General features: G+C 40.0%; 6 protein-coding genes and 1 long non-coding RNA gene across 25 annotated transcripts; 4 read left to right on the top strand and 3 right to left on the bottom strand.

Annotated features, from left to right (window-relative positions):
• Window positions 1-1,016: 1,016 nt before the first annotated feature.
• On the top strand, window positions 1,017-10,544 carry DEXI (Dexi homolog). Its single transcript, XM_054842770.1, has 2 exons — window positions 1,017-1,971; window positions 9,555-10,544. The coding sequence occupies exon 1, from the start codon at window positions 1,480-1,482 to the stop codon at window positions 1,759-1,761; it is 282 nt and encodes a 93-aa protein (XP_054698745.1). The 5' UTR covers window positions 1,017-1,479; the 3' UTR covers window positions 1,762-1,971; window positions 9,555-10,544.
• CIITA (class II major histocompatibility complex transactivator) lies at window positions 3,496-48,756 on the bottom strand. Of its 15 annotated transcripts, none has more exons than XR_008579369.1 (24): window positions 48,439-48,756; window positions 39,161-39,304; window positions 37,337-37,465; window positions 36,847-36,906; window positions 35,482-35,565; window positions 34,915-34,965; window positions 30,764-30,913; window positions 29,401-29,541; window positions 24,547-24,612; window positions 22,394-24,101; window positions 22,107-22,280; window positions 21,169-21,240; window positions 19,731-19,811; window positions 18,161-18,253; window positions 17,734-17,817; window positions 16,854-16,937; window positions 16,283-16,366; window positions 15,545-15,637; window positions 10,583-10,715; window positions 9,680-9,783; window positions 8,974-9,006; window positions 5,808-5,867; window positions 5,143-5,250; window positions 3,496-3,935 (listed from the first exon to the last, which is right to left on the bottom strand). XR_008579369.1 is itself a non-coding variant. In XM_054842768.1 (19 exons), the coding sequence occupies exons 1-18, from the start codon at window positions 48,737-48,739 to the stop codon at window positions 15,565-15,567; spliced, it is 3,579 nt and encodes a 1,192-aa protein (XP_054698743.1). In that variant the 5' UTR covers window positions 48,740-48,756; the 3' UTR covers window positions 12,062-13,805; window positions 15,545-15,564. The 15 variants fall into 15 exon arrangements, 1 of the variants encoding a protein (XP_054698743.1); XR_008579371.1 differs by lacking the exon at window positions 3,496-3,935 and adding an exon at window positions 10,199-10,305 and having other exon boundaries at window positions 4,977-5,250; XR_008579372.1 differs by lacking the exon at window positions 5,143-5,250.
• A 12,007-nt stretch (window positions 48,757-60,763) lies between these two features.
• Window positions 60,764-72,973, top strand: TVP23A (trans-golgi network vesicle protein 23 homolog A). Of its 4 annotated transcripts, none has more exons than XM_054842560.1 (8): window positions 60,765-61,025; window positions 61,106-61,185; window positions 61,351-61,456; window positions 65,787-65,823; window positions 66,859-66,948; window positions 70,054-70,179; window positions 71,647-71,776; window positions 72,203-72,973. In XM_054842560.1, exons 2-8 carry the CDS (start codon window positions 61,128-61,130, stop codon window positions 72,280-72,282), a joined length of 627 nt encoding a protein of 208 aa, XP_054698535.1. In that variant the 5' UTR covers window positions 60,765-61,025; window positions 61,106-61,127; the 3' UTR covers window positions 72,283-72,973. The 4 variants fall into 4 exon arrangements, with proteins under 4 accessions (XP_054698534.1, XP_054698535.1, XP_054698532.1 ...); XM_054842557.1 differs by having other exon boundaries at window positions 65,787-65,931; XM_054842559.1 differs by lacking the exon at window positions 61,351-61,456 and having other exon boundaries at window positions 60,764-61,025; window positions 65,787-65,931.
• A 130-nt stretch (window positions 72,974-73,103) lies between these two features.
• NUBP1 (NUBP iron-sulfur cluster assembly factor 1, cytosolic) lies at window positions 73,104-80,202 on the bottom strand. 2 transcript variants are annotated; one of them, XM_054842555.1, is made up of 11 exons: window positions 78,812-80,202; window positions 78,636-78,737; window positions 78,411-78,547; window positions 78,030-78,098; window positions 77,442-77,474; window positions 76,566-76,656; window positions 76,096-76,250; window positions 74,898-75,008; window positions 74,673-74,775; window positions 73,857-73,940; window positions 73,104-73,271 (listed from the first exon to the last, which is right to left on the bottom strand). In XM_054842555.1, exons 1-11 carry the CDS (start codon window positions 78,912-78,914, stop codon window positions 73,219-73,221), a joined length of 1,041 nt encoding a protein of 346 aa, XP_054698530.1. In that variant the 5' UTR covers window positions 78,915-80,202; the 3' UTR covers window positions 73,104-73,218. The 2 variants fall into 2 exon arrangements, with proteins under 2 accessions (XP_054698530.1, XP_054698531.1); XM_054842556.1 differs by lacking the exons at window positions 77,442-77,474; window positions 78,030-78,098.
• A 1,875-nt stretch (window positions 80,203-82,077) lies between these two features.
• TEKT5 (tektin 5) lies at window positions 82,078-109,905 on the top strand. The gene is made up of 7 exons (XM_054842563.1): window positions 82,078-83,495; window positions 84,742-84,825; window positions 86,470-86,540; window positions 88,228-88,371; window positions 91,463-91,685; window positions 106,190-106,344; window positions 109,692-109,905. The coding sequence occupies exons 1-7, from the start codon at window positions 82,935-82,937 to the stop codon at window positions 109,903-109,905; spliced, it is 1,452 nt and encodes a 483-aa protein (XP_054698538.1). The 5' UTR covers window positions 82,078-82,934.
• Window positions 83,520-170,892, bottom strand: LOC129213109 (uncharacterized). The gene is made up of 8 exons (XR_008579359.1): window positions 169,893-170,892; window positions 169,579-169,690; window positions 167,353-167,446; window positions 129,112-129,161; window positions 107,906-108,117; window positions 100,572-100,669; window positions 89,474-98,570; window positions 83,520-86,385 (listed from the first exon to the last, which is right to left on the bottom strand). It is a non-coding gene; the product is annotated as an uncharacterized LOC129213109 (long non-coding RNA).
• An 18-nt stretch (window positions 170,893-170,910) lies between these two features.
• On the top strand, window positions 170,911-193,834 carry EMP2 (epithelial membrane protein 2). The gene is made up of 5 exons (XM_054842561.1): window positions 170,911-171,141; window positions 186,444-186,555; window positions 188,865-188,958; window positions 190,362-190,508; window positions 191,093-193,834. The coding sequence occupies exons 2-5, from the start codon at window positions 186,478-186,480 to the stop codon at window positions 191,275-191,277; spliced, it is 504 nt and encodes a 167-aa protein (XP_054698536.1). The 5' UTR covers window positions 170,911-171,141; window positions 186,444-186,477; the 3' UTR covers window positions 191,278-193,834.
• Window positions 193,835-215,241: the final 21,407 nt, after the last annotated feature.

Below are 215,241 nucleotides of genomic sequence, written 5' to 3'. Positions count from 1 at the left end.
GGGATGCCCACGCCTAGAGCTGGAGCTCAATTTTTTATTTAATTGATTCCGTCCTTCTCTTTAGCAGTTGTAAGTTAGATCTTGTCAGGTCATGAGAGGACTGTTAAGTTAGAAGAATATAAAATACTATCGTTAGTCTAAACAAAAAGCAGCCTTTTAATGTGTACCTCCCAACTACATTCTAATTTGAAGTAAGTTGGGGCCCTGATGTTCCTCGTTCACCTCTCATAACTCAAACCGAAGCTGCGCTGGTGGGGTGTCATGACCAGAGGAGAACAGGATGCTGCAAGACACAGCCATGGACAGTCATCTTGCTACAGTTTTTCCAGTAAAGATTGTACATTTAGTTTTGAATCGGCTTAAAACCTAACCTAATTAAAGCAGACCAAAGAGAGCAGGGCCATTAATGACTGCCCTGATCTGGATTTAGATTTTTTGCTTTAACCAGATAAAGAAACTAAATGAAAGCAAAAGCTGAAGAGCTTGTCAGCCAGTGTCACCCCCCACCCCCCAAGTTTAAAGTCATGCCTTTGACTATACTTTGATGTAGGTAAAACCGTGGCCAGTAAAGAAATGCCTCCACCGAAGTCAGAAGGGGCCCGGGCCCGCACGGCTGCTCCAAGACGGCCTTGTCCAAAAACGGCAACAGAAAACAACCTCCCGGGCAAAGAAACACGCAAACCCTGCCCACCGGGCTGCTGCGGGGTGCTGAAGTGCTCGGGGGAGGCAAGGATTGGGGAGGCGAGGAGCGGGCACCACAAGACGCCTCCTGTGCTCTCCAGCCCGATGCGGCCGGCCCCCGGGCAGGCGGAGCGGAACCCGGCTGCCGGTAAACTCGGCGGAGGCGCCGGCTTCCGTCACTGCAGCTCCAGGCCAACCAGCAGCGCCAGGGGCGGGCGGGCGGTGCTGCGAGGGGACGCGGCGCGGGTAAACAGCCGCGGCATGCGGCGGGGCGGGGAGGCGAGGGGGCGGGCAGGAGGGGTGCTGCCGCGCAGGCCGGGGCTGGCGGGCTAGCTGACGGCGGCAGGTGCTCCTCGCCGACCGCGACAACGCGCCTGCGGGCTCCTTCCGCAAAGTTTGCGGGCGGGAGGAGGAGGGGAGCCGCGGCGGGACTGCAGCAGCCGGGCTGGAAATGCTCCTGAGGAGCCTCCTGCCAACGGCGGGGCTGCGGTAGCGGCGCTGAAGCCCGCGGTGGCCGCCCGCCTGCCGGGGCGCTTCTTGCTCCGGGAAGGAAGGGACCGAGCCGGCCGCTCTGCGGCTGTGCCGCCTCCGCGCCCCTGCGGCGCTCGCTTCTTCCCAGGGTCCGGCGCCGGCTTTGGGATTTTGCCCTTTCCTGCCAGCGGGGCTGCGGAGTGCGGTCCTGCGGGCCCCGCTCCCGCCCGCTCCCCCCCCCCCCCCCGCGCCGTCCGGGGAGGTCGGTGCCCGCTGCGGCACCCGCAGCCCTCGCCGCCGGAGCCCGCCGCAGCCCCGCACGGCTGCATGCCCGCCGCGGTCTCGGCACGTCTGGATTCGCTGGAGTCCTGGGCCTTCCATGCGCTGCTGGTGCTGCCCTATATGTTTTACGTGGGCTTGTTCTTTGTCAACGTGCTGATCCTGTACTATGCCTTCCTGATGGAGTACATCGTTCTCAATGTAGGCATCGTCTTCCTGCCCGAGGATATGGACCAGGCTCTGGTGGATCTGGGGGTGCTCTCCGACCCTGGCTCCGTGCTCTACGAGACGGACAGCGAGCTGGACGTCTTTGATGGGTACTTGGAGTGACGCCCGGGGCCGCTCCGAAGGGACTGCGGGGTGACGCCGCCCGGCCCGAGTGTCCCGGCATGGCCGTCGCTCTGGGACCGTCTCGGCTCCTGCTGCGCAGCGTCTTTGCCACATGCCCCCCCCCGCCCCCGGGTGCAGGGACGAAGGGGGGTGCCCGGGACCCGCTGCCGCTGGGCAGGGCCGCGGACACGCAGAGGGCTCACAAGGGAAGTAAGTCATTTCCTCGGGCTCGTCCTTGGCGGCGGCCCGCGGGGCGCTCCCGGCGCCGCTCCGCCTGCCGTCCCCGTGCGGGCCCCGGTGCTCCGGCGCGGCCAGCCGCCCGGCACGCCATCCCGCGGGGGCGGTGGCAGGGCTGCGAACGGCCCTCCCCGGGACAGCGGGGCGGGGGGCAGAGGCCGGGAGCGGGCACTGTGCCGGCGGACACGCACCGCCGCAGCTTCCAGCGGGGGCGAGCTCTGCGGGCAGAGGGCCGGGGTCGGGCTGCCTGCGGGGCGGTGAGCGCTTCCCCGGCGCTTCTTCCCGCCCGGCACCGCCACGCAGAGCCCAGGGGCCGGTGGGGGCCCTGCTCGATGTCCTTTGCTGCGAGGCGAGGAGAATGTCTTTCCCTAAGGACTAATTTTGACAGTTCTGAGCCGCTGCAGCTGTTATGCTGGATGTTATGTTTACAGTTGGTCAACAATGCTAATCCGGTCTTGAAAGCAGCTCTGAATCGAAGTGAACATCCAGGCTAATATTTATTAAAATTCAGAACCACAAATACATTTTAATCAGATGACCTTTAAAGACTCTATCTTGGATAATAAGAAACATACCCATCTCACCATTCTTCTCATGGTAATCGTACCACGAGGGTTTGCTTGATCAATTTGTCATAGTTTTGAGTGATACTAAAACTCTGGTAATGTTGTAAGGATTTAGCATTTTAAAACACTGAAATGCAATTGGGAAGAAAATCACTATTTCTAGCTAGGACTTTCTGTGCCAAATGTATGTTAATGAAAACATTCACACATTAAAATGTGTTAGCAAATCTGCCAGTAGACTTTTTAGCAAAATATTGTCTGTAAATTTGAAAACCAGTTCAGGATACCTTTTTATTTTCTATTTGAAATTATGGAAATAGGAAATTCTGATGTAAGATTACAAACATAACCTTGGTGAACATACTATACAAATACCATTTAACATCAAGCTATTTTCATCAGTCTTCTAATTTAAAAATGAGTAAATCAATCTTTCCTGTAGTGCAATCCTTCATACAGGTTAAAACTGTCTCCTAAATATTTCTGTTCAGGTTCCATATAAAGCCATAGTAGCTGATTTTGGTCAATAGTTTAGAAGGAAAAAATGGAAATTTTTAGTGTTGGAGTAACATTGCACAAACACAGAGGAACAATGCTTGGTCAAAGGCACATAGGAGCATAACGGGGCGGGGGGGGGGGCTGGGGACAGATCTTTGTTGCTACTGAAGAAATCCCACTGCATGTAGTTACTGCAAATGAAAGTGCCTATGCCAACATTTGGTGGTCCATCCCAAGCAGCTGGATTAGAATCACTTCTGCTAGAATAGAAGGTCTGCAGTGGAACTAAACTCCCCACAAAACACTATTGGCTACTTTTGTGGCTGTCTCTTCTCCTCCTTTTGAGCTGGGCAAATAACACACATGCTCTGTATACCAGGAAAGAAATCCATAAAAACTAATGGAAATTTATGCAAAATCTTTGGTGCAAAAAGCCCTAGCCATTTTATCCCCCAAAACACCTTTCCCCAAACCTTATTACTCCAACACCATCTAATACAGGGATTAAAACTTTTTTGCTGACTAGGATTTGTCACAATGAGTTGCATCTAGGTTTCCAGAAGACCAAAGGAGAACAACAGACATAATTTTCCTCAGTGGATTTTTCCTACTACATGAACACATAGTTTGATAGAGCATAGGGTCTGAGCACAATTCTGTTCAGTGTAGATAAATGGGCTTCTTAAAATTTTCCTTCATATTAATAGGATAAGCAGCTCTGCAAACTACTTGATATTCTAATGAGGAAACCACGTCACCTCCATATGTAGAAATCAAAATACAGAGGCCTTCACAAAGCTCAGAAGTAAGTCTCAGTCTGTATCCACTGTGAGCTGATGGAGCTCTGCACAGGAACCAGCTCCTGCCTTGATCCTGTAATTTGGAATGTTTCATGTTAGGTGGTGGTTTCCACTGAGAATCATATCACAAATCTTGAAAGTTAGATTGATTATTAGAGAGCAAAAAATATACTATTACTGTGCTTCATCTATTTATATATTTAATTATATTTAGATACACAGCAACCAGGCCACAAATTGCATAATTATTTAGCTACTAGGCAAAGACTCAGCATGTCACCATGAAAAGGAATTTGTGTTAATACCTTGGTTACAAGTTTCTTCACCGTTCTCTGCCATTGCTCCTCACCAGTTCCCTAGCAAGGCAGGCAGAAGAGGGCCCTAATTTGGAGCTATGGTTTCTGCTTTGGGAGCAGAAGTAAGGGACCGAAGGGGAAGATTTAAATCCCTTTGGTGCCTAACCTGCAGTGACCTGAGTTCCATGAGTGTTAACCCATACTCTCCATAGGCCTAGGAAGGCTGCCCACCTGCCCTGTTCGCTTAGACCCAGAAGTGCTGAGGAGACACTGCAGGAAGAATGGGTCTCAGTTTTACCAGCAGAGATGAAAAATACATAGGCATTACTCTTTGCATTAAATATAAGAGGAGTGTTCATGTGACTCACCAGTGATTACTGAGAACAACTAAAAAGCTATGATTAGCCTCAAGTGAAACCTTGCAGTGTGCTCCTTGCATTTAGAAAGCGATGCCTTGCACCCAGGAGGTGTGTGGCATGCATGACAGGGAAACAAAGGGGGGAAATCCCGAGAGGCCATTCTGCAAAATGTGGAAAGGCTAATTTAGATGTAAAAATAAAAGAGCATGTGGATCAGAAAAGCTCTGTTCCCTCTTGCAGCAAAACCCTCACTTGAATAAACTCAGTAGGAGCAAAATTGTGTCCAGGTTTCTGAGCATAATTGGTGGCTGAGGTTGAAGGTAGACAACTGAGCAGCTCAGAGAAGCTTCCTATCCTATTCAAATGGAGAAATCCATCTGTGTAAACTGAGCAGAACTGAGCTTGCTCATGTCATCTGCTGTTTTAGCATGAGTGTGCCAGGTTCTTTATTATATCCAAAGTGCCCTGGAATAAGGTAATAGGACTGTTCTCCTTGTACTTTCTTAAAATCAGATGTGACTCATCACAAAGATCTCTAATCAGAAAGAAAATGAGCAAAGGTAATCAATAATGAAAACTGAATAGGAAATACTGAACTTATTTAATCTTACAGTGCAAACATTACCTCTGTTTTTTCATCAAGGTGAATTGTAATGAAAGTCTTCAGTGAGCAGAATCCAGCACTCAAAAAACTTGTGGCTCAGCACTTCTGCTGTATGCCAGCATCTAAATCCTGAATCAAAGAAATAGCTTTACTCACTAGCTCATCAATATAGTGCCAATTAGAAATGCAGGCTCAGTGACTATGAGAGACAGCATGGCCCAGTGGAGAGGGAAATAAGCATGCTGGACTCCTCCCTGTGTCTGCCACTGATGCCTTCTATGAGCTTAACTCGCTTGTGCCTCCGTTCCATCTCTCTGAAACAGAGATGCCATGTAAAGGAACAGATCGGAAGAATGTTTTCACTAGCGGCGTTAAGATACACATAAATGCCTCAGAATCCACCTCCTGACTTCTTCCTTTTCAGACTTTGAATCTTAAAAATAATGAGCACAGTGATACGTTACTTCTTTCACCTTGCTATTTTTCATTATGCTCTTCCCTTATTTGTAGAAGTCTCCATGTAAAAAAAAAAAGGTGGCTTGTTGACTCCATGATACAGATCAGTCAGCTGTTTTGTATGAGTTATAGTAACAACAAGATTAAGAGCAGTAGCTGTGATTTTTAGGACTGTGTTTTGAACTATTAGATGTTATTAAAATTAATATAAGTTGAGTGCTCGAACTCACATAATAGCTCTGCTTTAAGGAGACTTTGGTATTCTCACTCTTCTTAACAGGAATTCTATCCTAAATGGAAGACAAAATTGTGGTTAACTGATGAACTGTCCATTCAGACTCATTAACTACAGCCATAGACAGTCCTAAGTGATTTTCTACCAAATGCATGCATTTATGTAATGCAAAGAGAGGAGGCAGATTTAAAAAAAAAGTTTTCCAAAAGCTGCTGTTAATAACATGAATTAAAATGAGGCATATAAAATTAAGAGGCATTCAATTTATGATAGAAATAGTTCAGGCCTAAGTATTTCATGTGTTAAAAGTCCCAGCCACAAGTGATTTTAAAGAATAATTTTTTTAAAAATAATTAATTTCTCTGGTTCTTCCCTACCAAAAAACCCTTAATCAACTTGCTTCAATAGGTGGCAATAGCCAATTATCAGTTTTAAGCTGTCAAAGAAATTAAGAAATTAATCCAATTTAATTCTTCATGTTTGTTTCCTCTGGAGAAGTGGCAGAGTGACACTATAGTTCAGCTAGCAACTAGCAATCCTAGAAAAGAAGAATATTTTGTTTAGAGACATTTAGTTTGTATATTTGGCCAGTCCAACTCTGTATTTGTCCTCTCATAATGATTCTAGTTTATATGGAGTACAACTGTCCCAAAAAATAAATAGTACACAAAAATGACTAAATCTTTCAGTTGCTTCAGGGAAACTTTCAAACTTTCTTTTCCCAGTTGAGTTTTAGTACTTTGGCCACAAACTTGGGAAAAAAAAAAGCTGAATAGTTTGAATTATGCTCTCTGAGGACACAGACATGTTTCTAATATATGTGATAAAAAGGGTAAAGACTAATGGCAGCCATATATGGAAAATAATGGTATAATGGGAAATGATGACATGCACTGAATGATCTATTGCTGGGTAAAGCTGTAGTCCAGTTAATAAACTTAAGGCTATAGACTCTTGGAAGGGCCAGAAGAAAGACCCGAGGCTTGCTGAGACAGTAGAGCCCAAATAGGCCACGAGATCCGAAACATACTCTTGGAGAAAGTCAGGAAACAGAATGCAGACAATGTCAGGATGCGAAACAGAGTCACTGTGTTTCCTTTGGTCCAGCCTGAACTGTGAAGAACAATACTTCACAGAATTAACAAAAATATCATGATTGAGTTTCTTCTTCTAATGCTACAGTTATGCTATAATAGCCGTGCTGTTAAATGCTTACGGGTATCTTTTAGGTTCTTGGAAGACTACAGTTCTGAGATACTTGCTACCTTTTAATTTTTCATTATGTTTTGAAATTTTTGAAATTTTCTGTTAAAAATTAGGTTCACATGAAATTTGAAGGACAGACTTTTGATCAGCTGAATGGAAAGGCAAGATTGAATATCCTGATCAATTGTATCATTCATGCCCCATTTAATATCTGCCACTACAAATTACAGTCTTGGACTAGAGGCCTACAGCAATATTTGAAACTTCCATTAGATAGCTTTATGCTTTGCTTTGGAGGCCCAATACATTTTGCTGTGCTATTTTTAAGCCAGCCTAGAATTTGATCTACAGTGCCGAATACTAACAATCTCTCTGAACTGTCTGATCAGAGTTTTTGGTTCAGCTTGGAAAGTGATCAGATAAACATCAAACAAGTAACCTGTTAGAGCTGCTGTTTCCCCTTTTCTTGCTCTTAGTTTAAGAAACAGGACTTTGAGCATACAGTTACTGTTAGCAGGGTACCGTAGTCGATAGATGTTTGACAGAAATACCTCACTGGACACAAAAGTGCTTCTTGTTTCTGACGTAGACTCTACAGTAAGTAGCCCACAAGAACACAGGAATGTTGTGATGAGTCAGACCACGCTCACCCAGCCCTGTGTTCTGAAAGGGGCAGGGCATGCTCTCTGGGAGGGCACATGACCCTGATCAAAATCTGCAGTCTGGTCTCTTCATACGTTCCAGAATCCACAATGGTAGAATGAGGGACGTTAGAGGGCGCATTGCTGCCCAGCCCTTGAGCAAATGTTTTCCGAACCCACCACCTTTTGCCCATTCAGCGTTGTGAAATCCTTCTGGAGTTCCTTGCTATCAGTACAGCATCTGAATACCTGAAAGAGCTCATTTTCTGCAGTCTTGAAGATTTCTCTGTTCACTCTCTTCTCTGGGCCACTAATGGTGACGAATAAAAACTGGTCCCTGGTATAACCTGCTACTGACTTCTTTCCTACCAAGCCTTATTCTTTGCTTCCAATCTTTTAATCTGCTTTCAGTCCATAGAAAAACCTTTCCCCAATACTGTGTCAACCTGCTTTCTTTCAGCTTCCTGTAACACCATTGTTCTCAATACTGTATTCCTCAGTCTGTCCACGCTCGTGCAGAACGTGTGATCATCACATTTCATTCTTCATTCAGACTCCTCATACGTTCTGTTACATCTTCTGCACCTGAAATGCTGGCAGCCCTCCTGCCTCAGGTGCCAGACAGCCTGACACACGGTCTGCTGAGCCTCCGCTCCAAGCACAGAAAACAAAGAACAGGAGAGAGGCTGTGGTTTGCCCTGTAGCCCAGTGAGAGCCTTTCACAGAGCTCCACGCTTAAAGCAGATCTCTTAGCAGTCTGGTATGGCTTTGTATCACAAACTCCCTCCCCGTTATACAACAAGATTAGCACCTTTACTGTGTGGGGTCTCCTGCCTTTCCACGGTGCGCAGGAGGCCTGTAACACCTACAAAGGGGAAGGAGGGAAGAGCTGTGTGTCCAGGCTTCCTCCACACAGCGCAGATGATCTCCTGAGCTGCAGGCAGCCAGGGGACCTGCTCTTGGTCTGCCTACCTCAACTCTTCTTCAAGAGTTCATCCCCAGCAATCATCCTCTCTCAGAGCTGCACCATTCTACACTATATTAATGTCATCTGTAAGATCACAAGACCAAATGGATACAGTCATTAGTGCCCAGCACCTTCACAATCCACAGCTCTGGTTCTAAAGGCGGCTTCTCAGACCTTGTGTTTACCTCTAATGATAGTAAAAAATCACCTCTTAAGAGCTGTCGGATACTTTGACCCAGTCAAGGCAAATTAGATAAACTGGGATAAAGCAATATAACAGTAATTTATTCTTGTCAGTAAGACCAAGAAGTTACCCCAACATGATATTTAACTCTGTAACTACTTACCAGTGGATCCACAATACTTTGAAGGAAGTGACTCTAAAGAAGAAAAAAAGAAAGTGACCAAAATCAGAGGCTACATCAAACGCAGACAATACATAATTAACACAATTATACAAAAAATAACAACACTAACAAACAGTATCTGGTTAAGAAAATGTAGCCAGTTAAAAAAAATCAGTTTTAATAGGTAGGTCTAATGATATCAAACCTAACATAAACTGGGCAATCCCACTACTCTGTATCTGTATGCTACAGCTGGCCGTACTCTCTTAACAGCAGCCCTTACTAATTGACGTGATTGACAGCTTATTCTCATATACCCCTCACACTAATATCTTCACGCCTCTCAAAATTACACTAAGGATTAGTGTGCTCTGACATTAACAGAAACTGTTACATTGATTTCTCTGAAAGGTTGTTTAGGCCTTTACTTCTCACAGAATTATAAGCCATAGTCACAGATTTTTTTTTTAATTTTTTTTTTAAGTCAATGGCATGGTGCTATATCTAATATACATAGTGACTTCTCTGTTCATTTTAGGTATAGAGGGTTACTCTGTATTTATATGTTTTCTTTTAAACAGATTGATTAAATGCCTGAAATGGATTATGACCAGGTTAATGGATCAAGTCATGGAAAGAAACTATACTCTGAAATGTAGAGATGAAAAGAAGGACAAGGGGACAACAAGAAGAGTTGTCATCAGACCTTGTCAGTTGTGACTTTTCTCCATGGTCATTGCCTCTTGAGTGTCCACTAACTGCAGTGATTCATGCACCATACTGGGCTTCCATAGGTAATTCTGGGATGGACTGTATGAACAAATAATATAAGCTATGGTCTATTATAACAGAAAATCAAGATGTTACTCAGATTTGATAAACCTTTGAATAAATACCATGTCACCCGAATGGACACACTACATACTGCTTAAGCAAGTTTTACAATCACACACTGAAAACTCTACCAGCCAGTAGTTCAAAGACAGTGCTCTCTCAGGGGAAAATACGCAGGAGTGACTGCAAGAAGGTTCTGTTCAGGGCAGTAAGTATTATGGCAAGAATTGTGCTAGAAAGATATTTTATTTAAATCGTGAGTTTTGAAATAGATCAGAGAGTGAATTTTATATAAGTCAGGTGGATTCATTATCTAATGCAGAATACTTTGCAGATTGTTTAAGCTCATGTTCCTATGTACAGATGTGAAAGCGATACAATAAAAACTGACCTTTTCCATGAAAAAGTTAAGCAGTCCTGTGTTGGAGTTCTTTTTCAATTTGAACAGAAAATAATTCAAATATGCTTTCCAGGAAATTCCAGTTTTTCTACCAGTACCTGCAAGTAGTTCCAGATTGTTGAGATGGCCAGCATGTAGGAAATCCTTCTCATGAGCAACTACTTAAAAAATCAGATCTGAATTGAAACACCAGGAACTGTGCACTGTGGCAGGGGGAAAACCTACATGTTATTGAGGGCAGGTATTGTACCAGTTTTGTCTTACTATATTTTTTAGAAAAGTCTAATTTTCATAACTGTGCAGTTATGAAACCAAGTTGATGCATCAAGAACATTTCAGATAAAGCAGAATTGAAAACATTTCTCCTGAACTCACTCTGTGCATTATGTCTGTCCTCTGCAGTCTCCACCATCTGCTCCCAGCTTGGGCTTTTGGATCCAGACAGATGGTGTCATGAGTCTCTTGACAGCCAGTATGAGGGAACAAGAGGGTGATGGTTTAGATCCCCCTTGAAATAATGACAAAGAAACTTGTGTATCAAACTCTTTTTTCCTGATACTCTCAGTGTGTTGCACTCAAACGGCATTTTTTAACTTCTAGTGCAGTAGAAATTAGCTCCCAGTCCTCAAAATTCTGTGTCCCAAATGCAATTTTCAGCTGCTGCTGCAAGAGGTGAAGCACTGTCATTGAACTAAATACCTTTTCTCCTAGATAGGTTCTATGAGATACAGTTTGGGGCCTTAAAACACTGATAAGTGCTTTGTTCCATACAATCCTTGACCTGCAGTTCAGGGATGAAGTCACTTAGGGCACAATATTCTAACACGTAAAGATACATTTAGGGAACTAAATCCCCATTTAGGCACCTGTATAAAGAATAGGCAAGTTTAAAAACTTGCTAAGCTTGTGTTCACATGCCATTTGGTACTAACACAAGAAAGGCTGAATTTTTGCATTCCTGCTGCCTATATAATTAGAAATTCATACTGTTCACAGAGACAGCTTAACACTAAATTTTGAGGGTCACATAGATGTAATTTTAAGAACATGGTTCGGTTTGTCATTATAGGTACTTACTGCAGTATCTGCTAGTTTGTAAGCAGTTCCCTGCAGTGGGTTTATGCCACACGATGCACAGATCAAGCAATACAAATTCCACAAAGTAATTCACTGTGGAGATTCTGAATCTCAGATCAAGATTTCTGATTTCTCAGAACAGCTCACCTTCATACATGTAAAGGATGGGGAGAGTACTCAGATTACAGGACCTGTCTACCATCATACTACAAGCTTTAGCATTTTTAACAAGGCCTCTTTGACAAGAAAAAAGAGCATGGGCACAAAGAGAGCAGCATTTTTCTCATCCTAAAGCATTTTTTGAACACAGATTTGATCAGAACAGCTTTTTTAGGGTAGCCAGTGAATTCAGTCCTCTCTACATAAAGCACTCATTTGACTAAAGCATTTTGGATGAGCTTTGTGCCACAAGAATATCCAGACTTTGAACCTTGATTAACTGTGGAACTTTTAACTGCAGAAAGTCTGAAAGGATGAGAACAACTTTTTTGTTGTTATTAGGCAGTTTTAGTCAGCACTTTTATATCTTCTAATGGTAGACTTGCAGTCTGTCAGTTGGCATTGCAAGATCCCATTGCCTGTTAAGAAAGAATTATTTCTCCATTTCCAGACCACTGAACTGGTAAGTGCCAGCAGGACCAACCTGTCTCCCTTGCACACAGAGCTTTCCGTTAAGCTACAATACGAAGCCCTGAGCATGTCATTATGTTCAGAAGCAGCAGTGGTTTCACAGTGTTTCCAAGAGAAAAAACAATTTTCAACAGGTACTACAAGCTACTGTAAAAAGGATTACCCACTTTTATTAATACTTATAAAAAGATGTATAAAGACAACCAAAAAACTATCACAATTTACAATCTGTACATTATAAACATACATTTCCCACTAACTCATAGAAAGAGAACAGCAGTATACGCAACGTGATTTTATCAGTCCAGACAGGGTCGTGTAACATTCAGCTGCCTGTGTAATATTTAGCACATTTTCAGATTCTGTCACGGTGAAGTGTAGCTGCAGAATATATCCCTAAAAGGGCATTTGTCATCCAAAGCTTAGTTAAGGGAAGCCAAGACACGGGCTTCGCACAGATCTGCATGGCTGTAGTACTGCAGGCTGATGGGAACATCGCACAGGATCTGGCTCAAACTACCTCCCATTCAAGCAGCTGAAAGAAGGGAGTGTAAATGAGATTTTTTCCGTAACTCTGGCTAGAGAGCAGAAGCAGAAACCTCCCTTCCTGACTTGTGGCATATTGAATATTCCTAGCTTTTTCTGTCCCTTTCTGTTGTTCTGTCTCCAGAGAGTATCTGGACAGGGAGCCAGAATGCTAGTCCCGACAATTGTCTCTGTACAATTCTAAGTTCTCTCCACTTTCACAGAGCTGAATAAAAATAAAAGAAAAAAGGAGACAATTGGTTTGCTATCACAGTCAGCAGGACCAGTATTTGGCCCACATATCACTGAGACCAGCAGCACAGACGCATGATAATGCTTTGAAATACGTTATTGTCTGTCATTGCCTAGTTATTCACAAGTCTGTAAAAGAAGGCCACATAAACCACACACAGTAGTGATTTCTCTGTCAAATATAGAATCGATGCTTATACATTTATGCTGCCACCTGCAAGTGAGAAACTAAATCCCAATTCAGGTATATGAATTTAAAGTTCTCATTTGAGACAGAGTAAAAACCTTTGAAGATTTGCACTTTGAGGACTTTTGTGCAATAAACGGAAGCTATTTGTATGCATTTGGATTTCTGCAATAATGTCTGAAAAGTCCTTAATAGTGTTCCAGTTTAATTCCTTTCTTCTCTTTACTTCTTTCTTCCCCGCCCCCCAATCTTTTTGAAGGATTCTGTAACGAGAGCGATAGAAAATATTTTTCTATCCTTTAAGACAGCATTGGTGATTAGCATCAAGAAAAGGGCCACTATTAGATTCTTGTGGACAATCTTACAATATCAGACTGTTTTCTAAGACTCATCATTCTTACTTATGCTCCTGACCTTAATGCTTCACATCAGTCCAGACAGACAGGTGAAATCTGTAACATTGACTTTTGGAAGTCCAAAATCATCAAACTGAGTTTGATCGCAGTTACTACTGGCACCATGAAACAATTAGATTTGATCTGTCACTACTTCAGATGTTGTAGGTCCAGCAGCTTGCCGTCTACTCTGTGATGAATCAATGATGGAATTTGATACTGCCAATATCCTGGTGATTCTTGACCACCTTTAATGGGGATCACAATATCCAGATGCTCTTTTCATCTTTGAAACTTGATGTTGCTTAACTCTTCATCACTTCAGTAGACACACAACCAGGTGTTTGCATAGCATTTTAAATGACCTTTAAAAAATTTGAACTCCATCATTCACCCACTTCAAGCATCACTCAGAAGCTTAAATGTGTGGTTCTTTCATTTTGCCACTGTCATGGAAATCAGCCACTGATTCATAAAGCAGCAAGAAGACAAAAAAAACACAGAGGACACCTTCCCCTCTTCTTTATGCTACCTGTGAAACGATGAGAACAGAATCTTAGATGTATGCCCATCAGCTTAATCACCATCACCAAAACCATAGACTTGATGTGCTCTAACAACAGACAACAATGACTGGCAGATGCTGGATGTTTCAAGTTTGGGAGACAGGATCCAGACTTCCTGCTGCTACTTACCCTCAGTGCTAATGAAGAAGAATGTTTCCTCATATGCTGAGATACTATACTAATGTGGTAACCAGTGCCAAAGGCATGTGCTGCAAACGTGAGAGAACAGCAGTAGAGGGAGATGCAAGGTGTTGTTTATGCAGAGCTGCATTAAACACATCTTTTGCTTGGTGTGAAAGCTGACCAGTGTCCAAGAATCACCGACTTTCACAAGCAGAGCTCTCTACCACTGACTGCCATTGCTCTGTGTCGAGGGGAAAACCGAGGTCATTTGGGAGCTGACCTACATGTTCATAGACTCTTATCTCATGCTCCCCTTGAATGACAGATACCGGAGGGTAGAGAAAGCTTTGCTTTTGTGAAGTTTCCTGGCAGTGTTCATATCCCTAGTGTCTTCTTTCCCAAGTAGGTATGGTTATTCCACAAGACAAAGAGTTGCACTGTAGGCTATCAAGGATCACTACAATTTTTCACTGCTGCTGTATAAAACTAGTCTGTGAAGCTGGTATGGCACCCGAGCCTTCCACAACCTGTAGCCTGATCAGTGCTATATATATAGCCATGTCTACATCCACTGATTAGTGCGCTGAGAGCAAGAGTCATGCAAAAGCTTGGCTTGCTGCATGGTTTAGGGAGCCATTGACAAGTGCAGCCATTGCCAGGACCATTCAAACCACAGCTCAAGCAGCTGGACATCACTCTGCAATGGGGTTTTTGCCATCTGAAAGAAAGCTGGAAGGCATCTGGTGTCTGGCTTGACTGGCTTCTCGTTCTTCACTGGGATCATTTCAGTGATGCATCCTGCATAATTTCTTTTAAGAGCAAGAGGAAGCACATGGCAGAAAACTGGGAGCAGAAATCCTACACAAAACCTGAACGTCCCATGCCTGCTGCAGCTCCTTCAGTGCAGGAGCGCCAAGGCAGTCCGATCCTGGTGATCATCAGCAAACTGTGAGCAAATTGCTAACGATGCCATTACTTCAAGGATCCTTGAAACTGTGCGGGCAGAATCAATGAATTAAAAGTGGCTGCTAGTGGCCAAACCACAGAAAAGAGACTGAGAACAAGGAATGCAGGAACCAATGGTATATACAGTGCAGTACTAGGCACCACTTCATAGTGAGACAAGCAGCACTTAAGCATTTGTATTAAACCAAGGAAAAGTGAAAGGGCTTACTAAAAATCAACACAAAACAATCTCTAAGGAGTACAGAACTCATCTATTAAACATGAGGAGCACACAAAGCTATTTAGTTTTCCGTGACAGAAAAGGGAAGGTGAGCAGGCCAGCTACCAGTCACTGAACTGGGCTGAACTGGACTCCTGGCAGAAGTCCGTTCTTACTGATGCAGCTCTTGCAGTCTGCTCGTGCTGGTGCCAGGGAGCTGGGGGATGCAAGGTGAACGAGGGGAACGGGGGCCTGATGCGATACTGATCTGTGCCACTCTAGGGCAGCATCTCTTTACTTAGCCACGTATGCTAAGTAACATTGATGCTGTTACTGTGCCTGCTGCCAGCGAGACCAGAATCAACAGTGGCCACAAAACCAAATCTTCTTGTCTCAGGGAGCCAGGGTTTATGTTACCTTTATGGGATTATCTGAATCTACACACTGATCCTAGAGTCCAGCTGCTGAAGGTGCTCGAGAACTCCATAGGGAATGGTGGGATTCCACATCCTGTAAGGGCAAATTTTAAGATTTCAAGAAGTGTAATTTACTTCACAGTTATTTTGGTGTGTTTGGTATGTTTGTGTTGTGTTTTGTTTTTTTAAAGTTGCCTTTCCCTTTTGAATATCATTCTATAAAAGTATTTAAGCTATGGAACAAGTGAAAATGCATTTTCATTTAGAAGAAAGCAGTTCACTCACCCATAACCTGACTGGCTCTGGTTATAGGACACACTACAGTCCTGTCTCCATAACTATTCATAACTTTCTATCAAACTCCCTCCCCCTGAATGCATACTGGGAGCTTCAGTCTATTTAGCCTTTAATGATGGCTGCTCATTGTTTATCCTTCAAATACAAGTCCTGCAGCATAGAGTAGGTCAGGTACTCTGGGAGGGTAGAAGATTAACAAAGGGAGGCTCAATGTAAACTGTGGTTAAAGGAGGACAAGCTTGCTTGCTTGGGACGATTGGGAATTAATGTAGCTGAAACCAGAGACAACATTTTTAACATTTCTGTGACTGCCTTTGTATTTTGGTGATGTCTTTTTGTTGTGCCTCTTATAAATCTGACAAATACAAAACACAGCCTTAGCATAGATTCTAACCCAATTTACAGAACAAAGGTAAAGGAAACACCATATCAAGAGACTTACACCAAGTTCTTTATATGGGGACATTTTCGTAGACTGTTAGTCAGCTGCTGGGCTCCAACACCAGTTATTTTGTTATACTGAACACTGAGGAAAAAACACCTTTGTTAATCCAGATCACATCATGTAGCGGTGTAATCAAACGTTTCATTCAGAATCAAAAATACTATACAGGCTTATCTGCAGATGGGGGAAGAAAGGAAAAGAAAAAAACCCCAAATAGATCCTTGATTGAAAAAAACCTGTAATAAAATATTCAAAAGGTCAAAGTGGAACTTCATTAAGTTACTTCATCTGAGGGATTCCTTATTCTGTGTACCCATGGTCTTTCTCCAAATCCCCATGACCCTATTCTCCCATCTTAAAACTGATTTTTTTTTTTTTTTTTTTTAATGCTGAGCTGCTCCTTAGTCCTTTCTAACCACTGATTATCTGGACTCTGCATAAGCATATTTTGCCTGTGAAACTTCCTTCTTCAAATTCTGTCTCCTCTACCCCAAGCAGGGAAGACTTGAATTTTCAGTATCCAGGCAAGTAAGCTTTTCTGGGTCATCTCAAAAGATTTTGTACTCACTCTAGCACTCTTAAAGATGCCATCGCAGGAAGAACTTTCGCAAGATTTTCTGCTCCAAAATCACAAATGTTATTATTGTATAAGCTGCAGAAAACCAAACCAGTATAAGTCACAATTGAATAATGGATAATGCAAACAGATTATATATTAGATCAAGGAATTTCAGATATGGTTGGCATATCAAACTTTCAATTTATCCTTATCTATTTGTAGTTAATGTTTAAAACACAGATTCACATTTTCTGTATCAATTAAGGCAGGTGGCTGCATCCCTTCTTCAGCTAGCACAACTACAGGAAAAATAGATCTAGATTCTTAATGAATAATGTGAACATTTCTATCTACATTAGATCAAATTAAAAATCTGCAAGAAAATGAAGTTCAAACATTTGGGACACAGCATTCAAAAGATTTCCACGTGAGCAAATTTCCAGAATTACACACCACAGTTCCCTGCATTCCCTACTGAGACACTTCAGTCAGGCCTATGCCAGACATTTTAATGAAGTGGGATGGACCATTGGTCCCACATCAGCAAACACACACCACCTCATTGCTGGCTTACGGCTTATCACTGCGCTTAGCAAGCTCTGCATAAGCTCGCGGTAGATCATAGCCCTGGGTGCACATTTGTACAGGGTATTATGGATTGGATTTAAAAATCAGTACAGTCCTTGTTATATTCCTGAGCATATATATCCTTCTGTATATCTACACTGGGTCATACATTTCTCTCCTTCTCTTTTGTCTAAAGATTTTATGCAAGAATGAAGTCAAAAGCTTGGCTGCTGCACAGTGTACATATTTGTTCCATGTTCAGTAATTTCTGAGATAGCAAGGTATGTTGTATAAAACAACTGAACAGGATACAACTACTTACCTTAGTGTCTTTAATGAAGACAAGGAAGGAAGAGCTGTAGCTAGTTTCTCTGCACCCACATCTGTTATCTTATTCTGTGATAAGCTACAGTGAGATCGCTTTGTTAGTTGAGCACATGTATTCTAATTTATTACAGTATTACAAGTGAAAATTCATTTTCCATGTCTTTTTTATATAATTTGGACAGTCTGTTTAGACCAAATGCAGGGAAAAAGACAAATTATGGCCCTTGAAGGGAAATGAGGAATTGCCATAGGATTAACCTATTTCTCTAATGAATGTACAGATTAAGTATGCCCACAGATTCATTGGTCCTCCATGCCCATGGGTTAGTTGTACCCGTAACTGTTACCACACCGTCCCTTAAGGCTCTAGGTTTAATCTATTTCTTTTCAAAATTTTCCAGAACAGTTGACCTTGCACTTACTTCAATGTTTCCAGTGATGTCAGGGTTGGAAAGACTTCAGATAGACTCTTTGCTCCTTCATCTCCTATGCCATTTTGACTCAGAGCATCAAGGCTGGGTGACGACAAAGAAAGAATTAGCTTCCCTTTTAATCTAGATTTTTGCGGTTTATTCACCTCAGAGACCACTCTACATATCTTGAGAAGCCCCTTCTCTGCAGTAGCCTCAATCGGCAGGAAGCATCACATAAATCACAGCTTCTCTAATAAGCAGCTCTCTGCTTCCCAAATTTACAGCATAAGAAATTTTTTTTTACTAGTTGAATGGCTTGACCCATTTCCTTTGATATGCAAATGGTAGCACTTAATGCTTTGCTTCCATCATACACTGAAGATTATTAAAATTGTTATGAAATAGCTGTGTTCCAGCTATGCTGAAATGAGATTTCCTGTGCACACAGAAATACAGAACTGACAAAATCCAGCAGATGCTGTAAATCCCTAAACAGCTCCTTCTCCAGATAGGGAGTATTAGAAATGAAGTTTTTCCTCATTCAGGTATCCAGATGGAAAGAGTTTTAAATAGTCACAATTTTAGACACTGGATCCCCTTCTAATCTGACAGACAACGCTGGGATACATCGGACTCATTCCAGTTTTAGAGCTTTATTGTTTTCCCATAATATCCTAAAAAGGCCAGATACAATACAGACAAATGGCCAATGGGATGAGCCAGCAAGGACAAAGGCCCTCTCAAAACCCAGTAATTTTCCCACAGAGATGATGGCAGAATATTGACTATTGTTGCTACAACTGTTTCTAATGTAAAGAAGCTTAAAATTCAGAGACAGCTGGTTTGTCATGGATACAACAGAATAAACAGTAACTAGAGTTCTTAAAACTCCATTTCTAACACTGCTCCTGGTAAAGGAAGTGACAAAGACTGTGAAAATACATGGGCAGAACAAAGCCAGCTGCTAGCTGAGTATGGCTTTTTTATATCTTTTATATGAATCAAATCCACAAAGCTCAATCTCTTACAGGTTCTACCAGAAGTTCAGGATGTTTGTTGACTCTGGAAGGTGTGCAGCACTGGCACAAATACTGAAGTTAACCTCCAAATTTAACACTGCTTCTGGTTCAGGAGGGATTCTGCTCTCTCCTGGGGCAGACACGACCGCGAGTCCCTCAGAAACCTCACCATGAGGGAGCCTGGGGCTCGGGCACGTTATGGAGCTTGAATGAAGAAATGAGTGATCTGCAGACAGTGTTGATCAGTGCTGTGGCAGGAAGGGGGAGCACCCAGTGGGGCTCTGTGCTGAACCTCTCCCACAAGCTTTTAGCCACTGAGGAGCACAGGGAAGTGACGGAAGGGATATTGAATGAAACCCTACCACATGTCTTAAGGGAGGATGAAAAGTGCTAGCTTTTAGTCTGCTGTTATATTCTCCGAATGTTTTCGTTGTTCAGTTTGTTCATCAAAGCAAGTAGTCTTGTTTGCAAATAAAATGTTTCTTGGGTAGATGAGCTCCCTCATCATCAAGGGCTGCTGAGGGGCAACACGAGCAAAGTTAATCTTTAGCATTACTCACTCTAAATGCTGAAGTGATGGAAATGCTGCAAGAATTTCCACAAGTTTCAGGAATCCCTGAAGGCCACATACTGGACCTAGCCTGGAAGAAAATAAATATAGACATGCAGCAGTTTTTACACATGCTCAGAAACAGCAAAAGTTATGAATTTTTAAATTCTTCCCCTGCAGCCCCAAATGCAAGCTAGTTTACACTCCTCAGAAGCAGCCATTCCCTACAATCTGCAGCAAGGATTTCTGCGTTGAAGTTTCCAGATGAGGACCCTACAAGGCTAAGGTCAGACAGAGCAGAGCAGCTTGCACAGAAGCAGCAGTACATGCATTTGCCACTTTTCTGTTACTCTTTGCGAGACTCATCTCACTTGTTTTAGATTCCTGTATTTCTGTTCTTTTTCTATTTTTTTTCATTTTAAGTATTATAATATTAACACAATCTTAATAATGGAGATAAAAAAAAAAATCTCTTTTTTCCCCCTCAACTATTGGCAATTTGGACTAACTTAAGATCAACATTTTACTGCAGCTTAAAGCATAAATTGAACTTTAATATTCCAGCTCCAAGCATTTGTCCCTCAGACGCTAACCTCTTATTTGGAGTTTCCTCGGTATCAGAATAAGTTCAACCTAGTTAAAAGCATTGGAATTTTAACCAAAAAATTAAAATAAAGGGAAAGTAGGAGAGGAAACGAGTAGAGAAAGCATCAAAGAATCAGAAGTGAGGCCAAGCATAGCAGTTTTAGACTGGGTCAGATGTGAAGAGCAGGAAAGAGATGAAGACCTGATAAGAGTTCTCCATTGCACTGGTGCGATTTCTGCACAAATTAATTCACATGCTATGGCAGGATATTTTAAGCAAGAGAATAGCCTTGGACACTGCTTCCAGTTTGGAGGGAAAAAAAGAAATGTTATTACACCTCATTTTTTAAATTCAGTGTTTCCAAGTCAATTTTCCTTCTTCCAAGAAAATGGTGCTAAATATTTTATTTGGGAGGCATTCTCTGACCTTATTCTCTCATGGCCTAAGCTCTGAGATAGGGCATAAAATTACATCAGAAGACTCAAACAGAAAAGTTGAGCATTTCTGGGGAAACATATTTCCCAGGTAGCTGGATCACCGTTAAGATATTTTATACCCTGTGGCATAAGATCTACATCTGGTGATAAGGAGCTAACTTGTAGTAAAATCAAACAAAATTGATAGAACCATGTTGGTCAGTAGGATCAACAGGATCTGCAGGAGCCAGAAATGACATTTTTTTAGTTTTGGCCATAACTCAATAAATCTAGTTGAGAAAAGCAGAATAGAAACAAATGGGCTTTACTTAATGCTTTGCCATAAACCAGCTATACATCAGTTCAATGACTGCAGCCAATATCCATTACTGTTCTCAGTCTTACATGTAATCATATATCAATCAACAGAGAGGAATATCACTTACGCAAATTCTAGTTTTCTGAGGTTTTTGATGGCAGGAATTTCATAGTTGCTGCAACCAGATGCATCTTGCACACTAAATAAAACACAGTAGAACCAGAATATGAGAAATATTTTAGCAATGAAAACAGTGCTTTAAAAATAATTTCTTAGTAAACTTTTACAGGAAATAGACCACTGCTGCATTAACTGAGGAACCAGGAAACTTCAAAATAACTTCTGCTCCAACCCTTTGATTAATTTCAATCTGATAATTGCCTTTCATGGTGCAGTCATTTGCTATGTTTCCAATAAAACTTAAAAATACATTCTTCTAAATCAAGTATTTTCTGTCAAATGTGAAACTTATTTTGTGTATATTTTAATCAAAATACTCTGCCCATGTTAAAATAGAAGTCACCATTTTTATTAAAAAATATCCCCACAACCAAAATGCTTTATTTATGCATGCTTTTAATTGCAACCAATCCCCAAGCCACATCACGAGCAGGGATAAAATACAGAGTTTATAGATCACATAACACAAGATTTTACTTCCTGATCTAAATGACTGACTATGGTCATTTGTGACTGGTGCAAAACAAGCCTTCATTTATGGCTCAGGTGCTATGGGGGGAAAAAATCAGTTAGCTCAAGTTATGAAACTGAAAGCAATTGGAAGATAGTATACTCCAAGATAAAAAAGAAATCTGAAGAAAAAAAATGAGAGCTGGCTTTTTTATTGGCAGTTTTGATAAATATTCTGCATGGTGCTGTCATTGCTCCTCCCTGCCATGACAACGACCACACATCGGGGTAGGAGAACCCTCTGAGATGATACAAGAGCTTGCACTGCCTTAGTTACTTCTTCTTTGGACAAGCAGAGGTCTCCATTCTCCAGCACTGTCAATGAACCCCAATCACTAGTATATTAAGAGAACTTTTGATGAGAAATGATCCTACCAATGGATCATCCTCTCCTGCAGCTCTACAAGGTCTGAAAGGTCACTGATGTCCTTCATTGTCTTTGCCTTAAAGGGATCAAGAACAAATTTCTCTGTTGATGCTCTCAGCAGTCTGTAGTCTTTTGTCTGTTCTAAAGACTTCCAAAGCCTGACTGTGTCGCTGGGGGAAGCCCTGTAAAGTGACAAAACAGGTAAAGTCAACACATATGACTGCTGTTGTCACATGAAAGTGTCATGTACATACAGTCCTGTGAATGACACTACTACCTACAAAGAATGACCAACCTGAATGATGCCACATTCTTTAGGCCAACCAAGTCTTTTAGCCCTTGCATGTCAATGCTGCTGTTTCGCAAATCCAAGGAAAACTCTTTTCTTGACCTTTTTAAAACAGAGTGCAGTACATGGACATCAGGTGGTGTAAGAACTACGCCCAGAAAAGACAGGTCTGGCTTGAGCCTTAAGGCCACATGCTGCAAAAGATAATTGCTTTGTGTTTCATAAATACAGTGTAAAAGCTCGAGTAACCTCTCCGGACAGAGCTCATTTATCTGCAGCCTTCTAATATATTTCAAGAGTATTTTCTGCTTCTTGGTTGATTGTTTTACATCCTTATTTGAAAGGGAGCAGAAGAAGGGGTCATCCTGGAGGAACAGTAATCCAGCCAAAAATCGAGGCACTAAATCTAACCAGGTATAAGGTTTTTTCTTCTTGGATGGAAAAGACAGGTACTTTGTTAGACTTTTATCCTTGATCTCTTCTGCTAACATAAGGTGAAGTGCACCCAAGAAATTCTGAATGACAAAATCAGAGAATGTGCTCCCAAATTCCTCTTCTCCACTATCTGAATGTCTGGGGAATGCAAATGGCAGGAAAAATCCGTATTTCAGAGCAAACTCTTTAACTTCCTTAGAAGGAAGAAGATCACTTTTCATGGCATTTTGGTGCTTTTCTCCAAGATCCCAGGCTATACGGCTTAGTGTAGCAAGACTCTCTTGATTTTGCATGGCTGCAACATCTGTTTGCATAGGTATTATCTTTTGCTGAACAAATTTCAGGAAGACTGTAGTAAGAGTTGAAGGAAGGCTTTTGTCTCCCATTTCAAGTACTGTCTCACAGAGAAAACAAACAAATCTACACATACCAGGGCTGTAACAATGACTGAACAAGTACTCACACTCTTTGATTAATTTCAGTGCATTATCACTGTAGGGTAATCCTTCAAAGTATTTGGTTATGTACAATTCCCTCTGCTGAGGGGAAAATCCTACTGTTTCAATAGTCTTATCCACTTTGGACACATACTGGTACACCTTGTCTTTTGGTCTTGCTGTAAGTAATAAAGTACAACCATTGAGTATCTTTTTGTGGATGAGTCGTGAAAGCAGCTCCTTTATAGTGCACAAGTCTTTTTCAGGCTGGCTGGCTGAGCAACGAGGAAAATTCTCATTATCATGCAACCCTTCGAAACCATCAAAAACCAGAAGGACTTTAGCAGGATTTTGCAATATATACTCAAAGATCTCTTTGCTTCCCTCTTGAGGTTCTACAAAAAATTCAAGCAGCAGATCCTTCAGGCTGTATCGCTTCTCAGGCAAGCTTATTTGTTTGCAGTCAAACCAAAATACAAATTCAAATTGAGAAAACTCTCCACTTGACCAGTCCTGGCAGATCTTCTGAACAAGAATGCTTTTGCCCATTCCTGCTTTTCCAAGCACGACAATGACTTTAGTCTCTAAGTCTTTACCTCCTGGGATTTGAAATATTTGGTTTCTTTTAAGGGCTGCCTTTTCCTTCCCTTGCAGACTGCAAGTTACCAGCTCCTTTTCCATTGCTTTCATGCTATTCTTCCCAGTCTTGGTTTCAGATTGGCTTTGAACAAGTGTTCCATCAATAAACAGGTGATCAAGAGTTACTTCACGCTCCATGGCCACAGATTTGCATACGTCTCGGAAATAATCCATAAGTGATGTACAGAAAGTTTCCACTGGCTCTAGAGAAATAAAAAGCACACACAAACTGAAGAAACCAGTCTACAGATTACAACATTGCTTGATGTTGGTTTAAGTACGCAACTGTAATATGGTCAAAATATATCAGTTCCCATAAAGCATGTAGGTCTGGATTTATCCCATGCAACTGCAGGTACTTAGGAGTGCAGGCACAATATACACTTTTAGACCTAAGAACTGAAGGTAGCTATGCATATGATAAAACCAGCCAAGTACACTGACCTTCTAAGTAGGTACTACAGCTAGATATCTAAAGGTAGACAAGTCTAACATCTTAAAAACAGGAATTGTGTTCAGCCACTCGCAACAGCTTCACAAATTGTTGAAAGACAATTCCTATGACAAGTAGCTTTTATGTATGGAAAGGAACACAGAAAAATTAGCCAAAAATACTGGAAGTTTTAAGTTCAAGAGATCTAAACTCACTTGGTCTTTTGAAAGGTTCTTCAGAAGGAATTATGGGAATTCGGACTTCTTTGAACATTTCTAAACCTGGAGAAAAAAACCAATATACTTGAGGAAGACACCTAGATAGTTGTTCAGCTTTACTAATTTTAACATGACTAATGCAAATTTTCAAGTTCGTTGCAACATATATTATGTATCAACCAAAGAAAGAGATATTTTGTTTGTTTTACAAGGGAAAGGAAAAAAATCCTCATACAAGTACAATTCAGCTGACATGAACTCTTGCAGGCAGTGTGACACCAAACAAGATGACAGCTGTTCCAACAGTTGTATGAAGCAGAAGACCTATCATAACACGGTGACATCTGCTGTTCTTTTCAGATGTTGGTGTTTTGCATAATTCATGTTCACATATAAGACTTCTTTATGTCATCAAAAGCAATAACTTCCTTTTGTTATTTATTCTACACCTTGTAACCAAGCATTAAGGATGAAAGTCACAGAGATTCACAGATTGGTAGGGGTTGGAAGGGACCTCTAGAGATAATCTAGTCCAGCCCTCCTGCTACAGCAGGATCACCTAGAGCATGTTGCACAGGATTGCATCCAGGCAGGTTTTGAATATCTCTGGAGAAGGAGACTCTACAACCTCTCTGGGCAACCTGTTCCAGTGTTCAGTCACCCTCAAATCATAAAATCATAGAATCACTGAATGGTTTGGGTTGGAAGGGACCTTAAAGATCATCTAGTTCCAACCCCCCTGCTGCGGGCAAGGACACCCTCCACTAGACCATGTTCCCCAAAGCCTCATCCAACCTGGTCTTAAACACTTCCAGGGATGGGGCAGCCACAACCTCTCTGGGCAACCTGTTCCAGTGCCTCACCACTCTAACAGGAAAGAATTTCTTTCTAACATCTAATCTAAATTGACCCTCCTTCAGCTTGAACCCCTTCCCCCTTGTCCTGTCACTACACTCCCTGATAAACAGCCCCTCACCATCTTTCCTGAAGGCCCCTTCAGGTACTGGAAGGCCGCAATTAGATATCCCCTGAGCCTTCTTTTCTCCAGGCTGAACAATCCCAACTCTCTCAGCCTGTCCTCATAGGAGAGGTGCTCCATCCCTCTGATCAGCTTTGTGGCCCTCCTCTGGACTCGCTCCAACAGCTCCATGTCTCTCCTGTACTGGGGCCCCCAGAGCTGGACGCAGTACTCCAGGTGGGGTCTCACAAGAGTGGAGTAGAGGGGCAGGATCACCTCCCTCGACCTGCTGGTCACGCCTCTTTTGATGCAGCCCAGGACACGGTTGGCTTTCTGGGCTGCAAGCGCACACTGCCGGCTCATGTTGAGCTTCTCATCAATCAATACCCCCAAGTCCTTCTCCTCAGGGCTGCTTTCAATCCATTCCTCGCCCAGCCTATAGCTGTGCTTGGGATTGCGCCGACCCATGTGCAGGACCTTGCACTTGGCCTTGTTGAACTTCATGCGGTTCACACGGGCCCACCTCTCCAGCCTGTCAAGGTCCCTCTGGATGGCAAAGTGAAGAAGTTTTTCCTTATATTCAGATGGAACTTCCTGCGTTCCAATCTGTGCCCATTGCTTCTCATCCTGTCACTGGGCACCACTGAGAAGAGTCTGGCCCCTTCCTCTAGACATCCCCCCTTTAGATATTTGTAAGTCTTGATCAGATCCCCTCAGTCTTCTCTTCTCCAGGCTAAACAGACTCAGGTCTCTCAGCCTTTCCTCATAAGAGAGATGCTCCAGTCCCCTAATCATCTTTGTAGCCCTCCTGGACTCTCTCTAGTAGTTCCCTGTCTTTCTTGAACTGGGGAGCCCAGAACTGGACACAATATTCCAGATGTGGCCTCACCAGGGCAGAGTAGAGGGGGAGGAGAACCTCCCTCGACCTGCTGGCCACAGTCTTCTTAATACATCCCAGGATACCATTGGCCTTCTTGGCCACAAGGGCACATTACTGGCTCATGGAGAGCTTGTTGTCCACCAGGACTCCGAGGTCCTTCTCTGCAGTACTGCTTCCCCAGCAGGTCAACTCCTAACTTGTACTGGTGTCTGGGGTTGTTCTTCCCTAGGCGCAGAACCCTACACTTGCCCTTGTTGAATTTCATACGGTTCCTCTTTGCCCAGTTCTCTAGTCTATCCAGATCTCACTGAATGGCAGCACAGCTTTCTGGTGTGTCAGCCACTCCTCCCAACTTAGTATCATCAGTGGATGTGCTGAGGGTACACTCTATCCCCTTGTCCAAGTGATTGATGAATACGTTGAATGAGACTGGACCAAGTACTGACCCTTGGGGCACACCACTAGCTACAGGCCTCCAACTAGACTCTGCACCACTTACCACAACCCTCTGGGCTTTGCCATTCAGCCAGTTCTCTACCCATCTCACTGACCACTCATCCAACCCACACTTCCTAAGCTTGCTAACAAGGATGTTATGAGAGACAGTGTCAAAAGCCTTGCTGAAGTCAAGGTATACAACAACCACTGCTCTCCCTTCATCCACCCAGCTGGTCATACCATCATAGAAGCCTATCAGATTGGTCAGGCATGATTTCCCCTTGGTGAATCCATGTTGACCACTCCCAATAACCTTCTTCTCCTCCACATGCTTATTGATAACCCCCAGAATAAGTTGTTCCATCATCTTTCCAGGGATGGTGGTGAGGCTGACTGGCCTGTAGTTTCCTGGATCCTCCTTCTTGCCCTTTTTGAAGACCGGAGTGACATTGGCTTTCCTCCAGTCCTCAAGCACTTCTCCTGTTCTCCATGACCTTTCAAAGATGATTGAGAGCAGCCTAGCAATAACATCTGCCAGCTCCCTGAGCACTGATGGGTGCATCCCATCAGAGCCCATAGATTTGTGGATGTCGAGTTTGCCTAGATGTTCTCTAACCCGATCCTCCTCGACCAAGGGAAGGTCTTCCTTTTGCAAGAAGAATTTACAGAATTTACAAATAGAATTTACCCATTATTCTTCCTGACAAAGTACTGTCACTGTCCAATTTTCTTTCTTTTTGCCTGTTTGTTTTCAAACTACTGCAGAGTTTTGCACTTGGTCAGATGAGCAGTGTCTGCCACACACAAAGGAATTGGGAATTTTTCAGAGAAAGCATATTTTCTACACACTGGTAATGACAGAGTATCAGTTTTGATAAAACTTTTGGTAGGAAAATCTTTGCATATGCAGGACAGAATTTAAATTGACAGAGGCTGTAACAAACTCAACCTCATCAATAGTCTTGTGGTAACCACACTCAGCAGAGATGTAGGAAAAAAACCCAAACCAAAACAAGTTAATCTCCCTAGATTTGTACAAACATATTTACTACCATAATATTTGGTTCATCTTGATGTAGAATGGGGTTTAAGAAAAATACAAATCTTAAAGTTTCAGAGATCTGGAAATCAATTCCTACCCTGCATGCCAGCAATAGATGGAATGGTTAGAGTTCAGAGTTGCTTCTAGCAGGAAAGCACCCACAGACTTATAATAAGCAAATCCTTTTTCCAGTGAAAGAATATATTTGATATAGTTATTCTCCTTGTAGAAGAAAATCGACTTAAGATATTAAATATAGAGGGGCCATGCCTGTTTTCAGGCAAGTGTCTGGTTTTGGTGTAATATTTATTTTATTACATAAAAACAACAGAATGGAAACCCAAGAAAAGCTGTAATGAGACATTTAGATGGAAAGCAGCATTGGTCAAATCAATCAGGTGTCAATAATTTTTAAAAAAGGAAGAGAGACTGACTTGGTAGCTTGTGTGCTAGTTTTTCTGCTGCATTTGGAATTCTGAGGTTTGCAACATACTCACATATGCTGCACTGCTGTAAATGAGCTGGAATTATTAGTATTATGTATTCACATCAACAGTATATATCATTTACATATACTTCCTCAAACCTAGGGGTATTTGCCTATTAATCCCCACTTCAAAATTTTGCTGTTTTGGGTGGTGTTAGGCACCAGAGGGCAACAAAACACTTGTTCTAAGCTGCAAGCAGCTATAGTCACCAGGGTACACAGAGATCAGAAACTTAAATAACCACTGAAATCAAACTCCCTGTTCTAACAGCTTTCTGAGGGCTGGAAGAAAAGTTTCTGAGGAAAGTTTGCTACCACAGGTGAGACTGTTATACCCTGACCAAGGCTCTGATTTCTTTATAAGCCTTTCTGTATCTTAGGCTTTTGTACTGTTTAGTTAAACAAATCATCATCACTTTGGTTTTGTGGCTTCCACATGAGCTGACTGCAGTCTGGCTTCCAGCACTGAGCATTTAAGATGCTTGGGCCATGCCAGTACCAGCACAACTTCCACTTCTGATGGTGCCCAAGGAAGTGGGCTTTTGTATTGTTTTAACTAGACAAGAAGACTTCTCCCAGAAAGTGGACTTCATAGCAAACACAGTGGATTAGCTGCTAATATATAGCTGAACCTGTAGCTCTACAGCCCTCTATCTGCTCTGTATTTTGGACTAGACTAAGCAGCCAGTGATCAATACAAAGAAGAAAATGCCATTAATTTTTATTTTCCTCAATAAGGTCAATATGAGTAAAGCCTGGAGGGGAGAACTGGGTTTGAGTAGAAACAATACGCTCCCTCTCCCAATCCAAAGTAGTACTGTATATATAAAAATTCATTTTCTACCTACCACATAAACTAACTGCAAAATTTAGGGATATCAATGTTTCCATGGAAGAAGTCAGCACTGGTAAGAAACAAGTGATAGTTTTCAGCCTATCATCATAGCTATCAGTAACTGAAATGAGGGAACTTAGTACTTAGCTGACACCATTGATTTTCCAGTACTTTCTGTCTATTTATATGGATAAAAGGTTATTGCTCTTACCTGGATATATTATAACATCAGATATGCCATTTCCAAGAACAAAATTAAGTATCTGCTGAGGAGGATCTGCAAAGCCTGTATTGTCTTGGCTCCCTTTCATGTCGACAGGTAGGCACTCTGGAATCAAAGGTGCTGAAGATCCTGAAATGAGTGCAGAATAATTACTCTTCTGTTTTAAAAAGTTCTTGGTTTCTAAAGGTATCTAAGAAAGAAAAAGCTTTCTAAAAGCTACCTATCCTTTCTGGCAGCTTCTGAGCAAATATTCCCAGTGGAGAGCTTATGAAACAGAATTCTTAGGATCACATGAGGTCCATAGAATCCATTAAACAAAAACTCTTAAAAGGTACAATGAACATGAAATACAAGGAATTACCCAGCTTTTAGTGACCACTAGTTTTCAATAGTCTAAAGAGAAATTCTTCATTCTTCTTCATAAGGAAAAGTGCTTAAGGCAAAGTCTGTAAATGTATGGACCAGAGATCAGAAGAGAGAAAATGTATAAATATTATGTATCTGAATTAATTTTACCGTCCTTTGCACTACATCTTTCCTGCATAATTGCACATCATGCAGCTCATACAAGCAGCTAGCAAGCATCCTCCCTCTGAACCCGCACTGGGAAAGGTTTTGATGATGCCGTGCTTGCAATTTAATCAGCCATGGCTCTGAGTTTCTGTAGGTGTGACAGAATTTCTTCTGCTACTTTGTGCTGTTTCAGCTAGCATCCGATACTTCAAGACTTCTAACTTATCCACTGCTTTTTGGTTCCTTTCCAGCATAGACTTAACAGTGAAAGGTGTTGAATCATGTCTTTGTCATTAGCACTTGCCAGTGTACCATGAGCACCTTCTGCTATACAACATGATCAAGGCAAGGTGGCTATACAGCCCATTGCTTGGATTAGTACTCAGGTTTTGTGAACAAAATTCCAACCTAGATTTTGCTGTACTATTGCAAATATAATTATCCTACAGTCCTTTACAAACCTCTGGATGAAAAAGAAATTGGAACTAAACCAAAGTTTATTAATGAAAATTTTGTGATTTCCTATTCTTAAGACAAGTAAGTAATTATTTAGATTAGCATATAGTAAATAACTCTGTTCTCTTATTTATTAACCATCACTTCACCAATTAAATGAAAGACTCATTATATTTCGTTAGGGGCAATGCACTTCTAATTTCCCTTGAGTATTTTTTATTCTTTTAGTGAGTGCCACACTTTTAAGTGCTTGATTGAAAGAGCTGCCATAATTGTCTTCCCTGCCATTATTCATGGTCAATGACCAGATTTATAAGAGAGGTCTCCCCTTGCATAAATCAGCCTGTGTACAGGTGCACATCCATAGCTGTAACGTACATACCAGGAATTACAAAACTTCTTTCCAACGCGTTGGTAGCAGGAACAGAAAAGGACATGTGCTGGTTAGTTAGTGAGGTGGAGCTAGCTGGATGGCTGTTGAGAGGCATAGCTAAGAAACTGCCATTCCCTGCAGACACTGCAGGAACTTCCACTTGAAAAAAAAGCAAAACAAAAGGAAAAAGTTATTTCTTTGCTATAAGTTAAGGGCGCCAAAGAAGATGTCTCAATAGATAGCATAAACCACTTGATTCTGATCAGTTGTGTTTTGATTTTCCAAAAGCAAGAACCATTCACAATAGCTTTCTGAAATTTACTCAGGTCTCAAAACCTAAAATGTACTTATGAAATTCTGAAGTAGATCACTTTTTTTCCAGTAGTTCAGTCTTTTTGTTTTCTTTTTCTTCATCTTTCCTGGTCTGTCTTCTTTCTTGAAACCTTCACATCAGATGTGTTTAGATGTAAATGATCTTACACATGGGTGACTGACAGATAGGACATAACAAGGTCTTACATTGCCTGTACTAAGTTTCCCAAGTGTGGTTTGTTACCTTCATATTGCACAAGATCAGAGCCCCATGTACAATAAACTGAGGACCCTGACTCTCTACTTAGACACTGCAGTGCTTGTAAGGACAACTAGTCTGCGTTAAGACGGTTTCCCAAAAACCAGCCACAAACACCTGAGTTTTAAAAGATGTAACTTGCCTGCAGCACTTGGTTTTTTCCCAGAGGAGAACAAGTGGGGAGGGAGACTCATGTGCACTGCATGATTTCATCTGCTTATCAAAAGTGTCTTACAAATTAAGTAAGGTACGCTTGCTTATTTTGAAGTAGTCTGCTAGTTTCCTTGGGTTTGCCACACCCTTATTCTCAGAGTTGGTTTTGCTTTTCTTTCCCCCTCCTGTCTAGCAGCAACAATTAAGCCTTTATTGCATTGTTTTCTGCAGTCTAATGGTTTATCAGGAGCTACAAACCTGTGTGGGTTTTGTGCCACTATAGTGTACGCTGTCTTCTGGAATGCAAGCTCTTTAGGGTGGGATGTGTTTACGTTGTTATCAGGAACTGATGTATTATTTTGTTACAGGAACCTTTCATTTTTGCTGTGGTATAAAAATAGACTTTAAAAAGTGGTTTTCAGCTTGTGTATAAATCAGCATGGGAAATTCCCATGTGATTTCCTATCCAAAGACTGTTGTGTTGCTAAGGTTAGATAAGATCAGGTACTGTGATAGCTAGCCACAAACAGTTGGGCAAATCTAAAGTTTAATTTAATTCAATTCCTTTGAAAGAATCTCATCTTTGGCTTACAACTCTGAACTTTAGTACACATCATCCTCTTTACTGTAGGTAGTCTTACACTTCTGAAGAGATGATGCATTTGCCTTTGCAGGATCAGACTGTAACACTCATTTTACGACAAGTTAAACAAATTCCCGATTTTGTCATGTAGCTCATCTTTCTATCCATTACATTTTTTTGTACCCAATACTTATACTACCTTATGTGTATATTCCTTCCCTCAGCACCTTCATTGGGTCAAGTAAGGTAGAGAGAGTGATAATATTGTGAGCGCTTTCGGAAAAGGATGAGTGCAGCTTTACAAAGCACCTGTTAGCTCTGTGATGATACTGCAGACTGGAATGCAAGTTTTGTAGAGTGAAGCATTTCTACTGTTTTGTTTTTGTTTTTTTAAAATCAGGAACTGATGTGCCATTTCCTTATCAAAAACTCTTCATTGTTAGTGTGGCATAAACATAGGCTTTAAAAAGCACCAAATCTATTGTGTTGGGTTTGCATGGCAAGGTTTTGGTAGCAGGGGGGCTACAGGGGTGGCTTCTGTGAGAAGCTTCCCCTGTGTCTGATAGAGCCAATGCCAGCTGGCTCTAAGACGGGCCGGCTGCTGGCCAAGGCCAAGCCAATCAGTGCCTCTGTGATAACATATTTAAGGAGACGAAAAACAGTTAGAGAGCGCTTTTGCAGCCGGACAGAGGAGTGAGAAGATGTAAGAAACTCTGCAGACACCAAGGTCAGTACAGAAGGAGGGGGAGGAGGAGCTCCAGGCGCCGGAGCAGAGATCCCCCTGCAGCCCGTGGTGAAGGCCATGGTGAAGCAGGCTGTCCCCCTGCAGCCCATGGAGGAAGGATGAGGGGGTGTAGCGATTCCACCTGCAGCCCGTGGAGGACCCCACGCCGGAGCAGGTGGAGGCACCTGAAGGAGGCTGCGGCCCGTGGGAAGCCCACGCTGGAGCAAGTTTCTGGCCAGATCAGTGGACCCGTGAAGAGGGGAGCCCACGCCAGGGCAGGTTTGCTGGCAGGACTTGTGACCCCGTGGGGGACCCCACGCTGGAGCAGTTTGCTCCTGAAGGTCTGCACCCCGTGGGAGGGACTCCATGCTGGAGCAGGGGAACGATGAGAGGAGTCCTCCCCCTGAGGATGAAGAAGCGGCAGAAACACCGTGAGATGAACTGACCGTAACCCCCATTCCCCGTCCCCCTGTGCTGCTGAGGGGGGGAAGGTTGAAGCTGGGAGTGAAGTTGAGCCCGGGAAGATGGGAGGGGTGGGGGGAAGTGTTTTAAGAGTTGATTTTATTTCTCATTCCTCTACTCTGTTTTGCCTAGTAATAAATTAGATGAATTCCCTCTCTAAGTTCGGTCTGTTTTGCTCATGACAACAATTAGTGAGTGATCTCTCCCTGTCCTTATCTCGACCCACAAGCATTTCGTTATACCTTTTCTCCCCTGTTTAGTGAATGAGGGGAGTGAGAGAGCGGCTCTGGTGGGCACCCGGCCTCCAGCCAGGGTCAACCCACCACATCTATAAAGGAATTTAAGCAGATAGAAGGTAATCCACCTTTAATATGTACTAACTGCCAGGAACTTTACCTGAGTCTGAATAACTACAACCAGCAGGTAACAGCAGGAACTCTGATTACCTTTCCAGATCCAGCAAATGTATTTTTTTCACAGCTAACTCTGCTCAATCCCCCCCAGAAGTCCACATGAACAACGGAAAACCAGCTTGGGTCACAGTCCCAGTGCATGTGTGCTCTCATCCAGTCTATGCCAGTTCCTTAGCAATTGCTGGGCAATTGCCGGTCTGAATTTTGTTGAGGTGCAGTCCCATGATCCAAGCACTCTCTGGATGGCTCTCTAGGTTACACACTGGTTTTGGCTGCCCACCCTGACATGTACACTGACCATGGGGTTTGGTACAGTCAGAGCTCCCCTTAGGAGGCTTGGGAAGTGTGCTAGCATACAGTAATGCATATGTCACTTCAAAACACCATATAATATATTCATCCAAAAGTGATAGCTGTCACATGGATTTTGGAAGGGTATTTTGCTGGTTTAGCTATGCTCGAGACATCCATTTAGGCTACAGCTGCGTAAGAACTTTAGCACCAGTTTACACCTAGGGAACAAGTTACAGCCTGTCTGCTGGCCGCATGTACTGCCTTGTAGGTGATCTAACAGGTAACACCTAGAAATTTCCCTTCCTCCCATTCTTACGTTGGTTTAAAGGACTGCATAGCATGGGTTGGGCCAAGAAACTATCTCTTCACAGTTATTATTTTCACTAGGATGTTTCACTGGACTTTTGGAAGGTGTCACACTTAACACAAAGGATCAAACCCTCTTTGGAAATGCCAAACTATGGCCTGAGTCATACTGCCCATCATAAATAAAAGGTGTATGTGATAAAAATTACAAAATTTGGCTCTGACCCAATTCTCCACTGTTTTTCTTTCTGCTCTCAGATAGATGTACAAAAGTTCAACTGTGCCTCTGCTGATGCTAAGGAAGTAATTTTTCTATCACCTGGCAGTAACGTGTGCTCTTGAAGCATAAAGATCCAACTGTTCCCAGGCTACCATGTAGTTGGTCCTAAGATGCACAATTTAATAGCTACTGATAAGATGGCACAGATTTGTTGCATCATGAATTAGTCAGAGGTGCATAAGAATGGGATTCTACAGTGATTTCTACTCTGCTGGAAGTAGAAACATGAAAATGCATGACGATGCTGTACTATCAAATCTATGACAGCAAACTTCCCCTTGAAGGTAGAGTTACAATACCTAACAAAGGATGAGACTTTGGAACATGAGACAATATATGTTCAATAATCTTTTCCTGTTCAGCCAATAACTTACCAATTTTCTTGTATTTGGGTTCTGAATCATCAGAGCAACTCTCTGCAGAGCCTAAGGCGGCGAAAAGAGAAGTAGATAGTAAGTGACAAAAATTGAACCAGTTTGCTAATTTTAAGTTTCCACCTTGGAGATTTACTTTAATTTTTTAAAGTAGAAGGGAGTGTTATCAATTTCAATTCATCTATTTCAGAACTGTATAGGTCCAATGTATAAAACATGAATGTGAAAAGCCTTATATTATTTTACTCTGACTGTGAAATTTTAATTAGGCTGCAGATTTTTGTGCCAGTAATCAAAGATTTTTGCTGTTGTTCTTGCTATTAAAGAGAGAATTGTTCAGATGTCATGTTACAGGACAATGAATTCTGCGAATTGTAAAGAATGTTCTTGGGGGAGCTGTTTTCACTTCCAGCCCACACAGGATAAGGGAAGTCAGAGGAAGCACATCTGGTTGTATCAGTGAAGAACTACATGAGAGATGCATCGAGGCTGTGTTAAAACCAAAGCACTGTAATGCAAATTTAGAATTAAAACACTACAGCCTTTCAAACTCTGTTTTTCACTTACTTCGTTTGTGACATTTCTGTATCTTTATGTCAGTAAATCTCTCAGTGTTTTCAGCAGCCATTTCATCCGAAATAAGGTTCCCTGCTAAAAACATGAAATATTGCCAAATGTCAACTTTTGTTCTTCTAGAAAAATTATAGAAAGAAGTAAAAGCAAGAGAACCACACCAACAGGCAGCGAAGATTAAATATCCTCCAAATAAAAGATAAAAAGCAAATCACACAACAAAACACACATCCAGATTGATATGATTTAGAAAGCCCACAGAGGTCTGAATGCAGATTCTGTCACCCTGTGTTATTGTCTGAACTGCAAAATATTAATCTACTGCCATAAATTCAGCGGCTAATAAAACATCACAGCTGTATCACAGTGTACTCTCAGTACTAGTAAAGTTACTTACTCATTTTATGTAGGATTAAAGGATTAGATCCTTTGAGAGACAGAGTAAAGGGTTCTAAACAGATTTTATATTCTGTGTTGTAAGAACTGTGAAGTTATCCATACTATTCTTCTACTATACTGTATCTTGTTTCCTCTAATATAAATTTTGCCATTAGGTGCAAATACCCGCAAATTCTAAACACACCAGGGAGCAGTAAAAAGCATTTAAAAAGTGATGTGATCTTCCTGTAGCCGGAATTGTCCTAGGGAAGGACTGACCTTTGGTAAATTATTCCAAATTACTTTCCTCAAACATAAAACAGGATACTCTGTGATTTTTTTCTGATTCTACAGATTTCCCACATATTTATATATATATATCCTGAAATAGTAAACAGCTGCATTTGTGCCACTATCAAAACAATGATTTTGTACCAAAAGCCAAGCAATTATCTCTGGTCAAGCACTGAATGAAGGAATCATTTACTACCCATATATTATACCATTGCTGCATTGATCTGGGAGAGAAGTAAAATTTGACATGCTTCCTCAGGCAGCTCTGGGCGTCCTGGACAGAAATAAGTGTGCATGAACTGCATTTATACACATGCTAAGTCCTCTGGGTGGGTCAGGTTTAATGAATTTATGCATATCATCTGTGTTGTGTTCAGAATAAGTGTGATGCTAACTAAGGGCATATACTGCACTAGACAGTTAAGCTGTGCATACACTATGACCATGGTGACATGATCAGCAACTTGGCCAGAGATAAAACTGCCATCTTTGAGAAAGGCCTGCAGAATGCAGAAAATCCTCGAAGTTTGCCAAGAAAATCCTGGGACGCAGCTCCCAGGGGAACAGAAGAGGATACCAGATGTACAGAAATCTTATTAGTGTTCAAATTGTGGGGATGAAGTACAGTGCAAATGTTAGCCAGAACACTGTCATGGAGAAAATTAATCTTTGCCACATAAAACTTACCAAAAGTATCTTCCACCTGCTTCTCCTGTTGATCTTTGAGTACATATTCTGCTAATTCAGCTAGCAAGAAGGAAAGAAAGAAAGAAAAAAAGGAACACAGTAATGACAGTAAATTTCACAGTAAAACTCTTATAAGCTTATCCTCATTAACAGAATTCTGCAGTATGAGTGAAATTGAAGAGTTAAATTAGTTTTTCTTGTAAATTGTTGCTCAGGAAATAAAGAACACGAGAAAGGAGAAGTTGAGACAGGAAGTATTAAACAGAAGGAGCCATTAATAGAGAGATTTTCCCCCAACCAACCACAAGATACTGTTCATCTGTTTCCCCACAATGCACAGGTTTAGGTACCCTGGCTAGATCTACCATGCATGAGGGACAGGCCACTTGAGTATGTGCCACTACTTTAGACTGAAAACAGGATTTGTAAGAAATAGCTATAGCAAGTGATTGGAAAATAATGATTTAAAAAACAAAAATTGTTTTCCTACCTATTCTAGCATAAGCTTCTATGGTGTTGGAACAGAGATACAATTCATCCCCATTTTCACCATTTTCCATTGTACACAGGAAATCCATATTATTGAACTGATCATAGTTGCTGGCATCAACTTCAGGATCTAGAATTAAAAAGGAGTACGCATAGGGTCAATGGATACCATAACCAAGGAGTCAAAAAAACAGATAGCAGGTCATGCAGAAAAGGCAGATTTGTTACTTTAGCATAAGGCTTTGGCTCTTCATAGTATGTTGGCTAAGTAGGAACAGAATTGAACTCTCAGTAATTTATAGTCACCCAGAAATTAACATTTTTTCTTTCACTAAATTCTGAGACTTCATCTCTCCCAGTAAATAAAGCAGTTGCAGAATCTGTTCTATGACACTAAGGCCTACACACATGGCCTGGACACATCCATACTATTAAACCTTCTTACTCTTCAGGATATGGTGGTACCATCCAAATTCCCTGTTCAGAATGATGCTTGGTCCACACTAACCCCTGAAGTGCAGCTACCAATTGCCTGTGAAGCTGCTGGTTGGCCAAGGCAAAAACATGACAGGGACCATGCTAACACCTTCACAGCAGAGACGTCCAGCTTCCAATAACTGGTGTCATGTCCTGACAATGTTCAATTTATTTACATCATCTCAGACACTGCTAAGGCTCAAAAGCATTCGAATTAGTGAAACATCTCTGAAATAACAAGACTCAGTCCTTGATCCCTAGTTATCCTACTTTGAGTCACTGCGGAAGTGAGGTCATGGGAGTGAAGAAACACTGCTGCAGGTATTATTAACAGTCAGAAGTTGAGAGAGCAAAGCTCAACCTGGGAAATAATCACAAAGATGATTCCAGATTCTGGTGCTCAGTCCTCCACTGATTTGCCCATGTACCTGCTCACACTGGTCACTCATGAAAGCAACAAGGATGCAAGGTGGTATCCTCCAATTTGGTAACTTTTTATACCTTTTGGGCACAGAGCTATAGGATTTCATTTCTGGCATACATCTGTTCTACTCCTTTCATTGCCACTCTCAACCCACAGTCCAGATCATTTGTTTAAAATAAGCTCAGCTATTGCTCCACAACACAGTTAGTAGCACAGATACACTTTCATACTTTCATGCGAGCAAACTCAGGGAGAGCAGAACATTCCACAACCTCCACACAAATTCAAGAGCAGAAAGTTTGAGAGCCAGGGCAACCTCCTAATCTGATTACCTGTAAAAACTTATGTGCAAGAAACTATCATCTTAGCGCCTTGGCCCTTCTGCTTTCTCTTCTATCACAGAATCATAAAATCATTGGTTTGTGCCTGCAAAAGCTGTAAAATGACATCTGGTAATGAAAGTTCATTGTGTTGATGCCTTAGGATCTCAGAAGCAAATGAAATACTCTTCTGCTTGCAGACTGGCTTCATCACAAACTCATCTAAAAGTCTTTGTTTTGCAAAGCTTTTGGCTTGATACTACAAAAGTGTTGACAATTACCCTTGACCAGCTTACAATAGGAACAAATAAACTATTTACAGAAATTATATCAAAGACAATAGCCTCACACCTTGATGAGTGACATGTATAGTATGCTTTGTTAGACTTACTGAGCAGGAAGCTGTAAATATGTACAGTTTTAAAAACATGATAGTTTCTGGAAGCAGTCACTATTTTATATACAGATATAGACAAAGTTATCATATCATAAGAGCAAGTGTCTGTTGAATTTAGTCCAGCCACCATGATAAGCTGCCATTAGATGACTCTGGCAGATGGTAATAACTTTACACTAATCAAGCATTTTTTAGTGTTTTACTAACCTGCAGAGAAGTCACCTTCTTCACTTCCAGATGACTTATGATCAAAGAGAGTATACAGATGCAATGGATCAATATCACTGTGCAGCAAATCAAGATAGCCATTTTCAGACACAAATGCTGAATCCATGATTTGTCTCTTGCTGTCTGAAATCAAATTGCAAAACAGTTAGCTATGACAAAACCACAGCTTTTGTCAATCAAAACTACAAGTCCTGCACTGTCGGCTTTCTGTTGACAAAATGAGATCTTAAGGTTGTGGAACTGGCATTGCTTACCAAGTCTTGCGTTGAGTTATAACCCTGAGTTACTTAAACTTATAGATCCAGATACAGCTTGCAATGAGACTTATCTATTTTTCCCTCCAATCAAAGGAGTGGGATACTGCAGTCTGACCACCCGGACTAAAAGTGCCAAGTATTGAATAAGTCACAACTCCTTTATCTTTTTCAGGATATAAATGATGCAAGCACAGATCCAGCAGGTATTGGGGAAATGAGAAGATTGCAGTGAAGAGGATGGGAGAAGAATCCCATTCTTTACTGTCAGGACAATTTCTTCTCAAGGGAAGCAGCTTCTTTCTGGGATGCTACACCCAGGTCCTAAGCCCTGGAGGTGGCATTAGGAGACATCCCCTCAGCACAAGAAGGAACAGTGAAATGTAGAACACTTATTTTATATAATCTTTCCCAAACTGTATGGTTGATTGTGTACAGAATGGCATGGTCACCTAGGAAATTAGTTTCTGGTAACAGGGCACTCACTGACATTTGGAATCTATCGCAATTATTTTTCAATCAATTTTCTTTCCCCCTCAGAACTCATGCATGTACCTACTCATGAGTTGGGAATTGCTACAGCCTTTCAAGCAGTGCACCATACAGAATCCAGACTAATCTGACTGATCTAAGGTGCTCCCTGCTCCAGTCACCTATGCTTATATGAGAACTGCTTAGACTGATGCAGCTACATTTCTTGATAAAGTTTATCTCTTCCTCCACCTTATTTTAAATCCCTTCTATTTCCTTGCAGTTACTGCAGCAGCACTTGAATAAGCTCAAACATTCCTCCTAGCTATTGCACAGGTAGTGGAATAACACTACTTGTTGTTTATTCATAATGTTTATCAAACTATTTCAAAAGCAAATATTTGCTCCTCAGTGTTTATAGATCACTGATATGAATGCCACCTGGGGTGGTGATCCAAGTAATTTACTCCACCGTAATACTGAGATGCCACATGAAATGAACCACCATCAAAATTTCCAGACCACATCCTGTTAAAATAGGTGTCCACACACCACAACCATGAAAAGTTTCAGCTTGGCATCAAGCACCATATTTTGCAATGAAGGACAGCTATAATATGGCTGTCAAATATTCTGCCTTTAGCAGAATCCATTGATGTCCCTGGTTGCACGTCTGCTTTCCTGAGGTGTGCAAATGGGGAGCAACCTGCTGTACCATGAAGTCTACATGGAACATGAAAAAGAGAAATATAGCTAACACTGCAGCTCTGATGAAAGAAGGCAGAGCAGACCTAGTCACACACTACCACACGCTGCTTTGTTATAAACTAATCTTCATTCCTCTTACCCTTCTATGAGGCTGTCCCTCTGAACAGCTTGGGATTGGGCCTCTCTGCATTTTGCTGCAGAACACACCAGAATCTAGAGCGAGAACTCAGAAGAGTGGGTGGACACAGTGAGGTCCCATGAGTAGGAACAACCTACACTCAAGGTAGTTCTCCTTTTTCATGTTTTGTGGCCTCATTACATTACCAAGATTACAAAAAATTGGTATTATTGCCTGCCAGGCTGTAAATAGAAAGCAGAAGTTCACAAACCTGCATGAGAACCAAGACTGATGTTATAAACATACCAGATCAAATTTTCAGTTTGTTGCAACATTTTGCTTTACCCCTTCCTTTGCTGAATTGATGTAAAATCTAAACAGATTTGGGTCTTTCAGAATGCCACATTGCCAGACTTTGTGAATAACGCTGTTGAAGCACTACCTCTGAGTCAATATAATTTCGGGGATAGAGACAGAGAAGTAATTGGGCAGAAGCTGTAAAGGGAATCCAAGACAAACAAATGCATCACTTTACGTTCAGTGATTTGTAAACTGTTTGATTATAGCAAAGAAAAGGGCAAATCCTATTGAAAGAGACTAAGTAGGCCTACTTAATCTTCATGGAAATACTAAGTTTTAATTAAGTCACAGTCCTAAAAGCTTTTATTATTTTAAGCCTTTCTTTCAATAGCATTTCCATGTGGATAAATACATAAGTAATACAAAATGTTTTCAGCTATAATGGTCAAGAACTCAGAAAGGAACCAAGAAGAAGTCTTGCTGGTGCCAAGGCTGGCTAGAGGAAAAAAAAAAAGAACATAAAAGGTGCTATAACCCAGGAGCACAGGAGTGAGAGAAACATAGTCTTCTACCCTGGGAAGAATGAAGATTGCCACTCTTTCAAGAATGAAAAACTTGATTACTTGTCTTTGTTGTTTCACTGGTCTGAATGGCCCTCAGCTTACCCTCTTTTTTCTTCATTACTTTGGTTTTGTCACAAATCTATACATAGCTGTCTCTCTGTTGACTACACTGGATTTGGGATGCTGTGATTTCTTTCTGCAGCTGAACCAACAAATTCTTAATAGCAGCTGTGCTTTGCTGCATTAAAATCATGGTGCCACCATTGAAAGCAATCTGTCCAAGGGTGTAGGAAAAAAGTGAGTTTTTGATAGATGAAAAATTTTACACCGAGGGAGCCAGAGGCAAGGAGAATTACACCTCAGGGACAGCGAGTGTTTTGCTGCATGTTGTAACTGAAGCACACAAATCGAAACTAGATGTTACCAAGCTTGTTTACAACAGCAATTCCTTTCCCAGGGCTTCCTCTTTTTTCTCACATCATCCCAGCAGTCCCCTGTCTGAGACCAAAGATGAATTAGCTCTATACTACTCAATACTTTCTCTGTTGTTTCACACATTGTTTTAACTTAGTTTACCGATAATACATTCCCCTTTGGGGTCCCACACAGTGCTGCTAAAATGGGCGTTTGGCACATTTTCACACCAGAGGACTAAAAGATTTTGTAATAACTTCCGTGTTAGGACTGTATAGGCTAGAGCCAGCTCTCAGTGGGAGAGCTGGGAGGTCCCGCACGGACCTGCAAGAGAAAGGACTGAAATCCCGAGACACGCCTGCACTCTCCTTTGCGGCAGGCCTCCACGCACAAAGTGCACATGCTGGGTGGGGAAAGACAGGACGCACTTCCGAATGCATTTCCATGCCATTCAGAAACTTCAATCCTTTGTTGTTTGGACATTGGTTAAGACAGATTTTTTTCTTTAAATCTTTAAATAATGCCTCCTTTCTCCAGCAGCCTCTACACTCCAGCTGCATATATTTGCTAGACCTGTGTTCCCTTTGTATTACCTCTGCAATGTTTCAGTGCATACCTGCTACAGCAAGGATTCTGCTTGGGATGCATTTGTATTCTGCATAAACAGCACAACAATATGATTCACTTCTAAGACTCTCAATGTTTTTTTCAGTGATCTTTTAGAGTCCAAGTGATACTATATGAATTAAAAATGCTGGGAAAGTGGTAAAAGAAATAGTGAACATCACTGTACGAGGAAAAAGAATCCAGTTAAAAAAGGAGTAGGTGTTCACTTCAATCACGTACAAGTCTTAAGAGTTAGATGGGGCATTTTAGATTTCTAAAGATAAGGGAGGTGGTTGTGATTTATCATTTTGCCCCAATAATTTGATTTAATCATGTCTTATATTTTAAAGGATCAACATGTTAAAGAGTCCAGCCAATGGGGTCTGCTACTAACTAAAATCAAGAGAATGGAGAAGAATTATACAGACAATAATGTAACACGTACTCCAAAAATAAGATGCATGCTTCTGAGGAGATTTGTTAGGGGGTTTCCATCCCAAAACTCTATTGACATCTGAACTGACGGGTAATAATCTCCCACATGAGTACAGAGGTTAAGAAAATGAAATTATGTGAAGTCATTTCAGGAACAGGGGAAAGACACACAAATATACATGCAATTTAATTTTTGTACCAATTTAGGAAGCTGAGGATAATTCCTAGAAAATAGTAGTAGTGTCATGCAAATCACACATTTCTTAACCAGAGGATGACATAACATTACAGCTCCAAGTCTTAGACTACAGGGCTGCTGTGAAGACAGGAGGTTGAAAAATTAAACACAAAGATTGCTGAAGAACTGTTATTTTCTTGCCACACCCCAGGCCCATTAACTGCTACACATGAATTTGAGTGAAGCATGCTGACAAAACCCAGGCTATATCAAACTAAATAAGGAGTCCAGTGAAACACTGGTACTTTGAGCTAAAAGTTCAGTATCATTGGCCACAATTTTAAAGCCTTTTTTTTTTAAACAACTTTAGAAAGTTCTCTCTCTTCTTCTGCACCCCCCAAAGGTTATGCCATTGTGCACAATAAATATGCCGGAAGACAGGGATGTGTTTCCTGGCTTTTGCTGCAGGCAGTGTTTTGGGGGCAATGCTCTCTGGGAGGTGGGCAAGCCAGCAGCGAGGAGGGATGAAGTCCCCTCTTTGCTACAGTCACTTGTGTCCCTTTCCTCTCCCCAAATCCATCACTAACAATTCTTCTGCTCCACGGGTACCAAACAGATTTTCCTTTCAGAGATGGCCTGATTATTCGTAAACTGCAAGTAATGGTGCTCAATTTATCTTTAGCTTTGAAGGTTTTAGTTTCTATTTCAGATCTATGAAAGGCATATACATCTAAAAGCCGGTTTAACTTTTCCTTTTGTATTACCTGATTTAACAAAAGATACTACTTTTACCAACGGTCTTCATCTTGCCAATGGAGTAGTGTGTTACTTTCCATGGGCTTTATAGTCTAAAAAGGAAGAACACAGAAGATGCTGGAAAAAAAAGCTGCTGTATATCCTGCCACAGTCTCCTCTGTCTCCCTTAGAGGTGAGTTTAAAGAAATTAGAAAAAGTATAAATATCAGGTAAAAGGAGCTTCTGCCTTTCAATGAACTTAGCTGTATAGTGACCAACACAACAGATAAAAGCACTGTTACTAGCCTTGCACAGGAGACAGCAGAGTTCAGACAGACTAATAATGTACTGTCCTGCGGGTGTCAGAGTTGTGATTTGAGAGCAGAATTTGCCTTTTCATATCCCGTATCACCTCGTGTGTTACAGCTGTGCCCAGCTCTCCCATCCCAGCAGCAAAATGAAATAAAGCAGCACAGCAGACACCTTGCCTATAAGCTTTTTTGGCAGAAAAAAGTACATTTGAACTCTGAGATTTTCTTCAAGACAGAATCTTAGCCCTCTTAAATGGGAAAGTAAAGCTCTAGGTTGTCTTGCCAGATCTCTGAAAAAGATGGAAATAAGCCAGTTTCTTGCTGTGACTCTGTTTCGCTTTCCATAGGAACAACATTTATACAAAAAACAAGTACGTTCTTAAAGTCTGAAACAAACTCCAGCACTTTTGAGCAAGTAACAGGGCTAGCCACAAAACAGAATCACTAAAAATTCTCCCAAATTTCGCCCGCATTCAGACTTCATCCTACTAATATTTCAAGCAATACATGTCCAGATACTGACACACTGTAGTTACCAATATCTACAAAAGGTAAGGTAAGATGAATTTACCGTGACAAAAGCACTGCATTCATGAGTTGAGAAAAAACTGACCTTAGTAAACTGGACAGTTCCTGTTCTTTCACTCTGGATTCAGCACCAAAAAACAACGAGAGCTGCTATCGCTGCTCAGGGCTTATAGAAAGTGACACCAGAAAGGAGGAAATTAGCCACACCAGTCACTGCTGAAGAGTTAAAGGCTCAGGGGGAATTCCAAAGAGGAAAATTAAGAGGAACCTCCCTTCTAGCAACCCTGTATAATAAGCACTCTTACCTTTAACAGTCACTCCTCACTGCTAAGAAGAGCTTGCACTTGCCACTAGGTAGGAACAGATTGATTTATTTGATTGGAAACCGAAATTGGATGAGAGCTGGCAGTAACAATTTCTGGTGCTTCCCAGAATTCTTCCTCTCCTTTTTCATTCCAATTAAAATCTGCCCAAAAGTCATGCTGTTAAACACTCCATCACTAAGAATAAAGCAAGCAGCATTGCAACACTCTTACCTTGCAGCTCCATTTTGGGTAACAGAAGTGAAAGTATTTCTTTCACATGTTCACAGACTCTACGAATACAAAATTAGTTTGGTATCTTGTGCAAATGTCTTGCCATTGGCCAAAAATGACTAGTATGATGTTCTGCGAAACAGGAGCTTGTAAATCTTGTCTGGCTTACACATGGTGTTCAGAGTTTGTTTGTAGCAGCATCTGACAGAATGTTTATTCATCTAATCATGGCTTACCCTGCCAGCGCCTACCTGGCATAAGACAAACAACCTTTTGAAAACCACCTTCATTCATGAACATTCCTATCATGATGCCTATAGCTGCTTCTGTGTGGCTCTGCAAGCTTATTTGCCTATTTTTCTATTTTTTATCATGCATAGATTTACACAAATTAGAAATTAATTATGAAAGAGAATATATTCTCAAGTGAGCAAATACTTTTTGTAGTATTATTCCGTTGGCTATAGCTTATAACAAAAGTTCCACCAGAGTCTGAAGGGGAAAGGAAGGAAATGGTATTTGATGAAGTCAATGACATCCAGGTCTTTCTGCTTCAGTAAGGCAAGTTTTTAATCAGCTGCTTGGTAACAAATGGTTTCTGCACAAGGCAGCAGGTCCTACAAGCAAAGCAGCTGCTGACCTGCGTAAGCCTTTTACCTTGGCAGAGGAGATCCACTTCACGCTCCCTGAAAAAAGCTAAAGCTGTTTCCTTGCTGGGAGTAGCTGACCTGTTCCCAGTGTTTACAGAGATACAGGACCCAGCCTGTGACGAAGAGCACTAGCCTCTTTAGGCTCTCTAACCAGCCAGGCAGCTGTGTTCTTGGAATTCCTCTAAGCACATGAGAAGAAAAGCAGCATCTCAGTGTAACAGCATTCAGAGCAGAAAATAATGAAAGGCTGCACAAATACTGATTCTGTATTTTGGTGCTCTGGTTTGATAGGAGACACTGCATGAGAAATCCCCACAAAATTTAAGAGGGTTATTTGTTAGCCCTGTTCTAATGTGCAGCACCAACCCGATGAGTTATAATCTCCTTTACCAGCCCTGCAGGCAGATTTCTTTACTAGCTTCTAAGGCTGTAATCCCATGAGACGATCTATATACTTCAAGAATGAAAGTCTGGGGAACAAAAGAGTTCAGCTGTTTACTGTGATTCCAGTTCGTAACCACAGCAAAGACTGTTGTCCACTTTTTGTACAACACCCATAGCTGCTTAGAAACAGCAGAAAGGAATTGCTGGAGCAAATCAGAGTACTGGTTCATCTAGTGGACTAGTCTATAAAGATTGTCTTAGAGACAGAGGGAAAAGCAGTCTGGAAAACGAGAAGCTGCGAGACAGCTGAGAACTACCTAAGCTTCTCAGGTGACCATCAGCTTCTTTGCGTCAATGTTTGCTGATATGCTGCCCTACAGCAAAAGGAGGGAACAGCACATATTGATTAGTATTGGAAGCACTGCAAAATGGATGTTGCTAATGCACTTTGCCAGAGGGGGAATGCATTTTTGTCCAGAAATTGTAAAGATCTGTTTTGTGGTAGAAGAAATAGCTGCAAAACTATTAAGCAGTCAGTGAGAAACCTGCCAATATCAATCTGTTCCTAACCTGAGTTTTCTTTGCAAGGCTTCTTCAGAGTAAAACAATGATTGAACATAAGGCTGAAAAATTAACAAATTTCAAAAAGAAAGTCAGAAAAGAATTTGATTGAAAGGAAGCTGAAGTCTGTAATACCATTTGAGTAATTTCCTGGTGAATTAATGTCTTTGAAAACACTTTTTTTAAGCCCATCTCTACTACAAAATCTAGAGGACCGTGACAATGGTTGCACATGTGATGGATGAAGACTAATGCTTCTTCTGATACAATTCAGCTACCCTCTGTCACGTCTCAAATAAAGGTAGGCTTTGTGACAGAGATACAGAACCAGGCATGACAAGATCAAGATCTCTGAATGGAGATTTTAGGTGCTACCATTACAAAAAAGAGAAGGAGCAGGTATCTTTTCAAGCACTTCAGGGATTTATTTAAAAGTAGAAAACAGACTGTATATACCCCCAGCATAAGTGACACTAAGCCACTTGCTATGATATTCTACATTTAAAATATAAATTCTTGGCATTAATCTGAATGTGTATAATAATAGCACTAAAATCTTCAAGGTCAGTATTTTTCCCTCTCATGAACTATCTTATTTTTTTCCCCAGCGTTTCCTCTGATACTTTCATCCATGCCTTGAGAAGTGATGTCCAATACTGTATTTTAGAAGAGGAAAAAATTTATATCCCTCACTACATTACAGCCCAAGGTCCTTCCATCAGTTTTACAGGACTACCCCAATATTCTATTAAGTTTACTTTTACCTTCCTTTTACAGTTGCTTGGTTTTGTAAAAGTAACTCTGAATGCTATAATTTAAGCTGAGGTTCTGTCATTTCACATAGTATGGACGATGTTAGGATTGTCCCAGAGCTATCCCCGTTCTCCAATATTAATCCTCTGGTGGGTCAGACTAAAAAGTGAGTTTACCGCCTCAGAATTACATGGTGTCTACATTTTTATCTTTTCTGCTGCCCACTAAAACCCTCAAAATTCTTGATCCAGCCTCATAAGTCATTAAGTACTTCCCCTCCTTAAATCTGCAGCAGTCTCTTGTAGACAGTGCAATTTTGTTGCTTATAGACATCTGGAATTTAAAGTGAAGAGCATTCCTCCCATATACGATTGAAAAAGATAAAGAGATTTCCCTACATGAGTTGCCAGCATGTGTCATGAACAAATGCTACTCAGACTATCAATGGTTCGTATCTCAGTGGAGAAAAACTGACCTTATCATGGTCTCTTTAATCTACTTTGCATTTCTGGTTCTGCAAAAGGTGGCAAAAAACAAATTTTATTATGGCCTGCCTATGAAAATGGGTATCCGGTAGCTATCCTGAATGGGTGGATCTCTTTAGAGCTGCTCTTGCATTACATTCTGCTCTCTTTTCTTACCCACCTGCTCTCCACTGATGCACTTTTGCACTATGCCACAATGCAATCTCAAAATGCAATAAACAAAAGTACATCTTTAACAAAGCAAAAAAGAAAAAAAAGCTGATTTACCAGAAATGTACTTGCTTCCTGTTGGCTCATTATCTGTCATGTTTTGAGGCTTACTGCCATAGAGGTTTAAACAACAGAGGGGAACCACAGTGTTCGAGTACAGGTCCCATTTTTCCACAAATGTCAAAGATATCTTCCTTGCAAGGTCCTCTCTGTCTTTTTCGTGGAGTAAGGCTTGATGGTACTCCTTGGATATCACATCTTCTTTCAGCATGAGGTTAAGCAATGCATGGTCATCAGAAGCTGTAGCAGTTGAAAGAATCTTCCTTACTATAGGCAGGATCTCCTTAAAGAGATTCATACCTGCAGCTGAAGACGTTTGAAGGAGGTCTGAGAAAAATCTGAACTGTTTCAATAAAATAAAAAAAATCCACTCAGTCAGCATCAAAAAGATGAAGTGAAAAAAAATGTTAAGAGACTTTGGCCTGCAATAGCAGAGGTATTTCCTCATTTGATTAAGACTTTAAATAAGCTCTCCAACAACAAATAACTTGATGAAATAACACAACAGCACAATTCTTCCAAGCATTCATAAAACACAATTTTCCAATCAGCAACATTGTCACCTGAAAAAATAATTTAAAAAAATATTTATCCTATTAAGGAAGGATTGCTATAGGTGGATCTTTGTCTCCTGGCCAAGGTGGAGCATGGGTCCATTAGTGGGCCCAGCAAGGTCATTGCTGAATCAGAACAGTACCAAAAGCTTCAGCACAAAACATGCCCTCTGCAAGAGGGATAGGTTTAAAACTTGGGAGACTCCACTGTAAGATTAGAGATTAGGTTGTGAATAAATTCTGCTTTCATGAAAGTCAAATGGGTTAGAACCAGGGTAAAAACTCTGCAGTAAAAAAATTATCCCAAATCTGGCTCTGATTTCTGCTGTATCTGAAGTTATTAGGAGGAAAAATAACTAGGAAACAAGTTGGGTGTGACTTTCATATATTCTTATTCAAAGTTAACATACTTATATTCAAGGGGCACATGCTTTAAGTTAAATTTCTTAAACAGATGAGTTTTCAAGTCCCCAGTTTAAAAAAGTAGCATATCTTCCATACCACCAAACACAATGTTAAAATATAGCTCCAAACCTACTACAACCTGAGCCCTTGATTCAGCTCAAATCTATTAAGTAGTCTTTCTTAATATTGCCTTCTTCAGTCATTTCTTGCTCTTCTGCTGTAGAGCTCAAGACTAGGCAATGTCAAAGACTTCTAAACGCAATCAATAGCGTCTTACCTTCGTCATAAGAACATTTTCTAACAGAAGTATAATAAAGAATGGGTGCCTTCAGACTGGAAAACTTTAAAAAGAAAACCCCCCAAGTTTTCAGTAAGAGCAGAGCTAAAGGAACACAGCAAACGATCTTGATCAGACTAGTAAAACGTGTATCTACGAGTAGAGTATTTTTTTTTCTTGTTAAGAGTGCAAACATTATTAACAAGCCTTGTATATTGTGACTCCCTGCACAATGCAGAATAAGTTCAAAGCCAACATGAAAAGGGAGAATATCATTAGTTACTAGAACATTGATGTGTTTAACATAAGCACCTTTGAGCCAAATATGAACATCACCCAAGCTGTAAGCAAAAATAAGGTATATAATTTATGAACTCGGTTAACTAGATTCTGTTAACATGGTTCTTATTCATAGTAGCTACATTTGCTAACAACAATTTGTTACAGACGCAAAGTAAACTACCAATTTTGCTGGGATATAAAAAATACTGTAAATTAAACTAATTTTCTCACCTATACAACTTTTTAAAGGCAATATGTTTTACATTTCCATATCTTTGATCATGAAAATGTGTTTTATGAGGCTCAAATACATAAAAATGAATATCTAAACTTAAACAGATTCTATCCAGTGCTTCCTAATGCTGATTTATTTTCCTTTTGCCTATTTTAAACTTTCTGCTTCATGATCTGTACAATGTGTTGCAGTGGCTTGTGTTTAGGCATTGTTAATGTTTGGCGAAGAGTACTTCATTGTTTTAGAATAGAAGCAACAGCATTATAAAGAGGACAGTGGCTAAATAAACAGTTAGCAACTACTAACAATTCAGTTTATGCTATATTTTTTTCTACTTTGTTTTTAGATACCTGATTGTTATAGCAGAACCTACAGCTTTGAAATAAATACTGGGGCAAAATTTCTAGGGCTGTCTGGGGGGGCTTACAGATGGTATCTTTAAAATCCAGTCTGCTACATGGCTGCCTAAACAAGCCTGTAGGCTGAGTGTGGGATAAGTATTCAAATATAATCTAAATATTTTTCTATTTATTTGCTACTAGGTTTTCCTACCTTGAATATTGCCATCACTGCTTTTCACCATCAGACACATTTGAAAGTGGAACAGTAATTCCGCCTAGTGAGAAACAACGCACTGAGAGGAACTTGCTAAATCTTTAGAAAACGTTTAAAGTACACTACTGCAAATTCTGGTTAAGATCCAAAATATCTTTGCAGAATAACAAGAATTTGCTGCTTTTTCGAAACATTGATATTTATGTTCAATATAAGCAACTGCATGTGAAACATTAGAAAAATAAGCTATCTCATTATCCAATAGTATGATTTTCACTTGCAGTACAGATGGGTAACAAGTTTTACTGTAGTTATATAAATGGCAACTGAGAAAAGCAAATTTTCCTTATGGAAAAGTAAATCCCGTGGATCTTTCATGCATATTCTTATCTCACTCAGAATTTGTCTTTTAAATGTATTTTCCTTTAAAGTTGCTGCCCACACTCATTCAAAACGGAAGACACAACGTTAGTTTTGTTGAAGTATGAGTAGGAATAAGCTCCAACTCATTCAGAGTAGCATTGCTCCTGGGGGATTACGTGAAAAGAACTGTTTCCCTTAGTTTTATCAACATAAAACTGCACTGAATAAGATGCCTCTACTTGTACTTTACTGTCCTGTGGAGCAGAACACATGCTGAAGGCAGCTAGGGGCTTGCCTTGCAGAAAGTTGGGAACTGCTCACTGTCATGGCAAATCTGCATGAGTTTACCACAGCTTGGGAAGAGAGAGAGTCTTGATCTCAGCTTCTCCTGCAGCATGCTCTTGAATGAGTGCAGTAGATTAAAAGAAAAAAAAAAGTATTGTCTTGATTATTTGGCCAGGGATGTTTTCAAAACCCTTCTCAGCATCATCAGTCACATCCAAGGCCCCTCTAGGCAGCAGTTCTCCTGACTAAGAAGTCTCCTTGACGGGAGGTGGAGAATTCAAGCCACATGAGAAGCTATGAATTAAAAGAAGAAACTCAATTTAAACTGTAATTCTCAGCCAGTCTCTGCAACTCGTTGACCTGCTGCACCTTAGCTCTGCAAAAGCCAGATACAGAAAGCCTTGCTTGGTGCTCCAAAGTGTGTGTTTGACTGTGAGGGGATATAATTATGTGGGAATGGTAGATTTCTTTTTGTGGGCAAAGAACTCCCCTCCATAGGATAGTTCCCCCCAGAAGCAGACAAGCAAGTGAGCAAATACATTGTGGTATGTCATCATGATTGCCACTTAAGCATGAGAAAAGCAGATTTTCTGCAAGATTGTCTGTTTCACACCGTAAGCAATTCCCACCTGCAAATGTACCCAGGAGTTCACTGTGAATAGGAAATTATAGGCTTTTCAACCCAAATACAATATTGTTTCTTCTGTTATGTCTAGATTTGAGACAGATCAAAAGTGGAATTGCCTTTGCATAGGTGTTAAGATATAAAGATTTCAAGTTGAATCCTGTTTTACTCTTCCCACGTGTTTTAAGGATTCCTGAGGAATTTTCCAAAAAGATCTGCAAGATCAGCATCTGGGAGGAAGCATAGTTTCTACACAGCTGTCCCTGGCTTTTGCTGGGTTATAGGCAAACATACCAAGCAATAATGTGCTAGAAGTACTCTGCCTTTGGCCTCAAAACTGATTATCTTGTAGCTAAGGCCAAAATAAGGTCAAGGGGACTACAGTGGCTTAAGTTTTGAAAACTTGATTCACGTTCTAGTGCTGCTACAGTCCTAATTTGCAATTTTGAGAAAATTATTAAATGTGTTCTGTATTTCTGCTTTTGGTTTTGCATTTGTATAAATTAAAAAAATTCTTTGACACTAGATAAAATCTACCATGGCTCATGACATGCCCAGATGCCAGGTAGTGAAGGACGTAACCTGCCCTACATTGGTATACTTTCAGCTGCTTCACTGTCCCTAGGAAAAGCAGTGAAATGAATTGCTAAGATTTTACTAAGATTATTTCGATTTCAAAATTAGCTTTGGGCAGCATCATATTTACTTAGAAGTGATACTTCCCCTCAATGTAGAGAAATCAAAAGCACGAGTTCTCCTTTCTAACTAACTTTCCTCTTTAAAATATATCATAGCATAAACAATGTGTGTGAAAAAGAGAACTAAGTCAGGCTGCACATTTTTACTCTTTGTTGCTTCTTGTGTTCCTATTGTTTAGCATTTTCTACAGCTAAGGCATGTCTTTTCCTTTGGACTTTGAGAGGAAGACTATCATGATGATCCTTAAAAAGAGATACAGCTGGTATGAAACATCACTCTTACCTACAAAAGAGTGTCGTTTAAAGAGAATCCTTGGAAGTGGTAGGAAGTTTTGCAGTTGAAGTGAAGCAAAGTAGTGAAATGCTGATGCCTATATATTATACAGGCTTGAGTCATTACACTTGGAAAGTAGGGAAATTTGTTAAATAGACTTTCTAGTCTATGAAAAATTGCTCAACTAGCAGTATGTCAAAGCTATTCAGCCTGGATAGAAGGAATCCCAAACAAAGATTCTGGTATTGAATCCAGTTTATGGCCAGAGAGGCCAAAGGCACTAGCTGACTGGAAAACCAGAGCTTGAAGGTAGAGCCAACAGCTCAGACAACATGAAAGGCATTTTCAAGGAAGTACAGTTCATTCGTAATACAGTATCTGCTGAACCCAATAGGGAATTTGCAGCAATGTCCATGAGCATTAAAGAATGCTGTCCTCAGTGAATATCTAATTACCAGCCTATCCCCTAACTTTGTTATATTTTGCAAAGCTGGACTGCAGGAGCTTACTTTGGTAACCAAAATATCCATTCTAAGATTTACCCAATGTTGTATCTTTTGTTGTGCATACACACAGAGGATTTCCTACATAGTTCTGCCAAGGTTTGCAGCTCTTAATGTAAAATCTTTTATGCCTATTATGGAAATGACTTTGTGTAGGAAAGTAAAGGTGTGATATTATGGAAGGTGTTTTGAACATAAAAGATCTGTCTTTTAGATTGCAGAGGAGTTTTTTCCCCCATAGCTTGTTTTTAAAACTGATCAAATCTTTTCCCTGCTTCCTCACCTCAGAAACTAGCTGTGCTTCCACTGATGCGTAAAAGTCCTTCAGCATTCTTCCATGCCTACACCTGTAGTATCACCTACCATGTTGCTTCCCAAACACTATGACGAGCCTCAGTAGTGCAGCATGAACACTACAGGTGAGACAAGGCATAGAGCCCAAGGTAATGCACTGCAATGGTGCTGGTCATACTGGCAGCTTTCCCAGAACATAACCTCAAGTGAGGTTAGGAACTCAAAGGTTGGGAATTTCCAATCTAGTAGGTGCAAAGAAAGATTAGGGCCTCAAATCTTTGTGGTCATTCAGAATCTCAGAGAACTTTGGACAAGCATTCTCAGAAGACTGATGGAGCAAGGCAGGCTGAATGAAAGACCTGTTTAGATGACTGCTTTGCAAAATTCTGACAGACTACCTTCAAAAGGCATTCCTGCAGAAATGACCTTGGTTTCTACTTTTATTAGGCTGGGATATCCAAGGTTGCTGCCAGTCTGCCATAAACATTCAATGGAATTCTTCTGTTTCTCTATTACACTTTAAAAACTCATAGCCCTCACATTTTTAGCTTGGTAACATAAATAATAGTGACAACATAACAACATCAATTTGCCAGCCTAGCTTGTGCAGTCCAGATTCATTTGTCATGCCAAGAGGACACAGCTATCACAAAGCTCTCTGGGGAGAATTAGGCAGATATATGAAGACAAAGACATGAAGCTGTTTTCAGTAGCAAGATATCAAATATTTTCTAAACTATTTTTTTGTTGATAGGCCCACATTTAAACTATGAATTCCACCACTTTATTCCTCACCTGAACACCAGTGATTCATTACTTTCACTAGCATTAGAATGATTGTGCTATGGCACATGCCGGAACTCCCCAGTGGAAAAAAACCTGAAACAACTGAAAATTAACAAAATATTGCTGATTTAGCAATATTTTGCTAAAGCACTGCTGATTTATAAGCATGCTGTTCTCTTATTACAGTATTTTTATTAGCACAAGGTATTTCATCAGGAAGCCAAGGATAGAGTGTGAAGCGTTTTCACTAGCAGTTGGCTGCAGCTGCAATGCTCTGCAGGCACGCCACGAGCACCAGGACCTGCAGCAACATAGAGTTGCTGCCTAGCCTACAGATGGAGGAAAAGACACTGGGAAATGCTCTTATTCCTTCCCTTGGTTTTCAAGAAGTCTGTGAGCATCACAAATGCACAGATCTTTTAGCAGGAGCTTTGGGACAGACAGTGCACAACAGTATTCATCTTGTTAACAGAAGGACTTGTCGTTTATCTATAGCTGAGAACAATTTAAAAAAAAAAAAAAAGGAAGAAATTCATATCCTTTCTGTTACCGCCACTAGACTTCATATAATGAGTCCAGTACACTGGTACGTTGGAACATGTGACAAAAAACCCCTGCGTATACTGGTGTGTTGGAGCATGTGACAAAAATTCATGTAATTCCCCTTACACTGAAATAAAATAGGGCAAGACTGGGAAACGGAATACAAATGCAAGCCCAAACCAACAAGGAAAAGGATGTGTGAAAACCACAGCCTGCGTTAAGTTTCAGAATGATGGAGGCAAGAAAACTGGGCAAAAATACTACACTGACAGTTGAAAAAACCATGTATTTTAGGGGATTCCCTAGAGCATTTCTGATTTTTTCAACTAAAACACACACCAGACACAAAAGATAGTAAAATCCACATCAGACATAGTAACTCTACTGTTAGTCACTTGAATAAACCAGCACTTACCCCAATTTTCATTCCAGTAGCTGTGCTGTTATTCTTGTAACTGCAGACAGCAAACACGGTATCATAGGCACAGTCACACTGCGTTCTTTTCCAGGAGCTTCAGGTCCATGTTTCCACAGTCCTGAAGCCTGGTCTCTGGGCTGCTCTGCCACAGGGAAGGGGAACTCTCAAACCCTTCTCCTGAAGCTGCGCTACCCTGCATGAAGGATGAAAACCATACACCCAGCGTATTCTCTGAGAAACAAACAGGTTTGGGTCCTTGCCCTTCTTCCAATGTTTGTTTCAGTGTTTTTAACTGGTGATTATTTATAGGTTTTAAAGATGTGTGGATCATGAATTCAGGCCCATTCACAGGAGAAACAAATGCTTCACCCTCCAGTTTGGGAGTCCGGCAGAACAGCTTTCATGGGAACAGCTGTGAAGGCCTCCAGTACAGCCCCGAGCTTCCTCCTCTTCTAAACCAGGAGGTTGAGGCTTGCAACCTTTCGGGCAGCAGAGGGAATTGTGGTCTCTTCCTGAGCACAGACTCCACTGTAAAAGGGGCTCATAGGCCACAGACACGAGCCTTGCTTTTGGTTTTGCCAAGGTTCAGAGTTGGGCACTGCAGACAGAGTTATCTCCAGTATCTCCTGGCATATCCTGTCAAGAACATGCAGTCAATGGGCTGGACCCCATTCCAAGGCATTTAATGTTCCTGTGGCTTACAGCTACCTAAAGACCAATCCTGAGCACCTCTACCTCTTTGTATGATTCAGGCCTACACAAACAGTATGGATTTTGTGAATTTTAATTCCTCAGACACCCCCTCAAGTTCTCTGTAACTGAGTACAAGGAATTTTAGGGAGCTGAAGCTATTCAGTGAACTAGAAAAAATGTATTAACAAATTAAGAAAAGATACTATTAAACAATTCTTCACCGAAAGAGTGGTCAGGCATGGGAACAAGCTGCCCAGAGAGGTGGTGGAGTCACCATCCCTGGAGGTGTTCAAAAAACACGTAGACGTGGCGCTTCGGGCTATGGTTTAGTAGACATGGTGGTGTTGGGTTGACGGTTGGAATTGATGATCTTAGAGGTCTTTTTCCAACCTTAAGATGCTATGACTTTATGATTCTAATTATGCTGTAGAAGAAGGGACCACAGTCTGCTTCACAAAAATCTGCAGGTCAAAAGAATTAAGAACTATAGGTACAGGTTTCTCACTTCATTGCATCACCAGATTAGGAACCCTTTCTTACTTCTCTTTTTTGTGTTTTGTCTATAATCTACTTTTTTCTGAGAAAGTTATTGCCTTTACCACCCCACTGACACCAATTTAGAATAAATAAGAACAACAAATGCAAGCAAATATAGCAAAAGCTGCTTAACCACAGCCTCCACAATAAAAGATGAAGTAGACATTGCCAGTGAAAGCAGTGGTTGAAGAATTGTCCAGCAAGCACCTAAGAGATCTGAACAAGACTGTGTAGATATTACTAGCAGCACAGAAAAAAAGAAAAAAGCTAATGAATAAGCAGCTTGCAGCTTTTTATAAGCAACTTCAACTTTTATTTTTGCAGAGGAAACAGTAGAAGCAACAGTGCTCAATTTTTCCTATTAACCTCCTGTTGTACTAAGTTTCTCAAATGCTTGATAACCCTTAGTGTCTGTTATTTAATAGGTTTAGATTACTTTTATGTTTTTTTTTTTTTTTCTCAGCAAGCCTATAGAGGACTGGCTTGAGTCAAGAAAGGTATTGCATACTTGTGTGAGTGTACCTTTTAAATTCATATAAACAACAGACGGCAGGGACCCCAAGCACCTCTTCTGGCAAAATCAGAAGCCTGCCACTCCGGGAAACAAATCCTATCCTTGCTTACCACAGTGGATCTATGAAGTCATTTAAACCAAACTTTTGACAGGTGTCCAAACAGCCCAAGTTCCTTATTTTTGGAGTTCCCAAATTCAGAAATAAGAGATGATTTGCAGAAGTAGCAAGTACCAAGAACTGCAGCTGAGAATGACTGAAGCTTTGAACATATCAAGAGATACATAAAGCTAAACACACTAAGAAGGCTGCATCCAAATGTTGGGAAGCAACGCACCCCAAGCTGGAATGAGAGCTGACCACTTTGCTTTGGTCTGCCTTTGTTTTGGCTGTTCCTAAGTGACCACTGCATGGTCTCAACAGAAAAAGATACTGAAGTAAACTCATTAATAAATATTAATAAATGCAAAGCATTTTGTCTCCCAGGTAACCACACTAGAGTTTCTTACAGCATGACTTAAAGATTTAAAGCCACGCAGTGAATACAGAGGATAAAATAAGCTATTTAATAAAAATATGTAATGTTTTCTTTTTTCCTGAAAGGAATACAGATACTACTGCATTTCTTAGAATCAAAACCAGTTACTGTGCAATAATGGGTATTTATACCCTTCTCAAGATACTAAAAAATTATTTTTTCATCTCTGTAGACATAACTGAACGAAGGATCAATACAGGTTGTTTTTTTTTTTTTCTTTTAATTTACATATATACATTCACGGCCCAAACCTCCTCAGCTTTGACATATCTTTTGTTTACGCATTTCTTACTGATGGCAAAACTTGATCTCTACTGAGAGAGCATTGCTATGTATCACCCAACTAAAAGACACTATCCTGATCTGTCAAGTAAATGCTGTGGCTTCTCCTCTGTTAATAGAGAGCTGCCAATTACAACAATTCAGTTACGTACAGACAAAATTCCACAGAAACTGGTTCTGGGCCAAAGCAAGAAATAATCTTTTACAAATTAATTAGAAGGTGATGCTATTAGAAAGTTATCTCCTCAAAATTTAAACATTTTATCAAGCCTCCAACAAACCCTGTATCTAATGCAAGTGACGTAAGAGTTATTCTTGCATTAACAATATTTTCCAATATTCAGAGGAACAGAAAACTGTAAACGCCACTGAGTTACTTAAACCAGAGCAACAACTGTCAAGTTATTGAAAATATCCTTGTGCAGTTTACAGGGCAAGTCTCTGATACCATACCAGTGTGAGAGTCTAGGCAACGCTCCAAAGAAAAGGAGAAATCAGCTGACTTCATGTTAGTTGTGTGAATAAAACACCATATTTATCTCAGAGGTTCTATTTATTATTGAATCAGAAAGCAAGAGAGATTTCTCAGTTGCTGATACCAATAAACAAGGGAAAATGCTTTTCTAACAGTCCCAAAATGAAGAAATTCTTGGTTTGACTGATGATTCCTCTAGTGACAAAGGATTCTTTCTAGCTCTTAATTTGCTCTAAGAAAAAATAACCCATAAAATACTTTGAATAATCACACGATATACTTTGACATAGCTTTTTAAAGAATGTTACTAAAACTATATGCATGGTATAGTGATAGTCTTCTGTGGGATTATCTAATAGAGTTTGCTAGGAAAACCCTACAATTTGTTAGGACAATCCCTACAGTGAATCAGTGGAGACAAGCACTGGAAGGAGGGAAAATTAAAGAAATATTTGTCTGTTTAAAAATTAAAAAACAAAACACAGGTTCTGTTTCTTTTTTAGTTATATCATTTCATCTCTAATGAAATGAGTTAGCAGCACCAGAGTAGTAAATCAGATATATAATGTGACAGACTAATTGTCACCTCTCCCATAGAAGCATGTACTGTTTTATCTGATAAAAAACATAGCACTCAGTTATTTTCTGGTGCCTCAGAACAAAAATGCAACAGCTCAGACAGTACAGCAACATTACAGAATTACTGACTGCAAACCATCAGACTAACTGGCAGAACTGTGCTGGGAGGTGAAAGAAGAGCCAACACAGTAGCTGAGTAATCTGGCAGTCAAGAAGATGCGAGACCTCCTTCCACTGCTTAATGCTTCTGTTACTGCAGTTCCGGGAACTGCTTCTGAGTCAGAAGCCGGTTCTGTCCGAGTTATTCTTAACGCGTTGCTCAGAAGCAGAAATGCATGTTCATACAGTAAGTGGAGGTCAGCTTCAGGTATGCATATAATTATTTAATAATTGTATCTCATGATAGCTCTCAAAGAGTTTATATCTTCTTTGGGAGTGAAAGCCTACTTAGATATTTTAATATTGTAGGCTACCGTGAGACTTCCTATCAAATTACAGACTGCCTATTCAGTTTTTTAGTGAAAGTCTGCTGTACTTACTGACACACTATAAAGTGTTGTTTTAGCACTACCACAGCCAAATTATGACTAAGACAATATTAACATTATTAGTCATAAAATACCTTTTCCCCTCTACAGTTACAAATCCTACTAAGAACAGCTCTACCAGTTTTTCTGAAGCATTAGGTATTGTCTTGCTCTAATACAGGTCTTGCACAAAGCTACTTTCCAATTAACGTTTGTGAAGTGTTCACCTTAGTAACTTCTGTACTTACTCAACAGATACTTTCTGTATTAGTTAGATGTTTTAGAAAAGATTAGCAAGTTATTATTTTGCAGGCTTATTTAATGCTAGAAGCTAGTCAGATCTACAAATTACTGTGATTTATCAGATCGTCTTTGATCCTCCACTTCATACTTAGCTGACTGGACTGTCTCCCATGATTGTGAAACCCTTACCCCTATCCTGAAGCTCAGTTGTCTCATTTCCCTTTCCTACTTCCTTAACTCTGCTGCATAATCCATCTGCCATTTAAATAAAAGGAGAAATCTCTAACTAAAGGGCTGAGTTACTTACATTACACTAGTAGTACATCCACAGTATTGCAGTCATACTGGACTGCCCCCCAAAAGCTGTATCGCCACAGGGGTGCAGGGCCCACTGTGAGGCAGGGGACAGCACAGGAGGTTTGGCCCAGCACTGACAGGACAACAGGCTGTTGGTATCAGCTGAAGCGCATATCACATTTGTACATGTACCTTCACCTTCCTCTCCACTACTTTTTTTGTTTTGGGGTTTATCTCACCACAAAACCTAAGAAGCCGTGTCCAGGTTAGTGCGTTTGGTGAGCAAGCAGCTGTCACCAGCTGAACAAAGGGCTCTGGCTCTGCCGAGGCCTCCGGCTCCTCACACCTGCAGCAAGGCCCACTGACGAGGCCCGTCTGGCCGCCCCGGCCTCGGCAAAGGCAACCGCTGAGAGCCTAACCGCGACGGGGAGGAGAGTGGCAGCTAAAGGCACCTCAGGGACACGGACGCAAGGGAGGAGGCAGGTCTCCCCGCCGGGGCCAGCACAAGCGCCAGTTTAACTGAAGTTGTGCAGCTCCGAGGCGCTGCCAAGCCCCGAGCGCGGCCCAGGTGAAGCGCAGCCGGCCGCGGCCTCTGGGCGAGAGGGAGCTTCGCGCTTCGGCCCGCTCTCCCCTCCCCGCCGGGGAGACCCCCGGGAGGGCAGGGCCGGCCCCGCCACGGGCTCCCCCGGGCAGGCGGCAGCCCGGACTCTTTTCCATGAAACACCTCCCGGGCCCTGGCAACCGCCGCGCCTGGCAACTGGGCTGCAGGGCCGGGCTGGTCGGCTGAGGCAGAGGATGAAGCAGGTAGGGGCGCCGGCGGGCGGTGCGGAGGGCGGTGGCGCGGCTCCCCCGGTCCCTCCCTGCTGACGGGCTCCCCGCCGCAGGCGCTGGTGGACGACACGGAGGATGTGTCCCTCGACTTCGGGAGCGAGGAGGACCTGGCGCTGCGGAAAGCAAAGATCAGGTAACGGCGCGGGGAGCGGAGCGGGCCCGGCCCCGGCGCGGAGGCCTCAAGGTCGCCGCACCTGCCTGAGGTAACCGGGTCTGGGCAGCCCTTGCTGCTCCAGCTGGACTGACGCACTGAAATACAAGAAACTCCATTTAAACACTTAATTCCCATTTTTTACAGAGGGGGTGGTCAAGTGCTGGAACAGGCCGCATGGGAGGCTAGGGAGCCTTGGCCCGGGAGATGCTCAGCGCTGGGCAGCCAGCCCCAGCTGCCCGGGCTGGAGCAGGTGAGGCCTGTGGCCCTGCCAGCCACACCACAGCTGCGAGCATGACTGCAGGCTCAGCGTTGGCCTGGCACTGGGAACAGAAATTTTTCATACCCAAAGCCAATATCTCACACAAAAAAATCCCACCCAAACAATATTTTTGTTAGAGCTGGGGAAGTGGAGAGAGCTCCCACCTTCAGCAAAACAAACTGTGCAGCAGAGTGCTCTCGCGTTGCATTGCACACCCAGCCGAAGGGAAACGGCAACTTATTTGCAATAAAACTGTCATGTTTTCCTACCATGGGATGTGATGTTATGTGGAATATCGTGTATGTTATCCCTGTAGCTGTTGCCTAAGAAAACCCAACCCATTGATCCATCTCATCTGTCAGGTTAAACAGTGTACCGTTACTTTACCAGAGGTGTCACTCTGCAGCTCTGTCCACACAGAGGTCCCAGGCGACAGAACTGTTGTTCCATCAGTGGCTCTTGAAGAATCTCCAGTCAAGGACTGTTAAGAGAAAAGCTTTATGTCAAACGGAATTATACATATGCATGCGCTTGCCAATAATCAACTGATTAATATGGGTCTCTTCCCTTCCACCGTGCCCCAGTTTACCCTGGTCCATTACAACGTTAATATTTCTCGTAGGCATAAACAAAGAAAAATAAGAGGGGTTAAGCCTAACGCAAATGTTATCTGAGATGCACAAACAAGTAATTGCATCTCTTTACAATATAATTACTCTGTTTTACTCGAGTCTGGTGAAGCATTTCTGCCCTTCCAGTGCATTGGAGTTTACAACTACATGAGTCAGCCATAACACTAGATTAACATTCCCAGAGTTGCTTGTTTCTGTGCTTTAGCAGCAGCACACATTTTAAATGAAGGTTTATATTTTGGTGCAGTCTTGGAGAATATAGCCTAAAGGATTAAACTAAACTGGGAAATACAGCTTAGGAAGGTCTTGAGCAAGCAAGCCACAGATTCAGTTTATTGGACTAGAGTTAGTGTGAAGTGAAACCACCCTGAAGTGTTTGTGGGAGGTCCACAGTACCAGTTAGTTTACTCTAGAGAACTGTTCCCACTGGTTCACGCTACCCGGTAGTATAGACAGGCAAAGTATCAGTAAACCACACTGTTAATTGATCCACTTTGTGTAGATACTTTTTTCATTTGAGATTGCTTTTCTTTCTTGCCCTCATTGTGACAATACTAAAGATAATCTAATACTGAAAAATCTTCTGCTATAGAATACAGAAATGAAATTCCTTACATTGTTCACACATAAGTTTGTTTTTATATTTCTGAAGAATCTTGTGCAAACAAGCCTGGAACACACCTGTGTGCTGCAAAATTTTGTTGTCTTATTAGAGGGCATAACAACATGTTCCAATCATTTGTCTTTAACTTTATCCCAATTTCATATATCTTGAGCTTGGTTAGAATTTGCATAAACTATGACAAGTTGCACTTTTCTGATTCTCCAAGGTATACGCAAGTGCCCCTTAAAAGCAAAAGGTATGTGGATAGCGATTTAGTTAGTGACTACTTTCATAAGAAGGTTAGGAAAAAGATAACTTACACCATCTTAGCAGTTCATTGCAGTATAGGAACATTTGATCTGGAACAGTTAGGAGCATATGATCGCTTCTTTTTCAAGTCAGCCAGGTAACACAAGATGATTATGCCAAAGACCCTGTTTGTTCAAAATTTGCCTGGATATATCTGAAGTACCAGACAGAGGTATAAAAAGCAGAATGTAGAGTGCTGCTGTGGCACTTCTGAGCAGGTACCAGGAATGATTCTCCTGCGGTTCAGTGGAATACCTTAGGGTTGACCCAATTTGATTCCTTACTGTGGGATGCAACTAAGTTCATAACAGCTCGTTCCTATCCTAATAGGCATCATGCTTGCAGACTGAACAGAGGTTATTATAACAAGAAAAATGGTAATCATCTAGCCTCAAGGCTCCACTTATACACTATATGGATGTTTAGATGCAATGAGATAACTAAAAGTCCAAGCAAGTGTCTTGCTATGCTTTCAGGCGCAAATGTATGCCAAGCAGAGCCAGTGGTTTTTAGTTACCTTTATCCTTTACTGGATTTAAATGCAAAAAAAAAAAAAAAAAAGTTATTGTGTTTTAAAGCCTATACTGTCTTCCATTAGTAAAAAACAAAACAAAACAAAACATGTTAGTTTATATCATGATTTTTTAATGCCATCATATTTCTGGAAATTAGTTTTTTAAAAAAATGTATAAAGTCCAATTGAATTCAATAGAAATGCATTCACTTAAGAAAAGCTGTAAAGGTTTTTTGTTTCAAAAAGGATGCAGATGGTTTAGGTTCAGGTTTTAAGAGACAATTTTATCTATCTTGGATTATTACCTTATTAAAAATTCTGTTTGTGTATGATAGGAGCTATAAGTTCCATCTGATGTGAGGAAGTGAACAGTTTATTTACTGGATTCTGTTAGTTTCAAATTTTAATTTGTTTTTAAAAAGCATAAATGAGTGGACATTTTTTGAGATTGAGAGGGTTGTCCAAAGAATGAGGTGCAAGTTTTGATATATCTCTGTATTCCTCCCCTAGGGCAAGAACCTACAAGTCTGTGTCTTTGGCTTGGCTAGCCATATGCTTGTGAAAGGACTGTTCCTCTGTAGTCTCAATAAAGTGTTTAGTGCTGTAATAAATGTGAGCCTCTTGCTCATGTATTGGTTTTTTAGTAAACACCCTTCAAAGTTTGATATTGGAACAGATTCAGCATCCAAACAGTAATTCATCATCTGACTTCCAAAGTGAAGCACTACTCCAAAGTTACTTTCACATCTGAAGCACTGTTATAGTTATAAAAGCTCTATCCACTCTGATGCATTTTAGGGTTGCAAGCTATCAATAGCTTGTATTGACATAAGATACCACTTACGTAATGGACTCTTATATTTTCTTGAACGAGATCAAGACTTGAAGTAGTAAGACACTATCTGTTTTTGACAGTTCACAATATTCTCTGTGCTCCACTCACCCACCCACCTGTCTGCTTAGGGCACAAAAAGCTCCTTTTGCTTAAAATGTCACATGTTTAGTTTTAAGTCAGAAGAGGTTTTTGGAAAGTTTGAGGTTAGCATGGGCATGATCAGGAATAAATATAAACTGCAGCTGTGTGTCATTGTTGCTTTTCCAGTCGTGTGTGTAGTACTACAAGCACAATATTGCCATTACAGAATAGAAAAGTACTAGAATAGTTAAACAGCTATAGAATAATATTACAATAAAGATATAAAGATAATAACTATTATATTTTAAATCTAATTATAATCTAAGTTTATGATAATTTTATTAGAATATAAAATCTAATAGGTGAATAGTTAATTGTGACCTAGGCCATACTACCATTAATTGTTTACAGAGGTAGAGAAGCTTAATGAGACAATCTGACTTTAAAAAAAAAAGTCTTATTCAGAAACCAAGTTTTATTCACTCAGCTTCAAGGAGAGAAGTTACTTAAATGCAATAATTGCTAGTTAATTGCCACTTTAATTATCACAAACACAACTGTTCAGAATAAGTTTTTGTACTTGGCATGTTATCCTGAAAATTGTACTGTGCTCATTATAGCATTCTCCAAACCCTGTCTTACTGTACAGGCCTATATTCCATGCCATATATAGTTACTTCTTCCGCTGAAATTCCCCTTTATTTTGTTACAGACAAAATGTTGTTTGATGAACAAAGCACAAATATCTAGTGAAATTAATGAACATTCATTCATAAGAACTGTTAGATTCCCAAATCGCACTCCCTCTGTAAAAGGAAGTGTTTGGTTTCAGACATTACATATGAAAGTTTATTTTGTCTTAACACCCAACAGCTATTTTTTGTTTGGGTTTTTTTTTTTGGTTTTGTTTCAGAGTTCCTGTTCTTGTTTTCAAAACAATTCTGAAAGGCATAAGATCTGTCTCAATTCTTTTGTGCCTTGCAATGCTGATTTATTTCATGAAACAGTGAGGATTTTAGGGTACAGTGTTGAACACAACCAGTAAGTTCCTTTATGTAGTACCAGAGAAACTGGTAAAAGACTCCAGATTTTGTTCTGTCTTTGAGAAAGTTTTGACATGGACAACATATTCCATCTTTTAGCTTTAGATGGAAAGTTGGCTACTAGAAATACCATTGCTTTGATAACAAAGAAATACATCAACATATGCAATAATAGCAGCTACAAACCACAATACCATTATAGACTAGAAATATTTGTGTTATACTGTATTGTTAGCAAATACTGTCACATTCCTTCTTGTCCCATAACTTTCTAAGTGCTCTGTGTTTTGGTTTTTTTTCTAGGCACCCACTGGCCACGTTTTTCCACCTGTTTTTCCGAGTGAGTGCTATTATTACCTACTTGTTCTGTGACTGGTTCAGCAACAGCTTTGTTGCCTGTTTTGTCACTATTCTCCTCCTTCTATCCTTTGACTTTTGGTCAGTTAAGGTAAGATGACCCTGAATAGTAATTACCTTTGAAAGTATTTTGTGTGCCTGCTATTAATAAAACACAAAAGGAAATATGTATACTGACAAATGGCTGAAGTGACAAAGACATTGTGATCTGTTGATTTATTAATAATTTTCATTTTAACTAAGACATTTACATATCTTAGTTACTGTTTATCACCATGTTCTCTATGGCTGATGGGAGCTACTAATATGGTGAGAAAATTGCCTTGACATAGATAGATTTGTTTGTATGCTTTCCTCCTTTAAAAAAAAAAAAAAAAAAAGGAATAAAGTACTCCTAGCTTTCAGTAATGGAGGATGCCAAAGGATGCCCAAAGCTGCACTACTGTGCCCAGAAGGCTCCTGGGAGCCCAGCTGTGGCACCGGTGCCCTAATCATGTGCAGGCAGGTGGGTCAGGCCAGCCCAGAATCCCAGGGGCTCCGCATGTGGAACAAGGCTTTTGTTTTGTAGAAGTGAAGCATTGATGCATCTCCAGGATATTGAAAACTTCTAGTATTCATCCAGGTGCAGCAATATTTTCTTCATTTGCTTGATTCCATGCAGCTTACTTCCTTATAATTTATCTTCCATTTTCTCAGTGTTTTTTTGTTGGCAGTTCTCCTCTCAGGAAATTTGTTTATTGGGGGCTTCTCCAACTAACTGACTTAGAAAAGATACATACTGTAATTTCTTACCTAAATCAATGTTATTGTGTTGTCATATTAGAAGAGAACAGGCCTCTAAATTTGTGGTAACCCATCCATCCTTAATGACTGTTGTGCTCAAGCTGGCACAGCTTTTATAACTAATTTTAGTATTTGATAAAAGAATATGATTTCCAGACATGCTTGCATTTTTTAAAAATATTAGTCTAACAAGTGAGTTATGCAGCTGATTAATGAAAATGTTTGTCGTCACTAGAATGTGACAGGAAGACTCTTGGTTGGTTTGCGTTGGTGGAACCAGATTGATGAAGATGGAAAAAGCCACTGGCTGTTTGAAGCAAAAAGGGTAAGTATGTTAATGAAAGTAGGCAGAAGACAAACAGAATCCACAGGAAAGCTTATAAAGCTGATACTAAGACAAATAAAGTAACAAATAGAGTGCCTTTGTAACAGTTACTTTTTATCCAGCTTCTATAGAAGATACTGTAAGTATTCAGCTCTAAGCATACCGGATTGTCACATCCTGGAAGCATTCAGAACAAAACTGGTCTCGCAACATTGTCATCATATGCATCAGCAGAATAAATATTCATAATATGGTACTATTGGTATGAAATGTTTCTGGTGATTGTATTTTATTTTCTAGTGAGAACATCTTGTAACAAATGCATCTTCCCATAGTTAATCCCAATGCAGACTCCTCTTCAGGAAAGATCTATGTTGAAAGCAATGCTGAGTAGTTCCAATTCAGTATTTAAAAAAAAATGTTTTATTTACACTCATGGAATACAGTGAGGAATAGAACCCAGATCACAGAGCATTCTGATACTGCTAGTGCTCCCCCAAACACCCTGAGCAAAAAAAAAAAAACCAATAAAATGGCACTTCGCATTGCTGCCAGAGTCAAGACTGCAGGTTTTTGCTTTCGCTTGCTAACATTCTCTCTACAGCCCCATTTAGGCAAAAGCCTGGCAGGACACTTCAAGTGCTGCTCACTAGGACATTCCTTTCAGGCAAATCCAGCTGTGCACACGGCCTGGGTGCTGATCCAAGCGTGAAATGCTCTGAATGCGCAGGCCTCGGGTGCCCTCTACCAGCCCTGCGGCCACTTGCAGAGAACACAGCGAGGCAGGAGTGCAAACCAGCAGGGTGGGGTTGCACATCATTTGGAGTATAACACGTTAACTTTCTTCCTGTAATCTAAGTGAAACCTAAAAAGAGAATATAGGCAAGCCCACAAGAAAGTGAAGAAACCAGATGACTTTCAGAGTTTCTTAGTTTCATCAAGTTGAGACAGTAAACAAGAGCTTTCTTAGCACTTAAAAGCAATCGCATCCATAAAATGACCTCCTGACCTCAAAATTACGGTAAAGTGAGCAAGCCTCGTTCACTTATTACAGTTTGGTAACTCTAGTCTTGAAGTACAAATTTGACTCATCTGTATGGTCTGAAGCCTTCCAAAAATTCTGGCAAATGGTAGGTTGATTAACATGAAAATCATAGTATTGCAAAAAGGAACATACAATTAGAGTGGATTGTATTTTTGTTATAGCTTATCTGTGAGAAATACTTTGTCATGGCAAGGTCCTGGAATACACATGATTCTCTTAGTTTCCACTGTCAGGCATTCCCCACCTCCTTTGCCAATCCTCTAGCAATTTTTTAAGTTCTATTCCTTTATGGGTGAATTTGCTTAGAAATACTCCAAGTCACTCACCAACAATAAGCAGCTAATTCCTGGTATGCTGCTGATGCAACAGAGGTTCATTCCTATCTTCTGCTAAGGATTACTGGAAGAAAAGTAATTCTACACTTCTATTCCAAACATCACAACTCTCTCTTCTCTTTGGGATGCTTGCAGCCTTTTGTAATCTTGCTCATCAAGTTAAGTAGGTCTTTTAGGTGCAGTGTTCTCAGGTGTATTGACTTTTTTTTTCCCCCTCCTAAATAGTTAGTGCTCATGCAATGTTACTGTTGGGTAATTTGTCAGTAATTTGGGATACAAGTGATCAAACCCTTTTATTGACTCAGAGTATCTGTCGTCTTCTGGATCTACAAAGGCATAGAACATTATTCTGTGGACCTCTGCAACATCACTGGTTTAGAGGATACATGAAAAAATTTAAGACTCCTTGTAATTATTGCATCTTTCAGGGTTTTCTTAGGCAAGATAGAGTAACTTAACTATTTACAAGTTGAATTCCATTGTTTGCCTCATGATGGATGGATGGATGAGTCTTATTTTTACATAGAGAATTCAAGATACTGAAAATGTAAAAGGCTTTTCTGTTTTCAGAGTGGAATAGTCCACAGGGTTTTCTTTTCCACTTGTGAAGCTTGTATTTCAGAAGCTAGCTCTAGTGGTGGTTGAGCGGTCTGAGGTTTAAAGTGAGATTTTGAATTCTGGTCTCCTAGGAAAGATCAGAAACTTCTGAACAATTCTCTTTCTTGAGTTCATCTTTAGTGCCGGGAGTTAACAATGAGCCTTTCAGTGTAGATAGAGATGTGTGAGTTGTGCTGACCTGAAGAAATCTTCAACGAGGGCTTTTTGCAGCTGTCTTTGAGGTGGTTTTTTTTTGCTCTCCCTGAAGAATGCAAATAGAGCGCCATGAATAACAATGCCTCTTTCAGAGAGATGCTAGCAGTTGCTATAGTGTCCAACACTAATATTACAGAAGAGGCATTTTTGAAGCCATAGGTCTTAATTTATAGAACATCAGTAGAGTTCATAAGCAAAATTGAAGTATTAGTTTATATAGTAGAAAACTAAGCTTCACACAAGATTTTAACTAAGCTAAGATACTGTGTGTTTTTAGGAAAGTGTTTGGAAATGGGCACTGTTAGGAGAATTTCATTGTCTGAACTGGAACCAACTGATAAGCACTTGCAACAGCTCATTGCAATTTCCACATTATATACTATACATTTTCTGATACTGGGCTGATCTTTTTTCCCCCCACACTTTTGATTTGAGAACAGGGTGCATATTCTATGTCTACGCTACAGACAGTGAAGTACTCATACTAAGTTCTGCTTGTAACACTGTCTTCCATTTCACACTTCTCTAAGGCCTTGGTAAAGTTTGAATCTAATTTCAAAGTTAACTTCATATTTCTGAAGTTAAAAAGCAATTGTCAGTGTAACAGAACTTTGACTTTAAAATACTACTAGTCTGTAGTGTTAGTGGGAGCTATCATTGACAAAAGGAGTAATTATCTCATTTAAATGTGAACAGGGACCAGAACATTTTAAAAAAAAAAAAAAAGCTGTCATGTACAGTAGGACAGGAGGCAGAAAACTACTTCTCTGGTTATTCAATCTTCCATCCATGCCTACAGTAAGTGACATTTAGGTAAAGAAGCAATTTTGTCCATTCTTCCTCCTCTGTTGATTTGTTAGTTACTGTGGAGTTTGTCTTTGCGACTAGTAGTTTCAATAATTTTTCTTCTAGGTGCCTACAGTAGCTGCCTCAACAGAAGCTGAAGCTCGAATCTTTTGGCTTGGTCTCATTATCTGTCCAGTTATTTGGACAGTGTTTTTCTTCAGCACCTTGTTCTCCTTGAAGCTGAAATGGCTGGTAAGTCTGGGGGTACTGAAAGACCTATGGCTGACAGACAACATTGGTAGAGGGAAAACCCAGATCTGTTAATTTTGCAACAGTCTTTGAATCAAATCTTCCAACAGTACAAAAAAATCCACTAATAGCCTCAACAAATCAGAGGAGTTTTCTGCAGTCAAGCCCTGCACTCTGGAATGGATTAGTAATTTTTAGCCCCATTTCGGCTAGGTTATCAGGTTCAGCTCCTTCATCTAACGTGAGAACGTTAGTGGTTGGCAAAATTACAGACTTCTTTTTAACTGTAGCAACTTACTTTTCCCCAACTTAATTCAGTCAAAGGAAACTAATGGGAGAAGACAAAAAAAATGAACCAGTGATGCTGGTTTTCAGGTTTTCATATCTCCTTGCAACTTGAATGTTACTTGCTCTTAAAAGTACGGATTTTAGATCTCTGGTGCCTTTTGAAAGAACCGGTATCATAGTGCTTTTGTCAAGTTCCTGGCCATGCTAAGTACAATTTCTTAATTCAGTTTGAAGATATAAAAAGTGTCTTGGACATGTGCAGCTACATAACTAGTAACAGCCAAGATTACATTTTATTATTAAATGAAACAGGAAGTTCAGCCATGGGTGTGAATCAATTCCAAATCATTAACTGTTTTCTAGTACCCAAACTGGCATAGCTAAAGAAGCAATAGTTAACATTAAACCAGCAGTCTTTCTCCATGGCTCCACCTCTATTTTTGAAAACCAGAGAATGCTAAACTTAGAGCTGGTTGGGGAAGGAACCCTAACCAGCACCAGCAGCAGGTTGCTCAGGTGCTTGTAAAAGACAGGAAACAGATGAAAATACAATAGCTTCCAGGAAACTCTTTCTGAGGCTAAAACTCCCATTTTTTGTAAGTTATTTCATTACTCAGTCATCAGATGGGTTCTGCCTGCTGCTAAGCCTTTAGTACCACAAAAGGATCTAATTATTTTCACTGCCTGTTAATGTGAGATACTGATTCTTATCTATCAATGCTCTTTGTAAATCTGTAAGTTACAGGGTCTTCTTGTTTGTATATAATAAGGCATTTGTCAGGTAAACAAGCCTGCAGGTTTGCTATGTATCTGGATGCAAAACTTTTAGCTACAAATCAGGCTTACAAAAAGCAAAATTATTACGGAATCAGTTGAATAGGTCCTTTTTTGAATAAGTGTTTTTAGGAAAGTAATGAAGTCTTTCAAGATACAGAATGGCAAAAAACCCCCTTTGTATCAGTGTTTTGATACAAGGAGAGGCATTTTGTAGAAAGGAACTATTGTTTGACATGATTGGATCTCTTTAATGGCCATTTATTATTGGAAGGAATATTCCTCTCTTATAGCATGTATATCTAAATAGTATGTATACATATGTACACACGTGTGTATATATATTCTACACATACAGTCTATATATAGCAGTGTATTTGTCCCAGCTGAAGTTGTGTTTGTCCACAGGCTCTTGTGATAGCTGGGATCTCCCTTCAGACTGCTAATTTATACGGCTACATCCACTGCAAATTAGGGGGACAAAAAAGCATCAGCAGAGTAACTTCAAGGTTTTTTGTCACAGCAGAAGCTCCCAAGAGTAAGTACTGAGTTGGTCTGTCAGCTCCAGCATGTGAAGTATCACGTACTGACCCTGCCTCACACTGTTGGTTTTGGTTCTTTCCAGATCTTAGTTCCCCAAATAACTCTGGGCAGGGCTCTTTTGATTCTCCAGTAAGCCTCTCCAGTGGAACTCGCTCGGAGGGGCTATACCCCTGTCACACTGGTCTGTGTTCAGAAGCCTGCTGAAGCTCCGCAGCTGAGCTGCTTCCAAGCCCCATGAAGAACCCCTCTAAGTTAAATCTTCAGAGAGATGCCTTCTGGGGTATTGCAACACCTCTGCCTAGGCACAGCTGGAGAGTCATCTTCAGCCCTCAGGCTTCCACCAGGCTCCTCCGGCTTTTTATAAAAGATTCCTACACACTAGGTTATGCTAACACCCACGCTTCCTGTGTTCATTTTACAGGACGGACAAGGAGAATTTCAGAAGACCCCACTGAAGAACATAGAAAGACAGGCACTGGTAATCCAACAAGGAAGAACTAAAAGGAGGAGCAGTAAAAATACTCATTTATGAAAGCTGTTCTTCATATGAAGATATTTCGGTAAAGCTCTTCTAGAATTATGCTTGCATGAAATAACAAGGATTTTATGTCATTGGTGTTGGAATCTTTAGCTTTCTGAAAGGCTTAGAGCCTTGGTTACTTAAAAGTTAATCAAAAAGTGGTTTGTATAAGCACAAAAACAATGCTTACAGTTTACACAGAGCACGCTTTCAGAAAAAAAATCTGTCAACCAACCTGAAACTGTTGGATTCTCTTAACCAAGAATTAGAATGTATTCAAAAGACAATGCTGATTTCTTTAATTTTCAAACTACAATGAACAAAATCGAACTGCCTTTCCCTCTTGTACGCAATACTGATTTCTCAAGGCTCTGATTCCTCAAGAAAAAAAGAGGAATTACAATCACAAAGGGCCTCTTTGTTATTAAAAGACACTAGTCAAGTAGAACGAACAAAAGTCATGTAGCACATTCACACGGTACCTGTGTGAAGCAGCCAGTTAATAGTAAAGTATGTTAAATCTTATTCTGATACCTGTAATAAATAAAATATTGTACTTGGACTATAATTAACTTGCCTAAACTCTAGGTTTTTACTTTAAAACTGTATGCCAATTATTAAGAAGGAGACTGTACTACACTGAATTTCATTCTAAATATAGATCTTTACTGTGACACCGGATGTGGGCTGCACCTGTGTAACACAGAGGAAGACTCGGTTTTACACTTTTCTAGCAAGCTTTGAGACCACCTGTGAACTACAGGAATCTAGAACTATGGAATAAAAAACCTAAGGCAAAAACTTTTATATTAAGAATTTATTTGCAATATAAAAAAAATACATTCCTTCTATTAAATCAAGGCATAAGTTACTATTCTATAATTAAACATGAGCTACATCTTTATTCCATTCATAGATTAGATGATCTTTTCTTCTTGAAAATGTTGTTGATCACAGTATTCCTGAATTCCTGCAGAGACACGAAAAAAGTAGTGTAAATAATGTTTCAGTTGCACATCAGGAGTTAGTTACTGCTGCATCACTCTGTCCCCTGCTGGTACAAATATCACAAGTTGGGCCTTTATCACAGTGAAAATGGCTTCAGGAATTTCCCAGCTGTTTGCATTTTAAACTGCACATCGCCTGCTCTGTAGATATTCATATGGGTTTTTGTGCAGTTACAGTCAGAGGTGAAGGCAATATTAGCCAGCTGTATCATACACGGCTATGCGTGCCCCTCAACAGGCCTGCTGCAGAATCTTGGCACTTTTTTGTCAGTGCAGCTACACACACATCTTTTCTGAAAATTGATGATTGAAGCCAAACATGGAAACCAGATTCTAAATACAATTTTTTCATCACATTAAAAGCCCGTCATAAGTGATGCCCATAATGAAGAACATAGTACTTGCATCTGTTATTTTCATAACTGCTGTGTGCATCTACTGTTTTTATTATTTGTGGCAGAATAGCATAATTCTGTTTAGCACCTTTATATATTGCAGGAGGGCTCAGAACTGAGAGGATTCATGTGCACAGTGATTTTCAGACTTACTTTGAATGATGCTTCTGTAAGATAATGTAGCTGGAGACTCAGGCGCTTCAGACAAGAAGGACTGGCCTTTGTCACAACTTTTGCCTTGAAGGACAGGGAAAAACATGAAAGCAAAGCAATGGGAAAAGAGGAACTTTTCTTTATTTTACCCTTCATCCCACTACCAGTTACGCCCTTCCAAAGAGCCACTTGTGTCTACTCCTTTTAAGAAGCCCTTGTGTCAGTAATATAGCTGGAATGACAGCTTACAGTTTTACAAAGGAATACTATTAGCAGAAACCTTCGGTCATTATTTTGGAAGTACTGACCTGGTCCTTGATGTCATTGAATCGAGTATTAATTGCTAATAGTGGGCAAGGAACCAAGCCTTCTCACCATCCACAACAGAATTTGTGTGATGCCAGTAAGAGTGAAGTTAAAGCTCTGGTTTTAATGCGTAATGTCTAAAAGATACTATTTTTTCATAGTGGTTATGACTTTATTCTACCTGCACTTCCAGGTGATTACCCCAAAGAGAAAGACATGTTGTACTTGACTATGATTATAGAGCTGAAAAGGTGCATAATCTAATCTTAATCACAATTAAGTTTCAGACTAAGAAAATTATCCTAGCACTTTCCTCTTTTCACACCATGTTATGTCTCAGTTCCAGTAACTTTTGACTCAAGAAAGCGTTCTATCTAAAAGTGGGTATTTACCTAAAAGACAAATGTTGAATATTCTTATTTATCAGTGTCCAAGTCAGGATTTTCCAGTAATAACATCAGTATAGGAGGAAAACCTTGTTTTAAATGTAGTGCAATACAGTCACGTTACCTATTTGAGGATCTAGAGGCACTTTACCCAGGAGGGAAACATTTAAGTTCTGGCACATCTTCTCTGCACCTCCAGTAGTTGGGGGAAAAATCTGAGATTCATTCTGGGACAACATGAAAAATCGAGTTAAAACACCGCACTTCTGAGAACAAGGCACTTTTGGAGCAATGTTTTTATACAAATGATGTCAAGATAAAAAATACAGTAAGATACAGATAGCCTTACCTTACACTTTGGACATATAAAGCCACTCATATTTTCCACAACACCTATGATTGGCAGTTTCACTTTATGGCAGAAATTGATCTCCTTCCGAACATCCTGAAGCGATACTTCCTATAAATATTAGGAAACACTGCTGTTGTTACTGTAATGTTTTAAAGCTGAACCTGTTAAGTCACATCCTTAGAGCTATTTTAAAGTTCATGATGAGTTATTACTGCTTTTTATAGTTTGAAGAACATAAACCTGTGTTATGTGCTCTACTGACAATTCTATGGGTAGCAATAGCACAGGTACAACGGGTCTAGCTCTGTTTTGAAATCTGACTTAACTCTAATAAAGGTTCAGCCATATTTATATTTTACTTCCTATATTAATCTCATATCTTTAGCTCTTTAAATGTAACTTTTTCACATTTTCAGTTTAGAGAAGGGCCCTCAGCATTCTCAATGGAGCAGGCAAGGACAAGAACCACCAGGCTTACACTTGTTATCCCTTTTCATATTAAATTTCAAGTAGCTTATCATCCCCTCACACTTTTCACAGACATGTCTGACCTCATTCAGTGCTCCTGTCCTCCTCCTCCTCCTCCCTATTGCCCTCAACATTTCACTTCCTTTACATTTTATCCTTTCAGCTGTTGTGGAAACACCAGGTGTCTTTTGTTAGCTTGATCTCCCATTCCTTTCCAAACCAAGGCTTTAAAACCTACATCTGAATTTGATGCATTTTGAGTTTCAGCTCTCCAAGGGCTGATTTTTCTTTTAAAAATGGACATCACAAAGTTGCAAAAGGCTACCTCACGTGGTGTCATACAGTGCACATCTTATCACTTAAAGATATCCCTTGAAAACTAAACTTCTTACTGATTTCTGAAGATTAAGCCACTGGTGAGTAAATTACAAATTCACAACGATGTGAACTCTAATCTCGAAGAAGGAAGTAAAGCCTTTCCCCTCCCCACACAGACCATGGCAGCTTTTGATTGTGAAGTGCTCAGTGGTTTAGTGACCCATTCAATCCCCCACTCCTCTGAGACCCTCAGCTAACTCAGAAACCAGCCAGCTGCAGGCACAAACCCAGAAAGTCAACTCCCTTTCATTCTGTACCATCACTTCTCTGAAGTTAAACAGAGGCTCTAACCCAAGGGTTGGCTTTAACTGCCACAATGCTTCTATCCATGGAAATCAAGGTCTCATACCTGTGGGGTTGTGATTATAACAGCACCATCTATGTGCGTTGCACTGAGATACTGCACAATGGATAAGTGCTCATCTGACGTCCCTGGAGGCGTATCTACAATCAGGTAGTCGATTTCACCCCAGTCCACGTCACGAAGAAATTGTTTGATCAACCCTGAAAGAAAGCATAAGAATGTGGAAGAGAGAAAAAAAAATAAATTATAGTCTAGGTATGCAGATTCTTCTGGCTTGTCAACTTAGGTACAGAAATGCCAAGGTATTTTGCCGCAGCTTTAAAAAAAGCCAACCAACTCAATATAGCATTTGACCTTCTAACTTCATCAAATGAGTATGTTCAACTAAAGAAAATAACCATTCACTCATTTTGTCCTATAGCTTACTATACTATATTTACCATATTAATTAAACAAGCTCATGATACTAAATTCTTCAAGTACATAAACTGTTGTTGAAAACACTTGACACGTACCATTTTTTTTTGGTCCTCTCCAGATGACAGCATCATCAGGACTACTAAGCAAGAACCCCACGGACATGACACCTAAGTTTTCTTCAACATACTAAAAAAGAAGTAGAGAAACTCAGCCGAGCATACAGAGCAGTAAAGAAAGAGTAGATAAACCAAATCTAAACCCAGATTTTATAGAAAAGGTAGTTGGGGGGTGGGGTAACATTAAGAAAATAAAGGCAGAGAACCGTATGCTTCTCTTCTATCAAAGGGCGTTGAAAACTACCGTTTTTGTGCAACGCTCACCAACTACATTCACAGACTGAAAAAAAATCTAGTTGGAGTAAGGTTTACAGTGGTTTACAGAATCACTGGAGACAGCATAAAAAGCAGCTTTCTCTCTCAGCATCAAGCTGTCATTTTAACTGCATATGTACTAAAGGTGATCTTTAGATAACCAACACTCCTGCAAAACTTCCCCTGCATTTTCTAAAGATTAATGAGGGTTTTGCTGGGTGTAAGATACTTTTTGCCTGTTACTGAAAAGGTGACATGCTGTACAGCTGCATGATAACCAAAAATAATGAAATCAAGTAACTTATATTTATTGCCCATAGCACAGTAGGAAAGTCAGTAAAAAAAAAAGACACTTAAAATAATGAAACTATTTTAGAAATGTAGTAGTATTATGATTAACAAAAGAAATTTAGCACTCTGATCTATATAGCCTTTATCCAGGTTCCACAGAATGATGGATATTCCATAGAATCTGGATATTTACACCATTAGGAAAACAGAAGTACCCCCTGCTTCTCCCTCACTCGTTTTTCACCTTAAAAGACAGTACCCGACCCAAACAAACCCAACAAACTTTCTGAATCAGTTACACCAGCTCACCACTGGAGACCATCCAGATCCACTCTGATGAACCTGAGAATTGAAGTGATATATAAAATTACATTAGAAATAAATACAGACATTACATAAAACACGAGCCTAAGTCAGAACTGAGTACACAGATATCCTGCCTATAGGTACAATACTGCTTTGCTGGAGCAGCTTAGTTACAAAAGGGCAGATCTCTGCCCTCTACACTGCAGAAGGGCCAGATCTCCGTTAATACATAAACAATAACTGTTCAACCCTTTTGCAAGATAATTTACCCATGACTTTGTGTATTTATACAAAATGTTCTAGGGTTGATAAATAGAGTCACGTTAATATCACTTAAGTTTTAAGTAGTCATGAATATGTGGTCTATACGCAGCATAAGTTGGTTTGCAGAACTGGTCATCCTGAAACCTGACAACTCTTTTACAAACTAAATTATGCTGAACTTCTCCATCTCACCTTCCTTATTTCCCTACCCACTGCCACAGACACTTCCCAATAAGCAGTCCTTTTAAAAGCTTTAAGTCTACAAAGCCCTAAGACATTAACAAAAAAATTGTGCTGAAATCCTTGAAACAACATGATTTCACTTACCTGCTCTCCTTCCAGACCCATCATTTTAGGGATTGACGGCCCACAGATATCTATGTCCAGCAGAGCAACCTGGAAAACACACAGGCCACCCACCCACCCCACTGGAAACAAGCTCCCACGGGGCCGTTTCCAAAGTCTAAATCGTGCAACAAAAACACCGTCGCGCTCTGAACACAGGGAACAAGCTCAAACCCTTACGAGAAGGGGAACGCGGTCAGGGCAGCCACAGCCCCGCTGGGTTACCCCAGGTGCGCCGCAGGACAGGAGCGGGGGGCGCTGCCCGCCCGTGCTCGCCCCCGGCAGCTCCCCCCGCCCGCGGCTCCGGGCCCCCCCCACCTCCCCGCTTCGAACCGCGGCGGCCAGACGCCCCGCGCAGCCCACCTGCTTGGCCTCGTCCGCCGCCAGCCCGTGAGCCAGGAGGGCGCTGAAGGTGCTCTTGCCCACGCCGCCCTTGCCGGAGAGCACCAGCACCGTGTGCTTCACCGAGCGCAGCCGCTCCCGCAGCTCGGCCAGCTCCGCTGCGGGGTCACACGGCGCCGTCAGCCGCGGCACGGGCACGCCCCCGCCCCCCCGCCTCAGCTCCCGCCCCCTCGGGGCCTCCCTCACCCGGGTCCGGGGCGGCGGCGCCGGCAGCGCAGAGCCTCTGGTTGGGGCAGCCCTGGCAGGCGGCGGCGCTGCCCGCTTGGGCGCTGCTGGTCCCTGGGCAGTCTGCAACGGACAACGAGAGCTGGAGCGCGAGTGCCGGCCGCGACCCGCCCGCCCCGCACGGCAGCGGCCCTCACCCTCCGGCCGCGGCCCGGCCGCCACCTCAGCCATAGCGCCGCTATGCGTCACCTCCGCCGGGCGCGAAAGAGGCGGGGCTAGGAAAGGGAGCCGCGTGCGCATGCGCCGGCGACAGCCGCTGCCGCCAGGGGGCGCTCGGGGCGGGTCCGAGCGGGCGGGGGGCAGCGCTGCGCTCCCGTAACAGCCGCCGGCTGCGCCCTGCCCGGGGAGCGCGGGGCCAGCCGGGCTCGTCTCGGCACGCAGCCGTGCGGGGCCGCGCTCTGCCGGGCACCCCTCGGCGGGCTGCGAGCACCGCCCTGGGCATGTCGGTTCCCGAGAGACCCGCGCGGGTGGGTGGCAGAGGAGCCGAATGAGAACCGGTCCTGCCTGCGGCGTGGTTTTGAAGCTACGCTGAAATTTCTTCGCTAGAACTGCATCAGATACAAGCAATTGACAACAGTGCCGCGAAGCTATTTCAGCGCCAAAATGTTATGTTAATCAAGATCTCTGCATCTCCTACGAGCTAACCCATGGGGGATCGTGCGGTTCACCCCGGTCAGCCGCTAGAAGGGGATGTACTCAAAGAGTTGGGTCAGCTTACCTCGTAGCACAGCATTGTACCGCTGTCAAGGAAAGCACTACAGATTAACACACTTTACTTCTGTAGTTCAGAAGTTTTATACCTAGGTGGTATATAATTTCAGTAAAATCATGCCATTGCTATATTTCATAGTAATCTTGAATATACTAATTTCTGTACCTTGCTGGTAGACAATTTATATTAATGTAACGGGTGCATTCACTGGGAAGATTATTCTACCTGAAATTGTCCAATCAACTTCTGAGCAATCAGATAGCCACTGCATTCAGTACGTAAAAAATAATGAAATAAAGTAATAATAAATTAATTTTCCAAACCGAGGAAGCATGTGCCAGCCTGTGATGTAATCTGGACCATAGCACTGGCCACCTTATCCCCGTCGCTGCTCCCTTTCTGCCTCTGACCAGGCTGTTCCCGAGCACGGCTCTGTCCTCTCTTCCATTCCTAACATCACAGCCTAAGAGCTGAATTACAGCTTGCAAACATCGGTGGTTATTCCTCGCACTGCTCATCACCCCAGCACAAACTGACGGTGGCCCTGACTAAAAGCTGTGTGTAAGCTGCAATTGGAAAACAGTCACCCAGCTGAGAATCCCCAACAGGGAAAACCTTACCAACACTCAGCAAGACAACTCCTGCCTCAAAATGCTTCCAATCTGCATAGAAATGAGCCCTAAATCGCAGAACCACATCTAGTCTTATGAGGAGGAAAATGTTTTTCCAAGATCTTTGACAATCTTTTCACCTTCCCTTCATTTTCCTGTTACCTGTGTGTAAAGTTCTCGCAACGCCGTTAGGATTAAACCAGTGCAGACTCCCAACCATTGCAGATGCAGCAGTGGCCGCCCGCATGGCTGTCACACGAGTACAGCTTCAGTGTTCAGAATAAGGCATTAAATAGTGTAACCTCTTTGCATCGGAAAATGCACACAATACATTCACGTCCTTTAAAGAAGTTTACCCTTTTTCTCCGGGAGATGCATGTAATAGGGATGAGCCTCAAAACAACATCCCTCTTGTCGTGGTTACCTCCCGTGGGACAGACTGACTGACTGACTCCTGGGGCAGGGCCCGTGCATTCTTGTTTCAAACCACTGATGGCAACTCAAGCTTGAGAGAAAGGGAGGTCGGGGTGGTGGTTTTGGAGGAACTGTGAGTGAACCAACATGTTTCCTGCTCGCCAAGACCCCTCCAGCACTTTGAGGGTGCTGTAAAAAGGGTATGTTTCTGATTTAAGCACAGTCAGGAGTCTCAGGTATTCCCATTTCTAACTGATTAATGCCAAAACTTGATTGTTTTAACATACAAGTGTTTAAGTTACTATTTAAGGCAGTCTCACCTCGGAAACACAATATATAGAAAAAAATATCTGTTAATATTTGTAAAGGTACCAGCACATCCTGGTGTTAAATCTGTCTTTTTGAGAGAAAAATGCTGCAAAGATACCTTTTTATGAGCGCTCTCCAACAACCACAAGTTTTTTAGAATGAATACTCTGAGGAAAAAAACCCAAACACAACCAAAACCCAAACCACAAAAACTTCTGAATAACTGTTCACCTGCAAAAAACCCTAGGAAAAAAAAATCTTAAAATACATTTAATTAATGTATTTGAGGTGTTCAGCCTCTGTTTTTCAGTCATTAATAAATAGGCTATTGCCCATTTTCCATTCCAAGTATATTTACCTCAGGTAAAGCTCATCACCACTTCAGACTTGTACAACTTACTGCTTGGTAATTAGCTTCTATGGGAAACTAATGAGAAAAATGTTCTGTGGAAGTGGATCCAAATGTTTAAGCAAATTCGAATGTTGGGTGGGAGGAACTGGCCAGTAAGATGCATCTGAGAAATTTATCCTGTACCTTCCCTGTGAAAAACTTGGCTCTGCTTTAGACCACAGCTCAGTACAGCACTTTAGGTCCGTGCTTCCTTTCAAACATATGGATTAGATTCACTGATGTCAGCAGGACTTTCCACATTTTAAACTGAGGTACGTGTTCAAATATTTTTCTTTTGGGGCCAACAGATCCTTTCCTGTTCCCGAGGTTACATTCCCCACAAAAAGCACCAGAAACGAAAAGTAAATCTCTTCCTCAGCACCCCCCTTCCTCCGAGCCACAAGGGCTCTTCTTGCAGGGGCACCTGGGCAAAAAATGGGCTTTATATAGTGTTTGAGTCAGGCTGAACTCAGCGGTGAGCTCTGCTAGCACTCTTGCGGTCTCTCATGCCCAGGAGTAACTTTCCCCTCCTGGGCAGCTGCTGAGAATTAGTTCCATCAGTTATTGCAAGAGAAAGTTATTTGTGTGCGTAAGCATTTGCAGTATCAATCTTATCCTGATTAGACGCCTCAGTCTGGTGCCTGCCCATGGCGTGTCGCTCCACTGCCTGTACCTCACCTCCCTCCAGTTAGCACCTACATTTTTATATGTTTTAAACGTCAGAAGAAGATAAATCTAACTTACAATGACCATTTATTTAAAATTACCTCTCCTTTTTTTAGCTGGGATGTAATGTTGTGCTAGCTTTCTGAGACAAGATATACTGCAATGTAATGCATATAAGTACATAGATATTTCATTTCCCCAAGCTGAAAAAAGTTAACAAGCTGTTTCATAGTTACGTATCTGGAGAAGAAGAAACATTGGTAGTTGTCTTGCATTCAAACTAGAAGAAATCTGCACTGATTTAAGGACTCTTAGGGTAGTGAAACACAGTGCCTAATTAAAAATAATTATTTATGTTCAAAATTCTTGGCACAGAAGATGGGTCACAATGCAATTTTAGAGCACTGCATTTCAGAAACAGTTTTTTTGCCAGAAAGGCCAGAAGGCTGAAAGGAAAAAAACAGAAAAGTAAGTTCTCTGAGAAGCTACTCAACATTTTAAACTGGAGAAAAATGATCATCAGAGGAAAGTCTCTCCCATCTTTTATACTTTTTATGGAAGATAAATACAGTTGAGGGGAAGAGCAAAGCCCAAGATAGTTACACTATTTTTGTCCATCTGCAAAGATCACTAATCATCAGAGATGAGTCCCAGAGTCTGTGTTTCAGTTCAGAAGGCTTCTCTCCACTGCTCCCTTTCCCTGCAGTCACTAACTGATACATGTGAGCCACTCTTAAGTAAAACTTTTATTTTATTTCGCTCAGGGTAAGCCCACTGAAGGCAAACCTACACCCCCCTCCCAGAGCCAGCCTTTGGCAAATCCCCCCGCGCTATAACCGAGCAGTCTGACAGCGTGCCTAGACCTCCGGACCCCAACACGCGCAGCGCTGCTCTACAGGGGAAAGCACTGCTTTTTTGTGGGAAACCCAACGTGCCCTAGGACTGGAGGCACAAACAAAGCCCCCCAGGAGCGCCAGGACCCAGGTGGGTTTCAGTCTGCTGGTAAGACGGAACAGCTCTTGGAACTCTGTGACACCTGCGCTGTGTCACAAGGCACCGCGCAGCCCCGAGGGGGGTGGCAGAGGCCCTGGGGCTGCTCAGAGCGGCTGTGGATGCTGGACGGCCTGAGGGCGGCTGCCTGACCCCCGCAGTGCAGGATGGAGTTTCTGGGGACCACGCAGCTAGCCAGTTACTGTGGCACAAAGAAGAGCTGCCTGTTCCCGGATCTGGCTCCCACCAGCACCACCAAGGACACCTATCAGTCCTACTACCTACCGGGCTACCGGAGCCTCAGGTCCTGGAGGCCCAGTCTGCTTCACAAAGTGGTGTCGGTCCCTCCCGGCTCTGACAAGCAATTTAATCCCACTGGGCGGCCGCCCACTGTTCTGCCTGCACTACGCTATACCCTGCATGCCCGCTACAGCACTCATGACTGGCACCACGCAAACATGGTTCAGTTAAAAGGCTCTGAAGACTCCAGGTACTGTGCTGGTAGACTGAACACCGATTCAATGAGACTGATGCAAGATAAGGATCAACTGACTTACCAGATGCAAGAAGACAGCAGAAGAAACCTGGGAGAGAGGATCTCTAACATTGATTTCTGGAGGTCTGAGCTCATCTATGAGCTAGAGTATCTGCTGAAAGAGACCCAAGCCTTGGAAACAGCAAAGAAGCGGCTTGAATGTGCTGCAGATGAACTGCAAGGACCATTGAAGGCAGGTTTGACATAGCTAGTTACTTCATGACTGTACTGCAGAATGGGTAAAGAAAATGGTGTTATCTCTGTTGAGTACTAGCATGGCTTTTACTGTTATTAAGACAGATCTTGGTGAAACATCACCCTCAGTAAGAAGGAAAGCTGGCCACTTCATATATAAAAGCCAACAAAGGAACCTATCAAGTTACTTCTATGCCCTCTTTTCCATCCTGCTTGAGGCTCTAGGAGGCTGTCTCCCTCTGGCACTGGCCAGTGAGCTCAGTACATTACAGGAGAGCAAAAGATGGCCTTCTAAGCTGCAATATCCTGATATTCTTATCTAGCTCTGAATTTTCTGCTATTGCTTGGTGAAAATAATATTTTCACTTAGGGTGGCATATCACTGGTGTTAAATTTTGAAGTTCTCCAGAATCTTAAGGGCAAATTAGGTGCAACAGAAAAAGCCACAGTAATATAAGAGTCAATGAATGATGCTAGCAAAAAATCAAAACATGCAAAAACTAGAGTCAGAGATCTCTGATAAATATCTGGAGTATTGCTGATGGAAGCCATGTCTATCAGAAATGTTTCTAGGCGAGTACAAATGGAAAACCAAAATTCAGTATTCAATAATGACTTAGTTGTCTCTATCTGTACTGATTCAGAGTGGCAGGCTGAGGATGCTTTCTATTCAGGGAACATTTTCTGCTGAATGGCTTTGTGCCAGCTAATGCTGTTTCATATATTAGTATGGTGCTAAACAAGTGGATGAGACATTAAGAGTAAAGTTAACCTGCTGGGGCAGGTTAACCGAATTCCATCAATGACTGTAGTTATGCAGTCATTCTCTTGGGTAGGTATGAAGCTTCCAAACTTTGGCATTGGGTAAGGGAGGATGAGGGGAGATGAGATTAAAGGATTTTGCTACAGATGAGCATAGGACAACACGGGTGTTTTAATCCACACAATTTACAGCAAAGCTTGGGCATGTGGAGATGTGGGCCTTGCTGCACATTAATAAGCAGCTAATCAAATGGCAGCTATGGTGGCAGCTAATCCTTAAAAGTATGTATTAACAGGTAAGTAGGAATGAGTCACAAAGACGGATCAGCTGAGCGCAGTGAAGCCACCTCCTATTCTGTTCCACCCTCAATAGGTGGTCATTACCTGATGTGCCAGCTCAGTGGCCCCTTCAGCGAAGGTCAAGGTTCCACTCCACAATGCGGTACTGAGCCTATTGCAAATGTTCCTTGGTTTGCTTGCAGATAGCCCTGGAATGCTTGTATCACCGTGAGAAGCGGCAGGGTATAGACTTAGTTCATGACGATGTGGAAAAGAACCTCATAAAGGTAAGATCAGACTCACTAGTTTATTTTTCAAACTGTGGAAATAACTAAAATCCAACTAAATATTTATCAGGGTAGAAATATTGCAATAATTTCTTCCCTTCATTCATTTGAAGACTGAAGGGGTGAAAAGAAGAAAACTATATAGATTGGGGATGGTTAATCATCCTTCCTGGAGCAAAAGTAATAGCCTATCATCCTTGTAAGGTCTTACCCAGTTCTATCTTCCCTGATCCTATAAAACAAGGTAGAACTATTTCTCAAGATTGATTTCTGGGCCATGGTCTATAAAATCTCAGAAGTTCTTAGGGCTTACAATATAAAATGCTGGTTTACTGCCTCGTTTTATATATATATATATATATATAGTGTTACTGAACAAAGAAAATGAGATGGATAGTAGTTATTGCTAAATCTTTTAAATAAAAATAATCAAATAGCATTTTGCTAAGAAGAAGTTATATTGGATGTGTATGAGAACAAATATACAAGGCAGGAACATTATGGGACAATGGCATTGCTTCAAGCACTTTTCTGGATTAACAGATTGCAGAAGGAGGTGCAGACCACTTGGGTAACAAAGATCCTTGTTCAGAACCTATAGCCTGCAATGTGGAGTTTTAGAGTTTTAAAGAAGAATCAAGCAACTAATATATATTAGCTTAAGTATTTCAGCACTTCATTTAGCATGAGAATTCAGGGTAGGATGAAATACTGCTAAATGTTCCACATGAACAGATGAAAAAACTATTTTATCCAAATGAACCATAAAGGCTATTTGCCTGATCTCCCCCAGCACGGCTATGGAGCAAGCTCGATAGATAGCGACAATAAAGGACAACAAAGGGGCCGTTTGTAACAACAGCAAAGTCAGTTCTAAAGTTCCTGTCACTCCCCCACGTACTGTACAAGTACAGAGACAGAGCCTGTATTTTTAAATTTGGGGGTGTCTTAATGACTTCCAAATAATTTAAACCACTTTATTCTCTGTTTTAAAACTCGCAAAACTGTACAAACTTAGGTAAGAGACTATGTTGGGCTAACGCAGAGTTTTTAAAAAGGAAAGAGGCTGGAACATCATAACGGTGTTTGAGGGACCATAATTACCATGTTTACATAGTTTTCAATGTGGTTGACTTGAGTATTTTTTATTTATTTTAAGCTGAGTGGAACCTGGCTTCGAATTTCTTTGACTAATATTTATAGTTTTGAAGAATATTACAATATGCTTCCTTAGGGAGTCTGTTTCTGAAATCAGATATATTTTCAACTTACTCCACTATTAGCAAAATATTTGTATTGTTCTAGAAAAATGTAGAAGTAGTTAGAGAGGGCAGTTTAATGGATTAAGGCTCGTATTTCAAGTATATTCATTATACTTCAGCCAAGCAAAATTTGACTTTATGTTTATTAGAATGACTCCGTCCAATAGTTTGCTATAATATAAAAAGCCATAAAAAGTCAAGTCAAAAGATACAACTTTGTAGCACTGAGGAAGAGGGACCAAAATACATCCATTCTTGACCTACGTTGCATCTGAGGCATGTGAGATGGTTGCAACATCTAGAATGCAGAATAAAAAAGGTAAATTCACTAAAACAAATGAAGTTGGATGAAAGCACCGACATTGTATATTTTCCACTGTAGGAGGCTGATGTATTCAAGGACTGTCAAGAAACATTGACAAAACTTGCACATAAAATCAGTCAACAGTTGAGGTAAGACTTTACATTTAATTCCTGTTTTAAAAAGAGGAAAGCTGAATTTAGTGTTAGCTAGTATCTAACGACAGACTGAACATAGCAAAGGCAAAAGCAGAGGCTTAGCCTGTTAGATGCTCATTGCCCTCCACTTCTAATTCTAACCGATGACAGAATTTGTATGTTAAACCTCAGAAGAGGAATACTTACTATTTAAAGATGACTACAACTCAATTTCTAAAGTCATGTTTAATCTGAAATCCTTCATTAAAATTAGGGGCACCAAAATTATAGCTTAGTTGTACCACTTGTCATGTGGCAGACTGGAGTGAAGTTCAAAGGGAATTGTGGTTTGGTGGGGTTTTTTTTAATTACAAAACTAAATTCAAAGGAAATTTATTACTGACAAAAGAAACAGGAATCTAAGCACATTATAAGGTATGAGATGAGTTATGGAATGGACTTAAATTTTTTTTTGTGTTTTTATATTATGTTTTTGTTATGGGAGGCTTTGGAATGTATTGTATTTCTTTGAGAGTACACGAATATCCTAGTAAATACAAATTATATTTAAGTCTTATCATTTAATTGGTAAAACTATTCTGACTACAATGTTCTGTTAACTACACAGAACTGACACAAATTTTAAGTCATGTTTATATGACATGATTCTCAAAATAAACAGTTCAAGTACACACAAGGAAGATAAAATTGTACAGTTCTTGATTATTAAATTATAGGAGAAAAAGACATAAGTAAATTTTATAACCGATTGCTCTTATTAATCGCACTCAGGACTCACATGAGTCAGGTTAGATGCATTTCTGCAGTTCATCCCACTACTGTAATACACTGGCTATACGATCAGATGAAAGCTTCGTTTACATTTGGTGGCATGAACTCCGTCTAGGTCTTTAGGCTGGCATTTCTGGTTACCTTTGATTCAGTTCTGCCACCTCATCAGGCAGAACGATAGCAATACCAATTGACAAGTACATCATGGAAACAGCAATATTTGCAAAAAATGTCAATATGTCTGCTGTCTTCCTGATGCACTGGAAAGCAAACTTTGATTCTTTCTTCATCCATATTACCCCCATTCTAGCCCCAGGTCTGCCAGGCCTTCCCCCCCCTTTTGGAAGAGCCGAAGGAGATTAAGTTACTCCAAAAATTCCTCGTGGGTAAGAAAGCAGAGATGGAGCAACATATTTCCCTCCTCATGATCAAGATGAGCAGAAATATTTAAGCGGATTTTCCAGTGATGTACAATTTGAATTATGCTAAGTGAATTTGTCCCCCAAATCAGGAGAGATGGGAAACCACAACTCTGGTTTGCCCTTTTCTTTCTTACAGCTTCGCTGGCATGAAGGTTATCACTAAAAACCTCCTTCCTTTTGCTCTGAGGCTTTCCTTCATGCCGCACAACAACTACCTGTTGTTTTTCACCCTTGTGGCTGGCTGTCATCAAAATGACAAACATTATTAAATGCAGTGACTTAAATACAATTCTCTGGGGAGTACTCGCTAGAAGGGATGAATGGTACAACAGCTCCCTCTAGCTAAATTGCAGCACCAAACGTTTTCAAACCACTGTAAACGTCAACTATAAACTGGAGCATTGTGGGAAGCTAATGAAAGCAATTAACTATTTATCACAACAGCATTAAAGGTCGTTCAGATGAAGGTAAATCTTTCCCCTTCACAGCATCAACAGAGATGCACAGCACGCCCTGGAGCAGGATCTTTCTGACAAAAACTCAGCCCATTTTATTGATGAGAAGTGCTTTAACCTGAGGAACACATCGGACAGCATCAACTTTTACCACGGAGTGGAAAAAGCAGATGGGACGTGAGTATGAGTGGCTGTTGTAGCCTTCTCTTTCCGTGCTCCCTCCTGTAAGTAGGAGCCTGGTTACAGCACATGTCCTAGCCTTATCCTGGAGAGGTGATACAGAAAGAAGCAGCTTCTCTCTCTGTATGGCTCTGTTTTGCCTTGCTGTGGAACCCTCCATCATCCTCAATTACTCCCTGCCTCCTGACAGCTGCCATTGCTGGAGGCCAGGCAGAAGCTGGCAGTCTTCAGCACCTACAGCATGGAGCATGCCGTGAGCTGGGTGTTTCAGCGAGGATGATCATTTACAGCTGTGTTGCAGCTGACTCCTTGCCCTCAAACTCCTTTGTGCAGATGTCTCCCTCTGGTTTTGGTTTACACTGTTCTGTGGCCTTCAGGTTTCAAAATGATATCCAATCAAATAAAAATTCAGCTAAGGTGTGCAGTTACGTGCAACGTGGTAAGCAGCAGGAAAGTGTACACCAAGGACTGTATATATATTTTCAGTAAAAATAGCTTATTAGTCCATCAAGCCATACAGAGATATGTATTGAACAGGATGATCAAAAAGATTTGGCGCAGCTTTAGCATTACAGACTGCACTAAAATTACTGACCTAACATCTCCCAGTTGTATACAGTTTTAAAACTGTTTATTAGTAGCGGCCTCATCAAGACCTGCATCCAATCCAAAAGCAATAGAGGATAGTGTTTTTGTGCTGATGACTTGTTAGTTCCCTTATTGCTCTTTAACATAGCAGTATTTGAATGCTGAATGTATTCGGCAATCTCAAATGATGATGACTCTGTCTTGTTAGAAGGAGATAAAATAATCAGCATTATTTATTTACTTATGTTCTGCTTTTCATTAAAAGATCACCTCATTCACTACTGAAACGAGGGCATATCCGAAGGAAACTTGGCAGGCATTCTGCAGACTCTAATAACACTACCTACTTTTAGGATTAGCAAGGAATAAAATTATTCTTGTCAGCTCTAGTAAAAAGCAGATTCATATGGATAAGTTTTACAGCCCTTTCCCTTTCTCACCAACCATTATCCAAAGAAATGCCATTTTTCATTAACATTTTCCTGAAACCATGCGGCAGAGTGAGACATACCTGCAGCACTCAGGAGCAGAGCAGGTGTTTTCTGCCTCAACAGAGCCAGATGGATAAATTACAGTCTGAAAGAGCAATGTTGAAGAACAGATTAAGTACCAAGTATTTCTGATAGTCAAGATGGAAACCTACCTGGAAATATAATTTACTGATGAGAAAATGAACATAATCCATCAGACCACAGAGGGGAAAGAAGCCCAAACTCAAATACCCTGCAGAAAGTACACTGAGATTGTCTAGATCAGTACCTGTAAGTAATGTCAGCTCAGGTTTAGTACACTGATTTATGCATTTTACTATGGTATCACGTTGGTTACCTGAAACTGCCTACATGTGTGGCACTAAGGAATTCCAAGATCAGTACTTCATTTTGGAGAGAGGGGAATACCGTGTGGAAAAACTGAAAAATGGGCCCTTGAGAAAACAAGCACTAACAAAACTAACTTTTTCTTTTAGTATTCCTTAATATTTATTCTCAGTGTTCAATTAAAATCTAAAGCAAGTATGAAACTCAATATTAATAGTGACCTGTCCCTGCAGAGTTTAACATACTGACATAATTCTTAGAAAGACGTTTTGTGTGGAGAAAGAAGTCTAAATGCAGGCAGAAGTCTGTCTCAGTGTTTCAGTTTGCCAAATAAAAAGTCTGTACCTCTTCATAAAACACACTAAATATTTCTGGGTGAAGGGAGAAGTGACCTAGTAGGTGAAGCAATGAATTAAAGGCAGCAGTGAATTTAACTCCAAAGAGAGTTAAAGTTTTCAAGCCAGGGGCTCAGGCTGCAAGTTTAGAGCCCTGCAGATTCCCAGTTTGGAAAGACTTGAGTCTGGGATTTATGTTTGTAATTATGTTAATTATGATGATGTCCATCTGTGAAGCTTGGACACAAACCCAAGCATCCCAAAGTTTGTCTGCAGACAGGATACTGCAGCAGTAATATTCATGGGTGGCATTTTTCAGTGCAGGTGCCCTATATTCAGTCTTTCACTCTATATTCCTAGACTTTTCCATAGCAGAGTCATTTCTGCTTGCCTCATAGATATTACTAAATTTAACTGTAACAGCTGTGTAAGTTAAAGCAGAGGTGTTCATTTTAATACACAGAGAAGTAAGAGGATGGAGATATTTATCCAAATAACACAGAGGGACAGTGTTGGGACTGCAAGAAAATTCCAGTTCTCCTTACTCCTAGGTCAGTGCCTTATCCATTTTCCTGCTATCATTCTGATGATGAAGGCTACTAGGATGTCAGAGCCACATACTTTATTATATAGGTCATGCATATCTCATGAGGTAGGGCTGCTCTGATAGCAGACCAGAGCTGTCTGAAGAGCTGTGTAACAATCCTTTCTCCTTTGGCGTCTTCTTTATTTTCCTTAGACTAGGTTGGGCTCTCCTGTTCTCTGGTGGTTGGTGGCACATAACTCTCTTTCCCCAGGATAAAGGTTTGGGTTCACACAAGTAGATGGTATTTGAATCTAATTTGATAGTGTGCAATGTACAGGAGACCATACTAAATAATCCAGTAAGGCCATAAGCCCTCTGAACCTTGACAGACAAGAAGGTGGTGTGTTGCCAACATTCATACCTGACCCCAAAAATCTATTTTTAAGCATCAATAAACAAAAAGTATGCAAGAAAATGTCATCCTTTATACAGCAAAACATAAGCCTACTAACTTTGGAGTTGATGCCAGGGCCACTAAGACCTTTAGTTAGCTGCTACAATATCCAAGCAAACCATAGAAATTCTGTTGAAGCAACGGCCCTCCAAAATCTTCACTTGGTGTTGCCAAATCTTTGGTTTATAGAGGAAAAAAGGAAAAAGAAGTGGGTGTGAAACTGAAACAAATAGAATCACCTGATGTGACTGCAGTTTAAGTGTTCATCCATTGAACTGTGCAATCTCAGTATAATTATCACTGAACAGAAAATAGCTCAGCTAAGCTTTTATCTTTTGTTTTCCTCTTATTTTAAATTTCTTACTAGTGTTTCAGTTCCTGAAACATGGGCTAAATTCAGTGAAGACAATATCAGGTGCTCTCAGCATGCAAGGGCCAACTCTGTCAAGCTCCGAGAGGATACAGAGGTTGGACTGGAATGCACATCTGAGGAGATGTGGAATCATTTCATCAGTACCAACTTGGCCTTTAATAACCGTATTGCTGAAGTAGCTGATGCAAAGAACAAACTCCAAGCACAACTGGCCAAGGTAAGATTCACTAAGGGTGGGCAGCTGCATATTATCTTAGTTGTACCTGAAAGGCATAGAAATCTTCTCCAGTGTTTACATCCTTCCTTCCTTCCTAAGAACCTCCTCAAAAGATATACCTGTATTACCTGTCCTCAAATGGTGCATTTGAGTCACACAGGGCCTGAGAAGATCCCAAAGACAGGCAGTCTGACAAGATGACAAGGTTTTACAAGGAACTGTGCAACATCTGTCTCTAATCACACACCAGTTACATTCATTTGCAACTTACATGTTTAAAGTGGGGAAAGATATCTTGGATAGTATTTTTTTCTATTTTGCATTTATTGATGATATTCCCTGGTCATTTCCTGATAAATAAATAGGGCATGAATTACTTTTTTTTTTTTTAATAGTGAACTAACTTTGGAAAGTGTGCAAATAAAAAGGCCCACAAACAGCAGCACATTTATCTGTTTCAGGGGAAGGAGAAGACTTTAAGTTCTTACACTTTCATTTTGCAGCAGCAAGGGAAGAACCCTAAATTAACAAAAATCTAAAAGTATTTAGATACAGAATGCCATATGTCTACCTTTGACACCTAAGTTCCAGGTTTTCCTCTCCCTTTTGATAAATATACTTCCACATGTTTAACCTGAATTTTGGCCTGGTTGTGGTCAGAAACAGCCTGATAGTTCTGAGTGGGTCAGACAGTGAACTTATCAAACATTTGTTCTGCCTTTGCCTTCATATTATACAAAGCAGAAGTGGCACAGGAGGAGACAGACCTGTATTAATCTCTCTTGGTATTACCTTTTCAGTAGGTTTTCACTAAGTGATGTGTATGAAGTGTATTAGTTGAATTTTGAAACATATATTCTGAAGTTAACAAGAGGCGCTGCCTTTGTACTGACAGATAAAATCCTGTTAAGCTAGCAAGACTTACTCTATTACATTCATAGGACTTCAGAGTTCAGGAAGTTCTTCCATTAAGACTCTTTCTCTTATAGGGGACCCTCATGTTCACTCATTTGTTTCCATGCACATTTGGAAACAATAGAGTTTTCCTGCCATTCTATTTGCCATAAGTAGTTTAAGATGTTTTCAGTTTATTTTTAGGGACTCCTAGGAAAGTGCAAACTAACCAGCTAAATGTGTGTTGTCACAGCACACAAATTGTTTTTTTCCCTGCTTATAAAGCATGAAATACGTTGAATGTATTTTGTGTGTTTTAGATTGTATATGATTTAGCTAACTGCAGCACTTTATCCCTGAATTGGCCATCCAGCCATGTTTCTCGTGGATTTAAATCTATGAACATTTTCTTCACATTTTCCATTGACCTTTTGTAATGCTTTTACGTGCCCCTTTTTTATAAAAGAACTTATGCTATAAGGTAGCACAGGGTGCACATACAGAATCACAAAGTGCATTGTGAGATATCAACATACTAGCAGGGATTTTGTCATGGAGCCCCGCTGATAGTATGACGTAACTGCTGACAACTGGTATACAATGGAAAAAACATCTTTATGTCCCTATGCTGTTACACCTTTAAAGAGCAATAATAAAATACCTGAAGAAAACTGAGTAATCATATTTGTATAAAGAATAGTTTGTATGGTACACAGATAAAAAATACCAAATAAGATTGCACTCTGTGAACTGATGTTGCTGTTACTGCTGAGTTACTAGTTAGCACATACATAGCAGAGATACTGTACTCATCACTAAGTCCATAGTAATGTAGTTACATCAGAATAACAAAATGCTAGAGGAGGAAACAGCATATGCTGGTGAGGAGTAATTCCGGCTAGTAAGTGTTATCACAGGAAAATACAATAGATTTATTGAGCAAAAACTTTGCTGGTTAAGATGCGGGCGAAGTTTTATAGTAGCAGTCCTGTTATTTCTCTTGCTCATGACCATACCTCAGTAGGACAAGAGGAAGGAGAAGGTAAATAAGGGCAGAAGTGAGAGCTCATTTAACAGTTACCTGTTGGTAGGCATAACACAGTACCCCTTCTTCTTTCTCCAAGCTTGCAGTACAGTCTGTAATAATTGGAGAAAAAATATTGCTAGGATATGCTTTAGTAAGACAGCTAATGAATGTCTCATTCTACCACACCTCTTCCTCACTGGGATGTGATTATAGTCAAATGCAGCTACTACAGTTCCTGTTCCCTTCACATCTAATAACAATTAGACAATGGGTGCTACAATTTCGGGGTTTGTGTTTAAAAATGAAATAGTCAATCTTTCAAAGGCTGGTTTTGCACTGACTTGTCAAGCAATAAATGCCACTCTCAGAGACATCCCTCCCTCTGCCAAATTATTTTCCCAGCTAAGCAGACTAGCTCCATAAAATGAGGGCAAATCTTTTCTATCCTAATTTTCCTATCTTGGAACAGGAAAAGCTATTTAAATTAATGAGATCTGGAGCCCGTTTCTGAATGAAAAATACTTTTCTGATTTGTGAAACAGCAAAATCTCTTCCAGACCCCCAAAAAACACCCAACCACAAAACAAAAAAACTACAGGGAACCTCCTGCAACTATTTGTTCCTAAAATAAGTACCCTGAAAAAGAATAAAAAATAGGTAAGACTAAGTAGTGTGAATATGATAATGATCTAAAAATGATCCCATATTGAAATGGCACATTTTCTTCTGTTTATATCACTAGCATATAAAAGATCAGCTGGCTGAAATTAGAAACCTAATGCCTCATGTTGTGGTCCACTGCATGCTCTTTAGAAACATAGAGCACCAAGTGGAACAGTTTGTCTTACACTGTAGATTTCATCTGTTAGGCCCTGGAAAAAATTAGTTTTCCTTTGGAACTAAGCTTTTTTTGTAAAAACTTATCTAATTAGACTTAAACTCTGGGATAAGTGTGCTATACTAGTGTCTGTCATTGATACTGTGGTGGTGATTGTGCTGTGTGCTATAGTTAGCATTTGTCATACAGACACTTAAAGTGTTTCTCCTGGCCTGAATTTTTTTCATATTTAGTTTGTATTGCCTATATGTATAACAGCTTTATAGCCACATGTTTACAGTCCTGACTTGCTGTGCAAGAATGTTACTGCTTCAAACTTCTTTAGGGAAATCCACCACCAAAAGAAACATGGGCAGTGCTCTAGTGATCATCTGTTGGAACTTTCTTGCATTGCTGTACTCAAATGGTAAAGGGCCTTTCTCTTCCTGCCTTCCTTTCCCTTGCTTAATGACAGTATTATATCACATGTGCAATTATGTGAGCAGAGTGCTATTCATTTATCACTTGGAAAACAATAAACAGGAATAAAAATACAGGAATGAATGAGATTTACCCAGGCAAGCTAAACTATTTCATGTGCAGTTTGCTATACCAGTTACTTCTAAAGAGACAGGACTTTTCCCTTATTAGGCATTTGTACATATTGCATCCTATACCTTCTCTCCTGGGTGCTGTCGTCTGCAGCAGCCCTTCACAGGACTGCTGTTCAAGGAGAAGGTTGCTGGGTTGATATTCTAGTTCAACAGCAGTTGATAACATAACTGCTATCAAAGGCTCTGCATGAGCAATCTACAGCAGTCCTTCCAGCACTTCCTTCTCCTCCTAAGTACCATCAAATTTGTATTTCTGATATAAACAAAGTGCAAAGAAAAACAGTTACCCATTATTATTCTGTTTAGTTTTATTCTAGGATATTGTCTTCCTTGATGCGTAGACAAGTGCGTTCCATATACCAAAAGATACACAGAGTGTATTTATGTGATGAAGGTATCCTGGTTTTACTTCTATCAAACATTATGCCAGGAGTTTTGCCAAGACCTTCTCCATCAATGACGTAATGTCTCCGCTTCAGGTTACAAACTGTACAAGTCTCAGACTAATAACTGCACAGCAGTCCATCTGCTTTTATAAGCATTTTGTCTGCTTCTAGTACTGCTAGTGGACTTGTACCTCAGTTTCTAACATATTCCTGCACTGTTTACCTTGACTTACTGAAATACAATTGAATAATGGACTCCAAGAATTTTCCTCTTGTAACTGATTGAAGTTCCGTCATAGAATTTAACCTAGGTTCACACATCATATTTAGAAGCACAAGAACAAAATACAGCACTCAGAGAAAGACTTTGGCTAGTTTCCCTTAACTATACACCCTTTCCAATCCAGGTAAGCCAAGAGATGCACCTAAGAACATTTCCTGGAAGGCATTTGAAAAAACAGATTTGAGAAAATTATTTAAGGAACAAAATCACACAGCCTTTTCCTCTTTTTCTAAAACAGTCCAAACAAGACAAAGTGTCTTTAATTTTTAGTCATCAGACAACACACATGATGAAAACATGCATACGCTATATCATTTTATAATTATATCACCTGTCCCATCACATTTTTTACTACAAACCTACAACAATTTGCATTTAGAGGGATGGTTTAGCAACTTACAGATGTCTTGTCTTGAGGCAGATCAGATGTGGTTTTACCCTTTATTCTAATTGGAGTTTGGTCTGAATCCCAATACTGAATAGGCTCCAAATTCAGCTAAAGTAACCAAGTCAGAACAAGGGAAGTCTCCAAAGAGCATTGGTTGTCAGTGTCCTCAACTTTCTCTTTAGCAGGCTGAAAAGGATGATTTTAGTAGCACCAGATGATACTGCTTTATTTAGCTTATCCAAATAACAGCTAAGGTAGGGGTAGAAAGCTTCCTAAAGCAACAAGTATCTATACAGAAGAAAAAAGAATCATAATAGAAGGGTTTTTGCTTGAGCAGACAAAAACAAAAGAATCAGTGGCCAGACAAAAGCCAGACAAATCTAGATGGAAAACATAAGCACTTATTTTTCAGAGCAAAGGAATTCATCACTGCAACAGCTTACCACAGATAGATGGCTTCATTAGCACCAGGAACTCAAAAATGACGATCACTGTTCTCCCTGAAAGCTCTGCTTTCTTTTCAGGCACTGGCTTACAAAGAGGAAATTCTATAGGATAGATGAGTGACTTGCAGGCACTTGCAGGCTTAGTGCATAACTAAGTGTTCTTTCTGACCCTAAGACTGAAAATGTCCCATTCCTGTCCCAACTGTGCAAGTCTATGATTCATTTATCTTACCACATTCTAGGATTAATCTTGATCATAACAATGTGAGGCTCATCCAGAATTTGGATAGCAGAACCCTGGAAATATGAGGTGCTAGAGGCAGAAGCCCAGAAGCCCTAGCTAGTATTTGGCAAGGGTTAGATCACAAACCAAAGAAGGTATTACAGCTCCAGTGTGTTTCATCATCACTGGGCTCACAGAGCATGCAGTCATTTGGGGATGCAAATATTCTCCAAGAGTCCAATCACAACATATGACTTTGGTCAGGCTCAGAGCTGCTCTAGGACCAGATTTTTAGGCTGGTGAACAGAAAATATAGTGCACGCAATTCAATGCAGAAGAGGGTGGTATGTTGTCTTCAGCATGCCTCAAGAAACACTCAGTTTGTGCCAAGAAATATGTTTTACATGTAGTGTAAAAGTACACAAATCTTTAGGAAAAGAAGAAAAACCTTTAATCATGGTGCCAGCCCCTCATTAATATGTTTGCATCTCTTTTCCATAAAGTTAATATTAACATAAATAGTTATCTTGGCTTCAGTGTCCTAGAAATAACCACTAGGGCAGGATGTTTATGTACATCAGCTCTGGGAATCAGTCAGACGAGACAGCAAGTGGCATGTTTACATAGTCCAGTATTTACACCATACCTAAATAGCAGATTATCTCTGCCAGCTCCAACACCTGTACTGTGCTCAGAGGCAGAGTGCCCAGCACCACCCTTCCTGCAGGCCTTGCTATTCCACTAGCCAGGAGCACAGGGATCAGAAAGATGCTAGAAAAACAGGTACATGTTTAGTAAAACCATGAAAAAATAACCACCCGCTCCAATAAACAAGTAGCCATGATTCTGAGTATTACCACTCAGTTCACTGAGAACGTCTGCTTTTAGAAACAGCTCTGCTTGGTTTTTTGTACCCCTGGGGTGTGAAAAGCCAGTATATTACATCAATTTATGATGGAAATTAACTCTCACATTCCTTTTTTCCTGGTGTATTTTTACTCTATACCTGAAAAGCCTACAGTATTTTGTTTTAGTAAGTTACTCCATCTCTTAAATAAGTTATCTCCTCAGAGTCTCCACCCTTCACACGCTATTTTTATTATATTTTAATTTATTTATAACTTTAGGAAAAAATCCTGTCTTAGCAACTATTGAGTATGTTTATATGGTGGCTAGATGAATTGAGTACATTTTATATTTACACAACTTTCTTCTAATTCAAGGGATGAACCTACTTAATTTTACAACTAGCATAAAATATAGAATGAAAGCCAGGAAAACATCAGTGGCAATAAAACCAGAAACTGCCTACCAGCCTCTGAAATAGTTTTCAAACTTCATATCTGAGAAATTCTGAAAGGAGCCCTCCTACAGCTGTTGAAAAGGACACAGCCTGTTCCTCTGAACAGGAACATAAAGAAATACTAAAATACAATGGGAGGTGCCCATGCAAGAACATGTAGGAGAGGCACAGCAGTGTTGTGAGCTGCGGGAAGGAGTGTGCATATAGCAGAGGGAGTACTTTCCCCATCGCACTTGCCCCACAAAGGCTTTCATCTCAGATGTTAATGTATCCTCACATAACTTTTAAAATATATTTTTGTTGATTGCTTTTTTCGCCTTAAATCTCAGTTATTTACCTTCTTCATGCCTGTTCATGGTGGCTTGGTATACAGTTAATCTTATAATTTAATATTGGAACCTGGTTGAGAGTAAAGTTTTCGGATGATTAATGAAGAGTGACTCAGAAGTGGTTGGGAAGGTGCGTGCTGGTTAGTGTAGGCAGCTCAAACTTGCCTGGAAAAACCTGTTTGAAGGAAAAAAAAATAGTTATTTAAGCTAGGAATAGACTTTTGCCTACAAATCGAGAAATTACAGATGAAAGCTAAGGCACTCACTTGAAAACAAAACCGGGATTTCTTTCTCCAAAAATTGTTGCTTAATCTCATAGAATCATAAAGATCTGCATAGACTACATCAGAGCTCAAACTATGTGGAGAAGCCACGTAGGAGAAGCCTGGCTCCTCAGCATGCCATGCAGCAATGCTCTGCTTCATGGGTTAGCTTAAGGGGAACATGGAATGGGGAAGGTTGGAGTTATAACCAAGTGACAGTCATTGCACATCAGGATGTATTCAGGTTATCAGGAACCCAAGTGTCTTTATTTGCAAAATAACAGAAGTATCTTCTCACGCTGAGGGATGCACAGCTGCTAAGTAAAGGCAGCCTGGATTGAATGGATGTCAGACTTTACTGGCATCGATACAGAAGATAATTTCTTTCTGCCACAACATTTACATGTGAGAAACTGAGGTGGTTGCTACTATTACTGCTCCCTCCCCTGCAATCCATCTGCACTCAAGCAATTCATATAGGCTTGACAGAAGAAACAGGATTTAGTTCAAGACTATATATATATGCTCATACATATTTCTAAAACTGTTTCCTATTTTCAGAAAGGGCTGTCTTGCAGGAAACAGAGATGGACATATGTAGTAGCTTTTCTAGAAAAGAGGCATTTTAAGGCTCTAAAGGGTCATGAAACAAATGCACTGTATTGACTCTAAAGTCAGGGCAAATCTAGGTTACCGTGACTGTGTTGAAATAATGACTAGAATCTCATTCCTGACAAGAATCCATACGAGAGAGCAGCTGCATGAGCCATAACGATTTCTCCCTGGCACTATCTCTTTCTAGAGACATCTTCTCTCTATTGAAGGGAGGTGTTCCCTTCTCTCAGATGAGGTAACTTAAGACAAAACAGAGCATGCACAAGGCCCAAACTGCCTATTTTATTGTTATTTTGACCCTGTTTAGCAAAAATATGTTAAAAACATATCACTGAATTTTGTTCTCCTACATGATGATGCACTCTAAAATTACTGGTCCTGCAGCATCTAAAAGCACGGTACAGTGTAAAATGAGAGGAGAAATAGAACAGAACTCTGACACTTCTTCTTATTCTTTGATAGTTAAAAGTGTAGCAAGGAAGTATGCAAAGAGTTAAGCATTTCCTTGTGAATAGTTATGGCTTCCTCTGTTATTTTGAAAATATTTTAGAAAATCCAGGCCAAGTTAAATAATCTCATGTTTTTCTCTCCCTTTAATTTTAATAAAGCTGTTTTAAAATAAACATCTTGTACATTCTTAGGACCAATGGAAAAATTAAATAGAAACTGATTGCATATAAATGTGAAATTGATTAGATTATTTTCAAAGATGAAAGTAAAACATGCATACTGGAATTCAGTGGAAGGAGGATTTGTGTAAGATTGTAAATTGTTATACCGACCAAATGAAATGCCCAGGGTCCCCAGGTCCTCTGTTTCGATCTATGCTGAATAGACCAATCTGTGCAAGGACACGGATTAAGCGTCCAGATGTATATGTAAAGCCTTGTTTTAAAAGTATAGCGTTTACTTTCTGATAGAGTCCTCTTTTCTGTGAAAATGTCATGTTTAAGACAGTTATAAAGCGTTGGGGATTTTGTAGGTACCCTTTGGCATGTGTAGAACTTACAGTATGCTTTAGCTTTCAGATCTGTTGACTATGCCAGCCCTATTCCCATTGTTATGAAGCTTTATAAATAAAAGCTTGCAATATTCCCAAATCCAGACCAATCCCTCCACTCCTGATATGCCTGATGAATTGTGCAATGCATCGGTTTGAAGATATTTTCCCTGTGCACAAGCTAAACTGCTGTTTCTTTTAAGTATGAAACTCAGTCATCCCATATAAGTATAGACAGCAAATGCTCAGAGTGATTCTAACTCTGCTTCAGCACAGTTAAGCTATCTGAATGCATTACCTGCTGATGTCACATTCTGTTGAGTATGATTTTTTTTTTCTTTAAAATGTGCTTTTCTTCTTTCCTGAAAAGATTCCTGGACAATTCCCCACCACCATCTGATTAAAAAGAAAACAAAAAAACTTGATAAGTCATGAAACAGTGACCTGCAATTAAGTGTCAAAACAAACAAACCAACCTTAAAAAGCAAGAGCAAGGGACATTGTAATCTCTATCAAGAATTTGTCTACGACACGATAGTAAAAAATTTTCAGGTCCAAATTAATTTCAGATTTTATATCTACATTGTACTTGTAATCCAAAGATTGCCAGGTATCATAATTTTACTTTGAAATAGTGTGGTCATATACCCCCAAATTAATTATGAAATCGGTAACAATTATGCTATTCAATTAAGTATAACCTCAATGAATGTTACTCCTACAAAGTAAATTGGATGAAATACGGAAACAGATGAAAACATTTAAAAACTGAGAGGCAAAATATTAAATATGAAGAAATTTACAAAAAGAGGAAGCACGAGAACGTTCCTCCCACTCTATTACCTCGCTGCTGCTTTTTGCATTCTGATACTAAACGCTGAGCAAAGCTCGGAAATAACAAACAAGGATCACTATCCGAGTATAGCATTTTAAAAATAGTTACGTTGTCCACAAGACTACCCTGATTACGTGATCAAACATGTATGACTTCAGTGGCTCTCTCTCAGTCTTACTGTATCCAGCCTATACAAATTATGGCCTTGGTGAAGTGAAAGAAGGGTGGGAGCACAGTTTTCTACAAGCTCTCAAGAATGCTGCAGCACAAAACTTTACTCGTGTCCTGGAAGGGGAAGTTTCCAGATGGGCAGCTGCCTCAGCCAATCCCTCACCCTCTTACGAACACGCTGCTCAGTATTTGTTGTTCTTGCTTCCTGGCTTTGGAGGTCATCCAGAAATGATGTAGGCTGGTGCAACACTATCTGGTGATCTTCCCCACCAATCAGTTTGTGTATAGCAGATTATCTAAATCATTTAATCCAATGTGTGGCCAGAATGAGTAATCAAAAACTGTTTGTACAATGCTTCTGCAATGCTTTGGAGGTGGTTCCCCCGAGGACATTTTTCTTTGTATGTCTTAAATGACAGCACTTTAAAAGAAAAAAATTTGAGAACACACAGTGAACCTAAACCACATCTATCTACATGCAGCCAAGCAGGGCTTAAAGATGGATCCATAGTTTCACATTTGAGTTTTGAGTTCACAGGCAGGTTTAAAGAATGTTTTTCTTTAGCAAATGAGAGGTTTGCTCAGTAGCACTAATCAATTGCCTTGGTTGTGCATAATATGCTTGCAGACTACTCTTACCTTTGTGAGCAGGATACCAGACCACCTAGTGAAGTCATGTAGCACAAGAATTTAGTTACTGCACATTGTGCTGACACAAAACGTTATAAGGGTTGGACATAAAACTGAGTTTTCAGTGACTTTTAGATAAAAGCTCTCTTTTCATGACTATTGAAAGTCCAGTAGTTTGTTAAAGAGAATCATTTTCTATTTAGACTTCAGAGCTTGCCCTTTTTGAACATTAGGTGAATTTGTGGGCCATACTAGCTCTAAAAACTTTGAGTCACTTCTAGACACAAGACTACTATTGTCCTGTGTCAGTTATATGCCATTATTTATAGGGAAAGTGCATTCATGACTTAGTATTCTAAAAAGGGAGGACAATACAGTCTCCTGCTTCTGCATCACTAAGGGAACACCTATATGTTTGCTATGCGTACAGGGGACAATGAGGCCCGGCCAGGTGCTGGCACCACAGTAAGTGCTGTACAGGAACAGAAATAAACCTCAGCTTTGATGATTACCAACATTCATGCACTTGAGACATTACTACTGAATCTGAAATACATGGGTTTGTGGTCTGATGGTTGTACTTGCACTGTGGCCACACCTGAATGCATCAGAAGAGGATTTGAGAAAAGTGTGGGTTCAAAAAACTGCTCTTCTAAAGTTCTCTCTGCTAGCTGTGCTTAAAGAAAATGGCCTTTCCAAGAGACTGGGCACAGTTTATACACGGGAAATGTGCGCACCATTGTCTGTACTAGAATCAGCTTGTTCCTTCTGCATCTTAAAAAAATTTGCCATGCAAATTATTTTTTCATGCAAGTAGAATGAAAGAAAAGGGCACCCAACCATTACAGAAGCATTGTCACATAGCACTGGAATGGCCGTCGTTTGCTATTGGCAATCTTTATATAATAAGTATTTGTGGCAGAGGAGTGGCACTGTTATCTGAAATACTAAAGACTATTAAATTCCTTCCCTGGTCCTCTTATAAATTTGTATAATGCTTCCAGAATCTGCTGCAGTATGTTTCTGTGCACATGCCGCCTCCCCTTTAATGGCTTTTCACTTTCCTTCCATGGGTAGAATAATCACAAGATACCTATACTGCTTTCAAAGAAAAAGAGGGTAGGAAAAAAATATTCTTGCAGAGAATATTATTTTCATCTTCTTCTCTAACCTGATTAGAACAATTAGCACTAATTAAGTGTAAGAGAGCTTGTAACCTAACTCAACTCAGAATAAGTGACATTGTTTTGATTCATATTATCACAGGACACAAAGCATTGGCACAGTGACTACAGGCTCACCATAACATGAGCACATCTGTGAACTGCAGCATTGCTTTGGGGAGCTGGTTTCACAGTCACAGTTCATTTCTAACCAAATGCTCTGGGTTGCTCTAATTGCACTGTTTCACTGATAGATTTGCTCCACAGAAGTGAATCACCATTTCCACTTGCTGTCCAGGACAGAAAGCGTTACTACCAATAAAGCTCAAAGTCTGGACCACAAAGATCCTACCCAGAATCTGAACTGAGAGTGCAAGTCCTCTGTACCACCATAAGTAGCAAACAAATAACCCACTTAATCCTTTCTGAAATTGAGATATAACTTCACCCAATTCCTACCTGGCTGAGATGCATGCTACTTTGTGTCTTTTTTTTTTTTTTTTAACTTTGAATTACACTTTGTATTAAAAAGAAATAAGTCTGTTTATAATTTTCTCCAAATTGTTAGTAGAATTCATTTAAGAGGCCAACATCCTCACAATACCCCCCTGCAGGTAACAGAACTACGCCAGAGCAAATTTGGCTCACTTGCACGCAGTAAGGCGCAGCATGGGAAACACCGCTCCATGGCAGAAGCTGTAACATAAACACAGGAAAGGAGGACCCTGCTAAGCAGCGGGTGACCTCTAAAAGCACTGTGTATTCTTTGCCTCACAGCCTTGGTACATCCCCACAGGTTGATGTTTTTGGTTAGCAGTGAAGGTGAACAGCAGGAATAAAGAATAGGACTGACAGGCTTGTAAAAATCTCCCTGACGTACATCCGCTTAATCAGCCTACCCAAGAGCTGGACCTCACCTTTGTCACGTACAGTTGAAAACATGCTGGATTCACTCAGAAAGGTTATAAATAGCAAAGTTCTGACAACAGCACAAACTACTCAAATTCTGCTTCTGAGCAGCAGAAGACCCAAATCCTTGGTGTTTTCAGGGAAAAGGAAGTATGTGGGCTTGATGCATAACAAAGACATTTAACTTCATTAAGTCGCTTTCCCTTAGTTTTTATCTATAGAAATAAGTATGTGTAAGCAGTAAAATTGTAGACAAGATGTAAAATGATGTATCTAACAATGCACTCTTATAAGGAGTTCCTCTGCAAAACAAATAGCTACCGAAGCGCACTGGATTACCTGCATAAGTATTCCCTGTAAAGCACAGCTACCTTGCAGTGATTACCTAATTAAGAAGGAACCACTGCAGAATAAAATTACAGGGAGATATTTACTACCATTAGCTTCACTTTCTTCCATACTGTGTTCCTTCATAACAAACCAGAATTTTCCCCTGCAGTCTATAAGCAATTAAAACTTCTTTTTGGGCAAAGATGCTCTCAAGCTAGCTCTGAGCACGCCAACCTTGGACCCAAAGGGCTCAGTGCAGTGTGGAGACCTGGCTTCAGATTGGTACAGCCATGTTCACAGGCTGCTGCTTCAGGGTCCGAGATGATTCATCTCTTGGAAAATTGCATTGCTGTAAGGGTTGAACTGGTTTGGACAGTGCTAGCCAGGAGATCTTTCACATTGCTCTCCTATACAACATCAACAAGCCCTTAAGGATTTGGGCTGGGGTGCAGGTTCCTGGCATCCTTAACTCTGGGTTTTGTCTATAAATAACCTCTCAGCAGCAGGAACTAATTGAACTTTCAAACCACACACACCATTAGCAAAGCTGGTACGACTTAGTGTGTAGGCAAGATCTAAACAGCAACATAATTTATATCACATTACACCATTTTTAGTGGTGGTTGAAATTCAAGTTGCATTGATTTTAGTAGACTGGCTGAGAAACTACATTAGTTCAATTTGTTCTCTTCCATTTTAGAGCCGTCTGTAGGAAAAGCTTCAACAGGTTCACCACATTGGCTGTAATGAATTCTGATAAATGAAAGTAATACAATAATGAATTGGCTAGGAAATGTTACCTCAATATAAACATTTTCTCCCTCCCCCCCCTTTTTTTTTTTTAAGACTGAGCAAAAACTTTCACATGCAATTTCTCTCATTTTTTTTTCCATACAGATTAAGACATATAAGCAGCATTTACAGGCTTCTCAGGAATAACATGGTTATATGATAACATACACTGCAACTAAAACCTATGCTACACTAATTCCATGGGCTTCTTTTGGGTGATGTTTCACTCCATACCTTCTCTACTTACAGAAAATAAGCCTTTAAAGGAAGCTGGTCTTCCCTCTACAGCTCCCATTGGAGTTTTCAAAACTTCAAGAATGTAGTTTCAGTATGAAACTATGACTTGCGTTCTTATTTTCTTGTAGCGAATGTGCCCAAAATACTTGGAATATGAAACAATTTTAGAGGAGACCTATTTGATTGCATTTGAATTTTTATGAGTCAAAAGGAAATAAGAATTGAATGTTTAAATGAAAATGGCAGTTTATTGGAATTTTACCTGTGCAAAGTCTTCATAGATCAAGCAGCAGATTTTTTTTTTTTTTAGGAGAAAAATTAGAAGCAAAATGGAAATAGAAAAATTAGAAGCAAAATGGAAATAAGTCTCTATAGAGCTATAAACACTGCCTCTGAAAATGGCTTTATCACAAACATCATAGTTAGAATTTCCCCCATCACCATAATTCAGTGCTGCTCTTCTGCTTGTAATAAATTGATATTCCAATTTGCCTACAAATTTATTAATTTTAGAATATGAAAGAGGTGGTGCATTTCTTAGTGGAAGTTGTTCACCTGTTTTCCAGGAACAACTTCATTAAATGCTTTCATGTAATGTATGTGTGTACAGCCCCCTCCTTCTGGCTCTCCTGAGATTTTATTACCATATGTCCTTTTAAAGAAGTGCAAAATTAAGGCAACATTATACAAATCCATCCAATTGATGTGAGTTTATAGTAATCTCCTCTCCTAAATTAAGCAAAGTGGCATGCCAGAATGGAAGCAGTTCCAATAGGAGCGTTTAAAAGCAGGGGTGAGTTCTGATTTTGTATGCACATGAGGCTTACAAAAGTGTTCTGCTTTGCTCAGATACTTCAGGAAATCTTCCAAACAGAAGATACAATCATGTTATTGGAGAGATCCATAAAGGCAAAGGAGTACCCACTGAAAGTAGCTCAGACCTGCCTGGCAGGAAGAACTAAGCGACCCAATATAGAACTTTGCCGTGATGCACCTCAATTTCAGTAAGTAAAGGCCAGACTACTCTGGCCCTTCCTTCATCAGCCACTCAAGAAGAGGAAATTTAATGACAGTGTGAATCAGTTTGATGAGATTAGACTTGCATTCATTACATTGCAATACATATTCTGGGAGAAAGAAGTAAAATCCAAGTAGCTATGCAAAAATAATGGGCCAAAACCTCTAATGTTCATTGTGAGTAGTTGCCTTTAGAGTCCCTCTCCCAAGACAGTTAAGAGCTCAACTGCTGGTTGGTGGCTGATGTCTTTTGGGATTCAGTCTTACTTCTGAGTTGGAACTTAGGAATTTATTTTAATTCCATTCTGTATGAAACACAGGATTTCACTTTAGGAAACAGCTAATTTAAGAAACCTGTTATCCCAGACAAAATTCTGTCATCTTTTGATGCAAAAAATGGTCAAGCTCCTTTAAAAACTGCAGATAAGAATGAGGTAGTATTTCTTACTGCCTCAACTAATTTTCAACTATATAGTGACTCCAGTGTCATCTTTGTACAGGTTAGCTCATTTGGCATATATTTTGGTTATACAGCTGTGGGAGCTTCCCAGCACACGTTGGCATCAGCTTGGTGATCCCTGTGCTATGATCCATGGTATAGTGTGTGTTGTGTCTTTTTGACTATACAAAAAGTCTGAGATACTAGCCTTCCTTCCCTAATGACTGAAGAAGGATCTTCTGAATTTTAATCCCATTTATCTCCCTCCAATCCAGTTGGAACATATCAGTGTTCCAAAAGAACCCTATTGAGTACATCTCCTTTTAAATACTGTCCTCAAAATACTCTGTGGGGGTTTTCTCAAGAAATACCGCACCAGAGTTCCTCCCATAGCTGGGGTGAATTTCACAGTCCAATAAAAAAATTGGATATTTTTTATGAAAAGTAGAACACAATTCCTTTTTTATTTTTGTCACTAGCAAAATCCCACTGTATACAACAGTTTCACATACAATGAGATTAATGAAGTACATAAGGCTTAAACTGAGTATTTATACTATTTTTCCTAAGTAGTGTTTTATCAGCTCAAAAAGCTTCTATTCAAACAAAGAAGGGGCAATAAATCATAGTCTATTGTACTGGCATCTTTTCACTTTTTCTAATTCCTTAAACCATAAATTATCCAATGCAATATATCTTTCTTCAGCCTCATACCTCCTTAATCGGATCTTAAGACTTCCTTTGGTGTATCCATGCATTAGATTTTTTTCAGCTTCACACTCTGCTCTCCACATCCATTGTCACAAAATATTGATTTGGATCTGAATTCTGTTTTATCCATTTGGATAGTTTTAGTCACATGGCTTTTCATATCACATAAATCACACCTGTTCTAAATGCAGGAGTTCAGCTGTGAGAAACCGGAAAAACTTCTAACTGCACTGTAGCATTCACTTAGTGGTTACATTTACTATGGGAACAGATTGTTTGTCACTCCAGGTACCACTAAACCAGCAGTTAGGTATGCAGATAAGCTACTATCAGCATTTTATTTAAAACAAAACAAGATGGCCTTAAATATTAATACACAACTCCAGTCTTATACTTACTGAGTCTTGTTCTCTCCCTTTCTCCCTGAAGATCTCTTCCATAAAAATGTCTGCAGCATTATGATTAATATCAGTCTGGTCAGCAGGACTGCATGTATCCAAGACAGAAAACTTGTTTGATTTCAGATCAAAAATGTGCTGGAGCAGAGTGTCACATTATTCCTTCTTCCCACAATTGCCAGTGATGCTGTTGATGTTCCAAAGGGTCCTGTCTAAAAAAGTTTGGAAGTTTCATTTGAAGTCACCGGAACATCAGAATTTCTTTGAATATTTTCTTCAAGTAGAGTGAAAGGACATTAATGTGACATACTTGTTTTTAAGTATTACATAGGGGTTCTGAATCAGACTCCTACTAGCTTCTAGGCTATATAAGAGCTTCATGAGCTGTTGCACAGCTATTCAGAAGTATTTTAGGCTTAATGTACATGCGAGTTTTCTGTCAGTCTAATATGATTTCTAATATTTTAACAAAAATGTTTACACAAGTACACTGTTTACTAGATGTAGTTATACTGACAGATAATTAGCATATCCTGCTCTCCTTCCTCCAAATGCATATGAATTTTGCTCTACCACAGCTCCCTAATCCAGACCAGGTTATGCTGGATGCTTTATCTGATCCAAATCATTGAATGTTATGTTCATCATAGCTGCAATTAGAAACAGAAATTCTGACAGGGTATTTGAAATTTAGACACTTTTTTCTATCACAGTTTTTGGTTGAACTCACATCTCAAAATGTATTTTCTTAGAGACAAAATCCTACCTGGAAAAGTAAACCCATTTGCTCATTCACTTTTTAAGGATTTTTTTTTTTTTTTGCTTTTAAATAATTTAAGCGTATTTCCCTCATGTAGTTTAAAGCAAGAAGGAATTCAGCCCAATAGCTCAACTGTACTAGGGAAAGAAAATATCAAATGAACCACTTCTTTGTAACATGTAAATGTTATCTGAGTTCGCTGTTTATTTAAAAGGAAGTGCTGATGTTGGCACTTGTTCTCTGTGTGTGCTGCCAACTTTGTAGTTGCAGGGATTAGACAGAAAACAAATTAATAAAGTCTAGTTTTTCTGTGCTGGAACAACTGGGACTATCCCAAAACATGTTAAAGTGGATTCTGGAAAAATCAATCTTTCTTATAGTCTATAACGCACTAAGCAATTAATAGAGCATTAGACAAAACACAAAGGTGATAGTATTAAAGTAGCTTAGCAGCTCAGTGACTATACAAGCTCTGCCACATCTCCATTGATAAGCTACTGGAAGAAATGCAGCTAATGTCAGCTCACAGAAAATCTTGATTTCAGAGCTCCACATTCAATAGTTATTCTGGCAAGTGATTCTTGTTCCAATTAACATGCTTCTGTGCCAAATCTAGACCATTTAGCATATCCCACTGCACGAGTTTAAGCTATTATGAACTACACCAACACCCTCCAGTAACATTCATCCCAAACATATGCTACAGGACCATATGCAAGTGCCTAACACAGCCCTGCTAGCCCTAGAGAGGCTACACAAATGAGAGGCTGCAAGTGAAGATGGCAGCAATTAGAAAGGTATATCCAAGCAGAGTGCTCAATCCACTGTTGAAGGTCCACGCGGGCAAGAAATCATCACTTCTTATAGGTGCTATGCAAGCTAGTTTGACAAATAGGTTTCATATTGGTTCAGTCCAAGACAGCTGCTCAAATCCCACCTAAAAACATGACCTGTTCGCTGTCAAAAAAGGAATGTGGTGAGGGACTGCTAAGGTTACACAAGCAACCTGTCCCCTTCTCTTTTCAGGCTTATCACCGAAGTTTACACTATAGATGACACCTTACAGACCTTAAAGCGACGCCTGCAAGAAGCCCGTGATACTCTGCAGATGCTGCTCCTCAACAAATCAAAGCTGGAACATGAAATTTCTGTGAAGGCAAACTCCTTCTTCATTGACAAGAAGTGTATGGATATGCGCAGTGTCTTTCCCAGCACCCCACGGCTCATGGGCTACACTTGAACAGTAGCCTTTGATATCTTAGCACATGATATAAAAGTTGCAAAGGTTGCAAATGTCCTGAGAAGAGTAATTATTATTGTTTTCTCACATAATGAAATCCTATAGAAATAAACTAATGAAAATTAATATCATGTGCCTCTTTCCTTTGGACAACCTTGTATTTTCAGCTGTAGCTGCTACTAATTCAAATAGAATTAGTAGACTTATTCTAACAGAATCAAACCACACTAAAATAACCAGACAAATATTGCAAGACATACGAGAGTTACTAGCTAGAGAGAACATTAGACTGAAGTGCCGTACTTCTCAGAATTAATACAATGCAGAATTTAACTGTTCAGGATAATGTGCCATCTGTGTTTCAGTCCCTGTCTGGAGAAGTCAGTTTAAATGCCTTCCTCATCCTTACACTCTCCTCCTGTCTAGCAATGCTAGATTTGGTGTTGGGATTTAGAGAAGGTTGAATAATCTTGATTTACAGAAGCTGAAGGGCAATTCAGTGCAACCATTTCAGGTACACGTGTAGCCTGTATTCACTGAGAGGGAGTCTTTCCATTTCTACCTCTTTTTTCTTTTTAATTTGATTTTTCACAGAATTAAGTATGAAGAAAATTGTCTATTTATATGAACTATTTGTGACAGATGTGATATTTGCCTAAGTCTGAAAGGTCTTAACTATTTAGAACTATGTACTATGATTAGATCTCAAAGGACTTCATGAGCAAAGACAGTACTGTTACTTTATTGTGACTAATGAGAAATTAGGACAAAGTGGGAACAGAACCAGTGTACAGGAACACGATGTGCTTAAAGTGCACCGAAATTGTCCTTCAGTCTCTAAGTCAAGATTGCTGAGGTTTTAGTTCTCAATGGAGCACTACACTATGGTGGGAGGAGAAGGATGGAATGGGCCTTGAGATCTGACTTTTCTGGATGACAGATGAAACACATTAACATGCGGCAATCCTAGTAAAGGATTTGAGGAAGAACTAGTTTTAACTAATGGTAAAGCAGTCTGTTTTAGACAAAATGGAGTAATAATGTTTTACTGTTATTTCTGTTTCTTTCCTGGATTTGCTCATTTACAGAGTAACCAGCAAACTACACTGCTAATAACTGAGCTTTCCTGCTACCTCAGGGTCCTCTCTAACAGGGCAGCTCTAGGAACACGCAAAACACATTTTACACTGGACCAAAGCCAAATCCAAAACAATGCTACATTTGAAAGTCTCCTGAATAAACTGGCTCCATTCCTTACCCTTTGTTTTGTGTGGGTGGTGGTTTAATCTAGCTACCAATAAAAGTAACATTTCTGAGGCACGCGGAGCTGAGTGGTGCTGATACTTCCTTGCGAGTTAACCTCAGTTTTCACTGAGCATCACTGTGGCTGAGCCACCTTACACTACTTTTTTTTTTTTTAACTGAAGGAATGAAACTGAGTATCTCCTGGCTATTGTGTGAAATCATTTACATAGTGATATGTTTCTAAAGATTTAAAATAATGGAAAACCATTTTGGGACACAGGATTGGGAAGTGACATCCCAGGCCTACTTCTGATACTCATTAAACCCATCTCACATTGACTACACTCCCCTCTTGATTTTTCTAAATGAGGATAATGCCATAGTCACATTGCACATGGCTATGGACACAGCAGGCTGCTCCGTCCAGCAAGCTGATGCCAAATGGTGGCTTTTTGGGAGGAATTTCTCCAAATATAGGGAAAGTTCCAGAAATAATTTGTGTTTGTATTGCAATATGTGACTGCAGAGCAGTTCACGGAGTCCTGGTGATGTGCTGTTGGAGATAGGAGGAGCTCTGTTACTGAAGACTTCACTGGTAATCTGGTTTGAATTACTAGTCATACCTTACTGTTTCGTACTCAGAAAGAGTTCATAAACTTCTATCACAGAACCCCCCCCTTGGGACATGACTTTAGGTGGGAGGAGTGAGGAATCCCACTGTTTTGTTTCCCAGCAGGGAAGACTGTTACCACTGGTAACATTTTCCTCCTTCTCTATGCCTTTGTATGGAGACAAGGGAGATTTTAACACTTGCTTCTGTTACTACCAAACTGTAGAATAAAGCACTTGATTTGCATTTCATATACTATTTTTTACAATGTATGAAGAATAATATTTGTGTTGAGCTGTTAAATATTGACAATAGTCCCACCCTATTTATCAAACACTGACAGCTGACCAAGCAAAGGAGTAAAAAAATATTTGGAAATTGGGATCTTCTTGAAGTCTTTAAATTATTTCTAGAAGTTGGAGGCTTTCCTAGTTCACATAGCTACTCTAATAGCTAGAAATAGTTTCTCCCTTCCTTATGCCAAGAACTCAATTAAGGAATATATAGCAGAAGGGAGGCACCTCTAAGAGAGCTGAATTCTTTTAACAGTTCTTGACAGAAGAAGGAAAAAGGAAAAGAAATCTTTGTCTGAAAATAATCATCATCAGTGAAAAGTCAGCCTGAATAAAACCCCTGAATTTGAAAATTCTGGGGGCTTTGGGATGGAGATAGTAGGGCTGAATAATAGTTCTGAACATCACCAGTTCCAGCTCCTTCGTGACTGTGCCTTTGTTCAGCAATGTTCTCTCCAAGACCTTGCCTCTGCTTTTGGGTGGAGTACTCACTTGGTAGGTTGTCAGAGCAAACAATACTGAACTTGTTTGAACACACTGTCAACTCCTACTAAGGGTGACTGTCCAAAACCACGGGTCTATGACAGTTAGTACGGTTCTTTGAGAGCATCATTTTGCATGAGAACAACAATTTCCTGAGATTCAGCTACCATCAGCAAGAATAAATTTTTACTGAGTATTGTAAAAACAACAAGACTGTACAAAAATCAACTTCTTCCCTAACTATAACTGACCATGGGATATTAAGTATATTATTTTAGTGGAAAAAAACTCAGTGAAGAAAGTGCTCTGGCCTTTCATTAGTGACATCCATGCATGCAGCACATCTCAGCTTGCTGATAGTGTACATCCTCTTTTAAAAAGTAAACAGTTTTCTTTAGGCTACTGAAAAGGAGGAGACTTCCATGGACTTAGGCTACAAGCCTATACAAATCCAAAAAGGCTAGAAATAAGTCACCATTTGCTTCCTAGAAGTCAAGATAAATGGATAATGCAGAAAACCTGGACTGTAGTCATGTTCTGCCACTGATTTACTGCGTAAATGAATTTATACTCAGCCTCCAGAATGCAGTTAATCCCAGTTGTGATGGGAATACGTCAAAGGAAACACATTTCTAACTACCATACTCACCCAGATAAAGCCGAGAATTTCTTAAAAAACCCAAACCCATCAGAATATAAACATTCTTTCAGCTTTTTTGCATAGATCTCTCTTCATATGAACTAGATTATGAATTACTGTACTCACATGCAGCCATAGACATCAAGAAACCAGTCTACTGTATTTCCATGTATAAAACCAGAAATTTAAACACACAGTTCCATAATACTTGCAAGATAAGATCTGTTTTAAAGCAAATAGACCAATGCAGAAGAGACCAAAATCTGTCCCTGCCTGTTTCAAACAATGAGATAATTTTAGTTCCAGACAAGCTATTTCCTAACATTATCTAAACTATAGCTCATAAAAGTTTAAGGACTCAACCTCCAAACAGAGTTAAAAAAAATGGATCTAAGTATCTTCACTAATGATAATCCCAGTTCAGTGCCACAAGGTTACTGATTATAGTGAAAGCAGCTCATTTTACCCAAATCTACTAGTAGGTTTGTTTTGTTTTTGGTTTTTTTTTTTTAAATTTAAAATCACAGGCAGAAAACAGAATTTGTCATGTACAGATTAAATGCCTTGCCACACAGAACTTACCTATGGTGTCCCCAGCCAGTATATGTGATGGTGCTCATATGACAAGTCTTTTCAATATAGCTACTTACCTGGGCAAGACCTAGCGTGCGCTTTCAGCACATGATATTAACGTATGAATAACAGGAGGCAAGGAATATTAACTATGGAGACAGAATAGTGCTGAGTTTGGGAATGTGCATTTAAATAGCTTTATAGTTTGGTAATACAGTCGCACAATTGCAGTTTTTCATAATGTTACTGTATTTTATTTTAATTAAGGGGAATAGCATGGGAGGCACCTTTCAACACTTGTTCTCTCCCTTTCTAGTGGTGCATTTGACACTTCCTTTTTTACCAAAAGGCAAGGCATGTCCAGTTCTGTATTTACTTACAGCACATGCAGGCCCACTGACGTAATAAGAAATCCCAAATCAAATGAAGAATATATGTCAACAATGTGGTAACTACTGCCTTGGGTAAGGTTGTGCGCTGACTTAGACCTCAGCAATGTTCAACCTGAAGATACGAAGTTGGAGTCAAGCCTTCAGGTCTTCAGTCTGCAGTTGCTTCAACAACACTCATTTCACACAATCACAGAACAGTTGATGTTGGAAGGGACTTCTGGAGATCATCTAGCCCAGCCATCCCCTTGGCTCAGGGCAGAGTCAAGCAGAGCACATTCCTCAGTGCCATGTCCAGTCAGGTTTCAACTTTTAACTAAGGACAGAGACTCTACAACCCCTCTAAGTAGCTTGTTCCAGTGTTTGATAATCCTCACAGTAAAAATGTTTTTTCTCAATTTTAAATAGAATTTCCTGTATTTTCACCTGATTCTCCTCTACCAAGCATAAGTCTTCCTTGCTCCAGACTTCCCCACTGGTCTCAAGGACCTTGGATTTCTGAGGACATATCCTACCAGTAAAGGCCAAGTGTGAAAAAGGCATCTCAGCCTTTTCCATAGTGCTGTCACTGAGTCCCCTGCCCTATTCACCCAGTGGGCCCAGATTTTCCCTCATCTTCCTTTTGTTGCTGATACACTTGTAGCTACTCTTCTTGTAGCTCTTCATGTTCCTTGCAAGATTTTGGCTTTCCTGACCATCCCCTCATACTTGGACAGTGACTCTATATACCTCCTGAGTGACCTGACACTACTTCCACCTCTTGTATGTATCCTTTTCATGCCTGAGCTTTTTCAGCAGCTCTTTGTTCATCTGTGCAGGACTCCTGCCACCTGTGATTTATGTCCTGCCCATTTTAATGGGCCATTCTCAAGCTCAGAGAAGGTTATCCCTGAAAAATCAGTAAGATCTCAGTGATCTCTCCAGGACCATATCCCATGGGATCCCTGAACAGGACAGGCCCAAAGCATGCTCTCCTGAAGTCCAGGGTTGTGATCCAACTGTTTGTCTTGTTTCCTTTCAGAGTCTGATCTTCAAAATTACGTTCCTTGAGAGAAGGAAATAAAAAAATCCACAACCTGGATATCTCGTGTGAAATCTCTGAAGTTAAACATAAGAAGTTAACCTTCTCCTGATGGTAGTGCTACCCAGACATTTAAGTCTGTTCCTTAGATACTAATTCTCTCATTTTCCCTGCAAGAACAGAGGTAGGTATCGTTAAGTTAGAAGAATTTGGGGAACCCTCCCCTTTCACACTCTCCTTTTCAGATCACTTTGTCTTTTTTATTGGTGGAGCAGTGTGACTGGAGCTTGTTCTTCAGCATGCTTCTCTGTGTTCTTCTTCAGAGTATATGCTGTACCTTGAGACAGATAGAGCAATTCAGCACAACTGACCTCCATGCCTGTCTTGCTTCACTCACAGTTTTCAAGACTACACATCTATTATTCATCATTGTTAGAATGATAGGAAGGAAAACTGTAGGTTGGTACTAAAGTTGTGCACCCAGCCTTCTCCCCTAGGAAACCATCTGCTAAAATCTTCCTCATTCCATGCATCAGCTTAGAAGCTTTTAACCAGCAGACATTGCCTATTCCCTAGTATGGAGGAACTAAGTATTTCTACTTAGAAAAATAATAATCTCTCAGAAGACCCATTCCTGAAACCATACTGAGTCCAACCATTTCAAACCAATGTCCTTGGGCCTTTTAAATTTTAATCTAGACACAAGCTGAACTCTTACTCGTCCCCAATCTATGCTACTACGTTTGCCTCAGGAACATGATCAAAGCTTATTTTTGTACAGCAGTACACATAGAAGCACCAAGAGATCTGTACTTTTCACTCCACATAGACAACGTCATTATCATTAATCAAAACACATTATAATGATACACTCACACACACAAAAAAGTCAGAATCAGTGTGTCCCCTGGAGCAGTTAGCGACTGCAGACAGTGTGAACCCCAGGGTAGGATGGTCAGTACAACATATCTACAGACCAGAATCAATTTTCTGGGATTTGCCCCCCCCCCCCCCCCCGAAGTTACAGGCATGAATTTAAAGCATTATGATCATGCATTTCCCTAATACAATACAAATCCTGATAGCTTTTGGAAAAAATAGCAAAGTGCATGCATCTAAACTGCGTTCAGCAGAAATGAGACTTCAAATTTCTGTCTCCTGGAATCCCAATAAGAGAATTTTCTGTTAGATGATTGAGTTTTTAACCCACAAGCAGCTTCAATACATGCTTGTCGCTACACACGATGGTTTTGGCTCATTTTCTTTCAGCATTGTGAGAGAAAGCATATGGGGCAATACATGCTATAGAAGAGGTTCATAAGAACAAGAGAATTGCAACACAGTAGAAATAGATACACCAGTGACGGAAAACAGCAAAAGTAGATGGCTCTGGACCTGGATCCTGACACCAAAGTAGTAGTTTACAGACTACCATGAAATTTTCAGCTTATTTCTTCATATCTTCCCGTATTTTTTTTTTTAAGAAGGAAACCCATCCCAGGAAGATTACAGGCCTTTTTTTTTAAACCAAGAGATTAAATTCTTACAGTAAAGGCACAACCAATTCCAACAATGAAAAATAACCAATAACAAATAACGCTTTACTGCGCAATAAAGATTTTAAATTTATAGAGGATGTAAACCAGCCAATCTTTCTTCCAATGCAAATTGCTTTGCAGTATTAAAGAATGGTAGAAATTTCAGTATCGCTGAATTATGATCCCACATCATGTAAGAACATGCTTGCTCTCCAAGTCATAAAATAACTGCTGGCTCCTTATTATGTGCATTACCTGTTCAGATCTGTTCTCTGGCCTCAGGCCTGCTGAAAACCATGCTAAAACACAAACCTTCTATTAAAACTTAGTCAGGAGAATAAGATACAGGTCAGACTGGTCTAAGTATTATTTGGTGAAGGAAAGACCCTCCTCCTAACTATTTGGACTTTATAGCTCTAGTTATTTTTCAACTGGAATCCATAAATGTTTATCCAGTCTTCCTATGATGTCCTTTGATCTCTTACATTTTTATTTTTAAAAACTCAGATAACATTCCTGTATCCATATGAGACAAATAAGTAGAGGAGACAACACAGTGGTTTGAACTTTTGTTTTGATTTTCTCTCAGGATTTATAAACATCAAGCTAGTCCTTCATTGGTTGCCAATGCAAAGAAATTCAAGCTTATATAAAATACCCATGCTGATCTGGTATATTTAATGTAAAGCAGACCTATACAAATGAGATTCCCGATCAGTTTTGTTTAATGCTGTTTTGGTTTTGATTTTGTTTTTTTTAGTAAAGGCATTTACTGTTGTATTACCATCACCAAAGCCTCCAATATGGAATGGAATTTTTAAAGTGGAAAAAACTGAAGAAAAATATGTCTAAATAAACAAGGTAGAGGTTGTCTTCTGGTGGGAAATTTCTTAATGTTGTGAAACAAACATCCATAAGAAAATTCAGCACAAGATAACCAGGCTTTAAACAAACAAGACAGCAGTGAAAATAATCTCCAGGTCAGAGGGCAACAAGCAAAGTGTGGTCAGGAAGGTGGTGGGACAATGAGCATTAGTGGGTCCCTACTCTCCAGAATCCAGAAGCCCATCAGTTATTTCACAGCCAAGCAGAGCTGCCACAGCAAGAGCAGAGAGCTACCGTGACACTGCGGGCAACGAGCAGCACAGACTGATGCACTGAACTGCACTTCAGTTACAGTCATGAAAGCCATCCCACATGCTGCCGATCACCTAGATCACAGGCATCCTGCTACAACTCCTGCAAAATGCTCCTGTGGCCTCTGCATCCTGGTTTGGTCCTTTGCTTCAGCATAGAAGAAAAAAAAGCATTTATTGAATGGGCATCTGATACAGTAGGGCTCAGGCTAAACATCTAGGCACTTTGTATGCTACGGTGTATTTAAGGCAGTGTAGGAGGAAGAGCAATGTTGCTTCAGAAGCTCAGCTTCAGAAACAAAACCACTCATGTTATTACAAACATGCAACAAAGAGAGGAGTGTATTCATCCCCCCATATCACATCTGTGCCCTGCAGGCAATGTTCTGACAGAAGTCTGTGAAACTTGTACTCGCAGCTATCTCAGACAGCTCCACCTATGTCTCAGCTCCGGCCTCTCCTAGTGCCCCACATGATGCCAGAAATGTGTACGTGATCCCCTAATGTTCCTGCGCAATACTAGCTTTGTTTAACTAGCAAGCATTTACAAACACACCATTCAGGAAAACAAAGTAAACACGGACTCAGGAGTTATTTGCATCCATTGTGTTCATTTGCGTACACTGCAAAGAAGCACAGTGATGCAATATGCTTAGACTCCTGAATATCTCAGGGAAGGACTGTGCTGCTGCTCAGCCCTGAGGGAGCCTAATCCAACCTTAGGTCCTGGCAGTTTGTGATACCTCTGCATTGCAGATGCTGCTGTGACTTCAGCCCACGGACTGAGCTGATTAAGTGTTAACCAAGGATTTTGTACATATTTTATAGCCAAAACTGAGCTCCATGCTGCTATGGTTACTGCATCACCTCCATTAGTTGCAGTATTGCTGAATGCTTTTGTTGCAATCTGTCTGTTGGCCACTCTCTCCTCCAGCATCAACATTTTTCTAGACCTTGAACATCCTAACCCATAATGGGCCTAGCAGTTCTGCTGTTTTCCACTGGCCCCAGATTCCTTGTTCCAGGATCCATTCCTAATCCCAGTCCTTTGAGGAACAAAGAGGCTCAGCTGCAGAGCTCAGCCAGACATCCTTTACTAAGGGAGCATGAGAGATGGCAGCCACAAGACTGGTCTATCAATGGCCAAACAATAGCTGGCTGGCCAAACCTAGCAGGTGGAATTCAAATTCAATTACCCACAAGTATCCTTTATGTGCCACACACATTTTACTAGATCACGGAATATCTTGGCCAACTGGCTGAAAAGCATATTTGCATTCACAAGTTATTTTTGTGGTGTGTGCTTTTTGCTACTTTTGGAGCTTGTTTGTCTTAGCTTAACAATATGTATAGATTGCTCATGAGCTACAAGTCCCTAGCTTTCAGTAGCCTGTCAACATTAACATTGACTAGCATCACACTATGCAGAGTACTTCAGGGATCGGCAGCGGCTGACAGTTCCCCCATTGATTATCAAAGATTTTACAATTCCACTACGCCAGGGCCTACTATAACCACCGTTGCAGAATTATGCAAAGGTACAAGAAGTGGCTGGTGAAGAGACACTAGAAAAGCCTCATTTGGAAGAGCACAGCAATTTTTGCTTCACTACTGTTGATGGCTCTGAGCAGGAACAGTGGTATTACTGGTGTCCGGAGACATACACTCATGAACTTTTGCATAACGCATCAGATCTGCATGGACTTCAACAAGAAACCTCTCTTCATCCTTCTGTAGCAGAGTACGTATTTGAGTGAACCATGACAGTACTGAAAGGGACGACTTCTGTTAACAGGAAACCAGCTGTCTTGGTTAGCTACTTCAGATACCATGACAACTGCTTTAGTATTGGCAGGTCCACAGTTCTAGCCATGGTGGATACTTGCTATGAATGTTGTTTACTTCTAAGTTGTCAGCACCAGCTATGTATCTGAAAAACACCTGCTTAGGGAATGGATTTTCAAACAAGAATAGAATTAGTGATCCTACCTCAGACCCTTAGAAGGAAAGAAGAAGAAACTGCTTTCTCTGCAGGCTTTGGGGGGCATGGAGATCTCTGTGCACACTGTCTTAAAGTCTCACAGAGCCACTGAGAAAGCTCAGTTATGCAAGTAGCCATGGCAGAACTGGGGTTGTGCACTTTTACTGGTTCAGTCTAGTTTGGTTGAACTGGCTGCTGAAGTTGCAGTTGCTTGTTCTAACCTGCCTCTAGCAAGCCGTAGTCTGTGAAACTACTGCTCCCTATCCATGCACTCTACCCTGCCCCCTCTCCTAGGGAACTACAGCATGCAAGCTCTTCTCTTCCTGCTGTCACTCCTTTCTGCTTGCTCAGGCTCAGTGTCCTCAATTCACCTCTCATATATGGGAGAGCACAACCCTTGCCAAGCCCCTCAACTCCTGCCATCCAAGACACAAAAGAAAGGGCACCACCACACCTCCATTTCATGCAGGAAAATATGTACCAAATAAACTCAGGGAAAAAGCTGTTAGATATCACTGTCAGAAATGCTGTCTGCACAGTGCAGCCTCCTCAATGTCTGCAAAGGGCAGGTCACGAGAAGTGATTAGCTTTCCAGCTGAATTTTATAACTAGTAAGCACTACCCCAAGCTATGGTGGCTTAGGAGTGCTATGGAACTCAATTGACATATAACCCATGTTCAAAATAGTGAGAGTTTTATGACTAACTACTAATGGACACCCTATACAACACATCACAAAATATTTCTCCTTCTTCCAGAACTGTAAAGCTGAGCTTATTCCTTAAGTCTACCAAAAAATGTTCATCTCTAAGTTACTTAGTGCATTGGACTGAGCACAAATGGATTGATTTGCCCAGTAAAAATATCAGTTCATACACTTCTCCTTGTGTGTGTTAGTCTAAGTAGAGAGAGTACAGGTTTATAGCTAGTTGAGGGAATGCCTTTTAAAAATGTCTTCTGAATACTTCATTAGAGATTTTTGGCACAGCTGAGGCTTCCTGTGTCCTGAACACTGAACAGACAGTAAGTGCCTACACAAACAATGGCACTTCACTGAAGTCACAACTCTATACAAAGAAAAACTCAGGAACAACATGGCCTAGCAGAGAAGTTAAGTGTCAGGGGAGACTGCTGAGCAGGTTTGGCTTGTTTGTTAACCTGCAAGTGATGTACAAGGTTTTGCTGCTAAACAGGTCATCCAAGAGTGGGTGGAAAAATATTATTTTTTCCTCATCTGTAGTTTGTGCAGGAAAGTTGATAGACTTGCCAAGCAGACAGCCCTATATGATACATTTTTTTATACCCCAATTGAAAGCACTTATGCAAAAGATCTGCTACCTGGTTTTCCCCAGGGGCAGTGAAGTTATAGCTATGCATTGGAGAGCTCCATAAGTTATATACATAAACATTTAAGCATAGTGACTTATTACTAGTAGATAGCTCCAGCATGTTAATGTTCATTTATCTTTCATATTCCAAGAACAGCAGAAGAACTGTTCTCAGTATGACACCATTTACAACAGAGCTTATGCAGTCAGATTTACTGACTTAAGGCCATCACTTTGTATTTAGACTTGTCATAGTTTTGCAGAGTCCCCTGGCACACAGCACTGAGCCTCATGGCAAGGATGTTTAATACCTTTAGCAAATCGGAGGCAGGGGTCTCTGACTGGGGAATATTCAAGGCACAGATGAGGGAAAGTGGGAACAACTGACGAGACAGTGACAGACATGTTCTTCTGAGCTGAGCAATACACAGGGCTTTAGAACTAGCTTCCAAAAAAAAGAACAGCTACAGATATGAGCTGGGCCCCTCACTACAAGACAGACATTGAGGTGCTGGAGCATGTCCAAAGAAGGGCAAGAAAGCTGGTGAAGGGTCTGGAGCACAAGTCCTACGAGGAGCAGCTGAGGGAGCTGGGGCTGTTTAGCCTGGAAAAAAGGAGGCTGAGGGGAGACCTTATCACTCTGTACAACTACCTGAAAGGAGGTTGTAGCTAAGTGGTGTTGGTCTCTTCTCCCAAGTAACACGCAATAGGACAAGAGGAAGCAGCCTCAAGTTACACCAGGGAGGTTTAGATTGGATGCCAGGAAAAATTTCTTCACCAAAAGGGTTATCAATCATTGGAACAGGCTGCCTAGGGAACTGGTTGAGTCACCATCCCTGGACATATTTAAATGACCTGTGGATGTGGTGTTTAGGAACACAGTTTAGTAGTGGACTTGGCAGTGTTAGGTTAATGGCTGGACTATGATCTTAACGGTCTTTTCCAATCTGAACAATTCTAGGAGTGAAACTGAAAAGGGGAAAAAACAATACAGAATTACTACAGGCAGAAGGCATCCACTAACCTGATCTCTTCCCCTAGAGGACACTTTTTTCTTCTAAACGAGGGAAATGTAGTAGATATAGCCTATCTGGTTTTTTGGAATAACACTTTGTAACTCATAAGAATAAACTCTCTTGGAGGCAAATCCTGAATAATAGAAGAACTATTAGGTAAGGAACTGGCTAATGAAGAGTTTTTCAGTCAGAGGCCACACTCTCTCTCCTTGGTTGGGCTGCTGGGCAAGGACTGATCTGGCTTCTCCCCCACCCAGAAGAAATGCATACAATCAACCAACCATGGCACATTGGTAACACCCAGTCAAATAACTCAGTGCTGAGTTGCCTGAATGCATCCTCTGGAATGATTTCCTTCAGGTTTGGGTACCTACCTGCAAGTCACTTAATCAGAATCATGCTAACTATCCTACATTTTGTCCTTACAGGTTTTTTTGTTTCTAAGCTAAGATTATTTGATTTAGAACTCCAGAAAAAAAAAATCTGGAAGGACTGCAATGAACAGTCATTTTCCAGGTAATTTTCCATCAACTAAGAAGGATGAAGGCTGGAGTAGCCCAGGAGAGCACCAAGCCTGCCCTTATATCTGCTTTCATCAGTTTTGATGGGTTAGGCTCTCTTTGCTTTCCTGCATTCCTGCTTGATATTGTAGGCATTAAAAAGCCTGAAATGGAGCTTGTGGTGTTTCTCAGAGCTTCTACTTTTACACCAAGTGGTTCTTGGTTTGGTACTTCTGCTCAGAGGAAGACTTTGCTAGCTGTTACTGTGAGGGAGAAGGCTTTATCCCGCAATGTGATTCCTGACCCAGCTGCAGATACTTTAGAGAAGCCAAAAAAAGACTAATTCTAGCATGAGCTAACAAGCATGCCATAATCCTATCAGGCATCAGGAAAAGCACCTATTCTCACCATTCCTCTTGGGGTGTGTTTGGGAAAACTACTTTACAACACTCTCAGCTTTGTAAGTAACCACAAAAAGACCCTCCAAAATAATTTATAATGAAAAAATCCAACCCAACAAATAAAATATTCAGTAAATGGAGACAAATGAAATCCTGCATCAGTAGCACTGTGGTTATACAAAATTGTTTTCCAAGAATAATCCAGAAATTAGAGCTTTGCAACAAGTGGTTTAATTTTTTCCTCTTCTTTCCAAATTCAGATGACTTTCTTTTTTCAATGGTAATCTTAGAATGGAAATCTTAATATTTCATTTGAAAAACATGAATACACTGAAGTTTCAGAAACCAAACTCTATCAGGAACACATTTACAGAGCTAAATGAGGTAGCTGCGGTAAGTACTAAAAGGAGAAGCACTAAGCTACACATCATTTTCAACAGACCAGACAGCAACTTCTGCCCCATACAAGAAGAACTGCTTATAGCAGGACTGAAAACTATCCCAAAACAGGTGGAAATGGTTTCCCAAAATAGCTCAGAATCCAGGTTATGGTGCCCCCACAAGAGTTCAAGTAAGCAGTCTCCCTTGTTTGCTGATTAAGTTTTCACACTTTAGATACCTCTAAAACCGTCAAGTTCACTCTTGGTATGATTCAACAGCAGCAGATGCGTGCAAGTCTTAAAACACCAATGCAGACAGACTTGATGTTGGCCAAAGAGTTTCTACTTCACACAGCTTTCCTGCAAGATGCTTTTCACTACAATCAGTATTTCTTTCCAGCTCAAAAGTAGTAATCAACAAATACTGACTACAAGGGTAGCACTAACTTACTGTTTTCTTTTACAGAGCAGAGAACAATTCAAAAGGCACAGAAGAATGACCAGTGAATTCAGTACTGACACTGCTATAGACCTTAGATATCTGAAATGCGTTTAGCATCACATTACTTGGCCTCTTCCTGAAAGATTGACTTGACTGGGAAAAATAATCAAAGGCTCAGCAAATGTCTTAGACTTACAAGAGAATCTTAAAATTATACATATGAAGTGCCATGGATTTTTTTTTCCCTAGTCTCCAATCATTTTACTATTCTAAAGAATAGTAGTTGCAATTTTCTTACTGACATTGAAGTAGACCCAAAATCTGAACTGCCCATCCACAGCTTTTTGCAAATATCTTCCTGAAAGCTCACTTTATCTCAGGTGCTAAGACTGAGACCTCCTCATTTAACAGTAGGCTAATTTATTTGGTGTCACAAATCAAGTTGTTTCACTATCCAAGGAAAACACACTTTTTCTCCATCACTAACTCGCAGCCATGCATTGACTTTGCTGCTCCCTGGCAGATGGTCCTGGCAAAACAGTGACTGCCACCCAGATCATAAAGTGTTGAGAAGGCTTTTAAGAAAAGGAAATGGGGACACTGCTACCTTTGAAGGACAAGTAGTGGGGAAGGAACAGATCTCACCAAGTGAGAAGAGTAATTTGGAACAAGTTGTAAAGGATGGTGGAAGTGGTGGTGAAAAAAAGCATACTGGCAATACAGGGACAGAGGAAGATGTTCAGAGAAGGAGTTACAGGAATCAGCATAATTTTATCATGTACACAAGTGAAGCAGAGAATGTAATAGTTACCGTCCAAATTCTTTCTTGCAGAAGGCATTTCCTTCCTGCCTGATGAATTCAGCAATGGCAGGTTAATCAAGTTGTGACCTTTGCTTTTCAGCTTGTCTCAGTAATGAGGTGAAAGATTTGCAGTGAACAGCATTAGCTACAGCATAAATATACTGATTTTTTCAGTCTTAGGCACTGACAATGAGATATTCCAGACCTGCAATTCAGTCTGTGGTATACAGTTAAGCTAAGCATTCTCACTGCAAAACCATATGTGCTTTATGTCCTCCCCGTTCCCTCACTTGCCTGCTTCTGTACAGTAAACAGTAGATCATGGTCTTAGCCCATGATTCTTTGTGTTGAGATGTTTTACAGTTCTTTCCCAGGCCACTATGGAAGAACTAGTCCGTCCCTTGGAAAGACTTATGGAAAGTATGTTGAAGGGGAACCAACATTTGAATTATTTTTGCTTGCTTCCTCACAGCAAAACAATCAGGCTGCACCAAACTTTTAAGGTTACTGTTCCAGGTGAATTCTAATTTTAAAGCACTTCCATAGGTATGTTGAAGATCTGAAAAATATACTCAGCCAATCATATAAAGTACAATTTGTAAAAAGAAACAGGTATCCTTCCCTTGTGAGCAGAAGGAAATTATACTGATAGCTCATCAGTGAGAAACACTCACAAGCAAGTTTTGCTCATGTTAGTTATGAGCCAACCAGCCACTGCTGATAGAAGTGTGTCTTCCTGACTGCTGAATATTGATTCTGGATGCAATAGGCTCTAGTACCATAGCTGTGGGTGGACATTTTCGTGATGGAAAGTCCTATTCTTTTATTGTTAAAGGCATTCACAGGCTTGGTGCTGAAGCAGCTCTGAACAAGCTTATACAGGAATAAGGTAGGGGTTTTTTGTTTGGTTGACGTGTAACAACAGTGATGTACAGTCAATTGCTTCTTCACCCATTGGGCCCTTCCATCTTTGATGTGTGATAGTTCATCAGTAGTCCAAATGCTGAAGTAGTTTGTCACATACAGAAAATGTGAGTGACATGTCTTCAGAAAGAAACACAGTCTGGGATTTATATCGGTACAGAGGTTTACAATGTCTGACTCTCTAGGCATTTCTAATTGTTCTGAATATTTCTCATAAGCCATATCATTACCAAATCAAAGTCATCATAGTAAAACTTCTCATTTATTATTTCTTGCAAAGCTAGGAGAAACTAATCTCTTCTACAAATGTTCTGCATTCTTCTCTTATTTAGAAATGTCAGACTGTAAACAGAAAACAAAGTAGTAGCTTGTTTCCATTTTTGCTTCTCAGAGCACACTGAACAAGTGGCCTCTTACATACTGGCCATAGGGGAAAAATGATGCAAGTAATTCAAATGCCAATTTTATTATTTTCAGACTTCTTGCATACAGATCATTCTTCAACATTAGCAAAGCTAACACCATTTTAAAAATAAAATCCTTCTGAGAATCTAAAAAGCCTTAAGGAATTTCCTCCAACTCTTTAGGAGTAACGATGCCCAATGTTTCTATACAGTACTACTCAAACTAAGCTTCCCCCTAAAAAGCCTTCTACTTGCCAAGATTTTTTTTCCTGTTCCTTAAAAAACAAACAAAAGCTTGTTTTGAAAGAAATATGAAAAGAATCAAAGGGGTTGTGTCGAGCCAAAAGTCCTCCTTTCTCCACCCTCACTATACTCATCTGGAAAGCATCTGGCAAACACGTCCATTGATAGTTTAGAAAAGCCTTTTATCTGTCCTCACAGGCTTAAGAAGGAAAGAGGATAGCATACACATTCCATGGACTAATTGTACTTTCCCTTTATATTATTGACATTTTGAAAACATGAGAGTACAGCATAACATCTACCACACTCACTAAAAAAGCAAAAACTAAACAAAAAACCAAACCCGCAACCTCAAAAATCAACCTTCCCTGGTAAGGCTGCATGAAACTCAGGTTAGTAAAACTTGTAGGATAGAGAGACATCTGCATTGATTCAACACCATCCTCCCAACAGCAGCACAGCAAGGAGGCACAAACATACAGAGCCTACCTGAGTGCAGTTGGGCTTATTTGCTCATTATTTGGTTATGCTGGATCAGCTACACCCATTGCCTCAACCTCATTTTACTGCCTTTACACCATACTTCCCAGGTCTTTCAGATACACAAGTGGCTGGACTGCTACTGAACCTAGGGAAAAGGAGCAGAAATAGGCCCAAACTATTTCTGGATGTATTTGCTGGGCTGTCCCCTGATCCACACTCCACAACTCCCACATACTTGTTACTAATGATTCAACTAATGAACAGTAGACTGCAGTTCCCTTTAAAATGTTGCCACATTCCAGTGTAAAGCAGGGCTTTGTACCAAAGACAGAGAAAAAAAAGTTTTACTCCCATAATTTTGAATGTTCACTATAAAATGTGACCATTGCCTGGACAAAGCCAGTAAGCAGATTACTTATAGAAATACCGTCGCTCATACAGTGAGCAAGTACCAACCAAGATCACGTTATAGTCTTCCTAAGGAAAAACAAGCTATAGAAAGTAGTCAACATACAGTTAGTCTTTATTCTCTCCTAGAATTATCAGGACTAAAGGCAGGTACAGTAGGAGCTATATAGTTGCTTATTTATCTGTGAAGTCTTTTGGGGGGTTGAGGGGAAAGACATGAGAGTCAAATTTCTGGGAGTCAGACTGACTGGCCTCTCCTCCTCCCCTCAGCAAGGCCAGCACGTGTGTGTGCATGCATGTGTACTTTAAGGAAGCAACATAGGAAGGAACAAGTCCACACCCCCATCTTCACACAGATGAAAGCAGGGAGATCAAAGCCATGATCTCTCCAGAAGCATGAAATGTAGTATTTTTCTATTAAATGTCTAGTTACAGTGTGTGTATTTATTTTTAACTAGCAGGTTGGGAGGCACATGGAAGTACATGCAAGTCCTCCCAGACCTGATTCATCCCTTATGATATTAAACCACATCGTTGTTCTCCCACTTTCCCCTGTCTTAAGTCAGAACTGAAGTTCATGTAGCTGAAAAAACTATTTTTGGTATGGTAGCACTTGTAACAGCCTCTCAGTCCATTAGACCACTGTACAAACTGTCTCGGTTGCCTCAGGATGTTAGTTATGGTCATCGCTTTAAATATACTATAATCAAAGTACAGTTTTCTGCTGTCACCATCAATGAGAAAGAGGTGCAAGTTCAGAGATAGACCCAAAAATTTAGCTGTTAAAATGCAATATTTACAGTTTGATGCCTTATTGTACACTGGCATAACTGTCACCACAGACCACACTCCCTAGTTCAACAGATTCCTGAAATATCTTCTAAATTGCAACCTAGATACTTCATGTTTTCAATAAAGCTTCAGTCATTACATCCTATGGGAATAATTTTCCTCAGGTAACTATATAAGCCTCAGTTTATCCCATCCTTTATAACCCAACTGCCATAGTAATACCAGGAAATACAATTCTTTTCCTATATAGAGTATAAAAAGTTCCAGTCTCGCAGACGACCACTTTCCATTTCAGTTTTTGGCTTCTTTTGAAAGAAGTGCTTTCATACTATTTAATTTTGATGATGGTGTTATAATGCTAGCACACCAAAATCCTAGATCAGTACATTGCACACTCCACAAAGAGCTGGTTAACAATAAGTAATCCAAATCAACACAGATGAAGAGCAGCTGATAAATCCTGCCTCCATACTGTAAGTCATGTAAAACCAGGCAACGCACCCTCCTTCTGTACGCAAAGTATACATTCTTCTCCTGGTACATAAATTTAAAGCATATAAGACAGTAAGAGAAGGAAATTATGAGCTGCACTGCCTTTTATGCACATTAAGTAAAACAGCACTATGTAAATTTGAACACAAAGAAATGCAAATATTTATATAACAGTTTAAGTGGGAAACATTTAGGATGGTTCTTTTCTAGGAAAAGATTAGTTATCAAATAGCTGATGACCGTAAAATTGGAAGTTGGCTGTTTTTTTACAATCCAACCATTCAGCAGACCTTTGGGAACCTAATTCCCTTCTGTGCCCATAGGTACCCTCAGGAATCAAATTCCCCTCAGAGTGAAAACTTTAAGGTTAAGCCAGCATAAAACGCCTAATTACCATCCTGTATATAAAAAACCCCTGATTTTCTGTTTTCGGTTTTCTTAGCATTTGACTTCCTGCAATGATAAATACAAGTACTCCAATGCCATTTCCCCATATAAAGTGGCCACAGTATTGCTTTCTCACATATTTAAGATGTACATGCATGATAAAAACAAAAGAGAGAGATCAACCTTTATTTAAAAAACACATTATTTGAACCATTGCAATATATTCTTTGGCAGATGCAGTCTCTCAAAAGCGATTTTAAATCTGAAAGTTAGAACAGGTTTGCAAGTGACTCACTTTGAGGAGAGCTCTTGGGAATACTTTCTTGGCTGTCTTGTAATGCAGAACTGAGGAGAGATGGGGAGGAAGAATTAGTATTTTTTTGGCATATAGTTTCGTGGGTTTAGCACTATCAAACTGGATTTTACAGGCCATCATTACTGTCTAAGATTTCACGTCTTGCAAACTTACGTAGCTCAGCTGTACAACATGCAGTATACTTCATCAAGAGGCAAGACTGTTACATTACTAAGAAGTAGGAAGAAGTCCCGTAGGTATTTGAATTTCTGGGATGATATTTTCAGCTGGAAAGCAAAACAAAAAAAACTCTCATTTGTCCACATTTCTACTTCTGATTTATAATGAGGGCTAAAATTTGTTTTGAAGAGTCTATTTTAGAATGCAGTACAGATCTGTGGAAGCTGTCATGCTAATGATATTATACGATGTTTGGCAGTCCTCACTGTCTTGCCACATACTCCTCCCAGCTGCAATTACATTTTAATCATTCCACTGAGCTCTCTAATGGACTATCAGAGCCTGAGGACATTGATGTTAACAGCTACCATCAGTTAAAAACAAAAGCCATTACAAATAAAAATCACATCATCCTATTTGATTTCTATAGCACTCTTAGAATTTCTAATTTTAAGCAACAAAGTTGATCTGACTGTATGCTTTACTTTTCATTCAGAAGAAGAGTATAAAGATATGAATGAAAAAATACACTCCTCCTATGCTACGTATGTGTACACGTATAGCTGAAGATGTATCTCCTCCTTATTTCTGTGGTCATGATGTCCTCCCACGCTTTGTGGCACTGTCATGACTTAAGGCAGACAGGCACAAAAAATGAATACAGGTTTAATGCAAACTTCATTTAATACAAAACAACGGATGTTACAGGGTTAGAAAGTGACAGGAGGTGACTACATGCTTAAAGTTGTTTCACACTGCCATGAGCACGGGAGAAGTTTGTCTGCTCAGGTAGCGAAAAGTACAGCCATAAGGCTAACTCTGCTAACAAAGCAGCAGGTGCCTTCAGGTTAATTATATCCTGCCTTCAACAACATAAAAAGGAAGCTAAGCCTCAGTCAACATCTTCAATGTCCTGAAATGACATGGTCAGATTGCATGCTGGCCATTTGGCACCTACATACATGCTTGACACCCCAGCAGGCTTCTGCTCTGCCTTTCCCTTTGTAGCACTAGTTAAGATTCCATCTATAAAGCATATTAAAATCTTCTGAACAAAGATAGTTCATGTTGCTAATTTAGAAGACAACAAGCAAGAACTAGCAGCATTAGTCAGTCTAGAACATGGATCGCAGCCTCACAAGAGAAAACTCTTCCAGTGTTTTGCTAAAGGCTTTCGGCAAAAGGAAAAATGAAACCTAGATTTTGGCAAAATATCCATTCTGCTTAGGTTTGCTATGTGTGCATTCCTCTGCTGGAACTACATATCTAACTGATTACTACTTGTGTTAGTTTTATTAGAGATCATGGAGCCTCATGCCTTGCGGCAGTTAATACAGCTCAGCATTTCATAAAGAACTGAAGTCTCTCCTCCCTCCTCCTGGTTCACTGCTCAAATGCTATTTATTTCAGAATGTCTTTGTAGATCCTAAGCCTGCTTTGATTCTGTTGATATTACCGACAAAGCTGAAAGTATTAATTGCTAAGGTTACAAAAAACCCAATCTCAATTCTTACTCAGGATCTTGAGCTTAGACTCAGCTTTATGACTATTACACCATGTATACTATAATTGTTTTGTCAAATATTATTTCCTGTTATCATCTGGTTACTTTTAGTAAAGACAACTAAAATGAGTGAAACCAAGTGTTGTTCTTTTCACACTTTCCACTAACTAGCATCTGTTCTACACCCCAAAAACCCCCTCCTGAAGTTTTACTCATTTCAGAAAGAAGAGTGCTCTTGTTAACTGTTATCCAAGTATCATCTTAATTCATAACTAGATATTAATTTTGTTACAAAAGATGATGCTTAGTTCATGAAATGGAAAGCAGGAAGAGGATAAATATTTTACTTACACCAAAAAAACTAGAATTGAAAGTAAAAAGGAAAACTCAAATACATAGAGCATTAAGAGCTTACAAAAATGGAAAAAATATCAGTAGTCATTTCCCTTAAAGTAATACTCTGCCCTCAGACCAAACTGGAACAGCATGCTGCCTTGCCAGCCTGAGGACAACATCCAGCCATGACTCACCGGTGAGCAAGCAGCAGTGAGAACCTGGCAGCTTTCCACATCTCCCGAGGCCTGGGCTTGTGCTGTCTTGTGCCTCCCCTCCAGTTCTGCCCGCAGGACTGTACTAGGTCATCCTTACAGGTAAAACACAGAGTCCTGGCTAATAACAGGTTTGTGCTTCAGTAGGGAGCCTGGTTAGGAACCTGTCAGTTCTGCACTCCCACAGCAGCAGCCAGGTCAAGCAAGCCAGTTGCTAAAGAGAGCACTGTTTGCCTTTGCTTGTAGTGTTGCCCCCCTCTCCCCAGCATCAGTGTTGACTTTCTGCCAAGTGGCAGTGGGTATCTGTGCCCCTTGGACATCATCATCCTGGAGAAGCAGTAGTGAGACAGAATCTTAGATGTATTTTAAGTGAAATTGCTTTTGTTAACACATACAGCCCTAAAATGAGGTGTCCTGTTTGTCAAAACAGTATTATAGATGGTCCCTAGATTGTGCTTACAGGAAATAATTCTTACACACCAGCCGTATCACAAAGCTATCCCCTTGTACTGTTTGGGGTCTATGTGTGTCTTCCTGATCTGAGGCCTCACAGATCTTGGCATGCCTGCAGTTACCCTTTCTTATGCAAGGGTTTTCTCCTTCCTGCTTACCCAGCCACTGTAAGCAAACTTACTCTTACCCATATTCCCTTTGATAAAAGCTGCTTGCAAGCTGACCCTTGCTAGATGTCCAATAGTTAGGTGAGAAACATGGCATACCTTTAAAATTCCTGACAGTGAGTTAATACATAACACTAGAAGGTTTCAGGCAAAGCAATCTCCATCAGCATATTGCCTGTATACTTGTATGCAAATCCTAATAGCGTCACTTAACCATAGTGTATCAAGCAAACCAACCTCCTAGATCTTTTATTTTTCCACTGGAAGAACCTTAAATCCAAGTTAGCCTCTAGAGAGCACTGTCAGTGGTACAATTACACATGCGCACATTAGATAGCCAAATAAAGCCTCTTCCATAGTCTGTACTGACAGGCTATGATAACTAGACTACTTTTGTTGACAAATCCTATAAGCTAATGCTTCCACAGTCTTAACTTCTTCCTTTAGATGCCCTAAATTACTGACTACTGCTCCCTGTATGTCAGAATTTGTGTTAGCAGAGGAAGTGCAGGGACAACTGGTTTTAATAGAAAAGGACAAACACATAAGCATTGAGTCAGGATCTCCAGATATCTAAAGAGGAACCTAGAAGAACAGGGCCCAACTGCAGGCTGCCTACTGTACCTTGCTGATCATAAAGAATATGATCTACCTACATAAAATGCACTTAACAGATTACAAATGCAAGACTTACAGGAAAACCTATGAAATGACAGGCAGACATGTCACCCAATGTACCCAGAGATAAAGAGCAAGTTTAAGATACATTTGCTTATATTTCCAGAGTGACACTACTGTCTTTGTAAACTCAGAGAAGCATCACAAGCTAAGACAATATTCAAACCGAACACTAAGGTCAGGATTTAGCTGCCTACACATGGTATCCTAAGGGTGTAGATCTCAAGTCCTGCATCACAACCTCCATCCATCCAGTGTACAGGTCTCAGGCACTTAAGGGCATTTCAAACAGATTCATAACTCATTAACCCAAACGCGTAATCCCTCTCCCCAGTGATGAGCACCCACTTCTCTAAAATGCTACAGAGGCTCTGGCAAATCAAGGCAGGGGTGTGGAAATTAGCTCATGATTGAACTAATCAGAGTACTCTGAAATAAAGCATATCTATTTTATAGGAATAAAGAATTCATGGGTGTTAAGGTCTTTGTCAGGAACATAATAGAACACCAAAGTCTGGAAGCAAAACTGGTTCATGAGCTCAGGTCTGTATCTAAGCTCAGATTTCAGTTACTTTGATGTATTACAGTGCTCCACTCTGCAAGTTACAAACCCATGTCCAGTCCAGACATTTTTCTATATAAATACCCTCTATTCCAACTAGTTTTCAGTATACAGCAAGTGTAAGTCGTTTCTTGACTTAGGAAAAGGTTAAATAACTAAAAAAAGCAGCAAGGTCAGCATTGCTAACACTCTGAAAACCTCATACTTCAAACAACAGAAGTATTGTTACTGACTGCCATGATGTTATTGTTGCATGACCTGGCAGGAATAATATGCAGTTTCCAGGACTCAAACTGAGGTGCTGCAAGAAAAGTAGACTACAATAATGGTCTGTAGTTACAGACTACAATTCTTTCTTTTGCAGCTGAAAACAGAAAAGGCAGTCAAAATAAATACAGGCCCCCAACATACAGGGGGTCACATGCAAGTCAAGAATTTACTTGTTTAATGATTACAAAAATAAAAAAAAATCACAGAAGTTACAAACAAAATCCTCAAGTGCCACTGTGGTTACAAATCTGGCACTTAAGGCTAGGATTTGAAAGACATATACAGAGTCCTCTCCAGCACAGGAAGTGTCCTTTCTTGGGAAGATTCTGAATTTTTATTTAGCATATTTCATAATTGTTGCAATGGCCCAAAAACTTGTGGTAAACTTCATCCTCTTGTGCTGTTTGTGGCTTTGAGATCTTCTTTATTGATATAGGATTTATTATATGGGTTTGGAAAGCAATTTTGCAGTCCAGTGGCCTATACGGTTAACTCCTTTATACCCTTTTGAACTGGTTACTTACGCACCGTTACCTGTAACTGAAAGGCTGACCTGATCCAGGTGCTCCCTTTCAATCAAATAGGTGAAATTTCTTCTTAAAGGGAAAGAGCCAGAACCTTAATTTGCATTATCAGCAGTAATGCACACAAAATGCAGCAGCTAACAATATTTCAACATATCTAGTGATACTACAGGACACAAGTGTGAGTTCTTTTCCTATTGTAGATATGCCCACAGAAATACAACACAAAAAAAAGAAAATTACTGGTTTGGTTCCCCCCCGCCCCGCATTGGTGTTTTGACAGGTTGTCTTTCAGGATTTTAATCTATAGCCCATGGGCTTTTCTTTTACACTGAGAAGTTTGTCATATTTAACATTAAGTTTGCTTGCGAGGAACAATACAAAATCTTATCCAGAAAGCTAGGAATAGTTTCCTATATATGTTGATATATTTTGCTCAATCAATGCTGTTTATAGAAGGGTTGGGCCTCAAAAATTAAGATTCATTGCATCTAACCACATCTCAGACTGGTGCACTTAACTATGCTTTGAAACTCAGTACAGTCTTATCTACATTGGCTCCCTCCACAGGGATGTCCCTCCTACAGCCCCATTACATCGAGATTTGCATTCCTGCTGCACACCTATGTTTAATTTTGAAAGTATACATTCAATCTAATGAGGAAAAAATGAAATTAGGTGCCTAGACTGATATGATAAGCACCATTGAGGGCAGGCAAATAGTAAGCATGTTTGCTTATTTCCCACAACAGGTTTTATCCACTGAGACATACCCTGAAATTAGAGGATAAGTAAAAAACTTAATAAGGGAGAAGGAAAGATAAGGAAGATGAAAACAACCCTCTTTAACCATCCTCTTTGTCACTGTCCAGACTGCTCCTGTTTAATCTTGCTTTGAGGTAGCATTAATAGACATTACATGGAAGTACACTGTATAGGGGTATAAACACTCGTCCACCTACATACAGTGCTGATGGAAGAACAGGATTATTTCTTGGGCTAGTTTACTCAGTGATGGGATCATTCAGTACCTCTTATTCCTCTAGACCTTCCAACAAGGGTTTTCCTGACAATTCTCCTTTATTGAGTCTTAAAAGGCTGAAATTTCACCTGTCTACAGTGTTATAGAAGATCAGGCAAAGGTATTGCATCATTTCCTGATAAATCTTTGGAAAAAAGAAACAACTACCCTTCTTCTGCACACCCTTGCCAGTCCTGGGGTTTACAGAGTGTAGCAGAACTTGGACTGTGTGAGATATATGAAGTGGTAGTCAGAGGAATTGCATTCTGCCTGGTCCTTGTGAGACAACGTTTACTGGCTGGTGCTTCTCTCATATTCTGTCCTTGTTTATATTAGCTATCAAATCAACTTCTCTAGCGTGGTGGGAAAAATCACCCTGAATTAGCTTCCTGAACCTTTTCTGGATTTCAAGTTCTTAGTTACACTCTAATAAATACAGCTATTTTGGGAAAAAGACAAGATGCTTTATACTTGGCACAATTGTGTGAGGCTATCATTAATGCTAGACAAATCCAAAAAGGCAAATAAGTTTAGTCTAGCAAAGCAGAGGGTTACATTCTTCATCACAAAATAGGAAATAAAAAGTTATCAAAAACAAAACAAGTAAGACACAGGACGTACTTGAAACAGCTCAATTCTCCCAGCTGTCTCAAGATTTTTGAGTCATTTCCCAGGAGTAGAGATGAGAGAAGATGTAATGTAGCTGTACTGAATCCCAAGTTTTGACTTTCAAAAATAGCCTCACATTATTGTGGAACTAGAGTTAGCTCTGCTGAGGTCGCTCAGTACTGAGGGTACCACTCTCCACTTCATGCAACATCCATTTCTTCCCCCTCATTTTGATTCCCAGCTCAGATGACATCAACATTTTCTCTGCCTGGGTGATTTTTCTGACTTTACAGTCAGTCTTTGTACATTTTTTTAGCTTAAGTCATCTTCAAGAGGGATAACATTCTTCAGGACTCATACAGCACTAAGTCCATCTCAAGCAATGCTACTATCCCTACTCTAACTGAACACATTTTAGTATGTTATTATATCTTCAGAGAGGTCACTATACAACATTAACCATACAGGTGATACACTTGGTTGTGAATGTGTGTTCCTTCCCTAACATTTAAGGGAAGGAGCTTTCAGTTAAGGTGTGTTCCATTTTCCCCTATCACAGAAAGGTTGAGGTTGGAAGGGACCTCTGGGGGTCATCTGGTCTAACCCCCCTGCTCAAGCAGGGCCATCTTTTCTCCTCTGGGTGGGGAGGAGAAACATCTTTGGAGTCTTTAAGACTCTATGGCTGATCCGATCTAATGACAGCAATAGCCCTGCTTCACATTAAAGGTTGGGCCAGAGGTACTTTCCATCCATATCTCTAATCCCATAAACATGAGTGCGCTTCATTCAACTGAAAGCTTGTGCCTCTTCCTGGTCAAAAAGTACCCCCATCGAGCAAGTCAAACATCACTTCAATCAGTGTGCATTATTACAACCAATTTCATTCACACATTGCAGTTCTACATCTACTACTAGCAAGCAGACAACTCCCTATGAACTGAACACTTCAGGCACTGTCTTACTAGAATATATACAGCTATGTATTTTTAATGCTATGATGACTTGGTTCCTTAACTCTAGTTGAACCCTGTCTTCCTTTCATCGAATATTTACAGCTTTTTGGTAATATTTTGTACACCTGTTGGGTTTTTATCATTTGTCTAAAAGCCATTGCTAATGTTTGCATAATAAGGGATTCTTTTAGTGAACAAAGATAACAGTAGCTAGGTCAACAAATTAAAATTAAGAAATAAAGCCACGCAGAATTCAACAATAAATATACACAGTCACAATATTTAAGTGTATTATTCCCTACTATACTAGTCTTCACAATACATCTTATAGTAAATGAACAGGAGTTAAGACAATATATTCCAGTCACCTAAAGTAGCACTATCAACTTTTATTAGATGTTGGGTCAATTCTGCTTAATTAGCACCTATAAAAAAAAGCTTCTATTTGAAAGTGATAGAAATAAATTATGATCTGTCATTGAAAGCTACACTACCAGTTGCTTTTCCGTAATTCATGGGTTAAGTCTGTTCTTGCAAAAGTCACTTCTTATCTTAGCATTCCACACAATGGCTGGCAGTTCCTTAGTTCCAGCAGAGTGCAGCCATCATTGGAGCTTTGAACATTTAGGCACTTCAGCTAACCCTGTGGAAGGTTATCACACAGGTCTTCGGCCTGGTATGGATTTGTATTCAAGGATAGCCAATACAGAGAACAGTACACAGAAGCCAAGTGTTCCTTGGAGTCATCTGTTCACAGAAGACAAACTTTGACTAAGATTTCATAATGCTTCCATTTGATAAGGAAAATTTATTTTTGTATGCATACAGATGCAGATTGCAGAAGAACTTACATCTTTGGTATGAGTCATTGTTGGCAGAAGAGTACATTTAAAGCTATTTACTAGTTTATTAATGACGGAGAACATAAATCTGAAGTTTTTAAATATTTATCATTTGTGTTCCCTTAACTATCTGGATGAACAGGTTAAATACAGTAGTTTTATACTGAATGAACCTTGCAAGAGACAGAAAGACAATAATTAGATCTAGTGATCTTATAACCATTTTAAAAATCTTTAGTTACATACTAAGAAATTAATGGAATTCTTGGTACATAGCAGCTTCCACCTTTGATAGTCCAAAAGCACTGGATGCACACTAACAGATGGATTTTAGAGTTGTTATGGAAAAATGTGATCTAGCTATTGGCTGTAATATGAGAACTGCTACAACTACATGCTAGAAAAGAGACAGGAACAAGACTCATTTCCTTAGAGGAGGTGGAACAGGACTAATGGAAGCAACTGCTTTAAGACTCCATGGAGAGAGATCATGTAAAGAAAGGGCTGGATCACTGTTCTGATAAAGAAAAGAACATTCATTCTTGCTCAATGAAAATTATTACACTTAATATGTGCCACTAATCTTCCCATATGCCCTGGAGATCTAAGTGAGCCTATGCACATTGTTCTTTGATGTTTTTGATGGCAACTAATTAATCTTAATGAGAGGGAGTGCTGAGTTTAGGGGTTTTATTTCACTGCACTGCAATTTGTTTTCACTGGCAACTGGCTGACTTTTCCTTTACAACATGTCTCATTTATTTTGACAATGCAGTCAAAGATTGATACATCTATGTTTAAAGCATTATGTTTTTAAAAATTGCAGTTCAGAGTCCCATTTAGGTACCAAGCCAACAGTGATTTATTTAAGGGTTTATTGTGTTTTCAATTACTAGTTCAGTTGCTTTTGGAGCTTTTTTTCTGGCCTCTACCCTCAGTTCCTACTTGGACACTCTTGCACATCCTCCATTTGCTATTCTCTGAAGACTTTGGTATCCAAACCACTGCCTTGTTTTCTTCTTGCTCAACAACAGCAACAGAAAGCCAGTGGCAAAGGAATCTGGCAGCAGAACGAGTCACCACTAACTAGTTCATGAAAGCACATATAATCTGAAAGAAGTTACTGTATACTAAGTATGCTACCTTGATTCTATTAATCAAATAATAAAATTCTACTTGAACTATAAAATCTGAAAGATAAGTAAAGAAATACAGAAATGAAAAAGTAATTTATTATGCTGATGAAAGCAAAACCAGCCATTCCTTTCAGCTCCTGAATTTAAGTGGTGTGTTAAAAATACATTTAATTATTTAAAGCTAAAATAAGATATGGAAGCAGTTTGTCAAAGTTAGAATTCATTTTTTTATACGAGAAGAGCGCATGGGGCGGCAAGAGAAGTAATACATTCTAAGATGTTGCCGTATGCCCTGGACTGTGCACTTGCACAGACAATATGCTATCTGAGTAACTACTGTGAGCAACTGGATTTATTTTAAACTATTAGTTCCATCACAGCTTCTTTCTGCTGAAGAATACAGCATTATTTATATTTAAATTTCCTCTTTAAATCAGATAAATCATTTAAATGCTTTGGTAGCAATTATGGCACTTCGGGTAACACTTCCCATGAGGAATATTATAAGCTTCCATCCTCCTACTTATGCAGGAAAATGGGGAATGTCCAAACATTATACATGAGATACTTGTTAAAAGACAAACTGCTTTCCTTAGGCTGTAAAGCAGGCAGGACTTGTCAGAAACTCTCTAGTAGTGGGTATTTCCAGTAACAAGACTGCTAGAGAAGAGCGCATATGCAGTAGGCTCCCAGTTTCCATTTCAGATAGTCTTCTGTTTCATTAGTTAGCACACTTCCAATTGTGTGTATCTTTAAGCAAAGAGTTCCCGAGGGTTTGCAAGGCAACAGGGACAGTTTCTGATTTTTCACAAAGGCCAGCCAAACTCTCCTAGCCTAAATCAGAAGATTCAGGCAAAGACTTGATTGCCAGTCTTGAGTGCATCAGTCTAATTGGCACCATCTCTGTTCTACCAGTGATCCCCTGTAAGTCACCATTACTAAGTCCTAGATGCTTTCCTTGGCAGCCAAGATCCTTCCACACCCACACAGAAGTGGAACATAACCTTTTAGCTTGAGGCTTTAGTACTCAGCCCCATCACACCAAATTGTAACGATGTGAGAGTGGAACTAAGACTGTAAAGATACAGTTGTACTGCGGTTCCTACATCTTCCTTCCCAGCACATGCAAATCTCATTTCAAGTATAGTCCTTAATAATGAGCTGCAAAAAAAGGCTTACTGTAACACCAGCCATCTGCTTCTTTTGATTAGCTATAGATTTTATTCTAAGATGTAAGCAAAGTAAAGTAAGCTCCCCCCCAAAAAAATAGAAGCCCAATCCCCTCAGTCAAAGTCTAGCTTGATTTTCAAGGCTGCTGTGCAATGGAGACTAGTCACTGCTAATTTATCTTTTATTTCCCCTCTATCTCCTAGATCATTTGAACACTGAACATTGGTTTCATGTTAACTTATTAAAATCTGTTAATGATCTCAACTGGCCCAGACTCAGTGGTCTCAGAATAACCAGCACAGGTCACAGCATTGCCATAAAACAGAAACACAAATTGAGATCTGGCACTATCAGTGCTATTGGAACTTGAATGCATTCAGGTTGAACAATAGGCCACCAGTAGTTTTCTGTATAACTCTACCACTGCCCGATCCTGGAAAGTGATGATGAAATTTGAGAAGTACTCAAGCCCTAGTTTCAAAAACCAACATCAAGAGATTCTCAACACATCTCATACATCAGCATAATGAACTATTCACTGGCTGGCCAACTTACAACAATAAACAGAAACAAGAATCCAAGTTCCAAACCTCAGAGTTACCTTGCTATTACTTCCTTAAGTACACATGAAGGCAGAAGCATTTTATTATTGCATTATATATGTGTTCTTAAAAGCCACAAACTACTTGCATTTTAAACTGTAGACTTGGAGAATTGCATTATAAGAACTTTAACTAAACAATTTAGAACAGAAGAGTTGTGAAAATTCCTAAACTTACCTAGTGACATTGTCCAGAAGTATTGCAAGCCAAAGAATAAAGCCCCCTTAAGTTATTTTTCTGCTCTGATCCATTGCAGACTTATCTAACATTCAGAAGTTCTTCCTGCTGCTTCTCTACAAGTTACTCAAAAAAGGCAAATGAGGGCATTCACAACCTTGGGAAAGCACTCCACTAGATTATTCACCTTTACTGGATTAATTTTCATCATTAACAAACATACATGTCCTATTTGTGATTTAGGGAAATCTCACATATAACATACATTTCTATATAAGTTTGTTTGCTTTTTAAATGCAGATAGCTTCACTCAGAGGAAGATTTCTGGCATTATACACATAAAGATGACTTCCCTCTTCCCCCCCATATCTTGCCAGTGTTTTTAATGATGCAAGATAAAAACCCCAAAAGATGTGAAAATCTGACTTCAATGTTTGAGCACACTTTTGTCACTGCACTTGCTCACGTTTCCTGTAAATGCTAACAAAATTGATTTTATGGCACTGTGGCAGAAAGTTTGAGTCTAAATACTATTACTTTTTTCATGAAAATTAACTTCCCACAGAAGTGATCCCTATCTCCTGTAAATGGAGAGGTAAGCGACCAAGTGAAGATCTGTGGCAAACTGCCCACAACTTTGGATTGACCATGGATGGTCTCATAAGACTTGACATTTACCCACCTCTACTAGCATAAATACACTGTCAAGACACATGAAACAAGCCAAGTACTTGTGTGCACGATTATATACTTCCCCATTATTTTCCATTTCTTTTCTCCTTTTACTCTACATTTTATGCACATTTTTACCAAGTTACACTTTTTCAGAAAAACTTCTACTGACAGGAAGCTGTGCTTATGGTTAAAATACTAAACAGTAGGAGTTACTTTCCATCCCTGCTGTACTATTCAGTGACTAGACTCTGTATCTCTTTTCCAGTATGCAAGGTAACATCACCACCACAGAGGGACTGTGCATCAACATTTCTTAATGATTAAGACTCTACGTTGAGCTCTGTTTTATTCACAGATGTTTCTCATTGGTATCATGTGATGTAGTCCTGCATGTGCATTTCTGTTACTTAGATTTCTCCCTCTCTTTTCCTCACAGTAACACTGGTTTGGCTTCCACTGCTCTGGACTGTTAGCTGTAGAGGGAACTGGGACAGGCTGCTTTTAACAAGCAGTAGATTTCATTTTAAACCCTTTTGCTCAGAATACAAATCCTTGAATGTTTTCCAGAAATCTGAAGTGTGTTGGCTTCTGTACTCAGAATCATAAACACAACCATGCTTGTCTAACTAAAAAAAGTAGAGATGCAGTTCTGTTATCCATTCATGATAGAGCAGTCAAAATACTTTCACCCTGTCTACTCTATCAATATCATAACTGGGTTTCTCTGTGTGGGAGAGGTGGGGTTTTCTGAAGGGGAGGAGTTTGATTTTTTTTTAAATTTTTAAGTAGTTCCTTGGACTAGCCACCAAGATTTCAAATAGTTCTCATTACACAGATGACTAATAATCAAGGCACTCCTCAGACTCTGCCATTCAATTGTGCAATTCCTTCAGTAGGGCATTACCCTATGCTGTGTGCAAACTGAGCGTGCCACTTTGCGTCAGCAGCAGACAGCCTGGGAAAACACTGCTTGCCTGACATCGTAATTCTTTAATTAAAAAAAAAGTCTTCAAACTCTAAAGCCTCTAGGGATGTTAAGTTTAGCTAAAAATCTAAATGTTAAATTACACCAAGTTGGAATGCATAGCAGCATCTCAAAGTCAGATGCTGTGACTAAGGATATGGTAATACCAAAAAAAACCCAGCAACCCAAAATCAAAGCACAGCCATGCTCAAGTTAAGCAGTTTAAAGCTGACTCTAGTATCATAGAAAGCAAGTAATACCAACTCAGAGGGAGGAATTATCCAGCTTCACCTCATTCTGCTCTCTTATTTTTATGTCTAGGCAATGCTGATGCACAAGCCAATATACAGCTAAGTCTGTCCACAATCCTAGTATCAATGACATAGCTAGGCTCACTCTGAAAAATTTAAACAGTCAAACTGTTGCCCCAGCTGAGCTGTGACCTGAACAGGAGATCAGCCAAGGACATGGATATTACATGTGGCAAAACTCCACCTCCACACAGGCTCCCTGTTTAAAGCCTGTCACTGCCTCAAAGATTCAGGTCTGCTCCAATCCAGCTCTACACAGCTACATTCCACCTTCATGTCTACACATTATCTAAACTTTCCCTTTAAAATCCTTAAAAACAATCAAGCCCTACAACTGTCAATCCAATTACACCAGTATTTTGCTTTCACTTAAAACAGCAGAACAAAAGGAAAAAAGCCACAAAGCCCAACCCACCAGCAGGAAGTAAATGGACAGAGAACATTTGTTTGGAAGGCAGCAAATGAAAAAAAAATTATTTTCCATCTTTTAGGAACACCTGACAACCTGGTAACTCTTCAAATCACAAGATCCCCACTCCATCAGGTGAAATCTTCTCTGTAACCCTCAGCACAATGCCAGCTCACAGTAACTTGTACAATGTCCTGCTGCTGGTGATGCAAGGCCAGTGAGATACAGTAAGCAACAGTCATGATTTTGGACTCTCTTGGAAGGCTGCCTATAACTTGTGCTTACTGTTTAGTTTTTATTTTCCCTGGGCCAAAACACTTCTTACTGTATATGTCAGTCTAGCATCCACAAATCTACCCTGGATCTAGAAGAACCATGTAAGTACATTTACCATTTGATGTGGTTGCCCCTGGAGAATAAAAGCTGTGAGATGGGGTTTCAAACAATCACCTAGAAGGTGATTCAGAGCTAACTGGCTTTGCTAACTGTGGCAGAAGATTGTCCTGAAGGGGTCTGCAGAAGGACCTAATACAGATTGCAGCACCAAAACAAACCAGGTTGGCTACTATAATGGTGGGAAGACATTGCCATTAGAATCTCCACCTCTGCTGCACTTACAAATTTTTTTTTTTTTTTTTGCATAACCTAGGCTGGGGGGCTGAAGGGGCAAAAAAAGCAAAGCTCACCTGTAATGCAATGCCAACAATTTAACAAGGAGTCCTCTGAAAATGTTCCTCTATTAGTTGGTGATAAAACCCACACATCACAGAAACATTATTAACAGAGAAGAATGGAAAGAACTAGATCACCTGCTTTTCTGTATAACCTATTACTCCCCACTAGATTAGTGAGTAAAATCAGAGTAACTCATACTTAACAGCAAAGGTCTCCCTTCTTCCTGTATGCTTCAGATTCTACCTGAAGGCCTTGATCTTCAAAGCCATCAGTTGTCTATGAGTGCTAGGAAACACTCTGAAATACTCCTGCCATTAATATTTGCTCAGAATCACCAGCTACAAGGCAGCCATTGATATCTTAATACATGTTATGTACTTTAAAAAAGTAACTTAGGCTACACAAGCTTGAAGCTACCTGGATTCCCTTCTACTCCAGGGCTTCCAAAACCACTATATTAATGGACTGTATTAGAACTAATAACATCAGTCAAATACTGTCCATTCTCTTCACTGGTAACAGCCAAAACAATAATCCCCTCCAGGGGCAGTGGTGGTAGGAGCAATGATGCAGCTCAAAGTTCTGGCGATAGGACCCTCTTGATTGAGGTGCTGTAGAAACGAAGCTCCAAATTAGGTCAAGCTAACAAAAAACTATACTGAGGCATATGCAAGGCCAAGTTATAGCAGGACAACTTTTCAGAAGAATGGAGAATGGATGATGGGGAGTGACGTGTGTTTCAAACATTGTCTTAGGTAACAGGGGAAGATAAGATGCTGTGGGAACAGGGAACACTTGGGGAGTCCCATGGAAATCTGATTTACATAAGCAGCATTTAATACTCCCTGTAACATTCAATGACTACAATATTTAAAAAATGTCAAATGGCATACAAATATTTAAGGAACCCTTCAGTCAGAAAAACAAAAGAGACACAGTGCAGTTTTGTGCATTCTTGAGGCAACATTTCAAGACAGTTCTTGGACAGGTGGTTCTGCAGTCTCCAGCACACAGTGATGTCTTCATCAGCAGTGAAATAATCCCAACAGTTGCTGCTGAAGAAACATACTCAGGTAGTAATACCACCTTTGAGTAGTCATCTTCCCAGCTGAAGCAACTACTGAATTACCTTTTGCTGTGAAGCAAAGAACAATATGTACTAATCTACTGTTGATGGTGAATTCATTGTTGTTAGGAACTTCACTCAGCAAAATTTGTTGTGTATCAGAACAGGTAAGAGAAATACTAGGTTATATATTAGATGACTAAGTTTGAAATTTACTTAATTACTATTTTTGGCTCATAATACTGAAAACCCTTGTGGCTAGAGAAGTACTGTGTCTCATCATCTCTTAAGAATAAAGGCAGTGTAGAGGGTACCCAAATTTTCCTGTCTGTGGCCTGATTTTCTTGAGAAACATGCAGTATCTCCATGTACAAGACAGTGTTGGTTATACCTGCTCAGTTTTCACCATGCCTGTATCAGTGATGCTGGGCCTTGGCAGCATTATCTGGAGATATCTTTGAGCAGTTTGCTGTTCATACAGCACAACATCCCAATATTCTGAGGATCAATATGCTGTAAGTTCTCCACTCAGTAGTATCCTTTCATATAAATCTTTTCTTCAAAGATCCTGTTGGTAGGGTTCTCCCCTTCTCAAGTCTGGAATCAGCAGACAAAGAGGGCATATATGTGTACCTGAACTCAAAGGCAGGACTTCTCATGTTCCATGGGCGGCCTCAGAAGTATCTCTGTGCATTGAACTAGACAGCATTAGATAAATAGTTTTTAGCTGCTGAAACTCTTTTCCAGTTAAGTCAGAAGGTGAAGCAGCACAAATCCTATGTAAGTATAAATCCAACAGTTGTGCCTTTTGCTTTCTGTCCTCCTGCCATTTCTGACTTTGGCTGACAGTGTTTCCTTTGGGAATCTAGAAAAAACATACAATTCCCAGCAGCTCCAGTGATGAACTTCCTCTTGGTTAGAAGTACACAGAGCTAAATCTGTTTCCTTAAAACTGGTGAAAATCCAGATAAACTTCTCTAGGTTCTATTAGTCAGTCTTTAAAGATATTATAGTGAAAATAAAAATCTACTCCATTGCTTTGTTTACTTGTCACAATAACAAAGTTCAGACTCATGGAGGTTACTCTGCCAGTTAGGAGCCAAAACTTAACCAGCAGTAACAGCTGTTAGGCTAAGAGTTATAAATTACAATAATTTGTTGAGAGCCACAGCAAGTTTAAACCTATTTCTTTTCAGAACTCACACAGGATAAACCACTTAAAACATTAAGTCTGTAGTCTAATCCTTATTTCCATTCCTCCATGTCCTAAAACAAATTTTAGATTGGCAGGCAAAAATTCTACCAATTTTGGTCATAATAAATGCCACTTTATTCCATTTTACACATGGAATACATATTTTACAAAAATATTGATCCTCAACAAATATCTACAATATCAAACTGTTATTTCTTGAGCAAGAATAGTATCCAATCACTGATCCATCCTACCTGTCCATTTCATTTTAAAAGCTAAACATGACAGAGGGAAATAACCTGTTGTGCATGGATTACTTAAAAATATTGTGTCATTAATTCTGCAAAGATGAGTGAAACAAGCCATTAGGTAAGAGCTTGTTTCATGTAAGAAAATACTCTGGCCCAGATTTTAGAGGATCACATTTAAAACACTTTCTACAACAAAGAGGTAATGTTTGTTTTCCCAAACCATTATAGACTCAACATACAACAGGAGTTAAAATTCTGTTAACCCTGAAAACCAGGGACTGACAAGCTACACTAGGTGGCACTGCTACACATGGCTTAAGTTTCTTTACTGTGGGTTCAAATTTAAGCTTAATTTTTGAACAAATATCTGTATTGAGGGAAGTGTTCTGATGGAGCTTTGGCAAGCAGAAAGGAAGCACTCTTTGCTGTCCTATAATTACAGACAATTTTTTCTATGGAGTTATTATCTAGAAACCAGCCACCAGTAGGAGTCTTGATGATAATGCTGTTCCCTCCTTCAGGAATTGCATACCTGCTGTTCAAGAGTCACACACACAATCAAAGCCAAACATTGCCTTTGCAACACAGATAAGAGCCCAGTCACTGACAAAAAATTGAGAACTTGACCTGAAAAAGCCAGACACTACCAAAGACCACAAATAGTAGAACAATGACAGCACTTTAGAAGCCAACTGGGTTAGAGCTCAACAATAAAAAAGTTGTCTTTATGTGATATGAAATAATGAATTGATTCAGATGTCATCTTTTAACATTATTCAAAGGATACTACTGTGTTAGTGGCGCTCTACAGTTTGTATTTGGACATGCATTACCCTTTTGTTTGCTGTTACCACTTAACAGAACACTTAACAGTTACCAATAGGACAAAATAGCTGGTAAGATGGATAGTTGCAGGCATCTAAGTGTTGTTCATATTAATTCATAGCCCTGTGCATTGCACAGCAGGATACTTACAATTAAATGTCTGTAATTTCACTTTTCTTTTAAATCTAATTCCTTCATAGCAGCAACTGGAATCAGCCGAAAGCCTCTTGGCATTGCAACCCCAGGGTTGGGTGTGGGCCACGTGGTCAGTGGGCCACCGACTGAACTGAATAAACTCAACTTTCACTTTTCTTCTTTACAGTAGTTAAATAGAAGCAGAAATTCCAATAACCTTTCCTTCTTAGAAAATTAGAAGGGTCGAAGACTCTGGCTACACCACCTGCCCAAAAGAAAATCTTACAGGTCCAGAGCTCAAATGCTAACCTTTATTATTTCATCTTCCTTAATTCTTCTTGGGTAAGGAAGACAGTGATACTAAAATTATCATAGCTGAAACTGGCAAGGCTTTCTTTTCAAACACATCAAGTCTTGACACTAGAGATTGTTTAAATTAGTGTCACATCATAACTTTCCACCAGAGTGAGTTTTCAACACTGAAAATCAGTTTCAGCCAAAGATAAAAATACATGAAGCAGTTTCCTCAATAAAAGGAGAACAAAAAATTGTGTTATCATTCTGTCTTTTAGTCAACAGCTCAATGTCCTCACACAGGACTAAAGAAACCATATTCACATTCTTTTCTGTTTTATAATACCAGAAAGAAGTAGTGACAAGTCTTCTGCCACGTATTTAAGCACAAGCTGAGGTTCTGGAAATTACAAAGTCTCTAACTGTTATTGCAAAGTAACTACCAAGACACATGCTGTTATGGAAAATTCAAACAAATGGCTAGAACCACAAAAAACATACAGGTAAAAAGGAAAAGCAGGAGTTCTGCTCTACATAATTTTACTTTTGTGCTGCATCTAGCAAGATCACTACTTATTCCACTGCTTCCATACCTGAAAGGTTACGGTTGAGGATGCTCACTCTTCAAAGTCCTATCAAATCTCATAGATATCAAGGTAAAAAAAACCTGCTCATGCTGCTCAGAAAACACCCCATAATACCGTATTCTGTACTAACTGAGAAGGTACCATGAGCTATGCTTGACCCTTGTTAACTTATGTATTTGGAGATCGTTGTGTGCTAAGAAGGGCATTGCCATTTTACCACACCCACTCACAGTTCAGCCCAAATACAAGAATCTACTAAGAAAACCACTTGGAATTTAAGTAGAAAGAACTTCTGGCAATCTTGCAACCTATCTAATAGCCTAACATTTCACCTTCAAAAGCCGAAAGTCAGCAGGCTTGGGCCTGGACTATTTTTAAACACAGATCCACTGACTATGTATTGTCATACAATGAAAAGGACCCGAGTTCTGTTCTCCCCTTTGACTAAAAGCGCCTTGGTATTTCACTATATGCATAAAGGTTTGATAACGTTGTTGATGGTTATCACTACAAAATTTTTGACTTGCACTCAGTAGATGTTCAAATGCAACAATTCGAGAGTGCCAATTAAACTCCTCCCAGTAATACTGATTGGGGAGGAACAGAGCTGCAAGGATTTGACCAAAAGCAAGCAGGGCAGACTGATTTTTTAGACAGAAGCATGAGCTTACCCTGCAGAAGTACAAAGCTTCTGAAAGCAGAATTTATAGCCAAATTAATCTTTCATGCTATGTTTCAGAATTTTTAAATCCATTGTCAAAGAAAGTACTGAAACAGAAGAATTAGTAAGACAAGTGTCTTATGCACCTAGAGTGCTGTATGTTGGGTTTAATCCTATTCATGTGCCTTTAGAAAGTTATACTCCTATCTTGCTGAGCATCACAGAACTCAAAGTAACTTTTTTTTTTTTAAATGATCCTACAAGAAAGATTCCTATGACTTGGGAACAGGAAATAACATTTTGTAGGATTCTCACTCTTCTGTGATGAAGATGAGCATTTCTTTAGAATATCCTCCCAAGTCTTCTCTGATTACAAAGGTTTTAGAGTGCAGTTGAGGAATCTTGCTAAGCAAATCAATACAGTTTTTAACATCAGATAATCATAAAATAAGTCTTTTTACTTAAAGCTATTTTGTTCAGTATAATCAAATAGTCAGTCTCAGTACAGTAGATTTTCAGATTAATATCTTCACCACCTTTTCCCCAGAAAACATTTGATCTGTGAATTTTAGCAAGAACTATGTAGAAATTTTTCTGTCTTTACTTGATTCAAAACAGGAAAAAAAAAGTAGAACAAGAACTATGATCTTGGCAACCAAAATACTTCACTGTACTAAAAAGCCCTAAGACAGAGTTTGTAGTGGTCCCTTCTTCAAAGAAGGGTTAGCAGACATAACTACACCAAACACTGACTTGTTGGATTACTGTTATCTTTAAACAAAGTTTGATTCAAATTTCATGATCAGAACAGGAAGCAACAAACTGAAAGCAGACATTCCTGCTCCAGCCAGCTTTTAATATTCCTTAGCTTTGGTTTCATTTCAAGTGTGTAACTTCCATTTTGCAGTTTTTCGTAAGATGCTAAATTTTTTCCCCCCTTTCTTGGATAAACGAAACGTTGAAATGTATAAAACAGCTCATTGGCAGGTCCTCCCGACAGCAAGTCAAACTACTCCAACAGATTGCATCTTTCTTGGAAGGCCAGAAAGTATCAGGCAGTCCTAAGCTATTGAACACACTCTACCACATGACTTAAGAGAAGAAACAGTACTAGCTATTACCTTTATGAAAACTAGTACTGTAAGAAAAAGTTCACATATTCAGGCCTCTGATCCTGTGACAAGAGTTCAAAAGCACACAATTAAACTGTGATAGCATCCTACTGAATTCCGTAAGACTGGAGTAGTGGTGGGAGTCATGCTCATTCTGGAGAACAGTTTTACATCCCATGATTTGAGTACCCTGTTCCCTACACAGATGAAACAGGTGTCACTAAGGGTTTTTTTGTGTGTGTGTGGTTTTTTTTTTTACTGGAGGACAGGAGAGAAACCAAACATGTATATGCTGATCCAGCCTAGAAGGGTAAACAGCCTCAGACACAGCTGCTCAGAGGTGAGGACAAAACACGAATTGGATTATCAGTTCAGGACTTAATCCTCAGCCTCTCTCTCTATTCAACCACCAGATGATGGGCAAACATTTCCCAGGGCAGATGTCTGACATACGCTATGAACAGCAGCACAGGAATTTGAACCAGGGGAGTTGCCTAAGCAGACTACATACAGTCAGTCTCAGTTCTGTCCTGAAGGATGTTAAACAGAGATAAGAAATGAAACAACTGCAGTAGGAGAGAATAAAAACTTGTATCAAATTACCAGGCGAGGCTGCCAGCAGAACTGCTAGCAAGACTTAAGTACAGCCAAATTCAATGGAGAGTGGGACATGCAGTAGAAGATCTCTCATTCAACTGAGAAGAATCCTTCCCTGTCAAAAACCCCCAAGAAAATGATTTGTTCCCACAAAATTATTTGAATTTTGACAAGTCAGTATTTTTCCTTATGTATTTTATGTAAAGCAGTCATTTTAAGTAAAGCTATTAGGAAAATTCCCCAAAAGAGCTCATATTAGTATTCTACTGCAAGTTCAAGATCTGAAGGGCAATACCACATTCTGCAAGATTTCAAAAGAAACAGGCTCTTGCAGTTCTTCACATTACATAAAGTAATATTTATAAATAAGTTTTATATGTCTTTACCTACTGGGTGAAGCTATAAGGCTGGTTTCCTCATGTTTCTGAGGAGCCAGACAAAGTTACTTTCCTTTCTCTTTGCTCAAATCAAAATCTTCTCATGTAAACCTATCTTTCCATGAGACCAGAAAGGAGAGGCTGGCCAGGGGGAGACGGGACACAAAAACTAGAGACTGCAAAAAAGAAAAACAAATTAAAATGTTTGCTGTCCTTAAGCCCATTAACACAACAAAACATGGAAACCTGTTTATATCAAAGCTGAATTTGTTTATGAAATAAGAGTTTGCATTCCAATATCTACTGACACAGGCAAATATCCCATTCAACAGTAAAGCCACTTCAGTACAGGGTTCAATTCAGAAGAATTGCTTTTCAGCTGGCTGTACTACTGGTCACAGGTTTGTGAAATGGGGCCTTCAAGGCAGACTATCACTGTGATATTTAAAAAAAACAATCAAAACTGCACATCACTAGATATTCTGAATATGCAGAAAACAGAATATAGGAAGTTCAGAATATAGGAAGTTCAAAATATAACAATTCTGCCTTTGGAAGGGTGGAGAGTGTTGTTCCCTCAGATTCTAATGGAGCCTATAATCCTTACACTTAGCCATTAGGAGAAAACAAGAGAGTGATATTCCAAAGGGACAAATTCTTATTTTTGCATTATAGGTTTAATTAGTCAGTGTTAACCGATACACCTCTGCTGCAGCAGATGGGGCTGCTTTCACCACAGGTGGTCATCTTTGAGCACGATGTCCAAGCTCAAGTTCCCTACTACAGGTTGGTAGAGGCAGGTTTCCCAGCAAAGATAAACAACTCAGCACAAGGCAGTTCAGCTCTCATGCAGCCACACCTTGCACCTGGCAGAGCTGCAGGCACTATCAAAGCAGGCAAAAAAAACCCACACCAGAAAGGCTGATTCTCACCTGTCAGGCTGGTTTTGGGTGCATGCGAGGGAGGAGGGTGAGGGAATGACTCTCCAGCACTGGCTCTTCAACGAGTTCAATCAGTTCTCAGTGTTTTCAAACACAAGTGATTCAACATTTTAAGAATGGTTTCATTATACTATGCCTTAATTTATGGCATATATTTGTGACTTCCCTGTTTGGACAAAGGGACAGTAAGTTTGGAGTGCTTAATTTGTCACTAACATAAACCAAAGGAAGGAGATCGCAACAGCTAGTAACACAGAAAATTTGAAAAACGGGCTTAATCTGAAAGGTGATGCTGCTGTCAGAGTACAGACCAAGAAAAAAGCCAACCTAAAAACTGTAACTTCCAAAGGTTTGAATAAAAAAAAAAAAAAAGAGCTTGATGTAGTTCCAGGTTAGATGTCAGGAGAAATGAGAAGATGCATATCCACACAGCCCCCTCGTTCCTCGCGACACACCCACTAGGTCTGGTTCCAATTCCACCCTCTTGAGGAATTCAGTGAGCACTGCCAATCAGCCATAGCAATCTATAAACTATGGTGAATGTTTTGGAACAACTGCCAACAGGTTTATTGACAGTTGATTACTTTAAACTTTTGTTTTGATGCAAGTAAAAGCTTTAATCCCATTTGCCAAACACTGAAAGGTTAAGGCAGATGAGAAGGACTCACAGCACAGGAAGAAGCTTTTATCTTCTACAAATGTGACTGTCAAAACTTGCAGGGGATTAAAAAGCTCAAATATAACCTTGTTATGACTAAAAAAACCAAACCCAGAACCTGCAATCTCAAAAGTAAGCACAATTTTAGGATCACAAGCTAAGCACTCTGAAGCCAAACTATCCAGGTTAACACAGCATCAAGTAATCTTCTGTGTCCTTGTAGTAGCTATTACAACATTTAATGTATTAATTAGATCCCACATTGGGATTACAAAATAAAGTATCAAAAAGCCTTGCCTTCTCTCTCCTGAAAGGAACACTGCAGACGTAAGAATATTACAGCAATGGTTGAAAGACTAAGCATGGTTTATATACACAAGGGGATGAAACAGGGCAGTACTGGCTGACAAAACACAACAGATTCCATATGTGCGACATTGAAGCAGTTGGAAAAAGTGAATCATCTTGTACAGAATGTGATGAGCAGTTTACAGCATTTAAAATGCACATGAATCTGGATTCAGAAATTTACAACAGCTCTCACTCATAGCAGGACTCAAGGGGAAAAATTTTTTTAAAGGATTTGCTTTCCTTTTTTTTGTCAGTATTTACTTTTGTCTTACTGAGGTAACTGAAGTCATTTTTGTTCTGAAGTGTAAGCAATTATTTGCAATGCACCTTGCTAACATACAGCAGCATGCTTTGGGCTAAAGAAGTTAAACTGACATTGTACAGTATCTTGTGGTTTGCAAAAAAAGAGATAAGAGCTCTTGCTGTGCACGTTGCCATTAAGTTAGTGCCTGAAGCAAGCAGTAAGCGCAGCTAACCCCAAAGATGAAGCCAGTTTTTAAAATGCTGGAAACAGTCCTAGCAAGTAGAAGCTCCTTGTTTATAGTAAAGCCTGACTGGAGAAAATTAGTGTTGTGTACCTCAGTGGACTCACTGTCTCCTGTTCTTTCACATCTACCTCAGGGCTGCAGGTTCCTCTTCACTCCTCCTTTACCCTGAGGCTGCTGCAGGGCCAGCTCAGCACCTGGTTGAGCAAGCAAGGCAGGGAGATGCTTGAGCTGTCCCCAGAGCTGGTCCCAGGGCATTCATCTGTGCTTCTCAGCAGCTGTGATCAGCACTTTCCTCCTAGGCTGTAACTAGTGGGACAAGCAGTCAGCAACTAATTTATGCTAATCTGAGAAGAAGGGGACTTGGACAAATGTTACAGGGTAAACACAAGAGGAACTGAATATAATTGATTCTTGCAATTGAATAAGGATGGCTAAGTATTATTATTGGAAGTGTATTGATAAATTGGGGGAAATAAGTCACTATGGTGGCAGCAAGTTTGTACATAATTAATAAAGGAATAATGAGGAAAAAATTCAGGAATATTTTTCATTTATAAGTTTAAGAGGCTATGAAATAGGCAGCCAATGAAAGGTAAATAAACTGCTCGATATGGTTCATTCAGAAGACTTCAGTAACATAAAAGGCTCAAAGTTCTCAGACTCCTACATCTTTTCAAACCTCAGTACCATCTTCCTAACACATTGACTAGAATAAATTCTGCTCTTCTCACCTAAGGGAAACAGCCCATCCCAAAAGAGAAGATACAAAGAAGAAACTTAATGCCACTAGAGGATCTTTCATATTTATGCCCTTCTGGGGCTTAAACGGCAAGCAGCTCTTACTGGGTTGAGTCAAACTTATTCATAGTGAAGGCAGAATACCAGCTACATTTAATTCTAAACAGATAATTTAAAGAAATAATCAATAGACCTTCTTTACTGAATAGGCAGCATTAGCTTCCTCCTAAACTACATTAGGAGAGCTTGATTAGAACTTGGCCATTGTGGCTAACAAACCAGGACACATGGGTGAAGGAGAGGAACTGTTCTCATTTGGGTTGATGACTGGAGGTACCTCTGTGACAGCACCCACTCAGGCAGAACAGGTACCGCAGTGTTAAGCACACATCCCCAAGAATAGATATAAGCAACTCTGACCAAGGGCCCACTGGGAGGAATTGACACACAAAAATCCAGTCTCCATTCAATTCATACTGTATTCAAACCAGACAAAATGTGTTAGAACAGAGAAATGCACCTAGAAGCAGAAGTTTGCAAACTGAGAGCCAATACAATATTTTCTTAAGATGTGGTAAAAAGCTCCCAGGGAGTTTCTGTAATGCCATCCTGAACTGAATGAAGAAACCCAAGACAAATAACATCAATGGATGAGATTAATAGGGAAACTCATCTGAGAACACACTGGATAAGTGAGTCATCCCAACAGACTTCACATATTCTTTCAGGAACAATTCAGAAATCCCATACAGCTTTTGAACTCAAGCAATTTCAATGCTGATGACAGAATGTTGCTACATCCCACCAAACCCACAGCCATTTGCACCTACAAAGCATTGTTAGGGCTGTATTTTCACAACGACTAAAATCTGTTTTGATCTGCTAACTACAATAGCTTCTACATACATAAAAGACTGCTAAGGACAAGACCTTTACCTTCCAACACTTTCTGCAAAGCAGCACTGCACTGAGACTAGAGCAGTCCTACAAAGCTGTGGGAGACTATGAAAACAAGTTAATTTGTCTTGTTTGTGAGGAGGAAAAAAGAGAGGGATTGAGAAAATATGGGAAGATCTTCTACCTTTCAACTAAGTAGAAGGATAAGAAAGCAAAGAATATTCCCTCCCTTCCATCCAGCTACAGGATCAACCAACAACCCAGTCCTGGAAAAAGCAGAATTTCAGGGACCACAGCCTTACAGAAGTTAGAAAATATTCTGTTCTCCTCCTTTAAGGAGAATTTTCCCAAGTACAGTATTTTTGGGGATTGCCTGTCACTATCCTTCCAAATACCTGATGCTTCTTAATGATGCCATGGAGTCTGGACTCTTAGACACTGTTCTCTACTGGCTCAAACCAAACAACAAAGCTCTCCAGAAATTAATAGCATATGACATGCATTTGCCCAATGCGTAGCTTTCTCCACCCTCTCATTCCTGTGGAAGTGTGAATTTATATGTGTCTATAACTGTTCTAGGAGAAAAAAGATTATAACACAATTAGGATATTTAAAAATATAAAGTGGGTTCTTTCAAGGGGGAAGTTGGGGTACTTTCCCCAACAGTTAAAAAGCACTGTTTTTTTCATACAGCATCACCAATGTTGAGAGAAGATAACAGATGCCAAACTTCCAACTTGACTTAGGTGAATTCCCTGATGAGAAGAACATTAACACAACAAATGGCCATGCTATCACTAAACTGAAGACAACTGGCTTCATGGACAAAAAAAGCTTCTGAATGGTGCTCTTTCATCACTTGTTTGGAAAGTATCTACCCTGTTTGGGATTATCTTTTTCCTAATCAGAGGGAAGGAAATATCTACTTCTGAATCTATAAGCAAGCACACTTCACAGAAGCTTCATATCTAATAGAACTTTACCATCACATCCCTACCTTCACCATATGCAACAGAAAGAGAGGGGGGAAAAAAAAACCCCACAAAAAACCCCAAACAACTCCACACCACAAAACCCCACCATTTACTTACTTCACCAAAATTCCTCTGATCATCTCAGGCTACACACACTGAGATTCTCTTCCTCCCACAGCCTGCAACTCACCTGTGTGTGCCCAGATAGATTTATACTGTGCAGCTGGGGTACCCTGATAGCATAGGAACAGCACCTGCTCATATTTCAAACACCAAGTACTCAGTATCCCAGGTCCAGAGCTAACTTAAATAGCCCATCTTGTATGCTATCATGATTATCCTACTCTGTACCCCAGTTAAGTGGTTCAGTTAACCTAGACACAGCTATACAAGTTACAGCTCCATCTCTAGCTTACAGAACATTTACCTTTTCAGACATCACTGATAAAAGATCTAGAAATTCCTACCTTTGTTGCAGAGCCACTTGTTGACATTAATATTACTTACTGAGGAAAAAGAATCAGAAAGACAGATATTGCACCAGCCCAAGAAAACTAATATTACAAAAAAAACCCAAAGTAGATAACTAGTACTCTAGCTTGGACAAAGGTGTTTTATCACAGCTAGAATCTTTTGAAACTGTTACAATTAACACTTCTAGCTCTTTCACAAAACACCACTTGAGAAGCCTTCACCCATTTCCAAGGAGATGATAAAAGCAAGCTTATCCAACCTTGATGATAAAATTAAATTCACAAAGAATGGGAAATACATTATGATACTCCTGAATACCAAGTGGAGACTGGCAAATGTGTGAACTTCAGGTTACATTCACTCATAGCTTGTACATCAACACTATTGAAAAGTATGTTTATAAACTAGAAAGAGAAAGCATTAGGAAAAAATGGAGAATAAGATTTGAAGAAAATCCAAGGATCTGCTATGGACATGGAGATGGTCTACAAGTGACAGAAAATCCAGAATTGAAGCATGACCCTATCCTAATTACCTACGGTGTGTCTGCTCAAAGTGCCTTTTGACAAAGTTTAGTAACTTGTAGTTTCGTTGCGAAGATGCAGATTCACAGGCTACACTAACTGGTAGAGGTATGTATAAAGTGGTTTCCAAGCAAAACATTTTGGTTTGTTTTAAGGAGGAAACTAGAAGGAAGAAAATCATTAAGTAACAGGTAGAAGATTTAAAAACAAACACCTCTATTTTAATTAACTGCCTATCTCTATCAGATCTACATTTATCTTCATGAAAAATCTGCTGCTAGTTCAGGAGAGAGGAAAAAACTCCAGCTCTTCCCTTTTTAAGGTTATTGGGGTTTTTGAAACTGAAAGACTATGCACAATCATTTGACTCCAGATTTTGTTACCTAGTAAAAGCTCTTAGAAAGAAGAAATGTTGAGATAGGTAAAAAAATCAAGGCACGGGAAACATCTTGAATGAGGACACTTGAAAATCATGAGTCTCTTTAGCTCATCAAAAGACGAGTAAGACAGTACAGAATAAAAGTAAACAAACTAGTGAATTACATAGTTAATGTACTTCAGAAACATTTCTTGCATTATGAGTACTGAATAGTCACTTCAGAAGAGGTGACAAATTCAGAGCTGGAAAAGGTAACACCTTTCAGCAGTGCATAGCTGTGTCAGTGCCACAAAACATCACTGATGTTTATTGTTTCTCTGGACTCAGAAATGGGTGAGATGATTCTATTAATAGCAATATCCACAGTTCTAAAATAAGTATTACAAAATAGCCAGAGCTTTGAAAGTGATATAACCTCTTCAGCTTTGGAATGGGAAGAACTTTGGCCTTCTGAAGGTTAAATGAACTGTCACTGTAACTGTAGTATAACTGGTAGTACATGAATAGCATTGCTAAAATCATGCGTTTTACCATAGGATACTTACGTATTTTAATTTTTTATATTTATTGCACTATTAATGACCGAATGCCAATACAGTCTGATTTTCCAGCAGTACTCTACCTTTCAGTCTGTGTATGCAGACCAGCTTTATCTCCTTGAGTGGAATAAAGGAGATGGATAATGTGAGATGTCTAAAACATTCTCTATGTTCACTTCTTAGTACAAGGGCAGAAAGTGGAAATTACTGAGAAACTATTCAATGTCCCAATTTAATATTTATTCCCTGTACTGTCTAATCTCTTCCACCTTCTGCTCAACAATGCAGTCTGTCTGACAGCAGCTGGCAGACACGAGAACAGACTAGGCATTACACAGACTTGCTATCTAGAAATTCTGCTCTGTGGTATGTTCTTGGTGCTCTTCTTTCCTTGCACCCCTCCAGCATGAAGAGGGGAAAAATCTATGAATACAGTATATGCACTAGATAAACAATTAAAGAGCTTCTTGAACAGACCTGTTGGTGGACAAAGGTTACCATGGAAGTGCACTGCAAGCAATTAAAATGTTAACATAGATTTGTACATGTTTCTTTACAAAAGGCATTCTTACTTTTATACTCATCTGAAAGTCCAATTCTTACAAGCCCTACTATGAGTGGCTAGAGATCTCGTCTACGCATTTAGTGACTTTATACTTTGTAGATCATTAATGTACTGAACCGTGTTTGCTAAGCAGTAAATCTCCTCAAAGAGGGATTATGGTTATCAACCAAAGGTTAAATATGAGAGACCCCAAAGAAGTTCAACACCCTTCCTGTGAATTTAAACTAAACACGCACTACATTGCACACTGTTCCACTGTTTGCTCTTTAAACAAAATGGCAGATGGATAGTTTTCAGTGAAAAATTATGGAGGTATAGGAAGCAAAACTGCGGAATGATATTTAGGACTGTGCTCTTGGTAAACGGAAGTTTATTAGAGCATAGAGGAAAAGATTTGTCAGTGTTTTCCAACAAAACCAGCTGGTACTTATTCACTCTACTTACACCATTGCACTTTTCACATTGAATGCTGTGAGATTCAAGGAGTAAAGACAGTTCCACACCAAAACATCATTAAAGATACTTCTGTTTCTGTAAGTTTATCACTAGAACATACTGGGAAAATAACTTACAGTTTATATTATTTTATATGAGTTTAGTTTATATTATTATACAGTTTATATTAGTTTATATTAGTTATATATCCCTTGACATCAGGTCAGTTCCAGTACACTGTCTCACCTGTATTCTTAACTACCCCTTGCTTTGTGCTGTGTTTAGGCAAATAATTTTGCTGTACTCTCAAAACCCTCTTACATTAGACACTTTAGTTTACTGAATTATATGTATTGCCAACCATACTGGCATAGGGACAAAGTAAGAGCATTTAAAACCTGTAAACTTTACTAAAACTGAAATAGTCTCTCACGCCAATGCAGTGACAGCTTCAGCCAAAAAAAGACCAAGCCAAACAGCTCATGTGTAACTTTCTTCTAGTGTGTTTTTGCTAACATATGTCCCTGTACCACAGGGAACAATTTCCATGTGCATACCATTACATACATAAAGAAACATAGAACTTTAAATGATGAATTTATACATAACTGGGAGCAAGATAACCTTGTTGCTTTTGTGCAATTCAGGGCCATAAGTTTCTTCATTCCTAAGATAAACCATAGGATATACAAAAATGCAATTTATCATGTCCTGACTGATAGATTTTATATTGGATATTCTTCTCTTCACACAGAGGTCTCCAGAACATGGGCCTTGCAGGCTCACAGATCTTTCTTCCTAATCTGTGCACATATACACACATTGAAGTAGAAATAGTAGGGAATGGTTAGGCACATACTATTCACATTTTATGAATAGTTGTCGTTTTTAAAATTTTCAGCTTCCTGATATGTATATAATGATTCACTTATCTGTGTCCAAAACCTGACTAAATAGGGAACTAATGACATAAATATATCCTTAGACCATTCAAGAGTCATTGCTAAGAAGCTTCTTGGCAGGCTCAATACCTGGTACCTGCTGGTGAACTGCACGAAGCAGAGTGTCATGCACCTCTCCCTTGCAGGTGGTGCAGTGCTACTTGCCACATCCAGCCGCTGTGGCATCATGCTCTTGTCTGGCCTTCCTGCTTATTGTCTCCCTGCTGGTTTCACTCTGTACTGTGCAGGAAATTTTGCACGTCCTTAAAAAAAAGTATTTGTTTAGGCTGGCGAAAAGGAGGCTAACAGGAATTCTAATAAATGCCTACAACTATTTGAAAGGGATCTGTGAAGACATAAGAGCCAAACTCTCCTATGCAGTGCTAAACAATATAGCAAGGGCAATGACCACAAATTATAGATCTGAGGGTGCAGATTGGACGTTGGGAAAACCTTTTTTACCAGGAGGATAGTGCAGCGCTGAGACAGGCTGACAGACAGGTGGTGGGATTGCTGTCCTTGGAGGATTTAAATACTGAGCTAGGCAAACTTCTCGCAGTTTTCCTACCAACATTTTTCATTCTTCAGATGTAAGTGAATCTCAGATCACCATGACAGTAATGCAAAAGTACTACAATAAGAACCATATCACATCTATGGAAATAATCACAACCACTGTCTTGAAAGGTTCAAAGAATTCTTCATACATGGGCTGATTAAGCTTCCTAACAAGTCTGGATGGCAGGTAAGTATAAAGTCCATTTTATAGGTAAGAAGTGAAGTCACCACTTCTTACCTTGCTTCACTTATGAGTAAAGCAAGCAAAGGCTCAGCAGTCTTGAACTTGTGTTCAGGCAACAGAGTAATTTACCATAGAAGAGAAGGAAACTCCAAAACCCTCTGCATTGTCCAATGAGCTCCCCAAGAGGGGCAGTTGGTTACCTGCCCAGTCTCAAAATATAATTGTCATCATCATCATCTGATTTTGAGGCTTCTAATCATTGCTGCAAGTGCCCTTTTACCCAGCTTTTTACCTTCAGAATAGGTTCAAGAGATGCACTTGGCCCCTTTGGTTAGTCTATAGGCTAAACAGACCAAGTAATTTACATAATTCATGTGGAAATAAATTGCAACTCCTGTTATTCCTTTCCTTCTGAAATATTTTGGATTTTATCTGCCGTTAAATCTTTATCAATACACACCTACAAAACAGTTTTGTACAGGAATAAAAATAAGATACAGATTATCTCAATACTTAGTGCCCCTCCTTGAATTTTAGTAGCTATTAGCCACCCATTTTAAGTGAAAGAGGAACATCTGTAAGGCTAGATGTGATATGAGAATATGCTTTTCCACACATAGGATTGTAAAGAGCATCCTACATGATGTTTTAACCAGGGAGAAAAGAACACAACACAGTTTAGACGGAATTCTTAAAAGGAAGAGAGATGAAGCTGCTGTGGTTTTCTGAAAACTGGCCAGCCTGGGCACTCCAGCCACAGCTCGTTCAATCCGAGCAGCCCACATGCAGCCAGCAAGACATATGTTTCCTTAAAATTGCCAGGAATGCAAAGCAATGCTAGACAAGTCTAGACTGATCACAGGATAAATGCAATAAGCAAAGAAGTGGATCCAACTGTGTGGTGGATGACATTTGCCTGGCAAGGGAACAGTTACAAGTGTCCAAGTCCTGGAACGGGGCAGGAGGGAGAAAGAAACAATTTTCCCAGAAGTGCACTTAGTTCCAGGGGAGACTTCAGTTCCCATCAGTGGTGAAATTCAGCTTAGCTAAGTTTGCTCTCCTCTTTGTTAGACAAATACATCTCACTCTTTCTTAACACAAGTACGTGCAGATCAGGTTGAAAAGCCAAGTCCCGAGCACAGGTACTGCACAAGTCATGCAAATCAATCTCACTCCAATATTTCTGCTTCTACTTAAAACAGTGGATTATGCCCTTAACTGTTGCTCTCCCCATCTTTTCTCGGCACGTACCTGATGCCCCTTCAGTTATCCAAAACTTATTTGCACAGATCCCATGCTCTGCTTCATCTCACTTCCTGAACATCCTAATGATATGGTCTCTTATAAATTAAAAATAAAAATACAGCTTTAATAATTTCTACTTAAAATTTATAGTGCTACTCCTGCCTTCAACAAGTCCAGCTTCTTGATCTAAATCCTGCCACTGTCCGGTTTACTCCCAATGATGCTGTTCAAATTGTGCAACTAATTCCTTACCTATAATGAAGGACAGATGTCAGTCCTGGACAACTGGCCAGCCTGGTAGAGCACACTTGGATTTCCTTTTGACTTACATGTATGTATTTCCTTCCTGTGGAAACAGGGAGTGGGTCAGAGGGAAAAGGGAGGAGGGCTGAACACACCCAGGTCTGCAGGCTCAGTACAGACAGACCTAACTCTCTCGTTAGTACTTTCCATCTCAGCTTCAAATCTTCTTCTCATTAACAATCTTTTTGTTTGAACTAATCAGAATCTCTTCTTCATTCCATTTATAGCAGCCTGATTTTTACAGTTTGCTGCAACATTTACTTCCTCCCCAAACTTTACTTAAAATTAGTCCCAGCTATTACAATACAGCTTCACCTGCTCTGTGGAATTATTAATATTTATTTTATTTTGACAAAGACCCGTATGATAACATCTTATTATTGGCAAGTTCAAAAACCACGAGTCAGGTCACTATACCTTTTATGATTGGCTTAAAAAATAATAGGTTTCAAAAATTATTTTTAGGCTTCTTTCAGATGACAAATATCTTTTCTGCCTTTTTTTTTTAATATGAGGGCAAAAGGCTTTCTCATATTCCTATGACTGCCTTTGAGAAAACACTAAATGCCTTGAGACTCTTAATGTTGCAAGAGTTACAACACACCGCTTTTTCCTGATACCCTTATGCATTGTTTATGTAGTAGGAGTTAAACTGTAAAATTTGTAAGATTTGTTATTACTTCCAATTTACATTTTTTATTGCCTGTAATTCACTAAAAACTTAGCTCTTATTAACGACAGGGCTCATGCTGTGCCCATGCAGTATTAATACTTGCAATCACTATGAAAACAATTTCCACTTTAAGAGTACACAGGTCCAAAACCTGCCTGTGGCAACATCCACTTAAGTCAATGAGAGTAAAAAATGCATATCTGCAGGCAGAATCTGGTTCATGGCCAAGTCTGTGTCTCATGCGGCACCCCAACGCTCCCACGAAGAGTTAAATACATATGCCACTGACTTCAGTAAGTGTTAAAATCTGTAGAGGTTGAGTTTTCTCCCTTTTCTGTAATGCTTTTCCTGTGAGATTTAGTTAAGTGATCATTAAAATACTTAAACTTACATAAGAATTCAGTAGGAATTACAGTATTGTGTTCTTCTAATAGACAGTCTTAGGAGGAGCTAACCCTTACATGCATGGAGACATATCATAATAATAAAGAAAGGTGATGAATTTCCCAGTGGTGTACAGAATAAGAGTCTTTGTAGTGTGCTAGTCCTCAGAAAATATGCTAATCCAAAAATTCTTTTCAGATGACCCAGTTCCTGGATTTGAATTTTTACATGTACATATTTGGAAGTTTACATGTGTACATGTGCACCAATTTACATGGAGAGAAGTGTATCAGCAGAGCAGGCTTGCTATTTAAATGAGAAAGCTGTAGGAATGCTGTGGTTTGCTCCATGGGGCGGGCAGCAGAACCAGCAGAACCATCTTACAGATGGGTCAGAGTCTAAAGCTGTTTATTTACATGTGTCTTGCAGAACAGATTTGTACAGAAAGACAGCAGCCTCACTGATGGAGCCGTCTGTCACTCACCTTTTGCTGCACATGGGTAAGTCTCCTTTGAACTAGTTTGGACACTAGTAAGAAATAAAAAAGCTAAGTAGCTTATTTTGCTTTATAAATCAGATGAAAATGTGATTTATTCATTCCTTACATTCTAAATATTTGATGTTATTTGGAATGTGCTGAGAGCAAGCAGTTCTCTTGGGGGAACAAACAGGCATATTTTCTAATTCACTCATAATGATTTGTGAGTGATTAAAGATTTGTGCTTTTTTGGATGACAAGGTCAGTAACCAAAGTGACAAAATATATTCTTCCTCTAAGCAGTACAAGTGGCTACTTTTCAAAAGAGTGTCTTCTTGTAGGGCACTTTGACTTTGTTTTGGATTTTGTTCGTACAATGAAATCGTAGTCCTGCCATTTTAACCACACGTTCCTGCAGATCTCAAACGATAGTAAGTTTTCTGTGGCCAAGTCCTTATTACCCCTCTTTAATAACAAGATTTAGTCTCCTGTATTCATATCTCTAGCAGAGAGACTGGCTAGAAGTTGTTTTCTTATGTATTTGATTTGTAAAGCTATACCTTCACATGGTTGGGTTACTATTGCAATTGTTTTGACAGGATGGTAAGCAACGTACAGGTTTATTTGTAATGTACTAAGTCCTTGACATACTGTACTGTACTTCAGAGGCTCCACAATTTATTTTTTGTTGCAGCTTGCCTTTAGTTCTTGCCAATGTATTTCCTTTCCTTTTCCAAACAAAGCTAGGGTTGTCAAATCCTAACGTTAAAGAATTTTAATAGCTAGATCCAATTACAGAGCTAATTTTTAATTTACCATTGTCCGTACAACTTTTGACTAAATAGAAAAACTCTGCAAATGGGCTAAAGAGATGTGACCCACTAGCCAACAGCATCAAAATACCTCCTGACTTAAAGGCCCCTGGACTCAATGCTTTTGCTGCCATCATCCACCACCATTTTCTGAAATACTGCTTTTAAGAAGTTCTCATAATGAGATCACTGTACTGGCAAACAGCTTTGTCTGATCCAGTAATAACATTTCCAGGGGCAGCACTACAGTTTGTCTTGGCTAGTTTTTGACAGAAATTTTTATTATTTTTTTTTAAAGTGATTACAAAATTAATACCAAAAAAAAGTACTTTACGTGAGAACACACAGGAGTGGGGAAGACACAGGAGAGGGGGAAGAAAGGAAGGGTAAGCTCTTCATTTATTGTCATCTCCACAGATTTGCAGGTCCTGCAGACAAAAATTTGAATTAATATATCCTATATATGTTTGCTGTAAAAATCATGGAACACAGCTCCCTGACATGTTGTGCTGTTTATGCCCAAGTCTTTCACTTGTTTCACCAAAGCCTTACCGCAGCTAACCAAAGGCATTCATTTTCAGGAATATTTTTTGACTCATGCATCTTTTGGTTTGGAGGATGACAGTGGGATAAGAGGCAGTGGAGAAGTATGCTAACTGAGGTAGAAGTGGGGAATGAGAAAAAGGAAACACCTTCAGATCCCTCAAGATTTTGTAAGTTTGCCAGAACTCCTTCCAACCTCCCTGTTCTAGGCTCAGCAAGCCTGAACGAGGACTTCAGTTCTCAAGGAGTTAAGGATTGTTGGGAAGCTGCTGCTCTTACTTAATCTCATCATGTTCCTTTGAGAGGGAGGAGGAAATGTTCCCAATGCTGGAGTGGGAAGGGGTACGTGAGTAAGGTTGTTTACCAAGGACACACTAAGGTTTGTAAAGATCTGAGACACTTTTTATGAGTATACCAGGGCTCTCAGGAATGAAAGCAAAGAACCCTCTGACACCTGCACAGAGGAAGGAGAAGGAGGACAAAGCTGTGAGAACTTTGATGTGCCTCAGTGGTTTCTCAGGTGACTAATGAAATTATGTTCTACATTGGGCATGGCAGCTCCCTTGTATGGACTTTTAAAGAACCATGAGAGAGGAAAAGTCTATTTCACTCTTTACTTTCTCATTGTTTTCTCCATTCCTCCCCTCACAGAGCTGTCCAACAGTGGAACTGTTCTACAGCATACTTCCTAAGGTCCACAGGGTGGAAGAAATCACATTCATATGGATTTTGAGCATTAGCAGCTTGCGATTTTGCTCCGAAAGACATAATATATATATATGGTAAATTGAATGGTATTCCTGTCTCCCTATGCCTAACAGTATGTGCATCACATGATAAGGCATGGATGTGTCCCAAGCAAGCAGTTTAGGAATCTCAGCTCCAGATTTCCAAAATCTCCAATGCTAAGCATTTACTGTTATGTTTCACATTACCTTTGAACTCTCCAGGTCCTATTTTATAGAATTTGCTGTAAGAATTTTTAACTGTAAATAAACAAAATGAGTCTCACTTCAGTATTTCTGCAAAGTCTTTTTGCTTGTCAGACCTTATGTTAACAAAAGGTGACAAACAATGGAAGGATAAAAGCTGCAGCATGGGAAGCCCTATGGATGGCAGCTCTCTGAATTGTGGGCAACATTCTACTGTTCACAGGAACTGCTAGACAAAGTATTACAAATGACTGTTTTTTGAAAAGAGACACATTTATAAGTTGACCTCTCAGTTACCTAAAGCTGCATGCTAATTTTCCCCATGCTACTGTACCTGGTAGGTACTGATGGAAGAAACACATGAGATTTCTTCCATCAGTGCTCTTTGAAGAATTCTTTGAAGCCCATATTCCTCCCTAAGTATTTGGCAACTACCGCCTCTTCATGCGAAAAACTAATACGGAAAAACACAGCTCAAACAGGAGTACGTTCACTCTCAAAGAGTGGGGTTTTTTGCAGCCAGAGGAAGCAATGACTGGGGTAATTCAGCATCCATCCTGCTGGAAGACAGAAACTAAGAGAAATCTAACAACATACGATCTACTTTTTAGATAACCACTTTCAAAAAATATAATGGGCAAATTGCAATGAAAGGGTTATTCCCTCACTCATCTATACACAATCACCAGGAAAAATATCCAAAGAAAAATTATCAGATGTTTCAAACAGGTCTGATTTTTGACATTAGAGAAGAATAGATGAGAGTTCACTGTCTTACTGGACTTTAACTCACCTCATATCTTGAGGAATATACATGTAAGCCATCTGCCGGTACTGAAAAAACAGGTCTAAGCTTGCTAAATAAAGCCATTATATTCAGACTTTAGTTCTTCCAATTCAGATGCAAAACTAGAAGTGTCTTACTAAAAACTTTGTAATATAAAATTAACATGAAAAGAGACCGAGTTTGTTAGGTCATCTTACACAAACCCCTTACACAACCCATGTGTTACTGTTTACAGGTATAATGCATAAGTCACCAGGTCTAATAGTGGTAACGATCCTATATTCCAACACAAGAAATGGAGTAAACAGGAAGTAAAGTAAAACTAACCAGGAATGAAAGAAACAACTATTGGAAGAGAAATGCTCCTTCATCACCAGATCCCAAAACACCTTGTCCAAATGGTGTAATGATATCATTAATGATATTATCACCACAGTGGTGAGATACAGACTGGAGGAGTGAACAATACAGTGGTTGGAAAATTGGCTGAACTGCCAGGCTCAAAAGCTGTGTGGCAATGTCCAGCTGGCAGCTGGTGACCTGTGGCATCTTTCAGGGGACAATATTGAGACCTATGCTGTTTAATGTCTTTATTAATGACCTGGATGATAGCATGGAGTGCACACTCAAGAATTTCACAGACTACAGCAAATTGGGGGGCATGGTTGATACGTGAGGTGGCAGGTCTGCTAATCAAAAGTTATTGCGCTAAAAATATTTCATTGGTATGTCTTGACTAACACATAGGTATCACAAGGATGCCTACAGAGGATGTCGCCTTATGTTCCTCTTACTAGGAGTTTTGGCATAGTATTTCCACTTTGAGAGAGGTCAGATTACAGCCTATCTAGGCAGAGATAGTTTTATCAGAAGTCATTTAAGATTTGGACAAGTAATTACTCAATTACCATACTGATGAGCAGCTCCCTCAATCTGAAGGTTTCTCTTTCTTGGTGTCACTGGTGATCACGAGGTTCCTTTCTTGCAGGTTCCCTCGTATTCCTGTTCAGATAAATCCAAAGATCTTGTTAGCCTGTATTTTTACTTACAACCTCTTACTGCATATCAGAAAGCATGCCCTGATTCCTTCTAGCTACGTAAACACCAAACTTGTTTGCTAATTTTGATAGATACATGATAAGGCATAAACTGTAGCTATGTAATCACTAAATGTAAAAAAAAAGAACTTATTCCACTCCTTATATTACAAATTGAGACGAACATTTACACCAACCCATTTTACATATCTGCAAATTGTCTGTAAGCTTTCAACATTCAATGCACGCACATATGCCAGTAAGATCAACATTTGAGCCTGTATTTCCTTACACAGTCTTTCTTGGTCATGATGGCTACTCAGCCTGTACTTTCAGACCTTGCTTTGAAAGCTCCTCATGGATAAAAGGGAATTATAGCTACTGGAGAAAAGGCTTATCTCAAATATACAGGCAAATTCTGTCCACTGTGTAACAGTTGGTAGTGGGAAGTGGGAGAGAAAAATCTGTTCATTTATGAATTCCATCTGGTTTCAAAGATACAGTCTAGGATATGGCAAGACAAGCAGGAAGAACTGGCATGGAATGGTTGTCTTGCGTTTGCCCACTATGAATTCTGTTGTCAGTAACTTGGTAACTTTGCTTATTTCTGAAGATAAACTTGCCAAAGTAGAAGGAGGTACTTGGATATGCCAGCTTTTCCTTCGCACGGTCATCCTTCACGCAAATGAAGGATGAGGCAGAAAAAGGGTCAACGCCACTTTTAGACACTTAACACTGCATTAAAAAAAACACCTCACTCAAAGCACATCAGTCCAATGCAAGTCTGAAAAGCAGAACCTGGATAATTTGTTTCCAGGAAAAGCTTGAATTCATCTGGCAGTGTGTTGATACAGCTTTAAAAATATTTATTCTTAGCTTCTAGCTAAGATAAATTATGGATGACAACTATACAACAATTAAAAACACAAGTAAGAGAAATTGAGGGAGAAGAAAGGAGACTATTTTTACCAGTAAATGTTTTCTTATAGGGACAGTATTATACACTTATTAACAAGCAGTGCCTTTAATGCAGTACATGATGAAGTAGACCAGTCAATTGTCCTCTTTCTAGTCACTTAATTTGCAAGCAACAACATCTTTTGTTTAAAAATCAAGTGTTCTGTTTCATACCACAATTCTACTGGCAAACTTAGCTCTGTATGAGGGGAATGTTTTAAGTGACTGCAGCCCAGTGGAAGTTGGGCTGCTTAGGCTTATAGTGGTTGGCTCAACCTGAGGTACCACTTTCTTTCCTGAAATCCCCAGGAATCGACAAGCAGGGCTGCCTCCTCCACCGATACTCCCAGGCTTCTCGCTCCTGCTCCTTCGGTCCCAAAGCTGTGAGCATCTCCCCTGAGAGCCACTTTGAATTCCCATGCCAGTCTAACCACAAGACAATTACCAGAAAATAGGTGATGTACAAAGGAAGCAGCCACTAAAGGTCTTTGCCAGTCCCTCCTATCCAGAAACTTGGAATACATATGAGTGTACCAAAACATAAAGTGTTAGTGAACAGTGGGGAGTGTTTATGACACAGGATATTCTTGTGTGGGATTCCAAAGTGATTTATGCATACAAGATTTTTTTGACGTTTGGTAGTTGTAACCGAGCTAAAGCTAGTATCCAACTGTTTACACTGGTTGAATTGCTTGTAGTGTTTGGTGGAGTTGGTGGCACTGACTGCTGACGCAACTCTTTCAGTGTTTCTATAATTTTGCTTTTTAGCAATGCATGAGATTCCTGATAGCTGTAGGTGGCCACTAATGCTGCACTTCAGAAGGGGTGAAGGTGCAATGAAGTGAGGTCACACTACTTGTATTTGAGTAGTAACCAACACAGTGTTTTGCTCAACATAATAGTTGCTATTTGTGTGAATACTTTAGGAATACGGATGGTGTTGCTGGAATTCACCACAGTTCTTACAGAACAGGTAATCTGGGATTGGGAAACACTGCCCATAAACTTGTCGGTACAGTGTGAATGCAGAGTCAAGGTCTAGTTGATATTTAGGTAACGCAAAACAAATGTTAACAGCAACTTGTGCAGAACTGTAACAAAAGATATGACACAAAAGAAAACAAACATAAACAGCCTGACCGTCACACCGGAATAGCCAGATTTCATCGCCAACTTCACGCAGTGATAAGAGCTAATCCTGAACATCGGGTGAGACTTTTTGGCCTTCTGAGCAAGCAGAGGGTTTAGAAACCTGCAAGGCAGCCAAAAAGCTGAATTAAAGTCTTCGTTCTGCTTCACAGTAGGAGTAAATAGCATCAATTGGTGATGGTCATTATTTCAACTATTTTGTCACGTATTTTGTGAACACGAAGCTGAAAACGGACACGGCTCATTACTGATGCTCTCAGGAGAGAGGAGGTTCGTGAGGTGCGAGCAGGTACCCTGGGGCTCACCTGAGCTCCCGGAGATGGCTTTACAAACACAGATTTCCGCAGCTCTCCAGAATCAGGGTTTTCTCCTTGACGGAAAAGACAAGACTCCTCTCAGGCGAGCCTCAGCGGCGCTGCGCTCTCCGCCAAGGAGGCTCTGCCTTAACGTGGCACTGCTGCTGCCCCGGGCTCGTCCCTCAGCGGCGCCGCCGGCGGCCGGAGCTGTTCACACCGTCCCACCGAGGGAGGAGGAACCCTCCGCTCCCCCGCAGGCCGCCGACCCCCGGCGCTAAGGGGCGGGAGACGGCGCGGAGCGGTTACACAATCTCCGGCGGCGAGAGCGCGGCTGGCACCACCAGCTCGAAATGGCGCCTTTGCTCCGCCGCCCCCCGCCCGCACGGCACAGCGCGCCGCTGTCCTCCCGCCCGGCCTCTCTGGGCCTGCGGTGCCGGGACAGGGTGCTCGCGGGGCTCGGCTGTCGGCCCGGGGAAAGCAGCACCGGCCGCGTTGGGGAGAGGGGCCCCCTTCTCCACAGACGACTCCTGTGGGAGCTCCGCCCTGGGCCTTCTCTCGTCCTCCCCGGGGAAAGCCCTCGCCCTGCCGCCGGGCAGGCACCCGTCCCTCCTGCCCCTTCCTTCGCCCTCGGTGACAGGAGGCTAGCAGGCGGCTGGCGGGGCTCCCCGGGACGGATGCGCTGAGGCGGGAGGAACCCTCGCCGCCTCACACGGAGCGGTCACTCCCCTGACAGGGCCAGCGCCCGGCCTGCTCCCGCCTCAGCCCACGCCGCCGAGACGGAGGGCGGGGGCCGCCCGGGGAACGGGACAAGCGCCCGCCTGGTGGCATCCCGTGCGGCCGGGGCTCAGCCCGGCCTGCCCAGGCGCCGCGACCCGGGGGCGCCGCCGGGGCAGCCCTCACGGGACCGGCCCCGGCCGCAGGGAGCGGCGGGCCGAGCGCCCCCGGGGAGGGCCGGGCGGCGGCGCGCCTGGATGCCCGCCCCCTGCGAAGTGGAAACGGGCGGGGAAAAGTTTCTCCCGTGCTCGCCCCGTCCCTCCCTCCCCGCGCGCACACACTCACACACACGGTTACACACACACACGTCTGCCTTCGCAGGCGGCTGAGAGGCACTTTTGAAAATTATTTTCTTTCCACACCCAGTTCACTTCTGACATCATTTCGGCAGGAGGGCGGGCGGGAGGCAGCCGCCGCCGCCGCCGCCAGACGGTCGCAGCCCGCGCGGAGTGCTGCCCGCCGGCCCCGCGCCCGCCCCGCGCCCGTGAGTAGCCTCGGCCGGGCGGGGGGGAGCGGGGCGGGGAGCGGGGCCGGGGCCGCCACCGCCGCGGGGGGAAGGGGGTGGCTTTGCCAGCGAGGGGAGGAAGAAACCGAAAAAAAAAAAGGGGGGGGGGAGGATAAAAATGAAGGTGTTTTGCTTACTACAGAACAAACTTTACTTCTGCACGCCGGCGGCCTCTATACCGAGCCGTCTCTCGGGGCTGGAGGGCTAACGCCGGCCGGGGAGAGCTGCCGCCGCCCCGGCCCCGCTGCCTCGCCCCGGGGTGCTCCGGCCGCGGGACCCGGGCAGTTCGCTCGGCATCGGGGGAGCGGGACGGGGCGGGAAAACTGGGCTCGTCGCAAGCGACTCAAAGGCTGGGCCAAGCCAGCAGAAAGTTCGCTGTCTCCACAGGATAGTTTGGTTTTTTTAATGCACCCTAAGTGGAGTTTGCGTATACTACAATAACGTTTGATTGGGTTTGGCAGCTGCCCCCCCCTAGTGGGAGGAAAATACAGTTCTGTATAATTCAGTGCAGATTTCGGTTTATGAAGTTTTTGCCAGCGTTAAACTTTTTTCCACTTGAGTCAAACTACAGTTTTAATAAGCAGGTCTGTCTTTCTCACTGCTGCTTTTTTTCTGTCTGTAATGTCCAAGTTATACCTGGGGGGTTATGTGCCAGATACGAGATGGGCAGCTTTCAGTAACATGGGTTGCTTGTAATATTGAGTATTGAATTTTAGAGGTCAGCTCCTTGTTTGGACATCTCTAGAAGAACAGTGCACTCTCCTCAGCAGACGTACCCAGGGCTTGCTCCTACTCACCGAACGCTGCCACCAAGAAACCTGCAGCTCAGCCTCTCCATTATTTTCTTGGCATAAATACTTTGTTCACATGGTGCAGGGAGATCTTTTTTTTTCCCCAACACCTGGGAATAAGATGTAAATGATCAGTAATTATTGCAATGAAACGTCTTAGAAGTATCTTCTGACTTGATACAGGGCTGTGAAGAAACCCACCAAATAGCTGTAAAATACACACCTGGTTTTCTTAGAGTTTTCTTTGGGAACTTTGGAAGTGAACAGCTATGGTTGGCTAATCTCCATCAAAAAAAAAAGTAGCACTTTCTCTTCACTTACTTTCAGACTCTGTACGTACAGTGCTGGTATGTTAACTATGTAGAATAAACCTTGCCTTCCTGAGCAGACATTTTTTTCTGTCAAATAAAATAGTCTGTAATGATTCTTCCATCCAGAGCTGCTCTCTGATGTTGATTCCGGAGGCTTTGCTGTCCAGGCAGGGCAGGGTAGTTCAGGAGAAGAACTGTGAGGCTGGAGTGCCCGGACTGAGATGGCAGGTGCCTCACACGTGGGCTGGCAGGAACCCACATGAGTGGTGGGAGAGTACTGGGCACGAGTTTCAGTGAGGGGAGAAATGTGAGTTGCACTTTACTGGAGAATCCAGCTACTTTTTAGTAAGAGAGTGTGTGACAAAGTAAATGCCAAGCTAAGGAATGCAGCTGGGGTACAGGTACTTACCACAGCTGGTAAAATCAAAGTGGGAGTGAAAAGAAAGGTACGTGGGAAACATGGTCACCAGAAGCTGATGGGAGTTTATTCAGTGTAAGATGTAGGGACTTGACCTGTGCTTAAAATACATTGAAAGAGAGAACTCTTGGTATCCTCTGCATCCCTTTGTGGACTTGTAAAATAAAGTTGGAGGATAGACTGCTGGGATACCTGGAGGAAGATTCGTCTTCCATGCTGAATAAAGATGTGTACAGATTTTATCATGTCAGCTGCATGGCTGACATGGATGTTAGCAGGTCAGCTGTCTGCCCAGCCAGGAAACCAGGAATTATTCTGCTGATAGCCATCAACAGTAACTCAAGGTGAAATGCAGTAATACCATGAAAACTCTTAGGAGTTGATCGGTTTCTTGTTAGTATGCTCATTTGGGAAGGAAAACAGTCTGTTAATATAATTTAAAATAAAAACAACATACTATCAGTAGACAAGACACTACTGGTGGTGTATTCTTTATTTGTGGTCTCTGGAATGACTTCTATCATAAGCACCCAAACAGTGTTGATTATGCTGTGGATCTGCCTGTGAGGAAAAACAGTGTATTCTGTTTGCTTACACAGATTTAAAACCTTGTTAACAAAGGAAGTTGTTCGACAGACTGAGCAGGTCAAGACTGAAGGCTGCTGCAGCGTCATTCTCTTAGACAAGGCTTCTGTCTCAGTTCTTAGATGCTGTAGTTACTGTCTCTGGCCAACATTGCTTAAAAGAAATGAACATCTCTACCTTCATCTTATACCCACTTTCAGTTAATGCACTCTTCACCTCTTGATTTATTAGCATCTCTCACTTCACAGTTGCCTTGTATCTTTCTCTTACTTCCATTTTCACACCTTTTTTTTTGTTGTCTCATTTGTCTCAAGGTTGTTTCCCATCTTGGGTTTGATGTTCCTACAACTATTAGAACAATGTTGTACTGTAGAATCTCATATGGATATTTAGCAGAGCAAGACTTTCCTCCAGTTTTGCTACATGTAGTAGACGTAGCCTGTCTCCTTTCATAATGCTGTTTCCCTGTCCAGTTAAAACTGAGATAGATGACAGCACAAGGAGACTCTTCTTTTTTCACCTCAGTGGATTGTGTATATTTTGGTTTTCCACTTAGGCTTCATGTTCTGTTTGTGTCTTGAGCATCATGTAAGACATGACGGCACCACATAAATCAGTACAAGAATGTCTTTAATTAAAGAGATAAGTAGGTCTTTGAGGACAAGATCTTTTATATTGCTAGGTGGCGGAAGATGTACTTTCTAGGTCCTGCTGCCCTGTTCCTGTTGGAAGAAGACCCAGGAGAAAAGGCACTGTGTTATACAGGAACTAGTAAGAAAAATCCATGTGATACTTCAGCGCAGCCAAATTTGAAAGTGGAAAGGAATGCACAGCTTTTATTGAAATCAGGTTGGTCTCAGAGGGAAAGCAGGGGAAACATAAGCACAGCACTAAGGAATTCCATTCATGGACCTGTTCAGTGTTTGGTAGGGTTTGTTTGTTGTTCGGATGCTCAAAGCAAACCAGTGATCTTTGTGGTGGGGTCTCAGTCTTTGCTATTTTTGTTGAAACCTTTACTATTTTAGGGAGAAGATAATTTTGTAAAATATATCTCAGTATGTCAGGTGATGCTCATGACTTCATCAGGAAGATAAGCATCTTAATTTTTAGAAAATACATCTTGCTGGGTGGGATTCAAGAGAAAGCGTGATGGCCTGAATTCATCCATCAAAGGAATTATTGTTTCTTCACTGAATGGGGAAAATGTAATTACGCCTTTTTATTTTGCCTATGAAGTTTCATGGGCAGGTTTAATGATGGTATGTGCCTGCCAGGTGAAGCCTCATAATTTGGGTGTGACCTTAAAATACAACCCTCTGGCTGTGTAGAGACGTTCAGAGGAGTCTGTAGGTGGGGCAGAAAGTGGACTGACTCAAACACCCCTTAGAGATGGCTATAGGATATATATTTATGGTTTACTTCACTGATTCTTAAACGCTGTGCTGTGTTTGGAATCGCACAGGCCGCAAACAGCCAAGGTGGGGAGTATGAACACTTGCTCAGGTGTTTAGTGCAGGTGTTAAGTGTCCTGAAATACATCAAAATTATGGCCTTCTTCCAGGCAGAAGGCGACCTTCCAAAGGCCCCAGATGCCCCTGTTGAGATGCATGTGCTGATGGTGATTTCTGCCATCGGTCTGCAGACTCACCTGCTCTCTGAGGCTGACGGTTCCAGATCCACGGCAGCAGCAAACCAGCCACTTAATTCAAACGCTGAAACACCAGAGTATAGAAGAGGAGTGCAACTAGTGTGCTCAACTGTGCAATGAAATAAGTGTTAGAAATCCTTCCACCTGAACTGGTAAAGTTCACATGGCAATCTTTAAGATTTACTTGAATTGCACCAATTACAAATTAGAATGCAAAAATGATATTCTGAAGGTAGGTTGAGTATTAAATCCAATCATATGCTACAGTATTGCTGTGAAACAAAATGGTAGTAGTTGTGGAAGAGTTGTTTGCTCTTCATATTTTATAGCCAATGTTGTACTGTCAATAGCGATGTATTTTCACACTCTTGATAGATGATGTGTAAACTCTGAAATAACTAAACCCAAAATTTCTCAATACAGAGCTAGTCAAAGCCAAATCAAAACAAGCAGTTTGAAAATTTTACAACAGTGAATGTAACACATTTAATTGCTAGCAATTTCCATAGAGCATCTGCCAAAGTTAAAACAATATCAGCTTTCATTTCTACTGAATTAAACGCATTGCTTTGAATCTGGAAAGACAAACCTTTTCTGCCTTTGTTTGTTGGTTAATTAGGTGGAACAACATAACTAACTCGAGCTGTTCTGTTGTATCTGGAATAATCACTGGATAAGCAGCAGTCTGTAGTCAGTAGAGCTCAGGGTCTGAGATTTGCTCTCAGAACTATATTAATGTCTAGAGCTAATGCTGCAGGTGTGCTTTGGTTTTGCTTTCCGTTGGATCAGACTGAGGACACATTTAATCTGTCACCCCGATGAAAAGCTCTGGTATTGTACTTAGTCTGTCCCTCCCTGCCCTGATGAGGTATTGAACGGGGACAACCTCGACACCCAACCGTGGCCACACAGTGATTGAGCAGGGGTGAGGCCAGGCCACACCTCGGTTCAGTTATTTGCTTCAGAAGCAGGTTCCCAGGTGGCTTCTCATAGCTTCAATAGCTTATTGGTACACCCTCATGTCATTGTCCCAGCTCCATGAAATGGCTGTCTGATTCCTCGAGCCAGAGGCAGGGCTGTGCCAGCAGGCTGCAAAGAGCTCTGCGGTTCCTCACCACTGCTCTTGAGTCTTGGGGGGCAACGGTGGCCGTTGGATCGCCCTCAGAAAAGGGGAACAGGCCTCGCTCGCTCTTTGTAACTTTACCACCCACCTGAGACATGAATTGTCCCTGCAAGCTGATGGTGTGTTGTCAGTCCCATCATCACCACTTGTGTTACTCCACTGTACGGATCAACAGTCGACTTTGCTCCCAGCATTACCTGAAGTCTTTGAAAGACAAGAGAGAATTCAGCAGAGTGCCAAGGGCATGAGGATCATGCAAAAGCATGTTGCAAAACATACGGAGACCTTAAGGAAACTGTTGGGTTAACCTTCAGAGGAGTGCAGAACTGCAGGGACCTCTTGGGTCACCGGGTCTACTCCCCTGCTAGCACACATAATCCCTTTTTGTGGAGGCAGGTTTTTTTTTCCCTTGCTGTGGTGATTGTAAGGTTGTTCCAGAACCTGACAGCTCTAAGAGTTATAATTTACATCCTAAATGTGCTTACATGTGATTTATAGCCATTTATTTTCATCTTTAGGTTAAACAGTTCTTTTTCCTTCCATGTGTTTGCCCTGACCTGCAAGCAAGTATATCCCCAGTCTGTCTTCATCTTTGAAAATGAACAAGTCGGAACAAGAAGTTCTTGTCTCATTTAGCTTAGGAAAACAAGCTTTTAGTACCTTTAGACCAGCCTGATTGTTAAGAAGGTTTTAATGTACACCACAACTTTGTATATGCTGAAGTGGTATCTGGTACACAACTTAAAGCAAACTGGCTGGACGGAAAAGATGCATTGAATGCCTGAAATGATGTGTGCTTTCTTTCAATTTCTACGTGTACAATTAAGCTCTACTCGTACATACTTCGAGTTACAAATGTTTTGTAACATGTTTTGCAGATGCCACTGTGAAAGCTGAGAGAATACATTCGTGTTTTCTCAGAAACCAGAAACTACAGTATACAAGTAGTTCCTTCTTTTAAATTACTGCTGAATCTTCTCAAACAATATGTGCCCTTTGAGAACTAATCTCTTGAGCAGATTGCTTCCATGGAGTATCTTTCATTAATGACCAGTTTTTGTTAGCATTTTTCCAAAGGCGTGTGACTTGGCATAAACTGAAGGTAGACGAGCAGACGATGGAGGGCACAATGATGGGAATTAGAGCTGAATTGTAACCATTTCAGGTGTTATTTAGTAATGAGGCAACCTACCTTCCCACCACTGTGGGTTGTATTGGGATTTAGAAGCAGACATAGAACACATTAAATCTGAGATTATCATTATCTAGGGTAAAAGTGCAGTTACAAGAAAAAGTGCTTTAGGGAAAAAGAAGCATATATAAAAGATTAACTTCTGAGGAAGATGCTGGTTAGTGCTGCTAGAGGAGGACAAACATTGCCTTTCTGCTGAATACACAAAAACCTCTAAAGAGCAGTTTTGAAAAGATGAAGGCTTAAAGACTATTATTCAAATATGCCTGTAGTCAATAGTCTGTCACTGTAGGTAGCTGGCTTCTGTACCTGCTGAATTGTCTTCTCAGCATACAGTGGCTGTTACACTTCTCTTCCAGGTTTTGCTGGAGTATTTGAATACATCTATCTTGAATCTTTTAAGCTTGAGGCTATTTTTTAGGATTTTCAGGTAAGACATCACAAGGCTCATTCTCCCTGTAAGTACCACTTCCCCACCCTGTGACAGGGCACTGTGTTGGTGTTTTCCCATAGGTCCTGCCTGTTTTCTTTTGCTCAGCCTGCCCACAAAGCCTTCATGGCAGAGTGACTTCCCTCTGCAATGCACACAGTAGGGCAAGTCTAAACCCAGTCTGAACTTGTTTGCAAATAAATGACCAACAGAGTTACAGAAGTGGCAGCAATGCTGGCATCCCTCGGTCAAAATTTTATTAAAAGCATTCCTAAGAAATTAGAAACATTAGTTTCTTTGGGTCTCAGTACTCAAAGCTAGCACTTTGCATTTTTGCTGCAATTTTTTTCTTGTTTTTGTTTGGGATTGCAGGGTTATAATTTCACAAACCTTGGAGTTCTGGCTTAATAGCACAGATCTAGGGAGGAGGACAGGGTGAGAAGGAATGGAGGAAGTCCAGGGAAGATCTTACCAGGCCTAACTGTAAGCACGATCTGTTCTACTTTTGGTAAGTAGGTAGGGTTTCTGAGGAGGAGCTAAGATTTAGGGTTTATGAAATAGATTCAGAAAGAGCTGAAAGGGGGCTTCAGTATCCTCTAACACATAGGTGATAGGTAGGCCAAGAACATGAGCTTATTCACTGTAAGTTTGCCATTGTTCAGGCAGTCCCGCACAGTACCAATGGGATGGACAAACACCCAACTACCATAATAACGAAAGGCTTTATTAAGCTATAGATGCACACTTCTATTAATCTTGGTGCACACAAAAAGCAGACCTCAGGGCTTTGGTTGCAAGGCAAGATTTTCTGAAGGAAGCTGGATAAAATCTAGGTCATTCCATGTCTTGCCAGTTTGTCTCCAAGCCCCTGTATTTTGCTGTCAAAATACAACAAGCTGACTGCTTTAATTGTGCTGGAGTTTGCTGGATCTTAACACAGCTTGCTGCCAGGGCACCAACAAGTCTAGATCTGGCAGAATGACCCTACTTTTATTTTCTACCATTGAGTTAAAAAAGCTGTAATTCAAATAGAGCTCTAGAAAATACTGTGAATTAATTTTTGCTGTATTGAATTTTTTTTGCCTACATACGGTGATTGTATGCAGGGAACATTGTTTCATTTCCTTCTGATTTCCTTGCTTTGTGATGAAGGACTTTGAAAAGTAGCTGGAAGTGTGAGCAGCTCTCTTCCTTCTACGTAAAATAGGTAGCACAAAGAGCTACAGGCTTGAGTATGTCCTCTGCTCATAAGCAAAAAGAGCCGATGGTGTCTGTGCCATCTAGGGGTGGACAGGACACCTAACACTCCTGATTCCAAGTCCAGTGTCAAGCAGGTGCCTGAAATTTTATTTCTCGAAGAGCGTACATTGTTCTTCATGCTTAGCTTTGTATCAGGAGAAAATTGGGTGGGAGCCTGCCTGCTGTGTAGACTGTTATTTTTATTTTGCACGTCCCTCCTGGGTTCCCATTCAATATTGTAGAGGTCTGGTCAGAACCAACCAGCACTTCGTAGAGGTTTACTGCTGGCTACAGAGGTCACTGGTTGAAAGAGGACATACTATTTCTGTATTGACTGTTAGCTTTGTGATACTTGAGCATGAAAACAGGTCAGAATTTAAATCTACACCTGGACATGATGAATAGGTCAGCAAGGGTCCAGTACTACAATATATTTGATTCCCTGAAAACAGAGGATATGTGAGCACAAATACAGAGACTTCCACATCTGTTGGTAGACCTATATTCTTAATTACTGAATTACACTTATAAATAAGAATTTAATAAAAGAGAAAACTCATTTCGCCTGTAGTTCATACACCTGTGAGCTCTAACAGTAGCAGCTCCCTTCACGCACCAGAGAACTATCAATACATTTTTCAGGGATTACTGACAGCAAAACCTTTGCATGCGGTTTGTAAGTGTACATGCAATGTTAGCTTCAAGATTAGCATTCCTGTCCTATGAAATGTTTAAAGGTTGGTTCCTTAAAGTAAGGCTCCCAGGTTATCATCTAAAATTGAACTAGATTGCTTTAGTTGTATTTTCTGATACGCATTGGTAGCACAGGAAGAAATAAGAGAGAAAGAACGGTACAAGAATGTGCTTATCCTTTCCAGACTTCTCCTTGCATGATAGAAGGATTCTTCTGTAGCCGATGTGGGGATGTGGAAAGGTTCCATATGTGCCGCAGCTGGGGTACATGCACGCCGAGACACAGGAGAGCGCAGAAACTCTGAGGAGGGTGAGGAAGGGTGGCTGTGCTGACACCTGTGTCAGGCCAGCCTTGCCGCTCGGGCATGGGGCCAGGTGAACTCTGTGGCAACAAAACCCGACAGACAGGTGATCCAGTGATCCAATGGAAATTACTCAAGTGATGGATTAATGTATGGATACCACAGACTGGGAATGGAGTCAGAGCAATAGTCAGCTTGGAGAACAGTGAAAGGGCAAAGTGTAGAAAGAAAGTATAAGAGTTTGGATATTATCTGCCTTGTTTTAAGCAATAACACTCAGTAAATTATATCTTGTAATGTTGGTGTTCCCAACGGTTAAATTAACTCATGCAGAAGGAATAATGAAATTGGAGTAAGTTGTTTCAACTGGTATAATTACTCCTTTGATGTTAAATTTCCTGATTTTCTTGTCCTTTATGTTGTTTGATATTTAGGCGTTAGAGGATTGTTGAAATCCCAAAGAAAAAAGTTAACAGTATCACTCTGTTCCTTATAAACCAGGGAATTTTATGCAAGTTTAGAGACAATGGTAAAGGCAAAACATGAGCCAACTCCCGAGTTCTCTGTCATGAGACACCGTGAGATGTGGCACAAGAACACTGAGCAAAACGAAGTGTTTATCCTGTAAATCCAACATCTTCTGATGCATCACAAGATGACAGACTTCTCATGCCACCAGTATACAAGCTTTTTCTTCTAACTTCACATATACAGACTTAATTACAGCACTGAAGGGCAGAAGAATTGATAATTAAGAAGGCTTGCTTTGATTCAGTTTTACACCAGTGACCTCAAGAAAGTTCAGCTGAATCGAATGCTTATTGATGGCCCAAAGACCTGCTGTTCTAGTTGCAATGAAAAATCTCAGTGCAGAAAGCTGCAGGTACAGTAACTTGTTCAACAGGATCCTCTACCCCTTCTTTTGGGCGTGTCTTTTCAGCACACTAAATGTGGGTGACGAGCAGCCTGCATACTTCCAGCCTTGGTCTGTACAGAGCAGGAGCTGTTCTGCAGTGTTTTCCCTGTGTTTCTAGGAGTATAGACCAGGATTGTCTGTGTCAAGATTTTCTTCATACATTGACTTAGGTGAAGATGATACAAAAACCTGACTTGATCTTAGGAAGTGAGGGCAGCAGAAAATGTTGTAGGATAAGCTTTAGCCTTCTCAATGCAAATGATCACAGGATAAACATACTGTACTATGTACATGTTTCTCTGGTTGCAAGAATCAAGTATGCACAAGCATGAGAAATGGCCTGGCAGCAGAATGTAACCACATGGGAAGAAGTGAAAGCATGGGTTGTGGAGATGACATCTGAACTGGAAAGCAGTGGTAAACCTTCTGCTGAGAACTGTCAAATACAGAATTTTCCTTTTCGCTTGCTTGCTGTACTAAACAGTAGAGAAAATTCAAATAGGCACATTTCTTTGTACTGCTGGACATGAAAGATAAACTTTATCTTAAAGATAAACCGAGGCTTTTTTTGCGGGGAGGTGTGGAGTTTGACATAGGGACGGGATCCAGTTTTGTAACATGTTTGCTTACTACAATACAGAAATGTTGGGAACCCTGGACTGGATACTTTATTTATTTATTTATTTATTTTACTGTGCAGTTCTGTGATTGTTGTACTGTTCTATGTTATGAAAAGGTACTTGCCTCTGCATGTCTAGAAGATTATAGCAGAGGCCCTTCTTAGCCACCTCTTGTAACGAAAGTGCAAATTACTGCTTCCAATAGTCTGTATTGCTGAAAAGATTAAAAAGACAAGTGTGACTGCTGCATTTACCCTCCCTGTGCAAAATAAGGTAGCACTGGAGTATTACCCAGAAACAGTTCTGCACCAATTGAAAAAATCTTTGTTGTTAATATAACTGGCCTTCTGTTTTCAATGTGTTTTGTGTAAGTGTCCTGCAACTTAACAGCATTTGTGGGAAACCTTATTACCACAGCAAATCTGGATGTGTTCAGTAGGATCCTCATAACTTACTCTTTCTGGATTCAGTGGCAGTCTGCACTTCTAACTAACTGAGCTGTACCTGTACATTTCTGCCTTGCTTTGTAAAGTGCTCTTAAACAGTGAGGCTTGCAATTGAAGAATTCATGTTAACATCCAACGTCGTTCTTACTATAACCCCAAAATCTGTTTTTAATGTCACATGTGATGAGCTAAGTCAAATTTTGTGTTCTGTTTTGTCAGAGCTTTGCTGGAGATTAGTACAGGAAGGTTCCTGAAATAGCTACGGATTGACAGGAGAGCAGAGCTGGAAGGGGCCTCTGGAGGTCTCTAGTCCAGACTCCTGCTCCAAGCAGGGAGTTAGTTCAGGATGCTCTGGGCCTTGCTTCAGTCAAGTTATGAAGATATCCAAGAATGGAGATCCCACAGTGTCTTGGGCCCTGTCCCAGTGTTTAATCACGTTCATTGAATATAATTAATACATTTTTCACAATTGGAATATTCCTTGTTGTAACTTGTGACTCTTGCCTCTAGTCTTTTCATCATGTACTTCTAAGAAGAGTGGCTCCATCATCTCTATTAAAAGATAACTATAATGTGTCCAAAAAGCTTGTGTGTGTGTGTGTAAAATCTATTAAAAGAATTCAAACTGCTTTTGGGAACGATGAACAATATCTGTTGCATCATCCCAGTCTTCATCCATGCCTAAAGGCAGTGTATTTAAAAATCCTAAACACCTTGACTTGAGAGCATAGTGCATAGTACTTCAAATGATGGAAAGTAAAAAATGGCTCTGCCCAGGAAGCTTTTTTCCATCAATACAAATATTCTTACCTACAATCAAGAGACTAAATCAGAAGAGTTGAGCAATGGTTCATTTAAGAGCAAGACTTGCATAAGAGCATGAAACCTTTTCATAGCAGCATGTGTTAGCACTGATAATAGGGCAGTGTTTCCAAAGCTGCGAAACAGCAGTGGAAAAAAATAGAACAGAGTCCTCTGTCAATCCCATCACACATCGATGCAGAAGTTTTACTTGAAAAGTCTGATCATTTCTTAATATAGTTGTTTGCAGATTTCTGTTCAGTGCAGTAGTACAAAGTACTGGAGTCCCAGATTTAGGTGATTTAAAAATAAATCACAAATGTATTTTCTGTTCTTATTAACAACCTCTTTTAAGCAATATTTTCTTGTGGCTGCATAAGTTAAATGTAAGAGATTATAGGATTTTCATGTAATGCAAATTGCTGGTGGTTCTGTTGAGCAGAATTAGTTCAGGCAGGTTAAATAGTAGTGCTAGCTTATTTGTTCTTGGAGGTACCCTCCATTTTGAAAGATCCCGGCAAAAGCCACTGCCAGGTGGCATGCTATTGCTTTGGCACACTTCCGCAGGGGTTTCAGCTGCTGCTAAAAGAGCCAGGAAGAATTGTGAACCTGAAGAGAACCCTTGAGAAACAGTTAACGGTGAATAAGAAACAAAGAGGTCTACAGCTAGTATGCAGAATAGGATGTTACCAAAGTGTTTGGTTAGTAACAAATTACTAAAGTAAGAATTCTGAATGTTAATGCAAATGGTCTTCTCAGAAGTTCTCCATGTGAAAACATAACTGTGTCCTTCCCTTGCTCACAGAGAGAGGAAGGGAGCTGCCTGCTGCTAGGAGAGGTACCCAGGCAGGCTGTCCTCAGAGGATCAGGGAAGGAAGAGCTTCTTGTTGAGGGAGTGGAAGAATCTTGAGTCTCCAAAATAAACTTTTAAATTCCAGCATTGTCTGGAGTGGAGCAGGACTGGTTGCTAATAGTCCCCCCGATGAAGTCCAGAATTTCCACCTTGAGAGGGATGCAGATGCTGTAGGAGCTTCTGTGTCATTGCTGGCTGCATCTTAGAAGAAGGGAGCTGCTCTTTGCTTCCTGCACACAGGTTACATAGAGTTTAGCTGGAAGACCTTCCTCCCCTCATAACTCCTTGCACAGGCTGTGATGAACCAGAGAGACTCCTTTGTGGTCTCTGTGGGAAGAGAAAGTTTCTAGGAGTGATTGAAGTCCATAGATCTTTCTGTGCACTTCTGGGATTCCTGTTCAGACATGACAGATGGGCCAACAAGTTGTTGTCTTTTCCTGGTATTAATTACTTGGAATTGGTCTGTCTCCTTCCTTTCCCCAAGTGTATTTAATTCCCGTGTCTGTGTATAGTTGTTGTAGCGCTGTGTGCACAGAAGTTGTAGCAGCTCGTGAAAGGAGCCATTGCCAGCAAGTCAGAAGTATCTGAAAATGGCTGTTACAAAGGTGCTTCAGAACAGGAGCATCAAACTATTCTTAGTGTCCTTTATTGTTTTGGTAAAGGCAAAACAAAAAGCTCGCTCATTCAGTCTTGGCTTTATTTGTGTAAAACATAAAATATCTTCTCATCACCCATACATGTTTATCCATGCTGTTTGAAACACTTCTGTTTATGGCTGAGAGCAGTAAACCAGAAACATTCACTTGATTGAAGATTAAGTGGATCTTTCTGTGCTGGCAAGTCTGGATTTTGCAAGATTGGTTTTAATTAGGTTACATTTTTCTGTCTCTCTTACTTTATGATGCTTCATGTAATAAGATGAAATTGTATTGTTATTCTTAGAATAATACCGAGTACAATTCGATTCTCTCTCCTTATATGGCAGATGACTGTTCCATTATTGTCTGCTTAGATACCATCTGTGCAACAAATGAAACTCAGAAAAAACCTAACCACCAGACAAGAGGGTGCTGTATGAAAACTGGTACATCTGACGATGAAAATATTTTGATGTGGCATTATCCAAAACCGCAAATATCTTCTTTTCCTTCTTCCTTCCGTTCATTGAAGAAAGGCTCGATAGAGAGCCATGAATGACATTTCTAGAAGCAGAACTAGATTCAGAGGATCTTGAGTCATACAGCAGAATCGGCTCTTTGGAGGAAGTTGCCGCTTCTGTTCTTTGTTGTGGCCGAGAAGGCAAAGTTTAACAGTGAGAAAACGGGAGGGAATAAAAACTTGAGTTGCTGCTTTCCTTATTTTAGGATCTGACTTAGCTTTCCCATACAGTCATTCCAATTAGATACAGATATAAGGTTCTCCGATAAATGTTTATTTTCTCAAGAGCACTTTAGTACTGTTTCGCTTTGTGCTTCTTGTAATGCTGTACTGCAGTGAAATGCTATACTGTGCTGTAGATATAAAGGATTAGTCTGGAACTTCTAGTCTCTATTCAGTGTGTTTATGTGCTGTCTGTTATCTTTTTGGTAAAGTTTTGCAGAGTAGTTGTATTTTGGCCTGATGAGAATGCCAATGGAGCTGCTTTAAAAATGTTGTCAAAGTAGTCCTTTTATTTGGTTAAATTCTATTCTCCATGTGGTTGGTGATTCTAGTAAATGGCAGTAGGGGAAAAAGGGCTAGACATGAAAAAAACCATGGAAGTCTTAAAAAAAAAATCATAACTGCCTTTTCTTCTGGGTGTTTTCTGTGTTATGTGAATGGGATCATTTGACATAAGAGAATGTGTCCAAAGCAAAGGAAGTGGAGAATGGAAATATCTGCAAGACTGGAGATTCCTTATAGAATATAGCATATATTAATTGGCAAGCATTTTTACACAACAAGAATAAAATGATAATAGATACACCAAGCAATTGTACATTTCTATGTTTTAGTAACAGTAGTTTTCCCTAACCTATTTGTTATGTGCCCACAGGTTTCCTGGGGATTCCAGTTCAATTAAAGTTTATGGTTCCTTTGTACATAAGAGGTTTTTTTTTGTTTTTTTTTTCATTTGAGATGCGAAATAAATGGGTTAGATAAGGTATGACAATAATAGGTAGACTAGAGAGAGCATTAAGTGACTGAACACAACATAACTAATTGGATTATTACATGACTAATGGGTTTATTCAACCCAATAGATTGGAGAAAATGGTAGCCTTAAGTCATTAATCAATGGGTAGCACTTGTAACTATATGAACAAAGGACAACCTATATGAGACCTATAGTACAACATAGCTGTTACTAAATCTAGGAGGTAGTTCTTGATGCACTTAATTTTGTTCTACAAGCATCCTTTTAAAATCTGTCTTCCTTCCTACTTTGAAAGCATGGTTGAAACAAGTCCTTACTATGGCCAGTGGAAATTCTAGCATCACATGCAAATAAGGCTATAATTTGAAAAGTACTTCTCTAAAAGTCATCCTTGCTGGAGAAGCACACGGGAAGAAACTTTGGTGTGTTTACTTACTGCAGCCATCCCACTGGCAGGTTGCAAAATGCACCTCTTGGCTTCATTTCAAGTTGTGATTCATTTTAACGCCAGTGATGCTAGTTACGTATCACATGTAACAAAGAGAAAGCTGTTATGCCGATGTAAAGTCTGATTAAGTGAAGTCTTTTGTCTTTGGAGTAAGAATGTGTGCTGTGGACTCAAGCTGCATATGATGTTCCTGACTCTAAGAGCGCCTCACTCTGAAACACGCTCACGCTGACCGTGACTACTCATAGCCACAGTGAAATAGTGTAATGATAGTGTGATCAGTTGGCAGCTTTTAAAGACTGCTCATATATGCTCTTGTTTTTAACAGGTTTATCTCAGACTAAAGCCTCCACAGATCAAGGATGTTGATTCTTCTGGCTTTCATTATTGTGTTTCACATAACCTCAGCGGCACTGCTGTTCATCTCAACTATTGACAATGTAAGTGTCATTTTTTCTCTTTTTCTCTCAAACACACAGGTGTTTCTTTGCTTCATAAAAATTAAGTTATTCTTCTCTAGTTCTCTTCAACTTGCTTATTAAAAGCACATAATTTTGTCAGGCACACTGGTCTGCTTATACCTTTTTGTAACAAAAATGCCTTGAATATGCCTGTTGCTGGTGTCCTTGGATAAGACTATACAAGTAGATGCCATACATTTGTATGGCATCATATTATAAGGCTGTGTTGTGCCGCTAATCTTCTCCCCTGTGAGATACTTGGCCAGGGAGTATATTTACAGATATTACCACACTAGCAGCGTGGAGCTATGGGACTTGGTTCAGCTAGATATGAGGGAAAGGGGAGGAAAAAAATTTATCGCCCTTTTGTGTCAAGTACATGAAGTCAGACAGCTCATGATTAATGTGCGGGGATAATTTCAGTCAAGGTGTGCTTTGCCTCAGCAGTGATTGTCCAAGATGCCCAATTAAATCATGAAAGACACCATGAATTTATCTGTTGCCATTCAGTTAAGCAGTTTCAGCACAAAGTTTTAGATTAATTTATGTTGCATTCTTTTCAAATTTCCTTTTTATTGTTGTGACCAGAATTACCTTCTGGAATTTACATCTAGCTCTTAATTGAATTTTCCTCTTTCCAAAATAGCCCGCTGTCCTGGTTGGTACTCTTAACTGTGCACTGGAGTCTTTCTTTCTCTAAGAGGTTCAGTGTATGCACAGACTGTTAGGATTAGAAAAATTATCTACTGAAAATACTTTGCTGTACTCAGTGAAGCTGGTTTGAATCCCAGTCTTTTCCAAGACCATGCTCCAAGTGAAACAATGTGTTACCCACAACTTTTTATTGCAAAATTGTACAAACTCAGATGTTATCTTTCAGTCAGCTGGTTGATTTGTTCCATTGAAGTAGGTCACTAAATTGAGTACTAAAGCAGGTTGTCTTACCCTGCTCCTTTGAATATTTAGAAAGCTAGGACAGTGGACAAAGTAACTTATCCTTAGTTCAGATCTGCTACATACAAATCAAATTATAGAAATAAACCCCTATGCACTCTGCTTTGTGTCATTAGCCACTTTTAAACAATTCTGAACTTAAACTGTGTAACCACTTTCTATTAGATTTTATCATCTTCAGAGGCTTTTTATAGTCATGAAAATAACTCTTGAAAGGATTATATAGTGCTCAGAGCTGAAAAATAATATATTGAACTTGGACTGCAAAATCCAAATTAATGGCATCCTGAGAAAGTAATGCTTTTTCTTAAAACACAGTGTTACACATATGCCTACTATCCTAATATATTATAGTTTTTATTGCAGTATTGTTTGCAAAGCTGCTCAGTAAGCTGTGAGGTTTCTGGAATGTCTGTTTAAGCAGCAGATGCTACCAGGAGTCATATTTAAAAGTCACATTTTTCTGACTCTAGTCAGAACAAAGGCCTGGGTAGCTATCAGAATGGGAATGGGTTTCCTGAGGAAATGCCACTTGCAGCATTTCCCAGGCTACCGTAAAAACCTGTTCAGTCGCTGTAGTACTATTTTATGTTAAAAGTTAAAATATCAAAATAGAAATACCACAAGAGGATCTTAATTTGTCACTAGCCACTTCCAGTCAGATGCCATAGTGTACATACTGCATTTACACATTGACAGCACAGCTATATTAAGTTGAGATAAATTCAATTCAGTGTCAGAAACCAGAAAAATTATAAACAGCTTCTGTTTCATAGACGTATACCCTGCTATTTCCTGCGAATTAAAAAATCCTGTGCCTTTAAAGAGTTGTGCATCCTAAACAGTGTCTGGATGAGCAAAGCAGATCATGTCTAGGTATCTCAAGGAGTGAGCAGTCACTGACTATCCAAAATTTCTGCCTGAACCGTGGAAAATCCCTTGTGCTTTGGGATGTTTGAGATTGCCATCTATTCCCTTTGCCAGTTTACACAGGTCTAAAATGAAAATGACGTGAATAATGATATACCCTTTATTCCAAAATGCCATTAGATCTCAAATTTAGCTTGAATGGTTAATTAGTTTACAGTTAATTATTGTTAATGGTTAATTAGTTACGTTTAGAATGGTTAACAGTGCTAAGTTAATGGTTGGACTTGATGATCTTAAAGGTCTTTTCCAACCAAAATGATTCTATGATTCTGTGATTATCAAAACTGAACAGAAATTTGTTCCAGCTGATGTATCTCATCAGGAGACACTTGGAGAAGTAAGGAATTTTGTGGTTTTGGTGTTGTTTTTTTTTCCTGTAAGAACCCTTTATATTTATTTTGCAGGCCTGGTGGGTAGGAGATAATTTTTCTACAGATGTCTGGAGAATGTGTGCCACAAATACTACCACCTGTGTGGCTATCACTGATCAGTTCAGAGGTGAGTGTCTCTCCATGCCTGTGTCTCAGTTCCTTTAGCAGGAGATCTGGTGAAATTGCTACAAAATTTGCAGGTGCAATAATATATTTGTTCAAAAAGCTGCATGCTTGAACTACTCAAGTCTTCTAAAAACTTTAATACTGGCTTTTCATTTTGGAAAAGCAAACTGTTCCAACAGTTTCTGTATGAGGAAAACAGAGGGAACTGTCAGGTGCACTTGAAAGCCCAGTGCAAGAGTAAACACATACAACTAACTGTGAGTGCCAAAGAGTTCTTAAAAAATTAGATCAGGTAAAAACAGTGAAGTCATCTGAAAGTGATGGCTGAAGTGATAGACTTTGCCTCAGAACTGAACTTTAACTTCCAAAGAAGAACCTAAAAATACTGGCTGCGTACAGGGACGGGGGAAAAAGTGGAAAAAAGTCAGAACGCAAGCTGCAGTTTTAACAGAGAGGACTTAATGTACAGCACAGCCTAACATCCTGCTTTACAGAAATTAAAAAAATTCTCAAATGTTACATTTACTTTATTTCTATACTTTCAGTCTTTGTGTGTATTAAAGAGGTAGATGATTTGAAGAGCCATGTACCCATAAAGTAACTTTGCTTTCCAAGCAACAAGTTGGTTTAGAGCCTATCTATACTGTAGTGAGATGATCCATTGTGCACAGGCATATCAAAGCTAACACAAATTTAACAAATTTGCATTTGATGCTTGTGTTACTATGCACTCATTGAAATTAGGTACCCGAACTAGCTAGATTACGAGTAGCTGAGGTATGTCTGCTGTTCACAGACCTACTAACTGCAGTGTAGCTATGCTAGAGGAGAGGTGCTATGAGGATCTTACCTGAGTAGCTTCACTTGGCCATATCATTGCAGCAAAGTTACACAGAGCAGCTACATGTAGCTACAAATTTATTAGTTACTTCAGCTCCTAGTTACAGGGAAGTTACAGGGGAGTAATTGACAGGATGGAAAACCTGAATCAAAGGGATCTTCTGTGCCCAGCGTGGATATCCTGTCTGGTTACATTCTATGGGCTAGAGCTGTCTCCGGCTCTGGTGACAAGCTCTGGTCTGCATTTGTAAGCCATTTGGGACACCTGGCACTTTCACTGCGCTTTTAGGACATAGATGGTAGCAAAGGATGTGCTGTGGGAGAAATCGTCTGTTCAGTATTTCTGTTCAGTTTTACAAAAAGCTTTTAAAAGTCCTTAAACCACTGGCTGTATTAATACCAAGGAAGCAGAGAAGAACCACCCTAGGCAATGTATGCACAACTGGTTTGCTGTATCTGCTGAACTCCTCCTTACAAAACATAGCTCTGCTCCTCTACTCGTTGCAGGAGCAGGCAAAGAAACTGTATTTTTAATCAAGGCTGCTTTTTTTTTTTTTTTTTTAGAGTATCAATCAATTCAGGCTGTTCAGGCCACCATGATCCTATCTACTATTTTCTGTTGTGTGGCATTTCTGGTTTTCATTCTTCAACTCTTCCGTCTAAAGCAAGGAGAAAGATTTGTGTTAACCTCTATTATCCAGCTCCTGTCATGTGAGTGATTTTTCAATACTTGTAACTTTAATGATGTTTACATGAAAGTAGGAAAGGCAATGGGAAAAAAGTTTCAAAAAGAATGAGCTGCATGAGAAATTTGTAGGGCTCTTGAGGTCACAGCTTATCCTTCATATTTGTTTAAACAGTGAACTGCTCCATTCTGTACTATTTAGGCAGTTAAAACATGGATGACATCACTGCTCAGAATAAAGTAATTTATATTTTGAAGGGAGACTGTGAGATTCTGAACTGCTTGAACAGTATTCAATAACTCTGTAATTGTTACAGGCAGGTACTTCCTTAATTTTTTGTTAGTCTTTAAAACTATCCAGATGGTTAGAATTACTTTGTGTTCATTGCAAATGACATAAATACACAACAACACTTCAAATTTAATCCATGCCAAAGAAACTGAAAACGTGTCCTGAAATACTCCCAGTTTAGTTTGAGGGTGGAAAATGAGTGTCTGCAAAAAAAGGACATTGGTGGAAGCAGCTGACAGAAGAGAGACAGCGAATAGTTGTTGTGCATGTTGATGATATTTTAAGATGCTAAACTTTACTATTTTCTTCCTCCTCCAGGTCTGTGTGTTATGATTGCAGCTTCCATTTATACAGATAGGCATGAAGAACTACACAAGAGCAATGCGTATAGCATTGAAGTTTCTGAAGGCCACTATGGCTATTCCTTCGTCTTAGCCTGGATTGCATTTGCCTTTACTCTGATCAGTGGCGTTATGTACCTAATATTAAGGAAGCGTAAATAAATGTCAGCAGCTAGTTATTTCTGTCACTACAGTACAAAACCAAATTCCAGTAACCATTTTGTATATAATCATTTACATGGTTTTGTAGTAAAGGTATTGTTTCTCTAAAAATGTACTGTGTTCTTGATATGAAACAGAATTAAAAAAAAAAGGCAGGTTTAATGGAATGTCTGGCACCTACAGGTCAGGGGTCTGAGCAGGACAGAGCCAAGTTGTTTCTTTTACGTATTTCATCATCGTAAATGGTTTTCCCTTTACTAGACATTAACAGTTTGTTCCTGGCCTCTAGTAAAGCCCCTGCAAATTAATTTGTAAGCAATATGCTAACTGTATTCCTGGACCAGATGTTTCCCGTTGGGATGGGATAAATATAGGGGGAGTAAAAAATGAGGCCCAGATCACAGTGAAAAAGTAAACAATTCTAAAAGCCCAAAGCTGCACTCAGGGCGTCTGTTCTGGCAGAGGACCGGTGTTCTACTATTTATAATGTGCAGTAAGTGTCATCAAGCTTTTATTAAAACCACTTGCTTTGCAAAAGTAACAACTCCTTTTTGTATTCCAGCAAATGATTGTCTTGATTCTCTTTCACATGTGATTTAAGCATACAGAGCCTTTGGCGGGAGAATTTACTAGCAAATTCGCTGCACAGTTTGGGACCGGAATAGTCTGAGCAGTAAGAAATACCCCACTCAGGTCCTATATCCCTTTATTTTTGCATTGTGCATAGTCTTTCTGGAGGGAAGAAGAGGGGAGGAAAAAAAGCATTACCTTGCCTACATCTGCAAACTTTTAAGCAAATTAGTGATCAAACTATGCCAAATTTAGGTTTTTACAGCTAAACTCAACATGTTTATTACACCGGGCTTTTAATATATGGTGACTTCATGGCTAATACTTCATTTACAAAAGCCTTCCCCGAGTCTGCCCATTAGCAAATCGGCCTTTAAAAAATGAATTCTAAATTCTTTTGTGGATTTTACTTGAACTAAACACTCCTACTAGATAATTCAGAGTGCAATTACTATACTTATGAATTCCAGGATAGTTTTTCAAGATAAAATGACTTGGTGATTTTTATTTTTCAATAATTTTGTGAGATAAATCTGTACTCTAAGACCAGGCTTAACTGCTCATCAGTGTAATACTGGCTTTGGGTGATGGTGATTTTGGAGTTGGGAAATCAGTGTGGAAAATGAATGAAGTGGCTTTTTCTGGTTAGTCACAGCTTTGATGCTTAAATATAGATTTGACTTTGTAAAAGCACTAACCATGTATTTATTTCAGTATATTCACTACAGCCAGCCCAATACACAGGCAATAAAAAAGTAAATAGGTTTTGAATGAGGTTTTACACTTAATGTAGAACAAAGTGATTACTACAAAGTGGTGCAGCTCTACTAGAGTTGGTAGTTACTGCATTATACATCAGCTGATAGTCTGATCCTTCAGATAATTCATCCTTGATTTCTTACAAAGTAAAAGTTCAGGTGCACAACTGTATAGGAACTGTCTCCAACATGAGCGACAGGTCGTATAGTTCCATCTTCATAACCTGAACATCCTAAAATGCTTTGGCATGTACTACTTGTCTTTCGGGAGCAAAGAAAGCCCAACAAGACTGTTAAGAAATTAGACTAGGAAGCAGGACAACACATGAAAAGTAATAATAACAGAAGAAAACCCAAATCGGTCTGAGCAAAATGTATTCTCACCAGTCTAGCATAATGCTAGTATTTTGTCAGGTTTTTTCTTAGTGGGAATGCTCTGAATTTCAAGAATTATTACCCTACTTTTTTTAAAAAGTGTTCCTACAGTTTGCTGAATACATTTCAGATTAAAGCCTGAATTTTGCTATGCAGCAGAGTTTGTCTTAAATAAGCAGATGCACATTTCAGGTTGAAAGCAGATAGAATATTAGCTAGGTATTTCGCTAGTTTTATTCAAACAGGAAACAGTATGGAAAATTCTTAAGCAAATATGGATTAAAACTGTCTTATACCTAGAAGACAGTCCTGTAAAATTGTAAGTTAAGCTGTTATGCCACTGACTTGAAGAGATGTTTCTTCAGTTTCTTGCCTTGATAATGCTTGGGTCATTTATAGAGAAAATGTTAAAATAAAGATGTCTATATACATGAAGACATAGCTTAATTCCACAGGAAAAGATCTGTCCCTTTAATTGAACGTGAAAAGCGTGCACACCACAGCGTACAAACAGCAGCATACACATTATGCTACTTAGAACAGATGAGGATGTTCTGCACACCAAGAAAACAAATGCCAAAACAGTTTGAACTATTTTTAACAGGACAAACATATTTTAGGATATTCTTTCTATCTGATATGCCTTTAAAATATACCATTTTCTATGCTCTATATGTTCTGAAACTGTACATGAAAATAAAGTTAAAACAAATTCTTGTACTGTAATAGCAAGCTTGATACATTTAGCAATCTGACCTTGTTTTTAAGCTTGGGATATATTTACACAATATTGGATGAGAAATAGTTGAGTATTTGTGTGAATAGGTAAAATTAAATTCTTCCTGCCTGTACTAGAACCACAAGCTGGTTATTTTTGTCCTTTGTTGAAGACCTTCCAGGCTAAGCAGAGAAAGTATTAGTTTGTTGAACATTTAAGGTATGGTGGTAAAAGAATAGCTACTCTGTAACGCAAGATCTGCAGATGCTCTGCTACATAGTTTACTTGTAAGGGGTTTTTTTTCATCATTTGCAGAAACAGCTGTGTATTTAAGATGAGGTTGAGTGCCTTGACCATGTGAGAAAATAATGTTAGAAACAGGCCAGTGACTTCTATATCTGCTCCAGTCCAAGCTTCAGGTTTGCACTGAGGTAATGAAAATGCAGATGGCTTTGTACAGATTGATACAAAATGACACCCCCAACTCCCCAGGAACAATTTCCCAAACCCCATAAAAATTCTGCCTTCTAATCATAGTGAACAAAAGGGAGAAGTCCAAACTACTAAAACATTCACTAGCAGCTGTGAATCTACCTTGACATTTTTTTACCCAGCAAGTAAGCATCTGAAAGGAAGTACAGGAAAGAATCTTGGAAAACAAATCTAAAATATTTATGTCAATATACTTTTAAAAAAAATATGTATTTTTTAAAAGTATTCCATCCAGAACAAGAGAAAATGAAGTTCTGCAATACTTTGCTATGAGTTATCTTAAAAAAAAATGCATTGTAGGTGATAGAAACTGTGCTGCTTAAGGCATTAACTATTTTATTACCCTAGCTACATCAACAATTCATTTTATGTGGTCCTTAATGGCTTCAAAATAATGGAGGGACTACAGCAGTGTTGTCTTATCTTGAGCATTGTGGAAGCTTGTGCCATTTAGCTAAACAGACAAATCAAAAGAATCCTTCATATCATTTCTAAAAATAGGAGTAAGATGAGCCACTACCTTTCCAAACACTAAAGGGAGCTAAGATCCCTAAAATCATGGTTTGTCATGCCACTGAAATAAAATAATGAAGCTGAAAATTTTATTACATTTTTCGTTTCTTTCATATGTGCAATAATCTCCTCTGAAGTAATGAGATGAAAGAAGGTGAAATGTGGAAGTAAATTAGTTTTAAAAAGAAGATTTCATTTTCAAGACTGTAGAAAGAAGCTTACAAAATTAACAGAGTAAAGTTCATAACAGACTGTAACAAGTAGGAGATTAATACTGTCTGCAATACAAATGATGCTTTGACTCAAGTCGCTTTTGACTGCAAGTAACAATATAGTACTTAATAGTGGAACAATAGTAGACCACTTGTTAAGGTACTCTGGGTCTCCTAAAGAGTTTTTTAAGGAGTTATAGATTGTATATCACGAAACGGTATGTAACTTCCACACATATCTTTTCATTGAATGAAAATGTAGTACTTCTTTGGGATGATAACCTGTGAAAAAGAGCAAGCCATTGAAAGTGGCAAAGCCCTTATTTTGCCTATTTTCTTCCAATGTGATGCAGAACTGTTATTTAGGTTTTCATGGGACAGATACAAGTGATAACTCTGTAGGGAAGCACACTTTGGATCCATTTCTGTAAGGGTCCATGACAGTGCAATCCCCTTTGGATTTTGCACATAAGCCACTTTTAGTTTCAGGATTCAGAGGAGGGTCTTTGAATTCTTCAGCAAGCTCGGGACCAAGAGGGATCCTTGGCAGTGGAGGAAGATGTGGAAATGGCTTGAAAGTCTAGGCACCAAGACAAAACCAGTTGTTATTTAAACAATAACAATAATAAATAAGCCGGTTACACTACCTTTTATTCATACTAAGCTTCATGTAAATATGTAGACTTCTGAATCATTACTGTCTGTGTAGTTTCCAAATGAACAGAAGTGTCACAGATTACCTGATGTTCATGTATTAATACTTGGCATGTTGCTGATGTTTGGTTTCTATCTGGCCAGTAAGCTTTTCCCCAAAGTAGAAAATACTCCTTTCATGCTAGTAATAACAACTTAGAACAGCACCATGTGTACTGTAAAAAGGAGTGCTGAAGAGGTTACCATTACATCTAGAGGGATATTTGTTTACTTTGGATCATTACTGCACTAATTGAATTTCTAGACGGGGGGGTGTGTGTGTGTGTTTGTGGTTTTTTCTTTTTTCTTTTTTTCCCCCTTAATAAATTTAGACAAAAAGCCACAAACCTGTGCATGTACATAGTTACTTAGTTTTAAAACAGGTGTACATTACACAGATGAGTAAAACTGCAGGTGCCTTTATGAAATTCAACTACTATAATATATTTCAACAGATATGAAACAGTCCTGATGATATATGAACTATATCAAGTGGTGTAGATTTTGGTCTATTTTACTGCTGCTTCTTGGAGAAGAAATCTCATGTTCTATTTCTCTTCAAAAAACCCCAAAAAGGTGAAACTGTATTTCTAAAAAAGGCAGTTGTGTTGCTGTCATAAATGCTAAAATTCAGAAAACTTCATTTAAACCAAATATGCACACATTGCTACAAAGGAAAGGGTAGGAATATAATACGTGTGCATTGCTTCACAGACTCAACCTTCTTAATATATTATCAGCAAGAAGTAAAAAAGGTGCCATATTCTTTTGAGAGGAGTTTTTTATATTACTTTAGATACTTTTATTTACTTTTTAGTAAAATATTTTCAGCAGAAAAACCTTACTTGTGATTAAAGTATCTGTATCAAAGAATTAAAACTGTTTTGGGACCTAAAAGCTCATAGGGTAGAAATTTAAATCCTGTTAGCAAATAATGTTTTCACAGACTTCTAGGCATGACAAATTTGGAGGGGGAGGAAGGGGAAGGAAGGAAGGAAGGAAGGAAGGAAGGAAGGAAGGAAGGAAGGAAGGAAGGAAGGAAGGAAGGAAGGAAGGAAGGAAGGAAGGAAGGAAGGAAGGAGACAAAAGTAGAGAAAAAAGAAGATAAAGGGGGAAGGATGACTGGAACAAGTTTTGGGGTTAGGGTTTTTTTGTGTGTTTATTTCTAACGACAGCATCTCCTGGCATTACTCATTTGCTTACTTCAAAAGAAAAAATTTTTACTGTTCCAACACTGTTACAATAGAGCCTCCTCGTGGCGAAAGAGAAGCCTACTCCTTCAAAGCCCAGCTGTTTAAGCACTGTTCCTTTGCCATTTGAAAAGGTCTTTAAAAAGTCTAACTTTCCTTCAAGTTCTAAACTATCTTGCAATATGCAAATGCACGATTTAAACATTGATATCATTAAAAAGTTGAATAAAAGAGTACCTCATTTGATGTTTCTTCTCTCAGCTTTAGGAACCTTAATTGAGGCACACTGGCTTTGAATTCTGTTTGTTCGATAAATATTTCTGCAAACAAGATGCAAGCTTTAAGTATTATTTTTCTACCTATCAAAAGACAGCTTTGTTAAAATCCTTACTTCATATATGAATGATTTCTCTCTACATGCTGTGGGTTTATCCTTATTGTGAGATGTGTTAATTTCAGGGTAAGACTCTTATCTTTACAAAATAATCCACCACGTGAAAATTTCTTGAAACTGGATGATTGTTTCAGTTTAGTCCAGCTAGATTATCATTAAGTGAAACTTGAACAGAATGAGTCCATCTTGAATCCTTGTAACTACTGATTTTCATCTTTCAGTCATACAGACACTAGAAGGATACTGATTCATCCCACACAGAATTAGCAGCAAATTTCTTCCACTGACAAAAGAGCTTTGAAATTTCTCTCAAAGCTATGTACCTGTTATCAAAACAGTGAAACCAACTGAATGGCAACAATACTGATGGGACAGTTTACAGAAATTATAATTAATTTCAAGTAATATAGTAATTATCAAATGGATTTAGTAATACATTTGTTCAAATCAGATTTTTCACGTCACAGGATTTAAAAATTATTCTAATAAGAAACATGACCAGTAGCAATTACATAGAATCAGGACTCAAGATTAGCACAAAACACAAACACACCAAAAACTAGGCCTAGCTTCACCAGAAGTACTTATCTGATACACATTCATAGCAAGAATGAGAATCTACCTAAGTACCTGCAAACAGTGTAGGGAAAGATGCCACAATTTCTCTTTTCCCTCGCATTTAGGTACAACTTAGATTACAGAAGCAAAGGAGTCTTTAAACTATTTTTATATGTCAGACTACTAGCATAAAACAGAAGTTCTTCAAACATGCCTGCAAAGAAAGGTACTTACAGAGATTGCAAGTTATTTCCTCTTGATCCTAAAGCCAGTCTTAATCTGTGTAACTATTAGGAGTGTAGACATCAGAACCGACACATCTGCTATTCCTAAAATGGCTTAGGATCCCCCCACCCTGGTCTGCACTTATCCTTCAAGTGCTTTCCAATTCAGATTGTTAAGCAAAAGCACTCTGTAAATGTAGTAAAGAACACATGAAATATCGAGGGATTTCTTATAATTATCATCTGATTTCATCATTACTGATTTGTTTCTTTAAATTGTCCCTGGCAAAAATTAAAATACGTAATCATCTTCAAGGAGAAAAGCTCATAGACAGAACTTCTAAATTACGCCAGCTCCGAAGGCAAGACAAACAAAACAAAGGCAAATCAAAATAGGGACACAGTGATATTTATGTGAAATTCATTAAGCAAAAATTAAATTTAAAACTTGTCTGACATTCCTGACAAAGACTGTGGTTTTACATTAATCCCAAAAGGTCCACCTAATATATGCTTTCGTAACATTTTAACAGCATTTTCTTTTTTATAAAGTATAATTTAACTTTATGCTTTTGCAGAAATCAGTGTAAGAAAACTCAGTGCCAGACCATACAAAAGGCAAAGGTGATATTTTATTTATCTTCCTACAAAAGCTGACTTTGCCCACTCACACTCCTGTAAACACAACCACTGAGATACGAATCTGAATAGTCCAGTCAGGATTACTTGTGCGCAGCAACAGAGGACAAGGGAACACCAGCGATCATGTCCTCAGTGTATCTCCTGGGATCCTTTGTTTGACATTTGCACTGCCTGTATTGTGCTACGCTTGTCTAGGCTTTCCTGATGAGGGTCATCAGAACAGAGGAAATTTTAAGTACCCAGGATGCATTGGATCTGCTGCATCTGTTTTGATCAAAAGAACAGCAATTTCACACAGTAAACTCACTGTAGATCTCCCCAACAGAAACAAGGGAATCCTAGCCACATTTTGATAGTTGCAAGCACACAAATGCCAGCTCCCTTCCTCTGGATATCCTGTCGATTACTAGTTATGACTAAGAAACTTACAACCAAACTAATCAAGCCATGTCAAATTAATGTTTTGGATCTTATTTATATTCAATTATAAACCAGCACATTTTCTTTGCTGTTCATTTTTGCCATAAGCAAATATTAATTTGGATATTCAGACAGTAAAAACCAATATATTTTTCTGTAAAATAATGAATAAAAAAACTTGAAGTGAACATAATAAAAAATAATGCTGATTATTGCCTTCCAGAGCAAGCTAAGAAATCTCGTGCGTGCTTTGAGCAATGTAAATTTGACTTCACAATGAAACCCAAAGGCTGAAGATATAAACCTGGTGTCAGCCATGCAAATGTGTGGTCCTGTGCTAAAAGGAATTTCACCCAGCAACTGGATATACAGACCATACTGTCCTATTTTCCTGGTCCCATATCACTCAGCTGCACATCCATAAATCACTGGTTTTTTTGCAAACAGCAGCCAAATAATTGCCAAGCTATATGCAATAATACATACTATCCCTTTTATTCATGATTCCTACTAAGCCTATCCATCACTATGAGTGAGACCTGTGAACAGGGCATAGTGACTGCAAACACTCAGAAAAACTTGAAACTACCACGAAAAGGGAGCATTAAATTAAAAATCGCAGGTGGACTGTAATCATAAATAAGATTCCATACTATTCCAGTTACACAGAATACAATGGATTTATTGCCAGATTAAATAAAGCAAAAATACAACATCATGTAGCAGATAAGTGGCTTCTTCACAAGCTTGAAAGCCAGATTCCAGCTAGACAACAAGAATTCCTGCAACTTGCACAGTATTTTTTCAGTACCCACTTTGCCTGTGCACTTTAAAAAAAATTTGTTACATTTCTGATTTGGAGCAAAAAATCTTTGATAAATGGTAGTAAAATCCAGACACAGAAAAACCCAAGTAGAACTGATTTCTGTTTGCTTACAAAATTTCCTCAGGAAAGCAGTTCTGTGATAAGCTCTCATTTTTTACAGTATTAATGTCTTTGTTTTACATCATCTTGCAGCTATTTACTTACAGGATCGCAACAACAGTAACCAAGGGTCTGATCAAATCTCTCTTGGTACTACAGAATAAGTGGGAAATATAAGAAAAAGAAGGCAGTACATAAAATATCTGTTTAAGGAAATAAAAATGAGTCTACACACAGGAAATAATATTTTTGTTATAAACCCAAATATTTTGGTTTTGTCTCTATAGAGGCCAAAGTAAGTTGTTAATTTCTTACTTTTTGGTGCAGAAAAATCCCATTGGATAACACAAAAGAAGAAAAATAAAAGGTGGACTTCTGGTATCCAACTTTTCCACTGCAGGGAGCTGCATATAACACAGCCGGAAGACCCTGCAAGTGGTGGGTGAGGAGTATTGCTCCAGAGGTGACACTCAAATGCGCAACAAGTGCCAGAGGATGGATGCAAACCTCAGTCTCAAGACTGAAATAAGCCCAAACTCTTTGCTAGGTCTGTGAGGGAGCATCTAAAGATTTCTTTTTTTTTTCCTGCTCGTGTCCATGGCTTCAAAGTGAGGACTTGAGGTGCGCTTTTGCAGGTTGCACACAACATACATACATGTGTAAAGTATTGTAACTGGTGGAACACTGACATAAGCATCAAATTAAACTACTTTAGGTAATGACTTATAAAAGAAAATGTTGTTTAGAATTCCATTTAATGTTATTTAGTATATATTGACTTAAAATTTCATAATAAATAGAATTATTTTTTGTGGAATCTGGATTTGTCTCATTCTAGAAGTGTCCTAATAATGGAAATAGGATTTGTGATGTTAATTTTTTTACATTTTCTAGCAAGAAGTTACCTGGAAGATTTTTCATTCCACGACCACTAAAATACTTTTACAGATGGTTTTTTTTGGCTGTCATTCAGTAAGAAATCAGTGCCCTCACAGACCCTGAAGCATTTTAAGAATTGATCATCTAGCTTCAGCTGCAATGGATAAGGTGGAGATACCAGCAACAGCACTGGACACCTAGCGACAAATGAGTTTAAAACCAACTATTAGAATTTAACTACCAATAAAAAAGTTGAGAGAAAGAGCAGATTTTCTCATAAATGCTTTAAAGCAATGTAAGGACAGTAACTACATTTTACTATTCAACTCTAGATACATACCTTATATATCGTGAAACATGTGCTGAAGCAAAACCAGCGTAAGGTGATAGCAAAAGTGTATTTGAGGAACTTGTTGGTATATTTATTATATCAGGACAGAAAGCAGAGGGTCCAAACTGGTTTAGCACTGTATTCTGATAGTCTGCACCTGGAAGCATTATCTGACAAAGGAGGAAACAAATACTGCATTGTCATAAAACCTACAGTATAAACCTGGTCATATTTGCAAAAAGTGCTAAAGTAATCAAGGTGTACTTAAATACAACAACAAAAGAAAATCACATTAAATCCACAGTAATACTAAAACATTTTTTTTTTCCTTGAAGCTTAACTTGTTTTTAAAAACCACAAACACTTGTAAGCATGTTACTTGGCCTTATCCTGTTTTATGCTTTGTTTAAAGGTTTTGGGAAAAGGCCAAGAAGATATGAAACTAATTTTCTAAAACATGTGAAAGCCTTTAACAAGACTACATGTTTGTCACATGCAATTCTTTTATACTTCTAGATGTGAAAGAACAAAAAGACTTTGGCTCCAAAGACTTCTTTTAAACAAACATATTTTTGTAAAAGTAAGCGTGATTTTTTCATGAAATACAGTCAACATGAAACAAGAGGCTGACAGTTCACAGAACTCCTTCTCCCATAAGATCAGCTAAAAGAATTCCAGTACAATAAAATATGATCACGCTAAGGACATGAGAAATTTCTGGTTTTCATAAGAATCAAAAAAAGATGTTTTGTAATTTTATCATTTAGTACTAATGTATCAATACCTCCCATGAAAAATGCTCATGTATTAATAGCTACGTTACTAACATTTTCATTTACTCTATCGTATTTTCAATGTCATTGCCTAAGGAAGTGGTTTTGAACTTGCAGTTCATGGCCCCTATGCAATTAGTGGACTGTAGCTAAATGGCTGATGAAAGGTAACTCAGAGGCAAGTAAGCAGCTTTAACTTTGTGATAAAGAGGTCTGACCCTTCACTACAAAAATTCCAATGGCTCTCCAACAGGCATCAAAGCCAAAGTTGTCAACACATGTAGTGTCTACGCCCTTTTTTGAGTTTGTTTAATCATGATGCCTGAAAAGAACTATGTTTTAGTCTAAAACTGAAAACAAACAAATTCTCAAAAGATCAACCAATTTAAGAGCTCTACATAGATTTTTTTTTCTGTTCTTAGTGCAAGCAATGGCAACATAGCTGTCAAAGTCACCAGGTTTCAGTGTAAACATCCATAGTCATCTCTTAATTTACAACTAGGCATTAATGCCTCTGTTAGCATATGCATCTGCCTCATACCTGACGAACAGCCATTTTTGAGAACACTTCCTCCTGAAATGCCATTGCAGCATTAATACGCGTGTTAAGTTTTGATACTTTCTTCTGCAACAGAAAAGAAACAGAGCATGAGTTAAGAAACAATTAGAGTTCACTTGAAATAGGGAAGTTATATGTTGTTATCATATGAAAAGTAGACAGTGAAACAATTGCAATGAACAAAGGCTAAAAATAGAACTATTATTAACTTACCTTTATGTCACACACTATTAAAAGATTGCATACTTTTGAGGTCTTTCTCTAAGGTAGCATAATAGTCACATGTGATACACATGCAAAATATTCACACAGTTATGCAAAGAAACTTACTAGAAATGTTTTAGCTATTTCTTCATGGGTTTGTTTGCATTGTACTTGTTCAACTCTTCTATTTAAACTTTCTAGTTTTTGATTAAAGAAATCATTATTTAAAATATCCATCTGCTCACCAATCATAAGTTTCACCTATAATAAAGAAAAGCTGTGTTTCAAATCTAAAAATCTAAAAACATTGAAATGACTATACAAACAGAGTGTTAAATTAAAAATTTAGCTAGGTTTCAGGAGAGTAGGGTCATTTTCTTTCTGTTGTTTATATGGCACTTCTGGCAGGTACAAACCATAGAATTTTGTACCTTCACACTCTCCATTGGACTTAACTCATTTTGCATACAGGAGGTGTCAAAACATACCTACCTTCTAAAAGTTAAAGAGGTAAAATTAGTATGTTTATATTAATCACTACCAGTGCGCTAGTATAGGTTTAAATATTTTTTTAAATGTTTATGATTTCTCTACATACAAAATTTAGGATTTTACTTTCTACAGGACTGATGATCAAAAATTGCTGAGAGGCAAGATCTCTGCTTTGAAGCAGAGAGTACTCATGAGCAAGTGAAGCTTGTTATCCTGAGAAAGAAAACTATTATTAATGACTATATAAACTTGAATAATTACATTTTAAATAAATGATAAATAATTTTAATTATTCCTACTAAAATTATTTGTTGATTTTACACATCACAATAGGTGTCCTTGATACTAACTACCAGGAAAAAATGTCTATATAAGCAGGACTGAGAGTGTATCCTAATGTCAGGAAAATAAAGATTTTATAATCAAGTAGTGGATTTCCTAGGATAAAAATGTTTCCATTAATAAACATATACATTCCTGATCATTATTCTCTACATGGAGTATTTGTTTTCTGCCTCTGTGATAAAAAGGAATTGCCAAACTCATTCCTTTCATTCAAGGATATTACTGAATAGCTTCTGCTTTCTTGCAACAACACAATAGTTCCCTTTTCTTTACAAAAAGCAAAAGAGCAAAGAAAGTGTTTAGCTTCTTTAACTGTCTACTTAAAATATTTCTTTCCTATTACACCTGATAATTGCTAAAATGTTGACGCTTTTAAAATACTCAGTCTTAATGCCTTGAACAAAGTATTGTCTTGGGTCCCAGTTTGAAAGAGAAATCTCTCTTCCTCCAAGACAGATATAGATGAACAATAGATGCTGATGTGCTACAATACTGCTAAATATGGAATGCAGTTATGTTGATGACACTCATAGGACCAGATTTTTCATTCTTGATGGTCATTCACTGCAGCCATAAGTTGAGAACTAACTATAGTTTTCCTATACATCTGTTCTTTCTCCCTCTTTTCCCTCCTTCAGATATCCTCCTATATTTGTCACTATTTCCTCTCCAGTTCCAATGCAGACAGGAGAAAGCTTTATACTAGTAGAAACTGCTGTCAAATGAAGGACTAGGTGCCTTTTCAGTTCCCCTTCTCCCAAGGACTTCTGGCATCTAATCAATGAATTCAGTAGCACCTGCATTCTTGTGTGTGTGTATGTGTGTGTACAACTATTTCTTTCCAATCCTGCTGATTGCCAGCACTTCTAATTTGTCACTCAAGTCTGGCTCTTCACCCTTTCCTACTAGCACCAAACATTACTTAAGTTCCTTGTCCACAGCCCCTCAGTACTTTCCTCCCACCTTTCTTCCCAGAAGTATCTCTGCATCATCAGGGACTGACTACTGCAATCACAGGGGTATTCCCACACTTTGGGAATCACCAGAATGAAAGTCCAATTTCATTTTCATGGAAAAAACTGCTGGAATTCAAATGGTTGGTATGACATAGAGCAGTCATAACAATGCTCTAAGCAGTATAACGTAGTTGAACTGTTGGAGTTCAAGTCACATGTTACAATTTTTTTTCCATGTGACAATACATTTCATGAAAATCCCCTAAAATAATAAAATCATGCTTCCCAGTGAACACAGTGGGAGTACTACAGCAATTTCAAGACAGCTGATCAGTGTTTAATTGTTAGTTCTTTGACTTAGAAATTTGTTCAGAACCAAATGAATATAAGTTGCAGGTTTTCCCTTAACTGAAGCTGCATAAAGGGTTCCGAGTTCTCCAATCCATCTTAGACACCATGCTCCTTATTCTAAGTCTCAAACAGCAGCAGCTGATAAATAAATATTGCCTTAAAGTTGAAAGGAAATAAAGGAGAATTTTCAGGTGTTCTCCAAAAATGGAAAAGGAAATCATTATCCCTCTGAGTAATTCCTCCTGTTTCTATCTTCTGGAAGGAGCATAAGTCCATATTATCTAAAGCAAATTATCAAATGCAAGAGCACACTTTCAAAAAGCTATAATCAGATCCACTCACAAAGCAAATGTTACTTCACCTAAAACATGCAAGAATTGGATGCATTCATATGTAAATTTTGTCTCATATAGCAATAAAAATATTTTAAATTTTACATAAGTAGAAAAGGCATTCAAAATAACTTCAGTATTTTTTCCCCTCCAAACACCCATTTATATTCTCCCTAGAAAGAGAGTTACCAACATTGCTAATCTAAATCATCGGTCCTCCCCCAAAATATAGCTTAAGTTATAAACAAGGTGATCCTATCTGTTTTAAAACACATATAAAACAACAATTCAAACATTCAAATCACTGCATGTTACCTTTCCCGAAAGACTTTCTTCCTTTTTTGACATTGTACAAATGCTCTTTTTCTTGATTTCATTGGAAATCTTAATACATTTACACTCAATATTTTCTTTGCTTACTAAGCTTACTCTCTTCCTTTGAGTGGTCCCTGAGGAAGAAAAAAAAAAGTCACCATCAGTCTTTCAAACTTCTTTCTACATTACAATATAATAATTACAACTGAGGGCAGCAGGCGGAGGAGTTCAATCATTCAAATCACTGATGTTCCTCCTTAAATGTGCTGCAGCAGTTTGATCTTGAACTAGAGTTGGGCCATAGTATTTTGTGCAAAAAGAAACAGAAACCAAAAACTCAGGCAAAAGCGTGGAGAGAGGGAAGAGGGGGGACAGAAACAAGATTAGATTGCTGCTATTAATTTTCTCACTACTAAACTTTATTAGCGATACTTATTGAGAGCTATTTTACCCTCTTCCTTTTTTTTTTCCAGTGACGATAACATGCTCTCTACCTTGAGACAATAAAAGAAGACAATGCTTTTCCTGCTGAAATAACACTGAGATATGCCTGAAGGCTTTTCCTACCCTATTCTGGGCCAGTGCCTCTCATCTCTCTTTTACCTAAGAGCTTTTGACATATCATAGAAAGCTCCTTCCCAGGATTAGGGATTCTTTAAGCCTTATCAGCTGAGAAGCTGGCCTGTCAGAACCATCACATTTTAGAAACGCTCTTTCTTACTACCAGCAAAAGCAAATTAAATGTCTCTCCTCCTACCCTTCTTTTTATTAAAATGAAAAATGACATAGAGGAAATTATTCTCTAGGAGTTTTAATGAGGTAATACTTTGTAGTCAAGGAAGAATCTTGCACTTATAACTTAAAGATTGTACTTATCTTGCCAAAAAGAACAGTATTCCTGACTCTTTACTTGACTATGCTGCAATATAAATTTAACAAGTATTTTATGACTGTACAAGAGGTGTATTACATGACAGCTAAGCAGAATAGGGTATTTCTGTTTCACTGCATTGACCGTCACTCAAGCAGTAACATGAGCAGTAGATGCAGTTATTGAAGTAACCGACAGGGCTGGAACTGACTCCCTACCCCTGAACAATGTAAAAGCCAATAAGCTGAATATGAATAGGCCAGTTTGGCCTCCAGGAAAGTTTGAATTTCTACTCATTCAGAAATATAACTGAGCTACCATTACAATGTGAAAGGTGAAAAACTTAGTTATCTTTTTCTAAATAGAATATTAAGATACAGAGTACTATTAAGCAAATACAATCAAAATAAGGTAATTAGGACTGCATATAACAAATACCTTTCAAATGATTGAGAAAACTATTGAATTAGCTACCTATACTTTACTTTGCTTTAAACAGTAACTTTCAAAGCAGTCAGCAATAGAACAGCAATGAAATTCAGTGAGTATTCCATCCTAGCAAGTTTCCCCTTAAAGCAAGCATAGTTTTTCATATCCATGAAATATGAACTACTCAACACAGTACGAAGTGCTAAAAGGTACTTCATGAGCATTTCAAAGATTCAAGAGAAAAAAACTATTCTGAATTTATAAAATGGTAACTAAATTGTACGACAAAACAGCATTTATTTATTGCAATTCAAAATCCATGTGAGTTTGTAAGAAGCATGCTTATTGCAGTTCTTATTGAAAGATATACTGCACTTTTAAAGCTATGAAGTGTGACTTTCTTAAGACAATGAAAAGTTAAACAGAGCAATGATTAAGAATATCTTCATTCTCTAGGCCATCAGTGGTTTGAAACCACTTCCCTCTTCCCCACTCCAGAAAGACCAACAAAACCTTGCCTGTTCCACCTCTAACAGCTAGGCTTGCATGATTGTGTTTAACTGTAATACTTTTTCATTGTCAGTTATTTTAGGCAGTTTGCAGAAAGAAAACTGTCTTATCTAAATGAGACAGGAGAGAGTCTCTCTACTTGTAAACCTGTAGAAGAAAAAGGAACCATCTTCATCCTAACTGTAAACATCCAGGGACTTGACAATTAAGGATGCTTCCACACATTCTACAAGTATACCTTTATTTCAGCTAATTAATTTCTCGATACTGGAGCAACAATTCCCCTGCTATGCTACTTGGTACATGGCTAAACATAAATCATGGTTACTTTTTAAACATTTTCCCTAGTTAGGAAACAGAGATTTATGTAAGCCAGAACATCTGCAGGAATCAGTTTTAACAAACCTTCTTTTTTCCCAGGGAAGAGAAACAAATGGAGGAGTATTTAGGTGTTTTGGTCTTCACCACCCGCCTTTCCTCCTCCCTCATCGCATGCCCAATATTTGGCTTTTAACCTAATGGTGAATGAAATAACTTGCCACTGATAATTTCTTAATAATATGCATTTTAATGGCACAGTTCACAACAATGTTTTCAGAGGCTCTTAAGAAGAATCAAGACTAGTTATACATGGACAAAAATAAGGAACCAGCAATCATTCCAAATTTAAAGTTACTATTAAAGCTATTTTAAAGTTAACTATTAAGCTTTTTGAAAGAGACCAAAGTCATCACTGGCATCTTTGAAAAGAGATGTTTTGCTCAGGTCTGTTCCCTTATACATAAACACTGTATAACTGAAACATAAGTTAGAAACAAAGCTTACAGCCAGTTACAATACAAAATAAAAGCAAAGTTGAGAAAACTGCTTTGGTTTTGCCTCAAACCTCCAAACTAATCTGTAACCATTTTATTCACTCCTCTATTGATGCAGATATGCTTTGATCTATTTTATGCAAAGTTGTTAACAACTGAAGATGTGAAATACCTGTTAAACCCTGTTAGGGCTAATGTTCTATCACAGACATGAATAAAGATACTAATTCAATACAGTCCTTATAACTGGAAGTCCCAAATCCAACAGCTCCTTCTGCCTAGGAAACCCTAAACCTCACTTGGTAAGTTAGTTGCTCATGGTTGAACATAATTTATCGTGACCTACGCATTCAGAATAGGTCAAGATATTTCATGATGTTAGGCAAAATAATTATTAAGAAAATGCTACAAATATTCCCATGATGTGGGTTGGTTAAAGGGCAAAGAATTTCAAATAATAAACTACAATAATTTGTTCAGCAGAGAAAGTGTTCACTTAAAGGGGATATTTTTGGAAGAGTGGACTTTCTAATCTCATATTCCTCTAGGGGAAAAAAAAGTGAAAAATAATTATTCTGGAATTAGTTTATAACTGTATTTTTCTTGACTTATTCTTAGAGTCACACAATGTATCCAGCAGCATAGTTTCATAATTTTCCAAAATATTTGAACTGTCATTTCCACCTGACAGTTTACCCCTCAGCAGTTTTTCTGTCTCTTGTAGTCATTATGGGAGCAACTAAGCCAGCAAAATCTTCTTTTTCCTTTTTTGAGGTATCTATTTCATGTATTTTTAAACATAGGAATGACTTTTTCATTCCAGATTTTGTTCCATGTTTTATGCTCACCTTTTGCAGGACGGTAATGGTATTGTTAGGTTTCTTACCCTTACTATCACTGTTAATTGCAGCCTCCACAGAAGCACTCTCTCTCATGTGATCAATGGGCAGTGACCTCAGACTCGAGCAAAAAAGCACTTCAACTGATGCTGATGGTGGTATGTTTACATCATTACATCTTTTATGAAGTATATATGTTAAACATCCAGCATTTAAAAGTTGGTTTGCATCTGAATTTTTGTTGCAAATTATCACAGGCACAGGATTTTCACTCTTTTTGAGTAATATCTTGATCAACATTTACAACGAACATTCTGTTAGCCACTGTTCTGACTGTTGGTCAGAACACTGGTGGTGTTTTTCAGTTAGCACCTAAGGTCCATTTCATTCAGAGAACACTTTTCTTTTGACATAATCCTTACTTTTATAGATTATATCTAAGGTGCTTGACTGAAGAGAATGATCTTTAGTTTGCAAGCCATATAAAATCTCCTCCTCTGTTGAAGTGTTCTTTATTTTATTCAGCTTTTCTACTTGCTTTCAATTACTTAGAGCCATGGATTTTTTTTCTCTCAAACGTTTATGCGAACACTCCATCTTTCGTGCCCTACAACAAAGAAGTAGATTTCAAAACCAAATACATGAAGTAACTCTTATCTAAAGTCCTTAGTTTTTATGGTTTTACAAATGCATGATATTTTGTAAAATATTTATTATGGCAGTTTATTAAATCCTTATTTAAATATCTCTTCTTGTTTCAGAGCAGGAAAACACTGTCATCAAGTTGTTATCCCTAACAAAGCAAGAGTGTTCCCGCATTAGATTTAGAAATGACAATGGAGAGAACACTGAACAAAAAGCAAAGAGCTAGCACTAACAGTGCCCAATGTAGTTATTTCAGACTTCTCACTCATATTCAAGTCAGCATAGAACACTCACTAGTTGTGCTGGAAAACTTTTGTTCCCAGTAAAGATAAATATGTGGTTGATAGAAACTTATGGCTGTATTGGTTCCATTGCTTCCATTGAACTTCAGCTAGTTAAAAATACTCTTAAGAGGGTTTATCTATCATCGCACTTTCAAAGGTAAATAGGCACCTGTTTCTCATTTTCTGAAGCCCCTATCTCTGCAGTCCAGCTGGATTAAATTCTATTTTCCACATGATTCAACACAAAATGACTGAGAAGTTGGGAAGACAAAGATAAGCATTCAGAACTACTTGGTGTTCATTAGGTCACTTGCTCATTCCCCAGCCCACAGTATGAGAAATGATACCTGTATCATTCCTGGCAAGCATTTGTCAAAACACTCAACACCAGCTGAAATTCCACAACCACCTCAACACGTTTCAGTCTCCACAAGTTTACACTTCACAAGTAACTGCAATTTAAGTTTGTTACTTCCCATCCTATCCTCCAGGACTGTTAAGTTATTCCCTCCATCTGCACAGAAGCCCCCTTATATAATTGAAGATTAATGTTTCGTCCCGTCTTCCATTTCCCAACGTATTCAGTATTTTCTTGGAGATGGCATTTTCCAGACACTTATAAATATTCTCATTTTTCTCTTCTGGATATGTGCCACTTTCAGTGCATCCTCTTGAAATGCAGTGAACACACACATCTTAGCAACACTGAAAAAGGTGAAGAATTTCCTCTATTTCTTCCACAGTTTTCACATTTTCCATCACATGGAAAATGTGATTTCCCACACTGTTTTTGCAAATTGCACAAAAGGAGAGATCCCATCCTCCTCAGACAACTCAAATGGATTGGCTTTTGGCCTCAGAGCTAGCAGATTCCTAACCAAACCACATCTATGTTGCAAAACAAGTCGATTGAGCTTTTTTCTAGATCCCATGCAGTGCGGTTTTGGGGAAGATCAGTCCACTTAACGGCTTTACAGAAATGGCAATGTGGAGTCAATCTGTCAGAAGGCTTACATGTCCCATGCTGAGGGGTTAAAAGGAGGATGTTGGACTAAGTGACCTCCTGAGGCCATTCCAACCTGAATTGTTCAGTGATTCCATTCTACACGCTTAAGTCCTATTCTATAGAGTCTATATCCATACTGTTTAGACCAGGCCTGTGTTCAATGTGAACAATGCAAAGTAAATCAGGGTTTGGGAATGGGAGTGCAGAAAGACAAGTGAAACTGATCATGTTAACACACTTTTTCTACAACTGCAACTAACATCACAGCATTTCAGCCAACCACTCTCCCTAGCCTTGCGCTCCCTGCACTCCTTCATTCATAGAATCATAGAATCATAGAATTGTTTAGGTTGGAAAAGACCTTTAAGATCACTAAGTCCAACTGTTAACCTAGCACTGCCAAGTCTATCACTAAACCATGTCCCTAAGTGCCACGTCTACACAGCTTTTAAATACCTACAGGGATGGTGACTCAACTTCTTCCCTGGGCAGCCTGTTCCAGTGCTTGAAAACCCTTTTGGTATAGAAATTTTTCCTAATATCCAATCTAAACCTCCCCTGGCACAACTTGAGGCCATTTCCTCTTGTCCATCATTTCCTTTCTGGCATGTAGCCAGCAAGATTTTACTAAAATAATCTGAACAGAGCTTGTTCAGTGTCTGATGCAAGTACCATAGCTTCTGACAAAGAAAAGCGAAATACGTGGATTGCATGTTTTTCCCCTTGACAACTTTTCCCCCACCCTGCTGTCACCATTTCACCAGTTTTCCGGTGGTCAGAGACTCTTGTCATCTCAACCTGTATCTGAAATTCACATCTAAAGATACCTATTTCAGTTTGCATATTTTTTATGAAAATCACACATAACATTTATGTGCTAGTACATTAGTCACCTTCCATACTGAAATAGCTATGCTTCCTCATGCTGATGTGACCACATCCACTTAGGGAGTTTGTTACAAGTCAGTTACAACACAACTTTGGGTATTTGCGAGAGCTTAGTGGTATAAATTAGATCTCATGCCATAATCTTTTTTGACACCATGGGTCATAACTCATCTCAAAGCAGCAAAACATGCTTCTGCTCCCTGCCCGTGCTCTCCATTGCTCCCTGCCCTCAGAATCCCCGGCCCCAGTGTCTCGGCAGGACTTTACAGCTGCCAAAATCCCTCCTTGGCCCAGGCGAAGCGGCCAGCCCGAGAGATGCTTCTCCTCTTCCCCTTCGCCCAGGGGGCAAACGGGAGGCAGGGCTGGGGCAGGGCAACCGGCCCGGCCTCGGCAGAGAGGCGGGCAGGGGAGGAAGGGCCGAGCCCGGACCTGAGTGCAAGCGCTGCCCCATGGCAGCGCCATTCTCCGGGGATGTGTCAAGAAACCACGGGCTCTTCTTCCTCCGCTCTGCCCGCCCGTGACCGTCCGAGGAAGCCCGCTGCGACCGGGCCGGCCGGGCCGCCCCGACCACTCACCGGCGGGAGAAGCGGAGCTGCCCCGAGCTGCTCCCTCAGACCCGCGCCGCCCCTGCAGCTGCCCGCGGGAGAACCGGCGCTGCCGGCTCCCACCAGCCGCTCTCACGGGCGCCTTCCGCAGGGCAGGAGAAGGGGAAGGGCGGCGAGGACCACCCCCGCCAGCTAGAGGGGTCTGCCCCGGGCTTTCCCCTTCGCTTGCGGGGAGGGATCCCGCCGGGTGCCGCGTGAAGCTCTGAGGCGCCAAACCAGCCCCGAGCGAGCGTTACGCCGTGAGGGGCGCCCGCCGCCTGAGGAGACGCGCTCGCGTGCAGCGCCGCTCCCGCCCGGTCGCTGTCCTCCGCGGCGGGGCTGGGGCCGGGCGCCTTATCGCCACCGGCGCCCAGGTGTCGCGACTCCGCCGGTTTCCTCAGGCAGCCTCATGAGGTGTTGGTTACATATTCGAGCTTTACTGTAGCCGTAGACATTACTGTAAGAATTAATTACTAAAACGTCGGTGCATCCAAGGTGATGAATGATTGTGAGCCGGCCTAATCACTGAAAGGTGAACATCTGCTCCACCATGTCACAAACTGGAAGCAAAGTGGGGTCTCCTTGCACCTATTTGCTGTCACTTCTGGTCGGTAGCATGTGTATTGTGGAGGCTCATCCCAAGCCAGGCCAGCCCTCACCTCACTTGCCCGTGAGGGAGCAGGGGACATGGACTGGCTGTTCACCAGTGTTCAGGGCCAAGCTCAGCCCAATTTCATGGCTTCTGCCCCAGCTACGTGATCTGGGAGAAGGGACCCAACACTTGGAAGAAAGTTTTCTAAGATACTTATGCACTAGAGGGAGAGTTAGGGGAATGTAATTTCCTTATGACAGATCCCAGTGCTAGCAAGGATTTCTTTCCTCAGAAATTGTCATACTAGAGAGTTACTAAAAGGCTGAAGTGAATATGAAAGATGGTGCTTTTCTTGCTGCATATGACAAGTAAGAATGAATTTTTTTGCATACTTTCTATGTTTTCTTTCTAAAATATTCTTTATTGCTCCTTGGAAATAAATATATGCAATTGTTATATACTGATTTTCAGTTCAAATTGGGCATTTCTTTATTCTAGTGCAGTAAATTGGTAAATCCTACCCCATGAACAACATCCTATAACAAATACAGGTCTAATGTTTGTCCTGTGCAGCTCACTATAACAAGTATAGCTATCTCCTTCTATGCAGGAAAGTCTCTTCTAAGACACTCCTTACCTGAAAAATTAAGACTGACCAATCTTCTCATTGCTTCATTCTTATCCTTGATATTCAGAGTCATTTCATGTTAGTTTTGATTTATCTATGGCAGTACGCATTAGCTTTTGAGATTTGGACTTCAAGTAGTATTTTGTATGTTTATCATAGTGGGGAAGAGTCGAGAGTCATATGAAGATGTGATAACTTCCACGGCTTAGAAACTTTGCAGAAAAAGACCTTGGGCTCATGGTGGGCAAGTTGAACATCAGTGAGTAGTGTGCCCTTGGAGGAAAGCAGGTTGATCACGTGTTGGGCTGTGTTAGCAAGAACGTAGCCAGTGGATCGAGGGAAGTGATTCTTGTCTTCTGTTTGACACTTCTGTACCGCATCTGGAGTACTATGTCCAGTTTGGGCTTGCCACTGCAAGAAAGAGGTTAACATAGTGGAGTCCTACAAAGGGCTACCAAGATGATTATGGGGCTGGAGCACCTGATGTACAAGGAGAGGCTGAGGAAAATGGGTTGGTTTGACACAGCACTGAGCAACCTGACCTAGTTGGACCCACTGTGAGTGGGGGTTCCCACTCAAACAAGAGTTTGTCCCAACTCGTGCCTCTGAATCTGTGCCTGAATTTCATGCCTCTGAATCTGTGCTTCCACCTCTTGACAAATTGCAAGCCAGACTATGTTAAAAGGGGTGCAGAGGAGGGAATTTTTGGGAGGATTTGTTCAGGGACTTGGAAGATACTTGGAAGTCCCGATGGGTACAAGGTGAAAAGATTTGCTGGTTGGCTTCAGGGAAAAGAAAGTCCTGGAAGTTTGCACAGACTGTAGCTCCTTTCTGTTTGAGTAAGTGCAGACTTTGGGATCTCAGACCCAGAGTGCCTCTCTCAGGAGAAGATGAATAGCAGTGGCAAAGCTCCAGCTGTCCTAAGCTGGTTCCAGGCATGGAAAATTCCTTTGTGTGAAATTCCAAGGTAAGACAGGCCATCTCTGTAATGTACTGCTACCTTTATTACATGAAGATGTATTCAACAAGCACAAAATACTATGAAATAGTTAGAAATATGAAAAGATAAACATTCATTTTTTCATAAAACCTGAATTTTAAAACCTGAATGTTGCTTTGTCAATGTTTCCAAATATAAACCCATTTGTTTCCTCCTAGTGTTGTTGGTATTTGTTTGTTTCCATGGATGACAGGACATACAGAACTTCTTCTTTCAGGAGCAGTGCCAGTGTGTACTGATTAGGTTTTCCTCAGAGTGTAGCCTCAAGTTTTTCCGATTTGGAACACAGGAAAAATCAGAGACCTCGTGGTAGAGGACACAAAGACCATTTGTGAAAGGAATCTAAAACTCAGGGTTTTTTTCTTACTTTTTTTCTGAGATAAAATTTAGTGACTGAAAGAAGTATGATTAATGTTGTAGGCTGGCTTTGAAGAAATAGAAAAGTAGGAGTCTCTTTCCTATATTAGTCGTCGTCCATAAAATATAAACCCCATCAGTTTGTTTTTCTTATAACAGTGAAGTTCAATTTTACAGTAGTTTTCCTGTGTCAAGGACAACAAATGTTTGAGATTGACCAAGGGCTTCTTCTTCAGCCTTCTCTTTGGGCTCTCTTTTCTAAAAGTACTCAGTCTCATCTGTTTCAAATCTGACT

Source organism: Grus americana, chromosome 15, assembly GCF_028858705.1.
Source record: "Grus americana isolate bGruAme1 chromosome 15, bGruAme1.mat, whole genome shotgun sequence".
Lineage (NCBI taxonomy): Eukaryota > Metazoa > Chordata > Aves > Gruiformes > Gruidae > Grus > Grus americana.
The sequence above is the reverse complement of the archived record's forward strand: the minus strand, read 5'-3'. Positions and strand labels throughout refer to the sequence as shown.

Coding starts and splice junctions, on each gene's coding strand:
- DEXI (XM_054842770.1), top strand. CDS start 1,480: ATGCCCGCCGCGGTCTCGGCACGTCTGGATTCGCTGGAGTCCTGGGCC.
- CIITA (XM_054842768.1), bottom strand. CDS start 48,739: ATGAATCTCTTTAAGGAGATCCTGCCTATAGTAAGGAAGATTCTTTCA. Junction 24,613..29,400: donor TGATGTTATAATATATCCAG/GTAAGAGCAATA, acceptor TTTTTTCTCCAG/GTTTAGAAATGTTCAAAGAA. Junction 16,938..17,733: donor TCTTCATTAAAGACACTAAG/GTAAGTAGTTGT, acceptor GGTTTTCTGCAG/CTTATACAATAATAACATTT.
- TVP23A (XM_054842557.1), top strand. CDS start 61,128: ATGTGTCCCTCGACTTCGGGAGCGAGGAGGACCTGGCGCTGCGGAAAG. Junction 61,457..65,786: donor AGCTGCCCGGGCTGGAGCAG/GTGAGGCCTGTG, acceptor TTTTTTTTCTAG/GCACCCACTGGCCACGTTTT. Junction 71,777..72,202: donor CACAGCAGAAGCTCCCAAGA/GTAAGTACTGAG, acceptor TTCATTTTACAG/GACGGACAAGGAGAATTTCA.
- NUBP1 (XM_054842555.1), bottom strand. CDS start 78,914: ATGCGCACGCGGCTCCCTTTCCTAGCCCCGCCTCTTTCGCGCCCGGCG. Junction 74,776..74,897: donor TTATATGTCCAAAGTGTAAG/GTAAGGCTATCT, acceptor ATGTTGTCCCAG/AATGAATCTCAGATTTTTCC. Junction 73,941..74,672: donor GCCTCTAGATCCTCAAATAG/GTAACGTGACTG, acceptor CTGTCCTTCAAG/GCAAAAGTTGTGACAAAGGC.
- TEKT5 (XM_054842563.1), top strand. CDS start 82,935: ATGGAGTTTCTGGGGACCACGCAGCTAGCCAGTTACTGTGGCACAAAG. Junction 83,496..84,741: donor AACTGCAAGGACCATTGAAG/GCAGGTTTGACA, acceptor GTTTGCTTGCAG/ATAGCCCTGGAATGCTTGTA. Junction 88,372..91,462: donor GTGGAAAAAGCAGATGGGAC/GTGAGTATGAGT, acceptor ATTTCTTACTAG/TGTTTCAGTTCCTGAAACAT.
- EMP2 (XM_054842561.1), top strand. CDS start 186,478: ATGTTGATTCTTCTGGCTTTCATTATTGTGTTTCACATAACCTCAGCG. Junction 188,959..190,361: donor TATCACTGATCAGTTCAGAG/GTGAGTGTCTCT, acceptor TTTTTTTTTTAG/AGTATCAATCAATTCAGGCT. Junction 190,509..191,092: donor TATTATCCAGCTCCTGTCAT/GTGAGTGATTTT, acceptor TTCCTCCTCCAG/GTCTGTGTGTTATGATTGCA.